A 288,358-nucleotide genomic window follows, 5' to 3' on the forward strand; every position below is an offset into this window, starting at 1 on the left:
TCACCTACTATTCACCTTGCTTTTGCCTTGTAGTGCTGTTTTCACAGCGATCTGCAAGGTCTGTGTGTGTGTGTGTGTGTGTGTGTGAGTGCAGCCCACTCTCTAGTCTGAGTGCAGCCACACAGGCCATCCATAGCTGGTTGTATTCAGTTCAGGGAGGGTGGTTCATTGCCTCATACTGTTCTTTTTTTTTTTTTTTTTTTTAAGTAGTGTAGTCTGCTGCTAATTTATTCAAAAAAATCCTATTAGTGTCTTTCCACCCGTCTCCAGCTAATTTGTGGAAAAACACTACATAGGATAACGTAGAGGAGGGTTTTTGGGCCTTGCAGCGCCGTTTACGGCTGTCTGCACGGTCTCCGTGTGACTGCAGCTCGCCCTGTAGTCTGTGAGCAGCCGTAGCCTGGTTGTCTCCAGCTCAGGGTTGTTCACTGCGTCATACCGCAAAATCAATTTTCATTTTGTTTTAAGTAGTGCAGGCTGCTGCACATTTTTTCAAAAAATTCCTATTAGTGTCTTTCCACCCGTCTCCAGCTAACTTGTGGAAAAACACTACATAGGATAACGTAGAGGAGGGTTTTTGGGCCTTGCAGCGCCGTTTACGTCTGTCTGCACGGTCTCCGTGTGACTGCAGCTCTATCCGTTGTCAGTTCAGCCCCCAAAAAATAAATAAATAATAAAGTTCACCAAACACACCAGTTACACCACTTTACATTTGTGTAGGCCACATTAGCTCATATTAAAGTCTAGTCCACACTTTAGAAAATTAGTGTTTCTTATACCTGTTAGGAGGAGTTGCTCAGGAATAAGCACACAAAGCCGTTAGTACTTTTCTGCTTATCTTTATCAGTCAACCAAGATGAAGAAGGCAGTGAGTAAGGCACGTGGGCGTGGGCGCGGAGCAGGGAGGGGACGTGGGGATTCTGTGCCTGCTGCGGGCACCGGTGACTCATCAGCACCCACTTTCACCAGGCAACAGTCATTCATGCGCAGCTTTGTGTCAGAGCGCCGTACACCACTGCTGCGTGAAGAACAAATTGAAGCCGTTGTCGGATGGATGGCAGCTAATGCATCAACTTCCATTAGTGCCACATCCTCTCAGACACAGAGCACTGGAGAGCAGCCATCTGTCTCTTCACCACCTGCCAAATTGCCCAGGCAGACAGAGAGCCCAGGACAGGAGCCGTCTCTACTTCTGTTCTCTGAATCTCTTGGCTTGGAAACAGGGGGCCAGCCAAGCAGCATTGGAGAAATGGAAGAAGAGGCAGGGTGCAGTGATGCCCAACAGCTTTTTCTCTCTTCCTCTGAAGAGGCGGGTGGGCCAGTGGCTCCGGTCACCACATCGCAGGCCGCATCAGCTGATGATGACACTCAGGTGCCACTTACTGGTGCGTGCTCTGCTGCTGAGACTACCCAGGAGGAGCAGTTGGGGGCAGAGGGTAGTGTAGATGATGAGGTCCTTGACCCATCTTGGCGTGAGGGACAGGAAGGTGGTGGGAGCAGCTCTGAGGAAGAGATTCCCCGTACGGCCCAAAGAGGGAGAGGGAGGGGGAAGACTGCGGATCCTGCAGCCTCCGCTTTGGCACCCGTTAGGAGCATGTCTCTTCCAAAAGCCAAAAAGGGCGCTCCCAAGACTTGCAGTGCCTGGTCCTTTTTTGACACAGTTGCAGATGACATTTGCTATGTCAGATGCAAGGTGTGTCATCAAAAAGTCAAAAGAGGTCGAAATGTCAGCAACCTCAATACCTCCAACATGTGGAAACATGTGCGCAACAGGCACCCGGCAGAGTTAGAAAAACACACTGAAGAGCTAGGCCAACCAACAGCGGCAGCTACCACCTCTTCAGCTCGTGTTGCTTCTTCCTCTAGCTCACACGCAGCTGGTTCGGCTTCCTCCCAGGATCGCCGTGGAAGAACCTCTGGCCCTGTTGTCCAGAGACCCGCTGTAATTCCACCTGCAGCACCACTTTCCCAGTCATCCACACACTCCCAGCCCAGTCTACAGCCATCGGTAGTACAGGCATGGGAGAAAAGGCGGCCTTTCTCGTCAAACCACCCACGAGCACAGGCTCTGACTGCAGGCATTGCCAAACTTCTGTCACTGGAAATGCTGTCATTCAGGCTGGTGGAGACTGACAGCTTCCGTGACTTGATGTCATTGGCAGTCCCACAGTACAATGTGCCCAGCCGCTTTTACTTCAGCAGGCAAGCCGTCCCTGCCCTGCACAAGCATGTGGAGGGACACATAAAACACGCGCTACTGAACGCCGTCAGTAGCAAGGTCCACCTCACCACCGATGCGTGGACCAGTCAACATGGACAGGGGCGATACCTTTCCCTCACTGCCCATTGGGTTAATGTCGTTGAGCCGGGTACAGACCGTGCGAGTGGCGCAGGACGTGTCCTGCCCACTCCAAGTATTGCAGGAATCCATTCTGTACGCATTGACTCCTCCTCTTACACCAGTTCCTCAGAATCATCGCTGCAGGAGCCGTCACAGTCCACCTCCACATGGACCCGTGATGAACGTGTACCTGTTACGACTGACATGAGCACAGCCGTGGCCAAACGTCAACAGGCCGTCTTGAAATTAATTTTTTTGGGGAATCGTAGCCACACAGCGCAGGAGCTCTGGAATGCCATCAAGCAGGAGAGCGATGTGTGGTTTGTGCCAGCGAATCTCCAGCCAGGCATGGTAGTGTGTGATAATGGCCGAAATCTGGTGGCAGCTCTGGGCCTCGGCAACCTCACTCACATCCCATGTCTGGCACATGTGCTCAATTTGGTCGTGCAGAGCTTTTTGAGGGACTATCCGGATCTTGATGCACTGCTGCACAAGGTCCGCCTAGAGTGTGCTCACTTGCAGCGTTCCAGCACGGCAAAAGCGCGCATTGCGGCTCTGCAGCGCCGACACCGCCTGCCGGAACATCGCATCATATGTGACCTACCTACCAGGTGGAATTCCACGTTACATATGTTGGAGCGGTTGTGTGAGCAGCAGCAAGCTGTAATGGAGTACCAGCTGCTTCAGGCGCAAAGAAGTCGCAGTCAGCGCCGTACAGACTTCACAACCACAGAGTGGGCCACTATGAATGACGTCTGCCAGGTTTTGCGTCCCTTTGATTATTCCACGCGGATGGCGAGTGCAGATGATGCACTAGTCAGCATGACTGTCCCCCTTATCTGCCTGCTTGAAAAATCACTGCAAGCGCTAAGGGATGATGTTGTGGAAGAGGTGGAGGATGAGGATTCACCATTTCCATCATCTTCTGGACAGTGAGCGCCACGTGGTTCCTCACAAACGCGTAGGCAGGGGACAGTTTGTGAGGAGGATGAGGAGGAGTCAATGGAGGAGGAAGACATCCGTCCAGAGGAGGGAGTTACCGAATTGTCCAGTAGTCAGTGTGTACAGCGAGGGTGGGGTGATGACGAGCGGGCAGAGATCACGCCTCCAGCAGGGGACAGCGTTTCTTGGGCAGTTGGCAGTCTGCAGCACATGGTGTATTACATGCTGCAGTGCCTGAGAAACGACCGCCGCATCGCCCACATTCTCAACATGTCTGATTATTGGGTGTTCACCCTCCTCGATCCTCGCTACCGGGACAACGTAGAAAGCCTCATCACACCGTTGAACCGGGAGCGAAAAATGCGGGAGTACCAAGACACACTGGTCAATTCCATCATCTTCTCCATTCCAACTGAGAGAAGTGCTGCTAGTGCATTCCAAAGCAGCTCAGTGCGTCCAGGCAGTGGTGGAGGCTCTGCACAAAGAGGGAGCAGAAGCAGTGCCTCTGCCCAAGGCAAGACCAGTATGGCCCAACTGTGGCACAGTTTTCTGTGCCCCCCACAAAAGTCTACACCATCACAGACGGCTCCAGTCAGCAGGAGGCAACGGTTCCGTCAGATGGTGACAGACTACATGTCTTGCCCTCTTGCTGTACTCCCAGACGGCTCTTCCCCTTTCAAGTTTTGGGTCTCAAAGCTGGATACATGGCCAGAGCTAAGCCAGTATGCATTGGAGGTGCTGTCTTGCCCTGCGGCCAGTGTATTATCGGAACGTGTCTTTAGTGCTGCAGGTGGTGTACTAACTGACCGTCGCATGCGACTATCCTCCGATAACGTTGACCGGCTTACTTTCCTGAAAATGAACAAGGCCTGGATCTCGCAGGAATTTGCCACTCCTCCTCCTGATTAAATAATTAGGTCACTGTATACGTTATCCAGGTCTCCTGTTGTGTTCATCTTTCTACCACCTGAACTTAAATTCCTGGGCTCCAACACCGCCAGTTGAGGCTCAGAAGTGCCGTCTGCACAGTCAAAACATACGACCCAGTGTTATTGGGTTTCAGTAACGTCAGCTGATCCCCAGCTGTGTAGCCGGCAATGTGTCATGCGACCGCCACGCTGACACAACAACTGAAATGTAAGGGAATCTGTCCCCCCCCCCAAGGCGTTTGTTACTGAAAGAGCCACCTTGTGCAGCAGTAATGCTGCACAAGGAAAAGGTAGCTGTTTTGGTTTAGCTCCTTGCACACGCAGAACTTAACACTTATAAAATGTGTCCACTGATACCGTAAAACCGTCCCGGAGGTGGGACTTTCCTTCGTAATATGACGCAGCACAGCCGTCATTCCTCCCCCCCCGGCGTCGCGCCCCGGCTCCTCAGCGTTGTTTGATTCCGTCCCGGAGCCTGCGCTGTTATGTTATCCCGTGGCCAGGCACACTTAGCGCTGCCCATCTTCTGGCATCATTTGGTGTCAGGATGGCTGCGCCTGTGCGGCCGCGCTGGCCGAGAGCCCGCCTCGCAGTGTCTTCTGATTTAATCCCACTGGGGGCCTGGGATCCATGGACATGCGCAGTGCATATCTGAACCTCCACCTCTCACTCATCTCCCTATGGCTTCTTCAGACTGTTCGGTGTCAGCTGGTCCCTAATAGCATGCCATGGCCGTGACACCGCACAGTCTTAAGAAGCCGTAGGGAGGGGAGTGAGAGGCGAGGATATGCACTGCGCATGGCCATGGATCCCAGGCCCCCAGTGGGATAAAATCAGAAGACACTGCGAGGCGGGCTCTCGGCCAGCGCGGCCGCACAGGCGCAGCCAGCCTGACACCAAATGATGTGAGAAGATGGGCAGCGCTAAGTGTGCCTGGCCAAGGGATAACATAACAGCGCAGGCTCCGGGACGGAATCAAACTACGCTGAGGAGCCGGGGTGCGGCGCCGGGGGGGTAGGAATGACGGCTGTGCTGCGTCATATTACGAAGGAAAGTCCCACCTCCGGGACGGTTTCACGGTTTCAGGGGACACATTTTATAAGTGTTTAGTTCTGTGTTTGCAAGGAGCATGATGAAAAGAGCCACCTTTTCCTTTTGCATCTTTTGTGCTCCACAAGCTGGCTCTTTCAGCTACAAACGCCTTGGGGGGGGGTTAAAGGTTCCCTTTCGACTTTCTCAGGCTTCGGCCTACATTGTGTTCCTCTGCTTTTCCACCTGTCCCTGGGCTCCAACACCGCTAGTTGCCGTCCAGAAGTGCTGTCCGCACAGTCCCAACAGTCGCTCCTCTGTTATTTGGGTTCAGTAACGTCAGCTGTTCCCCAGCTGTGTGTGTGGCAATCCCTCCTACCTCCTCCTACCTCCTCCTCCTCCACCTGTCCCTGGGCTCCAACACCGCTAGTTGTTGCCTGGTAGTGCTGTACGCACAGTCCCAACAGTCCCTCCTCTGTTATTGGGGTTCAGTAACGTCAGCTGTTCCCCAGCTGTGTGTGTGGCAATCCCTCCTACCTCCTCCACCTCCTCCTCCTCCACCTGTCCCTGGGCTCCAACACCGCTAGTTGTTGCCTGGTAGTGCTGTGCGCACAGTCAACAGTCCCTCCTCTGTTATTGGGGTTCAGTAACGTCAGCTGTTCCCCAGCTGTGTGTGTGGCAATCCCTCCTACCTCCTCCACCTCCTCCTCCTCCACCTGTCCCTGGGCTCCAACACCGCTAGTTGTTGCCTGGTAGTGCTGTATGCACAGTCCCAACAGTCCCTCCTCTGTTATTGGGGTTCAGTAACGTCAGCTGTTCCCCTGCTGTGTGTGTGGCAATCCCTCCTACCTCCTCCACCTCCTCCTCCTCCACCTGTCCCTGGGCTCCAACACCGCTAGTTGTTGCCTGGTAGTGCTGTGCGCACAGTCAACAGTCCCTCCTCTGTTATTGGGGTTCAGTAACGTCAGCTGTTCCCCAGCTGTGTGTGTGGCAATCCCTCCTACCTCCTCCAACTCCCCCTCCTCCACCTGTCCCTGGGCTCCAACACCGCTAGTTGTTGCCTGGTAGTGCTGTGCGCACAGTCAACAGTCCCTCCTCTGTTATTGGGGTTCAGTAACGTCAGCTGTTCCCCAGCTGTGTGTGTGGCAATCCCTCCTACCTCCTCCACCTCCTCCTCCTCCACCTGTCCCTGGGCTCCAACACCGCTAGTTGTTGCCTGGTAGTGCTGTACGCACAGTCAACAGTCCCTCCTCTGTTATTGGGGTTCAGTAACGTCAGCTGTTCCCCAGCTGTGTGTGTGGCAATCCCTCCTACCTCCTCCTACCTCCTCCTCCTCCACCTGTCCCTGGGCTCCAACACCGCTACTTGTTGCCTGGTAGTGCTGTACGCACAGTCCCAACAGTCCCTCCTCTGTTATTGGGGTTCAGTAACATCAGCTGTTCCCCAGCTGTGTGTGTGGCAATCCCTCCTACTTCCTCCACCTCCTCCTCCTCCACCTGTCCCTGGGCTCCAACACCGCTAGTTGTTGCCTGGTAGTGCTGTACGCACAGTCCCGACAGTCCCTCCTCTGTTACTGGGGTTCAGTAACGTCAGCTGTTCCCCTGCTGTGTGTGTGGCAATCCCTCCTACCTCCTCCACCTCCTCCTCCTCCACCTGTCCCTGGGCTCCAACACCGCTAGTTGTTGCCTGGTAGTGCTGTGCGCACAGTCAACAGTCCCTCCTCTGTTATTGGAGTTCAGTAACGTCAGCTGTTCCCCAGCTGTGTGTGTGGCAATCCCTCCTACCTCCTCCACCTCCTCCTCCTCCACCTGTCCCTGGGCTCCAACACCGCTAGTTGTTGCCTGGTAGTGCTGTGCGCACAGTCAACAGTCCCTCCTCTGTTATTGGGGTTCAGTAACGTCAGCTGTTCCCCTGCTGTGTGTGTGGCAATCCCTCCTACCTCCTCCTACCTCCTCCTCCTCCACCTGTCCCTGGGCTCCAACACCGCTAGTTGTTGCCTGGTAGTGCTGTGCGCACAGTCAACAGTCCCTCCTCTGTTATTGGGGTTCAGTAACGTCAGCTGTTCCCCAGCTGTGTGTGTGACAATCCCTCCTACCTCCTCCTACCTCCTCCTCCTCCACCTGTCCCTGGGCTCCAACACCGCTAGTTGCCGTCCAGAAGTGCTGTCCGCACAGTCCCAACAGTCGCTCCTCTGTTATTGGGGTTCAGTAACGTCAGCTGTTCCCCTGCTGTGTGTGTGGCAATCCCTCCTATCTCCTCCACCTCCACCTCCCCCTCCTGTCCCTGGGCTCCAACACCGCTAGTTGTTGCCTGGTAGTGCTGTACGCACAGTCCCAACAGTCCCTCCTCTGTTATTGGGGTTCAGTAACGTCAGCTGTTCCCCTGCTGTGTGTGTGGCAATCCCTCCTACCTCCTCCACCTCCTCCTCCTCCACCTGTCCCTGGGCTCCAACACCGCTAGTTGTTGCCTGGTAGTGCTGTACGCACAGTCCCAACAGTCCCTCCTCTGTTATTGGGGTTCAGTAACGTCAGCTGTTCCCCTGCTGTGTGTGTGGCAATCCCTCCTACCTCCTCCTACCTCCTCCTCCTCCACCTGTCCCTGGGCTCCAACACCGCTAGTTGCCATCCAGAAGTGCTGTCCGCACAGTCCCAACAGTCGCTCCTCTGTTATTGGGGTTCAGTAACGTCAGCTGTTCCCCTGCTGTGTGTGTGGCAATCCCTCCTATCTCCTCCACCTCCACCTCCCCCTCCTGTCCCTGGGCTCCAACACCGCTAGTTGTTGCCTGGTAGTGCTGTACGCACAGTCCCAACAGTCCCTCCTCTGTTATTGGGGTTCAGTAACGTCAGCTGTTCCCCAGCTGTGTGTGTGGCAATCCCTCCTACCTCCTCCTACCTCCTCCTCCTCCACCTGTCCCTGGGCTCCAACACCACTAGTTGCCGTCCAGAAGTGCTGTCCGCACAGAGCCAAACACCTCGCCAATGTGTTAGTGGGGTTCAGCACCGCCAGCTGTTCCCCTGCTGTGCAGCTGGCAACGTGTACTGCGACCGCCACGCAGGCACAACAAGTTAAATTTAAGGGAACCTGTCCCCCCCCCCAGGCGTTTGTTACTGAAGGAGCCACCTTGTGCAGCAGTAATGATGCAAAGGGAAAAAGTGCCTCTTTTCGTGGTGCTCCTTGCACATGCTGATCCTAACACTTATGAAAAGTGTCCCCTCCTACCGTGATACCGTCCGGTTGGTGGAACTTTCCTTTGTGATGTGACGCAGCACAGCCGTCATTCTTACCCCCTTGGCGCCGTGCGCCGCCTCCTCAGCGTTGTTTGAATCAGTCCCGGAGCCTGCGCTGTTAGGTTAGCCCTTGGCCATGCACACATTTTGCGCTGCCCGTCTTCTGACATCATTTGGTGTCAGGCTGGCTGCGCCTGTGCGGCCGCGCTGGCCGAGAGCCCGCCTCGTACTGTCTTCTGATTTAATCCCACTGGGGGCCTGAGATCCATGGACATGCGCAGTGCATATCTGAACCTCCACCTCTCACTCATCTCCCTACGGCTTCTTCAATCTGTGCGGTGTCAGCTGGTCCCTAATAGCATGCCACGGCCGTGACACCGCACAGTCAGAAGAAGCCGTAGGGAGATGAGTGAGAGGTGGAGGTTCAGATATGTACTGCGCATGTCCATGGATCTCAGGCCCCCAGTGGGATTAAATCAGAAGACAGTACGAGGCGGGCTCTCGGCCAGCGCGGCCGCACAGGCGCAGCCAGCCTGACACCAAATGATGTCAGAAGACGGCAGCGCAAAATGTGTGCATGGCCAAGGGCTAACCTAAGAGCGCAGGCTCCGGGACTGATTCAAACAACGCTGAGGAGGCGGCGCACAGCGCCAAGGGGGTAAGAATGACGGCTGTGCTGCGTCACATCACAAAGGAAAGTTCCACCTACCGGACGGTATCACGGTAGGAGGGGACACTTTTTATAAGTGTTAGGTTCAGCATGTGCAAGGACCATAATTAAAAGAGCTAAGTTTACCTTTTCCAGCATTAGTGCTGTACACGATGGCTCTTTCAGCTACAAACGCCTGGGGGGGGGGTTAAAGTTTCCCTTTCAACTTGCTCCAGTGCAGGCTTCGGCCTACACTCTGCTCCCTCTCCTCCTCCTGCTGACCCTGGGCTCTAACACCGCCAGTTGGGGCCCAGATGTGCTAGCTGCACAGAGCCAAACACCAGCCAATGTGTCAGTGGGGTTCAGCACCGCCAGCTGTTCCCCTGCTGTGTAGCCGGCAACGTGTCCTGCAACAGCCACGCAGACACAAGAACTAAAATTGAAGGAAACCTGTCCCCCCTCCCCCAGGCGTTTTTACGTTTTACAGCCACCTTGTACGACAGTAATGCTGCATGTGTGCAAGGTGGCTCAGAAACTTAATCTCCTTGCCCATGTCGAAGTGAACACGTCTAAAAATGAGTCCTCTGCGACCATTAAAACGTCCCTCAGGTGTGATTTTCCTTTGTATTGACACGCAACAAGCTCCTTGGTAGCGCTGCCCGTCTTCTGATATCATTGTTTGGCTGCCTGCGCCTCTGCGGCCGCCTTGCCCCACACAACGCCCCTCGGTGTCTTATTTATTTGGACTGCGAGGGTGTGATTGATGGGCATGAACGGTGCATTTCTTCGCCTGTCCCTCATCTCCTTCCGCCTTCCTCAGACTGTGCGGCTTCATGGCCGCGGCATGCGATAAGGGATCAGCTGACGCCGCACAGTCTGAAGCGGGTGTAAGGACCCGAGTGTGAGAGTCGAACATATGTACTGCGCCAGGCCATGAATCCCAGCCCCGCAGTGTTTTAACAATGTTAACACACTGGGGGGCTGGGATGCATGGTCATCGCAAACCGCAACAGCCGACATAACATGATGTCAGAGGATGGTCAGCGCTAACAGCCCAAGGCCAAGGGATAACACAAAAGCGCAGACTCCTGTGCAACAAATAACGATGCTCAGGAGGCCGCGCAAAGCACCAAGGTGGCATTTTTGCCAGCTGTACTGCGTCTCTTTATGAAGGGAACTCACGCCTCAAAATCAGTTTGACTGTGTAAGGGCCTAAATGTTATACGTGTTCCTTTCAGCGTGTGCAAGGAGCAAAATTAAAAGAGCAACCTTTGACTTGTGCAGCACTACTGCTGCATAAGCTGTGGCTCTTCTACTTTGTAACCCCTGAGGGGGGGTTAAAGGTTACCTTTGAAATTGGTTCAATTCGGCTTCGGCCTACACTCTGCTCCCCCTGCAGAGCCCGGGCTCCAACACCGCCAGTTGGGGCCCGGTACTGCTAGCTGCACAGAGAAAAACACCAGCCAATGTGTCAGTGGGGTTCAGCACCGCCAGCTGTTCCCCTGCTGTGCAGCCGGCAACGTGTCCTGCAACAGCCACGCAGGCACAACAGACCCAAAGCTGCCGCCAGTGCAGGCTTCGGCCTACACTCTGCTCCATCTCCTCCTCCTGCTGACCCCGGGCTCTAACACCGCCAGTTGGGGCCCGGTACTGCTAGCTGCACAGAGAAAAACACCAGCCAATGTGTCAGTGGGGTTCAGCACCGCCAGCTGTTCCCCTGCTGTGCAGCCGGCATCGTGTCCTGCAAAAGCCACGCAGACACAAGAACTGAAATTGAAGGGAACCTGTCCCCCCTCCCCCAGGCCTTTGTACGTTTTTAAGGCCACCTTGTACAGCGGTAATGCTGCATGTGTGCAAGGTGGCTCAGAAACGTATTCTCCTTGCATTCGTGGAACTGAACACGTCTAAAATGTGTCCTCTGTGACCATTAAAACGTCCCTCAGGTGTGATTTTCCTTTGTATTGACACGCAACAAGCTCCTTGGTAACGCTGCCCGTCTTCTGGCATCATTGTTTGGCTGGGTGCGCCTCTGCGGCCGCCTTGCCCCACACAACGCCCCTCGGTGTCTTATTTATTTTGACTGCGAGGGTGTGATTGACGGGCATGAACGGTGCATTTCTTCGCCTGTCCCTCATCTCCTTCCGCCTTCTTCGGACTGTGCGGCTTCATGGCCGTGGCATGCGATAAGGGATCAGCTGACGCCACATAGTCTGAAGCAGGTGTAAGAACCCAAGCGAGAGGCGAACATATGTACTGCGCCAGGCCATGAATCCCAGCCCCGCAGTGTTTTAACTATGTCAAGACACTGCGGGGCTGGGATTCATGGGCATCGCGAACCGCACCGGCCGACATCAAATGATGTCAGAGGACGGGCAGCACTAACAGCGCAAGGCCAAGGGATAACACGACAGCGCAGACTCCTGTGCAACAAATAACGATGCTCAGGAGGCCACGCAAAGCACCAAGGTGGCATTTTTGCCAGCTGTACTGCGTCTCTTTACGAAGGGAACTCACGCCTCAAAATCAGTTTGACTGTGTAAGGGCCTAAATGTTATACGTGTTCCTTTCAGCGTGTGCAAGGAGCAAAATTAAAAGAGCAACCTTTGACTTGTGCAGCACTACTGCTGCATAAGCTGTGGCTCTTCTACTTTGTAACCCCTGAGGGGGGGTTAAAGGTTACCTTTGAAATTGGTTCAAGTAGGCTTCGGCCTACACTCTGCTCCCCCTGCAGAGCCCGGGCTCCAACACCGCCAGTTTGGGCCCGGTACTGCTAGCTGCACAGAGAAAAACACCAGCCAATGTGTCAGTGGGGTTCAGCACCGCCAGCTGTTCCCCTGCTGTGCAGCCGGCATCGTGTCCTGCAAAAGCCACGCAGACACAAGAACTGAAATTGAAGGGAACCTGTCCCCTCTCCCCCAGGCGTTTGTACGTTTTTAAGGCCACCTTGTACAGCGGTAATGCTGCATGTGTGCAAGGTGGCTCATAAACGTATTCTCCTCGCACATGTGGAACTGAAAACACGTCTGAAATGTGTCCTCTGTGTGACCATTTAACCATCCCGGGGGTGTGACTTTCCTTTGTAATGACACGCTGCAACCCCCTTGGTAGCGCTGCCCGTCTTCTGGCATCATTGTTTGGCTGCCTGCGCCTCTGCGGCCGCCCTGACCCACACAACGCCCCTCGGTGTCTTATTTCTTGGGACTGCGAGGGTGTGATTGATGGGCATGAGCAGTGCATCAGTTCGCCTGTCCCTCATCTCCTTCCGCCTTCTTCAGACTGTGCGGCTTCATGGCCGTGGCATGCGATAAGGGATCAGCTGACGCCGCACAGTCTGAAGCGGGTGTAAGGACCCGAGTGCGAGAGGCGAACATATGTGCTGCGCCAGGCCATGAATCACAGCCCCGCAGTGTTTTAACAATGTTAAGACACCGCGGGGCTGGGATTTATGGTCATCGCGAACCGCAGCGGCCGACATTAAATGAGGTCAGAAGATGGGCAGCGCTAACAGCGCTAGGCCAGGGGATAACACGACAGCGCAGACTCCTGTACAGCAAATAACAACGCTCAGGAGGCTGCACCCAGCACCAAGGTGGGATTCTTGACATCTGTGCTGCGTCTCATTACAAAGGGAACTCGCGCCTCCAACACAGTTTGACTGTATAAAGGGCTAAATGTTATACGTGTTTCATTCAGCGTGTGCAAGGAGCAAAATTAAAAGAGCAACCTTTGACTTGTGCAGCACTACTGCTGCATAAGCTGTGGCTCTTCTACTTTGTAACCCCTGAGGGGGGTTAAAGGTTACCTTTGAAATTGGTTCAAGTAGGCTTCGGCCTACACTCTGCTCCCCCTGCAGAGCCCGGGCTCCAACACCGCCAGTTGGGGCCCGGTACTGCTAGCTGCACAGAGAAAAACACCAGCCAATGTGTCAGTGGGGTTCAGCACCGCCAGCTGTTCCCCTGCTGTGCAGCCGGCAACGTGTCCTGCAACAGCCACGCAGGCACAACAGACCCAAAGCTGCCGCCAGTGCAGGCTTCGGCCTACACTCTGCTCCATCTCCTCCTCCTGCTGACCCCGGGCTCTAACACCGCCAGTTGGGGCCCGGTACTGCTAGCTGCACAGAGAAAAACACCAGCCAATGTGTCAGTGGGGTTCAGCACCGCCAGCTGTTCCCCTGCTGTGCAGCCGGCATCGTGTCCTGCAAAAGCCACGCAGACACAAGAACTGAAATTGAAGGGAACCTGTCCCCCCTCCCCCAGGCCTTTGTACGTTTTTAAGGCCACCTTGTACAGCGGTAATGCTGCATGTGTGCAAGGTGGCTCAGAAACGTATTCTCCTTGCACTCGTGGAACTGAACACGTCTAAAATGTGTCCTCTGTGACCATTAAAACGTCCCTCAGGTGTGATTTTCCTTTGTATTGACACGTAACAAGCTCCTTGGTAACGCTGCCCGTCTTCTGGCATCATTGTTTGGCTGGGTGCGCCTCTGCGGCCGCCTTGCCCCACACAACGCCCCTCGGTGTCTTATTTATTTTGACTGCGAGGGTGTGATTGACGGGCATGAACGGTGCATTTCTTCGCCTGTCCCTCATCTCCTTCCGCCTTCTTCGGACTGTGCGGCTTCATGGCCGTGGCATGCGATAAGGGATCAGCTGACGCCACATAGTCTGAAGCAGGTGTAAGAACCCAAGCGAGAGGCGAACATATGTACTGCGCCAGGCCATGAATCCCAGCCCCGCAGTGTTTTAACTATGTCAAGACACTGCGGGGCTGGGATTCATGGGCATCGCGAACCGCACCGGCCGACATCAAATGATGTCAGAGGACGGGCAGCACTAACAGCGCAAGGCCAAGGGATAACACGACAGCGCAGACTCCTGTGCAACAAATAACGATGCTCAGGAGGCCGCGCAAAGCACCAAGGTGGCATTTTTGCCAGCTGTACTGCGTCTCTTTACGAAGGGAACTCACGCCTCAAAATCAGTTTGACTGTGTAAGGGCCTAAATGTTATACGTGTTCCTTTCAGCGTGTGCAAGGAGCAAAATTAAAAGAGCAACCTTTGACTTGTGCAGCACTACTGCTGCATAAGCTGTGGCTCTTCTACTTTGTAACCCCTGAGGGGGGGTTAAAGGTTACCTTTGAAATTGGTTCAAGTAGGCTTCGGCCTACACTCTGCTCCCCCTGCAGAGCCCGGGCTCCAACACCGCCAGTTTGGGCCCGGTACTGCTAGCTGCACAGAGAAAAACACCAGCCAATGTGTCAGTGGGGTTCAGCACCGCCAGCTGTTCCCCTGCTGTGCAGCCGGCATCGTGTCCTGCAAAAGCCACGCAGACACAAGAGCTGAAATTGAAGGGAACCTGTCCCCTCTCCCCCAGGCGTTTGTACGTTTTTAAGGCCACCTTGTACAGCGGTAATGCTGCATGTGTGCAAGGTGGCTCATAAACGTATTCTCCTCGCACATGTGGAACTGAAAACACGTCTGAAATGTGTCCTCTGTGTGACCATTTAACCGTCCCGGGGGTGTGACTTTCCTTTGTAATGACACGCTGCAACCCCCTTGGTAGCGCTGCCCGTCTTCTGGCATCATTGTTTGGCTGCCTGCGCCTCTGCGGCCGCCCTGACCCACACAACGCCCCTCGGTGTCTTATTTCTTGGGACTGCGAGGGTGTGATTGATGGGCATGAGCAGTGCATCAGTTCGCCTGTCCCTTATCTCCTTCCGCCTTCTTCAGACTGTGCGGCTTCATGGCTGTGGCATGCGATAAGGGATCAGCTGACGCCGCACAGTCTGAAGCGGGTGTAAGGACCCGAGTGCGAGAGGCGAACATATGTGCTGCGCCAGGCCATGAATCACAGCCCCGCAGTGTTTTAACAATGTTAAGACACCGCGGGGCTGGGATTTATGGTCATCGCGAACCGCAGCGGCCGACATTAAATGAGGTCAGAAGATGGGCAGCGCTAACAGCGCTAGGCCAGGGGATAACACGACAGCGCAGACTCCTGTACAGCAAATAACAACGCTCAGGAGGCTGCACCCAGCACCAAGGTGGGATTCTTGACATCTGTGCTGCGTCTCATTACAAAGGGAACTCGCGCCTCCAACACAGTTTGACTGTATAAAGGGCTAAATGTTATACGTGTTTCATTCAGCGTGTGCAAGGAGCAAAATTAAAAGAGCAACCTTTGACTTGTGCAGCACTACTGCTGCATAAGCTGTGGCTCTTCTACTTTGTAACCCCTGAGGGGGGGTTAAAGGTTACCTTTGAAATTGGTTCAAGTAGGCTTCGGCCTACACTCTGCTCCCCCTGCAGAGCCCGGGCTCCAACACTGCCAGTTGGGGCCCGGTACTGCTAGCTGCACAGAGAAAAACACCAGCCAATGTGTCAGTGGGGTTCAGCACCGCCAGCTGTTCCCCTGCTGTGCAGCCGGCAACGTGTCCTGCAACTGCCACGCAGGCACAACAGACCCAAAGCTGCCGCCAGTGCAGGCTTCGGCCTACACTCTGCTCCATCTCCTCCTCCTGCTGACCCCGGGCTCTAACACCGCCAGTTGGGGCCCGGTACTGCTAGCTGCACAGAGAAAAACACCAGCCAATGTGTCAGTGGGGTTCAGCACCGCCAGCTGTTCCCCTGCTGTGCAGCCGGCATCGTGTCCTGCAAAAGCCACGCAGACACAAGAACTGAAATTGAAGGGAACCTGTCCCCCCTCCCCCAGGCGTTTATACGTTTTTAAGGCCACCTTGTACAGCGGTAATGCTGCATGTGTGCAAGGTGGCTCATAAACGTATTCTCCTCGCACATGTGGAACTGAAAACACGTCTGAAATGTGTCCTCTGTGTGACCATTTAACCGTCCCGGGGGTGTGACTTTCCTTTGTAATGACACGCTGCAACCCCCTTGGTAGCGCTGCCCGTCTTCTGGCATCATTGTTTGGCTGCCTGCGCCTCTGCGGCCGCCCTGACCCACACAACGCCCCTCGGTGTCTTATTTCTTGGGACTGCGAGGGTGTGATTGATGGGCATGAGCAGTGCATCAGTTTGCCTGTCCCTCATCTCCTTCCGCCTTCTTCAGACTGTGCGGCTTCATGGCCGTGGCATGCGATAAGGGATCAGCTGACGCCGCACAGTCTGAAGCGGGTGTAAGGACCCGAGTGCGAGAGGCGAACATATGTGCTGCACCAGGCCATGAATCACAGCCCCGCAGTGTTTTAACAATGTTAAGACACCGCGGGGCTGGGATTCATGGTCATCGCGAACCGCAGCGGCCGACATTAAATGAGGTCAGAAGATGGGCAGCGCTAACAGCGCTAGGCCAGGGGATAACACGACAGCGCAGACTCCTGTACAGCAAATAACAACGCTCAGGAGGCTGCACCCAGCACCAAGGTGGGATTCTTGACATCTGTGCTGCGTCTCATTACAAAGGGAACTCGCGCCTCCAACACAGTTTGACTGTATAAAGGGCTAAATGTTATACGTGTTTCATTCAGCGTGTGCAAGGAGCAAAATTAAAAGAGCAACCTTTGACTTGTGCAGCACTACTGCTGCATAAGCTGTGGCTCTTCTACTTTGTAACCCCTGAGGGGGGTTAAAGGTTACCTTTGAAATTGGTTCAAGTAGGCTTCGGCCTACACTCTGCTCCCCCTGCAGAGCCCGGGCTCCAACACCGCCAGTTGGGGCCCGGTACTGCTAGCTGCACAGAGCCAAACACCAGCCAATGTGTCAGTGGGGTTCAGCACCGCCAGCTGTTCCCCTGCTGTGCAGCCGGCAATGTGTCCTGCAACTGCCACGCAGGCACAACAGACCCAAAGCTGCCGCCAGTGCAGGCTTCGGCCTACACTCTGCTCCATCTCCTCCTCCTGCTGACCCCGGGCTCTAACACCGCCAGTTGGGGCCCGGTACTGCTAGCTGCACAGAGAAAAACACCAGCCAATGTGTCAGTGGGGTTCAGCACCGCCAGCTGTTCCCCTGCTGTGCAGCCGGCATCGTGTCCTGCAAAAGCCACGCAGACACTTGCTCTTGTACCTTCTGCTCCCCATCCTGGTTCCAGTACCGTCAGCTGGTTCCGGGCAGAGCCTTTGGCTTAGGTGCCTCCCTCTGGGTATCCGAGTTCCACCAACGTCAGGTGGTCCTTGGTAGTGCTTTCAGGCACGGGTACCTCCTGCTTAGTAACCGGGTTCCAGTAACGTCAGCTGGTCTTCGGTAGTTCCATTGGCTCTTGGACCTTCGGCTACCCATCCGGGTTCCAGCACCGTCAGCTGGTTCTCGGCAGTGTCTTTTGCTCTTGTACCTTCTGCTCCCCATCCTGGTTCCAGTACCATCAGCTGGTTCCGGGCAGAGCCTTTGGCTTAGGTGCCTCCCTCTGGGTATCCGAGTTCCACCAACGTCAGGTGGTCCTTGGTAGTGCTTTCAGGCACGGGTACCTCCTGCTTAGTAACCGGGTTCCAGTAACGTCAGCTGGTCCTCGGTAGTTCCATTGGCTCTTGGACCTTCGGGTAGCCATCCGAGTTCCAGTTCCATCAGCTGGTTCTCGGCATTTTCTCAGCCTTCTTGTACCTTCTGCTACATTTCCAAGTTCAAGAGACTAAACACGATGACCCGGAAGACCACCCCTAAGATGACGACGACACCAGAGACGACAACCACCGTGATGACGACGACCCTGGAGACGATGACCCTGAAGACCACCCCGATGACGACGACCCCGGAGATGACGACCCTGAAGACCACCCCGATGACAACGACCCCGGAGACGACGACCCTGGAGACGACGAGGACCTGGAAGACCGAGAAGCAGAAGAACAAGAGGCTGCAGAACAAAGAGCAGAAGAACATTAAGCATAACACTAAATATCAGAGCAAAAAATATTATCTAAATTATAAGCAGAAGAAGACTAAGCAGTGTATGGGGGTGAGTCCGTTCCTCCTCGTGGTGCCCCTGGATAAAGCCTGATGCTGCAGGCCAAACTGAACGCGGACAAATGTAACTCTTTTGTGACAGGCAGAACGGAAGGTGTAATCTTCAAACTTTTATAGATAACAACTACGGGAATGCCTGTCACAAATAAGAATATGATGAAGAAGTAGAATATGATGAAGATAATAGTAAAATAAAAAGAATATGAACAATGTAACCAAAAAAATAATAGGTAGAAGATGAAGAAGAAGATGAATAAGGTGAAGAAGTTGATGTCAAAGAAGCTGATGATGAGGATAATGAAGAAGAAAGTGTGGGAGAAGTAAAAAAGAAGGTGAAGAGCGTGGAAGTAGTGAAACATCAATATCTGACAAAATAAAAAAAAATTAACATAGTCAAAATCTTTCTAACGCCGAACGTCATAAAAAACAAAACAAAATCCTGCTATTCTATTAGATTGGGCTAAACCTCTGTGCCTTTAATGTCTCCGCCACGTCCCCCAATACATCCTACATTATTCTTAGTTGTTTTCCTTCATGTAGAATGAACCTACAAGTTTATAAAGGGTTTATTTTAATTCCGATATTTTTGTCCCATTGACTTGCATTGGGATCGGGTATCGGTATCGGATTAGATCCGATATTTTGACGGTATCGGCCGATACTTTCTGATACCGATACTTTCCGATATCGGAAAGTATCGCTCAACACTAGTGGTGTCTTGTGGCATTTGGGGGTTTGGGCTTGTGGGTTGTTGTATGTGTGTTGTCAGTGAGATGTTTGAATGGTGTTTGTGAAATGTTTGGGCATTGTGTGTGGTGGTGTGGCCCCTTTAGCAGCGACTCTTTGGGGCCATCCGTATAATCCGTCCCTGTCAGTCACAACTGTTGTTTTCCTCTCAGCACTTTTACTTTCACCTTCACTTTTCTCCATTATATGTATAGGGCCTAACTTCGGGGGTCCCAATCTCATGACGAGACGATGCTAGCGAGATTTAACGTGTGCAGTATTCTGCTCCTGTGGGTGGAGAAGGGGCTTGCCAAATTTCACCCAAATTGGGCATGAACTGTGGATTTGTATAGAGCGGGCTACTACAGATTTTGAGTTTTATATAAAGTATATGGATATCTACTATATAATTGTCTAAGGGGTACTTACGTCTTTCTGTCTGTCCTTCTGTCTGTCTGTCTTTCTGTCGGATATTCATTGGTCGCGGCCTCTGTCTGTCATGTGTTGTGAATTAGACTTTTTGGCTCCCTCTTGTGGTTACTAGTGATATGACTCTGGGATTGTCTTTCCTCAGTTTGGCACCCACCTGGGTCATTAGTCCAGGGGTGTTGCTATATAAACTTCCTGGATCCTTAGTCCAGTGCCTGGCATCGTTGTAATCAGATCCTTTCTGTTTGCTCCTGTCTGCTGGTCTTGGTTCGTGCAAAATTAAGCTAAGTCCTGCTTCTTGTTTTTTGTTTATTTGCTTTGCTCTTATTTTTGTCCAGCTTGTACTAAATGTGATTCCTGACTTTGCTGGAAGCTCTAGGGGGCTGGTGTTCTCCCCCCGGGCCGTTAGACGGTTCGGGGGTTCTTGAATATCCAGCGTGGATATTTTGATAGGGTTTTTGCTGACCATATAAGTCATCTTACTATATTCTGCTATTAGCTAGTGGGCCTCTCTTTGCTAAATACCTAGCTCATTCTTACGTTTGTCTTTTCCTCTTACCTCACCGTTATTATTTGTTGGGGGCTTGTATCCAACTTTTGGGGTCTTTTCTCTGGAGGCAAGAAAGGTCTTTCTTTTCCCTTCTAGGGTTAGTTAGTTCTCCGGCTGGCGCGAGACGTCTAGAACCAATGTAGGCACGTTCCCCGGCTGCTGCTATTTGTGGTGCTAGGATTAGATATATGGTCAGCTCAGTTACCACTGCCCTATGAGCTGGTTTTTTGTGTTTGCAGACTTAGTAATTATTTCTGAGACCCTCTGCCATTGGGGTCATAACAGTATGCCAGGCCCAACATTGAATGTTTAATGCATTGCAGAAGTGGGATAATAAGAAAGGAAATTCTGAGTTTTTTGTTTTTTTTCCTCTCTTCCTCCCCTTTACCTCTGAGTGGCTTAAGCTTGCTGCAGACATGAATGTCCAGACTCTGATTACAAGTGTGGATCAGCTTGCTGCTCGTGTGCAGGGCATACAAGATTTTGTTACCAGTAGTCCTATGTCTGAACCTAAAATACCTATTCCTGAACTGTTCTCTGGAGATCGATTTAAGTTTAGGAATTTCAGGAATAATTGTAAATTGTTTCTATCTCTGAGACCCCGTTCATCTGGAGATTCAGCTCAGCAAGTTAAAATTGTTATCTCTTTTTTACGGGGCGACTCTCAGGATTGGGCTTTCTCGCTAGCGCCAGGAGATCCGGCATTGGCAAATATTGATGCGTTTTTTCTGGCGCTCGGATTGCTTTACGAGGAACCCAATCTTGAAGTTCAGGCAGAAAAAGCCTTGCTGGCTATTTCTCAGGGCCAGGATGAAGCATCGTGTGGTGGTCTTGACTGATCACAAAAATTTGATGTATCTCGAGTCTGCTAAACGCCTGAATCCTAGACAGGCCCGCTGGTCATTGTTTTTCTCCCGTTTTGACTTTGTGGTCTCGTATTTACCAGGTTCAAAGAATGTGAAGGCTGATGCTCTTTCAAGGAGCTTTGTGCCTGACTCTCCTGGAGTCGCAGAACCAGTTGGTATTCTTAAAGAGGGAGTTATCTTGTCGGCCATTTCTCCTGATTTGCGACGTGTGTTGCAGAGATTTCAGGCTGGTAGACCTGACTCTTGTCCACCTGACAGACTGTTTGTTCCTGATAAGTGGACCAGCAGAGTCATTTCCGAGGTTCATTCCTCGGTGTTGGCAGGGCATCCGGGAATTTTTGGCACCAGAGATCTGGTGGCTAGGTCCTTTTGGTGGCCTTCCTTGTCACGGGATGTGCGGTCATTTGTGCAGTCCTGTGGGACTTGTGCTCGAGCTAAGCCTTGCTGTTCTCGTGCCAGCGGGTTGCTCTTGCCCTTGCCTGTCCCGAAGAGGCCTTGGACACACATTTCCATGGATTTCATTTCAGATCTCCCGGTGTCTCAGGGCATGTCTGTCATCTGGGTGGTATGTGATCGCTTTTCTAAAATGGTCCATTTGGTGCCTTTGCCTAAGCTGCCTTCCTCTTCCGATCTGGTTCCTGTGTTCTTTCAGAATGTGGTTCGTTTACACGGCATTCCTGAGAATATTGTGTCTGACAGAGGATCCCAGTTTGTTTCCAGGTTCTGGCGATCCTTTTGTGCTAGGATGGGCATTGATTTGTCGTTTTCGTCTGCCTTTCATCCTCAGACTAATGGACAAACGGAGCGAACTAATCAGACTCTGGAGGCTTATTTGAGGTGTTTTGTTTCGGCAGATCAGGATGATTGGGTGACCTTCTTGCCGTTGGCTGAGTTTACCCTTAATAATCGGGCTAGTTCCGCTACTTTGGTTTCGCCATTTTTCTGCAACTCTGGTTTCCATCCTCGTTTTTCCTCGGGACATGTGGAGCCTTCTGACTGTCCTGGGGTAGATTCTGTGGTGGATAGGTTGCAGCAGATCTGGAATCATGTGGTGGACAACTTAAAGTTGTCACAGGAGAAGGCTCAGCGTTTTGCCAACCGCCGCCGCGGTGTGGGTCCCCGACTTCGTGTTGGGGATTTGGTATGGCTGTCTTCTCGATTTGTTCCTATGAAGGTCTCCTCTCCTAAATTTAAGCCTCGCTTCATCGGTCCTTACAAGATATTGGAAATCCTTAATCCTGTGTCCTTTCGCTTGGATCTTCCGGTGTCGTTTGCCATTCACAATGTGTTCCATAGGTCTTTGTTGCGGCGGTACGTTGTACCTATGGTTCCTTCTGTTGAGCCTCCTGCTCCGGTGTTGGTTGAGGGCGAGTTGGAGTACATGGTGGAGAAGATCTTGGATTCTCGTCTCTCCAGACGGAGGCTTCAGTATCTGGTCAAGTGGAAGGGCTATGGTCAGGAGGATAATTCCTGGGTGGTTGCTTCTGATGTGCATGCGGCCGATTTAGTTCGTGCCTTTCACGCTGCTCATCCTGATCGCCCTGGTGGTCTTGGTGAGGGTTCGGTGACCCCTCCTTAAGGGGGGGGTACTGTTGTGAATTAGACTTTTTGGCTCCCTCTTGTGGTTACTAGTGATATGACTCTGGGATTGTCTTTCCTCAGTTTGGCACCCACCTGGGTCGTTAGTCCAGGGGTGTTGCTATATAAACTTCCTGGATCCTTAGTCCAGTGCCTGGCATCGTTGTAATCAGATCCTTTCTGTTTGCTCCTGTCTGCTGGTCTTGGTTCGTGCAAAATTAAGCTAAGTCCTGCTTCTTGTTTTTTGTTTATTTGCTTTGCTCTTATTTTTGTCCAGCTTGTACTAAATGTGATTCCTGACTTTGCTGGAAGCTCTAGGGGGCTGGTGTTCTCCCCCCGGGCCGTTAGACGGTTCGGGGGTTCTTGAATATCCAGCGTGGATATTTTGATAGGGTTTTTGCTGACCATATAAGTCATCTTACTATATTCTGCTATTAGCTAGTGGGCCTCTCTTTGCTAAATACCTAGCTCATTCTTACGTTTGTCTTTTCCTCTTACCTCACCGTTATTATTTGTTGGGGGCTTGTATCCAACTTTTGGGGTCTTTTCTCTGGAGGCAAGAAAGGTCTTTCTTTTCCCTTCTAGGGTTAGTTAGTTCTCCGGCTGGCGCGAGACGTCTAGAACCAACGTAGGCACGTTCCCCGGCTGCTGCTATTTGTGGTGCTAGGATTAGATATATGGTCAGCTCAGTTACCACTGCCCTATGAGCTGGTTTTTTGTGTTTGCAGACTTAGTAATTATTTCTGAGACCCTCTGCCATTGGGGTCATAACAGTCATGGAATCCAAGTCGCTGATTAGTCTCGCCAGCTGCCTGTTATGGCTGCCACGACTAGGGTTGAGCGACTTTCATTTTTTTAAGATCGAGTAGGGTTTTGGGAAACCCGATTTTGTCCAGAGTCGAGTCGAGTGCAGTCGGCCGATTATCGCTAAAAGTCGGGGATCGACCGAAACACGAAACCCAATGCAAGTCAATGGGGAAGCATAGTCGGCAGTGAGTGGAGGCCAGGAAAACACCTACAGTGCCCATTTTAATGCCAAAAACATCCATTCTTGTTTCTGAAGCTTGCCAATCTTAATTAACTGTATAATAATAGTTGGGCATAGGGAATTGGGGGAAAGTTGTGGGGGGAGTAGGGCTGGCTCAAGTTTTTCGTGGGCCCAGGAAATGCGGACTACGTCACGGCGGTGTTGCAGGGAAAGGTAAGTATTTAAAAGTTGCAAGTGCTGTGATCCTGAGCAAGCAGGGGGGGGCCCACTCGTTCGCATTGCCACTGGCACAGGGCCCCTCAAAGTACGGCGGTGTGTTTGCATGGCGGGGGCGCCTCCCACCAGCAGCGACACTTTTGCGTACTCTGAGGGGCCCTGTGCCAGTGACGTCGCCAACGAGTATGCCCCCCCACCTGATGAAGGAACCTGCACTTTCATCTGCACCTTCCTCTTTGTCCCTGTGTAAGGTGGTATAACATGCGGGAAGGGGAACCTTACTTTCAGCAGGGACAGATTCTGGCTGTGTAGAGTACAAGGGGAATGTAGTGGTCTAGGTCAATGTACCAGCAGACTCATTTAGCAGTGGCTGGGCAATGGGCAGGATGAGGAGGAAACAGATATAGGGCCAAAGAATAAAGTAGGCTACATGCAGTTCAAAATTGGTAACAGGACTAAACAGGCGGCATTGCTTTGTTCAGTGGAGTAGCAAACCCAAGAGCAGCAGACACTGTTTCAAGGGCCTAACCACACTAGTAGGCCAAATGCAGTTTAATATCTGATAGTATAGGGCGAAAGCCAGAATGTGGAAGCTCAGCTTTGTTCAGTTGAGGACAACACCAGGGAGGGGCAGACACCTTTAGTAGGCCGGAAAAGCCTATTGCATTTTTTAAAATGGTAATTTGGAGCAGAAGGTTGAAGCTCAGCTTTATTTAGTTGAGGGCAACACCAGGCAGGGGCACACAGACAGACACCTTTAGTAGGCCGGAAAAGCCTATTGCATTTTTCAAAATGGTAATTTGGAGCAGAAGGTTGAAGCTCAGCTTTATTTAGTTGAGGGCAACACCAGGGAGGGGCAGAAGCCGTTAGTAGGCCCTAACCACCATTTTTTTTTTTTAAAACCACTTAATGAGAGCCGGAAGGTTGAAGCTCAGCTTTATTTAGTTGAGGACAACACCAGGGAGGGGCAGAAGCCGTTAGTAGGCCCTAACCACCATTTTTTTTTTTAAAACCACTTAATGAGAGCCGGAAGGTTGAAGCTCAGCTTTATTTAGTTGAGGACAACACCAGGGAGGGGCAGAAGCCGTTAGTAGGCCCTAACCACCATTTTTTTTTTTAAAACCACTTAATGAGAGCCGGAAGGTTGAAGCTCAGCTTTATTTAGTTGAGGACAACACCAGGGAGGGGCAGAAGCCGTTAGTAGGCCCTAACCACCATTTTTTTTTTTAAAACCACTTAATGAGAGCCGGAAGGTTGAAGCTCAGCTTTATTTAGTTGAGGACAACACCAGGGAGGGGCAGAAGCCGTTAGTAGGCCCTAACCACCATTTTTTTTTTTTAAAACCACTTAATGAGAGCCGGAAGGTTGAAGCTCAGCTTTATTTAGTTGAGGACAACACCAGGCAGGGGCACACAGACAGACACCTTTAGTAGGCCGGAAAAGCCTATTGCATTTTTCAAAATGGTAATTTGGAGCAGAAGGTTGAAGCTCAGCTTTATTTAGTTGAGGGCAACACCAGGCAGTGGCACACAGACAGACACCTTTAGTAGGCCGGAAAAGCCTATTGCATTTTTTAAAATGGTAATTTGGAGCAGAAGGTTGAAGCTCAGCTTTATTTAGTTGAGGACAACACCAGGCAGGGGCACACAGACAGACACCTTTAGTAGGCCGGAAAAGCCTATTGCATTTTTTAAAATGGTAATTTGGAGCAGAAGGTTGAAGCTCAGCTTTATTTAGTTGAGGACAACACCAGGCAGGGGCACACAGACAGACACCTTTAGTAGGCCGGAAAAGCCTATTGCATTTTTCAAAATGGTAATTTGGAGCAGAAGGTTGAAGCTCAGCTTTATTTAGTTGAGGGCAACACCAGGGAGGGGCAGAAGCCGTTAGTAGGCCCTAACCACCATTTTTTTTTTTTAAAACCACTTAATGAGAGCCGGAAGGTTGAAGCTCAGCTTTATTTAGTTGAGGACAACACCAGGGAGGGGCAGAAGCCGTTAGTAGGCCCTAACCACCATTTTTTTTTTTAAAACCACTTAATGAGAGCCGGAAGGTTGAAGCTCAGCTTTATTTAGTTGAGGACAACACCAGGGAGGGGCAGAAGCCGTTAGTAGGCCCTAACCACCATTTTTTTTTTTAAAACCACTTAATGAGAGCCGGAAGGTTGAAGCTCAGCTTTATTTAGTTGAGGACAACACCAGGGAGGGGCAGAAGCCGTTAGTAGGCCCTAACCACCATTTTTTTTTTAAAACCACTTAATGAGAGCCGGAAGGTTGAAGCTCAGCTTTATTTAGTTGAGGACAACACCAGGGAGGGGCAGAAGCCGTTAGTAGGCCCTAACCACCATTTTTTTTTTTAAAACCACTTAATGAGAGCCGGAAGGTTGAAGCTCAGCTTTATTTAGTTGAGGACAACACCAGGGAGGGGCAGAAGCCGTTAGTAGGCCCTAACCACCATTTTTTTTTTTTAAAACCACTTAATGAGAGCCGGAAGGTTGAAGCTCAGCTTTATTTAGTTGAGGACAACACCAGGGAGGGGCAGAAGCCGTTAGTAGGCCCTAACCACCATTTTTTTTTTTTAAAACCACTTAATGAGAGCCGGAAGGTTGAAGCTCAGCTTTATTTAGTTGAGGACAACACCAGGCAGGGGCACACAGACAGACACCTTTAGTAGGCCGGAAAAGCCTATTGCATTTTTCAAAATGGTAATTTGGAGCAGAAGGTTGAAGCTCAGCTTTATTTAGTTGAGGGCAACACCAGGCAGTGGCACACAGACAGACACCTTTAGTAGGCCGGAAAAGCCTATTGCATTTTTTAAAATGGTAATTTGGAGCAGAAGGTTGAAGCTCAGCTTTATTTAGTTGAGGACAACACCAGGCAGGGGCACACAGACAGACACCTTTAGTAGGCCGGAAAAGCCTATTGCATTTTTTAAAATGGTAATTTGGAGCAGAAGGTTGAAGCTCAGCTTTATTTAGTTGAGGACAACACCAGGCAGGGGCACACAGACAGACACCTTTAGTAGGCCGGAAAAGCCTATTGCATTTTTCAAAATGGTAATTTGGAGCAGAAGGTTGAAGCTCAGCTTTATTTAGTTGAGGGCAACACCAGGGAGGGGCAGAAGCCGTTAGTAGGCCCTAACCACCATTTTTTTTTTTAAAACCACTTAATGAGAGCCGGAAGGTTGAAGCTCAGCTTTATTTAGTTGAGGACAACACCAGGGAGGGGCAGAAGCCGTTAGTAGGCCCTAACCACCATTTTTTTTTTTAAAACCACTTAATGAGAGCCGGAAGGTTGAAGCTCAGCTTTATTTAGTTGAGGACAACACCAGGGAGGGGCAGAAGCCGTTAGTAGGCCCTAACCACCATTTTTTTTTTTAAAACCACTTAATGAGAGCCGGAAGGTTGAAGCTCAGCTTTATTTAGTTGAGGACAACACCAGGGAGGGGCAGAAGCCGTTAGTAGGCCCTAACCACCATTTTTTTTTTTAAAACCACTTAATGAGAGCCGGAAGGTTGAAGCTCAGCTTTATTTAGTTGAGGACAACACCAGGGAGGGGCAGAAGCCGTTAGTAGGCCCTAACCACCATTTTTTTTTTTAAAACCACTTAATGAGAGCCGGAAGGTTGAAGCTCAGCTTTATTTAGTTGAGGACAACACCAGGGAGGGGCAGAAGCCGTTAGTAGGCCCTAACCACCATTTTTTTTTTTAAAACCACTTAATGAGAGCCGGAAGGTTGAAGCTCAGCTTTATTTAGTTGAGGACAACACCAGGGAGGGGCAGAAGCCGTTAGTAGGCCCTAACCACCATTTTTTTTTTTTAAAACCACTTAATGAGAGCCGGAAGGTTGAAGCTCAGCTTTATTTAGTTGAGGACAACACCAGGCAGGGGCACACAGACAGACACCTTTAGTAGGCCGGAAAAGCCTATTGCATTTTTCAAAATGGTAATTTGGAGCAGAAGGTTGAAGCTCAGCTTTATTTAGTTGAGGGCAACACCAGGCAGTGGCACACAGACAGACACCTTTAGTAGGCCGGAAAAGCCTATTGCATTTTTTAAAATGGTAATTTGGAGCAGAAGGTTGAAGCTCAGCTTTATTTAGTTGAGGACAACACCAGGCAGGGGCACACAGACAGACACCTTTAGTAGGCCGGAAAAGCCTATTGCATTTTTTAAAATGGTAATTTGGAGCAGAAGGTTGAAGCTCAGCTTTATTTAGTTGAGGACAACACCAGGCAGGGGCACACAGACAGACACCTTTAGTAGGCCGGAAAAGCCTATTGCATTTTTCAAAATGGTAATTTGGAGCAGAAGGTTGAAGCTCAGCTTTATTTAGTTGAGGGCAACACCAGGGAGGGGCAGAAGCCGTTAGTAGGCCCTAACCACCATTTTTTTTTTTTAAAACCACTTAATGAGAGCCGGAAGGTTGAAGCTCAGCTTTATTTAGTTGAGGACAACACCAGGGAGGGGCAGAAGCCGTTAGTAGGCCCTAACCACCATTTTTTTTTTTAAAACCACTTAATGAGAGCCGGAAGGTTGAAGCTCAGCTTTATTTAGTTGAGGACAACACCAGGGAGGGGCAGAAGCCGTTAGTAGGCCCTAACCACCATTTTTTTTTTTAAAACCACTTAATGAGAGCCGGAAGGTTGAAGCTCAGCTTTATTTAGTTGAGGACAACACCAGGGAGGGGCAGAAGCCGTTAGTAGGCCCTAACCACCATTTTTTTTTTTAAAACCACTTAATGAGAGCCGGAAGGTTGAAGCTCAGCTTTATTTAGTTGAGGACAACACCAGGGAGGGGCAGAAGCCGTTAGTAGGCCCTAACCACCATTTTTTTTTTTAAAACCACTTAATGAGAGCCGGAAGGTTGAAGCTCAGCTTTGTTTAGTTGAGGACAACACCAGGGAGGGGCAGAAGCCGTTAGTAGGCCCTAACCACCATTTTTTTTTTTAAAACCACTTAATGAGAGCCGGAAGGTTGAAGCTCAGCTTTATTTAGTTGAGGACAACACCAGGGAGGGGCAGAAGCCGTTAGTAGGCCCTAACCACCATTTTTTTTTTTTAAAACCACTTAATGAGAGCCGGAAGGTTGAAGCTCAGCTTTATTTAGTTGAGGACAACACCAGGCAGGGGCACACAGACAGACACCTTTAGTAGGCCGGAAAAGCCTATTGCATTTTTCAAAATGGTAATTTGGAGCAGAAGGTTGAAGCTCAGCTTTATTTAGTTGAGGGCAACACCAGGCAGTGGCACACAGACAGACACCTTTAGTAGGCCGGAAAAGCCTATTGCATTTTTTAAAATGGTAATTTGGAGCAGAAGGTTGAAGCTCAGCTTTATTTAGTTGAGGACAACACCAGGCAGGGGCACACAGACAGACACCTTTAGTAGGCCGGAAAAGCCTATTGCATTTTTTAAAATGGTAATTTGGAGCAGAAGGTTGAAGCTCAGCTTTATTTAGTTGAGGACAACACCAGGCAGGGGCACACAGACAGACACCTTTAGTAGGCCGGAAAAGCCTATTGCATTTTTTAAAATGGTAATTTGGAGCAGAAGGTTGAAGCTCAGCTTTATTTAGTTGAGGACAACACCAGGCAGGGGCACACAGACAGACACCTTTAGTAGGCCGGAAAAGCCTATTGCATTTTTCAAAATGGTAATTTGGAGCAGAAGGTTGAAGCTCAGCTTTATTTAGTTGAGGGCAACACCAGGGAGGGGCAGAAGCCGTTAGTAGGCCCTAACCAAAGTTGAAGGCCAAATGCAGTTTAATTTCTGATACTATAGGCCGAAAGCCAGAAGGTGGAAGCTCCGATTTAGACAGTGGAGGACAATTTGAATTAGGGACTGCAGACAGACTTAGTAGGCTGTCCCCTGTGGACCATGCATCCACCACATTAACCCATTGCGCCGTAATGGACACGTAATCTTCCGTGGCCATGCCTACAGGTCCATGCGTCTGTTGTCAGGTGCACCTTTGTACTCACAGATTGCCAGAGTGCATGGACAATGCGGTCTTCTACATGCTGGTGGAGGGTTGGGATGGCTTTTCTCGCAAAAGAAGTGTCGACTGGTTAGCTTGTAGCGTGGTACAGCGTAGTCCATCATGGCCTTATTAATAGTAAATAAAATATATAACTAGGCTCTATGAACTTTTAAATAGGTTCCAGGGGTACATGGGCAGCATTGGTGTGGTCAGTGGAGGAGTATTGCAAGTAGGGGCTGCAGACAGGCTATCAAAGGCCTAAAATAACAAACAGTAGGCAGTCATGGCAGTTTTACATCGGTTACATGGATACACAGGCAGGCACTCCAGGCAGCATTGTGGTCAGTGGAGGAGTATTGCAAGTAGGGGCCGCAGACAGGCTATCAAAGGCCTAAAATAACAAACAATAGGCTCATTGCAGTTTTACAGCGGTTACATGGATACACAGGCAGCTTGGTGGTGAGTGGAGGAGTATTTAAAGTAGGGACCGCAGACAGGCTATCAAAGGCCTAACATAACAAACAATAGGCTCATGGCAGTTTTACAGCGGTTACATGGATAGACGGGCAGGCAGCTTGGTGGTGAGTGGAGGAGTATTTAAAGTAGGGACCGCAGACAGGCTTCAAAGGCCTAACATAAGAAAATTGGCTGGCTGTAGGCACTTTATAATTGGTTCCAGGGGTACACGGGCAGCAGTGGTCTGGTCAGTGGAGGAGTATTTAAAGTAGGGACCGCAGACAGGCTATCAAAGGCCTAAAATAACAAACAATAGGCTCATGGCAGCTTTACAGCGGTTACATGGATACACAGGCAGCTTGGTGGTGAGTGGAGGAGTATTTAAAGTAGGGACCGCAGACAGGCTATCAAAGGCCTAACATAACAAACAATAGGCTCATGGCAGTTTTACAGCGGTTACATGGATACACGGGCAGGCAGCTTGGTGGTCAGTGGAGGAGTATTTAAAGTAGGGACCGCAGACAGGCTTCAAAGGCCTAACATAAGAAAATGGGCTGGCTGTAGGCACTTTATAATTGGTTCCAGGGGTACACGGGCAGCAGTGGTCTGGTCAGTGGAGGACTAGTGGAAGGAGGGACCGCAGACAGGCTTCAAAGGCCTAAAATAACAAACAATAGGCTCATGGCAGCTTTACAGCGGTTACATGGATACACAGGCAGCTTGGTGGTGAGTGGAGGAGTATTTAAAGTAGGGACCGCAGACAGGCTATCAAAGGCCTAACATAACAAACAATAGGCTCATGGCAGTTTTACAGCGGTTACATGGATAGACGGGCAGGCAGCTTGGTGGTGAGTGGAGGAGTATTTAAAGTAGGGACCGCAGACAGGCTTCAAAGGCCTAACATAAGAAAATGGGCTGGCTGTAGGCACTTTATAATTGGTTCCAGGGGTACACGGGCAGCAGTGGTCTGGTCAGTGGAGGAGTATTTAAAGTAGGGACCGCAGACAGGCTATCAAAGGCCTAAAATAACAAACAATAGGCTCATGGCAGCTTTACAGCGGTTACATGGATACACAGGCAGCTTGGTGGTGAGTGGAGGAGTATTTAAAGTAGGGACCGCAGACAGGCTATCAAAGGCCTAACATAACAAACAATAGGCTCATGGCAGTTTTACAGCGGTTACATGGATACACGGGCAGGCAGCTTGGTGGTCAGTGGAGGAGTATTTAAAGTAGGGACCGCAAACAGGCTTCAAAGGCCTAACATAAGAAAATGGGCTGGCTGTAGGCACTTTATAATTGGTTCCAGGGGTACACGGGCAGCAGTGGTCTGGTCAGTGGAGGACTAGTGGAAGGAGGGACCGCAGACAGGCTTCAAAGGCCTAAAATAACAAACAATAGGCTCATGGCAGCTTTACAGCGGTTACATGGATACACAGGCAGCTTGGTGGTGAGTGGAGGAGTAGTGCAAGGAGTGTCTGTCCCAGTACTCCCAAAATATAAATAGATGTTAATGTCTCGCAAAACAACCACAACAAAAAAAAAGGTGGCATACTTAGGTACAGGGGTGGGCTCATCTACTGAGTTTCTGACATAGTAATTTGGCAGTAACTATTTAATGGTGCCAATATAGGACACAGACACAGACTACTTTAAGTTGCATCATAGATGTCTACAAATTTGTATTGTCAGTGCCAGACATTGAATGATGTCAGCGAATAGACTAAAGATTGGTGGAGCTGTGCGACATAATTTTGGACGTGGTAGAGCACATTTTGAGCTGGGGTAGGGGGGAACTCTCTTGAGGCCGGCGGGACCGCCCCAGGGCCCCTCATGTTACAACGGTGTGTCTGACGTTGGGTGCGCACCACCACCGCCAGAGACACTACATTGTACTATGAGGGACCCAGTAGCAATGCCGTCAACCAAAAGCGAGCACACCCACCTCTTCAGACAAACAGCAGTCTCACGGGTGCTTGCGCCAAGTCGCGATACCACGGCCCCGTGTGGGGAGTTTTGCCATTTAGGGAGGTGTAAACATGTCGTATGCTGTACAATCAGCTGCAGCAAATTAGACATTAGAAAAGTAATTCACAGGCAAGAGCTTTTCATAGGAAAGCTAGGTGTCGGCCGGGCAAGGTGGGGCAAAAGATTTCGAAATCCAGTTGTGGTTCATTTTAATGAATGTTAGATCGTCAACATTTTGGGTAGCCAGACGAGTCCTTTTTTCGGTTAATATTGAACCTGCAGCACTGAATACTCTTTCTGATAGGACACTTGCTGCCGGGCAAGCAAGCTCCTGCAATGCATATTCTGCCAATTCTGGCCAGGTGTCTAATTTGGAGGCCCAGTAATCAAATGGGAATGACGGTTGAGGGAGAACATTGATAAGGGATGAAAAATAGTTAGTAACCATACTGGACAAATGTTGTCTCCTGTCACTTTCAATTGATGCAGCAGTACCTGTCCTGTCTGCGGTCATAGCAAAATCACTCCACAACCTGGTCAGAAAACCCCTCTGTCCAACGCCACTTCTGATGTGTGCACCCCTAACACTCCTAGTCTGCTGCCCCCTGGAGCTCGTGTGAGAACGATCACGTGCGCTGTGTGCTGGGAATGCCTGAAGCAAACGGTCAACAAGAGTTGATTGTTTGGTTGCTAATATTAGTTCCAAGTTCTCATGTGGCATAATATTTTGCAATTTGCCTTTATAGCGTGGATCAAGGAGGCAGGCCAACCAGTAATCGTCATCGTTCATCATTTTCGTAATGCGTGTGTCCCTTTTTAGGATACGTAAGGCATAATCCGCCATGTGGGCCAAAGTTCCAGTTGTCAAATCTCCGGTTGTGATTGGTTGAGGGGCAGTTGCAGGCAAATCTACGTCACTTGTGTCCCTCAAAAAACCAGAACCCGGCCGTGACACGCAACCAATTTCCTGTGCCCCCGGGAAAGGTTCGGCATTAAAAATATACTCATCCCCATCATCCTCCTCGTCCTCCACCTCCTCTTCGCCCGCTACCTCGTCCTGTACACTGCCCTGACCAGACAATGGCTGACTGTCATCAAGGCTTTCCTCTTCCTCTGGTGCAGACGCCTGCTCCTTTATGTGCGTCAAACTTTGCATCAGCAGACGCATTAGGGGGATGCTCATGCTTATTACGGCGTTGTCTGCACTAACCAGCCGTGTGCATTCCTCAAAACACTGAAGGACTTGACACATGTCTTGTATCTTAGACCACTGCACACCTGACAACTCCATGTCTGCCATCCTACTGCCTGCCCGTGTATCCTCCCACAAATAAATAACAGCACGCCTCTGTTCGCACAGTCTCTGAAGCATGTGCAGTGTTGAGTTCCACCTTGTTGCAACGTCTATGATGAGGCGATGCTGGGGAAGGTTCAAAGACCGCTGATAGGTCTGCATACGGCTGGCGTGTACAGGCGAACGTCGGATATGTGAGCAAAGTGCACGCACTTTGAGGAGCAGGTCGGAGAACCCAGGATAAGTTTTCAATAAGCACTGCACCACCAGGTTTAAGGTGTGAGCCAGGCAAGGAATGTGTTTCAGTTGGGAAAGGGAGATGGCAGCCATGAAATTCCTTCCGTTATCACTCACTACCTTGCCTGCCTCAAGATCTACTGTGCCCAGCCACGACTGCGTTTCTTGTTGCAAGAACTCGGACAGAACTTCCGCGGTGTGTCTGTTGTCGCCCAAACACTTCATAGCCAATACAGCCTGCTGACGCTTGGCAGTAGCTGGCCCATAATGGGACAACTGGTGTGCAACAGTGTCATCTGCCGATGGAGTGGTTGGCAGACTGCGTTCTGTGGAAGAGCTGTAGCTTCTGCAGGAGGACGAGGAGGAGGAGGAGGAGGGGGTGCGAACGCCTACAGCCAACTGTTTCCTAGACCGTGGGCTAGGCACAACTGTCCCTAAATTGATGTCGCCTGTGGACCCTGCATCCACCACATTCACCCAGTGTGCCGTGATGGACACATAACGTCCCTGGCCATGCCTACTGGTCCATGCATCTGTAGTCAGGTGCACCTTTGTACTCACAGATTGCCTGAGTGCATGGACGATGCGCTGTTTAACATGCTGGTGCAGGGCTGGGATGGCTTTTCTGGAAAAAAAGTGTCGACTGGGTAGCTCGTATCGTGGTTCAGCGTACTCCATCAGGGCTTTGAAAGCTTCGCTTTCAACTAACCGGTAGGGCATCATCTCTAACGAGATTAGTCTAGCTATGTGGGCGTTAAAACCCTGTGTACGCGGATGGGAGGATAAGTACTTCCTTTTTCTAACCAGAGTCTCATGTAGGGTGAGCTGGACTGGAGAGCTGGAGATCGTGGAACTTTCGGGTGTGCCGGTGTACATGGCAGACTGAGAGACGGTTGGAGACGGTATTGTTTCCGCCGGTGCCCTAGATGCAATATTTCCTCCTACAAAACTGGTGATTCCCTGACCCTGACTGCTTTTGGCTGGCAAAGAAACCTGCACAGATACTGCCGGTGGTGCGGAAAATGGTGGCCTTACAGTGACGGAAGGGATGTTGCGTTGCTGACTAGCTTCATTGGCCGAGGGTGCTACAACCTTGAGGGACGTTTGGTAGTTAGTCCAGGCTTGAAAATGCATGGTGGTTAAGTGTCTATGCATGCAACTAGTATTTAGACTTTTCAGATTCTGACCTCTGCTTAAGCTAGTTGAACATTTTTGACAGATGACTTTGCGCTGATCAGTTGGATGTTGTTTAAAAAAATGCCAGACTGCACTCTTCCTAGACTCGGATCCCTTTTCAGGGATTGCAGACTGAGCTTTAACCGGATGGCAACGCTGTGCTCCAACAGGTTTTGGCTTTGACACGCGTTTTGGGCCAGATACGGGCCCGGCAGATGGAACCTGTTGCGATGTTGATGCCTGCTGCGGCCCCTCCTCCACCTCCGCTTCTGAACTACTGCCGCCTGCACCCTGTTCCCCCAATGGCTGCCAATCGGGGTCAATAACTGGGTCATCTATTACCTCCTCTTCGAGCTCGTGTGCAACTTCGTCTGTGTCACTGTGTCGGTCGGTGGTATAGCGTTCGTGGCGGGGCAACATAGTCTCATCAGGGTCTGATTGTGGATCTGTACCCTGAGAGGGCAATGTGGTGGTCTGAGTCAAAGGAGCAGCATAGTACTCTGGCTGTGGCTGTGCATCAGTGCACTCCATGTCAGAATATACTTGTAATGGGCATGGCCTGTTAAATGTTTCACTTTCTAAGCCAGGGACGGTATGTGTAAAGAGATCCATGGAGTGACCCGTTGTGTCGCCTGCTGCATCCTTCTCTCTTGTTGTAGTTTTTGCTGAGGAGGACAAGGAAGCGACTTGTCCCTGACCGTGAACATCCACAAGCGACGCGCTGCTTTTACATTTACCAGTTTCGGAAGAGGAGGCAAAAGAGCTAGAGGCTGAGTCTGCAATGTAAGCCAAAACTTGCTGTTGCTGCTCCGCCTTTAAAAGCGGTTTTCCTACTCCCAGAAAAGAGAGCGTTCGAGGCCTTGTGTAGCCTGACGACGAAACTGGCTCCACAGCTCCAGACTTAGGTGGAATATTTTTATCCCCACGACCACCTGATGCTCCACTACCACTACCATCATTACCAGCTGACAATGAACGCCCACGACGACCTCTTGCACCAGACTTCCTCATTGTTTTAAAATCTTAACCAAAGTAACTTTATTTGTTGCTGTCAAACAACTTACACGGTGAGCTATAACTTCAGTATGATTTCAATATCCCTTAACAGGTTGGTGAGACCACAAGGAAAATCAGGCACAATGTTACACACTCTGTTTTCTGTGGCACAAAATCACAGAGATGACACACACGCAGGACTGTCACTCAAGCACTAATGTCAATATTAATCTCCCACCTAATTTATGTTTTTTTTTTTTTCAGGGAGACTTTAGAAACCAAATAATATTAAAAAAAAAAAAAAAAAAAAAAGGCTTTCTATGGCCCACAATTAGAGAGAGAGAGGTGGCACACCCAGGAGTCAAGACTGGCACACAAGCTGAAAGGGCAATATTACTCTCCCACTGTTTTTTTATGTTTTTTTTTTTTTCAGGGAGACTTTAGAAACCAAATAATATTTAAAAAAATAAATAAATAGGCTTTCTATGGCCCACTGAATGAAAGGGAGAGAGGTGGCACACCCAGGAGTCAAGACTGGCACACAAGCTGAAAGGGCAATATTACTCTCCCACTGTTTTTTGTATGTTTTTTTTTTTTTTTCAGGGAGACTTTAGAAACCCAATAATATTTTAAAAAAAAAATAAATAGCCTTTCTATGGCCCACTGAATGAAAGGGAGAGAGGTGGCACACCCAGGAGTCAAGACTGGCACACAAGCTGAAAGGGCAATATTACTCTCCCACTGTTTTTTGTATGTTTTTTTTTTTTTTTTCAGGGAGACTTTAGAAACCAAATAATATTAAAAAAACCAAAAAAAAAATAGCCTTTCTATGGCCCACTGAATGAGAGAGAGAGGTGGCACACCCAGGAGTCAAGACTGGCACACAAGCTGAAAGGGCAATATTACTCTCCCACTGTTTTTTGTATGTTTTTTTTTTTTTTTTCAGGGAGACTTTAGAAACCAAATAATATTAAAAAAACCAAAAAAAAATAGCCTTTCTATGGCCCACTGAATGAGAGAGAGAGGTGGCACACCCAGGAGTCAAGACTGGCACACAAGCTGAAAGGGCAATATTACTCTCCCACTGTTTTTTTATGTATTTTTTGTTTTTTAAGGGAGACTTTAGAAACCCAATAATATTTAAAAAAAAAAATAAATAGGCTTTCTATGGCCCACTGAATGAGAGGGAGAGAGGTGGCACACCCAGGAGTCAAGACTGGCACACAAGCTGAAAGGGCAATATTACTCTCCCACTGTTTTTTTAGGTTTTTTTTTTTTTTTCAGGGAGACTTTAGAAACCAAATAATATAAAAAAAAAATAAAAAAAAAATAAAAATAGGCTTGCTATAGCCCACTGAATGAGAGATAGCACACACAGCAGTGGCACACAAGCCCTGACTGAGGCCAATATTTTTCTCCCACTGATTGATGTCGTGTTTTTGTGTTGAGGTAGAATTTAGAACACAAATCACGGAAAAAATAAATAGGCTTTCTATGGCCCACTGAATGAAAGGGAGAGAGGTGGCACACCCAGGAGTCAAGACTGGCACACAAGCTGAAAGGGCAATATTACTCTCCCACTGTTTTTTGTATGTTTTTTTTTTTTTTTTCAGGGAGACTTTAGAAACCCAATAATATTTAAAAAAAAAAAAATAGGCTTTCTATGGCCCACTGAATGAGAGGGAGAGAGGTGGCACACCCATATTACTCTCCCACTGTTTTTTTAGGTTTTTTTTTTTTTTCAGGGAGACTTTAGAAACCAAATAATATTAAAAAAAAAAAAAAAAAAATAGGCTTGCTATAGCCCACTGAATGAGAGATAGCACACACAGCAGTGGCACACAAGCCCTGACTGAGGCCAATATTTTTCTCCCACTGATTGATGTCGTGTTTTTGTGTTGAGGTAGAATTTAGAACACAAATCACGGAAAAAATAAATAGGCTTTCTATGGCCCACTGAATGAAAGGGAGAGAGGTGGCACACCCAGGAGTCAAGACTGGCACACAAGCTGAAAGGGCAATATTACTCTCCCACTGTTTTTTGTATGTTTTTTTTTTTTTTTTTCAGGGAGACTTTAGAAACCCAATAATATTTTTTTAAAAAAATAAATAGGCTTTCTATGGCCCACTGAATGAGAGGGAGAGAGGTGGCACACCCAGGAGTCAAGACTGGCACACAAGCTGAAAGGGCAATATTACTCTCCCACTGTTTTTTTAGGTTTTTTTTTTTTTTTCAGGGAGACTTTAGAAACCAAATAATATTAAAAAAATAAAAATAAAAATAGGCTTGCTATAGCCCACTGAATGAGAGATAGCACACACAGCAGTGGCACACAAGCCCTGACTGAGGCCAATATTTTTCTCCCACTGATTGATGTAGTGTTTTTGTGTTGAGGTAGAATTTAGAACACAAATCACGGAAAAAATAAATAGGCTTTCTATGGCCCACTGAATGAAAGGGAGAGAGGTGGCACACCCAGGAGTCAAGACTGGCACACAAGCTGAAAGGGCAATATTACTCTCCCACTGTTTTTTTAGGTTTTGTTTTTTTTTTCAGGGAGACTTTAGAAACCAAATAATATAAAAAAAAATAAATAAAAATAGGCTTGCTATAGCCCACTGAATGAGAGATAGCACACACAGCAGTGGCACAAAAGCCCTGACTGAGGCCAATATTTTTCTCCCACTGATTGATGTCGTGTTTTTGTGTTGAGGTAGAATTTAGAACACAAATCACGGAAAAAATAAATAGGCTTTCTATGGCCCACTGAATGAAAGGGAGAGAGGTGGCACACCCAGGAGTCAAGACTGGCACACAAGCTGAAAGGGCAATATTACTCTCCCACTGTTTTTTGTATGTTTTTTTTTTTTTTTTTCAGGGAGACTTTAGAAACCCAATAATATTTTTTTAAAAAAATAAATAGGCTTTCTATGGCCCACTGAATGAGAGGGAGAGAGGTGGCACACCCAGGAGTCAAGACTGGCACACAAGCTGAAAGGGCAATATTACTCTCCCACTGTTTTTTCAGGTTTTTTTTTTTTTTTCAGGGAGACTTTAGAAACCAAATAATATTAAAAAAAAAAAAAAAAAAAATAGGCTTGCTATAGCCCACTGAATGAGAGATAGCACACACAGCAGTGGCACACAAGCCCTGACTGAGGCCAATATTTTTCTCCCACTGATTGATGTAGTGTTTTTGTGTTGAGGTAGAATTTAGAACACAAATCACGGAAAAAATAAATAGGCTTTCTATGGCCCACTGAATGAAAGGGAGAGAGGTGGCACACCCAGGAGTCAAGACTGGCACACAAGCTGAAAGGGCAATATTACTCTCCCACTGTTTTTTTATGTATTTTTTGTTTTTTAAGGGAGACTTTAGAAACCCAATAATATTTAAAAAAAAAAAAAATAGGCTTGCTATAGCCCACTGAATGAGAGATAGCACACACAGCAGTGGCACACAAGCCCTGACTGAGGCCAATATTTTTCTCCCACTGATTGATGTAGTGTTTTTGTGTTGAGGTAGATTTTAGAACACAAATCACGGAAAAAATAAATAGGCTTTCTATGGCCCACTCAGTGAGAGATGGCACACACAGGGATGGCACTGTAGCAGAAATGCCAATCTTAATCTCCCACAAAAAAAAACAAAACAAAAAAAAAACTGTCCTACAATTACTATCTCCCTGCAGTAATGTAAGCCAGGTATGGCAGGCAGCAATAGGAGTGGACTGATGCACAAATTAAATAAAAAGTGTGGACAAACAAAAAAGATAGCTGTGCAGAAAGGAAGGAACAAGAGGATATGTGCTTTGAAAAAAGCAGTTGGTTTCCACAGTGGCGTACACACAGCAATACAGCTATCACGGAGCCTTCTAGGGCAGCCCAATGAGCTACAGCGCTGAGGGGAAAAAAAAAAAAAAATTGCTTCCACAGTCCCTGCACACCGAAGGTGGTGTTGGACAGTGGAAATCGCTGCAGCACAAGCGGTTTGGTGGTTAGTGGACCCTGCCTAACGCTCTCCCTGCTTCTGACGAAGCGGCAGCAACCTGTCCCTAAGCTCAGATCAGCAGCAGTAAGATGGCGGTCGGCGGGAACGCCCCTTTATAGCCCCTGTGACGCCGCAGACAGCAAGCCAATCACTGCAATGCCCTTCTCTAAGATGGTGGGGACCAGGATCTATGTCATCACGCTGCCCACACTCTGCGTTCACCTTCATTGGCTGAGAAATGGCGCTTTTCGCGTCATTGAAACGCGACTTTGGCGCGAAAGTCGCGTACCGCATGGCCGACAAGCACAGGGGTCGGATCGGGTTTCATGAGACGCCGACTTAGCCAAAAGTCGGCGACTTTTGAAAATGATCGACCCGTTTCGCTCAACCCTAGCCACGACCAATCAGCGACTGCCACAGTCTGATTAGTCCCTCCCTACTCCCCTGCAGTCTGTGCCCGGCGCCCGCTCCATACTCCCCGCAGTCACGGCTCACACAGGGTTAATGCCAGCGGTAACGGACCGCGTTATGCCGCGGGTAACTCACTCCGTTACTGCTGCTATTAACCCTGTGTAACCAAGTTTTTACTATTGATGCTGCCTATGCAGCCTCAATAGTAAAAACATCTAATGTTAAAAATAATTAAAAAAAATATATAAAAATAATCATTATATACTCACCTTCAGCCGCCTTTTCCGCACCTCGCGACGCTCCGGTGACCGCTCAATGCAAGCAGCAGGTTCCGGTGCTAAGGATGTTATGCGACAAGGACCTGCCATGACGTCACGGTCATGTGACCGCGACGTCATCACAGGCCCTGCACCTGCGCGAGAAGGACCTGCCATGACGTCACGGTCCTGTGACCGCAATGTCATTACACCCTGGGACCGGAAGCTGCTGCCTGCACCGCACACAGGCGACAGAACTACAAGGGTACCCTCGGAAGGTGAGTATATGTTTATTTTTTTATTTTTTAACCTGTGACTTACGTGGCTGGGTAATATACTACATAGCTGGGCAATATACTACGTGACTGGCCAATATACTACGTGGCTGGGCAATATACTATGTGGCTCTGTGCTGTATACTACGTCGCTGTGCAATATACTACATGGCTCTGTGCTGTATACTACGTAACTGGGCAATATACTATGTCACTGGGCAATATACTACGTAACTGGGCAATATACTATGTGGCTGGGCAACATACTACGTCACTGGGCAATATACTATGTAACCGGGCAATATACTACGTGGCTGGGCAATATACTACATAACTGGCCAATATACTATGTGGCTCTGTGCTGTATACTATGTCACTGGGCAATATACTACGTGGCTTTGTGCTGTATACGACGTAACTGGGCACTATACTACGTGGCTGGGCAATATACTATGTCACTGAGCAATATACTATGTAACTGGGCAATATACTACGTCACTGGGCAATATACTATGTAACTGGGCAATATACTACGTAACTGGGCAATATACTACATCACTGGGCAATATACTACGTAACTGGGCAATATACTATGTAACTGGGCAATATACTACGTAACTGGGCAATATACTATGTGGCTGGGCAATATACTACGTGGACATGCATATTCTAGAATACCCGATGCATTAGAATCGGGCCACCATCTAGTATATATATAAGTGTAAAAGAATGTTCAAGGTAGGCCTCTAAAATTTTTAATGTGGCATCATAAGCTCCCTTAAAAAATTGACAGTGAGGGTAGCGTGATCACCATGTTGATATGGTTGTGTAGGAGGATAAGACAAAAAAGACGCAATCCTGAAGAGTATATCCATATTTGGATGAGAAAGGGAGAATGTGAATAGACCAGAAAAAAAAAATCCACTGGATTGAAGTTTATGTTCCGCTGCTTTCATCCTGTGGTGTACAGAAGTGTGGCCCAATACAGCCCTTGTTTATTCTGATGAGTCAGCCTGTCAGTATTTTCAGTTGACAAGAGGATGTGCCCATTGGTTATAATACCCCTGTCAGCACTAAAAACCCACTCTATAAAAATGCCAGTGGCGGGGTAGAGCAGGACTTCCAAGGTGTATAGAGACAGTTCATGCCATGTTTCTAACTTGGATACCCAATAGTTGTAAGACACAGAGGAATCATGGAGTATGTTGGTATGGAAGGCAATGTATTCCTTCTTTAGAATATTCCAAAATGTTTCCCTCCTTGTCTGAGTATCCCGCACATCAGGGCCTGGATGCTGGGAGAGTGTGAGAAAACTGTCCCAGACCTTTGAGAGTGTTCCCCTGCCTGTGCACCTCCCTAGTCTGAACTCCTTGATTGTCCAATGAACTGTGACCTGTCATGATCCAGACCGGGTTTTGAGTCCTGTCTTCCCTTTTCCAAATCTAATCATGCAGCATGACATTATAACTGACCAGAAACAGTTTTTTTTCTCTGCTCTGCTTTCCATGGATTCGCTCTGTACCTTGGCAGATCAAATAACTAGTTTGACACAAATGATGCAGGATCTGTCTGTGGAACATAGGGCCTTGGCCACGTCTCACAACTACCTGCAAAGAGAGCTTTCTGACACAGTAAGATCTTTTCCGGGATCTTCTTCCCAATCTGGCTGTAAGCACTCTGACACTGTTGATGTCTCACTGCACTCTCCTGAACCTACAGTCAGGCTCCCAGATACCTTCTCAGGGGAAAAGGAGAAGTTCCGTATATTAAGAGAATTGCAAGTTGTTGTTTTCTCTTAGACACCGATCTTCAGGAGATGAGAGTCAGCGACTTGAGATAATAATTTCTTTACTTCGGGAGAGACCTCAATTGTGGGTTTTCTCTTTCTATAGTATAGCTCCGAGTTCCATCGATGGTCCACTGAGGTGTCCTGGGATGACTCTGCGCCAGGGCCGGACTGGCCATAGGGCACTTCTGGCAAATGCCAGAAGGGCCGGTGCCAGTGGTGGGCCGCTCAATCCGCCGCCCCCGCCATCGCATTCAACTATACCGGCGTATAGACGCCGGTACAGTTGAATGCAATGATGGAGGAGAGAGCGTCTACAGACGCTCCTCTCCCATCATTCCCCGCTCTGCCTCTGACACTGCGGGTGCGCGATGATGTCATATCATCGCGCACCTGCTGTGTCCCGGGCAGACTGCAGCTGCTGAGACAGGAGCAGGAACCAGGAAGCAACGCTGGGCACGAGGAGAGGTGAGGAGAGGTTTTTTTTTTTCTGGACTGTGGGGCCATTCTCGGAGGAGGTGAGGGGAGGAAGAGAAGAGATGTGGGCTGTATATAGTTCTCTGTGGGCTGTGCTCTGTGCTGTATACTGCTGTGGGCTGTATATAGTTCTCTGTGGGCTGTGCTCTGTGCTGTATACTGCTGTGGGCTGTATATAGTTCTCTGTGGGCTGTGCTCTGTGCTGTATACTGCTGTGGGCTGTATATAGTTCTCTGTGGGCTGTGCTCTGTGCTGTATACTGCTGTGGGCTGTATATAGTTCTCTGTGGGCTGTGCTCTGTGCTGTATACTACTGTGGGCTGTATATAGCTCTCTGTGGGCTGTGCTCTGTGCTGTATACTGCTGTGGGCTGTATATAGTTCTCTGTGGGCTGTGCTCTGTGCTGTATACTACTGTGGGCTGTATATAGTTCTCTGTGGGCTGTGCTCTGTGCTGTATACTGCTGTGGGCTGTATATAGTTCTCTGTGGGCTGTGCTCTGTGCTGTATACTGCTGTGGGCTGTATATAGTTCTCTGTGGGCTGTGCTCTGTGCTGTATACTACTGTGGGCTGTATATAGTTCTCTGTGGGCTGTGCTCTGTGCTGTATACTGCTGTGGGCTGTATATAGTTCTCTGTGGGCTGTGCTCTGTGCTGTATACTGCTGTGGGCTGCATATAGTTCTCTGTGGGCTGTGCTCTGTGCTGTATACTGCTGTGGGCTGTATATAGTTCTCTGTGGGCTGTGCTCTGTGCTGTATACTGCTGTGGGCTGTATATAGCTCTCTGTGGGCTGTGCTCTGTGCTGTATACTACTGTGTGCTCTGCTATATATAGTTCTCTGTGGGCTGTGCTGTATACTGATGTGGGCTGTATATAGTTCTCTGTGGGCTGTGCTCTGTGCTGTATACTGCTGTGGGCTGTATATAGTTCTCTGTGGGCTGTGCTCTGTGCTGTATACTACTGTGGGCTGTATATAGCTCTCTGTGGGCTGTGCTCTGTGCTGTATACTGCTGTGGGCTGTATATAGCTCTCTGTGGGCTGTGCTCTGTGCTGTATACTACTGTGTGCTATGTGCTATATATAGTTCTCTGTGGGCTGTGCTCTGTGCTGTATACTGCTGTGGGCTGTATATAGTTCTCTTTGGGCTGTGTTCTGTGCTGTATACTGCTGTGGGCTGTATATAGTTCTCTGTGGGCTGTGCTCTGTGCTGTATACTACTGTGGGCTGTATATAGCTCTCTGTGGGCTGTGCTCTGTGCTGTATACTACTGTGGGCTGTATATAGTTATCTGTGGGCTGTGCTCTGTGCTGTATGCTACTGTGGGCTGTATATAGTTCTCTGTGGGCTGTGCTCTGTGCTGTATATAGTTCTCTGTGGGCTGTATATAGTTCTCTGTGGGCTGTGCTCTGTGCTGTATACTACTGTGTGCTGTATATAGTTCTCTGTGGGCTGTGCTGTATATAGTACTCTGTGGGCTGTGCTGTATATAGTACTCTGTGGGCTGTGCTGTATATAGTACTCTGTGGGCTGTGCTGTATATAGTACTCTGTGGGCTGTGCTGTATATAGTACTCTGTGGGCTGTGCTGTGTATATTACTTTGTGGGCTGTGCTGTATATATTACTTTGTGGGCTGTGCTGTATATATTACTCTGTGGGCTGTGCTGTATACTACTGTGTGGACTGTGCTGTATACTTCTACGTGGGCTGTGCTGTATACTACTGTGTGGTCTGTGCTGTATACTACTGTGTGGTCTGTGCTGAATACTGCTGTGTGGGCTGTGTTATCTACTACGCGAGCTGTGCTATAGTATGCAGGCTGTGCTGTATACTATGCGGTTTGTGCTATATAATATGCGGGCTTTGCTATATACTATGGGGAGTATATTATATTCTATGGGGGAGGCCATGTTATGTACTATGTGGCTGTGTTATATACTATTGTGGGGGTATATTATATTCTATGGGGGAGGCTGCATTATATACTATGGGGGGCTGCATTATATTCTATGGGGGGCTACATTATATATTATGGGGAGGTGGGCTGTATTATATTCTATGGGGGTTACATACTCTGGGGTGGCTGCATTATACTCTGTGGGGTGGCTGCATTATACTCTGGGGTGGCTGCATTATACTCTGGGGTGGCTGCATTATACTCTGGGGTGGCTGCATTATACTATATGTGGGCTGCATTATACTGTATCGAGGACTATGGGGAATACGTTATACTATATGAAGAACTATGGGGTGCATTATACTATGGGAAGTGAATTGTACTACATGGATGACTGTGGCGGTGCATTATACTATATGGAGCACTATGAGGATTATATTATGCTATATGGAGGACTATGAGGATTGTATTATGCTATATGGAGGACTATGAGGAGTGTATTATACTATGTGGAGGACTGAGCAGTGTATTTTAATATATGGAGGACTATAGGGAGTGTATTATACTATATGGAGGACTATGGAGCACATTATAATATATGGAGGACTATGGGGTGTATTTTACTAAACAAGTAAAATGCTGCATATTCGGATTGTTTTTGCTGGAACAAAAAGCCTTGTTGTCAGCAGCACATCACCGGTGTAAACTGTAGATGTGCTGCTGAAAACATGATACTGTATGGTGATCTATTAGTGATCGTTCTGTCTCATCATTATTCCTCAGCTGGTGGAAAGAGGCCGGGAAACAAGCGTTGAACAACTTCAGTATTGTCGATCAAACTTGTTTAGCGGCCTGAACTCAGCGCACGTAAATACAACAGAAAGGCTTCTGTGTGATGTGCAATATGTTAGCATTTGGGGACCCATTTTAAACTTTGCCTAGGGCCCCACTTTGCCTAAAACCGGCCCTGCCTACAAGTGTACAAAGATATTATACAGTCACCATGTGACAAGTGGGCCTGTGTAACTTCAAATGCCAGGGCTGAATTTTAGTCCCAGTCCGGCCCTGCTCTGCGCTAAGATGTCAGTTCAGGAGAGGACTGTCAGGTCACCTGAAGGACGCTCTGGTTCTCCATCCACCACCAGCTCATTGGAGGAGGCTATAACTCAGGCTATTCGTATTGATCAGAAGCTGTGGGAAAGAGGTATTACACAGTGAGAGGTTCCCTTGCTCTCTACTAATCCTGTTGTTTTGCCACCATCAGTACCTATGGAGGTGGGGGCCACTAATTCCAATGAGAAGTAGAGGAAGAGACGGCATGATGGGAAATTATGTTTTTATTGTGGAGATTTGGGACATTGGAAGAAGGACTGCCCCTCTTGTCCATCGACTAACAAGCTTCCGAGTCTGGGTGATTGTCATGTAGGTCACCCAGACTCTCAGGTACCATTTTCATCATTTCAAAAAGTTTTGTTAGAGGTGGAGCTGTGTTATGGAGGTGGTTACGTATCCACTTCAGCTTTTGTGGACTGTGGATCTTCCATGAATTTCATTGACTCTAGTGTGGTGTCCTAGTTAAAGTTAGGGAGAGTTAGGCTAGAGACTCCCATCCATATCATTGCCATTGATAAGACATCATTGGCTCAAAATGTTATTAAGTTTGTCTCTAAGGAGCTCCCCCTCAAGGTGGGTTCCTTGCAACAGGAACAAATCTCATGTTATGTTATGAATAATCTTCCTGCGGGACTGGTATTGGAGTTCCCCTTGTTACAAAGCATAATCCTATAATAGTCTGGGGATCTCGTGATACTGTTAAATGGACTCCTAATTGTTCCAATAGTTGTCTTTCTGCTGTTTTTGTGTCTGCCATTAATCTGGAGGGTATTCCAGAGTACCTGAAGGATTTTGGGGACATGTTCGTGGAAAAAGAGGCTGAGGTCTTCCCACCGCACCGTCCGTATGATTGTACAATTACTCTGATTCCGGGTTCTAAATTGCCCAAAGCCAGTTTGTACAATCTTTCTGGCACGGAATAAACTGCTATGAAAAACTGTATCTCTGATAGTCTACACAAAGGTTACATCCGTCCCTCTGTCTCACCTGTGGCTGCTAGATTCGAGTGCCTCGATTTCCAGGAAACAAATAAAATTATGGTGAGAAACACCTACCCTCTCCCACTCATTCCAGACCTTTATAACCAATTGTCTGGGGTTAAGTGGTTTTCCAAACTCGATCTCATGGGAGCATATAACCTTATCCACATTCGGGAAGGGGATGAGTGGAAAATGACATTTCTCACCTCCAAGGTTCTGTTTGAAAATTTGGCCATGCCTATTGGTCTCACGAACGCACCCGCAGTATTTCAGAACTTCATGAATGATGTTTTTTCTGATTTTATTGGGCACTTTATGGTTTTATGCCTGGATGATATCCTTGTTTTCTCACCTTACAAGGAATCTCACATTGGTCATTTACGTGCTGTTCTTCATAGGTTACGGGTACATTCTCTGTTTGCTAAACCCAAGAAATGTTTGTTTTGTGTCCAGGAGCTTTCCTTTCTGAGGATCATCGTTTCTGCCAATGGGTTTCGGATGGATCCCGGGAAGGTAAAGGCCATTGTTGATTGGGTGCAACCCAGAGACCTCAAGGGTCCACAGCGTTTTCTGGGTTTCACCAACAACAGGTGTCTTCCCCTCATCCTTCAAACATGCCAAGATCACACCCATCCTCAAAAAGCCCTCCCTCGACCCATCCTCTGTGTCTAGCTATCGCCCGATATCTCTTCTTCCTTATGCCTCCAAATTGCTGGAGCAACACATCCATCTTGAACTGTCCTCTCACCTCTCCTCCTGCTCCCTCTTTGATCGATTACAATCTGGCTTCCGTTCCCATCACTCAACTGAAACTGCCCTAACTAAAGTCACCAATGACCTACTAACTGCCAGGAACAAGCGACACTACTCTGTCCTCCTTCTCCTAAACCTGTCTTCTGCCTTTGACACTGTGGACCACTCCCTTCTGCTACAAATCCTCTCATCTCTTGGCATCACAGACTTGGCCCTTTCCTGGATCTCATCATATCTGACAGATCGGACATTCAGTGTCTCCCTCCGCCACACCACCTCCTCACCTCGCCCCTTGTCAGTCGGTGTTCCTCAAGGCTCTGTTCTAGGACCCCTACTCTTCTCCATCTACACCTTCGGTCTGGGACAGCTCATATGATCCCACGGTATGCAGTACCATCTCTATGCTGATGACACGCAGATCTACCTATCCGGACCTGACCTCACCTCCTTACTTACCAAAATCCCGCACTGTCTGTCTGCTATTTCAGCCTTCTTTTTTGCTCGCTTTCTACAACTGAACATGGACAAAACAGAATTCATCATCTTTCCCCCATCTCACTCTACCCCTCCACCAGACCTATCCATCAATGTCAATGGCTGCTCACTTTCCCCAGTCCCACACGCCCGGTGCCTCGGGGTGATCCTCGACTCTGCCCTCTCTTTCAAGCCACATATCCAAGCCCTTGCCTCCTCCTGCCGCCTCAAACTCAAAAACATTTCCCGGATCCGCGCATTCCTTGACCGTGACACCACAAAAACACTAGTGCATGCCCTTATCATCTCCCGCCTCGACTACTGCAACCTCCTACTCTCTGGACTCCCCTCTAGCACTCTGGCACCACTCCAATCCATCCTACACTCTGCTGCTCGACTAATATACCTGTCTCCCCGCTATTCCCCAGCCTCTCCCCTATGCCAAGCCCTTCACTGGCTTCCTATTGCCCAGAGACTCCAGTTCAAAACCCTCACAATGACCTACAAAGCCATCCACAACCTATCTCCTCCATACATCTGTGACATGATCAACCGGTACCTACCAACACGCAACCTCCGATCCTCTCAAGACCTCCTTCTCTACTCCCCTCTCATCTCTTCTTCCCACAACCGCATCCAAGACTTCTCCCGTGCTTCCCCCATACTCTGGAACTCTCTACCCCAGCACATCAGACTCTCGCCTACCATAGAAACTTTCAAAAAGAACCTGAAGACTCACCTCTTCCGACAAGCCTACAGCCTGCAGTGATCCTGAACCTACTGAACCGCCGCACAACCAGCTCTGCCCTCTCCTAGTGTATCATCACCCATCCCCTGCAGATTGTGAGCCCTCGCGGGCAGGGTCCTCCCTCCTTATGTACCCGTGTGCCTTGTTTTTTTTTGCTCATGTCTAATGTATTTGTCTATATTTGCCCCGTATTTCACATGTAAAGCGCAATGGAATAAATGGCGCTATAAAAATGAATAATAATAATAATAATTATTATTATTATTTTCAAAAATTCATCAAGGGGTTTTCTCAGGTGGTGAAGTCACTCACTGATCTCACTTGCAAGGGGACTGATGTCAAAGTCTGGTCACCCTTGGGGGTTGAAGCATTTTCTACATTAAAGAAGTGTTTTATGTCTGCTCCTGTATTGGTTCAGCCCGATCCATCAGAACCATTCATTGTAGAGGTGGATGCATCGTAGGTGGGAGTGGGGGTGGTGTTATCTCAGGGACCCATTACTTTGACCAATTTTAGACCATGTGCCTTTTTCTCCAGAAAGTTTTCTTCTGCGGAGAGGAATTATGATGTTGGTAACCAGAAGTTATTAGCCATAACATTGGCTTTTGAAGAATGGAGGCACTTTTTGGAGGGGGCGGTTCATCAGATCACGGTAATTATGGACTACAAGAACCTGTCCTACATTGAGTCTGCCAAGCGGTTAACTCATAGACAGGCAAAGTGGTCACTTTTTTCTCATTTTCATTTTTCTATCACCTTTCTGACTGGTTACAAGAATGTCAATGCGGATGCCTTATCTCACAATTTTGATCCGATATCACCCCCCGAACCTCCTTCCTCCATTCTTCAGCATGAGGTGGTTGTTGCTGGGGTATTCTCTGAATTGGAGTGTGAAATTCGGGAGGCTCAGTTTCTTGCTCCTCCCTCTTTGCCTGATAATAAGCTCTTTGTCAAGGTTCAATACCAGTTGAGGGTTCTAAGGGCGTTCCACAATTCTGCTCTCAGTGGACATCCGGGGATCACAGCCACCCGGAAACCCCTTGCTAGGCTGTTTTGGTGGTCCTCCATGACCTCTGACGTTGCTGTGTTTGTGTCTGCTTGTGATACCTGTGCCCGTACATAGAGCTCCCATAACCGGCCAGCCAGTGAATTGGTGCCATTGCCAATTCCGGATAGACCTTTGACTCATTTGTCCATGGATTTTATCATTGATCTCCCTCCTTCCAATGGCAAAACTGTAATCTCGGTAGTGGTTGACAGATTCAGAAAGCAGGCGCATTTTGTACCACTGGCAAGATTGCCTAATGCAGAAACTCTATCTGAGTTGTTTGTTGAGCACGTTGTGCGGTTGCATGGTGTGCCTTTGAGTGTGGTTTCTGATAGAGGGGTACAATTTGTGTCCAAATTTTGGAGGGCATTTTGTAAAAAATTGGGTATTTGCTTGACCTTTTCCTCTGCCTATCATTCCAAGACCAACGGTCAGACGGAGAGGACCAATCAGTCACTTGAACAGATTTTGCGGTGTCTTGCTGCCTCTCAGCAGGGTGATTGGTGTTCTTCATTGCCAGTGGCTGAGTTTGCATTTAATAATCAGATTAACCAGTCTACTGGCATGTCTCTTTTCTTTTGTAATTTCGACTTTCACCCCCATTTTGGCGAATTTTCCAGGCTAGATTCAGGATGTCCAGGGGCTGATGCGGCAGTTCAACGGTTGGAGGAGGTGTGGAGAAAATAATTGGGGAGGCTCAGGGCAAACAAACATTTTGCTGACAAACGACGGTTGGTAGGACCTACATTCCTGGTGGGAGATAAAGTGTGGTTGTCTACCAAGAACATTTGGTCCCAGCACAATCTGTCCATGCTGATCGATTGGTTCGGGCATTTCATATACCTTATCCTGGGAAACCTGGGGGTCCGGTGGCCCGCTTGAGAGGAGGGTACTGTTATGATCCAGACCAGATTTTGAGTACTGTCTTCCCTTTCCCGGTTTGATCATGTCAAGGGTTAACTTTTCTCAGCCTCAGTCTGGTCTCAGGTTTGCTATTTAGCCCTGCGGTGTCCTGCAGATCAAGTAAGTTATAATTTCTGCCTAGTGCTGCTGTAGCTGACTCTGATTGCTCTGATTTGTCCTGTTGCATTTGCTGTCTGAACCCGTGTCTCTGTTTTCTCTTGTTCCTGTCTTGACTCAGTATTTCCCTTTAGTGTGCAGACTCCCTGGTTTGACTTAGCATGCTTCCTGACCTGTTTCTGTCCTTTGTCTTTTAACTTATTCACACATAACCGTTACTGACCCCCTGGCTTGTCTCTGACCGTGAGTTTGCTTATTCCTTCGGTACTGCATTACAGTCTAGGATTTGACCCATTTTGTTTGAACTTTTCCACTGCCACCTGTGGTAGCCTCACTGTTGCACTACAGGTTAGCTTTGTTTAGGTGTAGACCTGCTTCCTCTCTACTGCCATCTAGTGAAGCCTGCACCTACCTGCATTGCAGCAGCATGACATGACCTCTGCAACCAGCATTGTTACATTGGAATTTTTTTCAATACTTCTTTAACTAGGGCCTTCTGGTAGTGCAACATTTTATTAGACCTCTCTGCCACAGGAAAGACTATATAAAGTTCTCCTTGTAGTGTGGGTCTAGAATTGTGACCAACCAGTAAATAGATTTGGCAAAAATGCATACAACACGAGGGTCACGGGAAAGTCAGCCACATATAAACTCAGCCATGTGTGCCAGACTGCCAACAGCCAAGACTTCACTGTTCCCACCAACAGGGCAACTCAAAATGTTGTCCTCCTCATCCTTTTTCTCCTCCTCCCTCTCCTCCTCATCTTCACGCTATCCATAGTGAACAGATGGGATAAAGGTGGTATGATTATTACCATCTGTAGCTCAGGAAACCGTCTCCTGTTTAGATATGTGTTCGAACATGTAGACTTGTTCGACGAACGTACTTAAACCCCACTAGATTCCATGGGAGGCAAATGTATACACCTTAAAGGGTGACAAAATGATTCCCAAACAGCTAAAATTAGGTATAGACACCAATAAAACTGGCATCAATTGACCAACAGTAGAAATTTGCAAATGGCACAGCAGCAGACAACTGTGGCCCATGCATGACATATCAGGGTCTGGCCCAGCATTTACAGCAAGGACCTGGTGGTAAAGGGAAAAGTGTAAGCTTTCTTAGCTGGGTGAATTGATACCTCATGCAACACCTCCAATTTTTTTTGTATTCCAGCCACACTCAAATTGCACAAACATCAATTTCATACAGTACTCTTGGTAGCAAAATGTAAGGAAAGTAACACAGATTGTTGACTGATCAATTGACCCAAAATATAATCTTTTATAATGGCACAGAAGCAGTCAGCCATGGGCCATGCATAAAGTATCAGGGTCTGACCCAGCATTTACAGTTTGGCATTAAAGTTTCAATGGCGACTTGATGGTTAAGGGAGTGATGTAAGCCTTCTTAACTGGGAGACCTTATACCTCATCCAACACCTTTTTTTTAATTTCCCAGCCACACTCAGGTTGCACAAACATCAGTGTCATAGACTACTATTGAAAGAAAAATGTATGGATAGTAACACAGGTGTCACGGAGAGACTAGGTGGGTGAGAGCTAATAACCCGGGCCCCTGCAATTTCCCTAAGACTAGGGAAATACTGACTGGTCCTCTACCTGAAGTTTACACTGATGGTGTGCATGTTCAGGCCTCGAACCTCACCCTGCCTCCTGATACAACCCTGAGCTGGAAACCTCCGCCCTCCACCCAGTGAATGCTATACACCAGTACCCACAGTTAGCACAGACAAGGATAAAGGAAAATTTACATCACGCTGCAGTCACTCAGGAATACACTATAAATGTGCAGGGCAAAATAAACACAAATATAGGAAGGAGTAAATAAGACAAGGGAAAATACACCACCAGCAACGATACTCCAACGACCAGCTCTCCACTCCAGACCGAGATAACAAATGCGCAACACAGAAGCTATAATCGGCGACACCCAATGATCAGGAGAACTATAAAAAGGCAATGGGCATGGCCCAGCCTCCAATCCGAGGATCAGGTAAATTAACCCCGGAACAGCTAGACGAAATCTAGCCAATGAGCAAATAGTGGTCAAAAGCAGAACTACTGCTGTCTGTCGGATGACCTGGTCTGAACAGCGTCCGACATGACAGTACCCCGCCTTCTACGAGGGACCCCAGAGCCCTCACGGCTTATAGGACCCGGCTTGTCCGGATGACGACGATGAAAAAACCTGATCAGCCGATCCGCATGAATGTCTGAGACCTCTTCTCAGGCCCATAACCACACCAGTGTACCAAGTACTGTAAAGTGCGGCGCACTACACGAGAGTCAACCACCTTGGAGACTACAAATTCCAGGTTACCATCCACCAAGACTGGAGATGGCATAGGCGCCGCGTCCACAGAACCCACCACCCTCTTCAGAAGAGACCTGTGGAACACGTTGTGTATCTTATACACCGTAGGGAGCTCCAGTCGGTACGCTACTGGGTTAATGACGACGGAGACCCTAAATGGACCAATAAACCGTGGACCCAATTTAAGGGACGGAATTTTGAGTCTTATGTTTTTTGTGGATAACCACACCCAGTCATCCACACTCAGGTCCGGACCTGGCACACGCCTACTGTCAGCCACACATTTGTACCTAGCACCCACACTCAACAGGCGCTGTTTAACTCTCCTCCAGACTGATGACAATTGTGCTCCTAAGCGGTCCTCCTCCGGAACGCCGGAAGAACCCCTTTGACTCAAAGTACAAAATTGAGGATGTAGCCCGTAAACACAAAAAAACGGAGACTCCCCAGATGACTCCTGGCAATGATTGTTGATGGCAAACTCAGCCAAAGGAAGAAAGGTAGACCACTCCTCCTGATTATCAGAGACAAAGCAGCATAAGTACTGTTCCAAATTTTGGTTCATATGCTCAGTCTGACCATTTGACTGAGGATGAAACGCCGAAGAATGAGACAACTTGATCCCCAGCCGTGAGAAAAATGCTTTCCAAAATTTTGCCACAAACTGAGACCCCCTATCAGACATGATGTCAGACGGAACCCCATGAAGTCTGACCACCTCCTGCACAAATACCTGCGCCAGAGTCTTAGCGTTAGGCAACGAAGGCAAAGACACAAAGTGCGACATTTTTGAGAACCGATCAACAATCACCAAGATGACCGTGTTCCCAGCTGATGAGGGCAATTCAGTGATGAAATCCATGGAGATTTCCATCCATGGCTTACTAGGTACCTCAAGAGGAAGTAGTGTGCCAACAGGACGGGAGCGAGGCGTCTTAGCCCTAGCGCACGTGGTACAAGCTGACACGTATGAGACCACGTCCTGTCGGATCTTGGGCCACCAAAACCAACATGACACCAACTCCAAGGTACCTCTAACCCCTGGGTGGCCAGCCAGGACAGCATCATGATGCTCCGCCAAATCCTTTAAGCGGAGATGAAGCGGTACAAAAGATTTGTTGATAGGTAGCTCAGATGGTACCTCCTCCTGAGCCTCTGCAATCTCAGCCTCCACCTCGGTAGTGAGAGCCGAAACCACAACACCCTTTTGGAGGATGGGTACTGGATCCTCCCGAGGTTCTCCCCCCGGAAAACACCTGGACAGAGCATCTGCCTTAGTGTTTTTAGACCCCGGTCTGTAGGTGACAACAAAATTGAACCGCGTGAAAAACAATGCCCAGCGAGCCTGCCTGGGAGACAGTCGCTTGGCAGACTCCAAATAAAGCAAATTCTTATGGTCGGTAACAACAGTGACCTGATGAATCAACCCCTCCAAGAAGTGTCGCCATTCCTCAAAGGCCAATTTGATTGCCAACAACTCCCGGAAATCCAGACACGGCCGTAGTCCACCATCTTTCTTCTTAACGAAGAAGAACTCTGCTGCCACCGGAGAGGATGAAGGCCTGATGTGCCCTTTGCTCAAACTTTCAGCAATGTAATGTAATCCTTTAGCGCTTGTCTCTCCGGACCGGAGATGTTAAACATCCTTGTTTTTGGCAATTTAGCCCCTGGTTTAAACCTGATAGTACAGTCATAGGCACGATGTGGTGGCAACTCTGAACAACCCTTCTCAGAGAACACATCCACAAAATCCAGAAGTGACTCAGGGACACTTGAAGTCACAGCAGCAACACATGTGGCCAAGCAATTCTCCTGGCAGAAATCACTCCACTGAATTATGTCCTGAGTTTTCCAGTCTATCCCCGGGTTGTGTGTCGACAACCTTGGAAAACCCAGAACCAATGGTGCCGGAAGACTCTTCTGCTCAGAATGAAGAACCCCAATGTGGAGTTTAATCTCAGACCCAAACTCAGTAATCTCCCCCTGTGGGAGAGGAGCAGAATTGATAGTGACCACGTGGATAGGATGAGGCAGTTTTTCGATCCTAAAACCAGCAGTGCGCGCAAACTCCTCATCAATGAGATTTGTGGCAGAACCACTATCCACAAAAACAGTGATTGGCAGCTCTCTGCCAGCAACAACAACCTTGGCAGGGAGCATGCACTGAGATACCATCATGGAGGACATACACAAGCTCAGATTGGACTCCTCCACACCCTCTGAGTTTAGAAGTCTTTCCGCTGTAGCATTTTTCTTTGACAGCAGAGGACAGATATTAATAAAATGACCACAGTTTTACTGCAGAAAAAGCAGGCTCCCTGCCTCCCATGTACTGAAGCCTGATGCTTAACATGTGATACCCCTACGATTTGCATAGGTTTCATGGGCTCACCTGCAGCAACCTCACGTAAACCCAAACCTCCTCCCACAGATGACGTCACATGCTCTCCCAGACGCAAACGACGATCAATACTGATAACAAGACTCATAGCAGAATCTAATGAGTAGGAGTCTCGTACATCAGGAGGGCTTTTTAACCCTGTCAGAAACTCCATGAATAAAATGACTCCGCAGCGGGGAATCATTCCACTGAGTGTCGACCGCCCAGCGGCGGAATTCAGAACAGTAATCCTCTGCTACTCGCTCCCCCTGGCAAATAGTGCGTACCTTAGATTCTGCTAGAGCCATTCTGTCAGGCTCGTCGTAGATGTTTCCAAGTGCAGAAAAAAAACTCTCCACAGAGTCAAATGCAGTAGAATCAGATGGCAAAGAAAACACCCATGCTTGGGGATCCCCGCTTAATAATGACAACACCAGGCCCACACGCTGAGCCTCATTACCGGAGGAAGTCGGACGCATCCAAAAATATAGTTTGCAAGCCTCACGAAAAGTAACAAATTTACTGCATTCCCCAGCAAATTTTTCAGGCAACGGATACTTAGGTTCAACAACTTTATCTGTAACAACGGCTTGCACATTAGATACTGCTATTCCCTGTTGCTGCACTGCCCCCCTCAACTCAGTGACCTGTAGGAACAGCGCCCTCAACTGGCGGTTTATGGAAATCATGGGATCCATGGAAATAATGTTGGCCGATTATAATGTCACGGAGAGACTAGGTGGGCGAGAGCTAATAACCCGGGCCCCTGCAATTTCCCTAAGACTAGGGAAATACTGACTGGCCCTCTACCTGAAGTTTACACTGATGGTGTGCATGTTCAGGCCTCGAACCTCACCCTGCCTCCTGATAAAACCCTGAGCTGGAAACCTCCGCCCTCCACCCTGTGAATGCTATACACCAGTACCCACAGTTAGCACAGAGAAGGATAAAGGAAAATATACATCACGCTGCAGTCACTCAGGAATACACTATAAATGTGCAGGGCAAAATAAACACAAATATAGAAAGGAGTAAATAAGACAAGGGAAAATACACCACCAGCAACGATACTCCAATTACCAGCTCTCCACTCCAGACCGAGATAACAAATGCGCAAGACAGAAGCTATAATCGGCGACACCCAATGATCAGGAGAACTATAAAAAGGCAATGGGCATGGCCCAGCCTCCAATCCGAGGATCAGGTAAATTAACCCCGGAACAGCTAGACAAAATCTAGCCGACGCCAATGAGCAAATAGTGGTCAAAAGCGGAACTACCGCTGTCTGTCAGATGACCTGGTCTGAACAGCGTCCGACATGACAACAGGTAGGTGACTGATCAATTGACCCACAGTAGAAAATTTTATAATGGCATAGCAGCAGTCAGCAATAGGCCATGCATGTGATATCAGGTTCTGGGCGAGCCTTTAGAGATTTGAATTTAAGTTTAAATTAAGACAAGGTGGGTGAGGGACCAGTGTAGGCTGGTTGTGCTGGGAACCCTAATACCTCATGCAAGAGCTCAATTTGTTTTTTTCCACAGCCAGACTCAGGTGGCACAAATATCAGCTTGGTAGAGCACTAATGTTAGAAAAAAATATATTAACACTGATAGTTTATTAAACAAGTAAGTGCAGGCTGCCGGTCTGGGAGCAATAATGCACAACACATGAAAGAGACCTATCTTGAAGAACAAATGGGGAGAGGGACTGAAGTGGGGAGCGCGACTCCTAAAGCGACTTCAGTCGCTCTCCCCATGTGCTGACTCATACAGGACTCCCAGCTGCATCTAGGCTACCCCAAAACATCATTTGGAACTGATAGAGACAGGATAAATGTATCTCTCAATACCAGTATATTTGTTCTGATGAAGGTCCGGATGTGGACCGAAAATGTTCAACTTGCCTTTATGGATGCACATCAATAAACATTTTCATTATGCACCAAAATTTCCTTCAGAGTGCCAATTTTTTTCTGGATTTGCACCACAATATTAGGCATAACTATTTTTAAGTGGCAATCTGGCCTTCTGATTTGTCTCTGAAACAGAGTTTTAGCACAAACGATTTGGAGTAGCTAATTGGGCCCTGTGGGGGCACCTCAATTTTAGCCCTAACAATTTTTAGTGGAATGCTAAGCATCTCATGTGTTTTTTCATAGATTTCACAAGCCATTATGCTATTCACATTTCATGTATCGCACATTTCCTTGCTTTAGCAGAATAAAACTGAGTGGAGCCATTATCTATTTGCTATGTAAGACTTTATTGATTATGCACCAGTTCAGACTAGATTGCTGTTCAGTCAGTTTTCCTATATTTACTATGTACTGTTTTTTCTGACTTGAACGCCCTGCCCTTCACCATGCTGTGATTTTAATTACATCCAAACACAGTTGGTTCTGACCTCCCTATAAATGCAGGCTTTACCATGTTATTAGCAATAGGTAAGTGTTCACACTAGGCAGACAGGTCAGTTATCCATCCGATCTGAGATTACCTTGACGTTTGGTAGATGGGCTCACAATTTTTGGCCAAATCTTGTGCTAAGCATCTCATGTGTTTTTTCATAGATTTCACAAGCCATTATGCTATTCACATTTCATGTATCACACATTTCCTTGCTTTAGCACAGTAAAATTGAGTGCAACCGTTATCTATTTGCTATGTAAGACTTTTTTGGTTATGCACCAGTTCAGACTAGATTGCTGTTCAGTCAGTTTTCCTATATTTGCTATGTACTGTTTTTTCTGACTTGAACACCCCGCCCTTCACCATGCTGTGATTTTAATTACATCCAAACACAGTTGGTTTTGACCTTCCTATAAATGCAGGCTTTACCATGTTATTAGCCATAGGTAAGTGTTCACACTAGGCAGACAGGTCAGTTACCCATCCGATCTGAGATTACCTTGACGTTTGGTGGATGGGCTCACAATTTTTGGCCAAATCTTGTGCTAAGCATCTCATGTGTTTTTTCATAGATTTCACAAGACATTATGCTATTCACATTTCATGTATCGCACATTTTCTTGCTTTAGCACAGTAAAATTGAGTGCAGCCATTATCTATTTGCTATGTAAGACTTTTTTGGTTATGCACCAGTTCAGACTAGATTGCTGTTCAGTCAGTTTTCCTATATTTACTATGTACAGTTTTTTCTGACTTGAACGCCCCGCCCTTCACCATGCTGTGATTTTAATTACATCCAAACACAGTTGGTTCTGACTGGTGTTGAGCATTCCGATACCGCAAGTATCGGGTATCGGCCGATACCTGCGGTATCGGAATTCCGATACCGAGTTCCGATACTTTTGTGATATCGGAAATCGGAAATCGGATCCATATTCATGTAAAAAATAAAGAATTAAAATAAAAAATATGGATATACTCACCTCTCCGGTGGCCCCTGGAACTTACCGGTGTAACCGGCAGCCTCCGTTCCTAAGAATGAGCGCGTGAAAGGCCTTCGATGACGTCGCGGCTTCTGATTGGTCGCGTGCCGCTCATGTGACCGCTCATGCGACCAATCACAGGCCGTGACGTCATCGCAGGCCCTAAACTCCTCAATGAGGAGTTTAGGACCTGCGATGACGTTGCGGCCTGTGATTGGTCGCGTGAGCGGTCACATGAGCGGCATGTGACCAATCACAAGCCGCGACATCATCGAAGGTCTTAAACTGCTCATTCTTAGGAACGGAGGCTGCCGGTTACAATCGGTAAGGTCCAGGGGCCACCGGAGAGGTGAGTATATCCATATTTTTTATTTTAATACTTTATTTTTTACATGAATATGGATACCAGGGCCTGAAGGAGAGTTTCCTCTCCTTCAGACCCTGGGAACCATCCAGGATACCTTCCGATACTTGTGTCCCGTTGACTTGTATTGGTATCGGGTATCGGTATCGGCGATATCCGATATTTTTCGGGTATCGGCCGATACTATCCGATACCGATACTTTCAAGTATCGGAAGGTATCGCTCAACACTAGTTCTGACCTTCCTATAAATGCAGGCTTTACCATGTTATTAGCCATAGGTAAGTGTTCACTCTAGGCAGACAGGTCAGTTACCCATCCGATCTGAGATTACCTTGACGTTTGGTGGATGGGCTCACAATTTTTGGCCAAATCTTGTGCTAAGCATCTCATGTGTTTTTTCATAGATTTCACAAGCCATTATGCTATTCACATTTCATGTATCGCACATTTCCTTGCTTTAGCACAGTAAAATTGAGTGCAGCCATTATCTATTTGCTATGTAAGACTTTTTTGGTTATGCACCAGTTCAGACTAGATTGCTGTTCAGTCAGTTTTCCTATATTTACTATGCACCACAATATTAGGCATAACTATTTTTAAGTGGAAATCTGGCCTTCTGATTTGTCTCTGAAACAGAGTTTAAGCATAAACGATTTGGAGTAGCTAATTGGGCCCCGCGGGGGCACCTCAATATTAGCCCTAACAATTTTTAGTGGAAATCTGGCCTTTTTGATTTGCCACTGAAACATTTTTTTCAGTAACGATTTGCAGTAGCTAATTGGGCCTCATAGCTGCCCCCCAATATTAGGTTAATGATTTTTAAGTGGAAATCTGGCCTTCTGATTTGCCACTGAAGCACAGTTTTATCACAAACTATTTGGTTTAGCTACAGTAATTGGGCCTCGTGGCTGCACCCCAAAATTAGACCTTACAATTTTAAAGTTGAAATCTGGCCTTCCAATTAGCCACTGTAACACAGTTTTTGCACAATCTTCTTCTATACTAAAAGATCAATTTCACATACGGCAGGATCCTAACTTTTTAACTGACAAGATCCCTTCCAGCACTAGCACAGGATCGACCACTCTCTGCTGAGACAATGGTGCTATCAAAACAAGATGTCTGCTTTTTATGTGGCCAGGGACATGTGACTTCGACAATCAATCACAGAAGTCCTTGTGTCATGACATTATGGATAGTTTCTGTGCCCTTATTGACTGCCGGAATCAACACACATAAAGTTATGGGGAAAAAAAGAGTGTGACACTCCTCTAACCTTTCAACATGCTCCTCTAACTGCTCCGCACCCCCTCCCCTCATCAAACACATTCCCCCATCCTCCCACTTGTCATACAGCACCACTTTCCTAGCCAAAGTAATAACAAAAGCATAAGTGAAACACAATGATTTACTGAACTGTCACCGAATTTTGTCAAATTTGAATAAAAATACTCGTGAAAGCGAACACGAATACGAATGTGCTACAATTGTGCTGAATTTGAAATTGGTGAACGTTTTCCAAACATGTTTGCTTATCTCTACTTCTGTCCCTCCTTCTCATTATCACCCACTCCTTTTTGAAAAGATGAGATGAGGCTGGGCTGGGTAGCATCATCCAGTATAGTTTCTTGCTCCATCTCAACTTGCTCAGCCTGTAAAGCCGCCTCTTTGATTGTAAGTAGCAAGCATTTCAGTAGACAGATAAGCGGGATGGTGAGTATGGCATCATCGCCGCTTACCATCTTGGTTGAGTTCTCAACGTTTAGGAGAACTGCACAGGTGTCAGACAACCATGGCCACTCATCAGCTCTGATGTGCATGTTGTAGCTGGTATTTAACAACTGCCCTCTGCTGCTTCCAAATCTTTGCCAACATACGTAACATTGAGATTCAATGTGTAGTGACATCACACACAAGTCGGTTAGCTGGAAGTTGCAAATGCTGCTGCAGCACTAACAGGGCGGCGGCAGCTGTAGGCAACTTGTGGAAATGGGCACACACGTGGTGTACTTTCACAAGTAGCTCAGGCAGATCTGGGTAGATTTTGAAATACCCCTGAACCACTAAGTTGACCTCGTGTACCAGGCATGGTATGTGTGCAAGGTTTCCAAGCTTCAGAGCTGCCACCATGTTACAGCCATTGTCACAAACAACCATGCCTGGTTTTAGGTTTAGGCATGATAGCCACAGATTAATCTGGTCTGTTAGACCTTTCAACAACTCCACGGCTGTGTGCGGTTTGTCACTTAAACAGATGAGCTGCCACTTGGCCGAGGCAGTCCTGTAGTGCTTCAAGTTTGTGACTGATGTTGATGTTTGTGAGATGGAGGGTGGGGAGGTGCAGGAACTGGTGTAGAAGTTGGGGGCATCCCTTATTGAACCAGGGCCTGCAATTTGGATGTCGACATCACGTGTTCCATCCCAGGGTCCGACTATGTCCTGGCTTCTACAATGTTCACCCAGTGTGATATTAGGGAAAGATATCATCCCTGACAACAAAAACTTATCCAGGTGTCCATGGTTAAGTGGACCTTCCCAGTATGGCGTTGGTTAGGGCACGTCTGATGTCATGGGTCATGCTTGTGTGAGGTGGGACGGCACACCGGGAGAAATATTAGTGGCTGGGGATTGAGTGATGGCCACCGCCATAATGTTGTGGAAAAGTTCCATCTCCACAAGCCTAAATGGCAACATGTCCAGGGCAAGCAGTCTGGAAATATGACTATTTAGCATTGTAGCCTGTGGGTGGATGTCTGCATATTTACACTTGCGTTTCAATGACTGGGGTAAGGAAAAATTAAACGCTGCGCTGGGACAAGGATGTGGATGTGGTTGCTGGTGATGATTGAAAGTATGCAAAGACAGGTGCAGGGTGGGAGGCATCTTTGCCTACATCATGGGCAGGAGATTGGCATGCCCTTAGAACAGGGGAGGAATCAGTGTTGTCACCCGCAGACACTTTTTCTGGACCCTAGCATTCGGCCCAAGTATTTGGGTGCTTTGCTTGCATATGCCTGAGGATGCTGGTGGTGGTCAGGCTGGTAGTTCTGCTGTCACTGCTGATGCTGGCATGACAGATGTTTCAAATGGCCTTTTTTGGGGTTAACTGGACTGTCTTTAAAAATTTGCTAGAACACCTAAACCTTGGCTTGGCAACTTCACCAGGGTTGGTGCTCTGTGGATCAGTTGCCCATCTTTGGCCACCCCACTGCCTCTTCATGCCAGTTGTGGGGTTGCGGATCCCTCCCCTTGTGTGCTGTTGTCCTCACTCTGCATGTCACCTTCCCAGTTTGGGTCAGTGACTTTACCATCCATAGCCTCGTCTTCCACTTCCACACCCTGGTCCTCCTGATTTGCTGATGTAACAACACCACTTACTGGCAGTTATGTTTCATAATCATCCAGCTCTTGCAACAGCAATTGCATTCCCCCACTGTTGCCTTCTTGTGAGCGTGGCTGCTCAAATATTTGAGCATTGCTACATGCAATCTCCTCATGTCCCGGTTGGAACGGGCAGGGCGAGAGGCCACAATTTAAAAATGGAAATGTGAACAGCTCTTTTGAGTGTACAAGTGTGGTATCACTTCTCTCCGGGCACTTGGCATGGTGGGAATAAGGAGGATTAGGGTGGAGATTATGTGGTCCAGAATCACGGCTACTGCGACTGACCAGTGTGATAGACAGGGTCGTGCTAGCAAAGTGATTGGAAGCATTATCTTCTATCCATCCAGCAATCTTTTCACACTCGTCTGGCTTTAAGAGTGTTGTTTTGCACCCCCCTACAAAGTGGGACAGGAAGATTGATCAACATGATGTTTGTGTTTGTTGCTCTCCCACAGCAGGCACATTTTCACCTTGCTCGCGTCCTCAGCCTCTCCTCTCACTATCAGCATCACATCAACTTCCCAGTCTTTTACTATGTGTATTATGTGCATATGTATCTGTTGAGAAAACGATGCAGACAATATTACAATGCCAGCAAAATTTTCCCACTACAGACTGTAGCATCAATATAACAATGCTAATTGAAACAAACATTTTTGTGTATGTATGTTTGAGGCTCAACTTTTACTATAAATGCCATATAAAATGTCACTGCTGAAAAAAATTGCAGTACTAAAATGCCTGAAAAATGTGTCAACTTCAGATGGACGTATAAGACTGCAGTATAAATGCAATTTTTTTAACAAAAGTTTTTTTTTTTTTACGGGGGGGTTTTAAGGCCCACTCTAGCACAACAAATGCCATATAAAATGTTACCGCTAAATAAAAGGCTATATTACAATGCCAGGCAAATGTGCACACCTCAGATGGATGTATCAGAGTGCAGAATAAATATAGCAATGCGATTTTTTTTTACTTTTTTGGTGTTTTGAGGCCCAACTGTAGAATGCAAAATGGCATATAAAATTTCACAGCTCCAAAAAAGGCTGTGTTACAATGGCAGGCAAATTTGCACACCTCAGATTGATGTATCAGAACACAGAACACAAAAAAATAGTTTCAAATTTTGCAATGCTATTATTATTGTTGTTATAAATAAGTAACAATAATAAAAATAATAATAGCAATGCAAAATTTTAAACAATTTTTTTGTGTTTTTGAGGCCCTACTGTAGCATGCTAAGTGCTGAAGAAAAATGTTACAGCTCCAAAAACAGGCTGTATTACATTGACAGCTAAATTTGCACACTTCAGATGGATGTATCAGAATGCAGTATACATATAGAAATGCAATTTTTTTAAAACAATTTCTTTTGTTGGGGAGTTTTGAGGCCCAACTCTAACCCTCTAAATGCAGCATAAAATTTCACAGCTCAAAATAAAGGCAATTTTACAATGTCAGGTAACTTTGAGCACCTCAGTTAGACGTATCAGTAGTAATGCTACTGAGATCCAACCAAGTCTGGATGTATGTTTTTGACTCACAACTGCTGCTGTATAAATGGTGTATACTTTTTCCCTGCTCTGAACAATTTGCAGGATTCAGAACAAAAAGAATATTATTAGAGGTTTTGGTATCATTTGCAAGGTGCAACACAAAGGACTTGCAATTCACCCTATCCTGTCCTACACAATACTTTCAGCACAATTTCTCCCTAAGTGCTGCTAACAGCAGTATTATAATAAGTATTATCATTAGTACTAAGAAGGATTGTTGTTGTAGTTTGTTGTAGGTTACAGAAATATAAATGTGGATAAATCTCTGGCTAATATGCAGCTACAATTCTGTTCTTCTCTCATCAGTACCTCTCCCTACTCTGCCTGTATCCCGAGCACAGTATGCTGAGCATGGCATCACGGGGCTTAAAAACAACTGATGACGCTATCCATCCAGCCATTCACAGTAATGCCACAGCCAAGAAGGCTATGGCAATACAGTGACTGTCAGGCAATCTCCACATGTTCATTGGCTGTCTAAAAAGTGGCAAATATGTGAGACAGGGACTCGAGCTCCCGCTCAAGCATTAAAAATATACTAGCCAATTAGCGAGTATCCCAATCACACTTGTGCTTGAGCGCGTAATGAGTATGATGAGCATGCTTGTTCATCACTAGTGGTTATCTCATTTGAAAGTCACAATTCATAAGGAGTAACCTAGTTGTTTAGGCAGAGGAGCACCCCTTAAAATGTAGTAAAAACAAGATAAATGTTTTTTGTGGAAGAGTGGCTTCCAAATCAAGGATGGAGGCAGAAATTCTTGTGGACGCAGGAGAAAATTCAACAGCTTTAATCCCTTCAGCCCCCAAACCTGTTTTCACCTTCATGACAAAATAGCTCTTCAACATATCCCACTGATTCTGAGGTTGTTTTTTCATGACATATTGTATTTCATGTTAGTGGTAAAGTTTCTTCTATAAAGTTTGATACAGGAAATATATATATATTGGTACCATGTTAGCCAGTAGATAGAAAAATATTTAGAATTGAGAGTCCTCAGTGGTTGATTCCTTTTAATGGCTAACTGAAAAGATGGTAACAAATTGCAAGCTTTCGATACTACACAGGTCTCTTCATCAGGCAAAGACTAAAAGAAATTCAAAAGAATCACATATTTATGCTCAACATAGCACAGAAAAAAAAGGAAAAACCATGGATAAGACAGGTGACATGAAGCAGAATTACCATGAGTGATAAACAGTTATGTCCATAAATATTGGGCCAGTTCTTAGATAAGGATTGTTTATACATTTATATGTCCAAGGTTGGTAAGTACCTAGCAACCTGGATGTATGGATGCATCCAAGGTCAGGAAGGGGTTAAGGCTAATTAACAGAAACAAATATGCATAATTTCTTAGGTTGAAAAAAGACACGGCCATCAAGTTTAACATTTCTCCAAAATTATACATTTTCTATTGCTAAATTATTTAAAACCCACAATGTTATTTGTTGTGAAAAAATTATCTAGCCCTTTAGGGTGATACTGTATCTGCCATTACTATCACTTACTTACTTTCACTTCCTATACATGTAATGATCATCTCCTGGTCTTTTGTAAGGTCCTTGGAAGGAATAAATAATGTGTCAGTCCTTTGTATTGACCACACATTTCCAATATTGAGATATTTACATGAGATTGCCTCTGATACATCTTTTTTCTAAGCTAAACAAGCCCAACATTTTTAACTTTTCAATATTTGAGAGACATTCAATCCTATGTAATAACCCAGTTACCCACCTAGAACTGACTCTAACTTCTAACTAACTCAAAATGTGCAGCTCAAAACTGAATGCTATATTCAAGATTCAGACATAAGAGTTTAGCTTATGATTTTTATCCTTGTTTTTCACAGATAAAACTCATATCCATGATAGTCTATGGAACTTTTAGAATGTTCATGTTTTTTTGTTGACAAAATGATCTTCACAAATTCATAGAAACATGTCCAATTTTGATCCAAGTCACGGATTGCATACGGATGATAAAAAATCATTCCACTTTACTGGATGAAACTCTGAACTATTCTTTTATATGCTCAAGTGAACCTACCCATGCACGTCCAGTGTCAGATTTTTTCATTTTACTATGGCATGCTCATTCAATAGCATGTCAGGACTCAGGAGTGAAATCCGATGATTTTTTCAACCTAGCAATAACAAGCTTCTTATGATGATGGCCCAATGAGAGAGGTCCTGTATCTATCCGTATGACGACTTTTTGATTTAACGACCAGTGTGAAAACTGTGTGCATACCTCAGTTATCTATCTACCTATCTATCTATCTATCTATCTATCTATCTATCTATCTATCTATCTATCTATCTATCTATCTATCTATCTATCTCTGCTACTTTGCACTCTTCCTTTCAAAAGCTAATATGATGTGGCACCTTCCTGGTATAAGTTTTAAAACTAATATTTTCCAGACCTCCCAAGTTTGAGTTCAATATAAGACTTAAGTTCTTTCCAGACTTTAAATCTCCTTATTGTGTCATGTCCTGATTACTTGTCTGTCTGCTTTTTTGTTTGCTTTCCCAGTGTTGACAGTTCTATCTTTTTAATCTATTTCATGAACTACAGCAGTGGGTTTTGCAAAAGTTTCAGAGTTTTCAATTTACTAAATTCAGTGTGTGGAGAAACACTGCCATCCACCTTTGATGGCAAATAGATTTTATACCATTTACAACAAAGTAAAAAGAAAAAAAAAAACAAAGAAAAGAAAAGAAAAGAAAAGATCTATCTATCAACTACTATAACTAACAGTGATGAGAGAATAGTGAAATATTCGTATTCGGGAAAATTGGCATGACTAATTTCTAATATCCGTGTATTCAAACTGAATAATGAATCCAATGCAAGTCATTGGGAAAGCCGAATATAAGAAAAAAGCTGAAATTGATGAGAAAGAGCTAAAACTAAATTGGGAACAGCATGGGGAAGATGCCTGCTTGACGTTCTGACTCACATATGGTATCTGGCAATAATGTTGTCAGACTATTGCGCTATTTACGTTTTTTTCTAAACCTACCAAACCAAACAAAAAAAAAATGTTTAAGGAAAAAATGCTAAGAAGCATTATTTCCTTCATAATAACATGTATATAACGCAAAATAATTAAAAAAAAAATTATACCTCCCATTTAGCATATGTTCACATGGAGCGTTTTGGCTTTATTTTTTACTATAACATTTGTGAGTGCTCTCACTCCCTCATTGCATATAGTTAGCAAGATAGTGGAATACATATTCTCCATCCCTTTACAATGCCATTTCCAACATGCCCATTTGAATTTTGGGCATCGCCAGCCACCACCAACATGTCCACCGCCATGTCATTATGAGGCCCTCGTTGATAATTAGCAGAGTGCCAGCAGGTTCCATGAAACCTGAGTTTGGTAAGGGCCCTCAGGTGGCCCTGTATCATACATTTGGAAGAGCTCTCACTCCAACATTCAAGAGGTCCCTCTCTCATGCCAAATAGCAGATAGTGGAATACATATTCCCCATCCCTTTACAATTCCATTTCAAACATGACCATTTGAATTTGGGCTTTTCCTGCCACCACCACCATGTCCACCACCATGTCACTATGTGGCCCTCGCTTACAGTTTGCAGAGGGCCAGCAGGTGCTGAGAAATCTGCATTTGTAAGCTCCACAGTTCATTTTTGCCACCGAATCTCAATGGAATAACTGTCATAGTGGGTGAAGCCACTGGAAGGTAAATATAAAACAGGAGTCAGGGAAGCTGCATGATCAAAGTCAGTAAATTTGATTCTACCAGATACCAAAAGCATTAGAATTAATTTCTGAATACAGTGTATGCAAGCAAGGGCCTGCATTGTGGTCAGTGTGTCAGGCCTGAAACTCATGTCAGGGACATGTACAAGTCTCATTTTATTTGGACGCAGCCTCTTCAAGGGAAAGAGACAGTAGTGCCATTGACCAATCTGCCCAAGCCCATTTTCTATTGGTTTAAAAATAGTGTGTCCTTATCTAGAAGTTCAGTGACTGGTGCAAAGCCTTCAGAGATAAGTGAAGGTGACTTTTTATCTCAAATTTTTGTGAATCTGCTGATGCCGTCTGTACAAAAGCTGATATCTTAAAAAAATGGCCACACATTGCTAGATATTTTGAATTTATACATTACACCTCTGTAAGGGTACTTGTCAAAAATAAAGTCATGATATTTCTTTTTCAGTAGCATAGAACATTCAATAAAAAGGGTAACATTAAGAGACATGGATGTGGTTGTGCCCGCCAAGACCATGTTACAGATCAGAAGGTGACTGCATCTCATTCTGGCTTCGTGTCTAAATGTGATCAGTGCGGTACACCATGGACAAACCCAGACAATTGCCATGATGTTGTGGGTTGTATGGCAGACAAAAGCTCCAGTGTGTTCACAAGCAGCACTATTAAGTTTTGCACACTATCCAGTCTCAGTAGACAAAAGGCTGGGCCTCTGAATCGTTAATCTGGTCCTTCCTCCCACCAGATGCATGTAGGATAGCTGCGGAGACACCATCACGTGTTTCTGAACGCAAGCAGTGAATAGCCAGACCTTTCCCCGGGAAGGAACAACCACAGGAAGGGCAGCATCCAATAAAGGAAAACATCCAATACAGGAAAACCACCTATGCCAAGCATGGTATCCATCCACAGACAGCTGTTTCAGGGTGTTTGCCCCTCATCAGTGTGGAGTAGGAATCTGGCTATTAGGAGCAGTGCCTAGTAAAAGGCTGTAAAGGCACAGATGATTGGCCTCGGAGAGACCAAAACATCCAACACCGCGGAGACACCATCACGTGTTTCTCAACGCAGTGATCCAGAACACTAGGCACTGCTCCTAATAGCCAGATTCCTACTCCACACTGATGAGGGGCAAACACCCCGAAACAGCTGTCTGTGGATGGATACCATGCTTGGCATAGGTGGTTTTCCTGTATTGGATGTTTTCCTTTATTGGATGCTGCCCTTCCCGTGGTTGTTCCTTCCCGGGGAAAGGTCTGGCTATTCACTGCTTGCGTTGAGAAACACGTGATGGTGTCTCCGCAGCTATCCTACATCCGTTTGCATATTTCCCATAAGGGATGGGGGCAGTGTTCTGGATCACTGCGTTGAGAAACACGTGATGGTGTCTCCGCGGTGTTGGATGTTTTGGTCTCCCCGAGGCCAATCATCTGTGCCTTTACTTCCTCCCACCAGAGTCCTCAGGAGACATATGACCCCAATGCTGGCCATTGTGAAGAACTGTTTAAGTTCCCTTGTTATTTGTCAGGCCTCTCAACATGCACCATTAAAGAGAGTCATGAGGAGGCGGAGCTCAGTGATGCCCAAACATTTGAGCACCCACGACCATGAAAAAGCCTCATTGGGGAAGGACAATTCATGTCTGTAGAGCTGGAGGATAATCGTGATGCAGAGTTGCTATGAGGTCAGCCTAAAATCATAACTCAGAAAGAGGATCAGATTGAGGAATTGGAAAATGACGTGGTCGATGATGAGGCCACTGATCCAACCTGGAAAGGTGTCACGCCTAATGAGCACAGCAGTGTAGACAGGGATGGATCTGTAGCACAAAACAGGCAAGAAGGGGTAGTGGTTTCACCAGAGGGAGAACTCAGTCAACTGTTCCAAAGAGCCCCCTGCACTCAGCTAGATAACAGGCCAAAGGTGTGTTGTTCCTCTGTATGGCAGTTCTAATGGCAGCCAAGCCACACAGTAGGTGGGTGGAACGCCTGGGTACAAAATCTTTGTCTGATGGTGAAGCCACTGCCCCTTTCCCTGTGTTACGGCCTTCCAAATCTACTGTCCATGAAGCAGGTGTTAAGGCCTCCTGCCCTCAGACTGCAGTTGCACAAGCACAATAGTCAGCAACTACGTCCAGTTTGTTGTCCCAGCGCAGCGTTTACTTGTCCATGCCCCAGACGTTTAATAGAAAGCAGAAATATTCACCCTCTCACAGGCAAAAACTATAAAAACCCACTTTGGCAGATTGGTAGCCTTGGAAATGCTGCCATTTAAACTTGTGGGAACTGAGTCTTTCCACAACCTCTTGGTGGTGGCAGCACCACGGTACTCAATTCCCATCCGACACTATTTTTCATGGTGTGCCATCAATGTGTTACATAAGCAAGCAAGAGTTGCACAACAACAGCACAATAACAATGCAGTTACAGGGAAGGTCTACTTTACCACAGACACATGGACAAATTCTTGTGCTCAGGGACACTACACTGACTTTTTGGCACACTGGATGAACTGGGTAGAATTTGGGACAGAGTCAGAGGCTGTAACATCACACATCTTACCCACACCAAGAATAGCGGTACCAACTTCCATCAGACCAACTTCCATCAAGGTTTCAGTCTCCATGTATTACAGTTAATGTCTTTCCTCTTCACAGAATTTAGCCTCCCCATCACTCCCCAGCAGGGATGTCTGCAGCATTGCCTTTTCGAAGATGCAGCACGCTCTGCTGAAGCTCATCTGTTTAGGTAATAAAGCTCATAACTAGTGATGAGCGAATTTGTTCGGAAAATGATCACCAAACATAAATTCGGCACGAATATGGCACATTCAGATTTGTGATCGGAAACACGAGCAAAATTTTATAAAATTGGAAAAAAATTGGTAACATTCGGTAAAAGTGCAAATATTTGCGTTGCCACAAAAGTATTTTCAGCACGTTAGCAACGATAAGTGTGGGGTAACATGAGCGTTTGGCAAGTGTTTGATGAGGGGAGTGGGTTTGCAGAGCTTAGAGGTGTGGCATTCTTGTAAACAGTCTTTTTTTCCTAACTTTATGTGTGCACATTGTGGCTAGCCAATCAGGGTGCAGAAAACACCCACAATGTCCTGACACAATGGCTTGTGTCATTGGCTGCTGAAATCGCATGTCCCTCTCCATATAAATAACGGACATCTAGTTTTAGCCACATTGTGGCTGATAAATTTACCTTCCAGCATTTTGTTTTCTTTTTTGGAGATTACTGATGTCCACAAAGCAAGCCAGCAGGGCACGTGTTGTGCACTGCTTCTATTGTACTCCATGCACGAGTATAGCATTCTAATTAATATTTTTTCACTGGCTAAATGTGAAAAAGCCTGCTGTATCCCACATTTTAGCTAGTTATCTAGGTGGGTGTATATCAGTCAGATAGTGTAGCTAGCTATTGTCAAGTGTGGCTGTTAAAGTTACCTTCCAGCATTTTTGTCATTACTGAGGTCCACAGACAGAATGGCTCTAGCAGAATCTAAGATACGCACTATTCGCCAGGGGGAGCGAGTAGCAGAGGATTACTGTTCTGAATTTCGTCGCTGGGCAATCGATACACAGTGGAATGATCCAGCGCTGCAGAGTCAGCTTATTCATGGGGTTTCTGGAAGGGTTAAAAAAGCCCTTCTGATGTACGAGACTCCTACTTCTCTAGATTCCGCTATGAGTCTGGTTGTCCGCATTGATCGCCGTTTGCGTCAGGAGGAGCATGAGACACCGCCTATGGGAGAGGGTTTAGGTTCACGTGTGGTTGCTGCAGGTGAGCCCACGGAGCCTATGCAAATCGCAGGGGTGTGAAGCGTCGAGCCCCTGAGCTCAGGAAGCAGGGAGCCTGTTTTTACTGCAGTAAGACTGGTCATTTTATTAACATCTGTCCTCTACTGTCTAAGAAAAACGCAATGGCGGAAAACTTCTACGCTCAGAGGGTGTGGAGGAGACCAATCTGAGCTTATGTATATCCTCCATGGTGGTTTCTCAATGCATGCTTCCTGCTAAGGTTATCATCGCTGGCAGTGAGCTGCCAATTACTGTGTTTGTGGATAGTGGTTCAGCCACAAATCTCATTGATGAGGAGTTTGCGCGCACAGCAGGTTTTAGGATTGAAAAACTGCCTCATCCTATCCGTGTGGTCACCATCAATGCTGCTCCTCTCTCACAGGGGGAGATTACTGAATTTGTGGCTGAGGTGAAACTCCACATTGGGGTTCTACATTACGAGCAGGTTACATGTAAGGTGCTCAGGAATCTTCCTGCTAAGGTGGTTTTGGGTTTTCCATGTTTGTCTATGCACAACCCGGTAATTGACTGGAAAACTCAGGACATAATTCAGTGGAGCGAATTCTGCCAGGAGAATTGCCTGGCCACATGTGTGTCTGCTGTGACTTCAAGCGTTCCGGAGTCACTTCTGGATTTTGTGGATGTGTTCTCTGAGAAGGGTTGTTCAGAGTTGCCGCCACATCGCCCCTATGACTGTACTATCAGATTTAAACCAGGGGCCAAATTGCCTAAAGCAAGGATGTTTAACATCTCCGGTCCGGAGAGACAAGCTTTAAATTTGGTGATGCCATTTGGGTTGACTAACGCACCTGCAGTGTTCCAACATTTCATTAATGATGTGTTTTCGCATGTTTTGGGGAAATTCGTTATCGTGTACCTAGATGACATTCTCTTATATTCTTGCGACCGTGATACTCATTTAGATCATGTCAGGCAGGTGTTACAGCTTCTCAGAGAGAATAAGCTGTATGCTAAACTTGAGAAATGTGTATTTTCTGTTCAAGAGTTGCCTTTCTTGGGTTATATTGTGTCTGCTTCTGGTTTTAAAATGGACGCCGCTAAGGTGCAAGCGGTGCTGCATTGGGAACGGCCTGATAACCTGAAAGCACTTCAGCGGTTCCTTGGGTTTTCTAACTACTATAGGAAATTTATCAAGGATTTTTCCATCATTGCTAAACCGCTAACTGACATGACTAAAAAGGGTACCAATTTCTCTGTTTGGCCTGAGGCTGCTGTGCGCGCATTTGAATTTCTTAAGAACAGTTTTGTTTCAGCCCCCATTCTTGTGCAACCAGACGTATCAAAACCTTTTGTTGTGGAAGTCGATGCGTCTGAGGTTGGTGTGGGGGCGGTACTATCACAAGGCTCATCTTTGAGCGAGTTGCGTCCATGCTCCTATTTCGTCCGCCGAACGTAACTATGATATCGGCAACAGGGAGTTGTTGGCAATCAAGTTGGCCTTTGAGGAATGGCGACACTTCTTGGAGGGGTCGGTACATCAGGTTACTGTTATTACTGATCATAAGAATCTGCTGTATTTGGAGCCAGCCAAGCGTCTCTCCCCCAGGCAGGCTCGCTGGGCATTGTTTTTCACGCGGTTCCATTTTACATAGTAACATAGTAACATAGTAACATAGTTAGTAAGGCCGAAAAAAGACATTTGTCCATCCAGTTCAGCCTATATTCCTATATTCCATCATAATAAATCCCCAGATCTACATCCTTCTACAGAACCTAATAATTGTATGATACAATATTGTTCTGCTCCAGGAAGACATCCAGGCCTCTCTTTAACCCCTCGACTGAGTTCGCCATCAGCACCTCCTCAGGCAAGCAATTCCAGATTCTCACTGCCCTAACAGTAAAGAATCCTCTTCTATGTTGGTGGAAAAACCTTCTCTCCTCCAGACGCAAAGAATGCCCCCTTGTGCCCGTCACCTTCCTTGGTATAAACAGATCCTCAGCGAGATATTTGTATTGTCCCCTTATATACTTATACATGGTTATTAGATCGCCCCTCAGTCGTCTTTTTTCTAGACTAAATAATCCTAATTTCGCTAATCTATCTGGGTATTGTAGTTCTCCCATCCCCTTTATTAACTTTGTTGCCCTCCTTTGTACTCTCTCTAGTTCCATTATATCCTTCCTGAGCACCGGTGCCCAAAACTGGACACAGTACTCCATGTGCGGTCTAACTAGGGATTTGTACAGAGGCAGTATAATGCTCTCATCATGTGTATCCAGACCTCTTTTAATGCACCCCATGATCCTGTTTGCCTTGGCAGCTGCTGCCTGGCACTGGCTGCTACAGGTAAGTTTATCATTAACTAGGATCCCCAAGTCCTTCTCCCTGTCAGATTTACCCAGTGGTTTCCCATTCAGTGTGTAATGGTGATATTGATTCCTTCTTCCCATGTGTATAACCTTACATTTATCATTGTTAAACCTCATCTGCCACCTTTCAGCCCAAGTTTCCAACTTATCCAGATCCATCTGTAGCAGAATACTATCTTCTCTTGTATTAACTGCTTTACATAGTTTTGTATCATCTGCAAATATCAATATTTTACTGTGTAAACCTTCTACCAGATCATTAATGAATATGTTGAAGAGAACAGGTCCCAATACCGACCCCTGCGGTACCCCACTGGTCACAGCGACCCAGTTAGAGACTATACCATTTATAACCACCCTCTGCTTTCTATCACTAAGCCAGTTACTAACCCATTTACACACATTTTCCCCCAGACCAAGCATTCTCATTTTGTGTACCAACCTCTTGTGCGGCACGGTATCAAACGCTTTGGAAAAATCGAGATATACCACGTCCAATGACTCACCGTGGTCTAGCCAATAGCTTACCTCTTCATAAAAACTGATTAGATTGGTTTGACATGAGCGATTTCTCATAAACCCATGCTGATATAGAGTTAAACAGTTATTCTCATTGAGATAATCCAGAATGACATCCTTCAGATACCCTTCAAATATTTTACCAACAGTAAAGGTTAGACTTACTGGCCTATAATTTCCAGGTTCACTTTTAGAGCCCTTTTTGAATATTGGCACCACATTTGCTATGCGCCAGTCCTGCGGAACAGACCCCGTCGCTATAGAGTCCCTAAAAATAAGAAATAATGGTTTATCTATTACATTTTGTTGTCACTTACAGACCGGGGTCTAAAAACACTAAGGCGGATGCTCTGTCCAGGTGTTTTCCAGGGGGAGAACCTCGGGAGGATCCAGTACCCATCCTCCAAAAGGGTGTTGTGGTTTCGGCTCTCACTACCGAGGTTGAGGCTGAGATTGCCGAGGCTCAGGAGGAGGTACCATCTGAGCTTCCCATCAACAAATCTTTTGTACCGCTTCATCTCCGCTTAAAGGTTTTGGTGGAACATTATGATGCTGTCCTGGCTGGCCACCCAGGGGTTAGAGGTACCTTGGAGTTGGTGTCACGTCGGTTTTGGTGGCCCAAGATCCGACAGGACGTGGTCTCATACGTGTCAGCTTGTACCACGTGCGCTAGGGCTAAGACGCCCCGCTCCCGTCCTGTTGGCACACTACTTCCTCTTGAGGTACCTAGTAAGCCATGGACAGAAATCTCCATGGATTTCATCACTGATTTGCCCTCATCAGCTGGGAACACGGTCATCTTGGTGATTGTTGATCGGTTTCCAAAAATGTCGCACTTTGTGTCTTTGCCTTCGTTGCCTAACGCTAAGACTCTGGCTCAGGTTTTTGTGCAGGAGGTGGTCAGACTTCATGGGGTTCCATCTGACATCGTGTCTGATAGGGGTACTCAGTTTGTGGCAAAATTTTGGAAAGCATTTTGCTCATGGCAGGGGATCAAGTTGTCTCATTCTTCGGCGTTTCATCCTCAGTCAAATGGTCAGACTGAGCGTATGAACCAAAATTTGGAACAGTACTTATGCTGCTTTGTCTCTGATAACCAGGAGGAGTGTACTACGTTCCTTCCTTTGGCTGAGTTTGCCATCAATAATCTCCGCCAGGAGTCATCTGGGGAGTCTCTGTTTTTTTTGTGTTTATGGGCTACATCCTCAATTTTGTACTTTGAGTCAGAGGGGCTCTTCCGGTGTTCCGGAGGAGGACCAGTTAGGAGCACAATTGTCATCAGTCTGGAGGAGAGTTAAACAGCACCTGTTGAGTGTGGGTGCTAGGTACAAACGTGTGGCTGACAGTAGGCGTGTGCCAGGTCCGGACCTGAGTGTGGATGACTGGGTGTGGTTATCCACAAAAAACATAAGACTCAAAATACCATCCCTTAAATTGGGTCCACGGCTTATTGGTCCATTTAGGGTCACCGCCGTCATTAACCCAGTAGCGTACCCATTGGAGCTTCCTACGTTGTATAAGATACACAACGTGTTCCACAGGTCTCTTTTAAAGAAGGTGGTGGGTTCTGTGGACGCGGCGCCTATGCCACCTTTAGTCTTGGTGGATGGTAATTTTGAATTTGAAGTCTCCAAGGTGGTTGACTCTCGTGTAGTGCACTGCACTTTACAGTACTTGGTACACTGGCGTGGTTATGGGCCTGAGGAGAGGTCCTGGGTACCAGCCTCGGACATTCATGTGGATCGGCTGGTCAGGTTTTTTCACCATCACCATCCGGACAAGCCGGGTCCTATAAGCCGTGAGGGCCCTGGGGTCCCTCGTAGAAGGCGAGGTACTGTCATGTCGGACGCTGTTCAGACCAGGTCGTTCGACAGACAGCGGTAATTCCGCTTTTGACCACTATGTGCTCATTGGCATCGGCTAGATTTTATCTAGATGGTCCGGGGTTAATTTACCTGATGCTCGGATTGGAAGCTGGGCCATGCCCATTGCCTTTAAATAGTTCTCGGAACATTGGGCGTCACCGATTATAGCTTCTGTCTTGTGCGTTGTTATCTCGGTCTGGAGTGGTGAGCTAGTAGTTGGAGTATCGTTGCTGGTGGTGTATTTCCCTTTGACTTATTTACTCCTTCCTATATTTGTATTTATTTTGCCCTGCGCATTTATAGTGTATTCCTGAGTGACTGCGGCGTGGTGTATATTTTCCGTTATCCTTGTCTGTGCTAACTGTGGGTATTGGTGTATGATCTTTTCACTGGGTGGTGGGCGGTGGTTTCAGCCTAGGGTTGAAACAGGAGACAAGGTGAGGGTCGAGGCCTAGACATGCACACCATCAGTGTAAACTCTAGGTAGAGGGTCAGTCAGGATTTCCCTAGTCTGAGGGAAATTGCAGGGGCCCGGGTTATTAGCTCTTACCCACCTAGTCTCCCCGTGACAGGCGTGTGTCTCTTGCGCCAAGAACAAGTCCCATCGGCAACTGCCAGCTGGGTTGCTTTACCCTCTTCCGCTGGCGGACAGGCCCTGGGAGGTGGTCGGGATGGACTTTGTGGTGGGCTTACTCAAGTCTCGTAACTGCACCATTATCTGGGTGATCACCGACCATTTTTCCAAAATGGTTCATTTGGTGCCTCTTCCACGGCTACCTTCAGCACGGGCTTTGGCAGCCTTGTTCTTCAAGCATATCTTTCGCTTACACGGTATGCCGGACAAGATTGTCAGTGACCAGGGTCCCCAGTTTGCATCTTGATTCTGGAGGGAGCTTTGTTGTCTACTCAGTATTGAGTTAAATCTCTCCTCGGCTTATCATCCCGAGACGAATGGGTTGGTTGAGAGGGCCAATCAGACTCTGGTCACTTATTTATGACATTTTGTTTCTGCCAGGCAGAATGACTGGGCATCCTTGTTACCGTGGGCTGAGTTTGCCCTTAACCCCTTTAACCCCAAGGGTTTTTTGTACGTTAATGACCGGGCCAATTTTTACAATTCTGACCACTGTCCCTTTATGAGGTTATAACTTTGGAATGCTTCCACGGATCTCGGTGATTCTGACACTGTTTTCTCATGACAAATTGTACTTCATGTTAGTGATAAAATTAATTTGATTTTACCTGCGTTTATTTGTGATAAAAATGGAAATTTGGTGAAAATTTTGAAAATTTCGCAATTTTCCAACTTTGAATTTTTATGCAATTAAATCACAGAGATATGCCACACAAAATACTTAATAAGTAACATTTCCCACATGTCTACTTTACATCAGCACAATTTTGGAACCAAATTTTTTTTGTTAGGGAGCTATAAGGGTTAAAAGTTGACCAGCAATTTCTCATTTTTACAACACCATTTTTTTAGGGACCACATCTCATTTGAAGTCATTTTGAGGGGTCTATATGATAGAAATTAACCAAGTGTGACACCATTCTAAAAACTGCACCCCTCAAGGTGCTCAAGACCACATTCAAAAAGTTTATTAACCCTTCAGGTGTTTCACAGGAATTTTTGGAATGTTTAAATAAAAATGAACATTTAACTTTTTTTCACAAAAATTTACTTCGGCTCCAATTTGTTTTATTTTACCAAGGGTAACAGGAGAAATGGAATTTGTCCTTAGTACGCCGATACCCCATATGTGGGGGTAAACCACTGTTTGGGCGCATAGTAGAGCTCGGAAGCGAAGGAGCACCATTTGACTTTTCAATGCAAAATTGACTGGAATTGAGATGGGACACCATGTTGCGTTTGGAGAGCCCCTGATGTGCCTAAACATTGAAACCCCCCACAAGTGACACCATTATGGAAAGTAGATCCCCTAAGGAACTTATCTAGATGTGTGGTGAGCACTTTGACCCATTAAGTGATTCACAGAAGTTTATAATGCAGAGCCATAAAAATAAAAAATCATATTTTTTCACAAAAATGATCTTTTGCCCCCAATTTTTTATTTTCCCAAAGGTAAGAGAAGAAATTTGACACCAAGAGTTGTTGCACAATTTGTCCTGAGTATGCTGATACCCCATATGTGGGGGTAAACCACTGTTTGGGCGCATGGGAGAGCTCGGAAGGGAAGGAGCGCCGTTTGACTTTTCAATGCAAAATTTACAGGAATTGAGATGGGATGCCATGTTGCGTTTGGAGAGCCCCTGATGTGCCTAAACATTGAAACCCCCCACAAGTGACACCATTTTGGAAAGTAGACCCCCTAAGGATCTCATCTAGATGTGTTGTGAGAGCTTTGAACCCCCCAGTGTTTCACTACAGTTCATAACGCAGAGCCATGAAAATAAAAATTATTTTTTTTCCACAAAAATTATTATTTAGCCCCCAGTTTTGTATTTTTCCAAGAGTAACAGTTGAAATTAGATGCCAAAAGTTGTTGTCCAATTTGTCCTGAGTATGCTGATACCCCACATGTGGGGAGAACCACCGTTTGAGTGCATGGCAGAGCTCGGAAGGGAAGGAGCGTCATTTGGAATGCAGACTTAGATGGATTGGTCTGCAGGCGTCACATTGCGTTTGCAGAGCCGCTAATGTACCTAAACAGTAGAAACCCCCCACAAGTGACCCCATATTGGAAACTAGATCCCCCAAGGAACTTATCTAGATGTGTGGTGAGAACTTTGAACCCCCAAGTGTTTCACTACAGTTTATAACGCAGAGCCGTGAAAATAAAAAATATTTTTTTTCCACAAAAATTATTTTTTAGCCCCAGTTTTCTATTTTTCCAAGAGTAACAGTTGAAATTAGACCCCAAAAGTTGTTGTGCAATTTGTCTTGAGTATGCTGATACCCCATATGTGGGGGGGAACCACCGTTTGAGCGCATGGCAGGGCTCGGAAGGGAAGGAGCATCATTTGGAATGCAGACTTAGATGGATTGGTCTGCAGGCATCACATTGCGTTTGCAGAGCCCCTAATGTACCTAAACAGTAGAAACCTTCCACAAGTGACCCCATATTGGAAACTAGATCCCCCAAGGAACTTATCTAGATGTGTTGTGAGAACTTTGAACCCCCAAGTGTTTCACTACAGTTTATAACGCAGAGCCGTGAAAATAAAAAATCTTTGTTTTCCACAAGAATTATTTTAGCCCCCAGTTTTGTATTTTCCCAAGGGTAACAGGAGAAATTTGACCCCAAAAGTTGTTGTCCAATGTGTCCTGAGTACGCTGATACCCCATATGTTGGGGTAAACCCCTGTTTGGGCACACGGGAGAGCTCGGAAGGGAAGGAGCAATGTTTTACTTTTTCAACGCAGAATTGGCTGCAATTGAGATCGGAAGCCATGTTGCATTTGGAGAGCCCCTGATGTGCCTAAACAGTGAAAACCCCCCAATTATAATGGAAACCCTAATCCAAACACATCCCTAACCCTAATCCCAATGGTAACCCTAACCACACCCCTAACCCTGACACACCCCTAACCCTAATCCCAACCCTATTCCCAACCGTAAATGTAATCCAAATTCTAACCCTAACTTTAGCCCCAACCCTAACCCTAACTTTAGCCCCAACCCTAACTGTAGCCTTAACCCTAGCCCCAACCCTAACCCTAGCCCTAACCCTAACCCCAGCCCTAACCCTAGCCCTAACTCTAGTCCTAACCCTAACCCTAGCCCTAGCCCTAACCCTAGCCCTAACCCTAACCCTAGCCCTAACCCTAAACCTAGCCCTATCTCTAGCCCTAACCCTAGCCCTAGCCCTAACCCTAGCCCTAACCCTAGCCCTATTTCTAGCCCTAACCCTAGCCCTAACCCTAGCCCTAATGGGAAAATGGAAATAAATACATTTTTTAAACTTTTTAATTATTCACTAACTAAGGGGGTGATGAATGGGGATTTGATTTACTTTTATAGCGGGTTTTTTAGCAGATTTGTATGATTGGCAGCCGTCACACACTGAAAGACGCTTTTTATTGCAAAAAATATTTTTTGTGTTACCACATTTTGAGAGCTATAATTTTTCCACATTTTGGTCCACAGAGTCATGTGAGGTCTTGTTTTTTGCGGGACGAGTTGACGTTTTTATTGGTAACATGTTCGGGCACGTGACTTTTTTTATCACTTTTTATTCCGATTTTTGTGAGGCAGAATGACCAAAAACCAGCTATTCATGAATTTCTTTTGGGGGAGGCGTTTATACCTTTCCGCGTTTGGTAAAATGGATAAAGCAGTTTTATTCTTTGGGTCAGTACGATCACAACGATTCCTCATTTATATCATTTTTTTATGTTTTTGCGCTTTTATACGATAAAAACTATTTTATAGAAAAAATAATAATTTTTGCATCACTTTATTCTAAAGACTATAACTTTTTTATTTTTTCTTTGATGATGCTGCATGGCATCTCGTTTTTTGCAGGACAAGATGACGTTTTTAGCGGTGCCATGGATATTTATATCCGTCTTTTTGATCATGTGTTATTCCACTTTTTATTTGGTGGAATGATAATAAAGCGTTGTTTTTTGCCTCTTTTTTTTACGGTGTTAACTGAAGGGGTTAACTAGTGGGACAGTTTTATAGGTCGGGTCGCTACGGATGTGGCGATACTAAATATGTGTACTTTTATAGTTTTTTTTTATTTAGATAAAGAAATGTATTTATAGGAACAATATATATATATTTTTTGGGATTTTTTTTTGGATTTTTTTTTTTTTTACACTATAACATTGCCCCAGGGAGGGCATGATGTTATAATGTAAGATCGCCAATCTGACACTTTGCTGTGCACTGTGTCAGATCTGCGATCTGAAGTGCACAGATCCTGGAGGCTTCCCGGCCTCCCGGCCATGTTTGATCGCAGTGTGCCGGGGGTTAATATGCCGGGGGCGGTCCGTGACTGCTCCTGGCACATAGTGCTGGATGTCAGCTGCGATAGTCAGCTGACACCCGGCCGCGATCGGCCGCTCTCCCCCGTGAGCACGGCCGATTGCGCTGGGCGCACTATCCCGTCGGTGGTCATATGGGCCCACCTGTTATGATCTGGTGGCCTAGGAGCAGCATGGGACGTACTCTGGAGAAGGTGGTACCTGTACTGACCGCAGACCCTGAACCTAACACCGCAACTAGAAGTAGCCGTGGAATGTACCTAGCGCTCCCTAGACATCTCGACACAGCCGGAGGACTAATTACCCCTAGAGATAGAAAAGGGAAAACTATCTTGCCTCAGAGAAAATCCCCAAAGAACAGGCAGCCCCACACAAATATTGACTGTGAAAGGAGAGGGAAAAAACATACACAGACTGAAATGAGAATTTAGCAAAGGAGGCCACTTCTAGCTAAATAGAAAGGACAGGACAGAGTACTATGCGGTCAGTATTAAAACACTAGAAAATATCCACCACAGAAAATACAAAAACTCCACAGCTAACTAAAGACATGGAGGGTATATCTGCATCTCCAGAGACACCAGCTTGGCTAAACAAATCCTTATACAGACCAAGCTGGACAAGACAAAACATGAAAAATAACTGAACAATAAGACCACAGCATGTGGACAGCAAAATCAAGGCCAGAACTTATCTTTGTTGAAAAGAACTGCAAAGCAGAAGAGACCAGGCAGGGATGTGAATCCTCCAGGAACAATGGACAACTGGCACTGACTAAAGGGTGAAGCAAGACTAAATAGCCCTGTCCAAATTGCAAAAAGTGAAAACACCTGATAAATGCTGTGATTCAGAGACAGCAGCGCTGTCACTTACAACCACCGGAGGGAGCCCAAGAGCAGAATTCACAACAGTACCCCCCCTTGAGGAGGGGTCACCGAACCCTCACCAGAGCCTCCAGGCCGATCCGGATGAGCCAAATGAAAGGCACAAACCAAATCATCAGCATAAACATCGGAGGCAACAACCCAAGAATTATCCTCCTGGCCATAACCCTTCCATTTGACAAGATACTGAAGCCTCCGCCTCGAAAACCAAGAATCCAAAATCTTCTCAACCACATACTCCAACTCCCCATCAATCAACACCGGGGCAGGAGGATCAACAGATGGAACAACGGGCACCACATATTTCCGCAACAAAGATCTATGAAAAACATTATGGATGGAAAAAGAGGCTGGAAGGGCCAAACGAAAAGACACTGGATTGATAATCTCAGAAATCCTATAAGGGCCAATAAACCGAGGCTTAAACTTAGGGGAAGAAACCTTCATAGGGACATGATGGGAAGACAACCAGACCAAATCCCCAACCCGAAGCCGGGAACCAACACAGCGATGACGGTTAGTAAAACGCTGAGCCCCTTCCTGAGACAACACCAAATTGTCAACAAGATGACCCCAAATTTGCTGCAACCTGTCAACCACAGAGTCCACCCCAGGACAATCCGAAGGCTCAACCTGCCCTGAAGAAAAACGAGGATGAAAACCAGAGTTACAAAAGAAGGGTGAAATCAAGGTAGCAGAACTAGCCCGATTATTAAGGGCAAACTCGGCCAATGGCAAGAAAGCCACCCAATCATCCTGATCAGCAGACACAAAGCATCTCAAATAAGTTTCCAAAGTCTGATTAGTTCGCTCGGTTTGGCCATTTGTCTGAGGATGAAATGCGGAAGAAAAAGACAAATCAATGCCCAGCCTAGCACAAAAGGCCTGCCAAAACCTAGAAACAAACTGGGAACCTCTATCGGACACAATGTTCTCTGGAATGCCATGCAAATGAACCACATGCTGAAAAAACAACGGAACCAAATCAGAAGAGGAAGGCAACTTAGGCAAAGGTACCAAATGAACCATCTTAGAAAACCGGTCACAAACCACCCAGATAACTGACATCCTCTGGGAAACCAGAAGATCCGAAATAAAATCCATAGAAATATGCGTCCAAGGCCTCTCAGGGACCGGCAAAGGCAAAAGCAACCCACTAGCGTGGGAACAGCAAGGCTTGGTCCGCGCACAAGTCCCACAGGACTGCACAAAAGAACGCACATCCCGTGACAAAGAAGGCCACCAAAAGGACCTACCCACCAAATCTCTGGTACCAAAAATCCCAGGATGACCGGCCAACACAGAACAATGAACCTCCGAAATCACTTTACTAGTCCATCTGTCAGAAACAAACAATTTCCCCACTGGACAGCGGTCAGGTTTATCAGCCTGAAATTTCTGAAGAACCCGTCGTAAATCAGGGGAGATGGCAGAAAGAATCACCCCTTCCTTCAGAATACCGACCGGCTCAAGGACCCCAGGAGAATCAGGCAAAAAGATCCTAGAGAGGGCATCAGCCTTAACATTCTTAGAACCCGGAAGATACGAGACCACAAAATCAAAAAGAAAAACAGGGACCATCGGGCCTGTCTAGGATTCAGCCGTTTGGCAGACTCGAGATAAATCAGATTCTTATGATGGGTCAAGACCACAATACGGTGCTTGGCCCCCTCCAGCCAATGTCGCCACTCCTCAAATGCCCACTTCATAGCCAACACTCACGATTGCCGACATCATAAATGCGTTCCGCAGGCGAAAACTTTCGAGAAAAGAAAGCACACGGTTTCATCAAGGAACCATCAGAATTCCTCTGAGACAAAACGGCCCCTGCCCCAATCTCAGAAGCGTCAACCTCAACCTGAAAAGGAAGAGAAACATCTGGCTGACGCAACACAGGGGCAGAAGTAAATCGGCGTTTAAGCTCCTGAAAGGCAGAAACAGCCGCAGAGGACCAATTCGTCACATCAGCGCCTTTCTTCGTCAAATCGGTCAGAGGTTTAACCACACTAGAGAAGTTGGCAATGAAACGGCGATAAAAATTAGCAAAGCCCAACAATTTCTGAAGGCTCTTCACGGATGTGGGCTGGATCCAATCATGAATTGCCTGAACCTTAACCGGATCCATTTCTATAGATGAGGGAGAAAAAATGAAGCCCAAAAAAGAAATCTTCTGTACTCCAAAGAGGCACTTAGACCCCTTCACAAACAAGGCATTATCATGAAGGATCTGAAATACCATCCTGACTTGTTTCACATGAGACTCCCAATCATCTGAAAAAATCAAACTATCACCCAAATATACAATCATGAATTTATCAAGATAATTCCAAAATATATCATGCATGAAGGACTGAAACACAGATGGAGCATTAGAGAGTCCGAATGGCATCACAAGGTATTCAAAATGGCCTTCGGGCGTATTAAACGCAGTTTTCCATTCGTCCCCCTGCTTAATACGAACCAGATTTTATGCCCCTTGAAGGTCAATCTTAGTAAACCAACTAGCCCCCTTAATCCTAGCAAACAGATCAGAAAGCAAAGGCAAAGGGTATTGGAATTTGACCGTGATTTTATTCAAGAGGCGATAATCAATACAGGGTCTCAAGGAGCCATCTTTTTTGGCAACAAAGAAAAAACCTGCTCCCAATGATGAAGAAGATGGCCGAATATGCCCCTTCTCCAAGGACTCCTTCACATAGCTCCGCATGGCGGTATGTTCTGGCACAGACAGGTTGAAAAGTCGGCCTTTAGGGAACTTACAGCCTGGAATCAAGTCAATAGCACAATCACAGTCCCTATGCGGTGGAAGGGAACTGGACTTGGGCTCATTGAATACATCCTGGAAATCTGACAAAAACTCAGGAATTTCAGAAGAGGGGGAGGAGGCAATTGACATCACAGGAACGTCACCATGAACCCCCTGACAACCCCAACTAGTCACAGACATAGATTTCCAATCTAATACTGGATTATGCACCTGTAACCATGGGAAACCCAGCACAATAGCATCATGCAAATTATGCAACACCAGAAAATGACAATCTTCCTGATGGGCTGGCGCCATGCACATGGTCAGCTGTGTCCAAAACTGAGGGTTTTTTTTAGCCAACGGTGTAGCATCAATGCCCCTCAAAGGAATAGGACTCTGCAAAGGCTGCAAGGGGAAACCACAACGTCTGGCAAATTCTAAGTCCACTAAATTTAAAGCGGCGCCTGAATCCACAAATGCCATGACAGAAAATGACGATAATGAGCAGATCAGGGTCACAGATAACAAATTTAGGTTGTACAGTACTGATGGTAACAGAACCAGCGATTCTCTTGGTACACTTAGGGCAATCAGAAATAACATGAGCAGAATCGCCGCAGTAAAAACACAACCTATTCTGACGTCTGAATCCTTGTCGTTCAGCTCTAGACACAATCCTATCACACTGCCTAGGCTCAGGACTCCGCTCGGAAGACAATGCCATAGTGTGCACAACTCTGCGCTCGCGCAAGCACCAATCAATCTGAATGGCCAGAGACATAGAATCACTCAGACCAGCAGGCGTGGGGAACCCCACGATAACATCTTTAACGGATTCAGAAAGACCCTTTCTGAAGATTGCCGCCAAGGCATCCTCATTCCATTTAGTCAGTACAGACCATTTTCTAAACTTCTGGCAATATGATTCTGCTGCTTCTTGGCCCTGAGACAGGGCCAACAAGGTCTTCTCAGCATGATCCACTGAATTAGGTTTGTCATACAATAACCCAAGCGCCTGAAAAAAGGTGTCTACATTAAGCAACGCCGGATTCCCAGGTTCCAGGGCAAATGCCCAATCCTGGGGGTCACCATGCAGCAGAGATATAATAATTTTAACCTGCTGGATGGGATCACCAGAGGAACGGGGTTTCAGAGAAAAAAACAGTTTACAGTTATTTTTAAAGCTCAGAAATTTGGACCTATCCCAAAAAAACAAATCAGGAGTTGGAATTCTAGGCTCTAAAACTGGAGTCTTGAACGATATAATCGGAAATACCCTGTACTCTAGCAGCAATTTGATCCACACGAGAAGCCAATCCCTGAACATCCATACCAGCGCCGAACTCCTGAGCCACCCAGAGGCAAAGAGGGAAGAGAAAAAAAAACACAACAGACTACAGAAAAAAAAATGGCTCTGCACTTTCCTTCCCTTCTTCTGAGATGCGGTTAACTCATTGTTGGCCAGTTGTACTGTTATGATCTGGTGGCCTAAGAGCAGCATGGGACGTACTCTGGAGAAGGTGGTACCTGTACTGACCGCAGACCCTGAACCTAACACCGCAACTCCTTAACTACGGCCAACATCCGCAGGTTCCTGTGCCTATGTCTGTGTCCTCTGCTGACTCCAGGGTGGCAGACTGGGCAGTGGAGGCACGAGTAGTGTTGAGCATTCCGATACCGCAAGTATCGGGTATACTTTTGTGGTATCGGGAATCGGTATCGGGATTAATATCAATGTGTAAAAGAAAGAATTAAAATAAAAAATAGGGATATACTCACCTCTCCGGCGGCCCCTGGACTTTACCGCCGTAACCGGGAGCCGTTGTACCTAAGAATGCGCGCTTGAAGGGCCTTAGATGACATCACGGCGCTCTGATTGGTCCGTAGCGGTCGCGTGACCGCTACGCGACCAATCAGAAGCTGCGGACGTCTTCTAAGGTATTTCAAGCGCTTGAAAGACCTTAGGTGACGTCACGGCTTTGTGATTGGTCGCGTAGCGGTCACGCGACCGCTACGGACCAATCAGAGAGCCGTGACGTCATCTAAGGCCCTTCAAGCGCGCATTCTTAGGTACAACGGCTCCCGGTTACGGCGGTAAAGTCCAGGGCGCGTCAGAGGGTGAGTATATCCCTATTTTTTATTTTAATTCTTTCTTTTACACATTGATATGGATCCCAGGGCCTGAAGGAGAGTTTCCTCTCCTTCAGACACTGGGAATCATACAGGATACCGTCCGATACTTGGTGTCCCATTGACTTGTATTGGTATCGGGTATCGGTATCGGATTAGATCCGATACTTTGCCGGTATCGGTACTTTCAAGTATCGGACGGTATCGCTCAACACTAGGCACGAGACATTTGGGACTGCACTCAGGATGCCATCCAGGCCTCCAAGGACAGAATGAGGTCCTCCGCCGATGCACATCGGCGCTCTGCCCCGACCTTTGCTCCTGGCGACTTAGTGTGGCTCTCCGCTCTTAACATCAGGCTGCGTCTTGAGTCCACTAAGTTTGCACCTCGCTACTTTGGTCCCTTCAAGGTCCTCAGACAGATTAATCCTGAGGTCTACCGTCTAGCCCTTCCTCCACGCCTTGGTATCACCGACACCTTTCATGTGTCCCTCCTTAAGCCCGTATACATGTCCCGGTTTTCTGAGTCGTCTGCCGGGACATCGGGTTCGTCTACGGACGATTACGAGGTGAACGCTATTTTGGGGTGCAAGGTGGTTCGTGGCAAAAATTTTTATTTGGTGGACTGGAAGGATTACGGTCCTGAGGATAGGTCCTGGGAGCCTGCTGAGCACTTTTGGGCTCCGCAGCTCATTGCTGCCTTCGAACGTAGCAAGGCCCAATGAGGGGGGCCCTAGGAGGGGGAGTAATGTTAGGGGTCGAGTTCCCGCCTCTGCACAGGGGGAATCTCGGGCCATCTCCAATGCGGTCTCCCATTCTTCTTCTGCTGCAGTGGAGCCTGCTCAGCGGAGACATCCGTCCCAACGTCTCGCTCAGTCTGATTCTGTTTAAAGAGTTACTGCTGCTTTTCCTGCTTCTGCCATGGAAGTCAGTGCTGGACAGCGGCGAGCAGACGCTTCTGGGACTAAGTCCTGCTTTTCTCGTTCTGAGCATTCCCAGAGTAAGATCTCTCAGTGGAGATCGAGGGTCACATGATCAGATACTGCAGCTAAGGCCATTGGTCCTTCAGGAAAGTCCTGTAGGTGCTCACGCTCTGTGGCAGCCTCTCATTGGTCCTTCTAGGAAGGTCCTGTATGTGCTGCAACTATTTAAGGCTCGCATGGCCGCACGGCCATGCGCTAGTATTGTTCTTTGTTATGTGCTTTGCACCAGTGTGATCATGTGAGTTTGTGTTCAGGGACCTGGCTGAAATAAGCCCCTAGAATGCTGGCACCTCCGGCGAGGAGTTTGTGTGCATGCATAACTACTGACTGCTCTCAGTTGAGTAGTTAGCCTGTGCCACTGTAAAGTCAAACAGGGCACAGTGCTTTGAGTTTCGGCTACTCTGTGAAGTAACAGGGTTAGCTCATACCACCATATAGTTCCGCCGCTTGCTAGCAGCAGGTTCTCCTGCACGGTGGACCCCGGGCTGCGAACGCATCAATTATAATAAAACCTCTATATTTACTCAGTGCGTTCCGCTAGCCCTAACAGTGTCTGCAGACCTAAGGCACATTGGAAAAAAATTATAGTTTTTCAGTTGCAAAAACTTAGACAACCTACGGTATCACACTTTATCATTTTGTTGCATGGAAATTAACCTGTAGATGCCTGATCCAGAGGCCACAAAAAATTCTTCTGTTATTAACATCATACAGTAAGGGACCTGACTTTAAAATAGTTTTTATCATCATGCTTGTTATAGAGGCCTGATCCATAGGGCACAACAAAGTTATTCTGTTATTAACATCATACAGTAGGGGACCTGACTTTAAAATGGTTTGTAGCATCTATAGTGTTATAGAGGCCTGATCCAGAGGCCACAAAAAAATTCTTCTGTTATTAATGTCATACAGTAGGGGACCTGACATTCAAATTGTTTGTAGCATAACTTCTTCATCATACAGGCCTCATCCACACTCAAACAATTATTTTTTCTGTGACTAACCGATAGAGCACACCATATTTTAACTTAGAATTTACTGTCACTGAAATTCAGCTGTTTGCAATGGTGGTGCAGAGTTTAAAATCATTTTTTGTTGCTAATACTGTGCTCCTACTACACTATCTGAGCCACATGACTGGGAAAAAGAGAGGTCGTGGTGGAAGGGGAGTTATGCTTGGTGTTCAAGGTGTACGTGGGGTAGGTGGTAATGTTTGTGAAAGCACTAGTCAAGCACCATCAACTCTATGCAAAGACAACTGAAAACTTCTGTTACTGGACAGGCTACAACACTACCTTTCTTTGGTTGATGCACAGCGGTACGCCTTGTCGATGATGCCCAGAAAGAGCATGTACTCGAGTGGATGGCAAGCGCAGCTTTAAGTGGCCTCTCCTCCACCTCAACATCACACACAGTACAGTCCGCAGAGGTTGCACGCAAATTCCCCTTGCTTTCCCCCGCGTCCCAACTATGTAACTGTTCAACTGACTTTATGGAACCACAGATGGATGAGTCTGAAGAGTTTTTCACACATTCTATGCCATGTTCATCAGAAGTGTACTCAAAAGCTGCGCAGAGTCAAGAGGAGGATATCTGCAACGATGCTCAAAATTTTTTAGCTTGGATCCGTGGCAGGATGAAGTTGGGTCCGAGCAGCATCCTGACCCTCTTCATCAGATGTTAAAGGGAACCTGTCAGCTGAATTTGGCGGGACCAGTTTTGGGTCATATGGGCGGGGTTTTCGGGTGTTTGATTCACCCTTTCCTTACCCGCTGGCTGCATGCTGGCCGCAATATTGGATTGAAGTTAATTCTCTGTCCTCCGGAGTACAAGCCTGTGCAAGGCAATATTGCTGGTCCCACCAAATTCAGGTGACAGGTTCCCTTTAAGCCCTGGCGGGTGATCCTGATGAGACTTAGATATCTGAGGCTCATATGGACTGTAATGTGCTGTCAGGGCAAGAAGAGGAGGAGGGTGACTCCAAGAGCAAGCAATGTGATAATACAGAGGATGATGATGATGATGAAGTGTTAGATCCCAGTTGATGTGAACATAGAGGCACACAGCTAAGTAGGTCATCTGAGGAGGAGAAGGAGGAAGTTATGTTACACGGCAGACACCAAGTGATGAAGCCATGATGAGCAATGTATCCTCAGTCACAACTGTGCCTGTGACAAGCAGCATCCACTTTTGGAAATGTGAACACTCCTGGTTGGGTGTCCATCTGTTAGATTGGGTGTAGTGGAAGACCTGTCAGTCCCTATTATACTATTTCTACTGTGGTGAGATTGATGCCACTTTTGTGGTGTCTGCAAATCATTTTTGGAAATGTGAACACTCCTGCTTGGGTGTCCATTTGCTGTATTGGGTGTAGTAGAAGACCTGTTGGTCCCTATTCTACTATTTCTACTGTTGTGAAATTGATGCCACTTTGGTGGTGCCTGCCAATAATTTTTGGAAATGTCAACACTCCTGTTTGGGTGTCCTTCTGTTGTATTGGGTGTCCATCTGCTGTACTGAGTGCAGTGAAAGACCTGTCGGTCCCTATTATACTATCTATGCTGAGGTGAAATGTATGCCACTTTTCTGGTGTCTGCCAATAATTTTTGGAAATGTGAACACTTCTGGTTGGGTGTCCTTCTGCTGTATTGGGTATAGTGAAAGACCTGTTGGTCCCTATTATACTATTTCTACTGTGGTGAAATTGATTCCACTTTGTTGGTGTGTGCCAATAATTTTTGGAAATGTGAACACTCCTGGTTGGGTGTACATCTGATGGATTTGGTGTAGTGGAAGACATGTTTGTCCCTATTATACTATCTATAATGTGGTGAAATTGATGCCACTGTTGTGTCTGCCAAACATCTTGAAAATGTGAACACTCCTAGTTGGGTCTCCTTAATGTGTGTTGCCTGTAGCAGTAGGCCTCCGACGCTGTCAGGCCTTACTCCCTTGGACTTAACTACTCGTGTTACTATTCTTAAATCTTTCTGACAATGGTAGTCTACAAAACTGAATTTTGTGCCACCTGAGAGTTGCTCAGCATGAAAGCAGGTAGAAGTGTTGCATGTGGTATTAGGACTCCCAGCAAACCTCACCCACCTCATCTTACTGTGACGTTCCATTGAAAGCTGTAAATGCTGGCCCAGATCCCTATACGTCATGCCTGGCTGATTGCTGCAGTTCCATGCTAAAATTTGAACTGTGGGTAAATTGAGGCCACTTTCTTGGTGTCGGTCCCTTATTTGATGTGCTTGGCAGCATTCGGGGCCATTTTAACCCCTTAGTAACAGAGCCAAATTGGTACTTAATGACCGAGCCAATTTTTACAATTCTGACCACTGTCAATTTATGAGGTTATAACTCTGGAACGCTTTAATGGATCCCGCTGATTCTGAGACTGTTTTTTCATGACATATTGTACTTCACGTTAGTGGTAACATTTCTTTGATATTACTTGCGATTATTTATGAAAAAAATGGAAATATGGCAAAAATGTTTAAAATTTAGCAATTTTAAAATTTTAAAATTTTATGCCCTTAAATCAGAGAGATATGTCACACAAAATAGTTAATTAATAACATTTCCCACATGTCTACTTTACATCAGCACAATTTTGGAAACAATTTTTTTTTTTTTTAGGAAGCGATAAGGTTTAAATTTGACGAGCAATTTCTCATTTTTACAACAAAATTTACAAAACCATTTTTTTAGGAACCATCTCACATTTAAAGTCACTTTGAGGGATGTACATGACAGAAAATACCCAAACTTGACACCATTCTAAAACCTATACCCCTCAAGGTGCTCAAAACCACATTCAAGAAGTTTATTAACCCTTTACGTGCTTCACATGTACTGAAACAATGTGGAAGGAAAAAATGAACATTTAACTTTTTTTTGCAAACATTTTACTTCAGAACCAATTTTTTTATTTTCACAAGTGTGAAAAGAGAAAATGAACCACAATATATGTTGTTCAATTTCTCCTGAATACGCCGATTCCCCATATGTGGGGGTAAACCACTGTTTGAGTGCACGGCAGGGCTTGACTTATCAATGCAGAATTGGCTGGAATTGAGATCAGATGCCATGTCGCGTTTGGAGAGCCTCTGATGTGCCTAAACAATGGAAAATCCCACCAATGACACCATTTTGGAAACTAGAACCCTTAAGGAACTTATCTAGATGTGTGATGAGCACTTCACTTTGAACCCCCAAGTGCTTCACAGAAGTTTATAACGTAGAGCCGTGAAAATAAAAAATCATTTTTTTTTCTCAAAAATGATCTTTTCACCTCCAAATTTTTACTTTCATAAGGGTAACAGCAAAAATTGGACCCTAAAATGTATTGTTCATTTTATGCTGAGTACGCTGATACCCCATTTGTGGGGGGGACCACTGTTAGAATGGTCTGCGGGTGTCATGTTTCATTTGCAGAGCCCCTGATGTACCTAAACAGTAGAAACCCCCCACAGGTGATCCCATTTTGGAAACTAGACCCCCCAAGGAACTTATCTAGATGTGTGGTGAGCACTTTGAATGCCCAAGTGCTTCACAGACATTTATGACGCAGAGACGTGAAAATAAGAAATAATTTTTTTTCCACAAAAATGATTTTTTAACCCACAATTTTTTTTATTTTCCCAAGGGCAGCAGGAGAAACTGGACCCCAAAAATTGTTATCCAATTTGTCCTGATTACGCTGGTGCCCCATATGTGGGGGTAAACCACTGTTTGGGCGCATGACAGAGCTCAGAAGGGATGGAGCATCATTTGACGTTTTGAAAGCAAAATTTGCAGCAATCAGGTGGAGCCATGTTGTGTTTGGAGACCCCCTGATGTACTTAAACAGTAGAAAACCCCCAATTCTAACTCCAACCCTAACCCCAAGCCACCCCTATCCGTAATCCCAACCCTATCCATAATCCTAATCACAACCCTAAACCCAACACAGCCCTAACCCTAAACCCAACCCTAACCATAACTCTAAACACAACCCTAACCCCAACATACCCCTAACCCTAATTCCAACCCTAACCATAACCCTAATCAAAACCCTAACCCCAACACACTCCTAACCCTATTTCAACCCTAGCCATAACCCGAGCCACAAACCTAACCCTAATCTAAACACACCCCTAACCCTAATCCCAACCCTAACCATAACCCTAATCCCAAACCTAACCCTAATCCCAACTCTAACGCTAACTTTGGTCCCTACCTTAACCATAACTATAGCCCCAAACCTAACCCTAACTTTAGCCCAACTCACTTTAGCCCAACTGTAGCCCTAATGGGAAAATGGAAATAAATACATGTTGTTTATTTTATTATCTTTCCTAACTAAGGGGGTGATAAAGGGGGGGGTTATTTACTATTTTTTTTTATTTTGATAACTGTGATAGGGTCTATCATGGAAACCAAAATGAACCAATAGCAAAAATATTCCTATTGTTGCCTGGTGCAGGACTACAGATCTCGGCGGCGCACTGCACATGCACCCGCCATTTTCTTCTGGAAGAAGCCGGAGGCATGGGGGACTTCAGGGGGCCATGGAGGGACAATGGAGGTACTGGGGGGATCGGGGACTCTATTTCTCTCTCCTCTGATGTGCTAACACGGTTAGTAATGACGATCGCAAAGCAGGGATTGCTAACAACTGACCAGAATCATGTTCTTTGGGGTCTCGCTACCCCCGGCAGCCAAGACCTCGAGATCTGCTGGGTGCCAGCCTGCAGATTTGGCAGGTGCACTGCGCATGCACACGCCATTTTCTTTCTGTGAGAAGATGGTAGCGCCCATGGGGAGAAGCACGAGGGCCGAGGAGCACCAGGAGACACTTGTAAGTATCAGGGGGTGATCAGGGACCCTATTTCTCTGTCCTCTGATGATCAAATAGGAGGACAAATAAATTAAATGGCAAATCACGTTGTTGTTTTTTTTGCGGTTGCCAGTATACGGTTAATTACCGGCGATCGCAACCCAGGGGTCGGCAAAAAACAACCCAAATCATGTTCTCTGGGGTCTCGGCTACCCCCAGCAGCCAAGACCCCAGAGAAAATATGACTCTGGGGGGCGCTATACACTTTTTCCACAGCACCGTTAATTAGCAGCGCTGTGGTTTAAGTACCCTTAAAGGGAACTTGTCACCTCCCCAGGGCGTTTTTTAGTAAAAGAGCCACCCTCTGCAGCACTAAGGCTGCATTCTGTGAAGATGGCTCTTCTTTTTTGCTCCCTACTAACGCTGCAATATTAAGTTATATAATTTTCGCGCCATACCTGTATTCTGATACAAGTCCCATCAGCTGATCTAGTGATCCTTCCCCGCAGTGTCATCTGATGTATTCACACTGCGGGGCTGGGAATCTGGTGCATGCACAGTTAGTATCTGCGGTTGTCCCCATCTCCCTCTGCCTCTTTCCTCCAGCGTCATATGACTCATCTGCACTGCAGCGTCAGAGTGATCACAATCTGACGCTGCAGTGCAGATGACTTGCAGGGCAGCATGCACGCGCATGACAGAAAAATAAGCAAGCACAGCGCTAGCACCGGGTACGTGCATACAAACAGAGGCGGTGCCCTGTGCACTGAGGGGCTGACTGATAGCTGAGAGGCGGTTGAGTCCGGGGGAAAAGCTGTGCCCCCCAGACAGAATACAGGTATGGAGCGAAAATTATAAAACTTAATATTGCAGCGTTAGTAGGGAGCAAAAAAAGAAGAGCCACCTTCACAGAATGCAGCCGTAGTGCTGCAGAAGGTGGCTTTTTTACTTAAAAATGCCCAGGGGGTTACAGGTTCCCTTTAACTACCGCCGTTAAAAGGCGTATCAAGGGGTTAAACCTTTTCACCCATAACAAAACATACTGGTCAATGCGCCGATGATTTGCAATACAGACAAAAAGTGAAATTACCATCCATATCAAAAGGTTAAGAGAGTCCTCAGTGTTTCATACCTTTTAATGCCTAACTGAAAAGATGGCAACAGATTGCAAGCTATCAACCACTGAGGACTCTCTAATTTTAATCTTTTGATATGGATGGTAATTTAACCTTTTGTCTGTATTGTAAATCATCGGAGCATTGACCAGTACATTTTTTAAAGGTGTAAAAGACACATGTTCCACAAATTAATTTGATATTTTTTGCTATCTACTGGCTAGCACAGTACAAAGATTTTTTTTCCTGCATCCGTATCAAAGATAGTGTTTCCAGTGTTGCTGAAATTTTCTTTACTTCTCCAAGCACATTACATGGAGAGCTGCCATAGTTAAAGTGATCCTGTCATGTATACTTTCAAGATGAGCTTTAATGTCTATGTACATAAGTAATAAAACTGTTATGGGGCATTAAAGTCATGTTCGAAATTGTTGTCTTCCTTGAAATTGTTCAATAAAATGAAATTTTTCCCAGAAAAGTACTTCTCCCAGAAAATTATTGCAATTACAATTACACATGTTATGTTATAAACATTTTTATTTCCTTTCTGCATTGGAACAACACAAACAACAACAGAAATAAGGAAAATTGGACATAATTTCACACAAAACCCAAAAATGAGCTGGGTAAAATTGTTTGCAACTTAATATTTTGTTCCACACTGTTTGGATTAAATAACAACTGTCAATCGATGCCTATCACAATCAACAAGCTGCACCCTGAGCATGCAGGGCAGTCTGACTTTATTGGAACTTGATTGGGGCTGCTTATCCACCATCCGGACTATCCTGCATTGCAACCTTTTATCAATTTTTCTCTGCCATCCACGTCCAGGGAGATTAGATACAATGCCATGGGTTGGAAACTTCTTGATTATGTTACACAGCGTGGACAAAGAAACATCAAGATCTCTGGAGATGGACTTGTAACCTTAACCCCTTTACCCCCAATAGTGGTTTGCACGTTAATTAACGGGCCAATTTTTACAATTCTGACCACTGTCCATTTATGAGGTTATAACTCTGGAACGCTTCAATGGATCCCAGTGATTCTGACATTGTTTTCTCATGACATATTGTACTTCATGATAGTGACAACATTTCTTTGATATTACCTGTGTTTATTTGTGAAAAAAGTGGAAATTTGGTGAAAATTTTGAAAATGTCACAATTTTCCAACTTTGAATTTTTATGCAATTAAATAACAGAGATATGTCGCACAAAATACTTAATAAGTAACATTTCCCACATGTCTACTTTACATCAGCACAATTTTGGAACCAAAATTTTTTTTTGTTAGGGAGTTATAAGGGTTAAAATTTGACCAGCAATTTCTTATTTTTACAACACCATTTTTTTTAGGGACCACATCTCATTTGAAGTCATTTTCAGGGGTCTATATGATAGAAAATAACAAAGTGTGACACCATTCTAAAAACTGCACCCCTCAAGGTGCTCAAAACCACATTCAAGAAGTTTATTAACCCCTTTTGGTGTTTCACAGGAATTTTTGGAATGTTTAAATAAAAATGAACATTTAACTTTTTTTCACAAAAAATTTACTTCAGCTCCAATTTGTTTTATTTTACTAAGGGTAACAGGAGAAAATGGACCCCAAAAGTTGTTTTACAATTGGTCCTGAGTACGCTGATACCCCATATGTGGGGGTAAACCACTGTTTGGGCGCATGGCAGAGCTCGGAAGCGAAGGAGCGCCATTTGACTTTTCAATGCAAAATTGACTGGAATTGAGATGGGACGCCATGTTTGGTTTGGAGAGCCCCTGATGTGCCTAAACATTGAAACCCCCCACAAGTGATACCATTTTGGAAAGTAGACCCCTTAAGGAACTTATCTAGATATGTGGTGAGCACTTTGACCCATTAAGTGATTCACAGAAGTTTATAATGCAGAGCTGTAAAAATAAAAAATCACATTTTTTCACAAAAATGATCTTTTTGCCCCCAATTTTTTATTTTCCCTAGGGTAAGAGAAGAAATTGGACCACAAACGTTATTGTACAATTTGTCCTGAGTATGCTGATACCCAATATGTGGGGGTAAACCACTGTTTGGGCGCATGGGAGAGCTCAGAAGGGATGGAGTGCCGTTTGACTTTTCAATGCAAAATTGACAGGAATTGAGATGGGATGCCATGTTGCGTTTGGAGAGCCACTGATGTGCCTGTTATGGTTCTCAATGGCAAGAGAACATAGCCCAGCAAACATAAGTACTAGCTCTTGGAAGGATGGAAACTAAACTGACCATGAACTAAACCTGCCGCACAACTAACAGTAGCCGGGTAGCGTTGCCTACGTTTTTTATCCCTAGACGCCCAGCGCCGGCCGGAGGACTAACTAATCCTGGCAGAGGAAAATATAGTCCTGGCTCACCTCTAGAGAAATTTCCCCGATAGGCAGACAGAGGCCCCCACATATATTGGCGGTGATTTTAGATGAAATGACAAACGTAGTATGAAAATAGGTTTAGCAAAATTGAGGTCCGCTTACTAGATAGCAGGAAGACAGAAAGGGCACTTTCATGGTCAGCTGAAAACCCTATCAAAATACCATCCTGAAATTACTTTAAGACTCTAGTATTAACTCATAACATCAGAGTGGCAATTTCAGATCACAAGAGCTTTCCAGACACAGAAACGAAACTACAGCTGTGAACTGGAACAAAATGCAAAAACAAACGAGGACTAAAGTCCAACTTAGCTGGGAGTTGTCTAGCAGCAGGAACATGCACAGAAAGGCTTCTGATTACAATGTTGACCGGCATGGAAGTGACAGAGGAGCAAGGTTAAATAGCGACTCCCACATCCTGATGGAAACAGGTGAACAGAGGGGATGATGCACACCAGTTCAATTCCACCAGAGGCCACCGGGGGAGCCCAAAATCCAATTTCACAACATGTGCCTAAACATTGAAACCCCCCACAAGTGACACCATTTTGGAAAGTAGACCCCCTAAGTAACTCATCTAGATGTGTTGTGAGAGCTTTGAACCCCCAAGTGTTTCACTACAGTTCATAACAACGCAGAGCCGTGAAAATAAAAATTCTTTTTTTTTGCACAAAAATTGTTTTTTAGCCCCAGTTTTGTATTTTTCCAAGGGTAACAGTTAGGGTTGAGCGAAACGGGTCAGCCATTTTCAGAAGTCGCCGACTTTTGGCAAAGTCAGGTTTCATGAAACCCGACCCCTGTGTGGGGTCGGCCATGAGGTCGGCGATCTTCTGAATCTGGTATCGGAATTCCGATACCGAGTTCCGATATGTTTGCGATATCGGGAATCGGTATCAGAGTCCATATTTAAGTGTAAAATAAAGAATCAAAATAAAAAATATTGATATACTCACCCTCGGACGCGCCCTGGTACTAATCGGCAGGCTTCCTTCCTAAGAATGAGCGCGTGAATGACCTGCGGTGACGTCGCGGCTTGTGATTGGTCGCGAGCGGTCACATGGACAAGCCGCGACGTCATCTAAGGTCCTTCACGCGCTCATTCTTAGGAAGGAAGGCTGCCGGAAAGAAGCAGGGCGCGTCCGAGGCTGAGTATATACCTAATAGGAATATACTCACCTCGGACGCGCCCTGCTTCTTTCCGGCAGCCTTCCTTCCTAAGAATGAGCGCGTGAAGGACCTTAGATGACGTTGCGGCTTGTCCATGTGACCGCTCGCGACCAATCACAAGCCGCGACGTCACCACAGGTCATTCACACGCTCATTCTTAGGAAGGAAGCCTGCTGATTAGTACCAGGGCGCGTCCGAGGGTGAGTATATCAATATTTTTTATTTTGATTCTTTATTTTACACATTAATATGGATCCCAGGGCCTGAAGGAGAGTTTCCTCTCCTTCAGACCCTGGGAAACATAGTATCCCATTGAACTGCATTGGGTTTCGTGTTTCGGCCGACCCCGACCCCGACTTTTTTATAGGATCGGCCGATTTCACTCGACCCGACTTTTGAGAAAGTCGGGTTTCGTGAAACCCGACCCGATCCTATAAAAATAAAAGTCGCTCAACCCTAGTAACAGTTAAAATTAGACCCCAAAAGCTGTTTTCCAATTTTTCCTGAGTATGCTGATACCTCATATATGGGGGGAACCACCGTTTTAGCGCATGGCAGAGCTTGGAAGGGAAGGAGCATTATTTGGAATGCAGACTGTTAGGGGTCGAGATCCCGCCTCTGCACAGGGGGAATCTCGAGCCATCTCCGCTGCGGTCTCCCATCCTTCTCCAGCCGCAGTGGAGCCTGCTCAGTGGAGATGTCGGTCCCAGCGTCTTGCTCAGTCTGACTCTGTCCAAAGGGTTACTGCTGCTTTTCCAGCTTCTGCCAATAAAGCCAGCACTGGGCAGCGGCAAGCAGAAGCTTCTGGGACTAAGTCCTGCTTTTCTCTTTCTGAGCATGCCCAGAGTAAGATCTCTCAGTGGAGATCGAGGGTCACTTGTTCAGATACTGCAGCTAAATCCATTGGTCCTCCAGGAAGATCCTGAAGGTGCTCAGGCTCTGTAGCAGCCTCTCATTGGTCCTTCTAGGAAGTTCCTGTTGTTGCTGCAGCTATTTAAGGTTCTCATGACCACACGGCCATGCGCTAGTATTGAATCAGTTTTGTGCATGCGCCAGTGTGGTCACATTTATGTGTGTGTTCAGGGACTCAGCTGAAATAAGCCCCTAGAATGCCGGCACCTCCGGCGAGGAGATTGTGTGTGTGGATCTAGGGCCCCTGCTGAAATAAACCCCTAGAATACCGGCTTCTCCGGTGAGGAGATTGTATGTGTGTGTGACCACAGACTGCCTTCAGCTCGGCAGTTAGCTGTGAACTCCTGTGGGGTTAACAGGGCACAGCGTCTTGTTTCCGTGCGACTCTGTGAAGTAACAGAGGTCGCTTAAACTGCCATATAGTGCCGTCATTTGCTAGCAGCAGGTTCCTCCTGCACGGTGGACCCCGGGCTGCGAGCGCACCAATAATAACATCTATATTTACTCGGTGCGTTCCGCTAGCCCTAACATAATACTAGCGCCAGGGTCTGGCTAGCAATGGCAGACAAACAGCAATCTTTGCAGTACATCCAGCAGCTGGAGGGTAGGTTGGCAGCTCTCGAGCGCACAACCTCAGCTGTGGATGTTACCTCAGTAGCTGTTCAGGCTGCTAGCGTGGCTGCAGCAACTTTGTCCACTGCCACTCCTGTTCCGACTCTATCTCGCCTCCCGCTGCCAGAAAAATTGTCTGGTGATGGCAAATCTTGTAGGGGTTTCGTGAGTCAGTACTCAATACACCTCGAGCTTCTGGCTGCACGTTTCCCTACAGAGCGGGCAAAGGTGGGATTCATTATGTCCCTCCTGTCGGACAGGGCGTTGGAGTGGGCTATGCCGCTGTGGGAGCGTGGTGATCGTGTGGTGCAGAGTGCTCCGCTGTTTCTGAGCACTCTGAAACAGGTCTTTTTAGGACCTCGAGTCACCCATGATATGGTGCTCCAACTTTTGGCATTGACTCAGGGCTCGTCCTTGGTCAGCCATTATGCCGTCCACTTCCGCACCTTAGCATCTGAGCTGGAGTGGTCGGATAAAGCCATCATCCCTATATTTTGGAGGGGGCTGGCTGACCATGTCAAGGACGCTCTGGCCACTAGGGAGATTCCCGCCACACTGGAGGAGTTAATAGCTGTATCTACTCGTATTGACCTCCGTTTTCACGAGCGGAGGTTAGAGCGATCCCAGTGTAGGCAGAGGTTTCGGCTGGCTCCCACCTTCGCCAAACCTTTGGAATCTCCGGTTCAGGTAACCGAGTCACATGAGGCCATGGAGTTGCCACGAGCGGGACCTAAGTCCCGGACAGCTCGTGCACTTAGGGTCTGTCATGTTTGCCGGCAGTCAGGACATTTTGCCACCAGATGTCCTCAGCGGTCAGGGAAACGTCAGCGTCTAGTGGTAGTGGGTGGAGGTTCACTAGACACGGCGACATTTGCCTCCAAATTGTCCTTTAAGGGGACAATTACCATTGGCCCATCCACTCTTTCGGTAGAGTTTTGCGTGGACTGTGGGGTGGAGGGCAATTTTATGTCTTCTGCCTTCGCCAAATGACACGCAATACCTCTGGTGATGCTTGCCCAACCAGTGACCGTAGGAGTGGTGAATGGGTCAACATTGCCCTCACAGATTACACACCAGACCATCCCATTTACTCTATCCATGTCGCCATCTCATCAGGAGATAATATCTGTGCTCGTCATTCCTGAGGGAATTGATGAGGTCCTGTTAGGGATACCTTGGCTACGGTACCACTCTCCTCATATTGAGTGGTCAACAGGCAGGATTTTGGGATGGAGTAAATCTTGTGGGGGTAGATGTCAGAGGGAATGCATTCAGGTTGCTCCAACTGAGGCACCCGCAGATCTCCCCTCTCTCCCCAAGCAATAATGGCCCTATGCGGATGTGTTCTCCAAAAGGGCTGTGGATATTTTTTGCGTTACCACATTTTGAGAGCTACAATTTTTCCATATTTTGGTCCACAGAGTCATGTGAGGTCTTGTTTTTTGCAGGACGAGTTGATGTTTTTATTGGTAACTGTTATGATCTGGTGGCCTAAGAGCAGTATGGGACGTACTCTGGAGAAGGTGGTACCTGTACTGACCGCAGACCCTGAACCTAACACCGCTGCTAGAAGTAGCCGTGGAATGTACCTAGCGCTCCCTAGACATCTCGACACAGCCGGAGGACTAATTACCCCTTGAGATAGAAAAGGGAAAACTATCTTGCCTCAGAGAAAATCCCCAAAGAACAGGTAGCCCCCCACAAATATTGACTGTGCGACGAGAGGGAAAAAACATACACAGACTGAAATGAGAATTTAGCAAAGGAGGCCACTTCTAGCTAAATAGAAAGGACAGGACAGAGTACTATGCGGTCAGTATTAAAACACTAGAAAATATCCACCACAGAAAATACAAAAACTCCACAGCTAATTAAAGACATGGAGGGTATATCTGCATCTCCAGAGATACCAGCTTGGCTAAACAAATCCTTATACAGACTAAGCTGGACAAGACAAAACATGGAAAATAACTGAACAATAAGACCACAGCATGTGGACAGCAAAATCAAGGCCAGAACTTATCTTTGTTGAAAAGAACTGCAAAGCAGAAGAGACCAGGCAGGGATGTGAATCCTCCAGGAACAATGGACAACTGGCACTGACTAAAGGGTGAAGCAAGACTAAATAGCCCTGTCCAAATTGCAAAAAGTGAAAACACCTGATAAATGCTGTGATTCAGAGACAGCAGCGCTACCACTTACAACCACCGGAGGGAGCCCAAGAGCAGAATTCACAACAGTACCCCCCCCCCTTGAGGAGGGGTCACCGAACACTCACCAGAGCCCCCAGGCCGATCCGGATGAGCCAAATGAAAGGCACGAACCAAATCATCAGCATGAACATCGGAGGCAACAACCCAAGAATTATCCTCCTGGCCATAACCCTTCCATTTGACAAGATACTGAAGCCTCCGTCTCGAAAAACGAGAATCCAAAATCTTCTCAACCACATACTCCAACTCCCCATCAATCAACACCGGGGCAGGAGGATCAACAGAGGGAACAACGGGCACCACATATTTCCGCAACAAAGATCTATGAAAAACATTATGGATAGAAAAAGAGGCTAGAAGGGCCAAACAAAAAGACACTGGATTGATAATCTCAGAAATCCTATAAGGGCCAATAAACCGAGGCTTAAACTTAGGGGAAGAAACCTTCATAGGGACATGACGGGAAGACAACCAGACCAAATACCCAACCCGAGGCCGGGAACCAACACAGCGACGATGGTTAGCAAAACGCTGAGCCCCTTCCTGAGACAACACCAAATTGTCAACAAGATGACCCCAAATTTGCTGCAACCTGTCAACCACAGAGTCCACCCCAGGACAATCCGAAGGCTCAACCTGCCCTGAAGAAAAACGAGGATGAAAACCAGAGTTACAAAAGAAGGGTGAAACCAAGGTAGCAGAACTAGCCCGATTATTAAGGGCAAACTCGGCCAATGGCAAGAAAGCCACCCAATCATCCTGATCAGCAGACACAAAGCATCTCAAATAAGTTTCCAAAGTCTGATTAGTTCGCTCGGTCTGGCCATTTGTCTGAGGATGAAATGTGAAAGAAAAAGACAAATCAATGCCCAGCCTAGCACAAAAAGCCCGCCAAAACCTAGAAACAAACTGGGAACTTCTATCGGACACAATGTTCTCCGGAATGCCATGCAAACGAACCACATGCTGAAAAAACAATGGAACCAAATCAGAAGAGGAAGGCAACTTAGGCAAAGGTACCAAATGAACCATCTTAGAAAACCGGTCACAAACCACCCAGAAAACTGACATCCTCTGGGAAACCGGAAGATCCGAAATAAAATCCATAGAAATATGCGTCCAAGGCCTCTCAGGGACTGGCAAAGGCAAAAGCAACCCACTAGCGCGGGAACAGCAAGGCTTGGCCCGCGCACAAGTCCCACAGGACTGCCCAAAAGAACGCACATCCCGTGACAAAGAAGGCCACCAAAAGGACCTACCCACCAAATCTCTGGTACCAAAAATCCCAGGATGACCGGCCAACACAGAACAATGAACCTCCGAAATCACTTTACTAGTCCATCTGTCAGGAACAAACAATTTCCCTACTTGACAGCGGTCAAGTTTATCAGCCTGAAATTTCTGAAGAACCCGTCGTAAATCAGGGGAGATGGCAGAAAGAATCACCCCTTCCTTCAGAATACCGACCGGCTCAAGGACCCCAGGAGAATCAGGCAAAAAGATCCTAGAGTGGGCATCAGCCTTAACATTCTTAGAACCCGGAAGATACGAGACCACAAAATCAAAATGGGAGAAAAACAGGGACCATCGGGCCTGTCTAGGATTCAGCCGTTTGGCAGACTCGAGATAAATCAGATTCTTATGATGGGTCAAGACCACAATACGGTGCATGGCCCCCTCCAGCCAATGTCGCCACTCCTCAAATGCCCACTTCATAGCCAACAACTCACGATTGCCGACATCATAATTGCGTTCCGCAGGTGAAAACTTTCGAGAAAAGAAGGCACACGGTTTCATCAAGGAACCATCAGAATTCCTCTGAGACAAAACGGCCCCTGCCCCAATCTCAGAAGCGTCAACCTCAACCTGAAAAGGAAGAGAAACATCCGGCTGATGCAACACGGGGCAGAAGTAAATCGGCGTTTAAGCTCCTGAACGGCAGAAACAGCCGCAGAGGACCAATTCGTAACATCAGCGCCTTTCTTCGTCAAATCGGTCAGGGGTTTAACCACACTGGAGAAGTTGGCAATGAAACGGCGATAAAAATTAGCAAAGCCCAAAAATTTCTGAAGGCTCTTCACGGATGTGGGCTGGATCCAATCATGAATGGCCTGAACCTTACCCGGATCCATTTCTATAGATGAGGGAGAAAAAATGAAGCCCAAAAAAGAAATCTTCTGTACTCCAAAGAGGCACTTAGACCCCTTCACAAACAAGGCATTATCACGAAGGATCTGAAATACCATCCTGACTTGTTTCACATGAGACTCCCAATCATCTGAAAAAATCAAAATATCATCCAAATATACAATCATGAATTTATCAAGATAATTCCGAAATATATCATGCATGAAGGACTGAAACACAGATGGAGCATTAGAGAGTCCGAATGGCATCACAAGGTATTCAAAATGGCCTTCGGGCGTATTAAACGCAGTTTTCCATTCGTCCCCCTGCTTAATACGAACCAGATTTTATGCCCCTCGAAGGTCAATCTTAGTAAACCAACTAGCCCCCTTAATCCTAGCAAACAGATCAGAAAGCAAAGGCAAAGGGTATTGGAATTTGACCGTGATCTTATTCAAGAGGCGATAATCAATACAGGGTCTCAAGGAGCCATCTTTTTTGGCAACAAAGAAAAAACCTGCTCCCAATGGTGAAGAAGATGGCCGAATATGCCCCTTCTCCAAGGACTCCTTCACATAGCTCCGCATGGCGGTATGTTCTGGCACAGACAGGTTGAAAAGTCGGCCTTTAGGGAACTTACAGCCTGGAATCAAGTCAATAGCACAATCACAGTCCCTATGCGGTGAAAGGGAACTAGACTTGGGCTCATTGAATACATCCTGGAAATCTGACAAAAACTCAGGAATTTCAGAAGAGGGGGAGGAGGCAATTAACATCACAGGAACGTCACCATGAACCCCCTGACAACCCCAACTAGTCACAGACATAGATTTCCAATCTAATACCGGATTATGCACCTGTAACCATGGGAAACCCAGCACAATAGCATCATGCAAATTATGCAACACCAGAAAATGACAATCTTCCTGATGGGCTGGTGCCATGCACATGGTCAGCTGTGTCCAAAACTGAGGTTTATATTTAGCCAACGGTGTAGCATCAATGCCCCTCAAAGGAATAGGACTCTGCAAAGGCTGCAAGGAGAAACCACAACATCTGGCAAATTCTAAGTCCATTAAATTTAGAGCTGGATAAACAAAGTGATGGGTGCACCGCTATATAACAATAAGGCAGATACTGGGTGCAAAGTCAGTAGTAAAACTATGACAAACAACAAGAAAAAGCCTACTGAAAAAATATGCACACCAATGATACTATATAGAATAATAATAAAATACAAAACTGCTTTTATTAGACAATCCAACAACATCACAAACAGTTAAAACACCATTAAAAAATTACATCATCCATAATACACAGGAAATAGAGATCAAATAACAATACATGTAATATATATGGGTCCCCCCACACACAACATACACCCACCCCACACTAGTGGCTCATGGGAGAGTGAAAAACCATCATGTAATATACTGAATAGCCACACGCCAACAGGCTTGCCGACGCGTATCGCCTGGCAAGCAGGCTTCCTCAGGGAAGATGTTCCCTGAGGAAGCCTGCTTGCCAGGCGATACGCGTCGGCATCGCCATATTATACCAGGTTGTATTTCTATGGAGGGTTTACTCCTCATATTGTTCTGAGATCTAGTTGGTCCCTTCACATTTATGGGTTATTTTTAACCCTTTATTTTTCTCCCCTTCCCCTTCCCCATTCCTGGCTGGCCTTGTATTTTACAATTGGGGTCATGGTTTCACATTAGTTTCACATAGCCTGTTGGCGTGTGGCTATTCAGTATATTACATGATGGTTTTTCACTCTCCCATGAGCCAGTAGTGTGGGGTGGGTGTATGTTGTGTGTGGGGGGACCCATATATATTACATATATTGTTATTTGATCTCTATTTCCTGTGTATTATGGATGATGTAATTTTTTAATGGTGTTTTAACTGTTTGTGATGTTGTTGGATTGTCTAATAAAAGCAGTTTTGTATTTTATTATTATTCTATATAGTATCATTGGTGTGCATATTTTTTCAGTAGGCTTTTTCTTGTTGTTTGTCATTAAATTTAGAGCGGCGCCTGAATCCACAAATGCCATGACAGAAATTGACGATAATGAGCAGATCAGGGTCACAGATAACAGAAATTTAGGTTGTACAGTACTGATGGTAACAGAACCAGCGATTCTCTTGGTACGCTTAGGGCAATCAGAAATAACATGAGCAGAATCGCCGCAGTAACACAACCTATTCTGACGTCTGATTCCTTGTCGTTCAGCTCTAGACACAATCCTATCACACTGCAGAACTTATCTTTGTTGAAAAGAACTGCAAAGCAGAAGAGACCAGGCAGGGATGTGAATCCTCGAGGAACAATGGACAACTGGCACTGACTAAAGGGTGAAGCAAGACTAAATAGCCCTGTCCAAATTGCAAAAAGTGAAAACACCTGATAAATGCTGTGATTCAGAGACAGCAGCGCTACCACTTACAACCACCGGAGGGAGCCCAAGAGCAGAATTCACAACAGGTAACATGTTCTGGGACGTGACATTTTTTGATCGCTTTTTATTCCGATTTTTGTGAGGCAGAATGACCAAAAAACAGCTATGAATTTCTTTTGGGGGAGGCGTTTATACCGTTCCACGTTTGGTAAAATGGATAAAGCAGTTTTATTCGTCGGGTCAGTACGATTACAGCGATACCTCATTTATATCTTTTTTTATGATTTGGCGCTTTTATACGATAAAAACTCTTTAAATAGAAAAAATAATTATTTTTGCATCGCTTTATTCTTAGGACTATAACTTTTTTATTTTTTCTTTGATGATGCTGTATGGTGGCTCGTTTTTTGCGGGACAAGATGACGATTTTAGTGGTACCATGGCTATTTATATCCATCTTTTTGATCGCGTGTTATTTCACTTTTTGTTTGGCGGTATGATAATAAAGCATTGTTTTTTGCCTCTTTTTTTATGGTGTTCACTGAAGGGGTTAACTAGTGGGACAGTTTTATAGGTCGGGTCGCTACGGATGCGGCGATACTTAATATGTGTACCTTTATTGTTTTTTTTATTTAGATAAAGGAATGTATTTATAAGAACAATATATTTTTTTTTTCCTTTTTATTTTGTAATTTTTTAAATTTTTTTTACACATGTGAATATTTTTTTTACACTATAACATTGCCCCAGGGGGTGCATCATGTTATAGAGTAAGATCACTGAACTGACACTTTGCTGTGCACTGTGTCAGATCGGCGATCTGACGTGCACAGCTCCAGGCTTCCCGGCGCCTGCTCTGAGCAGGCACTGTGAAGCCGCCTCCCTGCAGGACCCGGATGCCACGACCATTTTGGATCCGGGCCTGCTGCAGGGAGGAGGAGGTAAGAGACCCTCGGAGCAACGCGATCACATCGTGTTGCTCCGGGGGTCTCAGGGAAGCACGCAGGGAGCCCCCTCCATGCGCAATGCTTCCCTATACCGCCGGAACACTGCGATCATGTTTGATCACAATGTGCCAGGGGCTAATGTGCCGGGGGCGGTCCGTGACCACTCCTGGCACATAGTGCCGGATGTCAGCTGCGATAGTCAGCTGACACCCGGCCACGATCGGCTGCGCTCCCCCCGTGAGCGTTGTCGATCGCTATGACGTACTATCCCGTCGAGGGTCAGATAGGCCCAGGTCACCTCGACGGGATAGTACATCTAAGGTCAGAGGGGGGTTAATATTGTAGATATTTTTCAAAAATTTAGGTTCTCAAGTCCTCAGACAGTTCTCTTATCTTCTTTCTGTTTTCCATGCTTAGTGTGGCACACACAGACACAGAATGCAAATATTGAGTTGACTTCTCTCCTTTTTATGTGGTTTAAGATGTGATTTTCATATTGCCCACACCTGTTACTTGACACTGGTGAGTTTGAACGAGCATCAGAAAGCTTAAAACAAAGTTGTTTACCACAATTTTGGAAAGATGGCAACGATTTTGTCAGGTCCATTTTTGGGGTTTTGTGTGAAATCATGCCAATTTGCCTTTGCTTCTCTGTTTTTTTTGTGTTGTAAAGCATGTAATTGTAATAATTTTCTTGGAGAAATACTTAATTTTCTGGAACAATTTCAAAGGGGCCAACACTTTCAGGTATTACTGTATATGAGTTGTGTCATGCATTTCACCAGTTTTCCCCTGTGTAGGTTAAATCCAACATTTTTTGGTTGTTTATGACATTATTGCTGCATAAAATACACACAGAGATATATTCCTACTCTTTTTTCTTTCCTGCACTTAGACATAAGTAGCAACAGCATGGAGGACATTATGCAGCAGTACTTAGCTGTGTGGATGTGAAACCAGAACTAAAGTAAAATACATTTGCTAGAATCAGCAACACTATTTGCTAGTATTTGCCATGTCTCTTACTGTAATGAATGAATTATAAGTTCTGGAAACTGAGAAAGGGGGAAAAATGGCTCATAAATGGAGGAATGAAACACATTTATTTAAAGAAAAATTACAAAGTTTCCTATATATGCTTGTACTTTTGACTTATGCAAAGTTTATTGAAGTGACAGTATCCAATTAAATGATTTGTTCAGCATTTATATTGGAAAACTGCAATATCTTAAATTATACACTACCTTGTTGCTTTTCTACTGTAATTATGCATCTTAAATTATAGACATTTAAGAATTAAATTCCAACATGTGTATTTTCATAGTTCTGCAGTTATGTTATAGTTTATACAAAACCATAGAGAACTCTTTGAAAGTGAAACATCGATCAACATTTCATCTTATTGTGTTCTTTACCTTAAGGCGCTTTTAGAATTTGCTTGCCACCAATTAATAGACTGAATAAGAAGCAAATGGTCCCAGAATGCAAATATTGATTAAAAGGCAAGAATCCCAGAAGTATTTTTATACTAAGATTAACTCAAAGTTTTGGTAGAAATTCAGCCCAAAATAAGACTTTAGCATATTCCAGCAAAGAATGATGAAATAAGTAATACAACAGCGATCTGTAGAAGGCCTTTTCTCTGTTCAGTAGAATGATTTACTTTGAAGGTTTTGATAATACTATTTTAGTGCCATGAGAGATAAGGCAAAAACATAAATAAATCATCAGGGATAGCAAGGACTAATACTTAGGACCATTGGGTCAGCAGTGAGAAACTTGGGGTCAGCAGCCTTCCAGTGGTCTGGCATTTCCATTATTGTGTTTGACAAGTACATTGTGTTTGACAAGTACATTACTGCTTCAAAGTTGCTCAAAAACAAGATGAAGGACATTTATCAAAACCAGTACTAAAGTGGTGCAATCACACGTAGGCCCCTAATCATTGATATTGCATCACCCAAGAAAGAAAAGATGTAGAGGAATGGAAATCATAGGATCGAAAAACATATTAATGATATGCAAATGATGTAAAAAAGGGAACACATTTTTCAAAGTATCTCAATTTATTCAGTATCAAGCTCCACATGGAAAAATATACATGTGCTATGGCATGCTATCATTGAGCTTATTAATAGTTATATTAGTAATATTCTGCCATTCTAAATACATTTGAACATGTAAATGATCAAGATCCACTGCTGTCAGCTCTCATTGCAATTTCTAACCAATGAGGTCCTCCATGTTTCCCAAAAGGTTTTATCTTGGATTCAAATTTCCTCTTTACACCTCTTGTACTGTATCTTTTGGTGTGACTAACAGAAGATAATGACTCAATACACATGGATGCATAAAATCATACTGAGCCACTTGTCACTCTTCTACAGTCAGCTTTATATTTCTATTTCTACACTTAATTTAGTTGTACATCCTGGATATCATGTTGGAAGCTTTTGTCTAACTGATATGTTTCACATTTCTCATCCAACTCTATATTTAGTTTCAGCATATAGTATAAGCATAAAATTGGGATATTTCTAGTCACGAGTTGCTATGCAGTTCTGGTCCTAACATATCACCAAAAACTGAAAGTTCTGCCAATGTGGGTTGCTAATCCTTGACCTGGAAGCTCAAGTAAAGAAAATTCCTATGTAATTTAGATTATACAGGCATTTTACCTTCTATTACATGATGTTCTGGTTACATGGACCTCCTTGCAATTCAGGTCCCCCATACATCAACCAATATAGTTATGAGGCATGAAATGAAAATGAATTGATCTGGCTGCCAGCTATTAAAATACATTCTGAACCCTTTAGCGTTATCCGCCCTTTGATGAAGCAACAACAAAATGCATGTCAGGAGTAGAGATGAATGAACTTGATCGGAAAATGGCCGTCAATCTCAAATTTGGCACAAATGTACTGTAACACATTCGAATTCATGTCTCACAAGCATTTTTACTCAAATCCGGCAAAATTGTGTCACAGCTCAGTAAATCATCGCATTAACACTAATGTTTTTGTTATTTCTTTAGCTAGCATATTGGTGCTGTATGATGAGCTGTGGGGACGCGGGGATGTGTTTGATGAGGGAGGATGTGTGGAGAGGTTAGAAGAGTGACACACTCCTTTTTTTCCCTTAATTTTGTGTGTTGATTCCAGCAGCCAATCAGGGTGCAGAAACCATCAACAACATCATGGCACAACGTCTTCTGTGATGGGCTGCCAAAATCACATGTATCTGGATATATAAAAAGTGAACATCTTGTTTTGCTGGTGCCATTTTCTCAGTGTCACAGTGCAGAGAAGCCGCTCCTAATAGTGCAGCCAGGAGGCCCAAGTAGCTAATCCTATTTGTTTGTGATAAAACTGAGTTTCAGTGACAAGTCAGAAGGCCAGATTTCTAGTTAAAAATCATTAGGCCTAATATTGGGATGCAGCCAGAAGGCCCAATTAGCTAATCAAAATCATTTGAGGTAAAACTATTTCAGTGACAAATCAGAAGGCCAGATTTCAAGTTAAAAATTGTTAGGTACAACAGTATTGTTCAGGCACACTATGTAAGAAAATAAATAGTGATTGCTCATTTAGTGACAAGTGACTAACAGCTGTCGGCCTAAGGTTGTGAAACAGCAGGTTACAAAAGAAAAGGCTACATACAACATGTGTGGGAAAAAGTTGTCATGGTGGAAGGGGGTGTTAATGGTAATGAACGTGCAACTGAACAAACACCATTTTGTCCTATCCAAAGACCACTGACAACAGATGTTACTAGATGGGCTAGTCGACTCCCTCTCTTTGGCATTCACATGGCTGTATGCCTCCTAGATGAGGCTCAGAAAGCGGAGGTGCTCCAGTGGATGGCAAGCACCGCATCAAGTTGCCTCTCCTCCTCTTCCTCCACCTTACCATAACACACAGTACAATCCTCGGAGGCAACACTGAATTCACCCTTGTTTCCACCCACATCAAAAATTTGCAAGTGTCCAACTGACTGTGGGGAACCACAGATGGTCAATTCTGCAGAAACATTCACACATTCTATTCCATGGGCATCAGTGGTATGCTTCGAAGAATCACAAAATCCAGAAGAGGAAGGCATGCCCAAAATATTTTCATGTTGGATCGAGGAACGAAGTAGGTCCAAGCAGATATTAACCACCAGGTGTGGAGGTGAACCTAACGAGGAGGTAACATTGCGTCTTCTCACAGAGACAAGAAGTGATGCAACCAGGAAAAGCAGTGCATCTTCAGCCCCATCTCCGGCTGTGACTAGCAATGGTCGCAAGTATGCAGTTTGCAGGGGCAGCAAGGGTTGCTTAACCTGGGTCTTTTTTGAGACTGCAAAGAATGACCCGGACAAATTCGGAAGAAAAAAGACTAGACCAATGATGGTATGCACACCCATGAATCGTACAAAAATCAACCAATTTTATTAACACCTCAAAAAAGACACACATAGAATAAAACCATTAAAAAATGCCTGAATACAGGACCAATAGCCCTCACCCCTAGGTACAAAATACATAATACAGCATAACCATAATATGAATTATTATTGCCAATCCAATGATCTCGGGTGGCCTGCTCTATATCTGGTTGGGACCTGGATACATAGCCTAAGCATATATTGTGATGGGCATACCGGTATGATTATTCTTTGGTATATGTGTGTTTGGGCACTGAGCATTCTAATATAACACTACAAACTGGTATGTTCAATATATGGGATTATTATAATATCCATGTGTGACTTTAGTGAATTGTATGTTCCCATTTAATTCTTTTTGCCTTGCATGTATTATACAATATGTTGGCATATCTTTGCGCCGTTTGAGACATCATACCCGGGAACATGAGACTATATATATATATTTCTGTATACATATAACCAAGTATATTATTTCATTTGGATTAGCAATAATAATTCACATTATGGTTATGCTGTATTATGCATTTTGTACATAGGGGTGAGGGCTATTGGTCCTGTATTCAGGCATTTTTAAATGGTTTTATTCTATGTGTGTCTTTTTTGAGGTGTTAATAAAATTGGTTGATTTTTTGTACGATTCATGGGTGTGCATACCATCATTGGTCTAGTCTTTTTTCTTCCGAATTTGTCCAAGTTTCTTACAGACCAGGTTTTGCACCCTGCTTCAGCATTTATACAGGGGTGCACCCCTTATACCTATATTTGCAAAGAATGAACCAACTCACACTATCTGCCAAATTTGCAAAAACAAAACTCAGTGGAGGCAAAAAGTGCAATAAATTGTCAACTACATGCTTCAATCAGTACATGCGTGATCAACATGCCTTAGTGTGGGAAGCTCACTGTGAAAGAATGCAAACTAGGGGGCCTCACCAACCATCTGCCATCCCATCAATGACATCTGCTGCTTCTTCCTCCTCCGTCACTGTGCCAATTGTTCTCACACAGGTCTCCGGCCGCAGAAACTCCACTTGCAGGGGTGAGTGAGAGCCCGTCAGCTGTTATGGAAGTGGACATGACTGCTTCTTTTGGGTCACCTAGCACAACACATCTTTCTCAGTCCACCATAACATCTCCGCCTGCACCTCACTTACAGTCCAGAAGTTTATCCTGTTCTCTGTACCCCACCATCTCTGAGCACAGCAGTCAGCTCTTGCTACCACTGTTGAGGTCAGGTAAAATAATGTTTCCTCCTACAGATGCCAAAGCAAAGACCTTGAACTTCCCCATCTCCAATCTATTGGCCACAGAAATGCTGCCTTTCCGCCTGGTGGATACAAATGACTTCAGAAAGTTGATGGCTGTCACAGTCCCCCAGTATCAGTTGCCCAGTCACCATTACTTCTCTAAGAAAACTGTACTACACCAGCATTTCACAAATAACAGCACCCATCCTCTGAAAATATCTATGTCTGCCAAGGTGCCTTTCACTACTGAAACCTGGATGAGCAAACATGGGCAGGGGCATTACATCTCTTTGGTGGCTGTGGGGGCAGGCAGTTAATGGGCAGCTCCACAAGTATTTGAATCCTCAAGGCTTGCAGGACAAACCTCTGTATCTAGCACTTCATCAGCTGCTTCTGCCTCCTCCACCTCCTCTTTGGCCTCCACCCAGGGGCGTAACTACCGCGGTCGCAGGGGTCGCAATTGCGACGGGGCCCGCAGTGCTTAGGGGCCCACCCAGTCCAGCAGACTGGGCGGGCTCCTAAGAACTCTAAGCTACAAAATGGGCCGCCGGCCCTTTAAATAATTCTTCCTTACAGGCCCTGCTGCGCGTGCACTCGCGATCACGGGTGGGACTGCACTTGACCCGCAGCAGAGCCCCTCCACCGCAGAGAGCCGCACACCACTAGTAGTGGTGGTCCACTACTATAGCTGCCACTGCTCTGTGCGCACAGGACCTGTGATGAGGTCACAGGAGGGGAGGAGTTGGAGTCACATGATCAAGGGCTTCCGTGTAGTGCAGGACAGTAGTGCAGTGCTGGTTGTCATCATGCTGGAGGAGGGTAAGCTTTTGTGTGAGGTCAGGAGGGGTTTGGGTGGATGTAGCAGAGCCGTGTGTGTATGAGGTGTACGGAGCGGAGCCGGGTGTGTATGAGGTGTACGGAGCAGAGCCGGGTGTGTATGAGGTGTACGGAGCAGAGCCGGGTGTGCATGAGGTGTACGGAGCAGAGCCGGGTGTGCATGAGGTGTACGGAGCAGAGCCGGGTGTGTATGAGGTGTACGGAGCGGAGCCGGGTGTGTATGAGGTGTACGGAGCAGAGCCGGGTGTGCATGAGGTGTACGGAGCAGAGCCGGGTGTGCATGAGGTGTACGGAGCAGAGCCGGGTGTGCATGAGGTGTACGGAGCAGAGCCGGGTGTGCATGAGGTGTACGGAGCAGAGCCGGGTGTGCATGAGGTGTACGGAGCAGAGCCGGGTGTGCACGAGGTGTACGGAGCGGAGCCGGGTGTGCACGAGGTGTACGGAGCGGAGCCGGGTGTGCACGAGGTGTACGGAGCGGAGCCGGGTGTGCACGAGGTGTACGGAGCGGAGCCGGGTGTGTACGAGGTGTACGGAGCGGAGCCGGGTGTGTACGAGGTGTACGGAGCGGAGCCGGGTGTGTACGAGGTGTACGGAGCGGAGCCGGGTGTGTACGAGGTGTACGGAGCGGAGCCGGGTGTGTACGAGGTGTACGGAGCGGAGCCGTGTGTGTACGAGGTGTACGGAGCGGAGCCGTGTGTGTACGAGGTGTACGGAGCGGAGCCGTGTGTGTACGAGGTGTACGGAGCGGAGCCGTGTGTGTACGAGGTGTACGGAGCGGAGCCGTGTGTGTACGAGGTGTACGGAGCGGAGCCGTGTGTGTACGAGGTGTACGGAGCGGAGTCGGGGGTGTACGGAGCGGAGTCGGGTGTGTACGAGGTGTCGCATCTCTGCTTCAGGAAAATGGCCGCCGCGATCTCCATCTGGGCACGCGCGGCATCCTGCGGCCATTTTCCTGAAGCCGCGGCCAGCAGAGCGCCGCTTCTGCGCACGCGCGGCCAAAGGAAGATGGCCGCCCCACCGATCACCAATGAAATGTCGCACATCACGCTATTTTCACTCCCCTGTGCAGTGGATTCGGGACCTTGGGCATGCGCACACCACTACGCCACCAACGGAAAACTAAGCAAGATCTGGGGGAAGACACCACGCCCATCTGACCAGACCAGCCTGATTGACAGGCGAAAACGACTACTTTGGTAACGTATTTCGGCAGCATAGGTGGGGAATCGGGGTCCACAAACTACACTATTGTAATGCACAGCTCAGGCCCTATTTAACAGTATTTTTATCTCATACGGAAAAAACGGGGTGACAGGTTCCCTTTAAGAGAAAGCCAAAATAACCCCGGGACAGAAGGCGAGAGCAGGGGGGAGGTGCGGGACAGAGCCGCTTTAGGCTAGTTTCACACTAGCGTTAACTGCAATACGTCGCAAATGCGTCGTTTTGCCGAAAATACGCATCCAGCAAAAGTTCTTGCTGGATACGTTTTTTCGTCATAGACTAACATTAGCGACGCATTTGCGACGCATTGCCAAACGTCGCGTCCGTTTTGCGACGCTTGGGCGTGTGGTAGCGGACCGTCGGGAGAAAAAAACCTTACATGTAACGTTTTTTGCTCCCGACGGTCCACTTTTTCCGACCGCGCATGCGCGGCCGGAACTCCGCCCCCACCTCCCCGCACTTCCCCGCACCTCACAATGGGGCAGCGGATGCGTGGGAAAAATGCATCCGCTGCCCCCGTTGTGCGGCGGAGACCACACTAGCGTCGGGAACGTCGGCCCGACGCACAGCGACGGGTTGTTCCCGACGCTAGTGTGAAACTAGCCTTAGTCGCTAGTGTGAAACTAGCCTTAGTCAGGAGAAGCTGAGGAGCTGCAGCCGGTTTACATCAGCCACCCCTGTACCAGAGAGGAGATTGTGAGTTGTGTATATGAGCTGGTATCTCTGGTGTGTGTGTGTGTGTGTGTGTGTGGTATCTGTAGTGTGTGTGTGATAACTGTAGTATGTGTGTGATATCTGTAGTATGATGTGTGTGTGTGTGATATCTGTAGTGTGTGTATGTGTGTGTGTGTGATATCTGTAGTGTGTGTATGTGTGTGTGTGTGTGTGTTATCTGTAGTGTGTGTGTGTGCGATATCTGTAGTATGATGTGTGTGTGTGTGATATCTGTAGTATGTCTGTGTGTGTGTGTGATATCTGTAGTGTGTGTGTGTGATAACTGTAGTATGTGTGTGATATCTGTAATATGATGTGTGTGTGATATCTGTAGTGTGTGTAATAACTGATGTGTGTGTGTGTGTGTGTGTGTGTGTGTGTGATATCTGTAGTATGATGTGTGTGTGTGATATCTGTAGTGTGTGTGTGATATCTGTAGTATGTGTGTGTGAGGCAGCGGCGTAACTACTACGGTCGCAGCTGCAAGCGGCTCTGGCAGGTCAGGGGGCCGTGAGTCCCCTTGAGCCTGTCTCCCTTATGCTTGTGTCCCCATGTGCCTGTCTCCCTTGCCCATTAGTCCCTGTGTGTCCCCATGTGCCTGTCTCCCTTATGCTTGTGTCCCCGTGTGCCAGTCTCCCTTGCCCATTAGTCCCTGTGTGTCCCCATGTGCCTGTCTCCTATGTCCCCTTGTGCTTGTGTCAGTCTCCTTTGTCCCCTTGTGCTTGTGTCAGTCTCCTTTGCCCACTAGTCCCTGTGTGTCAGTCTCCCTTTCCCACTTGTCCCTGTGTGTCCCCTTGTGCTTGTATCCCTTGTCCCCTTGTGTCAGTCTCTTGCTCACTAGTCCCTATGTGTCCCCTTGTGCCTGTCTCCCTTGTCCCCTTGTGCTTGTCCCTTGTCCCCGTGTGTCAGTCTCCATTGCCCACTAGTCCCCTTGTATCAGTCTCCCTTGCCCACTATTCCCCGTGTGTCAGTCTCCCTTGCCCACTAGTCCATGTCCCCGTGTGCCAGTCTCTCTTGTCCACTAGTCCCCGTGTGCCCTTTGTGTCAGTCTCCCTTGCCCACTTGTGTCAGTCTCCCTTGCCCACTAGACCCCTTGTATCCTTCTCCCCTGCCTCCTAGCCCCCATGTGTCCCCTAGTGCCTGTCTTCCTTGCCCCCTTGTTTCCTCTCCTCTGCCCCCTCGTCACCATTTGCTCGTGTCTTTGTCACTGCCCCTGTATGGAGGGGCTGCATTATACTATGAGGGGGGCTGCATTGTATTCTATGGGGCTTACATTGAATTTTATGGCGGGGGGGGCCCCATTTGGAAGTTCGCACCGGGGCCCATAACTTTGTAGTTACGCCACTGCCTCCACCTGTATCCTCAACATCTCTCTTAATCAGACATGTGTTCCAACAGTGCAGATAGAACCCTTACCCCTGTAATGCGCAGCACAACCATGGCTCACCTCAATGAAGCAATGTTCAAATTAATATGCCTTGGAAATTGCAGTCACACAGCTCAAGAGTTGTGGACTGCTATTCATACCAAAGTAGAGCAATGGATGTCTACACTGAACCTGAAAGTACGGAAAGCAGTGTGTGATAATGGTGCAAACCTCTTGGTGGCCCTACTCTGGGGCAACCTTACACAGGCGCCGTGCACGGCTCATGTCCTCAACCTGGTGGTACAGCAATTTTTCTGCCACTATCCTGGCCTGGAAGTGCTACTGCAGAAAGCACGGTCGCTGGGTGCTCACTTCTTACAGTACTATTGTACCCCGCAGGCCATTGACTTACATCGCTACAGAGATCTTTCAGTCTGCTGATTAACCATTTGATTTTCAATGTTCCACCATGGTGGAATTCCACTTTACACATTTTGCAGCAACTGTGGCAGCAGCAATGAGCCCTGGTGCAGTATGTTCTTTTGTATAGCCTGGGCCAATACAGAACGGATGTGGTTGTGAAGTGGACAGCTTGATGACATGTCCCGGCTTTGATGTAAGCTCACCGCCGAAGCCCGCATCAAAGCAGGGGTTCTGCCATCGGATGTACTATTACATCCGATGGTAGAAAGGGGTTAAAAAGGAATGCAGAGAACACAATTTTTCTGCTCCATTTTCTTGATGGCACTGCAGAATACAGTCAGATCCTTTCCATATTACAGAGCTAAATATCCATCTATTTAAAACAGTTCTTGTCCGTCACACACAGATCACATATAAGTGAGCACAAAATTCTGTCATTTCTTGCCTCCATTTACATTTTGTTGCAGTGTGTTAGTGAAGTTATTGACACCAGTTTGTTGTTAAAAATAGTTACCTACAGGCCAGCTATTTAAAACTGTGGTTTGTCCATCACATGGATCACATATAAGTGAACTCAAAATTCTGCCATTTCTGGCCTCCATTTAAATTTTGTTGCAGTGTGTTAGCGACGTTATTGACACCAGTTTGCTGCTAAAAATAGTTACCTACAGGCCAGCTATTTAAAACTGTGGTTTTCCATCACACGGATCACATATACAGTACAGACCAAAAGTTTGGACACACCTTCTCATTTAAAGATTTTTCTGTATTTTCATGACTGTGAAAATTGTAAATTCACACTGAAGGCATCAAAACTATGAATTAACACATGTGGAATTATATACTTAATAAAAAAGTGTGAAACAACTGAAAATATGTCTTATATTCTAGGTTCTTCAAAGTATCCACCTTTTGCTTTGACGACTGCTTTGCACACTCTTGGCATTCTCTTGATGAGCTTCAAGAGGTAGTCACCGGAAATGGTCTTCCAACAATCTTGAAGGAGTTCCCAGAGATGCTTAGCACTTATTGGCACTTTTGCCTTCACTCTTCGGTCCAGCTAACCCCAAACCATCAGGTCATCTGGCGTAGCACACCATCACTCTCCTTCTTGATCAAATAGCCCTTACACAGCCTGGAGGTGTGTTTGAGGTTATTGTCCTGTTGAAAAATAATTGATGGTCCAACTAAACGCAAACCGGATGGAATAGCATGCCGCTGCAAGATGCTGTGGTAGTCATGCTGGTTCAGTATGCCTTCAATTTTAAATAAATCCCCAACAGTGTCACCAGCAAAGCACCCCCACACCCTCACACCTCCTCCTCCATTCTTCACGGTGGAAACCAGGCATGTAGAGTCCATCCGTTCACCTTTTCTGCATCGCACAAAGACACGGTGGTTGGAACCAAAGATCTCAAATTTGGACTCATGAGACCAAAGCACAGATTTCCACTGGTCTATTGTCCATTCCTTGTGTTCTTTAGCCCAAACAAGTCTCTTCTGCTTGTTGCCTGTCCTTAGCAGTGGTTTCCTAGCAGCTATTTTACCATGAAGGCCAGCTGCACAAAGTCTCCTCTTAACAGTTGTTGTAGAGATGTGTCTGCTGCTAGAACTCTGTGTGCCATTGACCTGTTCTCTAATCTGAGCTGCTGTTAACCTGCGATTTCTGAGGATGGTGATTCAGATAAACTTATCCTCAGAAGCAGAGGTGACTCTTGGTCTTCCTTTCCTGGGGCGGTCCTCATGTGAGCAAGGTTCTTTGCAGCACTTGATGGTTTTTGCAACTGCACTTGGGGACACTTTCAAAGTCTTCCCAATTTTTTGGACTTACTGACTTTCATTTCTTAAAGTAATGATGGCCACTTGTTTTTCTTTACTTAGCTGCTTTTTTCTTGCCATAATACAAATTCTAAAAGTCTATTCAGAAGGACTATCAGCTGTGTATCCACCAGACTTCTGCTCAACACAACTGATGGTCCCAACCCCATTTATAAGGCAAGAAATCCCACTTATTAAACCTGACAGGGCACACCTGTGAAGTGAAAACCATTTCCGTTGACTACCTCTTGAAGCTCATCAAGAGAATGCCAAGAGTGTGCAAAGCAGTCATCAAAGCAAAAGGTGGCTACGTTGAAGAACCTAGAAAATAAGACATATTTTCAGTTGTTTCAGACTTTTTTGTTAAGTATATAATTCCACATGTGTTAATTCATAGTTTTGATGCCTTCAGTGTGAATTTACAATTTTCATAGTCATGAAAATATGGAAAAATCTTTAAATGAGAAGGTGTGTCCAAACTTTTGGTCTGTACTGTATGTTTGCTCCAAATTCTGCCATTTTGTAGTGAATGTGGAAAATATTGCCCTCCATTTAACCCCTTGACGCTGCAGCCCTTTTTCGTTTTTTGTTTTCGCTTTTCGCTCCCCTTCTTTCCAGAGCCATAACTTTTTTATTTTTCCATCAATATGGCCATGTGAGGGGTTGTTTTTTGCAGGACAAGTTGTAATTTTGAACAACACCATTGGTTTTACCATGTCATGTACTAGAAAACGTGAAAAAAAATCCAAGTGTGGTGAAATTGCAAAAAAAGAGCAATCAACACTTGTTTTTTGTTTGGCTTTTTTGCAAGGTTTAATAAATGCTAAAACTGACCTGCCATTATGATTCTCCAGGTCATTCGAGTTCATAGACACCAAACATGTCTAGGTGACCAAAAAACGTAATTCTGGAGTTTTTAATTTTTTTTTCTCACTTTCTGGAGTTTTGAATTTTTTTTTCTCGCTACACCGTTTAGCGATCAAGTTAATTCTTTTTTTCTTGATAGATCGGGCGATTCTGAAGGCGGTGATACCAAATATGTGTAGGTTTGATTTTTTTAATTGTTTTATTATGAATGGGTTGAAAGGTAGAGTTGAGCGACTTTTACTTTTTTAGGATCCAGTCGGGTTTCGCGAAACCAGACCTTCTCAAAAGTCGGGTCGGGTGAAATTGGCCGATTATTGCGTAAAGTCGGGGGCCGACCGAAACACGAAACCCTATGCAAGTCAATGGGGAATCAAAGTCGGCAGTGAGTGGAGGACAGGAAAACACCTACAGTGCCCATTTTAATGCCAAAAGCATCAATTCTTGTTGCTTAAGCTTGTCAATCTTAATTTACCTTATAATAATAGTTAGTCATTGAAAATTGGGGGTCATTTGGCTAAAGTTGTGGGGGGGTAGGGCTGGTTCAAGTTTTTTGTGGGCCCAGGAAGAGCGGACTACGTCATGGCGGTGGAGAAGGGAGAGGTAAGTATTTAAACTTTGCAAGTGCTGTGATCCTGAGCAAGCAGGGGGGCCCACTTGTTCACATTGGCACTGGCACAGGGCCCCTCAAAGTACGGCGGTGTGTTTGACGGCGGAGGCACCTCCCACCGGCAGAGACACTTTTGCGTACTATGAGGGGCCCTGTGCCAGTAACATCACCAAAGAGTATGCCCCCCACATGATGAAGGAACCTGCACTTTCATCTGCACCTTCCTCTTTGTCCCCATGTAAGGTGGTATAGTATGCGGGAAGGGGAACCTGACTTTCAGCATGGTCAGATTCTGGCTGTGTAGAGTGCAAGGGGAATGTAGTGGTCTGGGTCAATGTACCAGCAGACTCATCTAGCAGTGGCTGGGCAATGGGCAGGATGAGAAGGAAACTCAGTTAGTAGGCCCAAATAATAAAGTAGGCTAAATGCAGTTCAAAGGTGGTAACAGGACTAAACAGGCAGCATTGCTTTGTTCAGTGGAGGTCAACTGTAATGAGTGGCAGACACAGTTAGTAGGCCCAAGTAATAAAGTGGGCCAAATGCAGTTCAAAATTGGTAACAGGAGTAAACAGGCAGCACTGCTTTGTTCAGTGGAGAACAACAAGCAGCGGCAGACACCGTTAGTAGGCCCAAACAAACAAGTAGGCCAAATGCAGTTTAATATCCGAAACAGGATGAAAATTGAGGCTCAGCTTTGTTCAGTGGAGGAGAAAAGCAAGGAGCGGCAGACACCGTTAGTAGGCCCAACCAAACAAGTAGGCCAAATGCAGTTTAATATTTGAAACAGGATGAAAATTGAGGCTGAGCTTTGTTCAGTGGAGGAGAAAAGCAAGGAGCGGCAGACACCGTTAGTAGGCCCAACCAAACAAGTAGGCCAAATGCAGTTTAATATTCAAAACAGGATGAAAATTGAGGCTCAGCTTTGTTCAGAGGAGGAGAACAACAAGCAGCAGCAGACATTGTTAGTAGGCCTAACCAAACAAGTAGGCCAAATGCAGTTTAATATTCGAAATAGGATGAAAATTGAGGCTCAGCTTTGTTCAGTGGAGGACAACTGTAATGGGAGTGTCATGTCGGACACTGTTCAGACCAGGTCGTCCGACAGACAGCGGTAATTCCGCTTTTGACCACTATTTACTCATTGGCGTCTGCTAGATTTTGTCTAGCTGTTCCGCGGTTAATTTACCTGATCCTTGGATTGGATTGGAACTGATGTTTGCGTCAGGGGGAGCCTGAGACACCGCCTACGGGAGAGGGTTTAGGTTCATGTGAGGTTGCTGCAGGTGAGCCCATGGAGCCTATGCACATCGCAGGGGTGTCACATGTCAAGCATCGAGCCCCTGAGCTCAGGAAGCAGGGAGCCTGTTTTTACTGTGGTAAAACTGGTCATTTTATTAACATCTGTCCTCTGCTGCCTAAGAAAAACGCAACGGCGGAAAACTTCTGAGCTCAGATGTGGAGGAGACCAATCTGAGCTTATGTATATCCTCCATGGTGGTTTCTCAGTGCATGCTCCCTGCTAAGGTTTTTATCGCTGGCAGTGAGCTGCCAATTACTGTTTTTGTGGATAGTGGTTCAGCCACAAATCTCATTGATGAGGGGTTTGCGCGCACAGCAGGTTTTAGGATTGAAAAACTGTCTCATCCTATCCGCGTGGTCACCATCAATGCTGCTCCTCTCTCTCAGGGGGAGATTACTGAATTTGTGGCTGAGGTGAAACTCCACATTGGAGTTCTACATTCTGAGCGGGTTACATGTAAGGTGCTCAGGAATATTCCTGCTCAGGTGGTTTTGGGTTTTCCTTGGTTGTCTATGCACAACCCGGTAATTTACTGGAAAACTCAGGACATAATTCGGTGGAGCGAGTTCTGCCAGGAGAATTGCCTGGCCACATGTGTGGCTGCGGTGACTTCAAGCGTTCCGGAGTCACTTCAGGATTTTGTGGATGTGTTCTCTGAGAAGGGTTGTTCAGAGTTGCCGCCACATTGTCCTTATGACTGTTCTATCAGGTTTAAACCAGGGGCCAAATTACCTAAAGCAAGGATGTTTAAAATCTCCGGTCTGGAGAGACAAGCGTTTAAAGATTACATTACGGAAAGCTTGAGCAAAGGGCACATCAGGCCGTCATCCTCGCCGGTGGCAGCAGGGTTCTTCTTTGTGAAGAAGAAAGATGGCGGATTACGCCCGTGTTTGGATTTCAGGGAGTTGAACCAGATTACGGTTCGTGATCCATACCCTATGCCTCTGATACCAGATTTGTTCAACCAGGTGGCAGGTGCTAAGTGGTTCACCAAGCTTGACCTCAGGGGGGCGTACAACCTCATAAGACTCCGTCAAGGTGATGAGTGGAAGACGGCTTTTAATACCCCTGAGGGTCATTTTGAAAATTTGGTGATGCCGTTTGGGTTGACTAACGCACCTGCAGTGTTCAAACATTTCATCAATGATGTGTTCTCGCATGTTTTGGGGAAATTCGTTATCGTGTACCTAGATGACATTCTCATATATTCTTGCCACCGTGAGGCTCATTTAGATCATGTTTGGCAGGTGTTACAGCTTCTCAGAGAGAATAAGCTGTATGCTAAACTTGAGAAATGTGTATTTTCTGTTCAAGAGTTGCCTTTCTTGGGTTATATTGTGTCTGCTTCTGGTTTTAAAATGGACGCCGCTAAGGTGCAGGTGGTGCTGCATTGGGAACGTCCTGATAACCTGAAAGCACTTCAGTGGTTCCTTGGATTTTCTAACTAATATAGGAAATTTATCAAGGATTTTTCCATCATTGCTAAACCGCTAACTGACATGACTAAAAAGGGTACCAATTTCTCCGTTTGGCCTGAGGCTGCTGTGCGCGCATTTGAATTTCTTAAGAACAGTTCTGTTTCAGCCCCCATTCTTGTGCAGCCAGACGTATCTAAACCATTTTTTGTGGAAGTCGATGCGTCTGAGGTTGGTGTGGGGGCGGTACTATCTCAAGGCTCATCTTTGAGTGGTTTACGTCCGTGCACCTATTTCTCCAAGAAACTGTTGTCCGCTGAACGTAACTACGATATCGGCAACAGGGAGCTGTTGGCAATTAAGTTGGCCTTTGAGGAATGGCGACACTTCTTGGAGGGGTCGGTCCATCAGGTAACTGTTATTACCGATCATAAGAATCTGCTGTATTTGGAGTCAGCCAAGTATCTGTCCCCCAGGCAGGCTCGCTGGGCATTGTTTTTCACGCGGTTCAATTTTGTGGTCACTTACAGACCGGGGTCTAAAAGCACTAGGGCGGATGCTCTGTCCAGGTGTTTTCCGGGGGGAGAACCTCGGGAGGATCCAGTACCTATCCTCCAAAAGGGTGTTGAGGTTTCGGCTCTCACTACCGAGGTTGAGGCTGAGATTGCCGAGGCTCAGGAGGAGGTACCATCTGAGCTTCCCGTCAACAAATCTTTTGTTCCACTTCATCTCCGCCTAAAGGTTTTGGTGGAGCATCATGATGCGTCCTGGCTGGTCACCCAGGGGTTAGAGGTACCTTGGAGTTGGTGTCACGTCGGTTTTGGTGGCCCAAGATCCGACAGGACGTGGTCTCATACGTGTTAGCTTGTACCACGTGCGCTAGGGCTAAGACGCCCCGCTCCCGTCCTGTTGGCACACTACTTCCTCTTGAGGTACCTAGTAAGCCATGGACAATCTCCATGGATTTCATCACTGATTTGCCCTCATCAGCTGGAAACACAGTCATCTTGGTGACTGTTGATCGTTTTTCTAAAATGTCGCACTTTGTGTCTTTGCCTGCGTTGCCTAACGCTAAGACTCTGGCTCAGGTATTTGTGCAGGAGGTGGTCAGACTTCATGGGGTTCCGTCTGACATCGTGTCTGATAGGGGGTCTCAGTTTGTGGCAAAATTTTGGAGAGCGTTTTGCTCACGGCTGGGAATCAAGTTATCTCATTCTTCGGCGTTTCATCCTCAGTCAAATGGTCAGACTGAGCGTATGAGCCAAAATTTGGAACAGTACTTACGCTGCTTTGTCTCTGATAACCAGGAGGAGTGGTCTACCTTTCTTCCTTTGGCTGAGTTTGCCATCAATAATCACCGCCAGGAGTCATCTGGGGAGTCTCCGTTTTTTTGTGTTTACGGGCTACATCCTCAATTTTGTACCTTGAGTCAGAGGGGCTCTTCCGGTGTTCCGGAGGAGGACCAGTTAGGAACACAATTGTCATCAGTCTGGAGGAGAGTAAAACAGCGCCTGTTGAGTGTGGGTGCTAGGTACAAACGTGTGGCTGACAGTAGGCGTGTGCCAGGTCCGGACCTGAGTGTGGATGACTGGGTGTGGTTATCCACAAAAAACATAAGACTCAAGATACCGTCCCTTAAATTGGGTCCACGGTTTATTGGTCCATTTAGGGTCACCGCCGTCATTAACCCAGTTGCGTACCGATTGGAGCTCCCTACAGTGTATAAGATACACAATGTGTTCCACAGGTCTCTTCTAAAGAAGGTGGTGGGTTTTGTGGACGCGGCGCCTATGCCACCTCCAGTCTTGGTGGATGGTAATTTGGAGTTTGAAGTCTCCAAGGTGGTTGACTCTCGTGTAGTGCGTCGTACTTTACAGTACTTGGTACACTGGCGTGGTTATGGGCCTGAGGAGAGGTCCTGGGTACCAGCCTCGGACGTTCATGCTGACCGACTGGTCAGGTTGTTTCACCGCCGTCATCCGGACAAGCCGGGTCCTATAAGCAGTGAGGGCCCTGGGGTCCCTCGTAGAAGGCGGAGTACTGTCATGTCGGACGCTGTTTAGACCAGGTCATCCGACAGACAGTGGTAATTCCGCTTTTGACCACTATTTACTCATTGGCGTCTGCTAGATTTTGTCTAGCTGTTCCGGGGTTAATTTACCTGATCCTCGGATTGGAAGCTGGGCCATTTCCATGGCCTTTAAATAGTTCTCCTGATCATTGGGCGTCGCCGATTATAGCTTCTGTCTTGTTATCTCGGTCTGGAGTGGAGAGCTGGTGGTTGGAGATTCGTTGGGTGTATATTCCTTCGTCTTATTTACTCCTTCCTATATTTGTGTTTATTTTGCCCTGCACATTTATAGTGTATTCCTGAGTGTCTGCAGTGTGGTGTATATTTTCCTCTATCCTTGTCTGTGCTAACTGTGGGTATTTAAGTATTACCTCTTCACTGGGTGGTGGGTGGAGGTTTCAGCCTAGGGCTGAGCTCAGGAGTTAGGGTGAGGTTCGAGGCCTGAACATGCACACCATCAGTGTAAACTTCAGGTAGAGGGTCAGTCAGGATTTCCCTAGTCTTAGGGAAATTGCAGGAGCCCGGGTTATTAGCTCTCGCTCACCTAGTCTCTCCCTGACAGGGAGGCAGACACAGTTAGTAGGCCTAAATAAGTAAGTAGGCTAAATGCAGTTCAAAATTGGTAACTGGAGTACACAGGCGGCATAGCTTTGTTCAATGGAGGACAGCTGTAATGAGTGGTGCAGACAGACACAGGTAGTAGTCCTAAAATAAAAAAGTAGGCTAAATGCATTTCAAAATTGGTAACTGGAGTACACAGGCGGCATAGCTTTGTTCAATGGAGGACAGATGTAATGAGTGGCGCAGACAGACTTAGTAGGCCTAAAATAAAAAAGTAGGCTAAATGCATTTCAAAATTGGTAACTGGAGTACACAGGCGGCATAGCTTTGTTCAATGGAGGACAGATGTAATGAGTGGCGCAGACAGACTTAGTAGGCCTAAAATAAAAAAGTCGGCTAAATGCAGTTCAAAATTGGTAACTGGAGTACACAGGTGGCATAGCTTTGTTCAATGGAGGACAGCTGTAATGAGTGGTGCAGACAGACTTAGTATGCCTAAAATAAAAAAGTATGCTAAATGCAGTTCAAAATTGGTAACTGGAGTCCACAGGCGGCATAGCTTTGTTCAATGGAGGACAGCTGTAATGATTGGTGCAGACAGACTTAGGCCTAAAATAAAAAAGTAGGCTAAATGCAGTTTAAAATTGGTAACAGGACTCAACAGGCGGCAATTCTTTGTTCAGCGGAGGACAATTGTAAGGAGGGGCTGACACAGTTAGTAGGCCCAAAAAAGTAAGCAGGCTAAATCCAGTTCAAAACTGGTAACAGGAGTAAACTGGCAGCATCGCTTTGTTCAATGGAGGACAACGGTAATGAGTGGCGCAGACACAGTTTGTAGGCCCACATTAAAAATGTAGGCTAAATGCAGTTCTAAATTTGTAACAGGAGTACACAGGCGGCATAGCTTTGTGCAGTGGAGGACAACTGTAAGGAGTGGCTCAGACAGACACATGTAGTAGGCCCAAATGATAAAGTAGGCTAAGTGCAGTTCAAAATTGGTAACTGGAGTACACAGGCGGCATTGCTTGGTTCGGTGGAGGACAACTGGAGGGAGTGGCTGACACAGTTAGTAGGCCAAAATAGTAAAGTTGGCTAAAAGTCTGCCAAAACAATGTTCCTAAATAAACAGGTGGCATAGCTAGGTACAGGAGTGGGCTCCTCTGCTGAGTAGCAGACAGTGTTAGTTCGCTCACAGTATTAACTGGTCTAAATGGAGGGCAGGGCGCCTGTATATTTTTACTATCATCTATCATTTCAACAAATTTGTATTGGCAGTGCCATTTAAGGATTTAACAGCACAGACCAAACAGTGGTGGAGCAGTGAGAGGTAAGTTTTGCAAGTGGTAGAGCACTGTTTGACCTGGGGGGAACACTCTCTCGTGGGCGGCGGTACTGGCACAGGGCCCCTTATATTACGACGGTGTGTCTGACGTTGGGTGTGCACCACCACCGTCAGAGACACTTCATTGTACTATGAGGGACCCTGTGCCAGTGCCGTCGCACAAAAGTGGGCACTCCCACCTGTCCAGGCAAACGGCACTCGCACGGGTGCTTGCGCCAAGTGGTGACCACGGCCCTGTGGGGCGAATCAGACCATTTAGGGAGGTATAAAAATGGCCTATGGTGGACATTTAGCAGCTGCAAATGGAGGAATTGGAGAAGTCAGTAAGAGGAGGCCAAAAGCAAGACATTTTTCAGGCAAGCTATGTGTCAGCAGGGGAAGGTGGGGCAAAATAATTTGAATTCCATGATTGGTTCATTTTAATTAAGGTTAGATCATCAACATTTCGGGTAGCCAGACGAGTCCTTTTTTCGGTCAGTATTGAACCAGCAGAACTGAAGACTCTTTCTGATAGCACACTAGCAGCAGGGCAAGCGAGCTCCTGTAATGCATATTCTGCCAATTCAGGCCAGGTGTCTATTTTAGATGCCCAGTAATCAAAGGGGAATGACGTGTGAGGGAGAACATCGATAAGGGAGAAAAAATAGTTCGTAACCATACTGGACAAATGCTGTCTCCTCTCACTTTGAATCAATGCAGCAGTACCTGTCGTGTCTGCGGTCATTGCGAAATCACTCTGCAGCGCCCCAGAGTCCTGGTCATTGCAGTACTGTGGCTCCGCCACTAAGGGGAGCTATGGTACGTCTGATGGCACTGAAGGAGTTCATCTGATCAGGTATCACAGACACCAATACATTTCACAGTCGGGCCTCCGGGGGGAGCTAAGGGTTCTATTCACTAGGCTACTCCCCACCATAGTGGGTAAACTGGGGGTCAGGCAGGAAGTTAGATCAGAAGGCTGACTGGGTTGGAACCAGGCAACACCTTGTGGCAGAAGGTGTTGTGGGGGAAGATACAGTAGGGTCTCTGCCAGGGGTGGGATCCTGGCAGAGGCTTGGCAACTTGAAAGAACGTAACGGGACCGTGCCTGCTCAGGATAGCGGTGGTGCCCAAGAAAGGATCAGAAGCGAGATAGATTGTGCTGAGTGAGAAACGAGATCAATCAATAGGAGGATACCAGTAGGGGTCGTGCTGTAAGACCGAAGCAACACCCTACTGAGGCGCACTACCGGTGGCCGGAACGCCGAGGGAGTATCATAATATCTAGCTTCAAGCAATACTCTAAACAGCGGCAGGACAGTCAGTCTAAGGCAGGCTGTCTAACTTAAATCACCTATGCAGTCTTGGGGGGCAACTTGTGGAGAGGGGCGACTCTAGGGTCCCGGAAGAGCTCCGAGCCTACCCGTCAAACGGGTGCCGTTCCAACCAGAACATCAGGGAGGGACGGAGGATTAGCAGAACATCATCTAATCGAGTTGTGAGGGAACTTAAGAAACAGACACAACAGTTGTGGGGACTTTCCGTAAGCACAGCAGGGAAGGACCGCAACACAGCGCTAGAAGGAAGGCACAGATTTCCACCTGTGAAGAGAACTCTGGAGGTGCCATTGGACCGGCCGGACTTGCGCAGCCTGGTGAACCGTGTTCTGGACTGAGGACCCAGAGATCTTCAGTAAAGAGGTAAAGAGACTGCAACCTGGTGTCCTCGTTATTTAACCGCGACCTGCACCCCACAACTCCATCCACATCCTGCATCACCCATTGCACCGGACGTCCCCCACTGACCGGCAAGGCCACGGACCGGGTCTAGCCACCGTGACAACCCCAGAGCAGAGACTCAGAGGCCCGGTACCGGGTACCCCTCGGCCCTGTGGCAGTGGGGGCGCTCCATTTTGGCATCACGAACAGGATCTACTTAAGCCTGAAGAATCAGGTCATGTGTGCCTTGGGACTGTGATCTGTTGTGCTTGGACTGTACTTTATTGCAAAGACTGTGGATTGTTACTTGCCGCCAAAAGTTCGCGCCAAAAACCGCCGCCATTGCAGCGTCACAGGGAGCGCAGAGGAAGAAGAAGGGCGTGCCATGGGAGGAGACTACCAAAGCGGCGCGAGAAGTAGCGACCGCCCCCTCGAACTCCTGCTGCTAGATGACGACCTGCCCAGAAGCAGAAGAGAGCCACCTCCTGATTTGCAACGGCGGGAACGAGGTGAAGGAGGAGCCTGACCTCGGAGAAATGGCGGAGCCAGGTGCATGCATTGCCGCCGAATGCCAGACAGCGACGATGAGCAGCAAGTGCCCGAGCAACGGCGAGGTGATCCCGGCTTGCCCTCACCCATCAGAGGCGGACCCGCGTCCACCGCCGGTGAGAGACCTGAACCCCTTGGAGCCGCCAGTGGAGGAGCCGAGCCTACCTATCCCAGCCACGGAACCCTGGAGGGCGGAGCTACCTCAAGAGGTGACTCTGGAAGAGCCGCGGTCCGGGCTGCAGCCGATTCCAGTGCCCTTGTCAATGGACCGGAGCGACATCGGTGGAATCACATCAGGCGCAGGTATGAACGGCATCCCTACTCCCCTGGCCGATTCTGCTCTCCTGACCGATCCGGCACCCCTGACCGATCCCGCTCCTGTGACCGCTCCTCACCCCAGCAATGATCGTTCCTTCTTGGTGGAGCGGGTCATCCTCACCTCTAACGCGATGGGAAAGCTAGTGCCTCCGCTACCAACCAAGATGGGAGAACCCATAGATGTGGGCCTAGATGGGGTGATCCTCCGGTGGGACACTCCCTGGACCGGGCCGGATGGGACCCGGGAGGATGGCCTCACCCTTGCGGTACTTACCTGGGAACAGTATAAGCAATGTCTAATATAACACTGGAAAGATCGAGACGAGACCGAACAACATGATACATGGCGTAAGAAGTCTGCGCCCGGCAGGAAAGACGTGGTAAAGCGGGGAACTGTGCTGGCCTACCACCCGAAGAGGGGATGGGGCTCCATACAGGAACCGGGGCTACCAACTGATGTCTTTGTTACTAGCTATAACGTGAAAACCCCCTGCTGCAGTTGAGATGGTGACCCATTGCAAAGGGGGGATCAGGTGACCTACACCCGTCATCGGAATGCACAAGGATGGTGTGCCCGGAACGTTCGACGGTGTTAACCTGAGAGGGCGCCCCCTGTTGCCCCGATCATGAATGATCCCGATTTGCCAGACCTTGTTCCTATCACCACTGTACGCCTTGTAGCAGCTACCGAACTTGCAAGCAGGATTAGCCTTCAGATCCAGACACCGGCTGATCTGATGGCATCTGAGAGACCAACTACCAGTACGGGTGCTGCGTCGGCCGGGGAACAAAGATCACCCCCCGACTTAGAAGGATAAGCCTCGATACCATGAATATGTAAATAGTTCCTTAACTGTTTGTTGATTCCTGTTTTGCTGCTAGACCCGTCCAGGGTTAACTCTTAAAGGGATCCTGTTGTTGACCTGGGATCCCTATTGTTTTGTTTGATTTTTCTAAAGTTTGCACAAAGTTTCCAGAACTGCCGCAATCATGAACAGTGCATGATACAAACTCTTTGTACATAGTTTGCACCTTATTAAAGGTGCTCCCTACTGGTTTTACTTAAAGAAGGACTCTTTGTGAAGATACCACACTGGAACCTTTGCTGAGTATGGACTGGTAGCTTGAGAAGACGCGCTACCTCATAGAGACGAGGTCCCCTCTTAAAGGGGATGTTCATTTGTCGCACTTAAACAGTGATATTGCTTTAAGACAGGTAGCAATAATGCTTTGACGAAAGAAAGTGATGATAATGTTGACATGAGAAAGTTATCCGTATCCGACTAGTTAATTGTGAAGAAATGCTGATGATGTTCCCTGAAAGAAAGTGAAAGGTGGAAGAAAGTTTAATGTTCCATAGAAAATGTTTGATAATGTTGATAGACAATGGGGATAGAAGGTAAACCCTGAGTCCTCATAGGAGTCATGTAGAGATGGCTCAGTGCTCTTAAAAAGAAAGTAATGTTATGCTCTATACTGTGTATAGTAGTTGAAAAGGCAGTAGGCCCGGGCTGAACGGGGCGGTCCTGTAACAGAAAGGAGAGGCAGTAGGTCTGGTGCCGTTAGGACAGGCGGTCCTGCAGATTTTAAGAAGGAGAATGTAAAAGTTAAATTGCCTTATAATGTGATTATAAGAAGGTCTTTAGCGGATTCAGAGTGTACATCCTTAAAGACGATGTTAAATTATTGTTCAACAATGTTGCACTTAGTAGAATACCCGGTTGGGTAAAAGTAAGTTATTTATAGCATGTTGCTATGACATTTAACTATGTTTGTAACGTTCAAGTGTCCTCACCTCCCATAAAGGGAAGCTCTGTTCAAGTATACTTACTGTTATTACACTCAACAAAACTGTATGTCTTTTTGCTAACTTGTATTGTTGTTTTCTTCCCAGTCCCGGAGTACTGTGTTTAACCAGGGGGGAGTGCAGCGCCCCAGAGTCCTGGTCGTTGCAGTACTGTGGCTCCGCCACTAAGGGGAGCTATGGTACGTCTGATGGCACTGAAGGAGTTCATCTGATCAGGTATCACAGACACCAATACATTTCACAGTCAGGCCTCCGGGGGGAGCTAAGGGTTCTATTCACTAGGCCACTCCCCACCATAGTGGGTAAACTGGGGGTCAGGCAGGAAGTTAGATCAGAAAGCTGACTGGGTTGGAACCAGGCAACACCTTGTGGCAGAAGGTGTTGTGGGGGAAGATACAGTAGGGTCTCTGCCAGGGGTGGGATCCTGGCAGAGGCTTGGCAACTTGAAAGAACGTAACGGGACCGTGCCTGCTCAGGATAGCGGCGGTGCCCAAGAAAGGATCAGAAGCGAGATAGATTGTGCTGAGTGAGAAACGAGATCAAGCAATAGGAGAATATCAGTAGGGGTCGTGCTGTAAGGCCGAAGCAACACCCTACTGAGGCGCACTACCGGTGGCCGGAATGCCGAGGGAGTATCATAATATCTAGCTTCAAGCAATACTCTAAACAGCGGCAGGACAGTCAGTCTAAGGCGGGCTGTCTAACTTAAATCACCTATGCAGTCTTGGGGGGCAACTTGTGGAGAGGGGTGACTCTAGGGTCCCGGAAGAGCTTCGAGCCTACCCGTCAAACAGGTGCCGTTCCAACCAGAACATCAGGGAGGGACGGAGGATTAGCAGAACATCATCTAATCGAGTTGTGAGGGAACTTAAGAAACAGACACAACCGTTGTGGGGACTTTCCGTAAGCACAGCAGGGAAGGACCGCAACACATAGCGCTAGAAGGAAGGCACAGATTTCCACCTGTGAAGAGAACTCTGGAGGTGCCATTGGACCGGCCGGACTTGCGCAGCCTGGTGAACCGTGTTCTGGACTGAGGACCCAGAGATCTTCAGTAAAGAGGTAAAGAGACTGCAACCTGGTGTCCTCGTTATTTAACCGCGACCTGCACCCCACAACTCCATCCACATCCTGCATCACCCATTGCACCGGACGTCCCCCACTGACCGGCAAGGCCACGGACCGGGTCTAGCCACCGTGACAACCCCAGAGCAGAGACTCAGAGGCCCGGTACCGGGTACCCCTCGGCCCTGTGGCAGTGGGGGCGCTCCAACTCCACAACCTAGTCATAAAACCCCTCTGTCCAACGCCACTTCTGATTTGTGCACCTCTAACACCTCTGCCATGTTGCCCCCTACAGCTCGTGTGAGAACCATCACCACCGCTGTGTGCTGGGAATGCCTGAACCAAACGGTCTACAAGAGTTGCTTGTTTGGTAGCCAATATTTTCTCAAGGTTCTCATGTGGCATGATATTTTGTAATTTCCCTTTATATCGTGGATCCAGGAGGCAGGCCAACCAGTAATCATCATCGGTCATCATTTTTATAATGCGGGGTCCCGTTTTAGGATACACAAGGCATAATCAGCCATGTGGGCCAATGTTCCAGGTGTGAATTCTCTGCTTGTGCTGGGTTAAGGCGCGCTTTCTTGCAAATCAACATCACTTGTCTCGCGCAAAAACCCTGTACCTGACCTTGCAACACCACCAGTTTCTATTCCCCCCTGAGAAGCATCCTCCTCCCATAAATATTCATCCACATCATCATCCTCCTCCTCCTCGTCCGCCACCTCATCCAGGAGAGTTCCCTGAGCAGACAATGGCTGACTGTCATCAAGGCTTCCCTCCTCCTCGGCTGCAGACGCCTGCTCCTTAATGTGCATCCAAGTTTGCATCAGCAGACGCATTAGTGGGATGCTCATGCTTATGATGGCGTCGTCTGCACTTACCAGCCATGTGCATTCCTCAAAACACTGAAGGACTTGACAGAGGTCTTGTAGCTTCGATCATTGCACACCAGACAACTCCATGTCTGCCATCCAACTGCCTGCCCTTTTATGTGTATCCTCCCAAAAATACATTACAGCACGCCTCTGTTCGCACAGCCTCTGAAGCATGTGCAGTGTGGAGTTCCACCTTGTTTCAGCGTCGTTTATTAGGCAGTGCTGGGGAAGTTTCAGCGATCGCTGATGGTTCAGCATACAGCTGGAGTGCACGGGCGACTGGCGGATGTACAAGCAAAGTCTTTGCACCTTCAGGAGCAGGGCTGGTAACCCCAGATCATTTTTCAGGAAGTACTGCACCACCAGGTTCAAGGTGTGAGCCAGGCAAGGTATGTGTTTCAGTTCTGAAAGGGCTATGGCAGCCATAAAATTCCTTCCGTTATCACTGACTACCTTGCCTGCCTCAAGATGTACACTGCCCAGCCATGACTGAGTTTCTTGCTGCAAGTACTCGGCCAGTACTTCCGCGGTGTGTCTGTTGTCGCCCAAACACTTCATTTCCAACACAGCCTGCTGACACTTACCACTAGCTGTTCCATAATGGGACACCTCGTGTGCAACACTGGCAGCTGCGGATGGAGTGGTCATGCGACTGCGCTCTGTGGATGAGCTTTCGCTTCTGGAGGAGGAGGAGGAAGGGTGGCGAACGCCTACAGCCAACTGTTTCCTAGACCGTGGGCTAGGCAGAACTGTCCCACTATGTCTGTCCCTTGTGGACCCTGCATCCACCACATTAACCCAGTGCACTGTGATGGACACGTAACGTCCCTGGCCATGCCTACTGGTCCATGCATCTGTTGTGAGATGCACCTTTCTACTGACTGACTGCCTCGGTGCATGGACAATGTGGTCTTTGACATGCTGGTGGAGAGCTGGGATGGCTTTTCTCGCAAAGAAGTGTCGACTGGGTAGGTCATAGCATGGTACTGCGTAGGCCATCAGGGCTTTGAAAGCTTCGCTTTCAACCAACCGGTAGGGCATCATCTCTAACGAAATTAGTCTAGCAATGTGGGCGTTCAAACCATGTGTACGCGGATGAGAGGATGAGTGCTTCCTTTTCCTACAGAGAGTCTCATGTAGGGTGAGCTGGACTGGAGAGCTGCATATGGTGGAACTTGCGGGGGTGGTGGTGGACATGGCAGATTGAGAGAGGGTTGGTGATGGTATTCTTGATGTTGGCCTACATACAGTGTTTCTTACCAAGAACCTTGTGATTCCCTGACTGCTTTGGCCTTGCGACGATACCTCCACGTTTGCTGCTGGTGGTGTCCTAAGCGGTGGGCTCATAGTGAGGGAAGCAATGTAGCGTTGCTGACTACCTTCATTCTGAGCGGGTGCACCAATGGTACGGGACGTTTGGTAGTTAGTCCAGGCTTGCAAGTGCATGCTGGTTAAATGTCTACGCATGCACGTTGTATTTAAATTTTGGACATTCTTCCCTCTGCTAAAGGTCTTTGAGCATTTCTTACAGATAACTTTGCACTGATCATTCGGATCTTGGTTAAAAAATTCCCACACTGCACTCTTCCTACTATCGAATACCTTTTCAGGCATTGCACACTGTGCTACTTTCACTGGATGGCAACGCTGTCCTAAAAGTGTTTTTGGTTTTGTCAAACGTTTTTGGCCTGATGCGGGCCTGCCAGATGAAAGCTATTGCGATGTAGATGCCTGCTGCGGATCATCCTCCTCCACTTCAGAGCTACTGCCAGCAGCACCCTGTTCCCCCAATGGCTGCCAATCTGGGTCAACAACTGGGTCATCTATCAACTCCTCTTCAATGTCATGTGCACCTTCCTCTGTGTCACCGTGTAAGGTGCTATAGCATTCGGGACGGGGCACCATAGTCTCATCTGGGTCAGATTCTGGCTCAGTACACTGCGAAGGCAATATAGTGATCTGAGTCAATAGAACAGCATAATAATCTAGCTGTGGCTGCGCTTCTGTGCACTCCATGTCCGATTCATCTTGTAATGGGCTGTTAACCATTTCCCTTTCTAACCCTGGCACGGTATGTGTAAAGAGCTCCATGGAGTAAACTGTAGTGTCGCCTGCCACATCCTTCACTTTTGCTTTGGGTGAAGGACACAAGGAAGCAACTTGTTCCTGACCGGGAGCATCCACTGACGACTCGCTGCTTTTATATTTCGAACTTTCTGAAGAGGAGGCAAAAGAGCTAGAGGCTGAGTCAGCAAGGAAAGCCAAAACTTTTTCCTGCTGCTCCGGCTTTAAAGTGGTTTTCCTACTCCCAGATAAGGGAGCCTTCGAGGCCTTGTGTAGCCAGATGATGATGCTGGCTCAACAACTCGAGCCTTAGGTGCTATTTTGCTTTTCCCACTACCACCAGATGCTCCACCACCACCACCACCATCATTACCAGCTGGCAATGACCACCCACAGCCTCTTTCACCAGACTTCCTCATTTTTGGGAAAATGTAACCAAACTAACAACCGTTATATGGTACTGTAAAACAAGGTAGAAGGTGTATATAAACTTGTTGAGAATTTAAATTTTGAGGGGAGAGACTGCAGCAAAACTCAGGCCCAGTGTATTACACTACACAATGTAAGTGGCAGAACGTGGCTGGCAGATATTCGACAAACAGAACTGACGTAGATCCACTTAGTGGCAATTTAAATCTCCCTTTTTGGGGGGGAGACTGCAGCAAAAAACAGGCCCTGTGTATTAGACTATACAATGTAAGTGGCAGAACGTGGCTGGCAGATATACGACAAACAGAACTGACGTAGATCCACTTAGTGGCAATTTAAATCTCCCTTTTTGGGGGGGGAGACTGCAGCAAAAAACAGGCCCTGTATATTAGACTATACAATGTAAGTGGCAGAACGTGGCTGGCAGATATACGACAAACAGAACTGACATATATAAACTTGTTGGCAATTTAAATCTCCCTTTTTTGGGGGGAGACTGCAGCAAAAAACAGGCCCTATGTATTACACTACACAATGCTTCTTCTGCTGTTGTGCGTGCAAGCCAATCCCCTGTCCATGGTGCATGTGAAGATGCCTCCTGCCTTGCACCTGTTGTTGCACGCACTCAACTAGCACCATCAGCAAGCACATACACGTCCTTGTCCCAGCGCATCGTTCAGTTGTCCATACCCCAGTCTTGGAACGCAAGTGCAAATACGCTGGCAACGCCCCACAGGCCACACTACTAAATTCCAACATTTTGTGACTGCTTGCACATGAAATGTTGCCATTTTGGCTCGTGGAGATGGAAGCTTTCTGCAACTTGATGGCGGCGGATATCCCTCGATACTCAGTCCCCAGCTGCCACTATTTCTCCCATGTGCTGTCCCTGCATTACAGAAGTATGTGTCCCACAACATTAGCCGTGCACTCAACAATGCAGTTACTGGGAAAGTCCACCTAACCACAGACACGTGGACAAGTTCTTCAGGGCAAGGATGACACATCTCGTTGATTGCACACTGGGTTAACATAGTGGAGCCGGGATCCAGACGGACCTTTGGATGGAACACATCCCTCTGAAGCCGGGGATTCCGGGCCCTAGGTCAATGAGGGTTGCCCCCACAGTCTACAGCTCCTGCACCTCATTTTCCTCCTCCTACTCTTCACTCTCCATCTTCAAAATGACCACATCAGTCACAAGCTGGAAGCACTGCAGCACTGCCTCAGCTAAGCAGCAACAGGCTATGCTGAAGCTAATATGCTTAAGTTACAAACCGCATATTGCTGAAGAGTTATGGACAGCTCTGAAAGAGCAGGCAGATCTGTGGCTGACACCGCTGTACCTACAGCCAGGCATGGTTATGCGTGACAATGGTGAGAACCTGGTGGCGGCTATGAAGCAAGGCGAGCTCACACACGTACCATGCTTGGCCCATGTGCTTTACCTCTTGGTTCATTGGTTTCTCAAAACCTACCCAGAGCTGCCAGATCTGCTTGTCAAAGTACGCCACCTGTGTGCCCATTTTAGAAAGTCAGCCACAGCTTCTCCCATTCTTGCCATATTCAGCAGCGTTTGCAGCTTCCAGCTCACTGACTGGTGTGTGATGTCCCCACACATTCGAATTCTTCACTGCAGATGTTGGGAAGGATTTGTGAGCAGAAGAGGGCAGCTGTATTCAGTTCAGACTCCACACATAAGACCTCAGGAGTGGACGTGGATGACAGACATATGTAACTTCCTCCAAAAGGACTCCACCAAGATGGTGAGCGGCGATGACATCATAATTAGAGTCACCATCCCACTTCTCTATGTTCTGAAACACTCTATTCTCACAATCAAAGATGATGCATTGCAGGCGGATCACAATGAGATGGAGCAAGGAACCATACAGGGTGATTACATACAGCCCAGCCTCATCTCATCACAATGTGAATTGGGTGACAATGAGGAAGAGGAGGAGAAAGAACACAAGTTAGTTTCATGTGCTATAAACAATACTACCTGCACAACTGTCATACCATCTGTTCAGTGTGGATGGCCTCAGGACGAGGACGAAAGCATGGTCAGTAGTCCTCTTGGTGAGGACACAGAAGTTTTGCCTGTTAGCAGTCTCGCATGCATGGCTGAGTTTATGTTATGCTGCCTTTCCCTTGACCCTCGCCTTCTCAAAATTTTACAGTCATTACTGGTTGGAGACACTTCTAGATGCACGCTACAAGGAGAACTTTCTATCTCTTGTCTCTGTGGACAGGTCTACTAAAATGGGGCAGTACCAGTAGGTCCTTGTTGAATAATTAAAAAAATTCTCATCTGAAAATGCTTGTGGCAGAGGTCACAGTTCGTTGGACAACCAAGGAGTACAGAGAGACACATCTCCAATCCAGCAGAGGCAGGGGAGCACAGTCAAAGTTCTGGGAGAGTTTTCTTGACCCTCCCATCACCCTGGCACAAAGGCAAGGGGTACTGTCACAAGGAGTGCAATGTTTTGGAAGATGCTGAGGGAGTACCTTGCTGACTGTACCAACGGCCTCCGAGATTCCACTGTGCCTTATAATTATTGAATATCCAAGCTGGACACATGGCATGAACAGGCTCTCTATGCCTTGGAGGTCCTGGCCTGCCCTGCCACTACCGTTTTATCAGAGTGGGTGTTTAGTGCCACTGGTGGAATTATAACTGATAAGCGCATCCACCTGTCAACTGAAAATGCTCAAAGGCTGACTCTTATAAAAATGAACAAGGGCTGGATTGGGCCAGACTTCTCAGCACCAGCAAATGATAGCAGCGTAACATAAACTCAAATCCAGTGTCGTTTTTTCGGGGGTCTTTTTCCATGCACCTCTTCACACTCAAATCATCAGGGTGACCATGATCCGTGATGAAACAGCCACATAATTTTTTTAAAGGGTGTTTATGATGCCTGTAAAAAAAAATTGTAATACAGTATGTTTATGTATACCCCCCAGGGGTAAATGTTTGTCAGCCCATATACTTAGTGCACAGGCATTACAAGTATAGGAGACCCGCTCCTTTCAATTGGGAACATTTTTTCATGAGGCCTTCCTCTTCGTCTCTTCAAAGGGGAATTAGAGTGCCTCCAAATTTTTGGCAGCCTTGCATTCACTGCATAGGCAAACAGTATGGGAGACACACTTCCTTTTAATAGGAACATTGTTTTCAGGAGGCCCTCCTATACATATCTTCAAAAGTGTATTGGGTTGCTTACAAATGTTGGGCAGCCCTGCCACTCACTGCATACGCAATAACAGTATAGGAAACCCACTGTTCAATAATGGGAACAACAAAGCATAGCCGGCTGATGGCTCTCTAAGAGTAGTGAGGGCCAACTGCTGGCCCTTTAAGAATAGTAAAGGCCACCTGATGGCCCAATAAAAATAGGCTTTTTGACTTTCAGAGTCGCTCCTTCACAAATGAAACAGGATGTGTCATATGATGTGTCACAAAACACATGGCCAGATAAGGTTGTAAAATGTTAAAACGACATTTCCCATTGAATGCATTTGTCTTGGTTGAAAGTAATGCTAAAGTTAAAAACCGCATCAAAAACGCTACGTATGAACATAGCCCAAGGTGGGGAGGAGAATTTTTGCTTTTGGTTATATATTTTGCCTTATATACAAGTCATTACCCTAGAAAGGATGTTCCTTAACATATTTCCCAGGAAAATCCATTTTGGTTTCGTTTTTGTATGTTTTATTGTGAGTCTGTAAAGTGGCGTAAGACTCTGACAAGATTGTTCACAGAAGTGACCTGGGAGTCAGAAATGCTTCCAGGGGTCTTCCCCATGCTGTTCCCATGTCGATTGAGCACTGATACCATTGATTTCCTCAATTTCTAGTCCCTCTGCAGACCGCCGGGGGGCCGCCGGGAAAATGCTTGAGTTTCCCATAGACGTACATTAGGCTCGTTGCTCAGGTCGAGCACCCGAGCATTCCAATTTGCTCGACCTGAGCAACGAGCACCCGAGCATTTTAGTGCTCACCCATCACTAGTAAGGAACTGTTCAGCTCAGGGGGAAGAGCTGCTGCCTGGTGCACAAGAGCTGCTGGGTTCGAGTCCTGACGGTAGTCCCCTACTTCCAGGATGGCTTCTGGACATCTAAGGTTCTGGCTTCTCTGGATTTATCTGGTGAAAGGTTATTGTAAGCCTTTGGTGCATGGACAATGCCCTCCGGCTCCCATTAATTATTTTCTGGTCTTTAACCCCTCCATTGCACCAAACGATGCAATCTTCCTCTAATTCTTCTAGAGTCTAGAATGGTTTGTTCAAGAATACATACAATACAGGGTGTATTTTCAAGTTGTTAGAAGGATTTAAACAGAAAGCAACTGGGTTAATTTGTGCACAGATTTGAAAAGGTCCTATGAATTTTTAACCCAATCTTGAAGACGTACGATCGTTTTCAGATTTTTTGTTAATAGCCAAACCTTGTCACCAACCTGAATGGCAGGAGGAGCTTTGTGATATTTAATTGATGTTTCTTCATAATCTTCTTGGTCTTTTGTAACATCTCAATCAGTTCTTCCTGAGCTTTCTGCAACTTTGTTAGTCTGTCAGTCACAGAAGGAACCAAAGTAATCAGTAGAAGATTAGAAATAAATACTGGATGCAAGCCATAGTTAAAAAAAATGAGCTTTGGGATGTAGAACTGTGCATGGAGTTATTATTGGCAAATTCTGCTGTTATTAAATAGTCCACCCAGTCATCCTGTAGGTAAAAAATAAAACAGTGCAGGTATTGTTCAAGAGTTTAGATATTTCTTTCAGTCTGGCAATTGAATTGTAGGTGCAAGGCAGTAGACAAATTATCAGTAACTCCTAAAGATGTACAGAAGTTTTTTTAAAATATTAGAAGAAAACTGAACACTAGTGATTAGTGATGAGCGAATACATTCTGCACTTTTGTTACTTGCACAGATATTACTGCATTCCGGCTTTTCATTACTTGGCGAGTAATTTGCTATTTGCCTCGGTATATTCGAGTTCATCATGTTTTGTGCTTTATTTGAAGCCAATGAACCTGCTGGGCTTGCATGACGGTGCCATCTTTGGTGTGGCATTATTGTGATTGGCTTGCCTTGCAGCATCATAGGGAAAATTTAATCCCTGCAGGTGCCCTCTTGTGCACTTTACAGCCTGAAACAGCATAGTGTGAGCACAGTGAGAGCATAGGGAAAGTGAAAGCAGCATATAAGGGAGAGTTTGTAATTATGAAAAGCTCTTTTAAGAGCTACTGAATGAAGATCAGTTTACTGTTAGGTGGAGATAGTGTAGGAAGAGATTTAATAAGAGGGAAGGGCAGGCACCTGGGTGTTATCAGTGCAAGTACATGCTGTAGATCTCTGCTAGTTTGCGTTGTTTTGTATAGTGTTGGAACAGACTGTGGGATTAGGGAGAGATAGGCAGGGTTTCATCCACTTCCATAATATACAAAGCAGCTCTTTTTTGAGCCAAATAACATTACTTAGTACCAGCATATACTAAACAATTTTATTTGGAGCTACATAATATTCCTGTGTACCAGCATATAAAACATTTTTTTGCAGCTAAATAATATTATTCAGTGCCAGCATATAGTAAAAATCTTTTTTAAAAGCTAACTGCTAAATAAAATTCCTTGCCTATTGCTGAAAAGCTATTTTTTATCTAGCAGTTGTGCGACTGGCGCAAAACCTGCTGAGCTATGCAAACATCACTATTTACCACTAATTTCCCTGAGCCTGCTGCTGGCATGTGTCATAAAGGCAAAATAAAATAACAAAAAAATGTATATTGGTTAAATGAATAGCCTATCTTTATCTAGCCATTGTGCGACTTCTGCAAAGCCTGCAGAGATATGCAAATGTGACAATTTACCAGTGCTAATAATTTTCCTTAGTCCGCAATTGCCTGTGTCAGCAAGGCGATATAAAAAAATGCAAATTTTCTATTGGTTTAATAAATAGCGTATCTTTATGTAGCAATTGTGCGACTTCTGCAAAGCTTGCTGAGATAAACAAACATCACAGTTTATCAGTGCCAATAATTTTTTAGTTTAATTTCTTCCTCCTCACCAGATTGTCATGAAATCACCCACACCCCAATTCCTTTCTCACTCTTGATGCTTTGTGAAACCTGATATCATAGTTGTACTGCAGTGACTCAGGACAGCAGATATACAGTAACTGTGCTGCCTTCTCAGATGCATTGTTTATGAACATGTCACACTATATAAGGCTGATATTTTATTTTTTGTCATAAGAATTGTTAATTTAGCTTGTTTTATTAATGGATAGTGCAAAGTTTGTGGATATTTCATAGAAATAAGTAATAAGTAAGGTTTTCTTACAAATGAAAGTGTGCTTCTCACACACATTGTTCCCTAGCACATATTCTTTCTCTTGCTTCAGATTATCTACTGAAATGGAGAGGAAAATGTATGATTTGTCTAAACCCCTTCAAGTTGATGAAGTGAAGATGCTGTTAGATGATGATGATGCAGATCCCACACTGTATGAGGATTTAGGAGAAGAAAGTGAGATTGATTCTCATGATGAGGTGGAAGTATGTGAAATTGATTCTGAAACAGAGCAAGATGATGAGAGTGAGGAGGATGAAGAAGGTATAGAAACATTATATGGGAAAAGATACAAAAAAAAAATGGAGCAATAAACCACCCATGCAAACAAAATGTAGGGACCCTCAAAACATTCCCACTCACCTTCCTGCAGTTAAAGAAACAGCAAGGAATGCTAAAACTGCAGCTGAAAGCTGGAATAGTTTATTCACAGATGACATTCTGGACTCTATTGTCACATACACAAATCAAGACATAGACATTATAAAGGACAAGTTCATCTGCAACAGAATCATCAAGCCCACAGATTAAATAGAACTGATGGCTTTTTTGGATTGTTATAACAAAATTTGGAGGAACTTTGGGGTATAGATGGTGATGGAATAGAAAAATATGGCCTTGTTATATGTTTAAAAACATACAAGATTCTAATTTGTTGCCTTCGGTTTGACGAAAGAACTACTCAAACCCAATGTAAAACATATGGCTGGCTTGCTCCTATTCACAATTTATTCCAAAAATCTGTAGTTGCCATGTGTCAGAAAGGTGATATAAAATACAAATTTTCTATTGGTTAAACAAATAGCATATCTTTATCTAGCAGTTGTGCGACTGGCACAAAGCCTGCTGAGATACGCAAACATGACTTTTTACCTGTAATTTTCATGAGTCTGCTGTTGCCGTGTGCAATAATGCTGATATTTGAAAAAAATACTCAAACATTGCTAGATAAAGGGAGATAAAGGGAATTTGTACATAACACCTCTGTGAGGGTGCTTGCAAAAAATAAAGCCAGAAAAATGTTTTTTCATAATGCATTCAATATACATTGATGTGGTGGTGCCCGTCAAGGCCATGTGAAAGATCAGAAGGTAACTGTATCTCATTCTAGCTTCCTGTCAAAATTCAGTCAGTGTGCTATACCACTGTCGAGCCCGGTGCAAGGATATTGTGGGTTGTATGGCAAACAAAGGCTCCAGTGTGTTGACAAGCAGCACAATCAAGTCTTCCATATGGTCCAGTCTAAGTAACCAAGAAGCTGGGCCTCACAATCCTCAACCTGGTCCTCCTTCCATCCACCATAATGAGTCACAGGAGACATGACCCCAATGCTGGCCACTCCATTGAACTGTTTACATTCCCTTGTAAATATTCTGGTCTGTCAACATGCACCATGCTATTCCCATTTATTTGTAGCACTTTTCCATCTATTTCAGCTTTTTCTCAGGCCCCCAGACCTTAATGTTGGGTCCAGCAGAAAAATATTCAGCTTTCCCATTGACTTGCATTGGATTCGTTATCCAGTACGAATTCACGGATGTTACAAATTATTTGTGCCAATTTTCCCGAATCTGAATATTTCACTGTTTGCTCATCACTACTGAACACCTCTATCAGAAATTACATTGTCAGGAATTCCATGTAGCCTAAATATCTTTTTGACGACTAATTCTGCGATTTGTTCAGTGGTAGTAATCCCTTTAGTTGGAGTAAATTATGCCATCTTTGTGAGCTGATCCACCACAACAAGGATAACAGTAACTTCTTTGGAGAGAGGTTGGTCTATGATAAAATCCATAGAGATTGATCACCAAGGCCTGGTTTGAACTGGAAGAAGTTGAAGGCGTCCTAGAGGTGATCATGGCATCTTGTTCCATGCACATATTAAACAGGAGGAAACAAATTTTTTCACATCCTTCCTACAAATAGGCCACCAAGAAGAAAGAGGCAGTAGTTTTTGCATTTTCTTGACACCAGGGTATCCTACTAGTTTAGAATCACAGTCAAGTTTGAAGATTTCAAGTTGAGCAGATTCAGGGACATATAATTTGTGGTTCTGCATCCAAATTCCCTCCTTAAAAGAAAGATCCATGTCTTTAGAAGGATGGCTAAGAAAAAAGTCAGTTTGGTATCCATCTTTAATCATTGTTAAAAACTAGTGTTGAGCGATACCGTCCGATACTTGAAAGTATCGGTATCGGATAGTATCGGCCGATACCCGAAAAGTATCGGATATCGCCGATACCGATACCCGATACCAATACAAGTCAATGGGACACCAAGTATTGGAAGGTATCCTGATGGTTCCCAGGGTCTGAAGGAGAGGAAACTCTCCTTCATGCCCTGGGATCCATATTACTGTGTAAAATAAAGAATTAAAATAAAAAATATTGATATACTCACCTCTCCGGAGGCCCCTGGACATCACCGCTGGTAACCGGCAGCCTTCTTTGCTTAAAATGAGCGCGTTTAGGGCCTTCCATGATGTCACGGCTTCTGATTGGTTGCGTGCCGCTCATGTGACCGCCACGCGACCAATCACAAGCCGTGACGTCATTCTCAGGTCCTAAATTCCGAATTCCAGGAATTTAGGACCTGAGAATTACGTCACGGCTTGTGATTGGTCGCGTGGCGGTCACATGAGCGGCACGCAACCAATCAGAAGCCGTGATGTCATGGAAGGTGCTGAACGCGCTCATTTTAAGCAAAGCAGGCTGCCGGTTACCAGCGGTGATGTCCAGGGGCCTCCGGAGAGGTGAGTATATCAATATTTTTTATTTTAATTCTTTATTTTTTACATGGATATGGATCCCAGGGCCTGAAGGAGAGTTTCCTCTCCTTCAGACCCTGGGAACCATACACTGGGAACTTCCGATTCCGATTCCCGATACCACAAAAGTATCGGATCTCGGTATCGGAATTCCAATACCGCAGGTATCGGCCGATACCCGATACTTGCGGTATCGGAATGCTCAACACCATTAAAAACTCTTTATTGTCCAGTATTCCCAAAAACATTTTGGGCGTAGAATGGTACAGTCACTGTTAAATCTCTCCTGAGGTTCAGTAATAATTCTGTACAGAGCATCTGCCTTACCGCTTTTTGAACCATGCTGATAAGACATTAAAAATGGAGAAAAATAAGTCCCAACATGCTTGTGTTGCAGACAACCTCTTAGCTGTATGGATGAATTCTAAATTTTTGTGGTCAACAATGACAGTTACCGGATGATTGGCCCCTTTCAAAAGATGTCTCCATTCAGAGAAGGTGACTTTAATAGCTAAAAGTTATTTATTTCCAATGTCATAATTCTTTTCTGCAGATGACATGGTACGAGAAAGGAATGCACATGGATAAAGTTGCATCTTGCCTCCAACTCGATGTGATAAAACAGTTCCGACCGCTGAGTCTAAGGCGTCTACTTCGACAAAAAATGGCAGAGCAGGATTTGGATGGACTAGTAATGGTGCATAAGTAAAAATTGTCTTTAGTTTGTCTAAAGCCACTTGTGCCTCTGGAGACCAGAAAAACACTTTGGCCTTCTTTGTAATTGAAGTGATTGGTAAAATTATTTTTGAAAATTTTTTAATGAAACTTCTGTAGAACATTCCAAATCCTATAAAGCGCGCGACATCTTTTAGATTAATTTGGGAAGGTTAGTCAACTACTGGGATCCATGCTCAGACCTTCTGGTGAGATGATATATCCCAGAAATTGAGTCCTGATTTGTTCAAATTCACATTTTTCAAGTTTAACATAGAGAGCTGCTGGGTCCGAATCCTGACATCTAAGATGATTAACACTGATGATGCCATCATCAGCATCATTATACCGGCCATCAACTGATGGAAACCCAACTTGGAGTCTCCACACTTCAAAAAATAATTGTCATACACCACTAAAGTGGCCTCAATTTCCCCTGAGAAGAAACATTATAATAGGCCTCTGACACACCTTCCATCACAGGCAACTGCACCAGAGGAAGACGCAACTTGGAGTCTCCACATTTCCCCAAATTTTTTTTTTTTAACTTTAGCAGCAGTAGCACCAGCAGGCACAGAAGACACTACAAAATGTCACAGACTGCAATAATGCAAGATCAATAAATTACACTAAAAATGACAAATCAACCCAATCTGCAACTGAGGTGAAAACGTCATCAGAGATCCATGAGTTGTTCATTTTAATGAAAGATAGGCAGTTTACACTTTGAGGGGACATCACCCCGTCTGCTTCCATTTTTTCCTTGGCTCGTCCACCTTCACTAACAGTTTGTCTGGTATCATGAGCCCCCATTGATCGTTGAAAGCCACCCTCCTATGGCACCCCCCTGCCCAACGACAGAAATTTGAGATATTGTTATCCCTTCTGCATCCTCTTCTGCTTCCACCTCCTCCTCTGGGACCACCAACTTCTCACACAGACAATTCAAAGTGTGCTCCAGCATGTAGATGACTGGAATAGGGATGCTGATCAGAGCATCATCAGCGCTAACTATCTTAGTAGTCATTTCAAAACTGTGCAGAAGGGTGCAGATGTCTTCACCTGTGCCCACTCCACAAGAATGATTTGCACCACATCCGGACTACATTGGCCCAGGCTATGAAAAAGGACATACTTAATCAAGCCTCGTAGCTGCTGCCACAGCTGCTGCAACATGTGCAAAGTGGAATTCCACCAAGTCAGAACATTGCTTAACAAACTGTTAACTGGTAGGCTGAAAGACCTCTTTAGTGAAGCAAGTCGATGACCTGAAGGGTGTGATAGTCATAAGTGATCACACAGCGACTGTGCTTTCTGCAGCAGAACATCCAGGCCAAGATAGTGGCAGAGATATTGCTGTACCACCAGGTTGAGGACGTGTGTTACTTCATGTGTTTATGGGAAGCTGCAACTTAACCTCCTCATCTTCCTCCTCGTCTACCTCCTCTGTGTAACGAATGGAAGCGGAGGCACAGATGGTGAAGTACACATTCGTTTTTTATTAATATTTTTGTGGAACCTCGGGACCCAGTTTCCAGGGGGCTCCGAAGGGGGCATGACTACATCAGCCCCAGGCACCCATGGTAAGTCCCCTCAAACTGGGTCAGAATGGAATGCCTGGGGGACACGGGTGCTAACTCCAGTTAGACCCTGGACAAGTGGCAGCTGTCCCAGCGGGACAGATGGACAAGCGGGGATAACAGATGTCGTGGAGCTGACACAGGTGTTACTGGCATTGTCCAGAGGTACGGATGGCTGAATGGCCAACGTGACGGAACTGGCATTGACAGAATGGTCGTCGTCTAGGATAGCCGGCTAACAGGTAGCTGATAGTCTGCAGACAAACAGTGCATGCAGAGGACTGGCAGAAAATTTCAGAAGCTAAAGCACACACTAGCCAAACCCGGAAGCTAGCAACAGAGGATGCTTGTTGCTCCGTCATCTGTGATTTTTTGGAGTATACCTCTGATGCCTATGGAATACAATGTGTGAACAGAATGGCCTATCTGACGTTCCCCAAACTCAGCTGGGCATTTGAAAATATTTGATGTGTGTGGAAACAAGTATTATTGGGGTGCCACCTCTGAGGATTGCACTGTGTGTGATGTTAAGGTGGAGGAAGAGGAGGAGAGGTCACTTGATGCAGTGCTTGCCATCAACTGGAGAACATGCTCTTTCTGAGCCTCATCTACAAGGCGTACTGCTGTGCAGCTGCCAAAGAAATGGAGTAGAGTAGGCTGGCCAGTAATAAATGTTGTCAGTAGCCTTTGGACAGGAAGAGATGGTGTTTGTTCAGTTGAGCTTTCATTATCATTAACACCTAACCCACGTACACATGGACCACAAAGCCTAGTCCCTGTCCACCGCAACCTGGCTTTTTCCCACTCATGTAAGTAGCCTTCACCTCTTATACCCTGCTGTTTCAAAACTTTAAGCTCACAGCTGCCAGTCATCTGTCACTAAATGAACAATCATTATTTTCTTACATAGTCTGCCTTAATAAAACTGTTACACTTAGCGATTTTTAAGTGGAAATGTAGCCCTCTGATTTGCCACTGAAACACAGTTTTAGCACAAACGATTTGGAGTAGATAATCGCGCCTTGTAACTGCACCACTTTATTAGGCACAGTCACCAAAAAACCATTGCTAACATATTACGCCATAAAGGTTTAAAATCCTGCAATGCCCCCCTGCTCAAGAAGGCACATATGCAGGCCCGCCTGAAGTTTGCTAATGAACACCTCTATGATTCTGTGAGTGATAGGGATAAGGTGTTGTCAGGTAAGATAAAAATTGAGCTCTTTCGCATTAACTCAACTCTCCGTGTTTGGAGGAAGAGAGATGCTTCTTATGACCCAAAGAACACTGTCTCCACTGTCAAGCATGGAGGCAGAAACATTATGTTTTGGAGGTGTTTCTCTGCTAAGGGCACAGGACTACTTCACCACATCAATGGGAGAATGGATGGAGCTATGTACTGTACAATCCTGAGTGACAACCTCCTTCCCTCCACCAGGACATTAAAAATGGGTCATAGCTGTGTCTTCCATCAAGACAATGAACCAAAGCATACAGCAAAGGCACCAAAAGAGTGTCTCAAAAAGAAACACATTAAGGTCATTGAGTGGCCTAGCCAGTCTCCATTCTTTTATCCCATAGAAAAATTACGGAGGGAGTTGAAGCTCCGAGTTGCCAAGCGACAGCCTCAAAATCTTAATGATTTTGAGATAATCTGCAAAGAGGCGTGGACCAAAATTCCTCCTGAAATGTGCGCAAACCTCATTACCAACGAAGAAAAATGTCTGACTGCTGTGCTTGCCAGCAAGGGTTTTGCCATCAAGTATTAAGTCCTATTTGCCAGAGTGATCAAATACTTATTACTCACTGCAAAATGCAAATAAACTTATTTAATTTATACAATGTGATTTTCTGGATTTCATTTTTAATATTTAATCTCTCAATGTTAAAATTAACCTACCTTTAAAATTATAGACTGTTCATGTCTTTGCCAGTGGGAAAACTTACAAAATCAGCAAGAGATAAAATACTATTTTCCCCACTGTATCTATTTCTCTGACAAGTTCACTTTCAGCAGAGGCATTAGCTCAGGAGCGACCTCTCTGCATTGTGACACTGAGCAAATGGCACAAGCAAAACAAGATGTCCTCTTTTTATATGGCCAAGGACATGTGACTTTGGGAACCAATCACAGAAGACCTTGTGTCATGACATTGTGGATGGTTTCTGTGCCCTGACTGGTTGCCAAAATCAACACACAAAGTTAGGGTAAGGAAAAAAAATCATGCGCCACTCCTGTAATATCTTTAGATGATCCTTTAACCCCTCCACACACCCTAGCTTCTTCAAACACGCCCCCCATCATACAGCATCACATTCGTAGCAAAAGTAATACAAAAGCTTTAGTGGAAGTGCGATGATTTACCGAACTGTGATCGACTTTTGCAGACTTTGAGTAAAATTGCTCGAATCAGAATACACTCCCTGACAGAAGTTATGTCGCTTATCCATGTTATGTAAATAAAAGCTTATAACCTGATGTTAAATTCGTCCATTGGTTGTATTAATTATTCTTGTGAAAGCTGAAACCCTCTGAAATGTAGTTTAGGTTAAGAAAATAAATTGGCATCAATGCAGAAATATTGACCAGTTAATGGACACAGAATGGTCAGATTTTGGCAAGACAAAAGTTTTGTCACCTGTCATATAATGCACCCAATCCTAGGGTACATCCTTACCTGTGCTCAGTAAATGATCGGTTAATTAGTGTGTGTATATAAAAAGAAACCCAGCACCCCAGACCTTCACTTGAACTGCAACTTGTGCTCTGACAACATGCCAAAAATCCACCCTGCGACCAAAGCCTGGATTATCAAGAGGCTGAAGACCAGATTGACTGCAGAGGTGGCTTGCACCTTTAATGTGTCTCAGCGTCAAGTACAAAAAATTAAAAAAATATTTGAAAAGACTGGAGATGTTTTTGACAAGCCCAGGCAGACCCGCAAGACAACTGCTCAGGAGGAACGTTTGTTGGTTAGAAAATCCAAAGCAAGCCTCTCTTTCACTGCAGCAGAACTCCAACAGGCCTGGTCACCTCAAGTCCCTGTGTCAACTAGAACAGTTTGTATGATTCCGTCTCAAAATGGCCTCTATGGTCGAATCAGTGCCCAGAAGCCAGCACTAAACAAAAGGCAAATAAAAAACCATGTGGCATTTGCAAAGTCCCACAGCCTGCTAAACAGATGGGCACTGGAAAAGTGGCAGAAGGTGGATTTCTCTGATGAATCTTCAGTAGAATTACACCACAGCCGCCGCAAATACTGCAGGAAACTTACTGGAGCCCGTATGGATCCAAAATACACCCAGGAAACAGTTACATTTGGTGGTGGAAAGATCATGGTCTGGGGTTACATTCAGTATGGGAGTGTGCAAAACATTTGCAAGGTGGAAGGCAATATCAATAGCCTAAAATATCAAGAAGTATTAGCTACCTCTTATATTCCAAATCATAAAAGGGGTCAAATTCTGCAGCAGGATGGTGCTCCATCTCATACATCCATCTCTACAACAAAGTTCCTCCAGGCAAAAAAGATCAAGGTGCTCAAGGACTGGTCAGCCCAGTCACCAGACATGAACATCATTGAGCATGTTTGGGGTAGGATGAAAGAGGAAGCTTGGAAGACAAAACCAAAGAATCTAGATGAACTCTGGGAGGCATGTAAGACTGCATTCTTTGCTATTTCTGATGACGTCATTAATAAATTGTATGAATCATTATTGAACCTCATGGATGCAGTCCTTCAAGCTCATGGAAGTCACACAAAATATTAAATATGACTCTTATAGCACCACAACTTCATTCACCAATGTTATGCAACATATATTTGTATTTTAAGTTATTTGTTTGAATATCACATTAATTTCTGTGGGCGACAAAACTTTTGTCTTGCCAAAATCTGACCATTCTGTGTCCATTAACTGGTCAATATTTTTGCATTGATGCCAATTTATTTTCTTAACCTAAACCTTCATTTCGGAAGGTTTCAGCTTTCAAAAGAATAATTTATACAACCAATGGATGAATTTAACGTCAGGTTATAAGCTTTTATTTAGATAACATGGATAAGCGACATAACTTCTGTTAGGGAGTGTATGCTACATTTTTGCTGGATTTGAGATTGGCAAACATCTTCCAAATACGTTTTCTCATCTCTTCTAAGGACTATTATTCTGCTAAAACAGGCCCTTAGGAATCTTGTAGCCATGGGGATGCATACTTTGCAACAATGCTTAGGTAGGTATTAGGTCTCAAAGTAACATTTAGACTATCTAGATGGCAATATTCAAGATTTTCCAGCAGAACATTGACAAGTGAATCACACAGCCTCTGCCATCTTGCTTTCTTTTCCCTAGAGAGGCACCATCCAATTGCTAATCACGATGTAAAAATTAGTGATGAGCGAAAGTCCTTGGATAATGCGTTATGTGAGCATACTCGACTGTTATCTGAGTATCTTGGGCGTGCTTGAATAAAATGTTCAAGTCCCCATGTCTGCATGATTCGCAGCTATTAGACAGCCTCAACACACAAATGGAGTTCCTGTTTGTTATGCAATCCCCACATGTGTTGCGGCTGCCTAATAGATGCGAATCATGCAGCCGCAGGGACTCAAACATATTATTTGAACACACCCAAGATACTCAGAAAACACCCGAGTATGCTTGGATAACACAGTATTTGAGCACGATAGCTCATTACTAGTAAAAATGTGATTTATCAGCCTAGGCCACTTTTGAATTGCTCTGTTGCTTTACAACCATTATTCAACCTTAAATATTTTAAGTGCCTTTAAATAGATGTCCTTGATCTAAGGAGACTGTTCTGCATACTTTGAAAATCCTTGTCAGAATGGCTGTTAAATCTTGATAACAAAATTATTGTTTTATGAGTCCAGTTAGAAGTGGACTTATAAAATGTTTAGTTCAATAACAGACTTGACAGCTTTTATAATGAATCATGCAGCCACTTTAAGGCTACGTTCACATTAGCGTTGTGCGACGCAGCGTCGGGTGCCGCTGCGGCGACGCATGCGTCATGCGCCCCTATATTTAACATGGGGGCGCATGGACATGCGTTGCACTTGTGTTTTGTGACGCATGCGTCACTGCGGCGCATGCGTCAGGGCGCAGAGGACGCAGCAAGTTGCATTTTTTGTGCGTCCAAAATCAAGCAAAAAAAGGACGCATGCATCACAAAACAATGCATTTTGCATGCGTTTTGCATGCGTTGTGCGTTGCGTCGCCGATGTGTCGCCGACACAACACACAACAGCGCAAATGTGAACGTAGCCTAACAAGGATTTAAATAGTAATCACACTAGCCTCATCGGGTCCAACATATTCATTTACTATATTATATAGTTTGTATTTAAAAAGCATTTCTTATTTTTAATCTTTATTTTAAGAATTTCTCAATTTTCCTCCACAAGCTTAACCATTAAGCTTTATTACAAGATTTGTCATATGAGACAACTTGGAAAACATTTTAGGCAGTCCAGTCGCAAAGAAAAGAATGTTTTATTCAGGAATATCAGTTCTTACTTTCTGCTGAAAAATCAATATCTGGAAGTGTAATGCTACAGCAACTTATCTTTAAATGTTTCTTATTGTATTTCTTTGAGTAAAAAGTTACAAAAGCAAGCCAGTAATCATAATATCCAAAGTATCCTTTGTCAAGATGAATGTTTCATTGTGCTTAAGTAAAATGATTTAACAACTGGGGCATAATCGCTGATCATCTCAAGCAAAAAGTTAAACTTCCTAGGGCACTTTTCTTTATGAATGTCATGTTCCTTGGATATTTCTGTTATTTAACACCTGGGGCTGTCTCTTTACTCCCTCTAGGATCTTTTCAATGAGTATGACAATTTATAAGAACATTTTGACTTGGAATCTGCACTGTCACTTTCTATTATTTTGTGGATAATTTGCTTGACTGAATACAGACTTGCAAACACTTTTGCCAGTGTTTAGTTGAAGAGGAATTGCTAACTTTTATTTTTAGGAAAAGGATTTCTTAGGTGCTTTATTATTAGCTTAAGAAACTATATTTGAAAAATATTTTTAGTACATGTGTGTTTATATATGCTAAAATTGTTTTCTTTTTCTGATTTTTAATTTTTGCATTTTTGTACATGTTACATAATCCTTTATTTTCATACAATTTCAATATTGCCATTTTTGGAGGCTGAATGACATAGATGGATTATGTTAAAGAAAAATATAAATGTCTGCACAATATTCACATTATTCACACACACACACACACACATATATATATATATATATATATATATATATATATATATATATATATATATATATATATATATATAGTGAGACAGTGAGGAGGATCATATATGAGGGCCGGTACGTGTCCCCCAGGATGCGTATAGAGACATATTAAACCGACTAGAGCGCATTGTGATTACATCAAAACGTCTGTGAATTACAAGGCAAAGAAAATGTGAGTTGGATTTGGTCAACGTAGCTGACCAAGTCAGATTTTAGGAAAACCCAACATGGGCTTTTATTTTTGGATGGATTTGCTGTTTGGTAGCAGGGGGAATCCTTACCTCCATTCTGAGTTTTGTGAGTGGTTAATGTCCACGATTCCCATTTAAACTCTCAGATTTGTCTTGGGTGTGTCAGATTTGTTTTTACAAGCTGCAGAGCAGGAGGCTCTGTGCAATCCAGGCCTGTGTGAAGCTAACACAGAGCCAGAGACTTCAAAGCTGCTGACCCCCCAAAATATATGGTGGTGCAATTGCCCAAAGCAACAGGGTTGGTCATGGACTCTTTGGAGAACCCGGCTGCAAACTGGAGGATATCATTTCCTTGTTTATGTGAGTTTTCTGGAAAAAAAAGACATTTTATGTTGAACTTTCTGTGGTCCCTGCCTATTTGTCGCACTGTGTGAACACCGCTGCACTACAATATATACAGTATACATATGAAAGAAATGTGAAAAATATACAAATATTTATTTTTATTTATTTATGATATATAAATATTCTCTATCTATCTATCTATCTATCTCTACAATCATGGCTGAAAAGTGTTGGCACCATTGAAATTATTCAAGAAAATGAAGTATTTCTCCCAGAAAATTGTTGCAATTATGTGTTTTAGTTATGCATGTGTTTATTTATTTTCGGTGTATTGGAACAATACAAAAAAACAGTGACAAAAATGCAAATTAGACATAATTTTGCACAATCCCAAATAACCGTTCAAAAATTGTGGGTTGCCCACTTTGATTCAAGCATGTGATTATCCATTGCTCATTCAATCTCACCTGTGGCATGTAACAGGTGTGGGCAAGTCACACCTGAAACCATGAAAAAAGGAGAAAAGTAGACTCAATCTTTACATTGTTTGCCTGTGTATTTAACACAAAGCATGGATAACATAAAGAGTAGTAAAGAACAGTATGAGGACATGAGAACCAAATATGTTAAACAATATCAACAATCTCAAGGTTACAAGTCTATCTCCAGAGATCTTGAAGTTTCTTTGTCCATGGAGTGCAAAATAATCAAAACGTTTACTGTAATGCCAGCAACACTGCGTGCCTGCTGGTAGGGTCACCGGTGTACTCACCATTCATCGCCATGCTGTAAGCTCGGTGTACTCTACTTGCTGTGCATGCTTAGCGGGAACTTGCATGCACTCCTAAAATGTCTCCAGCCAATACCTAGGAGGCATCTGGTACTTAAGGCACATTCACCCATTGGGAGGTGACTGTTCATGCGTACATATAATCCCTTAAAACTATGAATTTTATTAATCTTAAATATAGAACCCCAACCCACTAACAAATAGATACCACAATTAGAAGAATAGGTCACCAAAACTACCCTATTGAGATCCTAGATAAACCTACTACTGGCGCCTACCTTGCTGCGGGGGTTGGCACCCTAAGAAACGATTATTTGGCGCCCCCACTCCACGTAGGCTATCCCTTACTCCCCTACACTTTCCCTTAGATAATACGTGGGAAAACAATATAGGTGAAGAGTAGTGGTGAAACAACAGATAAACAAAAATCTAGATCTCCATAGATACCTCCATATAAATCAATATTCACAGCACGCCGCTTCAAATGCGTATACACTATCCTGTTATCTCAAAAAAATTTAACCTCAAAAGACAATGCTGTCATGGTCCCATGTCAGCAACACATCCCCCGACAGCAAAAGAAGGGGGTCATATATGCCAATAGACAATTTTTTATCAATGGGATAACTTAACGTGTGCCGGTTTCTCCTCTCCTCGACGCGTTTCCCCGCTTAGCAGTTCATCAGGAGGATGATGAGGTTCATGATGCCGGATGCTTCATAGATGTAAGGCATAGGTTAGTTTTGGTGACCTATTCTTCTAATTGTGGTATCTATTTGTTAGTGGGTTGGGGTTTTATATTTAAGATTAATAAAATTCATAGTTTTAAGGGATTATATGTATGCATACTAAGTTTTGATTCCTCTATATATCTTTTGTTTTGAGCAATTTCTGAGGTGACTGTTCAGCATGAAAACCTTTACTTTCTGGCTTGTCTGTAAGCTGCCTTTTCCATTTTCAGGTTCACTCCTTGCCCGAATCTGCCACCCTGGGGGCTGAATACCCAAGCTTGAATCCTGTACCTGTGTTTTTTCATGTCTGAACCTATGTCCCTAGGTCTGTATGCCCAGTACCTGAGTCTGAATTAGGACCTGACTCTTATCCTGTTGCTTTCAGTCTGTATATTTCCCTGCATCTGCTGTGTCAGTTTCTGAATGTATCTCTCTATCTTTCTGTCTGAATAAGCACCTGTTTCCACACCAGCTTTGTCTGATCCAGTTCCTTCCTCCAAGCCTGTTGTCTGTATTAGTCCCTACTCTATACTTGCTGTTGCAGCTTCTTTTCCTGTTATGCTGTGTCTGCACCTTTCCTTAAGCCTACTGTGTCTGAACCAGTTCCAATTGCTAAACCTGTGGTGTCTAAACCTATACCTATCTCTAAAATCTGTGGTGTCTGAACCACTATCTCCCAACCTGCAATGTCTGAACCAGTACCTATCTCTATTCCTTTGCCACTGTGCAACGTTAGTGATATGCGTGTACACATGCAACTTGGTAGTAAGTACCCTGTATGAATCTGACTCTGTCTGACCGGTGTATACTTATCTTTATTTTCATCCTGTATGAGTTTGGTCCAGTCTGTCGTGTCTGTACTCATCCTTATCCTCTCTTTTATATGTTATCTTGCTCCTGTCTGTCCTGTGGGAATCTCCGCTTCCCTGCTTGACCGCATCTACGGTTCCCTGATTAACCACATCTGTGGTTCCCTGCTTGTCTACATCTGCGGTTCCCTGCTTATCTGCATCTGCGGTTCCTTACTTGTCCACATCTGCTGTTCCTTGCTTGTCCACATCTGTGGTTCCCTGCCTGTAAACCTCTGTTTTTCCCTGGTCGTCCACTCGTGCGGTTTTCTTACTTGTTCCCACCTGCGATACCCTGCTTGTCCACATCTGCGGTACCCTGCTTGTCCGCCTCTGCTGTTTCCTACTAGTATACAACAGCACTTCCCAGCTTGTTCATATCTGCGGTTCCCTGCTTGTCCACATCTGCGGTTCTCTGCTTGTCCGCATCTGTGGTTCCTTGCTTGTCCGAATCTGCGGTTCCTTGCTTGTCTGCCTCTGCGGTTCCCTGCTTGTCTGCATCTGCGGTTCCCTGCTTGTCCGCATCTGCGGTTCCCTGCTTGTCCGCATCTGCAGTTCCCTGCTTGTTTGCATCTGCAGTTCTTCGTTTCTCCATATCTGCAGTTCCCAACGTGTCAGCATCTGCAGTTCCCTGCTTCTCCGCATCTGTGGTTCCCTGCTTCTCCGCATCTATGGTTCCCTGCTTGTCCGCACCTGTGGTTCCTTGCTTGTCCGCATTTGCGGTTCCTTGCTTGTCCGCATTTGCGGTTCCTTGCTTGTCCGCCTCTGCAGTCCCCTGCTTGTCTGCATCTGCAGTTTCCTGCTTCTCTGCATCTGCGGGTCCCTGCTTGTCCGCATCTGCGGGTCATTGCCTGTCCGATTCTGAGGTTCCTTGCTTTTTCACATATGTGGTTTCCTGCTTGTCCACATCTGCAGATCCCTGCTTGTTCGCATCTGCAGTCCCCTGCTTCTCTGTATCTGCAGTTCCTGGCTGGTCCGCATCTGCTGTTCCCTGCTTTGCTGCATCTGCGGTACCCTGCTTGTCTGCCTATGCGGTTTTCTGCTAGTCTGCATCTGTGGTTCCCTGATGGCCTGCATCTTCAGTGCCCTGCTTGTCCGCATCTGTGGTTTCCTGCTTGTCTGCACCTGCGGTTTCATGCTTGTTCTCACCTGCAGTTTCCTGGGTATCCTGTTAACCTGCTCCTGTCTGTCCTGTTGGAACCTCCACTTCCCCGCTTGACAGCATCTGCGATTTTCTTCCTGACCGTTGCTGTGGTTTCCTACTTCACTGCATTTGCCATTTCCTGCTTGTCCACAACTGCAGTTTCCTGTTGGTCCCAATCTGCGGTTGCCTTCTTGTCTGCATCTGTAGGTCCCTGCTTTCCTCATCTGAGGAACCTGCTTGACCGCATTTGCAATTCCCTGCATGTTTGCATCTTTGGTTTCCTTCTTGTCTACATCTGCGGTACCCTGCTTGTCCACATTTGTACTTCCCTGCTTTATCGCATCTGCGGTTTTCTGCATGCCTGTGTCTGCGGTTCCCTGCTTGTTCGCATCTGCAGTTCCTTTCTTGTCCACATCTGCTTTTCTCTTCTTGTCCGCATTTGCAGTTTCCTGCTTGTCTGCACATGCGGTTCCATACTTGCTCACACCTCCGGTACCCTGCTTATCTGCATCTGCAGTACCTTGCTTGTTCGATTCTGTGGTTTCCAGGTGGTCTGCATCTTTGGTTGCCTGTTTGACCGCACCTCCAGTTCCCTGCTTGTCTGCACCTGTGGTTTAATGCTTGTTCTCACCTGTGGTTTCCGGCTTATCTTATGTTAACCTGCTCCTGTCTGTTCTGGATACCTCTGCTTCCCTTCTTGTCCCCATCTGCAGTTCTCTGCTTGTGTGCATCTGTGGTCCCCTGCTTGACCACATCTGCAGTTCCTAGCTTCTCCGCATCTGCGGCTCCCTACTTTTCCGAATCTACAGTTTCCTGCTTGCTCACATCTGTGGTAGAGATGAGCAAATATTTCAAAGTTTGGTTCGGATTACGTTTGCTGAATTTGCAATAATCGCCTATTAACTCATCGAATATTTGCCAAAAATAGCCGAATACCATTCACGCCAAAGGGAGGCACACATGAACACATGAACAACTCCTTATAACTACCCCAAATGCTGCCAAAACACATAAAATTAGACACCAGGAAAGTGGCCTCAATTCGACCACAGTACTAATTGTAGCATGGTACTGCAGCAATCAGCCAGGGATGAGGTATTGTGGTCTGGGACAGCATTTACAGCTTTCAATTGAACATCACAGTAAGACAAGCTGGGTGAGGAATCAGTGTAGGCCCCCTTTTCTGGGAGCCCTGATACCGCATGCTACAACTCTACCTGCTTTCATGCTGAGCCACACTCAGGTGGCACAAATATTAGTTTTGTAGATTACCATTGTCAGAAAAATGTAAGGATAGTACCATGGGTAGTTGAGTCCAAGGAAGTGCAATCCTGACAGTCTCGGAGGCCTACTGCTACAGGCAACACGCATGAAGGAGATCCAACCAGGAGTGTTCACATTTTCAAAAATTTTTGGCAGACACTGCAAAAGTGGCATCAATTTCACCCCAGTAGAAATAGTATATTAGGGACCAAAAGGTCTTTCACTATACCCAATCCAGCAGATGGACACCCAACAAGGAGTGTTCACTAGTGTTGGGCATTCCAATACTGCAAGTATCGGGTATCGGCCGATAGTTACGGTATCGAAATTCCGATACCGAGTTCCGATATTTTCCGTATATCGGATACCGGAATCGGAAGTTCCCAGAATTCAAACTGCCCGAATTTAGCCAATGAGGACTAATTAGAAGTGTGGGCACATCCTGTTCTGCATGGTGGGCATGGAAGTACTGGCATGGCTGTGATTGGCTGCTGAAATTATGTCATGATGCACTATAAAAGTCACTGCCGCCATTTAGGGCTCACTCTGCTGTGAATTCAGTTAGGGACAGGACGCTGTGTTCTGACTGAGGGCCAGTTTAGAGAAGGCGATTTGCTTCATTGTGCTTTACCCAGGCTAATTTAGCAACCGCTGTGTGAGAACCTTGCTTTTGCCTTGTAGCGCTGTTCACAGCTGTCTGCAAGGTCTCTGTGTGTGTGAGTGCACATTGCTCTGTAGTCTGTGTGCAGCCACAGCCGGTTGTATTCAGCTCAGGGTGCATCACTGCCTCATACCATTCTATCCATTGTCCTTTTTTGCTATTAGTGCAGCCTGCTGCACTTTTTTTCAAATATTTCCTATTAGTGGCTTTCCACCCATATCCAGCTACATTGTGGAAAAACACTACATAGGATAACATAGAGGAGGTTTTTTTGGCTTTGCAGCGCCGTTTACGGCTGTCTGCACGGTCTCTGTGTGAGTGCACATTGCTCTATAGTCTGTGTGCAGCCACAGCCGGTTGTATTCAGCTCAGGGTGCATCATCACTGCCTCATACCATTCTATCCATTGTCCTTTTTTGCTATTAGTGCAGCCTGCTGCACTTTTTTTCAAATATTTCCTATTAGTGGCTTTCCACCCGTATCCAGCTAAATTGTGGAAAAACACTACATAGGATTACATAGAGGAGCTTTTTTGGCCTTACAGCCCCATTTACGGCTGTCTGCACGGTCTCCATGTGAGTTCACATCGCTCTGTAGTCTGTCCGCAGCCACAGCCGGTTGCAGTAAGCTCTGGGTGCGTCACTGCCTCATACCGTTAAATCCATTGTCCTTTTTTGCAATTAGTGCAGCCTGCTTCACATTTTTTCAAATATTTCCTATTAGTGGCTTTCCACCCCTATCCAGCTAAATTGTGGAAAAACACTACATAGGATTACATTGAGGAGCCTTGGTTGGCCTTGTAGAGCCGTTTACGGCTGTCTGTACGGTCTCTGTGTGAGTGCACATCGCTCTGTAGTCATTTCTGCAAAAAAATAAAATAATAATAATAAAGTTCACCAAACACACCACTTTACAGTTGTGTAGGCCACATTAGCTCATATTAAAGTCTAGTCCACACTTTAGAAAATTAGTGTTTCTTATACCTGTTAGGAGCTGTTCAGGAATAAGCACACTAAGCCCTTAGTACTTTTCTGCTTATCTTTATCAGTCAACCAAGATGAAGAGGGCAGGGAGTAATGCAAGTGGGCGTGGGCGCGGACTCATCATCCCCCAGTTTCAGCAGGGAACAGTCCTTCATGCGCAGCTTTGTAGGAGATCGCCGCACACCGCTGCTGCGTGAAGAACAAATTGAAGCCATTGTTGGATGGATGGCAGCTAACGCATTGACTTCAATTAGTGCCACATCCTCTCAGGCACAGAGCACTGGAGAGCACCCATCTGTCTCTTCACCACCTGCCAAATTGCCCAGGCAGTCAGAGAGCCCAGAAAAGGAGCCATCTCTACTTCTGTTCTCTGAATCTCTTAGCTTGGAAACAGGGGGCCAGCCAAGCAGCATTGGAGTAATGGAAGAAGAGGCAGTGTGCAGTGATGCCCAACAGCTTTGTCTCTCTGACTCTGAAAACGCGGGTGGGCCAGTGCCTCCAGTCACCACACTGCAGTACGCATCTGATAATGAGACTCAGGTGCCACTTTCTGGTGTGTACTGTGCTGCCAAGACTACCCAGGAGGAGCAGTTGGTGGCAGAGGGTAGTATAGATGATGAGGTCCTTGACCCATCATGGCGTGAGGTACAGGAAGGTGGTGGGAGCAGCTCTGAGGAAGAGATTCCCCAAACGGGCCAAAGAGGGAGAGGGAGGGGGAAGACTGCGGTTCCTGTAGCCTCCACTTCGGCACCCGTTAGGAGCATGCCTCTTCCAAAAGCTAAAACGGGCGCTCCCAAGGCTTGCAGTGCCTGGTCCTTTTTTGACACAGTTGCAGATGACATTTGCTTTGTCAAATGCAAGGTATGTCATCAAAAAGTCAAAAGAGGGAAAAATGTCAGCAACCTCAATACCACAAATATGTGGAAACATGTGCGGACCAAGCACGCGGTGGAGTTACAAAAACTCACTGAAGACCTAGGCCAACCAACAGCGGCACCTACCACCTCTTCAGCTCATGTTGTTGCTTCTTCCTCCAGCTCACACACAGCTGGTTCGGCTTCCTCACAGGATCACCATGGAAGAACCTCTGGCACTGTTGTCCTGAGACCCACAGTAATTCCACCAGCAGCACCATGTTCCCAGTCATCCTCACACTCCCAGCACAGTCTACAGCCATCGGTGGCACAGGCATGGGAGAAAAGGCAGCCATTCTCGGCAAACCACCCCCGAGCACAGGCTCTGAATGCTGGCATTGCAAAACTACTGTCCCTTGAAATGCTGTCATTCAGGCTGGTGGAGACTGACAGCTTCCATAACTTGATGGCATTGGCAGTACCACAATACAATGTGCCCAGCCGCTTTTATTTCAGCAGGCAAGCCGTCCCTGCCCTGCACAAGTATGTGGAGGGACACATAAAACACGCGCTACTGAACGCCGCCAGTAGCAAGGTCCACCTCACCACCAATGCGTGGACCAGTCACCATGGACAGGGGCGATACCTTTCCCTCACTGCCCATTGGGTTAATGTTGTTGAGCCGGGTACAGATCGTGCGAGTGGCCAGGCTGTGTTCTGCCAACTCCAAGGATTGCAGGAATCCAGTCTGTCCGCATTGACTTCTCCTCATACACAAGTTCCTCAGAATCATCGCTGCAGGAGCCGTCACAGTCCACCTCCACATGGACCCGTGAACGTTTACCTGTTATGACCAACATGAGCACAGCTGTGGCCAAACGTCAACAAGCCATCTTGAAATTAATTTCTTTGGGGAATTGAATCCACACAGCGCAGGAGCTCTGGAATGCCATCAAGCAGGAGAGTGACATGTGGTTTGTGCCAGCGAATCTCCAGCCAGGCATGGTAGTGTGTGACAATGGCCAAAATCTGGTTGCAGCTCTGGCCCTAGGCAACCTCACTCACATCCCATGTCTGGCACATGTGCTCTACTTGGTCGTGCAGTTTTTTGAGGGACTATCCGGATCTTGATGCACTGCTGCACAAGGTCCGCCTAGAGTGTGCTCACTTGCGGCATTCCAGCATGGCAAGATCGCGCATTGCAGCTCTGCAGCGCCGATTCCGCCTTCCCGAACATTGCATCATAGGTGGAATTCCACGTTACATATGTTGGAGCGGTTGTGTGAGCAGCAGCCAGCAGTATTGGAGTACCAGCTGCATCAGGCGCAAAGAAGTCGCACTCCGCGCCGTTCAGACTTCACAACCACTGAGTGGGCCACTATGAAGGATGTCTGCCATGTTTTGCATTCCTTCAATGATTCCACGCGGATGGCGAGTGCAGATGATGCATTAGTCAGCATGACTGTCCCCTTTATCTGCCTGCTTCAACAAACACTGCAAGCGCTAAGGAATGATGTTGTGGAAGAGGTGGAGGATGAGGAGTCACCAATTCCATCAGCTTCTGGACAGTCAGCGCTACGTGGTTCCTCACAAAGGCCTAGGCAGGGGACACTTTGTGAGGTGGATGAGGAGGAGTCAATGGAGGAGGAAGACATCGGTCCAGAGGAGGGAGTTACACAATTCTCAAGTAGTCAGTGTGTAGAGCGAGGGTGGGGTGATGCAGAGCAGGCAGAGATCACGCCTCAAGCAGGGGACAACGTTTCTAGGCCAGTTGGCAGTCTGCAGCACATGGCTGATTACATGCTGCAGTGCCTGAGAAATGACCGCCGCATAGCCCACATTCTGAATATGGCTGATTATTGGGTGTACACCCTCCTAGATCCTCGCTACCGGGACAACTTACAAAGCCTCATAACACCGTTGAATCGGGAGCGTAAAATGCGGGAGACACACTGGTGAATTCCATCATCTTCTCCAGTTCAAGTGAGAGCAGTGCTCAAGTGTGTGGCAGTGTGTCAAGGCAGTGGAGGAAGCTCTGCACAAAGAGGGAGCAGAATCAGTGCCTCAGCACAAGGCAAGACCAGTATGGCCCAACACAGTGCATGCACAGTGCATATCTTCACCTCAGGCTCTCACTCATCTCCCTCCGCCTTCTTCAGACTGTGCGCCGTCAGCTGATCCCTAATAGCATGCCACGGCTGTGACGCCGCACAGTCAGAAGAAGCTGGAAGGAGGGGAGTGAGAGGTGAAGATATGCACTGTGCATGCCCATGGATCCCAGGCCCGCAGTGTGATTAAATCAGAAGAGACTGCGAGGCAGAATCTCGGGCAGCATGTCCGCACAGCCACAGCCAGCCTGACACCAAATGATGTCAGAATATGGGCAGTGCTAAGTGCGCATGGCCAAGGGATAACATAACAGCGCAGGCTCCAGGACAGATTCTAATAACGCTGAGGAGGCGGCACACTGCACCAGGGGGGTAGGAGTGACGGCTGTGCTGTGTCCCATTACGAAGGAAAGTCCCACCTCCGGGATGGTCTCACGGTATCAGGGGACACATTTTATACAGTAAGTGTTTAGTTCTGTGTTTGCAAGGAGCATAATTAAAAGAGCCACCTTTTCCTTTTGTATACTTAGTGCTGCACAAGATGGCTCTTTCAGCTACAAATGCTTTGGGCGGGTTAAAGGTTTCCTTTCAACTTCCTCCAATCAGGCTTCGGCCTACCCTCTGTTCCTCCACTCCTCCTTGATTCCCTGGGCTCCAACACCGCCAGTTGCTGCCCAGAAGTGCTGTCTGCACAGTCAACAGTTGCTCCTTTGCTATTGGGGATCAGTAATGCCAGCGGCTCTCCTGCTGTGTTGCGGCAATACCTCCAGCCTGATCCTCCTGCTGTCCCTGGGCTCCAACACCGCCAGTTGCTCCCCGGAAGTGCTGTCTGCACAGTCAACAGTTGCTCCTCTGTTATTGGGGTTCAGTAATGCCAGCTGCTCTCCTGCTGTGTTGCGGCAATGCCTCCAGCCTGCTCCTCCTGCTGTCCCTGGGCTCCAACACCGCCAGTTGCTGCCCGGAAGTGCTGTCTGCACAGTCAACAGTTGCTCCTCTGTTATTGGGGTTCAGTAACGCCAGCTGCTCCCCTGCTGTGTTGCGGCAATACCTCCAGCCTGCTCCTCCTGCTGTCCCTGGGCTCCAACACTGCCAGTTGCTGCCCGGAAGTGCTGTCTGCACAGTTAACAGTTGCTCCTCTGTTTTTGGGGTTCAGTAATGCCAGCTGCTCCCCTGCTGTGTTGCGGCAATACCTCCAGCCTGCTCCTCCTGCTGTTCCTTGGGCTCCAACACCGCCAGTTGCTGCCCGAAAGTGCTGTGTGCACAGTCAACAGTTGCTCCTCTGTTATTGGGGTTCAGTAACGCCAGCTGCTCCCCTGCTGTGTTGCGGCAATACCTCCAGCCTGCTCCTCCTGCTGTCCCTGGGCTCCAACACTGCCAGTTGCTGCCCGGAAGTGCTGTCTGCACAGTTAACAGTTGCTCCTCTGTTTTTGGGGTTCAGTAATGCCAGCTGCTCCCCTGCTGTGTTGCGGCAATACCTCCAGCCTGCTCCTCCTGCTGTTCCTTGGGCTCCAACACCGCCAGTTGCTGCCCGAAAGTGCTGTGTGCACAGTCAACAGTTGCTCCTCTGTTATTGGGGTTCAGTAACGCCAGCTGCTCCCCTGCTGTGTTGCGGCAATACCTCCAGCCTGCTCCTCCTGCTGTCCCTGGGCTCCAACACCACCAGTTGCTGCCCGGAAGTGCTGTGTGCACAGTCAACAGTTGCTCCTCTGTTATTGGGGTTCAGTAACGCCAGCTGCTCCCCTGCTGTGTTGCGGCAATACCTCCAGCCTGCTCCTCCTGCTGTCCCTGGGCTCCAACACTGCCAGTTGCTGCCCGGAAGTGCTGTCTGCACAGTTAACAGTTGCTCCTCTGTTTTTGGGGTTCAGTAATGCCAGCTGCTCCCCTGCTGTGTTGCGGCAATACCTCCAGCCTGCTCCTCCTGCTGTTCCTTGGGCTCCAACAACGCCAGTTGCTGCCCAAAAGTGCTGTGCGCACAGTCAACAGTTGCTCCTCTGTTATTGGGGTTCAGTAACGCCAGCTGCTCCCCTGCTGTGTCGCGGCAATACCTCCAGCCTGCTCCTCCTGCTGTCCCTGGGCTCCAACACTACCAGTTGCTGCCCGGAAGTGCTGTCTGCACAGTCAACAGTTGCTCCTCTGTTACTGGGGTTCAGTGACGCCAGCTGATCTCCTGCTGTGTTGCGGCAATGTGTCCTGCGACCGCCACACTGACACAACTACTGAAATTTAAGGGAACCTGTCCCCCCCAGGCATTTGTTACTGAAAGAACCACCTTGTGCCTCTTTTCTTTGTGCTCCTTGCACACGCTGAACCTAACACTTATAAAATGTGTCCCCTCACACCATGTAACCGTCCTGGAGGTGGGACATTCCTTCGTAATGAGATGCAGCACAGCCGTCATTCCTACCCCCTTGGCACCGTGGGCCGCCTCCTCAGCGTTGTTTGAATCTGTCCTGGAGCCTGCGCTGTTATGTTATCCCTTGGCCATGCGCACTTACCGCTGCCCGTTTTCTGATGTCATTTGTTGTCAGGCTGCCTGCTCCTGAATGGAGGTGCTGCCCTTGATTCTGCCTCGCAGTGTCTTCTGCTTTAATCACACTGTGGGCCTGGGATCCATGGGCATGCGCAGTGCATATCTTCACCTCAGGCTCTCACTCATCTCCCTCCACCTTCTTCAGACTGTGCGCCGTCAGCTGATTTCTAATAGCATGCCAAGGCCGTGACGCCGCACAGTCTGAAGAAGCCGGAAGGAGGGGAGTGAGAGGCGAAGATATGCACTGTGCATTCCCATGGATCCCAGGTCCGCAGTGTGATTACATTAGATGACACTGCGAGGTGGGATCTCAGGCAGCACGGCCGCACAGGCGCAGCCAGCATGACACCAAATGATGTCAGAAGACGGGTATTAGGACTAGGATGTGGACCCTCTGGGTCATGACTTCAGAGCCCCCGAGGACGAGTGAACCAGATGGTACCACCCCCTGTACAGGGAGGGTTAGGGACAGGCCCAAGGAGGATGAAGCCGCGACAGCCGGAGCCAAATGGATGACTGAGGATAGCGCAGAGAGTGAACAGAAGAAGCTGGAATGGTGGAGGTACCGGAGAGATGGAGGAAGCAAGGACTGGGCACTAACCGGTAGAATGCTTGCACTTGACTGAAGGAGGCACTGGAGACTCAGGACTGGCAGGATACGGCAGGACCACAGGACCGGCTAGATATGACAGGAACGCAGAGCCGACTGGATACGGCAGGAACTGTGGAGGCAGGAATGCAGGACTGGCAGTACATGGCAGGAACACAGGACAGGTAGGACACGGCAGGAACACAGGACTGGCTGGACACGGCAGGAACACAGGACTGGCAGGACACAGCAGGAACACAGGACTGGCAGGACACGGCAAACAGAGAAGGTAAGAGACACAGCGACGATAGCAGGAATCAGAGCCAGTAAACCTAAGGGAATGCTGGCGGAAAACCAGCAAACGCAATAAACGCAAAGGCATCTTACCCGGTGCGATGCAGGTGAGAAATACCCGATGGGCGCCGCCATATTGGGGGTGGAGCCAACGGGTCATGACCTCCCAGAAGTCCCGGCGGTGAGAGGAGCACGTCTGCGCATGCGCGGACCGCCAAAGGGACGAACGCCAGGAAATCCAGACGGAGAGGAGCGAGAAGGAGCGTCGGGAGCGAGCCGGCCGGACAGGTAAGTATCGCGTGGTGTAACAGTACCCCCTCTCTTACCCCCCCTCCCTTTAGAACTAGAAAGGAACCTCTTTAAAACTAGCGGAGCATTGATATTTTCAAGAGGCTCCCAAGACCTCTCCTCGGGTCCAAACCCCTTCCAGACAATCAAATAAAAGGTCTTGCCCTTAACAGATTTCTTAGCAAGAATATTCTTAACTTCAAAAGAGGCATCGGAAGAAATAGGTTGGCGAGAACGTGACGAGACAGAATGAAAATGATTGAAAATTGCAGGTTTGAGGAGTGATACATGAAAAGCATTAGGAATGCGAAGGGAAGCGGGCAATTTCAATTTGTATGCTACGTTATTAATTCGACTAGAAATCTCAAAGGGTCCGATGTAACGTGGACTTAACTTCTGAGAGGGGACTTTGAGTCGGATGTAGCGAGAGGAAAGCCAGACCTTATTGCCTGGTTGATAAGGTGGGACATCCAAACGCTTTTTATCAGCATACCTTTTCATTCTGCTACTGGCCTTTTCAAAGGGCCTCTTTAGTCTCCTGCCAAATTTGGGAAAACTCCTGGGACAAGGAATCCGCCGCCGATACACCTGAGGTGGGGAGAACAGGGAGAGGAATGCCGGGATGTTGCCCAAAAACAATAAAAAAGGGAGACTTAGATGAAGATTCGCTAGTGTGGTTATTGTAGACGAATTCTGCCCAAGGAAGAAGAGACACCCAGTTGTCATGGTGAGCGTTGGTAAAGTGACGAAGATAAGAGATGAGGATTTGATTAACACGCTCCACCTGACCGTTGGACTGGGGATGATAAGCAGAAGAAAAGTCTAGCGATACCTTCATAAGACCACAAAGCGTTCTCCAAAAACGGGAGGTAAACTGGACTCCTCGGTCAGAGACAATATGCTGAGGGAATCCGTGGAGCCGAAAAACTTGAAGTAAAAAAATCTTCGCAAGGTCAGGAGCAGATGGGAGTCCAGGTAGAGAGATGAAGTGGGCCATCTTGGAAAATCTGTCTACCACCACCAGAATTGCAGTGCAATTAGAGGACCTCGGTAAATCGGTGACAAAGTCCATAGCGATATGACTCCAGGGAACAGATGGCACAGGAAGTGGAAGCAGAGACCCAGAAGGCAGCTGTCGAGGAACCTTATTACGAGCACACGTGGAACAGGAAGCAACAAAATCTAACACATCCTGGCGAAGAGAAGGCCACCAATAATGGCGAGAAATTAGGTCGTTACCTCTGACATGTCCGGCGAACTGGGAGGAATGACCCCAACGTAAGACCTTCAACTTGTCACAATTAGAAACGAGGGTCTTTCCTGGAGGTGGCGTGATTACATTGAGAGGAGCCAAAGAAACAATCTTAGCTGGGTCAAGAATGTGCGCAGGTCTCTCCTCTACATCTGACGGTTGAAAAGACCATGACAGGGCGTCAGCTCTGATGTTCTTATCTCCAGGTCGGAAATGTAGCTCGAAATCGAAATGTCCGAAGAACAAGGACCATCTGGCTTGTCGAGGATTCAGCCTTTGGGCTGATTGAACATAGGCTAGATTCTTGTGGTCAGTAAAAATAACAAAAGGATGAACAGCCCCCTCAAGAAGATATCGCCACTCCTGCAAGGCCAATTTGATGGCAAGCAATTCTCTGTCACTGATGGAATAATTACGTTCAGGAGGAGAAAATGCCTTGGAGAAAAAAACACAAGAAACTAATCGACCTGAGTTAGACTTCTGGAGAAGTACAGCTCCGGCTCCGATAGAGGATGCATCCACTTCCAGAATGAATGGCCTATTCGAATCAGGTCGATGAAGCACTGATGCAGAGGCAAACTATTGCTTCAGAGTTTGAAAGGCTGTTTCAGCCTCCAATGGCCAAAGATTGGGATCGACCCCATTACGGACCAGAGCAGAGATTGGCTTGGACAGAGAAGAGAAGTGAGGAATAAATTGCCTGTAATAATTGGCAAAGCCCAGAAATCGTTGAATAGCCTTTACTCCCGATGGACGGGGTCAATTCAGTACAGCAGACACCTTCTCAGGATCCATAGTCAGACCATCCTCGGACACGATATAACCTAGGAAAGGCACAGAAGACTGTTCGAAGATGCATTTTTCAATCTTAGCGAAAAGATGATTTTCTCTTAGTCGAAGTAAGACTCGGCGGACGTCTTGTCGATGGGTGGATAGATCAGGGGAGAAGACAAGGATGTCATCCAAATAGACCTCAACACTGGTATAGAGACAGTGTCGAAAAATGTCATTAATGAACCCTTGGAACACTGCAGGCGCATTACAAAGGCCAAAAGGCATTACCAAATACACGTAGTGTCCATCCCGAGTGTTGAATGCGGTCTTCCACTCGTCTCCCGCACGGATGCGAACCAAGTTGTAGGCTCCCCGGAGATCAAGCTTGGTGAAGATTCGTGCTCTTCTCAGACAGTCGAAAAGTTCAGAGATTAGAGGTAAGGGATACTTGTTCTTCACCGTGATGCTGTTTAATCCCCTGTAATCAATACAGGAGCGAAGAGTACCATCCTTCTTCTTCACAAAAAAGAAACCTGCTCCAGCTGGAGAAGAAGATTTCCGAATGAAACCTCTAGCGAGATTCTCTTGAACATAGTCTGACATAGCTTGAGTCTCCGCAGGAGAAAGAGGGTAGATTCTACCCCTGGGAGGTGTGGCACCAGGAATGAGATCTATAGGGCAGTCGTAAGGACGATGCTGAGGAAGGGACTCCGCCTCCTTTTTATCAAAAACATCCGAAAAAGAAGAATACGCAGAAGGCAACCCGGAGGGAATGGGGAGAGGGAGTGGGAACACCCACAGGACGCACCGGCAGCAGACAACGAGACCGACAGGAATCTCCCCAACGAAGAATATTGCCCTTATGCCAGTCTAGAAGAGGTTCGTGGAGTCGCAGCTACGGAAGGCCGAGGAGAATAGGATGAGAAATGTTAGCTAAAACAAAGAATGAGATCTGCTCCCTACGAAGAGCCCCTACTTGGAGCTCAACTGAGTGCGTAACCTGCATTATGGTTTCTTGCAAGGGTCTTCCATCTACAGAAGCGAGAAGAAGAGGATTCTCTAAGGGCCTTACGGGAACTGAAAATTTAATTTCCTCCTCCAACCTAATAAAATTCCCGGCAGCACCCGAGTCCAAATAAGCCTCAAGAGAAAAACGTTTACCAAAAACATGCAACAAAATGGGCAGAGTGAGGGGTTGAGAGGTTTTGCATGCACCTAGGGAGGCCTCTCTTACCTGACTTAGGCTGAGGAATTTTCCGGACGGTCTAGGCAGGCTCGGAGGAGATGTGAAGGACTTCCACAGTAAAAATAGAGGCCCTGTGAGCGCCTCTCCTTGCGACGTTGTTCGGAGAGTTTTATGCGATCAACTTGCATAGGCTCAGGAGCGGAACCAGAAGTAGAGCCCCTGGGACGTGGACTGGGAGGCCTACGGGAAGTCATAGAAGATCGAGGAAATTTTCTCTCCCGAGCTCGTTCCTGAAAGCGAAGGTCTATTCGTGCTGCCAAAGCAACTAAATTAGTTGGGGTGTCACAACCAGCTAATTCATCCTTCACACGACTAGAAAGCCCCCGCCAGAAAGCCCCCACTAACGCATCATTATTCCAGCCCAAGTCTGAGGATAAGGTCCGAAACTGGATTGCATATTGCCCAACAGTTAGAGACCCCTGTAGTAAATTTAACAAAGCATCAGTAGTAGAGGCCAAGCGACCCGGTTCATCAAAAACCCGACGAAAAGTCTCAAGAAAAAGAGTGAGCTGAAGGACCACTGGATCATCCCACTCCCAAAGAGGATTAACCCACGCCAAGGCATCTCCCTCCAAATGAGAAACAATAAAGGCTACCTTGGCCCAATCTGTAGGATACTGCAGGGGAAGGAGCTCAAAGTGAAGACGGCACTGATTGAGAAATCCCAGACATAGTTTGGGATCTCCATTAACCCCTTCATGACCCAGCCTATTTTGACCTTAATGACCTGGCCGTTTTTTGCAATTCTGACCAGTGTCCCTTTATGAGGTAATAACTCAGGAAACGGATCCTAGCGGTTCTGAGATTGTTTTTTCGTGACATATTGGGCTTCATGTTAGTGGTAAATTTAGGTCGATAATTTCTGAGTTTATTTGTGAAAAAAACGGAAATTTGGCAAAAATTTTGAAAATTTCGCAATTTTCACATTTTGAATTTTTATTCTGTTAAACCAGAGAGTTATGTGACACAAAATAGTTAATAAATAACATTTCCCACATGTCTACTTTACATCAGCACAATTTTGGAAACAACATTTTTTTTTGCTAGGAAGTTATAAGGGTTAAAATTTGACCAGTGATTTCTCATTTTTACAACAAAATTTACAAAACCATTTTTTTAGGGACCACCTCACATTTGAAGTCAGTTTGAGGGTTCTATATGGCTGAAAATACCAAAAAGTGACACCATTCTAAAAACTGCACCCCTCAAGGTGCTCAAAACCACATTCAAGAAGTTTATTAACCCTTCAGGTGTTTCACAGCAGCAGATGCAACATGGAAGGAAAAAATGAACATTTAACTTTTTAGTCACAAAAATGATCTTTTAGCAACAATTTTTTTATTTTCCGAAGGGTAAAAGGAGAAACTGGACCACGAACCTTGTTGTCCAATTTGTCCTGAGTACGTTAATACCTCATATGTGAGGGTAAACCACTGATTGGGCGCACGGCAGGGCTCGAAAGGGAAGGAGCTCCATTTGACTTTTTGAATGAAATATTGGCTCCAATCTTTAGCGGACACCATGTCGCGTTTGGAGAGCCTCCGTGTGCCTAAACATTGGAGCTCCCCCACAAGTGACCCCATTTTGGAAACTAGACCCCCAAAGGAACTTATCTAGAAGCATAGTGAGCACTTTAAACCCCCAGGTGCTTCACAAATTGATCCGTAAAAATGAAAAAGTACTTTTTTTTCACAAAAAAATTATTTTAGCCTCAATTTTTTCATTTTGACATATGCAACAGGATAAAATGGATCCTAAAATTTGTTGGGCAATTTCTCCTGAGTACACTGATACCTCACATGTGGGGGTAAATCACTGTTTGGGCACATGGTAAGGCTCGGAAGGGAAGGAGCACCATTTGACTTTTTGAATGAAAAATTATCTCCATCGTTAGCGGACACCATGTCGCGTTTGGAGAGCCCCTGTGTGCCTAAACATTGGAGCTCCCCCACAAGTCACCCCATTTTGGAAACTAGACCTCCCAAGGAAATAATCTAGATGTGTGGTGAGCACTTTGAACCCCCAAGTGCTTCACAGAAGTTTATAACGCAGAGCCATGAAATTTTTTCTCAAAAATGATATTTAACCCACAATTTTTTATTTTCCGAAGGGTAACTGGAGAAATTGGACCCCAAATGTTGTTGTCCAGTTTCTCCTGAGTACGCTGATACCCCACATGTGGGGGTAAACCACTGTTTGGGCACACGTCGGGGTTCAGAAGTGAAGTAGTGACTTTTTGAAATGCAGACTTTGATGAAATGCTCTGCGGGCATCACGTTGCGTTTCCAGAGCCCTTGATGTGCCTAAACAGTAGAAACTCCCCACAAGTGACCCCATTTTGGAAACTAGACCCCCCAAGGAACTTACCTAGATGCATAGTAGCGCTTTAAACCCCCAGGTGCTTCACAGAAGTTTATAATGCAGAGCCGTGAAAATAATAAATGTGTTTTCTTTCCTCAAAAATATTTTTTTAGCCCAGAATTTTTTAATTTTCCCAAGGGTAACAAAAGAAATTTGACCCCAAGAGTTGTTGTCCAGTTTCTCCTGAGTATGCTGATACCCCATATGTGGGGGAAAACCACTGTTTGGGCACATGCCGGGGCTCGGAAGGGAAGAAGTAATGTTTTGGAATGCAGACTTTGATGGAATGGTCTTCAGGCATCATGTTACGTTTGCAGAGCCCCTGATGTGCCTAAACAGTAGAAACCCCCCCACAAGTGACCCCATTTTGGAAGCTAGACTCCCCAAGGAACTTATCTAGATGTGTGGTGAGCACTTTGAACCCCCCAGTGCTTCACAGGAGTTTACAACGCAGAGCCGTGAAAATAAATAATCATTTTTCTTTCCTCAAAAATGATTTTTTAGCAAGCAATTTTTTATTTTCACAAGGGTAACAGGAAAAATTGGACCCCAATAGTTGTTGCCCAGTTTGTTCTGAGTACACTGATACCCCATATGTGGGGGTAAACCACTGTTTGGGCACAAGTCGGGGCTCGGAAGGGAAGTAGTGACGTTTTGAAATGCAGACTTTGATGGAGTGATCTGCGGGCGTCACATTCCATTTGCAGAGCCCCTAATGTGCCTAAACAGTAGAAACCCCCAACAAGTGACTTTCCCTGACGAAGCTGCTTTTCAGCAGCGATACGCGTGGGATCTTTCCACACCCCACATTTTGGCCCTGACACATCTGGGTGTTTTGTGGACTATTTTCCCTGCTGCCTTCACTTTTCAGCATTGCACAGCGTTTCCTGCTCTCTCTGTGGTCCACTTTTTTTTTTTTTTTCCAGATACATGACTGGGCTCCAGGTTGCATTTATTGCCTGTTTTACCTGAGCTTCTCTCCACTCTCTGTGGTTCCCAGGTTTTATTGCAGGCTGGTACTTTGCGAAATTTAACTCATTTGCAGCATTCCTTTCACCCATTCAGGGCCACTAGCATATTGTATATGTGTACACGCTATATGCCCTTTACATGTGCTTTCATTTAGGACACATATAGGGACGCCTATAATGTGTGTGTACTTTTTAGAGGGCTTGGTCCGTGCATTTCTGTTATAAACATTTATGTTGGCATACCTCATATTGTATCTCTTGTGAACTAGGTGTTTATCAGCACAGTGTATTTAGCGTGTTTTTTGCAGATTTCGCATTTCCTGCATAGGCTGTTATATTGGGGTGTTGTGTACTTTGTTACACGTTTTTTAATTGATTTTATATTTGTATGGTGTTTTTGCTTGTAATAAAATTTATTCTATATTTTGCTAGATATTTTGTAGTAGGTGTGCACGTTCTTTTTGGCTCTTTCTCTTCTTTGATCACAGAAGTTTATAACGCAGAGCTGTGAAAATAAAAAATAATTTTTCATTCCTCTAAAATTATGTTTTAGCAAGCAATTTTTTTTCGCAAGGGTATCAGGAGAAATTGGACCCCAATAATTGTTGCCCAGTTTGTCCTGAGTATGCTGGTACCCCATATGTGGGGGTAAACCACTGTTTGGGTGCACGTCAGGGCTCGGAAGGGAGGGAGCACCATTTGACTTTTTGAACGCAAGATTGGCTGGAATCAATGGTGGCGCAATGTTGCGTTTGGAGACGCCTGATGTGCCTAAACAGTGGAAACCCCTCAATTCTAACTCCAACACTAACCCCAACACACCCCTAACCCTAATCCCAACTCTAGCCATAACCCTAATCACAACCCTAATCCCAACACACCCCTAACCACAACCCTAACCCTAATCCCAACCCTAACCCTAACCCCAACCCTAACCACAACTTTAACCCCAACACACCCCTAACCCTAACCATAACCCTAACCACAAACCCTATTTCCAACCCTAGCCCTAATTCCAACCCTAACTCTAATTCCAACCCTAAGGCTATGTGCCCACGTTGCGGATTCGTGTGAGATTTTTCCGCACCATTTTTGAAAAATCCGCAGGTAAAAGGCATTGCGTTTTACCTGCGGATTTACCGTGGATTTCCAGTGTTTTTCACCGCGGATTCCTATTGAGGAACAGGTGTAAAACGATGCGAAATCCGCACAAAGAATTGACATGCTGCGGAAAATACAACGCAGCATTTCCGTGCTGTATTTTCCGCACCATGGGCACAGCGGATTTGGTTTTCCATAGGTTTACATGGTACTGTAAACCTGATGGAACACTGCTACAAATCCGCAGCGGCCAATCCGCTGCGGATCCGCAGCGGCCAATCCGCTGTGGATCCGCAGCCAAATCCGCACCGTGTGCACATAACCTAATTCTAATGCTAACCCTAGTTCTAACCCTACCCCTACCCCTAACCCTACCCCTAACCCTAACCCTAACCCTACCCCTAACCCTAACCCTGGGTCTAACCCTAGTGGAAAAAATATATATTTTCTTTATTTTATTATTGTCCCTACCTATGGGGGTGATAAAGCGGGGAGGTTCATTTACTATTTTTTTATTTTGATCACTGTGATAGGTTTTATCACAGTGATCGAAATGTAGCTGGAACGAATCTGCCGGACGGCAGATTCGGCGGGCGTACTGCGCATGCGCCCGCCATTTTGGAAGATGGCGGCGCCCGTGGAGAAGACGGACGGACACCGGGAGGCTCGGTAAGTATGAGAGGGGGGGATCGGAGTACGGGGGGTGATCGGAGCATGGGGGGTGGGATCGGAGCATGGGGGGAGCGGACAGGAGGATGGGGTAGCGGACAGGCGGATGGAGGGAAGTACGGGACTGAACGGAGGACTGGGGAGGAGATCGGTGGCGGTGGGGGGGACAGATCAGGGTTTCCAGCCATGGCCGATGTATCATATTACAGCATCGGCCATGGCTGGATTGTAATATTTCACCAGTTTTCATAGTGAAATATTACAAATCGCTCTGATTGGCTGTTTCACTTTAAACAGCCAATCAGAGCGATCGTAGCCACGGGGGGGTGAAGCCACCCCCCTGGGCTGAAGCACCACTCCCCCTGTCCCTGCAGATCGGATGAAATTGGAGTTAACCCTTTCACCCGATCTGCAGGGACTCGATCATTCCATGACGCCACATAGGCATCATGGGTCGGATTGGCACCGACTTTCATGACACCTACGTGGCGTCATGGGTCGGAAAGGGGTTAAAGCGAGGAGGTTTGGCCAAACGAGGAGTGGGATGGGGAACTTGAGCTGGTGAAGAACCGGATGCAGCTGCCTGGAGAGAAAGTAGACGATTATCGACAGAAGCCATATACCCCAAGATATGGGATGGAGCGTCACGCTGCTGTGCCAGTTCTTGTTGCAGACTGGCCAGCTGAGAGGCATTCCCCGAATCAGAGGACTGAAGAGCAGAGAGACGAGAGTCCATAGACTTCATAAAAGACATCATCCGAGTCTGGTTTTCCTGCAGGAAAACAAGCTCTTTCTGAGCAGCCGCAGCTCCAGCGGTATCCATGGCCTTTGCGTGCTATTAGGACTAGGAAGTGGACCCTCTGGGTCACGACTTCAGATCCCCTGAGGACAAGTGAACCAGATGGTACCACCCCCAGTACAGGGAGTGTTAGGGACAGGCCCAAGGAGGATGAAGCCGCGACAGCCGGAGCCAAAGGGACGACTGAGGATAGCGCAGAGAGGGAACAGAAGAAGCTGGAATGGCGGAGGTACCGGACAGATGGAGGAAGCAAGGACTGGGCACTAACCGGTAGAATGCTTGCACTTGACTGAAGGAGGCAACGGAGACTCAGGACTGGCAGGATATGGCAGGACCACAGGACCGGCTAGGTATGACAGGAACGCAGAGCCGACTGGATACGGCAGGAACGGTGGAGGCAGGAACGCAGGACTGACAGGACACGGCTGGAATGCAGGACTGGCAGGACACGGCAGGAACACAGGACTGGCAGGACACGGCAGGAACACAGGACTGGCAGGACACGGCAGGAACACAGGACTGGCTGGACACGGCAGGAACACAGGACTGGCAGGACACTGCAGGAGCACAGGACAGGCAGGACACGGCAGGGACACAGGACTGGCAGGACACGGCAAACAGAGAAGGTAAGAGACACAGCGACGATAGCAGGGATCAGAGCCAGTGAACCTAAGGGAATGCTGGTGGAAAACCAGCAAATGCAATAGACGCAAAGGCGTCTTACCCGGTGCGATGCAGGGGAGAAATACCCGATGGGCGCCGCCATATTGGGGGCGCAGCCAGCGGGTCACGACCTCCCAGAAGTCCCGGCGGTGAGAGGAGCACATCTGCGCATGCGCGGATCGCCGAAGGGACGAACGCCAGGGAATCCAGATGGAGAGGAGCGAGAAGGAGAGTCGGGAGCGCGCCGGCCGGACAGGTATCACGTGGTGTAACAACAGGCAGCACTAACTGCACATGGCCAAGGGATAACATAACAGCGCAGGCTCCGGGACAAAATCAAACAATGCTGAGGAGGCGGCGCACGTCGCCAAGGGGGTAGGAATGACGGCTGTGCTGAGTCCCATTAAGAAGGAAAGTCCCACCTTCGGGACGGTTTCACGGTATCAGGGGACACATTTTATAAGTGTTAAGTTCTGCATTTGCAAGGAGAATAATTAAAAGAGCCACCTTTTTCTTTTGCATGCTTAGTGCTGCACAAGATGGCTCTTTCAGCTACAAATGCCTTGGGGGGGTTAAAGGTTCCCTTTCAACTTCCTCAAATCAGGCTTCGGCCTACACTCTGTTCCTTCTTGATTCCTTGGGCTCTAACACCGCCAGTTGGTGCTCGGAAGTGCTGGCTGCACAGAGAAAAACACTTGCCACTGTGTCAGTGGGGTTCAGTGACGCCAGCTGTTCCCCTGCTGTGTAGCCGGCAATGTGTCCTGCAAATGCCACGCAGACACAACAGACAATAAGCTGCCTCCAGTGCAAGCTTCGGCCTACACTCTGCTCCTCCTTGATTCCCTGGGCTCTAACACCGCCAATTGGTGCTCGGAAGTGCTGGCTGCACAGAGAAAAACACTCGCCACTGTGTCAGTGGGGTTCAGTAACGCCAGCTGTTCCCCTGCTGTGTAGCCGGCAACATGTCCTGCAAACGCCACGCAGACACAACAGACAATAAGCTGCCTCCAGTGCAGGCTTCGGCCTACACTCTGCTCCTCTGCTCCTCCTTGATTCCCTGGGCTCTAACACCGCCAGTTGGTGCTCGGAAGTGCTGGCTGCACAGAGAAAAACACTCGCCACTGTGTCAGTGGGGTTCAGTAACGTCAGCTGTTCCCCTGCTGAGTAGCCAGCAACGTGTCCTGCGAACACCGCGCAGACACAACAGACACTAAGCTGCCTCCAGTGCAGGCTTTGGCCTACACTCTGCTACTCTGCTCCTTCTTGATTCCCTGGGCTCTAACACCGCCAGTTGGTGCTTGGAAGTGCTGGCTGCACAGAGAAAAACACTCTCCACTGTGTCAGTGGGGTTCAGTAACATCAGCTGTTCCCCTGCTGTGTAGCCGGCAACGTGTCCTGCGAACGCCACACAAACACTACAACAAAAATTAAAGTGAACCTGCCCCCCCCAGGCATTTGTAACTAAAATAGCCACCTTGTGAAGCACAAATGCTGCATTTGGACAAGGTGGCTCTTTTTGTTATACTCATTGCACACGCAGAACTTAACACTTATAAAATGTGTCCCCTGATACCGATTACCCGTCCCGGAGGTGTGACTTTCCATTGTAACGACACACAGCAACCCCCTTGGTGGCGTGTGCCGCCTCCTCTGCGTTGTTTAAATCTGTCCCGGAGCCTGCACTGTTATGTTATCCCTTGGCCATGCACGTTTAGCGCTGCCTGTCTTCTGACATCATTTGTTGTCAGGATGGCTGCGCCTGTGTGACCGCCCTGCCCAAGATCACGCCCCGCAGTGTCTTATTTATTCTCACTGCGGGGCTGGGATTCATGGGCATGCGCAGTGCATATCTTCGCCTCTCATTCATCTCCTTCCGCCTTCTTCAGACTGTGCTGCTTCACGGCCATGGCATGCGGTAAGGGATCAGCTGATGCCGCATAGTCTAAAGCAGGTGTAAGGACATGAGTGAGAGGCGAAGATATTTACTGCACAAGGCCATGAATCCCAGCCCCGCAGTGTGAATAAATCAGAAGATACTGCGGGGCTGGGATTCATGGGCATGTGCAGTGCATATCTTCACCAGGCTCTCACTCATCTCCTTCCGCCTTCTTCAGACTGTGTGGCTTCATGGCCGTGGCATGCGATAAGGGATCAGCTGATGCTGCACAGTCTGAAGCAGGCGTAAGGACATGAGTGAGAGGCGACGATATTTACTGCGCAAGGCCATGAATCCCAGCCCCGCAGTGTGAATAAATCAGAAGACACTGCGGTGCTGGGATTCATGGTCTTGTGCAGTAACAGCGCATGGCCAAGGGATAACACAACAGCGCAGACTCCGGAACACAAAAAAGCCATGCTTAGGAGGCTGCGCCCAGCACCAAGGGGGTATTTTTGACAGCTGTGCTTCGTCTCATTAAGAAGGAATGTCCCGCCTCCGAGACGGTTTCACGGTATGAGAGGCAAAATTTTAGAAGTGTTTCATTCAGCGTGTGCAAGGAACATAATTAAAAGAGCCACCTTTTCCTTGTGCAGCATTACTGCTGCACAAGGTGGCTATTCTAGTTACTAACACCTGGGGGGGTTAAAGGTTCCCTTTCAATTTGCTCCAATTAGGCTTCGGCCTACTCTCTGCTCCCCCTGCTGACCCTGGGCTCCAACACCGCCAGTTGGTGCTTGGAAGTGCTGGCTGCACAGAGATAAACAGTCGCCACTGTGTCAGTGGGGTTCAGCAATGCCAGCTGTTCCCCTGCTGTGTAGCCGGCAATGTGTCCTGCAAATGCCACGCAGACACAACAGATATTAAACTGCCTCCAGTGCAGGCTTTGGCCTACACTCTGCTCCTCTGCTCCTCCTGCTGACCGTGGGCTTTAACACCGCCAGTTGGTGCTCGGAAGTGCTGGCTGCACAGAGAAAAACATCTGCCACTGTGTCAGTGGGGTTCAGTAATGCCAGCTGTTCCCCTGCTGTGTAGCCAGCAATGTGTCCTGCAAACGCCATGCAGACACACCAGATATTAAACTGCCTCCAGTGCAGGCTTCGGCCTACACTCTGCTCCTCCTGCTGACCCTGGGCTCTAACACCGCCAGTAGGTGCTCAGAAATGCTGTCTGCACAGAGAAAAACACCCGCCACTGTGTCAGTGGGGTTCAGTAACACCAGCTGTTCCCCTGTTGTGTAGCCAGCAATGTGTCCTGCAAACGCCACGCAGACACAACAGACACTAAGATGCCTCCAGTGCAAACTTCGGCCTACACTCTGCTCCTGCTGCTGTCCCTGGGCTCTAACACTGCCAGTTGGTGCTCGGAAGTGCTGGTTGCACAGAGAAAAACACTGGCCACTGTGTCAGTTGGGTTCAGTAACGCCAGCTGTTTCCCTGCTGTGTAGCCGGCAACTTGTCCGGCAAACGCCACGCAGACACAACAGACACTAAGCTGCCTCCAGTGCAGGCTTCGACCTACACTTTGCTCTCCCTGCTGACCATTGGCTCCAACACCGCTTGTTGGGGCTCTAGGAATACAATCTTGAATAGGTCCCCCTGGTTCCAGTACAGTCAGCTGGTTCTGGGCAGAGCCTTTGGCTTAGGTGCCTCCTTCTGGGTATCCGAGTTCCACCAACGTCAGGTGGTCCTTGGTAGTGCTTTCTGGCACGGGTACCTCCTGCTTAGTAACCGGGTTCCAGTAATGTCAGCTGGTCCTCGGTAGTTCCATTGGCTCTTGTACCTTCGGCTACCCATCCGGGTTCCAGTACTGTCAGCTGGTTCTCGGCAGTGTATTTTGCTCTTGTACCTTCTGCTCCCCATCCTGGTTCCAGTACCGTCAGCTGGTTCTGGGCAGAGCCTTTGGCTTAGGTGCCTCCTTCTGGGTATCCGAGTTCCACCAACGTCAGGTGGTCCTTGGTAGTGCTTTCTGGCACGGGTACCTCCTGCTTAGTAACCTGGTTCCAGTAATGTCAGCTGGTCGTCGGTAGTTCCATTGGCTCTTGTACCTTCGGCTACCCATCCGGGATCCAGTACCGTCAGCTGGTTCTTGGCAGTGTCTTTTGCTCTTGTACCTTCTGCTCCCCATCCTGGTTCCAGTACCATCAGCTGGTTCCGGGCAGAGCCTTTGGCTTAGGTGCCTCCTTCTTGGTATCCGAGTTCCACCAACGTCAGGTGGTCCTTGGTAGTGCTTTCTGGCACGGGTAACTCCTGCTTAGTAACCGGGTTCCTGTAATGTCAGCTGGTCCTCGGTAGTTCCATTAGCTCTTGGACCTTCGGCTACCCATCCAGGTTCCAGTACCGTCAGCTGGTTGTCGGCAGTGTCTTTTGTTCCTGTACCTTCTGCTCCCCATCCTGGTTCCAGTACCGTCAGCTGGTTCCGGGCAGAGCCTTTGGCTTAGGTGCCTCCTTCTGGGTATCCGAGTTCCACCAACGTCAGGTGGTCCTTTGTAGTGCTTTCTGGCATGGGTACCTGCTGCTTAGTAACCGGGTTCCAGTAACGTCAGCTGGTCCTCGGTAGTTCCATTGGCTCTTGGACCTTTGGGTAGCCATATGAGTTCCAGTTCCATCAGCTGGTTATCGGCATTTTCTCAGACTTCTTGTACCTTGTGCTACATTTCCAAGTTCAAGACCCTAAAGACGGCGACCCGGAAGACCGAGAAGCAGAAGAACAAGACACTGCAGAACAAAGAGCAGAAGAACATTAAGCACAAGACTAAACATCAGAGCAAAAGATATTATCTAAATTATAAGCAGAAGAAGACTAAGCAGTGTATGGGGGTGAGTCCGTTCCTCCTCGTGGTGCCCCTGGATAAAGCCTGCTGCTGCAGGCCTAACTGAACGCGGACAAATCCTGTTGTAACTCTTTTGTGACAAGCAGAATGGAAGGTGTAATCTTCAAACTGTTATAGATAACAACTACAGGAATGCCTGTCACAAATAAGAATATGATGAAGAAGTAGAATTTGAAGAAGAATAATAATTTAATAAAAAGAATATGAAGAATGTAACCAAAAAAAATAATAGGTAGAAGATGAAGAAGAAGATGAATAAGGTGAAGAAGAAGTGGATGTCAAAGATGCTGCTGCTGAGGATGATGAAGAAGAAAGTGTTGGAGAAGTAAAAAAGAAGGTGAAGGGCATGGAAGTAGTGAAACATCAATATCTGACAAAATAAAAAAAAATCTTAACATAGTCAATATCTTTGTAACTCCGAACGTCTTAAAAAAAAAAAAAAAAAAAATTCCTGCTGTTCTATTTGATTGGGCTAAACCTCTATGCCTTTAATGTCTCCGCCACCTCCCCCAATACATCCAACATTATTCTTAGTTGTTTTCCTTCATGTAGAATGAACCTACAAGGAAAGAAAGGGTTTATTTTAATTCCGATATTTTGGTCCCATTGACTTGCATTGGTATCGGGTATCGGCGATAGCCGATATTTTTTTAATATCGGCCGATCCAATCCGATACCGATACTTTCCGATATCGGAAGGTATCGCTCAACACTAGTGTTCACATTTCAATAAACTATTGGAAGTAACCACCAAAGTGGCATCAATTTCACCACAGTAGAAATAGTACAATAGGGGCTGACAGTTCTTCCACTACACCAAATACAGCAGATGGACACCCAACAAGGAGTGTTCACATTTTAAAAAATGAGTACCTGACACCACCGAAGTGAAATAACTGTCACGAGAATAGAAATAGTATAATTGGCACCGAGACATCTTCCAGTACAGCTAACCCGGCAGATGTAGACCAACCAAAACTGCTCACATTTCCACAAATTTGTGTTAACATCAGCAGCAGTAGCAGCAGCCACAGTAGGCACAGAAGCCACACTAAAGATATCACAGAGTGCAATTAAATGACATTAATGCATCACACTAAAAAATGCAATGTCACCTAGTCTGTACAGTCTGCGATTGGGGAGCAAAAGTCCTTGGAGATCCATGACTTGTTCATGCTAATGAAAGTTAGGTGGTATACACTTTCAGGAGAAGCCGGCTGTGCTTATCCATCAGGACACCACCAGCAGTGCTAAAGACACGTTCTGAGAGAATGCTGGCTGCTGAGCCCAATGAAACCTTCAAGGAGTGTGAGGCAAGCTCAGGCTACTCATCAATTTTGGAAGACCAAAATGTGAAAGGGTCCAAACCCTCCCTGGTGGCATTAAAATTTAGTTCTAGATTCTCCTGCACCATCTTCTCCTTTTGTTCACCACGTGTAAAACGTGGACTCTGTTGTGCTGGTGCACCAGTTGGTCTAAAAAAAAGTGTCAAACGACTCACAGAAATTGCTTCTTCCACTTCCACCACTGCTGCTGCTGCTAATGTTTTGACATTGACGAATTGTCGTGCCGGAGGTTGGAAGTCTACAGCTGCGATGCGAACTGTGAGCTTCACTGCTGTCTTGGGGAAAAGCTCTCTTAAGCTTGTGTGAAAGCATATTTCTATACTCCAGCATTTGCGGGTCGCTTTCTAGGGCAGGAATCATGTGGCAAAATTTGGTTTTATACAAAGAGGTAACCTTTGGTACTCCAATAAAGTCACAAGTATAATGAAATTTCAAATAATTTGCAATTTAATGAACAGCTGACATGATAGGAAAACAGACATCAATCCATCTGACGTTTCGGCACCATTATCTTTATCAAGGAAGTCTACAGATATTTAAATGCAAATCAACATAATATGATTAACAACATCATATACTGATAACCAAGGAACACTCCTAGCGCTGAATATAAATGTAAGAAAAAAATCCATGATAGAACAATATTACATATCAGTAATCAGCAGCTGTATATGTCCAAATGGACTATTTAAATACTAACAAAAAAAGTGTGGTGAATGACCTAAACCAGGTCCATATCTGCAAGCTCAAGTAGTAAGACAAGCAAACACATGTGCTAAAAAATGATTCACATAAATGGAACATTAAAATTAAATGACATTAAGCAAATTAATGCTGTTGGAAGGATCAACAAGGGAAAACCAGTAGACACCGCATTGTGAGAATACGAAAAATAGAACACTATATGCTTAGCTAAAGGGTCCTAGTATACATAAAACAAGAGATTAGTCAGAAATAGAAAGTCCAATAGTAGAAATAAAATTGAGCATACATAAGGGAGAAGAAATGTAAAAATAAAATAATAATAAAAAAAGTGAGTGATAGAAAATTCAAGAAAGAGGAGAAATAATGAAACGAGTAAATACGTGTACGTGAATTATGTCGGAGAAGTCCCAGTATTCAGGGTGACGTGGTGAGTATCATGCCACTATCGATAGGTAGGAACTGCCACTATGCTGAAGACTCGTAAAATAAAATGAAGAAAACTAAGTGGAAATTGTATCAGATACTGTGTCAAAAAGGACACAGTCCATATATCCGATCAAAATTAATCCTAATATATACATAAGTAGACACCGGGTGAATGTAAGCTCACCTGTGAAATTAGGATGCCGGAGTGCTTCCGGTGGTTACATGCAGTGAGGTGGAGGAAGGGACAGGAAGCTGCGTGTAAACACTGCTCTACCATGACATCACATTCGGTGAGTTTCTGTCTGAAGTAGCTGCACGGAGAGACCCGAACGAGAAAACTAGCTCTGCATGTGTGCAATGAGAAAAATGGCACCTGGTGTAAAGGAAAATCAAGTGCTATGAACGATATAGAGCAAAGACATTAAAGGAATGCTATGAACAATAGAGAACAAGGACATAAAAAGAAAACAAGGACAGTTAAGATAAATGACAACTAGGAAAAACAGATAAAACAGGGATAAAAAAAGGGAAAAATACAATTAAAAGACAATAACAGGGGAAAAAAAGAAAAGAAAAGAGGAAAAGAGGGAAAAAAAGGGGAGGAAAAAAGGGGGAGGAAAAAAAGGGGGACGAAAAGAGAAAATTGGGCAATAAAGCAAAGAAAAAAAATAAGAAAAATAAAATAAGAAAAAAGAAAGCAAAAATAGGGACCTATAAGATACTCAAAGTTAAGGTAAATAAGAGGAAGAGGAAGTGTCACCTAGTAGTAGAACGGTTTATATGGAGATTATTGCAGTCAGAGATCAAAAATAAATAGATAAAGAGAATATGATTAGTGCACCATACTACAACAACCCGAAAGGGACATATAAATAAAACATACTCATCACATTATATATATAGTATATCTCACACAAACACGGGTTGTTAAGTTATCGTTTGAGGACTTCATGCTCTCTATTCATACCCCAAGGATGAAGCGTCTGAAGTGTAAAGATCAAAAAACGCCTCCTTCTCTTTTAATTTGTGTACTCTATCACCGCCAAGTCTCATCAGAGCAAGGCTTTCCAGAACTTGAAATTTCAATTGGAAAACTGTATGTCCTGCTGTAATAAAATGCGCAGGAACAGGTAACATCATACGCTTACAACGAATCGATAACTTGTGTTGGGAAATGTGGTCACGGATATGTTGGGTAGTTTTGCCAACATATCCGAGACTGCAGGGACATTTTATCAAGTGGACAACATAACTGGAATCACATGTAAAGAAACCCTTGACAGGGAAATGTTAACCCGATCTCTGGTGCGAAAAGGTGTCCCCTTTTGTGACATTAGAACATTGGGGACAGTGCAAACAGGGAAATGTTCCCTGCTTTTGGGTCATTAAAGTTAACTGTCATTGTATATGTTTCACAGAGCCAATGTCAGCCTTAAAGCAAATTCCTAATGTTCTGAGATTTCTTATGACAAATAAGAGAAGGAATACTAAACTCTGAAATAGAAGGATAAGCTGTTAGGGGTCGAGTTCCCGCTTCTGCACAAGGGGAATCTCGGGCCATCTCCGCTGTGGTCTCCCATTCCTCTCCTGCCGCAGGGGAGTCTGCTCAGTGGAGATGTCGGTCCCAGCATCTCGCTCAGTCTGGCTCTGTGCAAAGGGTTACTGCTGCCTTTCCAGCTTCGGCCATTGTAGCCAGTACTGGGCAGCGGCCAGCAGACGTTTTTGGGACTAAGTCCTACTTTTCCCCTTCTGAGCATGCCCAGGGTAAGATCTCTCATTGGAGATCAAGGGTCTCATGCTCAGATCCTCTAGGAAGGTCCTGAAGGTGCTCAACTTCTGTGGCAGCCTCCCATTGGTCCTTCTGGGAAGGTCCTGTACTTGCTGCAGCTATAAAAGGTTTGCATGACCGCACGGCCATGCGCTAGTTGTTCTGTCCTTCTAACAGGACAGGGCTTCGTTTCAAGCATTAAAAGGTTAACTATTGTCATAGTTTAGTTTTGCTGTGTTATAGCACCACCCAGTGGTGGATAAATTTATAACCTGTGTTTTTCATGTAATAATAGAGTGTTGCATTGTGGGTTTCAGCAAGGCATTCTGGGATGGGGAAATTCCCATTCTCTCTCTGTGCATCTCCCTGGACACACGCGTTATCTGCTGTTGGAACTACCTCACTTACTTCTCATCCTTGTTAAGTTTATCCGGTAAGATCATTATCCCTGTTCCTACAATGTAGTGTAGTACAGTGTGTGATTAACTGTATAGCAGCCAGTACACAGGAAATGTGGTTACCAGGAATCTGCTGTATGTAGTTATGTAGAAGTTGCACCATACTGTATGTTTCCCTGTTAGTTGTAGTTGTGTTATCGTTTAGCCCAATACTTATACATATCATTTGTATTATTCTAGTTTTACCGCGCTCATGTTTACCAATAAACAAGTTAGACTACAGAGAACAGTCTGCTTATTTGGGAGACAGAAGTGGTTTATGCCGTATGTCGGATCACACACCGTATCAACGTGTATGAAGACAGAATAGTAAAACGGAAGCTGGGCGCCGGGATTACAGTAAAGGGAGGCTAGACGCCAGCGAAAGCAAATACCACCTACGCAGCCGCTTGTACCACACCGCACTACCTGCAGATACCGCAGCGGCCGCCATACAGTCACAAGTACCGAGAGTGCATCCCACCAAGCACCACACGTCTCAGTCCACGCCGAAGTCACCCCTACCCGCTCTGAGACGTCCTACAGCCTGCAAACGGACATAAAATGTCTGCAAGTCAAACATCTTCACTCAAGACGAGATCCCAAACAAGCCGCTCTAGCAAGTCTTCCTCGAAAAGGTCTGCCACCCTCGCCCGAGCAGAAGCTGAGGCGGCGAAAATAAGATCCTCCTTCGCTGCACAAGAGATGCAGTTAAAGTTAAGACAAGCAGACCAAGAAGCAGAAAGAGCCCGCCTGCAAGCAGAGCAAGAAGCAGAAAGAGCCCGCCAAGAAGCAGAAAGAGCCCGCCAAGAAGCAGAAAGAGCCCGCCTGCGAGCAGAGCAAGAAGCAGAAAGAGCCCGCCTGCAAGCGACCTTGGAAAGGCTTTCCGCTGAAAAAGAAGCAGCAGCCGCAATAGCCAAAGCTGAGTTTTTAGAAGCCGTGGAGTTTCCTGAATCCGAGCGAGGCAGCGACATACGCGGACCAGACCTTGATCATCAGGACCCTGCTCAACGCGTCTCAGAATATGTCCGCCAACATCCCAAAGTGGAAGACAGCTCTGATCCGATACACCAACCAGCCTATACAGATTACCAGAGATCCTTCCTCCAAACACCGTACTGGAAGCAGGAAAGTATACTGCGAAACGACATTGATCACCACTACCGTCCTACGGAACAGAAGGTACGACCTCCGACCAGACTGACAGGGACACCCTTCGCCACTGAACGGGTTTATACAGACTTTCCTATGCCAGAAGCTCCTACCAGGTATGAGGATGCACCACAAACACCGCATAACAACAGCACACCAGCTCACGTCGGCACAGACTCAGCCACTATGAACTTTGCAAGGTTCTTTACCCGCCGGGAGCTGGTGACCAAGGGACTTGTAAAGTTCACTGATCGAGCTGAAAGCTACAGAGCATGGCGAGCCACTTTTCAGAATGCCATCAGAGACTTGCATCTTTCCAGTAGTGAAGAGTTAGATCTACTGGTTAAGTGGCTTGGGAGCGAGTCAGCTGAACATGCCAAAAGAATCAGGAACATTAACATAAAGTACCCACACACAGGACTTCGTATGGTGTGGGAGAGACTCGAAGAATGTTATGGGTCAATAGAAGCTATAGAAAATGCTTTGTATAAAAGAATTGATGATTTCCCCAAGATAGCAAATAAGGGTTATCAAAAGCTCAGGGAACTGAGCGACTTGTTAATGGAGGTACATGCTGCTCAGGCAGAAGGTGATCTACCAGGGTTGGCATTTCTGGACACTGCCAGAGGTGTCAACCCGATTGTCCAAAAGCTCCCTTACAACTTACAAGAAAAGTGGGTCAGTCACGGGTCCCGTTACAAACAGGCTCATAAGGTACCATTTCCTCCTTTCAGGGTGTTTGTAGACTTTGTTGCTCAGCAGGCTAAAGTTAGAAATGACCCTAGTTTCGATTTCACTATGTCATGTACCGCTGCCTCTGGTGTAAAACCCAGTAAAACACCAGTGGCAGTCCACAAAACTAATGTTACCTCCACAGGTTTTCCTTACAGGGCAAGTAAGTCTTCTCCAGAAGAGGACAAACCGCAGGATCTCAGCAAACACTGCCCCCTACACAAGAAACCTCATCCTCTCCTAAAATGTAGAGCCTTCAGGGAGAAGTCTCTAGAAGACCGTAAGAGTTTCCTAAAGGAAAACAAGATATGCTTCAGATGCTGCGCGACAACCTCACACTTCGCCAAGAACTGTGAAACCAGTGTGAAATGCACAGAATGTAGTAGTGTGGAGCACAACACGGCCTTACATCCTGGACCACCCTCAGGGGTATCGTCGCAAGTAGAAGAGTCTGCCGAAAAACAGATGGACACTGACATGGACACCCCAGTGGTCACTTCTCGGTGCACAGAGATCTGCAAGGAACTCGTAGCAGGAAGATCCTGCTCAAAGATCTGTCTTGTCAGAGTATTCCCAGCGAGCCAACGGGATAAGGCGATCAAGGTATATGCAATCTTGGATGATCAGAGCAACAGGTCTCTAGCTAAGTCCTTTCTCTTCGACACCTTCAACATTGCTGGTCCCGGCTCTCCGTACTCCTTGAAGACATGTGCAGGTACTGTCGAGACGGCGGGGAGGAGAGCAACTGGATTCAAAGTAGAGTCTATAGATGGTCAAACCTGCTTATCCTTGCCATCAATACTGGAGTGCAACCAGATTCCAGACAACAGGTCTGAGATACCTACACCAGAGGTAGCAGCTCATCACACCCACTTGAGATGTATAGCTCACCTGATACCAGAGCTCGACCAAGGAGCTCCTATCGTCTTACTTCTCGGAAGAGACATACTACGGGTCCACAAGGCTAGAAGACAGATCAACGGCCCACAAAACGCCCCATATGCTCAGAGACTTGACCTAGGATGGGTCATTGTGGGAGATGTCTGTTTGGGTGGAGCACACAGGCCGACATCAGTCAACAGCATGCTCACCAATACCCTCGAGAATGGACGCCCGTCTCTCTTCCAGCCATGCGAGAGCAGTTTCCTGATTAAAGAATTGCCACACCACACCCCTCCACCTTGTCCGTTAGCTGATCCTTCCTGTGAAGACCATGCATGCGACGGTGAGCAAGATCATATAGGGTGCACAGTTTTCCACAGGACAAGGGAAGACAACCAGGTAGCAATGTCCATAGAGGACAGACTGTTCTTGGACATCATGGAGCGAGAGATAGTAAGAGATGAATCAAAGAGTTGGGTCGCACCTTTACCATTCAAACCACAGAGGCAACGCTTACCCAACAACAGAGAACTTGTCTACAGTCGATTTGTCTCCCTTACGCGCAAACTGCAGAAGGCACCAGAAACAAAACAACACTTCTTTACCTTCATGGAGAGAATATTCCAGAGTGGCCACGCGGAAATTGCACCTGTACTTCAAGATTCCGAGGAATGTTGGTACTTACCTATTTTCGGCGTGTATCATCCGAAGAAACCAGGTCAGATAAGAGTGGTATTTGACTCAAGTGCCAGATACGAAGGTGTTTCTTTAAACGACGTCTTCCTGTCTTGTCCAGACCTCAACAACAGACTTCTGGGAGTACTTCTTCGTTTCCGCAAAGACGCAGTAGCATTTATGGCCGACATACAACAGATGTTTCACTGCTTCCTTGTTAAAGAAGAACACAGAAACTACTTGAGGTTCTTCTGGTACCACAATAATGACCCATACAAGGACATCGTGGAATATCGTATGAAGGTTCACATCTTCGGGAACAGCCCTTCCCCTGCTGTCGCTATCTATGGCCTTAGACATTCAGCCAGAGAGGGTGAAGCGAAGTATGGATCGGATGTAAGATCTTTTGTGGAAAAGGATTTCTACGTAGATGACTGCCTGAAATCCACACCCACAGAGGAGTCGGCAGTCAGTCTCCTGAAAAGGGCACAAGAAATGCTCGCTTCATCCAATTTGAGGTTGCACAAAATTGCTTCCAACAGCCAGAAACTAATGGCAGCCTTTCCCTCTCAAGATTACTCAACCGATTTAAAAGACTTGGATTTAAGCACGGATTCCCTTCCCATGCAGCGGAGCCTGGGTCTACTCTGGGATTTGAAAAAGGATGCATTCACCTTCCAGATCAGCGAAGAAGAGAAACCCTTCACGCGTAGAGGCGTCCTGTCCGTTGTGAACAGCTTGTACGATCCTCTGGGATTTGTAACCCCTGTAACTATCCAAGGTAAAATGATGTTGAGAGACTTCACCCAAGAGACATCCGATTGGGATGATCCGCTTCCCAGCGATAAAAGAGAACTGTGGGAAAGATGGAAAAATTCTTTAGAAGCCCTGTCGAGTCTCTACGTGGCACGGCCATATGCTTCTGTGCCTTCATCAGAAATCGAGGTGCAAAGGCTTTGTATCTTCTGCGATGCTTCAACCAAGGCAATTGCAGCAGTGGCGTATTTGAAAACAACTGACATCAACGAACAACGCCACGTAAGGCTTGTTATGAGCCGGACAAAATTGGCCCCACTCCGTGAACACACAGTACCCAGACTGGAACTCTGTGCAGCTGTGCTGGCAGTAGAGTTAGCTGAGCTTATCTCAACAGAAATGGACCTGTGTCATGTTCTCAATGGCAAGAGAACATAGCATAAACATATATAGGAACTAGCTCTTGGAAGATGGGAACTGAGCTGACCATGAACTAAACCTAACACACAACTAGCAGTGGCCGGGTAGCATGCCTACGTTGATTCTAGATGCCCAGCACCAGCCGGAGGACTAAATAATGCTAGCAGAGGGAAATATTAGTCCTAGCTCACCTCTAGAGAAATACCCCGAAAGGAGACAGAGGCCCCCCACATATATTGGCGGTGAATCAAGATGAAATAACAAACGTAGTATGAAAATAGGTTTAGCAAATTTGAGGTCCACTTACTACATAGCAGAAGACAGAAAGGGCACTTTCATGGTCAGCTGAAAACCCTATCAAAACACCATCCAGAAATTACTTTAAAACTCTGGCATTAACTCATAACACCAGAGTGGCAATTCCTGTTCACAAGAGCTTTCCAGACACAGTAACGAAACTACAGCTGTGAACTGGAACAAAAATGCAAAAACAAACATGGACAAGAGTCCAACTTATCTAGTAGTTGTCTAGGAGCAGGAACAAGCACAGAGAGGCTTCTGATAACATTGTTGACCGGCAAGCAACTAACAGAGCAGCAAGGTTATATAGCGACTCCCACATCTTGATGGGAACAGGTGAACAGAGAAGATGACAACACCAGTTCAATTCCACCAGTAGCCACCGGGGGAGCCCAGAATCCAAATTCACAACAGTACCCCCCCCTCAAGGAGGGGGCACCGAACCCTCACCAGAACCACCAGGGCGATCAGGATGGGCCCTATGAAAGGCACGAACCAGATTAGAGGCATGAACATCAGATGCATTCACCCAAGAATTATCCTCCTGGCCGTATCCCTTCCACTTGACCAGATACTGGAGTCTCCGTCTGGAAACACGAGAGTCTAAGATTTTCTCCACAACGTACTCCAACTCACCCTCAACCAACACCGGAGCAGGAGGCTCAACGGAAGGCACAACCGGTACCTCATACCTGCGCAATAACGACCGATGAAAAACGTTATGAATAGAAAAGGATGCAGGGAGGTCCAAACGGAAGGAAACAGGGTTAAGAATCTCCAATATCTTATACGGGCCGATGAACCGAGGCTTAAACTTAGGAGAAGAGACCCTCATAGGGACAAAACGAGAAGACAACCACACCAAATCCCCAACACAAAGCCGAGGACCAACACGACGGTGGCGGTTGGCAAAAAGCTGAGTCTTCTCCTGGGACAACCTCAAATTGTCCACCACCTGCCCCCAGATCTGATGCAATCTCTCCACCACAGCATCCACTCCAGGACAATCCGAAGTTTCCACCTGACCAGAGGAAAATCAAGGATGAAACCCCGAATTACAGAAAAACGGGGACACCAAAGTGGCAGAGCTGGCCCGATTATTGAGAGCGAACTCCGCCAATGGCAAAAAAGCAACCCAATCATCCTGGTCAGCAGACACAAAACACCTCAGATATGTCTCCAGGGTCTGATTAGTCCGCTCGGTCTGGCCATTCGTCTGAGGATGGAAAGCGGACGAAAAAGATAAATCTATGCCCATCCTAGCACAGAATGCCCGCCAAAATCTAGACACGAATTGGGTCCCTCTGTCAGAAATGATATTCTCAGGAATACCATGCAAACGAACAACATTTTGAAAAAACAGAGGAACCAACTCGGAAGAAGAAGGCAACTTGGGCAGAGGAACCAAATGGACCATCTTAGAGAAACGGTCACACACCACCCAGATGACAGACATCTTCTGAGAAACAGGCAGATCTGAAATAAAATCCATCGAGATGTGCGTCCAAGGCCTCTTAGGAATAGGCAAGGGCAACAATAATCCACTAGCCCGAGAGCAACAAGGCTTGGCCCGAGCACAAACGTCACAAGACTGCACAAAGCCTCGCACATCTCGTGACAGGGAAGGCCACCAGAAGGACCTTGCCACCAAATCCCTGGTACCAAAAATGCCAGGATGACCTGCCAACGCAGAAGAATGAACCTCAGAGATGACTCTACTGGTCCAATCATCAGGAACAAACAGTTTATCAGGTGGGCAACGATCCGGTCTATCCGCCTGAAACTCCTGCAAGGCCCGCCGCAGGTCTGGAGAAACGGCTGACAATACCACTCCATCCTTAAGGATACCTGTGGGCTCAGAGTTACCAGGCGAGTCAGGCTCAAAACTCCTAGAAAGGGCATCCGCCTTAACATTCTTAGAACCCGGTAGGTATGACACCACAAAATTAAACCGAGAGAAAAATAATGACCAGCGCGCCTGTCTAGGACTCAGGCGCCTGGCGGTCTCAAGACAAATCAAGTTTTTGTGGTCAGTCAATACCACCACCTGATGTCTGGCCCCCTCAAGCCAATGGCGCCACTCCTCAAAAGCCCACTTCATGGCCAAAAGCTCCCGATTCCCAACATCATAATTCCGCTCAGCGGGCGAAAATTTACGGGAAAAGAAGGCACAAGGCCTCATCACGGAGCAGTCAGAACTTTTCTGCGACAACACTGCCCCAGCTCCAATCTCAGAAGCGTCGACCTCAACCTGAAAAGGTAGAGCAACATCAGGCTGACGCAACACAGGGGCAGAGGAAAAACGGCGCTTAAGCTCCCGAAAGGCCTCCACAGCGTCAGGGGACCAATCAGCAACATCAGCACCCTTCTTAGTCAAATCGGTCAACGGCTTAGCAATATCCGAAAAACCAGCAATAAATCGACGATAAAAGTTAGCAAAGCCCAAAAATTTCTGAAGACTCTTAAGAGAAGAGGGCTGCGTCCAATCACAAATAGCTTGAACCTTGACAGGATCCATTTCAATGGAAGAGGGAGAAAAAATATATCCCAAAAAGGAAATCCTCTGTACCCCAAAAACACACTTAGAACCCTTCACACACAAAGAATTAGACCGCAAAACCTGGAAAACCCTCCTGACTTGCTGGACATGAGAGTCCCAGTCCTCCGAAAAAATCAGAATATCATCCAGATACACAATCATAAATTTATCCAAATAATCGCGAAAAATATCGTGCATTAAGGACTGGAAAACTGACGGAGCATTTGAAAGACCAAAAGGCATCACTAAATACTCAAAGTGGCCCTCGGGCGTATTGAATGCGGTTTTCCACTCATCCCCCTGCCTGATTCGCACCAAATTATACGCCCCACGAAGGTCAATCTTAGAGAACCACTTGGCCCCCTTTATGCGAGCAAACAAATCAGTCAGCAACGGCAATGGGTATTGATATTTTACAGTGATTTTATTCAAAAGCCGATAATCGATACATGGTCTCAAAGAGCCGTCTTTTTTTGACACAAAGAAAAAACCGGCTCCTAAGGGAGATGACGATGGACGAATATGTCCCTTTTCCAAGGACTCCTTTATATATTCTCGCATAGCAGCATGTTCAGGCACAGACAGATTAAATAAACGACCCTTTGGGTATTTACTACCCGGGATTAAATCTATGGCACAATCGCACTCTCGGTGCGGAGGTAATGAACCAAGCTTGGATTCTTCAAAGACGTCACGATAGTCAGACAGGAACTCAGGAATTTCAGAGGGAATAGATGATGAAATGGAAACCACAGGTACATCCCCATGAGCCCCCTTACATCCCCAGCTCAACACAGACATAGCTTTCCAGTCGAGGACTGGGTTGTGAGATTGCAGCCAAGGCAATCCTAGCACCAAATCATCATGTAGATTATGCAGCACCAGAAAGCGAATAATCTCCTGGTGATCCGGATTAATACGCATAGTTACTTGTGTCCAGTATTGTGGTTTATTATTAGCCAATGGGGTGGAGTCAATCCCCTTCAGAGGAATAAGAGTCTCCAAAGGCTCTAAATCATACCCACAGCGTTTGGCAAAGGACCAATCCATAAGACTCAAAGCGGCGCCAGAGTCGACATAGGCGTCCGTGGTAATAGATGACAATGAGCAAATCAGGGTCACAGATAGAATAAACTTAGACGGCAAGGTGCAAATGGAAACAGATTTATCAAGCTTTTTAGTGCGCTTAGAGCATGCTGATATAACATGAGTAGAATCACCACAATAGAAACACAACCCATTTTTCCGTCTAAAATTCTGCCGCTCGCTTCGGGACAGAATTCTATCACACTGCATACTCTCTGGCGACTTCTCAGTGGACACCGCCAGATGGTGCACTGGTTTGCGCTCCCGCAAACGCCTATCGATCTGAATAGCCATTGTCATGGACTCATTCAGACCCGCAGGCACAGGGAACCCCACCATAACATCCTTAATGGCATCAGAGAGACCCTCTCTGAAAGTCGCCGCCAGGGCGCACTCATTCCACTGAGTAAGCACAGACCATTTACGGAATCTTTGACAGTAAATTTCCGCTTCATCTTGCCCCTGAGATAGGGACATCAAAGTTTTTTCTGCCTGAAGCTCCAAATGAGGTTCGTCATAAAGCAACCCCAAGGCCAGAAAAAACGCATCCACATTGAGCAACGCAGGATCCCCTGGTGTCAATGAAAAAGCCCAGTCTTGAGGGTCGCCCCGGAGCAAGGAAATCACAATCCTGACCTGCTGTGCAGGGTCTCCGGCAGAGCGAAATTTCAGGGACAAAAATAATTTGCAATTATTTCGAAAATTCTGAAACCCAGATCTATTCCCCGAGAAAAATTCCGGCAAAGGAATTCTCGGCTCAGATACAGGTGCATGACAAACAAAGTCTTGCAAATTTTGTACCTTCGTGGCGAGATTATTCAAACCTGCAGTTACACTCTGAAGATCCATTACAAACAGGTGGACACAGAGCCATTCAAAGATTAGAAGAAAAAAAAAAAAAAAAAAAAAATTCTCAGCAGACTTCTTATTTCTCTCCTTTCTCAGCCAAGGATTTTAACCCTTTAGTGGGCCGGTCAAACTGTCATGTTCTCAATGGCAAGAGAACATAGCATAAACATATATAGGAACTAGCTCTTGGAAGATGGGAACTGAGCTGACCATGAACTAAACCTAACACACAACTAGCAGTGGCCGGGTAGCATGCCTACGTTGATTCTAGATGCCCAGCACCAGCCGGAGGACTAAATAATGCTAGCAGAGGGAAATATTAGTCCTAGCTCACCTCTAGAGAAATACCCCGAAAGGAGACAGAGGCCCCCCACATATATTGGCGGTGAATCAAGATGAAATAACAAACGTAGTATGAAAATAGGTTTAGCAAATTTGAGGTCCACTTACTACATAGCAGAAGACAGAAAGGGCACTTTCATGGTCAGCTGAAAACCCTATCAAAACACCATCCAGAAATTACTTTAAAACTCTGGCATTAACTCATAACACCAGAGTGGCAATTCCTGTTCACAAGAGCTTTCCAGACACAGTAACGAAACTACAGCTGTGAACTGGAACAAAAATGCAAAAACAAACATGGACAAGAGTCCAACTTATCTAGTAGTTGTCTAGGAGCAGGAACAAGCACAGAGAGGCTTCTGATAACATTGTTGACCGGCAAGCAACTAACAGAGCAGCAAGGTTATATAGCGACTCCCACATCTTGATGGGAACAGGTGAACAGAGAAGATGACAACACCAGTTCAATTCCACCAGTAGCCACCGGGGGAGCCCAGAATCCAAATTCACAACAGACCTGGAAATCAAAGAAGTTGAGTTCTACACTGACAGCAAGGTAGTGCTGGGGTACATTTGTAATGAAACTCGTCGCTTCTATGTCTATGTCAGCAATCGGGTGCTAAGGATCAGGAGATCCACCGAACCTAAACAGTGGCACTATGTGTCCACGCACCACAATCCGGCGGACCACGCAACCAGATCCGTTGAAGCAAGACAACTTAAGGACACAACCTGGTTCACCGGTCCTACATTCTTATACCGTTCAACGCCATATGTGGACGAGTCAAACATCTTTGAATTGGTGGATCCAGAGGCAGATGAGGAAATCCGTCCTCAGGTATCCGTTCTACGTACGGCGACTAAAGACAATCACCTCAAATCCCACCGCTTCAACAGGTTCTCAACTTGGGACTCACTTGTTCGTGCCCTCGTTTGTTTAATTCATGTGGCTCGATCCTACAAGTCAACGTCACCCGCCATCCAGAAACCTTGCAAAGGTTGGCACCACTGCAAGTGTGCCTTTACCGTTCCAAGCATGGAAAATGCCAAGAACGTCATAATTCGTACCATACAACGTGAATGTTACGCCAAAGAAATAGATAACCTCAATAAAAGCCAACCCGTTTCCAGAGATAGTGTCTTGAAGAAGCTTGATCCAATCATTGACCAGGATGGGCTGTTAAGAATTGGAGGTCGTCTTCAAGAAGCTGAAGTGGAATTTGGGGAGAAGCACCCTATAATAATTCCTGGACATCATCATATCACGACCCTACTTGTGCAACACCACCACGTCTTGGTGAAACATCAGGGACGACTGTTTACTGAAGGAAATCTACGAACTGCTGGACTATGGATAGTCGGAGCAAAGCGATGCGTGAGTAAACTCATTTACAATTGCGTGATTTGTCGCAAACTCCGTGGCGGGACTCAAAAGCCGAAGATGGCCAATCTCCCACCAGACAGACTTAGTACAGAACCTCCCTTTACCAACGTCGGACTGGACGTATTCGGGCCATGGTCTGTGGTTGCACGGAACACTAGAAGAGTCCAGGCCAATGCCAAACGTTGGGCTGTTATGTTCACCTGTATGTCCATTAGAGCAGTCCACATTGAAGTAATTGAGTCCATGGACACTTCAGGGTTTATAAATGCACTCCGACGTTTCATCGCCATCAGAGGTCCCGTGAAGCACATACGCTCCGATAGAGGTACCAACTTTGTAGGAGCAGTGAAAGAACTTCAAATTCCTTCCAACCTAGACACCACCGGTGTGGAAAGATACCTGAGTGAGCAGGGGTGTACCTGGACTTTCAATCTACCACACTCTTCTCACATGGGAGGTGCTTGGGAGAGGATGATAGGAATAGCACGCAGAATCCTTGACTCCATTTTCTTGCAGGCAGGTAGTGCAAGACTCACACATGAAAGTTTGACCACATTCCTAGCAGAAGTTTCGGCCATCATTAATGCCAGACCATTGACTTCACTTTCTAGTGACTCTGAGGATCCGACCATTCTCACTCCTGCCATGTTACTTACTCAGAAAGCCAGCGTTCTCAGCGCTCCACCTGGAGAATTTAGCAACAAGGACCTCTACAGACGACAGTGGAGACAAGTCCAAAGTCTCTCCAATACCTTCTGGGACAGATGGAGGAAGCAGTACCTCTCCACCTTACAACCAAGGAAGAAGTGGCAGACCGACAAACCAAACATCAAAACCGGGGATGTCGTTCTCATGAAAGACAGCCAGTCACACCGTAATGAGTGGCCACTAGGCCTCATCACTAAAGTATTCCCAAGCAAAGATGGGAAAATCCGTAAGGTCGAGGTCAAAGTAGGCAAGTCCGGGGAAAGCAAACTATTCCTCAGACCAGTGGCGGAACTTGTCTTACTGTTTTCGCCAAAAGAACCTGTAGGTGGCATCGGTTGATGCCAAGCGGGGAGTGTTCTGTCCTTCTAACAGGACAGGGCTTCGTTTCAAGCATTAAAAGGTTAACTATTGTCATAGTTTAGTTTTGCTGTGTTATAGCACCACCCAGTGGTGGATAAATTTATAACCTGTGTTTTTCATGTAATAATAGAGTGTTGCATTGTGGGTTTCAGCAAGGCATTCTGGGATGGGGAAATTCCCATTCTCTCTCTGTGCATCTCCCTGGACACACGCGTTATCTGCTGTTGGAACTACCTCACTTACTTCTCATCCTTGTTAAGTTTATCCGGTAAGATCATTATCCCTGTTCCTACAATGTAGTGTAGTACAGTGTGTGATTAACTGTATAGCAGCCAGTACACAGGAAATGTGGTTACCAGGAATCTGCTGTATGTAGTTATGTAGAAGTTGCACCATACTGTATGTTTCCCTGTTAGTTGTAGTTGTGTTATCGTTTAGCCCAATACTTATACATATCATTTGTATTATTCTAGTTTTACCGCGCTCATGTTTACCAATAAACAAGTTAGACTACAGAGAACAGTCTGCTTATTTGGGAGACAGAAGTGGTTTATGCCGTATGTCGGATCACACACCGTATCAACGTGTATGAAGACAGAACACTAGTGTACATTTGAAAACGTGTGTGTTGATGAGTGCAAGTGATTCTTTAAACATCCCCTCCCTTGTGTATGACTGCTTGCATAGGGTGAATGTCTGCTGTCAAGCGCCCGACTAAGCCATCAGCATTAAACATACGATACAGCGTCTATTGCTGTGATCGCCAGTGCGGCGCCGTGCGCTATTAGAGCGCTTCTCTAACCCAAGTCTGGGTGGTTGGTGGCGTCCACCAGTGCGGCGCCGTGTGCTATTAGAGCACTTCTCTAACCCAAGTTTGGGTGGTTGGTGGCGTCCATCAGTGCAGCACTGCTCGCACTCTTGTGCTTTAATTTACTATTTACTATTATTACCTTTTTTTGGAAGTGCATCTGAACAGCAAGGTGGATTGCTGTTGAGGGGAGATAGAGAGAAAAAAAAAAAAATCTATAAATCTTCAGCACAGCGAGTGTGAGCGAGCTGAGTGTGACCTGAGCGTAAGTGTGAACGGCGGTAAGTGTGTGACTTGTGATTCAGTGACTTTGGAATCAGGGAGTTTCCAAGGGAGGAATTGCTTCTGTTTTATTTTATTTTTATTTATTTTTTTTTTAAATTAATACTTTGTATTTATTTTTAATTAACGTTTCTGTGTGGTGTAATCCCCATTAGGAAATGTGCTCCACAATTGTTAATGCCATCCAGTGCACATCTTGCCACATGTATGCAGTCCTTGACCAGCTGGTCGAGGGTGCATACTGCTGTGCGAGATGTGAGCACATTGTGCATTTGGAAGCCCAGATTTTGGATCTAAATGTGCAGCTGGCAACACTGAGATCCATAGACAATATGGAGAGGAGTCTTCTGCTCACAGAGCAGACGCTCAATGGGATAGATGAGGAGGGGGATGGTAGGATGGAGCTGCAGGACAGTGTGGCAGTTAGCTGGGTGACAGATAGAAGGCGGGGTAGAGGGAAGAGTGCCAGGGAGGCTAGTCCTGATCTGGCACACCCCAATAAGTTTGCTAAGTTGGCAGATGAGGGGGGTGCCAGTACAGGGGTAGCACTGCTGCAGCCAGGCATGTCCTCTGAAAGCCGGAGGAGTGACTGCTCCAGTAAGGAGGGAAATAGGAGAGCAGGGCAGGCCAGACAGGTGCTGGTAGTGGGGGACTCAATTATTAGGGGAACAGATAGGGCAATCTGTCACAAAGACAGGGATCGTCGGACGGTGTGCTGCCTACCTGGCGCTCGAGTCCGACACATCACTGATCGGGTGGACAGATTACTGGGAGGGGCTGGTGAGGACCCAGCAGTCATGGTGCACATTGGCACAAATGACAAAGTTAGAGGTAGGTGGAAGGTCCTTAAAGATGATTTCAGGGAATTAGGCTGCAAGCTGAAAGCAAGGACCTCCAACATGGTATTTTCCGAAATACTGCCTGTACCACGTGCCACGCCAGAGAGGCAACGGGAGATTAGGGAGGTTAATAAGTGGCTCAAGAATTGGTGTAGGAAGGAGGGGTTTGGGTTCCTGCAGAACTGGGCCGACTTCTCAGTGGGCTACAGGCTCTATGCTAGGGACGGGCTGCACCTCAATGGGGAAGGGGCAGCTGTGCAGGGGGAGAAAATGGTTAGAAGGTTGGAGGAGTGTTTAAACTAGGGATTGGGGGGGAGGGTATTCATTTTATAGGAGGGGAAGATAGTGCAGATAGAGAGCTGGGCACAAATAAGGAAGTTGGGGGTGGCGGTGGCATGGGGGGTGGGGTTAGAACAGTTAATAATTTAAGAAAGAATAGAGGTACAGAGAGTAACATCAAGTGCATGTATACTAATGCCAGAAGCCTCGCCAACAAAATGGACGAATTAGAACTAATGTTGTTGGATCATAATTATGACATGGTGGGGATATCTGAGACGTGGCTGGATGAGAGCCATGACTGGGCTGTTAACTTGCAGGGCTATAGCCTGTTCAGAAATGACCGTACAGATAAGCGAGGGGGAGGGGTGTGTCTATATGTAAAATCTTCCTTAAAACCCATCCTGCATGATAATATAGGTGAATTTAATGAAAATGTGGAGTCCCTGTGGGTGGAGATAAGGGGAGGGGGAAAAAATAATAAATTACTGATAGGGGTTTGTTATAAATCTCCAAAAATAATGGAAGCAATGGAGAATATCCTCGTAAAGCAAATAGATGAAGCTGCGACTCAAGGAGAAGTCATTATTATGGGGGACTTCAACTACCCTGAAATAGATTGGGGAACAGAAACCTGCAGTTCCAGCAAAGGTAATCGGTTTTTGACAACTATGAGAGACAATTACCTTTCACAGCTGGTTCAGGACCCAACAAGGAGGGGGGCACTGCTAGACCTAATATTAACCAACAGGCCAGACCGCATATCAAATATAAGGGTTGGGGGTCACTTGGGGAATAGTGATCATAAAATAATAAGTTTTCATGTAACCTTTAATAAGATGGGTAGTAGGGGGGTGACAAGGACACTAAACTTCAGGAGGGCAAATTTCCAACGGATGAGAGAGGATCTTGGTGCAATTAACTGGGACGATATCCTGAGACACAAAAATACACAAAGAAAATGGGAGACGTTCATTAGCATCCTGGATAGGACCTGTGCACAGTATATACCGTATGGGAATAAACATACTAGAAATAGGAGGAAACCAATATGGCTAAATAGAGCTGTTAGGGGCGCAATAAGGAACAAAAAGAAAGCATTTAGAGAATTAAAGGAAGTAGGTAGTGATGAGGCATTAAATAAATACAGAAAATTAAATAAATTCTGTAAAAAGCAAATCAAGGCAGCAAAGATTGAGACAGAGAGACTCATTGACAGAGAGAGTAAAAATAATCCCAAAATATTCTTTAACTATATAAATGGTAAGAAACTAAAAAATGACAGTGTTGGCCCCCTTAAAAATAGTCTGGGTGAAATGGTGGATGAGGATGAGGAAAAAGCCAATCTGCTAAATGACTTTTTTTCATCAGTATTTACAAAAGAAAATCCCATGGCAGCCAATATGACTAGTGATAAAAATTCCCCATTAAATGTCACCTGCTTAACCCAGCAGGAAGTACAGCGGCGTCTAAAAATCACTAAAATTGACAAATCTCCGGGCCCGGATGGGATACACCCCCGAGTACTGCAGGAACTAAGTACAGTCATTGATAGACCATTATTTTTAATCTTTAAAGAGTCCATAATAACAGGGTCTGTACCACAGGACTGGCGTATAGCAAATGTGGTGCCAATATTCAAAAAAGGGGCAAAAACTGAACTCGGTAATTATAGGCCAGTAAGTTTAACCTCTACTGTGGGTAAAATCCTGGAGGGCATTCTAAGGGATGCTATACTGGAGTATCTGAAGAGGAATAACCTCATGACCCAGTATCAGCACGGATTTACTAGGGACCGCTCATGTCAGACTAATTTGATCAGCTTCTATGAAGAGGTAAGTTCCGGACTGGACCAAGGGAACCCAGTGGACGTAGTGTATATGGACTTTTCCAAAGCTTTTGATACGGTGCCACACAAAAGGTTGATACATAAAATGAGAGTAATGGGGATAGGGGAAAATATGTGTAAGTGGGTTGAGAGCTGGCTCAGGGATAGGAAACAAAGGGTGGTTATTAATGGAGCACACTCGGACTGGGTCGCGGTTAGCAGTGGGGTACCACAGGGGTCAGTATTGGGCCCTCTTCTTTTTAACATATTTATTAATGACCTTGTAGAGGGCATTCAGAGTAGAATTTCAATATTTGCAGATGACACTAAACTCTGTAGGGTAATCAATACAGGGGAGGACAATTTTATATTACAGGATGATTTATGTAAACTAGAAGCTTGGGCTGATAAATGGCAAATGAGCTTTAATGGGGATAAATGTAAGGTCATGCACTTGGGTAGAAGTAATAAGATGTATAACTATGTGCTTAATTCTAAAACTCTGGGCAAAACCATCAATGAAAAAGACCTGGGTGTATGGGTGGATGACAGACTCATATTCAGTGGCCAGTGTCAGGCAGCTGCTACAAAGGCAAATAAAATAATGGGATGCATTAAAAGAGGCATAGATGCTCATGAGGAGAACATAATTTTACCTCTATACAAGTCACTAGTTCGACCACACTTAGAATACTGTGCACAGTTCTGGTCTCCGGTGTATAAGAAAGACATAGCTGAACTAGAGCGGGTGCAGAGAAGAGCGACCAAGGTTATTAGAGGACTGGGGGGTCTGCAATACCAAGATAGGTTATTACACTTGGGGCTATTTAGTTTGGAAAAACGAAGACTAAGGGGTGATCTTATTTTAATGTATAAATATATGAGGGGACAGTACAAAGACCTTTCTGATGATCTTTTTAATCATAGACCTGAGACAGGGACAAGGGGGCATCCTCTACGTCTGGAGGAAAGAAGGTTTAAGCATAATAACAGACGCGGATTCTTTACTGTAAGAGCAGTGAGACTATGGAACTCTCTGCCGTATGATGTTGTAATGAGTGATTCATTAATTAAATTTAAGAGGGGACTGGATACCTTTCTGGAAAAGTATAATATTACAGGGTATATACACTAGATTCCTTGATAAGGCGTTGATCCAGGGAACTAGTCTGATTGCTGTATGTGGAGTCGGGAAGGAATTTTTTTCCCCATGGTGGAGTTACTCTTTGCCACATGGGGTTTTTTTGCCTTCCTCTGGATCAACATGTTAGGGCATGTTAGGTTAGGCTATGGGTTGAACTAGATGGACTTAAAGTCTTCCTTCAACCTCAATAACTATGTAACTAACTATGTAACTATTATTAGTTATAGTCTGAAACCCAGTAGCGGTGTCGAGCGCAAGTGGTCTAGACGAACTCTATTCCCGAGTCTTGGGATTGGGTTCTGTGACTCCTTGCTTGCGCTCTTTGTGTGGTACCGTGGCCCTGTGATGTAACAGAGTTCGCTTCCACCGCCATATAGTGCCGCCATTTGCCAGCAGCAGGTTTTCTCCTGCACGGTGGACCCCGGGCTGCGAACGCACCAAATATCATCTCACTATTTACTCGGTGCACTCAACCAGTCCTAATATAAGCCTTCCCCAAAAGTGGCCAGTGTTCCAGGGTACAATTTTTTAGAAAATTCATGTATGGGTGATATGTAGTGATAAAGCTATCCTTTTGGGTTGTTCAGTTCTTGGTGAAGTAGGTTGTGTTGCCAATTCTAGTATTTTGTGGGGGTATCCATGGTCAGTTATCTTGTTATGCATTTCTGAGATGCTTTGTTCCCTCAAAGTCGGATCAGTAACTATACGGTTGACACGGAGTATTTGTGATCTTTCTTAATTTAGGTTGGATGACAACTGGAGATGTAGCAAACTATTTTTATCGGTTGGTTTAGTGTATAAATCAATGTCAAGATGACCGCCATCCCTTTCAATAACCGAAGTATCCAAAAAATTAATACTGCGCTGATCCTTATTTATTGTAAAGGTCAAATTAGGGACCTGAGTATTGATGTATTTAAAAAATTGTGTCAAAGAGGATTCATCCCCATTCCATATCAGAAAAACATCATCTATAAATCTCTTCCAGTACATGGAATGTTTCTGAAAGAGAACATGGGTGTAAACATATTTGTCCTCGATGAGCGCCATATAAATGTTAGCGTATGGAGGTGCCATATTGGATGCCATAGCTGTACCGACTTTCTGGACAAAAAATTGATCTTAAAAAATAAAGAAATTCCAAGTAATAATCAGAGTTAGTTGTGTCACACAGAAATCTTTCTGAGCAAATTTGAAATTAGTGTAACTGTCAAGGAAAAGGCGGACTGCCTCCATGCCCCTTGTGTGGTCTATATTGGTGTACAGGCTATTAATGTCCATTGTAACCAAAAAGCAATCTCTTGGTAGTGTGCCCAATGTGTGTAAGCCTGTCATAAAATCTGAGGTATTCTTAATGAAGAAAGTCACATATATCAGCAGAGGAGTAAGAATTTTCTCCAAAGTCTTGGCTAATAGTGACAATAGGGAATTAGTAGATGCTACAATTGGTCACCCTGGTGGTCTTGTCAGATGTTTGTGGATTTTGGGCAATACATAAAAAACTGGAATGGTGGAGTTTGGATTAATGAAGAATTCACTCAATTTAGAATCAATCACATTCTGGTTCCTGAGCGAATCAACAATAAGACAGATCTCATTGGAAACCTAAAGGGAAGGGTCCCAATCCAGAGGTAGATATGTATTCCTATCAATAAGGTGTTCACGAACCATTGAAATGTAATGAGCAGTGTCCATAACCATGATTACTCCCCCTTTATCCGCCGGTTTTATAGTTATATTTTTGTTAGATTTGAGACTCTCGAGGGCCCTTCTCTCTAATGCAGTGCAGTTCCACTTGATCTGTAGGAGACCCTGATTGATTTGTGTACATTTGGTCTGTACATCCTGTGGGACAAGTGAGATGTTAGTCTCCACTGGGTGATAAACCTTGGATTGTAAGTATTTTTTTTTCGACCACCACTCTTCTACATATAGAGTGCACCACTTTTGACCGATTTGATTTGAAAATTTGGTTTTATAACGTGGATCTAAAAAAGTGAAAACCCAGTAGTCAGCATTATTGCTAATAATAGAATGCTGAGAGAGGGCGGAGTTCAGTGAACCGGACAAAGTGCTGGACCGTGAGAGAGATGCAGGCGGAGATGTTACTGTGGATTGAGAAACTTGTGGTGTGCTCGTTCTCTGAGACTGGTCAAAAACAGCAGGCATGTTCCTTTCTGTTACAGCTGAAGGCAGCCTCTCAGTCACCATGAATGGAGCGAATAAAGAACCCTGAGTATCAATAGTTGGAACGGCAACAAAAGAGGAGGAAGAAGCAGCAGATGTGATTGATGGGGCGGCTGATGGCCATTGAAGTCCGCTGGTCTGCATTTTTGAGCAGTGGGATTCCCACAGTAAAGCATGTTGATTGCACATGAGAAGGTTCATACATGTAGTAGTCGAATTAATGCACTTTTTACCTCGACTCATTTCTTTGCAAAGTTGGCAGATTCCATGAGTTGTCTTATCCTTTGCAGTGTCAAAAAAGTCCCAGGCTAGGCAACCCTTGCAACCCCTGTGAGCTGCAGACCTGCGGACGATGCTGGTTGGAGGCACAGTTGTGGCTGAGGATGCATCGCTCGTCGTGGCTGCATCACTACATGTCCGCGACGTACAGTGCAACGTAACCTCCTCATCTTCCTCAACAGATGACATACTCAGCTGTGTGCCTCTATGTTCACTCCAACTGGGATCTAACACATCATCCTCTGTGTTTTCACATTCCTCACCTTTGGAGTAACCCTCCTCCTCTTCTTGCCCTGACAGCACAGTACAGTCTGTGTGAGCCTCAGAAATTTGAGTCTCATCAGGATCACCTCCCCCTGGGGTTAACGTCTGATGAGAAGGGTCAGGATGCTGTTCGGATCGTACTTCGCCCTGCTCCGTATCAAAGCTAAAAAAAATTTTGACATCGGTGCAGATTTCCTCCTTTTGACTCTGTGAAGCTTTTGCTTCTGATGAACATGGCATAGATTGTGTGAACAGCTCTTCAGAGTCATCCATCTGTAGTTCCGTATAGTCAGTTGAACAGTTGGATAGTTGGGACGCAGGGTGAAGCAAGGAGAATTTTGGTGCCACATCTGTGTATGTACTGTATTGGGTGTGATGTTGAGTTGAAGATAGAGGAGGAGAGGCCACTTGAAGCTGCACTTGCCATCCACTCGAGTACATGCTCTTTCTAGGCATCATTGATAAGGCGAACCGCTGTGTGTCTTCCAAAGAAAGGTAGTGGTGTAGCCTGGCAGTAAGATAAGTTGTCAGTTGTCTTTGCATAAGACGTGATATTGTTTCACTAGTGCTTTCACAAACATTACCACTGACCCCACATACACCTTGAACACCAAGCCTAATTCCCTTTCCATCATGGTCTCACTTTTTCCCAGTCATGTTGCTCAGATAGCGTGTTAGTAGCACAGTATTAACAACAAAAAATTACATTTTACATTCTGCACTACCTCTGCCAACAGCTGAATTTCAGCGTCAGTAAATTCAAAGTTGAAATATGGCTTGCTGTATTGTGTTAATAACAGAAAAAAAGAGTTGTTTGAGTGCGGATGAGGCCTATATGACGAAGTTATGCTACAAACAATTTTTAAGACCGGTCCCTTACTGTATGATGTTAATAACACAAGACTTTTTTGTGGTCTATGGATCAGGCCTCTATAACACACTAGATGCTACAAACTATTTTAAAGTCAGGTCCCTTACTGTATGACGTTAATAACAGAACATTTTTTTGTGGCCTATGGATCAGACTTCTATAACACACTAGATGCTACAAACTATTTTAAAGGCTGGTCCCCTACTGTATGACACTAGGAACAGAAGAATTTTTATGGCCTCTAGATCAGGCCTCTGTGCCACAATAGGTGCTACAAACTATTTAACAGTCAGGTCCCTTACTGTATAACTTTAATAACAGAATAATTTTTTGTAGCCTCTGGATCAGGTCTCTACAGCTTAATTTCAATCCAACGAAATGACAATGTGTGATATGGCAGGTTGTCTAACTTTTTCAACTGATAAATTCTTTTTTTTTTTTTATGTGCCTTAGGTCTTCAGACAGTTTTATATAACCACAGCACTAAATGACAAGGTGAGATACAGCAGGCTGTTTAATATTTTTTCACTAGGGACACATGAATTAGAATGCTATACTCATGCTTTGATCACAGTAGAAGCAATGCACAACACGTGCCATGCTGTTTTTCTTTGTGGAGCTCAGTAATGTGGACAGTATCTCGCTACACTATCTAATTGTCAATGCAACCATCTATCTAACTAGCTAAAATGTGGGATAGAGCAGGCTTTTTCACATTTAGGTACTGAAAAAATATTATTTAGAATGTTATACTCGTGCATGGAGCACTATAGAAGCAGTGCACAACACACTTGTAGGACATGTGCTCTGCTGACTTTCTCTGTGGTCCTTCATCTGCAATGGCCCCCCCAAAAAACTTCCAGAAGGTATATTTTACAGCCACACTGGAAACTATCTATCTACTCTGTGTGACTTGAGAAAGGCTCAGTGTGAGCCGAAACGTCGCACAGAAGATGTGGGTCTATTAAACTACATATTTTTCACCTTGAAAAGGACTTGGAGTGCTGCCTTCTTTTTTCTATTTTGTACTCTGTGTGACTGATATACAACTGCCTAACTAGCTAAAATCTTGCTGCTAACAGTGATAGCGTCAGGAGCAGCCTCTCTGTGCTGTTACAGTGTCAAAATGGTGCTAAAACAAGATGTCCGCTATTTATATGGAAAGGGACATATGATTTCAGCAGCCAGTGTCACAAGCTGTAGTGTCAGGACATTGTGGGTGTTTCCTGCACCCTGATTGGCTAGCCGCAATGTGCACACATAAAGTTAGGGGGGAAAAAATGACTGCTGTACCCTGCTTCCAGGAACAAGCTCTGAGCTCTGCAAACCCCCTCCCCTCATCAAACACGTGCCAAATACTGAAGATACACCACCATTATCATTGCTAATGTGCTGAAAATATTTTTGTGGCAACACAAATATTTTCCCGCACTTTTACCAAATGTTACCGATTTTTACCGATTTTATAAACTTTTGCTCAGATTTCCGATCACGAATCTGAATGTACAATATTCATGTTGAATTTATGTTTGGAGCTAGTTTTCCGAACAAATTCGCTCATCACTAATCTGCGGTTCCCTACTTTTCCACATCTGCGGTAACCTGCTTCACCGCATCTGAGGTTCCCTGCTTGTCTGCATATGCGGTTTTCTGCTTGTCCGCACTTGCAGTTCCATACTTGCTCACATCTGCAGTTCTCTGCTTTTCCGCATGAGTGGTACCCTGCTTGACCGCATCTGCGGTTCCTTGCTTTTTCGCACCTGCGGTTCCCTGCTTGTCTGCATCTGCGGTTTCTTGCTCTTTTTCACCTATGGTTTCCTTTTTACCTGCATTTGCGGTTCCTGGCTTGTCCGCACCTGCGGTTCCCTGCTTGTCCACTCCTGCAGTTCCTTATCTGTCCAGTCTAAACTGAGTTCTAACCGTTTTTGTTTTCCCTTCATACCTGTCTCTGACCCAGCTCTTACTGAAGCATTTCCTGTTCATCCAGTCTAAACTGTCTCCTAGCTCTACCTTTATATTAACTGTGTCAGCCTGACTGCCAGTATATCAGCAGTGTCTGTCAGTATCAACAGCCTGTATTCCAGCCGTGTCTGTCTGTACCTGCCTGCCTGTACATACCCTGAATCCACCAGCACCTTTCCGCATACCAGCCATGGCTGCCAGAACATACCTGTTTGTGAATCAGCTAAACCAGTCAGTATAACTGCTGCACCTGCATGAATCTGCCTTGCCCATCTGTATCCCTGATGTTCCTGCCAGCATATATGGTTACAGCTTCTTGTCCTTTTGATGGTCAGCTGCTACTGCTGGAAGCCTTCTTGGAGTGGTATCTGGCAGCTACTTGCCACACAAGCCTGACCTCACCACTAGAGGCTCCAGTGAAAGACCAATGTAGCTGCTTAGTCACACCAATCTTGGGTAAGTCTGGTTCTTGGCACAGTGGGTCCACGATCCAAGATTGCTATAAAAAGTCCAAGCGCAAGCAAAGCATTTACTACCCATGGCACTGTAGCTAATCTCCCTGGATGTGGATGGCAGAGAAAAATTTATGAAATGTTGCAGCGCAGGATAGTCCAGATGATGGATAAGCAGCCCCAATCAAGTTTCAAAGAAATTCAAGCTGCCCTTCAGGCTCAGAGTGCATCAGTGTCAGTGCGATCTAGCCTTCTATATTTGAATGAAATGGAAAGCTATGGCAGGATACCCAGGAGGATTCCACTGCTATCAAAGAGACATAAAAGACAGCAGTTAGTTAAAATGTATGTGAGATAGCCAAAATCCTTCTGGCAAAGCATCTTGTGGAAAGATGAGATCAATATAGAGCTTTTTGGGGAAAGCCTATCATTCTACTGTTTACCAAAAATGGAATGAGGCCTACAAAGAAAAGTACACAGTACCTACAGTCATATGGTGGAGGTTCAAACATGTTTTAAGCTTGTTTTGCTGCCTTTGGCACTGCTTGTCTTGCCTGTATGCAAAATGTGACAAGACACTGGGAAAAAGAAAAGCGCAATAGGGTCTTATCCAATGACAAAGGGGTGTCAGGAAAAGGGGAGACTACACTCACCTTAATTAGTTGCTGAATGACAACACATAACTGATTTATAACAGCTGCTGTTACCGGTCAAGCAGACGACCACAGACACAGAGGAATAAAACAGAGGTATTACTTATGCACTGCTGAAATAAAATCTTCTGTGAAACTAAAACATTTATTCAAACAGGTTTAAAATTCAATGCATTTCGAGGACATGCAGGGCCTCTTCATCAGGAAAATTTAGTCTACGTTTATCCTGATGAAAGGTCCTTCGTGACCTCGAAACATGTTGACTTTTATACCTCTTTGAATAAATGTGCTAATTTCACCGAAGATTTTATTTCAGCAGCGCATAAGTGATACCTCTGTTTTTTACCTCTTTGACTGTGTGCAAGGCGTTAAGGAATCTGAAGATTACCAAAGCATTTTGGATCACAATGTAGTGCTAAGTGTCAGAAAGCTGAGTTTGGGTCATTGATCTTTAAGCAGGATAATGACCCCAAACATGCTTCACAAAGCAACCAGAAATTAATGTAAAAAAAGCGCTGCAGAGTCCTGAAGTGGCCAGCAAAGAGTCTGGATTTAAGCACCATTGAACATGTGTGGATAGGTCTTAAAATTGCTGTTGGGAGAAGGCGCCCTTCAAATATGAGAGACCTGGAGAAGTTTTCAAAAGAAAAGTGATCAAAAATGCTAGTTGAGAGGTGTAAGAAACTTGGTAATGGTTATATGAAGAGATTGATTGCAGTTATTTATTCCAAATGACATGCAACCAAAGATTAAGTTGAGGGTGAAAACAATTTTGCCCAGCCCATTTTCGTGGTTTTAGGTGAAATCATGTTCAATCTGCCATTTTTCTCAGTTTATATCTGTTGTTCCAATTTGCACAAAGCAAATAAACATTTGTATAACAAAACGGGTGTAACTTCAATAATTTTCTGGGAGAAATACCTTATTTTCTGGAACAATTTTAACCCCTTATGGATCAAGCCAATTTGTAGGTAAATGACTAGTGATGAGCGAACGTGCTCGCCACTACTCATTACTTGCCCGAATATCGGGGTACTCGAGGTACTCGCCGAGCAGCAAGCATTTCCGGGATTATTCGGCGGTTACTGTAGTCTCCACCCCGCATTTTTGGCGTATTTTAGAGACCCAATTACGGTGCAGGGATTGTCTGCCAGGCCATGAAATGCTGCAGCCATCTTTGTTGTGGTCGTGCAGTGATTGCCTGGGCCGTACAGCATCATCCCGAGTATAAGAGACCAGGCGCCACCCTGCTTGCCGCATTCTGTTACTGTTTCAGCGAGAGTAGGGAGAGCTGCTGCCAAGCTAGGGTCAGAATCGTGGTTTTAGAGTTAGTGTAGGTCTGCAACTCTTACATCCACAACTCCTGAGAAACCAACAGTCCTTTTTAGGGCTAATTTGTAGGTCCTGATATTGCAGCGCTAGGTAGGCAGGGCACATCATATCCACATCAGTGCAAGGCCTGCAGTCACTTTATGTGCGTCCATTGGTCCCACTGCATCCTTCCCAAAGCTCCATAACTGACTGCTGCTGCTGCTTATTTACTGTCTATATACCTTTTTTTCCACAAATTCCCCCCCCCACAAAAAAAATATACAGTCTATTCTGTCAGACTGAGGCCTGTTGAAAAGTGATAGTTTGTCAGGCATACACAGCATAGCTGTGTGTGCTACCCTTGTGCCCCTTTTTTTGTGTTTTAAATTCACCGGAAAATAAAGAAAAATTAATGGCCACAGATTTGCCAGTGTGGTATTTCCGTTACAGCTGTCATATATCTCTATGCTCCAAGTTTGGGCATTGGAGGCCGGTGTACTTATTTTTAACTGTGTGATACTCAAATTCTATACAGCGCTATTTAGCATAAAAAAAATTGAAAGGCCACAGATTTGCCACTGTGGTATTTTCGCTACAGCCATCATATATCTATCTTTGTGCTCCAAGTTGGGGCATTGGAGGCCGGTGTACTTATTTTTTGGCTGCGTGACACTCAAATTCTATATAGCGCTATTTCGCATAAATTAACTTTAAAAAAAAATTGATTACAGTCTGTTAGGCCAGGCTGAGGCCTGCCTGGTGTTTGGGTTTGAAATATCGTAGTTTTGCAGGCATACTGATCAGATATTATTTCGCTAGTAATAAAGACATTTGTGTTGAGCATTTGAAATAGTGCAGTAGTCCATTTAAAATGGTTAAGGCAAGGAGCAAGGGATGGGGAAGTGGACGTGATGCTGATGGTGCATCCAGATGACAAGGCCGTGGGCAAGGTGAAAGTGGGCAACAACAAAGACCCACATCTTCTCGCTCGACCTTCCTGTCCCAGTTTCTAGGGGACCGCAGCACACCACTATTGAAGTCAGAGCAGTGTGAAACGGTTGTTGGTTGGATAATGCTTCCAGTCACTTAGCCACCCCCACCACCTTGTCTTCCACACGGTCAAGTCTGAGTAGCCATGAGCGTGGCCAGGATATTCCTCACCCTGATCCTCCTTCCTCCCATCATGTCGAGTGCCCTGAGACAACTGATCCCACATTTGGCCACTCTGAAGAGCTGTTCAGTTTTCCATTTCAAGATTCAGAAATCTCTGCCACTCAACTTGAAGTGGGGAAAGATGATATCGCATGTAGAGCTGCCCAAAGCTTTGACCAGCCCCGGTCACACGAAGGCGATGGTGGAAAAGTGTCACAAGAGGTGGACGATGATGAGATACAATTGCCAGAAAGTCAGGAGGAGGAGCAGGGTGCGGATGTAGTAGATGATATGGTGGATGACATAGTGACTAACCCAATCTGCCAGGAGGACATGCATAGCAAGGACAGCAGCACAAATGGGGAAGGAGGCATATCCCCCCAACAGCCAGGAAGAAGCAGTGTGGTGGCCACAGACAGAAGGCGTGCATCCGTTCCCCGTAACACCAACCTGAGTGAAGTTGCCATTCCACCTGTGAGATCTTCCCGAGTCTGGCTATTTTTTAAAGACTCTGCTGATAACCACAAACAGGCCATTTGAGGCACCTGCCATGCCTGCATCAGCAGGGATAGCAAAACAATCAGCCTAACCACCAGCAGCATGACCAAGCACATGCAAGCAAAGCAACCAACTTTGTGGGCCGAACCCCAGGCTCCAGGACCACTGCCTGCTGGTCACACCACTGCTTCTTCCACTGTTTTGCGTAGAAGCCAATCCCCAGTACACCGTGCATGTGAAGATGCCTCTAACCCTGCACCTGTTGTGGCCCACAGTCAAGCAGCACCATCAGCAAGCGCGTCCACGTCCTTGTCTCAGCACAGCGTTCAGTTGTCTATAACCCAGTCTTTGGAACGCAACCAGAAATACCCAGCCAATGCCCCACAGGCCACAGTCCTCAATTCTAATATTTCTCTTCTGCTTGCGCTAGAAATGCTGCCTTTTAGGCTTGTTGAGATGGAAGCTTTCCGCAACCTGATGGTGGCTGCCGTCCCAAGGTACTTGGTCCCCAGTCACCACTATTTCTCCCGGTGTGTCTACCAGCATTACACCAGCATGTGTTCCACAACATTCCCCTTGCCCTCAATAATGCTGTTACCGGGAAAGTCTACCTAACCAACGACACATGGACAAGCACTTGTGATCAGGGGCGGTACATCTCAATGATGGCACACTGGGTTAACATATTGGAAGCTAGGACCCAGTCTGACCTTGGGATGGAACACATCCTCCCCACGCTGAGGATTGCTGGCCCTACGTCAATCAGGGTTGCCCCCACAGTCTACGGTCCTGCACCTCCTCCTCCCCTCCTCCTCTTCATCCTCCATCTCTGAAATCAACACATCAGTAAGTAGCTGGAAGCAGTACAGCACTGCCTCAGCCAAGCGGCAACAGGCTGTGCTGAAGCTAATCTGCATAGGTGACATACTGCACAATGCAGAAGAGTTGTGGACAGCGCTGAAAGAGCAGTCAGATGTTTGGATGACACCGCTGAACCTACAGCCAGGCATGGTCATGTGTGGACATGGATGTCAGATATATGTAACATCCTCCAAAACTTTGAGGACTGCACCAAGATGGTGAGCGGAGATGATGCCATAATTAGCATCACCATCCCACTTCTCAGCATTCTGAAAAACTCTCCGCTCACAATCAAAGAGGATGCATTGCAAGTGGAGCACGAGGACATGGAGCAAGGAAACATACAGGGGGATTACACTCAGCCCAGCCTCATGTCTTCTCAAGGTGGATTGGTAGGCAATGAGGAGGAGGAGGAGGATGAACAGGAGCTACTTTCATGCACTATAAACGGTACTACAAACACATCTGTATTAGCTTCTGTTCAGCGGGGATGGCCTGAGGACAGGGAGGAAGAGGATGAAGAGGAGGAGGAGGAGGACAGCATGGTCAGTCGTCCTGTTGGTGAGGACACGGAAGTCTTGCCTGTTAGTAGTCTGGCACGCATGGCTGACTTTATGTTGCGCTGCATTTCACATGACCCTTTGATTATCAAAATTTTGGGTGACACTCATTACTGGTTGGTGACACTTCTAGACCCACACTACAAAGAGAACTTTCAATCTCTTCTGCTTGAGGCAGAGAGGTGTACTAATATGTTGCAGTACCACAGGGCCCTTGTAGCAGAATTACTTAGAAAATTCCCATGTGAGAATGCTGGCAGCAGACGTCAGAGTTTGTTGTACAACCAAGGACTCCAAGCGAGAGAGACAGAAGTACAATCCAGCTCAAGCAGGGGAACAATGGCCACGTTCTGGGACAGTTTTCTCAGACCCTCCCATTGTGGCGGCACGACATTACATTGGGCCTACTTCTTAACTCTGTATCCTGCAATCTGTCCTGTACCTGCCACTAGATCATCAGGGTGAACGTGCTCTGTACGGTGAATTTTGGCCAATGGGGCTGTCATGTCACTCTTTCATTTTTTCAAAAACGGATTTTACATTGGGGAATTGGGCATGACATTACCTTGGGCCTACTTCTTCACTCTGTCTCCTGCAATCTGTCCAGTTCCTGCCATTAGATCACCAGGGTGAATGTGCTTTGTACTGTTATAGGCCGGTGAAGTTTGGTCAAGGGGGGCTGAGATGGCACTAGTCTATATTTACAAAAGTTACCCCCCATTGATGAAACCACATCCTTGTTGGCAAACACTTCATAACATTTGTGTACCTTAAAGAGCTCACTTGAAAAGCTCCTTTTTGTGTTGCCTGGTTCCTAACATTGGACACAATATACTTCATATAAATTTGATAAAGCAATGCTGTTACTTTGCCTCAGTAGTTCATTAAAGATATAGCTTTGTCCACTATATTAGTTTCTCTCCTAGCATGCCTTAACTTTGTCTTCCTCAAATGTACAAATGGAGAATATACAAATGGCGATTTGTAAACAATATTGAAATACTGTATAACGAATGCATTCAGACACTTACATAGCTGCATTTCTTGTAAAACATTTAGAGATGTGACAGACAATGCTCATAGTGACACAATCTTGATAATTTTTTTTTAATTCACTTCATAAACACTTCTAAGCCTCTATATGTTTGCTGTTTGTCATTGTAAAAAGTTAAGGTTTACTGAAACTATGCCGGTGGTGGTTTGATCTAAATCCTTGTGGCTTTTATTTTCTAGGGGCTTATGGCCCCTCGTCTGATGACTCCATGATATGTCAGTTTCATCCAACCTTGAAAAGTGGCCACTTGAAGGTGTGGGTGAAACTAGAGTTACTACATAGTGTTATTCACTATATAAGACCAGAGAAACATGACTAAGACAGATGCCAAAACTGGGGTACCTGTACATGTACAGTGTGCTGATACCTGCATAATTGGGGATGCCCATGCAGTGTAGGTAATCTCCCAGGGGTTCTCTGTCTTGGTGTTGCTTCTCTGATATTCCAGATGGATGATGTTTAAAAGCCTCTTGGTGATGATCTAAGCATATTGTATGTAGTTAATCTTCATATATATGTAATCACTATATTTATTTAATCCTTAAATGAACTTATTAACCTGTGTATGTTAACACATACAAAAGTGTACGCACTCACACTATTCAATCATACTATTCCTTGAATTTTGTAGTTTGCAATAAAATTGCCTTGTATTGCTAGTATTAGCCTTTTATAAAGCTGTTTCTGAACCTTAGTGTTAAAAACATGTCAAACAAAATTGCCAAATTCTCCTGTAAATAATTGTGCAAAGAGGGAACCATCAAACTATTAAAAAATAACAGTGAATTTTCCTGGGCCCATCCAGTATGTGAGTTCCAAGGCCTAATGGGTTACTTGTTACTGACTATGCAGCAGGGCTTGCCTTCCTGCCAATGTTTAAAACAATGCAGTATGGAGCACAAAATGCATATTGTGAAGTGGATTTTCATGGGCCCATCCAGTATGTGGGTTCCAAGGCCTATTGGGGTGCATGTGACTATGCAGCAGGGCTCACCTTCCTGCCTATGTATAAAACAAAGAAGTATGGAGCACACAATGGATATTGTGAAGTGGATTTTCCTGGGCCCATCCAGTATGTGGGTTCCAAGGCCTAATGGGGTGCATATGACTATGCAGCAGGGCTCACCTTCCTGCCTATGTATAAAACACAGGAGTATGGAGCACACAATGGATATTGTGAAGTTGATTTTCCAGGGCCCATCCAGTATGTGGGTTCCAAGGCCTAATGGGGTGCATATGACTATGCAGCAGGGCTCACCTTCCTGCCAATGTATAAAACAGGGGCGTATGGAGCACAAAATTCATATGGTGAAGTGGATTTTCATGGGCCTCTAGAGTATGTCCATTCCAAAGCCTAGTGGGGTGCATATGATTGACTATGCAGCAGGGCTTGCCTTCCTAACAATGTATAAAACAAAGGAGTATGGTGCACACAATGCATATTGTGAAGTGGATTTTCCTGGGCCCATCCAGTATGTGGGTTCCAAGGCCTAATGCGGTGCATATGACTGACTATGCTGCTGTGATTGCCTTCCTGCCAATGTAAAAAATTAAGGAGTATGGAGCACACAATGTATATTGTGAAGTGGCTTTCCATGGGCCCATCCACTATGTGGGTTCCAAGACCTAATAGGGTGCATATGACTGACTATGCAGTAGGACTCGCCTTCCTGCCAATGTATAAAACAAAGGATGATGGAGCACACAATGCGTACTGTGAAGTGGATTTTCATGGACCATCCAGTATATGAGTTCCAAGGCCTAATGGGGTACATATGACTCTGCAGCAGGGCTCGCCTTCCTGTCAATGTATAAAACAAAGGAGTATGGAGCACAAAATGCATATTGTGAAGTGGATTTTCCTGGGCCCATTCACTATGTGTGTTCCAATGCCTAATAGGGTGCATATGACTATGCAGCAGGGCTCACCTTTCTGCCAATGTAAAAAATTAAGGAGTATGGAGCACACAATGCATATTGTGAAGTGGCTTTCCATGGGCCCATCCACTATGTGGGTCCCAAGGTCTAATGGGGTGCATATGACTGACTATGCAGCAGGGCTCGCCTTCCTGCCAATGTATAAAACAAAGGAGTATGGAGCACACAATGCATATCGTGAAGTGGATTTTCATGGGCCCATCCAGTATGAGGGTTCCAAGGCCTAATGGGGTGCATATGACTATGCAGCATGGCTCGCCTTCCTGCCAATGTATAAATCAAAGTAGTATGAAGCGCAAAATGCATATTGTGGAGTGGATTTTCATGGGCCCATCCAGTATGTGGGTTCCAAGGCCTAATGGGGTGCATATGAATGACTATGCAGCACGGCTCGCCTTCCTGCCGATGTATAAAACAAAGGAGTATGGAGAACACAATCCAAATTGTGAAGTAGATTTTCATGGGCCCATCCACTATGTGGAATCCAAGGTCTAATGGGGTGCATATGACTGACTATGATGCAGGGCTCGCCTTCCTGCCAATGTATAAAACAAAGGAGTATGGAGCACACAATGCATATTGTGAAGTGGATTTTCATGGGCCCATCCAGTATGTGGGTTCCAAGGCCTAATGGGGTGCATATGACTATGCAGCAGGGCTCGCCTTCCTGCCAATGTATAAAACAAAGAAGTGTGGAGCACAAAATGCGTATTGTGAAGTGGATTTTCATGGATCCATGCAGTATGTTGGTTCCAAGGCCTATTGGGGTGCATATGACTCTGCACGAGGGCTGGCCTTCCTGTCATCGTATAAAACAAAGGAGTATGGAGCACAAAATGCATATTGTGAAGTGGATTTTTATGGGCACATCCACTATGTGGGTTCCAAGGCCTAATGGGGTGCATATGACTATGCAGTATGGCTCGCCTTCCTGCCAATGTACAAAACAAAGGAGTATGGAGAACAAAATGCATATTGCAAAGTGGATTTTCCTGGGCCCATCCACTATGTGGGATCCAAGGCCTAATGAGGGGCATATGGCTATGCAACAGGGCTGGCCTTGCCGCCAATGTGTAAAACCAAGGAGAACGGGAGAACAAAATGCATATTGTGAGGTGGATTTTCATGAACACATTCAGTATGTGGGTTCCAAGGCGTAATGGGGTGCATATGACTATGCAGCAGGGCTGGCCTTCCCGCCAATGTTTAAAACCAAGGAGTACGGGAGTACAAAATGCATATTGTGAAGTGGATTTTCATGGGCACATCCAGTATGTGGTTCCAAGGCGTAATGGGGTGCATATGACTATGCAGCAGGGCTGGCCTTGCCGCCAATGTAAAAAATCAAAGCGTACGGGAGTAGAAAAAGCATATTGTGAAGTGGATGTTTATGGGCACATCCAGTATGTGGGTTTCAAGGCCTAATGGGGTGCATATGACTGACTATGCAGCACAGCTCCCCTTCCTGCCAATGTCTAAAACAAAGGAGTATGGAGCACACAATCCAAATTGTGAAGTAGATTTTCATGGGCCCATCCACTATGTGGAATCCAAGGTCTAATGAGGTGCATATGACTGACTATGATGCAGGGCTGGCCTTCCTGCCAATGTATAAAACAAAGGAGTATGGAGCACACAATGCATATTGTGAAGTGGATTTTCATGGGCCCATCCAGTTCGTGGGTTCCAAGGCCTAATGGGGTGCATATGACTATGCAGCCGGGCTCGCCTTCCTGCCAATGTATAAAACAAATAAGTATGGAGCACAAAATGTGTATTGTGAAGCGGATTTTCATGGATCCATGCAGTATGTGGGTTCCAAGGCCTAATGGGGTGCATATGACTGACTATGCAGCAGGGCTCGTCTTCCTGCCAATGTATAATACAAAAGAGTATGGCGCACACAATGCATATTGTGAAGTGGATTTTCCTGGGCCCATCCAGTATGTGGGTTCCAAGGCCTAATGGGGTGCCTTTGACTATTCAGCATGGCTCGCCTTCCTGCCAATGTATAAAACAAAGGAGTAAGAGCACAAAATGCATATTGTGAAGTGGATTTTCCTGGGCCCTTCCAGTATGTGGGTTCCAAGGCCTAATGGGGTGCATATGACTATGCAGCCGGGCTCGCCTTCCTGCCAATGTATAAAACAAATAAGTATGGAGCACAAAATGCGTATTGTGAAGCGGATTTTCATGGATCCATGCAGTATGTGGGTTCCAAGGCCTAATGGGGTGCATATGACTATGCGCAAGGGCTGGCCTTCCTGTCAACGTATAAAACAAAGGAGTAAGAACACCAAATGCATATTGTGAAGTGGATTTTCATGGGCCTACACAGTTTGTGGGATCCGAGGCCTAATGAGGTGCATATGACTGACTATGCAGCAGGGCTCGTCTTCCTGCCAATGTATAATACAAAAGAGTATGGCGCACACAATGCATATTGTGAAGTGGATTTTCCTGGGCCCATCCAGTATGTGGGTTCCAAGGCATAATGGGGTGCCTTTGACTATTCAGCATGGCTCGCCTTCCTGCCAATGTATAAAACAATGGAGTAAGAGCACAAAATGCATATTGTGAAGTGGATTTTCCTGGGCCCTTCCAGTATGTGGGTTCCAAGGCCTAATGGGGTGCCTATAACTATTCAGCACGGCTCGCCTTCCTGCCAATGTATAAAACAAAGGAGTGTGGAGCACAAAATGCATATTGTGAAGTGGATTTTCATGAATCCATGCAGTATGTGGGTTCCAAGGCCTAATGGGGTGCATATGACTATGCAGCATGGCTCGCCTTCCTGCCAATGTATAAACAAAGGAGTATGGAGCACAAAATGCATATTGTGAAGTGGATTTTCCTGGGCCCATCCAGTATGTTGGTTCCAAGGCCTAATGGGGTTCATACGACGACTGACTTTGCAGCAGGGCTGGCCTTGCCGCCAATGTGTAAAACAAAGGAGTACAGAGTACAAAATGCATTTTGTGAAGTGGATTTTCATGGGCCCATCCACTATGTGGGATCCAAGGCCTAATGAGGGGCATATGGCTTTGCAACAAGGCTGGCCTTGCCGCCAATGTGTAAAACCAAGGAGTACGGGAGAACAAAATGCATATTGTGAAGTGGATTCTCATGGGCACATCCAGTATGTGGGTTCCAAGGCCTAATGGGGTGCATATGACTATGCAGCAGGGCTGGCCTTGCCGCCAATGTGTAAAACCAAGGAGTACGGGAGAACAAAATGCATATTGTGAAGTGGATTTTCATGGGCACATCCACTATGTGGGTTCCAAGGCCCAATGGGGGTGCATATGACTATGCAGCAGGGCTGGCCTTGCCGCCAATGTGTAAAACCAAAGAGTACGGGAGAACAAAATGCATATTGTGAAGTGGATTTTCATGGGCACATCCAGTATGTGGGTTCCAAGGCCTAATGGGGTGCATATTACTAACTATGCAGCAGGGCTGGCCTGGCTGCCAATGTGTAAAACAAAGGAGTATGGAGTACAAAATGCATATTGTGAAGTGGATTTTCATAGGCCCATCCACTATGTGGGTTCAAAGTCTTATTGGGGTGCATATGAATTGGTAGGAGAGCAGGCCTTGAATTCAATGCAACACTTTTTCAGGAGTTTCCCCTGGACAACTTATGACAGGGGTTTTGTGGTGCATCGTAATTCTTGGCAGCCCATCCACTCACAGCATAGGCATAAACAGCTTAGGAGACCTACTGTTTCATAATGGCCCTTTAAGAAGATTAATGCTGCCTGATGCACCAGTAAAAATAGTCTCTGTGACTTTAAGAGTCCCTCCTTCGTAAATGAAACAAGATGGGTCTGCTTATGTGTCACGCACCACATGGCCAGCTAGTGAATGCAGTGAATGCATTTGTAGTGGTTAAAAGCAATGTTAAAGTTGAAAAACGCTTCATAAACGCTGCATCTGAACTAAGCCTAAGTGGGAGAGGAAATTTTCAGTCTGGGGTTAAATATTGGGCCTTACAGGCAAGTCATTAACCTGCAAAGGATGTACCTTCACATATTTCCAAGCAAAACCCTTTTTTGTTTCGTTTTCATGTGTTTTTGTGGCACCGGGAAAATTGGCATGAATCTCCAAAAAAAATCATTAAAGCTGTGAACTAGGAGTCAGAAATGCTTTGAGGGGCGATCCCCATGATGTCCCTGTGTCATTTGAGCAGTGTTTCCATCATTTTCAGACGTTTTTAGACCTTAAAAGGACCCCCGGGGGGGATCGCTGTAAAAATACTCTGATCTCCCATAGGCTTACATTGGGCTCGTTGTTCTGGCCGAGTACCCAAGTATTCCAATTTGCTTGACCCGAGCAACGAGCACCCGAGCATTTTAGTGCTCGCCCACCACTATTAATTACCTCCTTAATTTTGAAATCTGATCACTGTCATTTATGTGGTTATTACTCTGGAACGCTTCATTAGACTCCCTGATTCTGAGATTATTTTTTCATGGCACACTGTACTTTATGACAGTGATAAAACCTTTTTCAAAATTACTTGTGTTTATTTCTGAAAAAAAAATGTAATTTTGGCAAAAATTTTAAAAATGTCACAATTTTTAAATTTTAATTTTTATGCCCCTAAATCAGAGCATTATGTCACACAAAGTAATTAATAAATAGCATTGCCCACATGTTTACTTTACATCAGCACCATTTTTGAAACATAATTTTGTTTTGTTAGGAAGGATTAAAAGTTGACCAGCGATTTCTAAATTTTCCAACAAAATTTACAAAACCATTTTTTTAGGGACTACCTCACATTTGAAGTGACTTTCCTGGCCTATATGACAGAAAATACCAAAAAAAGTGACAACATTATAAAAACTGAACCCCTCAAGGTGTTCAAAACCACATTCAAGAAGTTTATTAACCCTTCAGATTCCTCACAAGAACCGAAGCAATGTGGATGGAAAAAATGAACATTTAGCTTTTTTGCACAAAAATTATACTTCAGATACAATTTTTTTCTCAATGCTATCAGGAGAAAATGAACCACAATATTTGTTGTGCAATGTCTCCTGAGTACGCAGATGTGGAGGAAGACCAATCTTTAGGCGCACAACAGGGCTCGAAAGGGAAGGAGCAGCATTTGAGGTTTTGAACATAAAATTGCCTGGCATTGAGAGCGGACACCATGTCGCGTTTGGAGTGCCCCTGATGTGCCTAAACAGTGGAAGCCCCAACAAGTGACCTTATTTTGGAAACTAGACCCCTCAAGGGACTTATCTAGATCATTGGTGAGCGTCTTGAACCCCCAGGTGCTTCACATAAGTTTATAACGTAGAGCCATGAAAATTAAAAATCACCTTTTTACCAGAAAATTCATCTTTTAGCACCATATTTTTTTTTGTTTTCAAGGGTAACAGGAGAATATGGACCACACAACTTGTGCAATTTCTCCTGAGTGTGCCAATATCCATGTGTGGGTGAAAACTACTTTTGAGGCACAGTAAAAAGCTCAAAAGGGAATGCACACCATATTATAGCGTAGATTTTACTATTATGGTTTGAAGGTGCCATGACCCACTGTGAAGAGCCCCTGAGGTGCCAGAACATCAGGACTCCTCATAAGTGACCCGATTTTACAAAATACACCTCTTGATGAATTAATCTAGGGAGGCAGTGATCATTTTGACACCATCGTTGGGTTGCAGAATTTTATACCATTGGGCAGTGGGTAGTCCCAAATTTTACATTTTCACAAGAAGTGGGTAAAATTGGCACCAGAATTTGTCCAACAATTTCTGCTGAATATAGAAATACTCCAGTACTGCTTAGCCATACGGAGAATCTTGGTAGGGATGGAGCGCTATTTGCCTCCTGGAGCGCAGATTTTCCTAGAGTAGTTTGCAGACTCCATATACAGAACCCCTAAGTGCTAGAGAGCAGAATTCCCCCTCAAGTGATCCCATTTTGGAAATTATACCCTTGTCAAATGCTCAGAAGGGATTGGGCATTTGGATTTTGGAGCACAGAATTCGCTGAATTTCTTTTGGAGGGCAAGGAGCCATTTTGCTCTTCCAGAGCCTTTGTGCTGCCAGTAACATGGAAGCCTCCCATACTTCTGTTAATAGATGACAAACCAGAGTGGAGAGTTGCTTTCTTTGTTGATTGAGTTGAAGTTTCTATTGGGCACATTTTTCATAACATTTTGGATAACATTTATCCTCCGCACTATGCTGACCATTTACTTTGGGGTTTCCATGTAATTCTCTGAGTGACGTGACAGGTGAAACGCCCGAGGGATCCAATCTCTATAGTGAGGCAGTAGAGTTACTCTGGACTCTGTCTGACCTCTGTTCAGTGTTGTTTTTCCTTTCAGAGGTGCACAAAACTATGGTGGACCACATATTTATGCAATCATAAAAAGATGGACACTGCCGGATCACAGGTCCTTTGGTGCTCATAGTGCCTCCATCTGCCTGCTTATAGGGAAGCTTCCACAGGCAGTTCTGTCTGAATCATATATTTCAGAGATTTACATGGAAACCCCAGTGTAAGTGCTCAGTGTAGAGCGCAGGATAAATGTGCGCCGAGCCTTACTGTGATCTTTGGGAAGCAGAATGAACAAATCCACAGCAGGTGAAGAATTGGTTTTATTTAATTTTACACAGTTCCTATTGTGATATAAGTGATTAGGCAACTTTATTCTTCATTTCAGTGCGATTACAGAGATACCAGATTCATATCCTATTTTATGTTTTTGCAGCACCATATAGCTATAATTTTTCCATATTTCGGCCCACAGAGTCATGTGATGGCTTGTTTTTTGCTGGACAAGTTGACTTTTATATTGGTACCATTTTCGGGCACATGACATTTTTTGATCACTTTGTATTCCAATTTTTGTGGAGGCAGAATGAACAGAAAACAGCAAATCAGAATTTTTTTTTTCTCTGTGTGGTACAATTGATAAGTCCACTTTATTCTACAGGTCAGTACAATTACAGTGATAACCCATTTATATTGTTTTTTTATGTTTTGGTGCTTTGACACAATAAAACTTTTATAGAAAAAAAAATATTTTTGCATCCCTTTATGTTGAGAGCTATAACTTTTTCGCTGATAGAGCTGTATGGGGCTTGTTTTTGTGGTTCAAGATGGCATTTTCAGTTATACTAATTTTATTTATATTTGTCTTTTTGATCATGTTTTATTCCACTTTTTCCAAACAGTATGATAACAAAGCATAGTTTGCTACTTTTTTGTGTGTTTTTTTGCAGCGTTCACTGAAGGGCTTAGCTGGAATGACACTTTTATAGATCGGAGAGTTCCGGATGCAACAATACCAAACGTGCACTTTTTTTTTACATAAAAATATATATCTATTAGTGGATTTTTTTATTATTAGTATTATTATTTTGCAATATTTTTTACATTTTTTTTCCTTTTTTACCTAGTCCCTTTATGGGACTTTCACTTTTTTTACTTTGATTGCAGATAAAATGTATTGCAATACACTAGCATTGCAGTGCATTATACCTATACTTAAAGCTTTTGACATCTTGCTGTGTATAGTCTTAGAAGCTTTCTGTAGCTTGGTGACCCGGGGATCATCATGATGACACCGGATCACCATGGCAACAATTGGGCCCCCACGATGATGTCGCAGGGATGCCTATCTGCAGTCAGAGGGAGCTTGCGTCTCTCTGCCTCCCTCCTGAATGCTGTGATCATGCTCGATCGCAGCATTTAGAGGGTTAACAGCCAGGAGCTGTGCTGACACTGCTCAAGGTTGTTAGTGCAGAAGCTCAGACACTGAGGTGCTGATATTTTAGCATCTCCTGTGCAGTCATGCTGTAATCAGTCAGTCAGATTGACTGATATATCATAGCGATCTGGGTGTGGGGACCATCGGCACGGGTCCCTTCACCTCTTCCCGTGCCTCTCAGCTGTCATAGACAGTTGTCGGAACTGAACTCTCTCTGTGTGTTTTTAAATGCATGATGGGCACAGCACTTCCTGGTGCTGGAACTGACACTCGACCATGACGGGCTATGTCCATCATTGGACATTAAGGGATTAAAGATACATATATACACTGATAAAAAAAAAGAAAATAATAAATACCACATCCTAGTTATCACTGAATGAAATATTCTGTTTCCAAATCTTTGTTCATTGTACAGTGGAATGCTTTGAGAACAATAAAACATAAAAATGTTCAATGTAAATTAAAATTAATATCCCATGGATTTCTAGGTTTAGAATGATGTCCAAAATCAAAGTGGAAAATCAAATTACAGGCTTATCCAACTTCAGTGGAAATGCCTCGAGAGGAAATTATGCTCAGTAGTGTGTGTGGCCTCCACATGCCTGTATGACTTCCCTACAATGCCTGGGCATTCTCCTGATGAGGTGGCAAATGTTCTCTTGAGGGATCTCATCCCAGACCTGGATTAAAGCATCAGTCCACTCCTGGACAGCCTGTGATGCAAGGTTGCATTAGTGGATGGAACAAGACACGATGTCCCAGATTTGCCTGATTCAATTCAGATCTGGGCAATGGGCAAGGCATTCCATAGTATCAATGCCTTCATCATGCAGGAACTTCTGACACTCTTTAGCCACATGAGGCCTAGCATTGTCATACATCAGAAATAACCCTGGGCCCTCTGCATCTGCATAAGGTCTCACAGCGGGTCTGAGGATCTCATTGTGGTACGTAATGGACCTTATGGTACCTCTGGCTAACACATGGAGGGTTGTGTGATCCTCCAAAGAAATGTCTCCCCACATTATTACTGCCCTAATGCCAAACCTGTCATGCTGGGGACAGGCTGCAGAAAGTTCTCCATGGCATCTCCAGACTCTTTCACGTCTGTCACATGTGCTCAGTGTGAACCTGCCCTCAATCATGAAGAGCACAGAGAGTCAATGTCAAATCTGCAGATCTAATGTGTTCTCTGGCAAATGCCAATCACTATGAACGGTCATGGACTGTAACAGACTCATGGAGTCTATTTCTGACAGTTTGAGCAGACACATGGATGTTAGTGGCCTGCTGGAGGTAATTTTCAGGGCTGTGGAACAGCTCATACTGTTCCTCCTTGAACAAAGGAGAAGGTAGCGGTCCTGCTGCTGGGTTGTTGCCCCCCTATGGCCCCCTCCACATCTCCTGGTGTACTGGCCTGTCTCCTGGTACCTGTTTCATGATCTGGTCACTGTTCTGGCAGAAACAGATACTCTTCTTGCCACAGCTCACATGGATGTGCCACGTATGAGCTGCACTACCTTAGCAACCGTCTCATGCTACTGAGAGAGCAATGACAAAATTTAAAAGTGACCAAAACAACAACCTAAAAGGATGAGAATAGAGAAATGGTCTGTGGTCACCCTCTGCAGAACCACTCCTATATAGGCATTGTCTAGCTAATTTCCTATCATTTCTACCTGCTGTCTGTTTCAGTGGTACAACAGCAAGAGACATTGATTTAAAATCGGTGTTGCTTCATAACTGGATAGGTTTATTTCAAATAACTGTGATTGACTTGTAGCTACATTGTGTTGTTTAAGTGTCCCCTTTAATTTTTTGAGCAGTGTATATTTTTTTTCAATCTTTTCTAGAGATACAGTGCCTTGCGAAAGTATTCGGCCCCCTGGAACTTTTCAACATTTTCCCACATATCATGCTTCAAACATAAAGATACCAAAACAACAAGTGGAACATAATTGTGAAGTTGAACGAAATTTATTGGTTATTTTAAATTTTTGTGAAAATTCAAAAACTGAAAAGTGGGGTGTGCAATATTATTCGGCCCCTTTACTTTCAGTGCAGCAAACTCACTCCAGAAGTTCATTGTGGATCTCTGAATGATCCAATGTTGTCCTAAGTCTCTAATGATGATAAATATAATCCACCTGAGTGTAATCAAGTCTCCTGCTCTGTGATAGTTTCAGGGTTCTGTTTGAAGCACAGAGAGCATCATGAAAACCAAGGAACACAACAGGCAGGTCCGTGATACTGTTGTGGAAAAGTTTAAAGCTGAACTTGGATACAAAATGATTTCCAAAACTTTAAACATCCCAAGGAGCACTGTGCAAGCAATCATATTGAAATGGAAGGAGTATCATACCACTGCAAATCTACCAAGAACCGTCCCTCTAAACTTTCATCTCAAACAAGGAGAAGATTGATCAGAGATGCAGCCAAGAGGCCCATGATCACTCTGGATGAACTGCAGAGATCTACAGCTGAGGTGGGACAGACTGTCCATAGGAAAACAATCAGTCATACACTGCACAAATCTGGCCTTTATGAAAAAGTGGCAAGAAAAAAGCCATTTCTCAAAGATATCCAAAAAAAGTGTAATTTAAAGTTTGCAACAAGCCACCTGGGAGACACACCAAACATGTAGAAGAAGGTGCTCTGGTCAAATGAAACCAAAATCAAACTTTTTGGCAACAATGATAAACGATATGCTTGGCATAAAGGCAACACAGCTCATCACCCTGAACACACCATCCCCACTGATAAACATGATGGTGCAGCATCATGGTTTGGGCATGCTTTTCTTCAGCAGGGACAGGAAAGAAAGTTAAAATTGATGGGAAGATGGTTGGAGCCAAATACAGGACCATTCTTGAAGAAAACCTGTTGGAGTCTGCAAAAGACCTGAGACTGGGAAGGAGATTTGTCTTCCAACAAGACAATGATCCCAAACATAAAGCAAAATCTACAATGGAATGGTTCACAAATAAAGGTATCCAGGTGTTAGAGTGGCCAAGTCAAAGTCCAGACCTCAATCCAATCGATAAACTGTGGAAAGAGCTGAAAACTGCCGTTCACTAACGATCTTCATCAAACCTCACTGAGCTCGAGCTGTTTGCCAAGGAAGAATGGGCAAGAATTTCAGTCTCTCGATGTACAAAACTGATAGAGACATACCCCAAGCGACTTGTAGCTATAATCAGCCAAAGGTGGCGCAACAAAGTATTAAGTTAAAGGGGTCGAATATTATTGCACGCTCCACTTTTCAGTTTTTGAATTTCTACAAAAATATAAAATAAGCAATACATTTTGTTCAACTTCACAATTGTGTTCAACTTGTTGTTGATTCTTCACCAAAAGTTTACATTTGGTATATTTATGTTTGAAGCATGATATGTGGGAAAAGGTTGAAAAGTTCCAGGGAGCCGAATACTTTTGCACGGCACTGTATATAACTTTATATAATGTATATGTAAAAGAAAATATGTGTACAGTACATTATATATACCGCATGCACTGTACATTTTTTTTATTTTAAATAAATGTGGAGCAGGAGCCATTGATCTCCCTGCAGTGGGTTTCAAGAAAATGTCGACCGTGCAGGCAGGAGCGGTGTCCCTGCTCTGCACATTGATCTCTCATTGGCAGGTTTCAGGAAAATGGCATCCAGAGGCATCACAAGCACAGATTGAGATCTCTGCTCGGCATTGAGCCAAGATCTAAATCTGAGCACAAAAATGTACTTACTCCTGAGGAAGCCACACGCCGGTGGCGACACGTGTTGGGTGTTGTTTGCCCCTACAGGAGCATGGATATTTTGCCTACTTAGGTTACCTTACTCCCATTATAACATACACCATTGGCATCATTATATGCTTGTTGTAGGTATGCTATATTGTTGGTCTGCTTTCTTTCCCTATTGATTTGTTGCTTTGCGGGTCTTGCCATTTCCATGGGTTGCATTATCTTACTGCAAGCATATTTATATTGTTAGCAATCCTTGTTTGATTACAAGTTGTATTAGGTTTTTCTATCGACATAATTCTATTATTACCCATGTTGGCGGGATTTATATCTTGTATTATGGGGAATTGTATAGGACAATTTATAGGGAGTATTTACTGCATTATTATGTATTTCATTTAGAGCAATGTGTAGATGTCCATGCACTTCCTGATGGGGTTGCTCACCTCACATGGTTGATCTCGTTTGTGGTCTTTTTTGACTTTTTAATTGTTTTTATGTATTTTTGTGTGCAGCTGTTCATTAATAAAAATGTTTTTGTTATCTTGTGATTCCATCTGGTGATCCCTTTTTTAGCCTGTCTTTTTCTTGTTCTTTGTAAGATCTAAATCTGCTCATGCTCCGCCTGTGATGGCCATTTTCCTGAAGCCCACCACCCTGAGATCAATGTGCAGAAAAGAGACTCCACTCATGCCTAGAATCATATTTTTAATTCACTGCTTAATCAGCTTATGTAATACAAATTTTATGATTATGTAATTCCTTTAGATTCTTCCAAGATTATTGTGCTTTAAATATATCCAGCTTCATCCAGCTAACATTATCTTGGCGAAAAAAAAGCACTTCTGTGCTTTGTATTATATCTACATTTCTATATATTGTCACAGATGATATCTCATTCGTACAGAAGTATGTCCAGAAGTCATAAAATTAGCTCATTAAAGCTCTGCCATCTGCTTGCTTAGCATTTATGCTGGCTATTTGACGATTCTCCTAACCATTTCAATTCATGATATTATCCACAATGAATACGCGTGTAGCATTCATCATCCGCTATTCTGCTCATTTGTGGTGCCAGTCAATGAGTGCAAATGAGGCATGACATCACCAAGGACCTACTCTGCATAAACAATTTTTAAAAATTAAAAAAAATGATGCTTTTCCTAAAATGCTAAGATGTAATTGGACTTTACTGCTTGTAATTAACTTTTTCATTTACAGAGGTTAGCCTAATTAAATGAGCAGCAACAATGTATTCTGCATGGGTGAAATGATAAATGAAATGGCATCCTAGTCTCAACAAATCAAACTATCATAAGTGGTCTATTGAACCCGCCACTATGTATAATATTCAGGCTTGACCCACCATATGTTATCAATTTCAGAATTTCTTGGCTTTATCTAGCATGCTTCAGAACAATGCCACAACCAGCTGTTGATTAAACATCACACTGACCTTGCCAAAAAATATTCATTTAAACATTGTGCTACCTCTATGTATCTTCCTTACTTCTGATGTGTTGCATGTAGTAATGACAGCTCTGCTCTAGTATTCAATGAGCAAAGATTACTGCAAAATAATAAAATCAGAGTCCAAGCATTCTGTACACATTGAAGGCAAATTAAATTAATGGTCTATGAAATAAGTCATTAGAAGCTGTGAATCATATCTCATTGCCCATACAAAACCATATGCTTTTGTAATGGGTACTAAGGATACAGTTTAACATGACTTTTGCTATAGACAGTAAAACTGTTATTCACTATTTTTTTAATTTATTTCAACATATTTATATAAAAGTATAATTGGTACAAATTGCTTGCAGACCAAATGATATTACTGTTGAATTTTATCAATAAATGTGTATTATTAATTTTACTGCTCAGTTATTACAAAAATGATGACATTTTCATCAATGTTCCAAGTATATGTGTGTACACACATGTGCAAATTTTTTAGAATGTTGGGAAAAAAACTGCATAGTAAGAATGTTTTCAAAAACAGGAGTGGAAATAGTTTACTTTTATCAATTAACAAAATGCAAAGCAAATGAACCAAACAAAAATCAAAATCAATATTTGGTGTGACCGCCTTTTCTTTCAAAACAGCATCAATTTCTCTAGGTAGGTGCTTAGCAGTGATGTCCCTGCTCTGGCAACTTGGCAAACATCTTGGAGAACTAACCACAGATCTTATGTAGATTTACGCATGCATGGATTATTCTATCTCTTCATGTAAACTCACACAGACTTTATGATGTTGAAATCAATGCTCTCTGGGATCCATATAATCACTTCCAGGACTATATGTTCTTTGTTCTTCATGCTGAGGATAGTCTTCAATAACTAACATATATATATAATCGTTTGCAATCAAGCAGAAGAAAATATAAGCTGCATTTTTCGCTTTGTAAGGCTGGTTTCACACTTGCGTTTTGATCTGCAGCGTTTTTGGAAAAATAAACGCATGCGTTTTTTTTCCTATGTTTAACATTAAAAACGCATGTGTTTTTTTTGGTACGCGTTTGTCCGCGTTTAACGACGCATGCGTTTTTTGGCTGCATGCGGCATGTTGCAGAAATGCAACATGTAGTAATTTTCAGGGGCATTTTTTTGCCGCAAAAAAACGCATGCGTTCATTTGCGTTTGATTTGCGTCAAAAAATACATTGATGTCTATGGAAACGCATGCGTTTTTGTGTACATGCGTTTGCATGCGTTTTTGAACGCATGCGTTTCCATTAAGATAACCATGTCTAGACACTGATAAGACACCCCCTACCAACAAGGTGATAAAAGGGAGGTTGGGGAAAGTTTCAGGACACTTCTCATCAGACTCTGAAGAAGACAAGACACTGGCAGGATGCATTTTGGAGGACAAGACCCAGATCAATGTGAGTATATCCTACCAATGCCTTTATTTTCTAATTTTTGGCTCTACATGTCCTAATTTCTTCCATTTCTTTCTTACTACATGCCTCAGAATGTCTTCTTCGGAGTCTTCATCTGGTGAGGAGTTTGAGCCACGTCAGTCGGAAGTGGAGCATGTCAGTGAGGTGAGTGTTTGCCTCGTCAGATTGGTAAGTATTCACTGTCACATCGACACATGTGACAATTTGATTTTTCCTTTTTTTTAGAGCACTTCTACTGAGGCACAGACCGGGCAGGAGCAGCGGAGGCAAGGTCCGGTTGGAAGACGGCAGCGGGTATGTATACAAGGCTGACTGTCCTCATTGTAAAATTCTTGAATCTTCCATTCTTTACACTCGTATATCTTTAAATTTTTCTTATGGAATCCTTTTGTATGTTTACTTTCGTATTTATGCCATTTCTCATCATCTGTTCTCTTTCTTTTCCTAATGTGATTGAGCAAACTGTAATGATTGTCTTTAATTTTTAGGTTTCACGACGGGACGATGACCTTATTGACAACGACCTCCAAATAAGCCTGGTCCAGGAGCGAGTTCCATTGTGGGACAGCCGGGATCCACTGCATTCAATCAACACCACTGTCCGACGTCTGTGGAATGAGGTGGCCCTAGCGTTGTGGGATGGATGGGACAATGCCCCGCCACGGGTCCGTAGTGCATTTGGTAAGTGTTGCACTGCAGTGTGAAGCAGCAGAGACCTTTGCCGTGCTCTCTTGACTGTGTGTGATGAAAGAAACTCTCCGGAGTTTCTCTCATCATACACAGTTTTATTTGAACGGCAAAAATTCAATGTCCTGACCATAATTTTTTTTTTTTTTTAACAGTGGACAAAGTCAGAACACGTTGGCGTTCCATGAAGGACCGCTTCAACAAGGACCTTCGCCAAGAGAGTCGTGCTGCCAGTGGTTCAGGAGCAAGGATCAGACTGTACAAGTATCATCACGTGATGTCATTTTTAAGACCGGTCCTTGCCCAGAGAGCGTAAGTTTTTCTCACATGCTTTTGGTTGTATTGTATTGACATAATGTGTATTTTAAAATTCCACAGGATTTAGCATCTGGTTATTTTTTGGTATTAATTTTCTGTTTCCTTTTTTCACAGCACACACAGCACGACTGTCGAGCCAGGTTCTGGAGCAGTCCTTCAGCCGGCAGCCACGGACCCGTCCCAGCCATCCAGCAGCGCAGCAGCAGGTGGGCCTTCCACACTAACTGGAGACCAGGGAACTGGCCCATCAGGTATTCCCCTTTCCCTGTCCTCTTCCACTGCCCCCTTTTTTTGGGGCTCATCCAGGCAGCGACAGAGGGCTTCGGACAGGTCAATCATGCCCGAGTTTTTGCACTTGAGCTCAGTTTTACATGAAGCAATCAAGGCTTTAGGTGATCGAATGGATGTTTCTCATAACCTCTTGAATTGCCGTATCCAGGAGGTCACCAAAAGCCTTGATCAAGTTAAAGCCGACCTCCAGAGGCCAGCTCATCATTTTTTCAACCAAATTCAGCAGGGCATGTCAGAACACCTTAGCCCTGATCTCCAGCTCAGTGTGATGCAGGCCTGCAATGCTGCTTTTGTGCAGGCTATGCAGCAGAGTCGTTATTTACAGCAGACAGTGGCGGCATATCTAACTGTGCCGTCACTGTCACGATTAACCTCCTTGCCGACCTCTGCTGCATACCAGTGCACGGCCATCTCAATTCCTTCCACAGGCAGACTCCACTACAGCGCCAACACCATGACGAGTGCAGTTGGACATCCCACCGCCACCACCGTGACCACCGCTGCTCTGGCTTGGACCTCCTCCACTGACACCATGATGCAGCAGGACCCTGGCGTGGCTTTCAGGCCCAGACCCACCACGATGCAGCAGGACCCTGGCGTGTCTTTCCGGCCCGGACCCACTACGATGCAGCAGGACCCTGGCGTGTCTTTCCGGCCCGGACCCACTACGATGCAGCAGGACCCTGGCGTGTCTTTCCGGCCCGGACCCACTACGATGCAGCAGGACCCTGGCGTGTCTTTCCGGCCCGGACCCACTACGATGCAGCAGGACCCTGGCGTGTCTTTCCGGCCCGGACCCACTACGATGCAGCAGGACCCTGGAGTGTCTTTCCGGCCCGGACCCACCAATATGCAGCAGGACCCTGGCGGGTCTTTCCGGCCCGGACCCACTACGATGCAGCAGGACCCTGGCGTGTCTTTCCAGCCCGGGCCCACTACGATGCAGCAGGACCCTGGCGTGTCTTTCCGGCCCGGACCCACCACGATGCAGCAGAACCCTGGCGTGTCTTTCTGGCCCGGACCCACTACGATGCAGCAGGACCCTGGCGTGTCTTTCATGACCGGACCCACCACGATGCAGCAGGACCCTGGCGTGGCTTTATGTTTCCCCCCCAACACGACGCACCAGGACTCTGGCATGGGTGAGCGCTCGACAAGCGCAATGGACTGTGAGACAGTGCAGCCGGACCCTGTCGGGTCTCCCGCCACCACGCTATAGCATATGAGCCCACCAAGACGTCCCCCTACCAGGCAAAGCCAAAAAAAAATCAGAAAAAAACCAAAAAAACTCTTAGTATTCCTCCCCCTTCACCTACCGATGTGTCTGTATTGTCAGTTTTGTCTCACCCTTCCAGTGTGTCTCAAGCCTCTCATGTTTCAAGCCTCATCCCCGAACTTCCAGACCCTTCTAGTTTTATTGCCCCTTCTCCTGCCTCCTCTGCGTCGTCCACGGTTAGCCAGGCCTCAGTTCTTCACACCCCCCGTTTACATCACTCAACCCCAAGCCGGCGCGGTTCAAAAAAATATTTTTTTTTACATTGTTAACTAAATAAAAAAAGTTTGCTTTGCCACAATCTTGTTTGGTTTATTGTGTCTATCGCCGCAGGCAACACACACCGTGCGCCAAGAAACTTCGCCACACACTTACTTTTTGGGCCACAACATATCTCCAGTAGTTAAACATACAAGACTGCAGCTATATGTGTGTCTTTAGTATACAGATATGAGGTGGCCCCAAAAATATAACATGTATATCCATAATCTCTTTTTGTATATGCCTAGTGTGGCAGTATTAATAGAAAATGGTGGAAATACAGTGCAGTCCTCTACTGAACAGGTCAGGTGTCCATAAACTCAAAAGTTATGACACCTGACCTGTTGAGTTGATAACTGCCTTGTATAACCACTAGGGTTGAGAGAAACAGATCTGCCAATTTCAAAAGTCGTCGACTTTTGGCAAAGTCGGGTTTGGTGAAACCCCACCCGATCTCACTGTGGGATCGGGTCGGCCGACGGCGATCTTTGCTCCAAAGTCTGGTTTCTTGTTTTATTTATATATATATATATATATATATATATATATATATATATATATATATATATGTATATTACTGTATATATATATATATATATATATATATAGTGTCATTGAGACATATATATACATTTATATTTACTTCAGCGCGATATACAGTATGTTAAAAGCCTGAAATTGAATTCCCGGATTTACAAACCGAACACGATATGAGACATGGTTTACATACAGTAAACCATGTCATATCCCCCTTTTTTTGCATATTCCACACTACAAATGTTAGTAGTGTGTATGTGCAAAATTTTGGCGCTGTAGCTTTTAAAATAAAGGGTTAAATCGCGGAAAAATTTGGCGTGGGCTCCCGTGCAATTTTCTCCGCCAGAGTCATTGACCTACATTTCCTTCTGTCGCGGTGATGCGCCCCTGCTGGATGTCCTCATGAACTGCAGCCTGGGATCTTTTTCCCATGCTCGTGGTCATATGAGGACATCCAGCAGGGGGCGCATCACCGCGACTGAAGGTAACTATAGGTCATTGACCTACATTTCCTTCATTCCCCGGGGTTTACAGGCACGAGCACCGCTGCATTAGCAGAGCTGCTGCCTGTAAAATATTTTAACCCATTCAGATGGATTTACCTCGTGGGACGTGACAGATCAACAGAAGGTATGTATATTGTTGGTTTATTATTTTTCCAAGCGAGGGTCTTCAGGTGGATTGAGAGAGCAATAAAATATTAAAACAACCTGTGTGTTTATTTCATTAAAAGACTTTTTAATAATGTGTGTGTGTTTTTTTTAACCCTTTCATACAATTGGATTAATAATGGATAGGTGTCATATTTGATGCCTCTCCATTATTAACCAGGCTTAATGTCACCTTACAATAGCAAGGTGACATTAACCCTTTATTACCCCATATCCCACCGCTAGACGGGAGTGGGAAGAGAGAGGCCAAGTGCCAGAATTGGCGCATCTTCCAGATGTGCCTTTTCTGGGGTGGCTGGGGGCAGATGTTTGTAGCCAGGGGGGGGCCAATAACCGTGGACCCTCTCTAGGCTATTAATATCTGCCCTCAGTCACTGGCTTTACCACTCTGGTGGAGAAAATTGCGCGGGAGCCCACGCCAATTTTTTCTGCGATTTAACCCTTTATTTTAAAAGCTACAGCGCCGAAATTTTGCACATACACACTACTAACATTTGTAGTGTGGAATATGCAAAAAAAAGGTGGATATAACATGGTTTAATGCACGTTTTTGCGTAACCTTGGTTTGGAGAGGAAAAAGATAGGAGACACGGTAAGCACAACCAACACTAAAGTTTATTAATGTGAAACATTATTTTCATTGTAGAAAATTGCTGGTACAGATAAAGATACAACAGGACATTTACACAACATTGTCCTGCCATGACACCCGTCCAATATCTGAATCAAAATAAGCAGCAAATTGGTCCCGCGTGAGACCAACGGCTGCAGTTGACCGCAGCGGGTGATGCTGGAAATCAGGCAGAGGGTGTGCAACTGGTTCATCCAGTTCAATGTGGGGTCGTTCCTTAGTAATTATGTAATTGTGCAGAACCACACAGGCTTTGACCACCTCGTCAACTGTTTCCACTTTTAGATTTATGGCTGATGCAAGAATGCGCCATTTAGCGACCAGAATGCCAAAGGTACACTCTACTGTTCTTCGGGCCCTGGTCAGTCTGTAGTTGAAGATCCTTCTAGTGTGGTCCAAGTCACGACTGGAATAGGGCTTCAGGAGATTTTCACACATCTGGAAGGCCTCATCCCCAACCATAACAAATGGCAGCGGTGGGCCTTGAGTGTTGGGGAGAGGCTGTGGAGGGGGAAAATTAACATTTTTACCATACACACGCCGGCCCATATCCAAGCTCTTGAAAGTCTGGGAATCGTTGCCACGGCCAAAAGCTCCAATGTCCAATGTCCACGGCGATGAAGCGACAGTCCACATCAGTTATTGCCATGAGCGCTACAGAAAAATATTTTTTGTAGTTGAAAAACTCCGATCCGGTTCTGGCAGGTTTGATAATGCGGATGTGCTTTCCATCCACCGGTCCTAAACAGTTGGGGAAATCACACACATTCCAGAACTTGTCAGCAATTTCACGCCACATGTCCGTGGTGGGTAGTGGTATAAAGTCCTCACGGAGTACATTCCATAATGCCCGACAGGTGTCCACAACTATTCCGGACAGGGTGGATATTCCAAGCCGGTATTGGAAGTGGAGGGAAGATAAACTCTCCCCTGTGGCAAGAAATCTAGAAGAAAAACACAAACAAAAAACAACATTACAATCTACTCTTTTTATGGTGTGGTTAAAAATTGAAAAAAAAAGAAAAAAAAGAGGAAAATACCCCCCCAAAAAAGGCAGAATAAAAAATTCGGACTGTCATTGGTTTAGATTTTGAACGTACCTTAATGTCACCAGCAGACGTTCCTCGGGTGGAATCGCTCTACGGAGCTGGGTGTCCTGTCGCCTTATGGCTCCTTGGACACGAGACAGCAAATCCTGGAACGATTCTTGCGACATTCTCGTGTACTCCTGGAATTTCTCCGGGTTGGCATTCAGCTCGGCATAGAGCGTGTGGTAGGCTCCACGGCTCTCACGCAATTCAATAATGGGGTGCCTCCAAAAACGCCTACGTTGTCTCCTTCTCCATCTTTCGCAGTTTCAGTCTTGCTCCCAAGCAAAAGCACAGGCCAGAAACATCTTGAAGCTGAAATCCAGGTTGAAATAAAAGCTCTCCATGCGAAGATCCATCATGACACAGGATACAGTAGCAAGCTGTTAAAATTTAAGTAGCCGTAGGGTCTAAATATAGAGAGCCCATCATATACGCCCACTGTAGTCCCATTGGTGGTGTCTGGTTATCTTGTTTTCAGTTATTGTGAAATTTCTCTTCTTGCGCAAAAAAAACGCATGTAAACGTGGTCAAACGCTGCATTTTTTAATGCAGCGTTTGAATGCGTTTACATGCGTTTTTTCACCACCTGCGGTTTTTTTTAAAACGCTGCAGATCAAAACGCAAGCGTGAAACCAGCCTAAGACACTTTTTTTCCCCCAAAGTTGGGGGGAAAATGGGGGGTGAGTCTTGCAAAATGGACATGCCTTACTGATACCGTGGGTGTAGGCCGCAGGCTGGGATGAGGGGGTGTCCAGGTGCCTCAGGGTGCCCGGCAGTTGTGCAGCGCCCCAGAGTCCTGGTCGTTGCAGTACTGTTGCTCCGCCACTAGGGGAGTGATGGTACATCTGATTGCACTAAAGGAGTTCACCTGACCAGGTATCGCAGACACACACTACACCTCACACTCCGGCCACCAGGGGGGTGGTTCTATCTATTAGACCACTCCTCACACTTGGGTAAAACTGGGGGTTGGACAGGAAGTCAGGGAGAAAGGCGCTGGGAAGAGCTTGAGAGAGGACCTGTCAGAGGTGGGATCCTGGCAGAGCCCTAGTGAACAGGAAAGAACGTTACGGAGCCGTGCCTGTGCTTACAGCGGCAGTCTCCTAGGAAAGGACAAGAAGTGAGGGGTATTGTGAAGGAGTGAGAAATGGGAATACAGCGCAGAGGTGATAGGACCAGAAGGAGTCGTGCTGTAAGATCGAGGCAACATCCTTCTGAGGCGCAAAGTCGGTGGCCGGAACGCCGAGAAAGTAAGAGACTCTAAGCATTACTTCAAACCACGGCAGGACAGCCAATTATAGGTTGGCTGTCTCACTTAAACACCTAAGCAGACAACGGAGGCAGCTGTGGGAGAGGGGCGACTCTAGGGTCCCGGAAGAACTCCAGGCCTACCCCGTCATACGGTGCATCCTAACCATATCATCTGGGGGACGGAGAGAATGAACATCAGAGACAGACACAACAGTTGTGAGGACTATCCCGGGGTGCTCAGCAGGGAAGGACTACAACACACAGGTGCTAGAAGGTAGACACTGATTCCCACCTGCTAAGGGAACTCCGGATGTGCCTTTGGACCGGCCGGTCTCAACCAGCCCTGTTAACAGTACTCTGGATTGAGTATCTCGAAACCTTCAGTAAAGAGGTAAAGAGACTGCAACCCTGTGTCCTCGTTATTCATTGCACCCTGCACCACACATCATCACTCTCAACTTTTACTGGACGCCCCTTAGCAGGGTCACGGACTGGGTCTAGCCACCGTGACAATCCCAGAACCGAGACAGAGAGGCCCGGTACCGGGTCCCCCCCTCGGCCCTGCGACAGTGGGGGCGCTCCAACTTGGCATCACGAACAGGATCTACTTAAGCCTGAAGAATCAGGTCATGTGTGCCTTGGAACTGTGATTTATTGTGCTTGGACTGTGACTTATTGCAAGGACTGTGCATTGCTCTTGCCGCCAAGAGTTCCCGCCACAATTCGCCATCGCCGCACACGGAGGGAGGAGCCTCAGCTTCGTGGGCGGAACCGGTCAAAAAGAGCGTGGAACGAGAAAGCGCGGTAAAGTGCCAATCCCAGAAGAGGAACCCCGACCTCCAGCAGGTTAGTAGGAGGAAGGGACGGCCATGTCTGAGTCGGGAGGAGCGGAGGCGGCGGTCGCAGCCGTGGACACAGAGGCAGCTCCGGTCCCCGCAGCGGACATAGCCACGGCCCTAATACCACCACCGGTTGCCGCAGAGCCCGCTGCCCCCATCAGCCAGTCGGAGACTGCCACCACCACAATGGCCATAATGCCCTTCTCTATGCCGTACCTGCCTGGAGCGGCCTGGCTCCCGCAATACTCCGGGGAGTCGCATACATTAACTGACTTTAAAGAAGGGATCTGCAGCCTGCTCGAGTTCTACCCCTTGACAGAGCCTCAGAAGGTTCATATGATAACAAACCAACTCTTTGGAGTGGCTTTGAGAGAAGTGAAGTCCTGGCCCGCCGCGGATAAGGGAACTGCACAGCAGGTTTTTGCAAAGCTTAAAGCCACCTTCGATACCCGTACTGCTACAGAAATTAAATTGACTTTCTATGGATGCAAACAGAGACCGCAGGATAGCTTACGGGACTATGCCCTTAATCTCCAGGAGGCACTGTGGGCCATTAAGCAGAGTGACCCCAGCAGCATGCAAGATGAGGATAAACTCCTGAAGAGCGGTTCATTGAGGGGCTCCTGTGCAGTCACGAAAGGGGCCAATTGCACTTCCTGGCCATGCAAAATCCAGATCTGACTTTTGCGCAATTCAAGGATAAAGCCATCCAGGCGCTGCAGGAGCGACAGTCCAGCCGTGCGGTACCCCCCAGGCGTCAAGCCCTCACGTACCACCAGGAGGTGGTGCCAGATGCTCCAGTCGCCGCCGAGGCCGATGCCCAGAGCTTAGAGGACGACTCCCCCGCAGGACTCCGCCTCCAGATGCAGGAGCTGACCAAGAGCGTTGCTGCCCTAGCCCGGACTGTGCAGTCCCTACAGGAGGCCCCCAAGGAGAAGATCCAGCTGGCCTCCAGACCAGAGGATGTCCCCTGGATGTGACAGAGGAGGACTCTGCCGACCAGAGGCCGAGACGACGATCGCTTCCATCGGGATGGACGACCTATCTGCCGCCGCTGTCACCAGGTGGGCCACCTTGCAAGGTACTGTCCTTTAAACGAGCAACCCCTGGGGCAAAGGGCCAACCCCCAGGAGTAGGATGATCAGGCCCGCAGCATTGGAGAGCCAAATATGTTGGAGGGCGACCAGTTCTTCCTGTTGTGATCGACGGTATCCCCATGAACGCTCTGCTGGACACCGGTTCTCAGGTGATGACTATGCATTACGTGCTTTATAAACGGTATTGGGAGGACACCGATATTACTCGCGGCCCCAATGACGATTTCACCATAATAGCCAGTAATTGTCAGCCATTGCCACAAGTGGGGTTTAAAGAGGTCACCATCAAGGTGGGGCGGGTGGAATTGAAGGCCCAAGGGATTGTAATTGTTGATATTGACCGCCGTGAATTTAATTCCATGATGACTATCGGTACCATTGTTATAGAAAATTGTCTTGCAGAAGTTATTGTCTTGTTACAACAGGTAGCAGAAACCGCTGGCTACAGTGAACAACGCGCCCTGCAAATAGAAATCAGAGCTATGATGCAGAGACAGCAGGTAGAGCTGACTGATGGTGAAATTGGTCGTGTCACTGTGAGTGATTCAAACCCTATCGCGATACCCCCCAGGAGTGAGATGTTAATATGGTGTCGGGCAGCCATAGGCCTCAGGGGTAAGGACTACCAGGCCCTGGTAGAACCAGTACATTCAGACAGTAGGCCTACTCTCCTAACAGCCAGGGGGGTGGTCGACGTCCACCAGGGGAGGGTGCCAGTACGTGTCCTTAATTGTGGGGAGGAAGAGGTCCATCTCACCAAGTATGCCACGCTCGCCAAACTGTTCGCTGTCAATAATAGTGTGATACAGACACCTGGACCCTCGGTCCCGTCTAACCTGGCGGAGGACAATGGTTCTGCAGGGCACTCGAAAGACTGGTGTCGGGAATTGCATGTGGGCACTGACTCTACCCCATCCCACCGGAAACAGGGAGCCTACAGGGTGGTTCACGAGTGCGAGCCGGTATTTCGCAAACACCCCTTAGATTTTGGACAGGTGAAAGGGATCCAACATCATATCCCCACAGGAGATCATCGGCCCATAAAAGAGAGATACCGCCCTGTACCCCCAGCTCATTACCAGTGTGCCAAGGACATGTTGTGAGAAATGAAGGAGGCTGGGGTGGTGAGAGACAGTTGTAGCCCCTGGGCAGCTCCATTAGTCCTTGTTAAAAAGAAAGATGGCACAATGAGGATGTGTGTTGATTGCAGGCAGTTGAATCGTAATACACATAAGGATGCATACCCACTACCCAGGATAGAGGAGTCTCTGGCTGCCTTAAAATCTGCTAACTACTTCTCTACCTTAGATCTCACCAGTGGGTACTGGCAGGTTCCCGTGGCGGAGGCGGACAAAGAGAAGATGGCCTTCACGACACCGATGGGTCTCTGGAATTCAACTACATGCCCTTCGGATTGTGTGTGCAATGCCCCGGGGACATTCCAGAGGATGATGGAGTGCTGTCTGGGGTACAAGAACTTTGAAACCATACTGCTGTATTTGGATGATGTCATTGTCTTCTCTAAGACCTACGAAGACCATCTGAAGCACCTGGCTGAGGTGTTTGAAGCCCTGTCCAACTTTGGCTTAAAGGTGAAACCGTCCAAATGCCATCTGCTGAAACCCAACGTGCAGTACCTGGGCCATGTGGTGAGTGCTGAAGGAGTGGCCCCAGACCCCGACAAGGTCACAGTGATCCAGGACTGGCCGAAGCCCAGCTACCTCCATTAAGTCCGGCAGTTCCTCGGGCTGGTAGGCTATTACCGGAGTTTCATTAAGGACTTCACCAAGAAGGCCACGCCCTTGCAAGACCTGTTGGTGGGCCAATCAAAGAAGACCAAGGGGAAGAACGCCCCATTTGATTGGAGCGAGGGGCTGGAAGGATCCTTCACTTGCTTGAAGTCGGCACTGACGGGAGAAGAGGTACTGGCCTACCCTGAATACGACCAACCGTTTGTGCTGTATATGGATGCCAGCAATGTAGGATTAGGGGCCGTGCTGTCCCCGGTCCAGAAAGGCAAGGAGAGGGTAATCGCTTACGCCAGCAGGAAGCTTCGTCCCATGGAAAGGAACCCTGACAACTACAGTTCCTTTAAGCTGGAATTCCTTGCCATCGTCTGGGCAATGACAGAGAGGTTCAAACACTACCTGGCCTCGGCAAAATTCACCGTCTTCACGGATAACAATCCGCTGACGCACTTGGATACAGCCAAACTCGGGGCCTTGAAACAGCGGTGGATGGCCCGGCTGTCCAACTACGACTTCAACATCAAGTACCGGGCAGGACGCAAGAATGCGAATGCTGATGCCTTGTCCCGGATGCCCAATTTGCCAGAAATGGGGGAGGACCCGGAGGCACTTGAAGAGGTAGAGCTGCCCGCATTTCATCACCCCAAAGCCGCTCAGTACTCCCATCATGTGAAGAACAGGCACAAGAACCAACAGGATGCCACGCTGAATCCCCTGCCCCATCACGGATGGGCGGAGACCCAGGATGGTGACCCCGCGGTCCGTCGGGTGAAAGAGCTCTTGATGCAGGCAGGGTTGCATCCCGGCCCAGATGACCCACAGGAGACACGACAGCTTTGGAAGGGGAGAAGCAAACTGTTTATTCACGATGGTAAGCTGTGCCGGAGGAGCATCGACCCACTTACTCATGAATTCGTATGGCAGATAGTGGTGCCAAGGCGAGATGCGCCCATGGTTCTGGGAGCCTACCACGATGGAGCCAGACACTTCGGATGGAGGAAGCTGGAGTGGCTACTCCGAGGGAGGTTCTATTGGATTGGCATGAAGAGAGCCATTGAGAAGTGGTGTCGGGAGTGCGGTCCATGTAGCCTATGCAGGAAGGACCGTGACAGCCAACGGGCTCCCTTGCAGCCCATCATCACCAAACGGCCGCTCAAACTGGTCGCGCTGGATCATGTGAAGCTGACACCTAGCCGGTCAGGCTATATCTACGCCCTTACCATCGTAGATCACTACTCCAGATTTTTGGTGGTTGTACCTGTCAAGGATCTAACGGCCAGGACGGCTGCCAAGGCCTTCCAGCAGTACTTTTGTAGGCCCCATGGGTACCCGGAGAAGGTACTGACCGATCAGGGACCAGCATTCGAAGCAGAGGTGTTCCAAGAGTTCTGCCATCTGTACGGGTGTAAGAAGATCAGAACCACACCGTACCATCCCCAAACCAACGGGATGTGTGAAAAGATGAACCAAGTGGTGATCGACTTACTGAAGACCTTGCCCGTAGAGGAACGGAACCTGTGGCCAACAAAGTTGCCTGACTTGGTGGACATATACAATCACATCCCAGTAAATTCCACCAACTGCACTCCAGCGTACCTGATGCGAGGAAGATCTAGCAAGTTACCCGTTGATCTGGACATGGGGGTCCTAATCCCCGAAGATACCTCGCCGGATGCAGATTGGGATGCAGAAAGGCAGCGAAGGTACCGCAAAGTACAGGAATGCGTGGAAAGAAGTCTCGCCCAGGCTAGACAAAAGCAAGAAAGAGACTACAACCAGCACGCTCCTGCGATTCCCTTGTCACTCGGTGAGCAAGTACTCAAACGAAAGAGGAGGCTACACAAACTCGATGACCAATGGGAAGCGGAACCGTATACCATCCTGCCATCCGATTTCGACAACACGAAGGTTTGTCTCATCAGCAAGGATGGAGGGGAGACCTCGACGGTGATATCCAGGGACCACCTTAAAGTCTGCCCTGATAAGTTGAGAGAGAGGGAAACGGATCCAGGAACCTCCCCACCTGTAGAAGAGGAGAAGATGATACACACTGTTCTTGGTGATTTTCCCCAGTCCTGGACTCAGATAAATCAGGCCATCGTGGTACCTGTTCTAACGTTCCATCAGCCGAACCCACCAGAACTAATTGTGGTGCCAGATCATCCAGTCCCGCAATCTCAGCAGACCCTACCTGAGGATGCCATGCCAACCGTTGAACTAGCAAGTCCTCCCTCTGCTATCGGCGAATCTGCCATACCCACTGTTGGTAGCAGCAGCCCTGAGAGCTCCAGCATGCCAGTGCTACCCAGACTCACTAGAAGCGTAGCTAGAAGACAGTGCACTACACCAGCAGTAGCAAGCATAGCGGGCCCTGTTAGGCCAATAGCGACCACTGCACTGCGGAGATCGACACGCAGCACCAAGAATCAAACTCCACTCCGCTACAAAACTTGGAGGTATTAATGAGGGCTGCTATTTAGTTGAAAATGTTTGTGTGCATATCTTTTGTTACAGGTTTAAAAATGGACAACGGAGTAATGGACAGTGAATTGCTCCAAAAACTTCCAAAAGGGGACCCCTTTGTTTACCCGGGGTCCCCGCTGTTTCAACCACTGGACTGGGAGTCATAAACTGTGTATGACCCAAAAGTTGCGTAATGTTCAAGTGTTCTCACCTACCATAAAGGGAAGCACTGTTATATAGTTACTGGTTCCTAGCATTTACTTGTTTATAGTGTTTCAAAGTTTTGTGTGTTTCCTACTAACGTCTAATATTGTTTTTCTTTTCCCAGTCCGGGAGTACTGGATTTAACTGGGGGGAGTGCAGCACCCCAGAGTCCTGGTCATTGCAGTACTGTTGCTCCGCCACTAGGGGAGTGATGGTACGTCTGATTGCACTAAAGGAGTTCACCTGACCAGGTATCGCAGACACACACTACACCTCACACTCCGGCCACCAGGGGGGTGGTTCTATCTATTAGACCACTCCTCACACTTAGGTAAAACTGGGGGTTGGACAGGAAGTCAGGGAGAAAGGAGCTGGGAAGAGCTCGAGAGAGGACCTGTCAGAGGTGGGATCCTGGCAGAGCCCTAGTGAACAGGAAAGAACGTTACGGAGCCGTGCCTGTGCTTACAGCGGCAGTCTCCTAGGAAAGGACAAGAAGCGAGGGGTATTGTGAAGGAGTGAGAAACAGGAAAACAGCGCAGAGGTGATAGGACCAGAAGGAGTCGTGCTGTAAGATCGAGGCAACATCCTTCTAAAGCGCAAAGTCGGTGGCCGGAATGCCGAGAAAGTAAGAGACTCTAAGCATTACTTCAAACCACGGCAGGACAGCCAATTATAGGTTGGCTGTCTCACTTAAACACCTAAGCAGACAACGGAGGCAGCTGTGGGAGAGGGGCGACTCTAGGGTCCCGGAAGAACTCCAGGCCTACCCAGTCATACGGGTGCGTCCTAACCATATAATCTGGGGGACGGAGAGAACGAACATCAGAGACAGACACAACAGTTGTGAGGACTATCCCGGGGTGCTCAGCAGGGAAGGACTACAACACACAGGCGCTAGAAGGTAGACACTGATTCCCACCTGCTAAGGGAACTCCGGATGTGCCTTTGGACCGGCCGGTCTCAGCCAGCCCTGTTAACAGTACTCTGGATTGAGCATCTTGAAACCTTCAGTAAAGAGGTAAAGAGACTGCAACCCTGTGTCCTCGTTATTCATCGCACCCTGCACCACACATCATTACTCTCAACTTATACTGGACGCCCCTTAGCAGGGTCACGGACCGGGTCTAGCCACCGTGACAATCCCAGAACCGAGACAGAGAGACCCGGTACCAGGTCCCCCCCCTCGGCCCTGCGACAGTGGGGGCGCTCCAGTTGCTGGCCAGTGCTGCAGGCATCTCCAGTGCCCAGCGGTGCTGCGTGGGTGTCCGGCGCTGCAATGCACAGATGGTGATCTCTGGACCAAGATCTCAAGAGATGAGATCTCAGTGCTGAAATCTCATCTCTCAAGATCTTGGTCCAGAGATAACCGTCTGCGCATTCGCCACCCCTGACTGCGGCCATATTCCTGGAGTCCACTGCACACGCACAGTGAACCATGGAATTACCGGGGCTCTGGCCTGTCACAAAGTGTTGGCAGAGCCCCGAGCAGTGCTGGACACCCACGCAGCACCGCGGGGCACTGGAGACACCCACAGCACCGGCCAGCAACTGCCAGGCACCCGGAGCACCGGACATGCACCAGCACAAGACCCCTGCACCATCACGCCGCACATCAGAGCCCCCTCATCCTAGCCAGAAACCTGCAGCATCACCCCACTACCGCCTCCTCCTACAGCGACCCCGCTTCACTGCAGCCACCACACCGGTAAGCTATAAATCGCATGGATTATAAGAAGCACCACCATTTTAGAAAAAAACAAAATTCTTATTTTTCTCCTTAAAATTTGGGGTGCGTCTTGTAATCCAGAGCATCTAATAATCCGAAAAATATGGTATATATTCTTCCCCTTGATTGGGGATGATTATGTTGTCTGGACTGCCAATGGACACCTGAATTATTGAAGTTCTATATTCCTATTTTTTCAGAAGTCTGATTATGAGGTCTGGACCAAACAGCCAGTCTACTGTACAGCAAATAACTGATTTTTTTTTTCAGATGTGTGCTATGAACCGCTTTTGAAATTGAATCACAAGTCTGTTGCAAATGCTAATCACTGCATTTTTAACAAATGGTAAATGGTGCAGAAATATATGTCAGTCTAGATAAAGTATGATTGCAAACAATGGTTTCTAAAAATTTGCCAAATATATTAACCAGCATAAGCCATCCTGATACATTTGGTGCACCCAGTCTAATTCTCAGTTGTCTAATCTTAAGCCAAGGGATTAATGAAATTATGTTACACTTGTAATTGATTTTAGCTTCAGTAATTATTCTAATTATTAATTACATTTCACTTCAAAAGCATCCTCTAAGGAGAAAATTAGAACTCAAGCATATATTGTACCTATTGAACAAAACATTTCTTAACTTTTTGTGTAATATTGGCTATTGTTTCTCTTGTTCTGAGGACTATGAAGCTTCGCATTTGGCCCTACCCAAAAAAGATAAATTTTTGTGTCAGGTAATATACACAACAATGTACATACACCACAAATCAATCAAAACCCTGACATCACAAATCACTTGAATATATAACTCTTGGGTGTAGATTTTGTTTTCTTGTTATTGCTGTATTACACAACTGTAATCCTTTATCTAATAATCCATACAAACACTTAAAAAAAACAGAGCTATACATTAGGGAACAATTGGTAAATTGCTGCTATTAACTAAATTGACTTACAGATAGTGTTGAGCATTCCGATAACGCAAGTATCGGGTATCGGCCGATATTTGCGGTATCGGAATTCCGATACCGAGTTCCGATATTTTCCGTATATCAGATACCGGAATCGGAAGTTCCCAGAATTCAAACTGCCCGAATTCAGCCAATAAGGACTGATTAGAAGTGTGGGCACATCCTGTTCTGCATGGTGGGCATGTAACTACTGGCATGGCTGTGATTGGCTGCTGAAATGATGTCATGCTGCAGTTTAAAAGTAGCTGCCGCCATTTTGGGCTCACTCTGCTGTGAATTCAGTTAGGGACAGGACGCTGTGTTCTGACTGAGGGCCAGTTTAGAGATAGCGATTTGCTTCATTGTGCTTTACCCAGGCTAATTTAGCAACCGCTGTGTGAGAACCTTGCTTTTGTCTTTCAGCGCTGTTCACAGCTGACTGCAAGGTCTCTGTGTGAGTGCACATCGCTCTGTAGTCTGTGTGTAGCCACAGCCAGTTGTATTCAGCTCAGGGTGCGTCACTGCCTCATACCATTCTATCCATTGTCCTTTTTTGGTATTAGTGCAGCCTGCTGCACTTTTTTTCAAATATTTCCTATTAGTGGCTTTCCACCCGTATCCAGCTACATTGTGGAAAAACACTACATAGGATAACATAGAAGAGTTTTTTGGGCCTTGCAGCACCGTTTACGGCTGTCTGCACGGTCTCCGTGTGAGTGCACATCGCTCTGTAGTCTGTCCGCAGCCACAGCCGGTTGCAGTAAGCTCAGGGTGCGTCACTGCCTCATACCGTTAAATCCATTGTCCTTTTTTGCAATTAGTGCAGCCTGCTGCACATTTTTTCAAATATTTCCTATTAGTGGCTTTCCACCCAAAAATTAGTGTTTCTTATACCTGTTAGGAGCTGTTCAGGAATAAGCACACTAAGCCCTTAGTACTTTTCTGCTTATCTTTATCAGTAAACCAAGATGAAGAGGGCAGGGAGTAAGGCACGTGGGCGTGGCCGTGGAGCAGGGAGAGGACGTGGGGATTATGTGCCTGCTGCGGGCACCGGTGACTCATCATCACCCAGTTTCAGCAGGGAACAGTCTTTCATGCGCAGCTTTGTTAGAGATCGCCGTACACCGCTGCTGCGTGAAGAACAAATTGAAGCCGTTGTCCGATGGCAGCTAACGCATCGACTTCAATTAGTGCCACATCCTCTCAGGCACAGAGCACTGGAGAGCACCCATCTGTCTCTTCACCACCTGCCAAATTGCCCAGGCAGTCAGAGAGCCCAGGACAGGAGCCATCTCTACTTCTGTTCTCTGAATCTCTTGGCTTGGAAACAGGGGGCCAGCCAAGCAGCATTGAAGAAATGGAAGAAGAGGCAGTGTGCAGTGATGCCCAACAGCTTTGTCTCTCTGACTCTGAAGAGGCGGGTGGGCCAGTGCCTCCGGTCACCACACCGCAGTACGCATCTGATGATGAGACTCAGGTGCCACTTTCTGGTGCGTACTGTGCTGCCGAGACTACCCAGGAGGAGCAGTTGGTGGCAGAGGGTAGTGTAGATGATGAGGTCCTTGACCCATCGTGGCGTGAGGTACAGGAAGGTGGTGGGAGCAGCTCTGAGGAAGAGATTCCATGAACGGGCCAAAGAGGGAGAGGGAGGGGGAAGACTGCGGTTCCTGTAGCTCCAATTCGGCACCTGTTAGGAACATGCCTCTTCCAAAAGCCAAAACGGGCGCTCCCAAGACTTGCAGTGCCTGGTCCTTTTTTGACACAGTTGCAGATGACATTTGCTTTGTCAAATGCAAGGTGTGAGATCAGAAAGTCAAAAGAGGGAGAAATGTCGGCAACCTCAATACCACAAATATGTGGAAACATGTGCGGACCAGGCATGCGGTGGAGTTACAAAAACACACTGAAGACCTAGGCCAACCTACAGCGGCACCTACCACCTCTTCGTGTTGTTGCCTCTTCCTCCAGCTCCCACACAGCTAGTTCGGCTTCCTCACAGGATCGCCATGGAAGAACCTCTGGCACTGTTGTCCAGAGACCCACAGTAATTCCACCCGCAGCACCACGTTCCCAGTCATCCTCACACTCCCAGCCCAGTCTACAGCCATCGGTAGCACAGGCATGGGAGAAAAGGCAGCCATTCTCGGCAAACCACCCCCGAGCACAGGCTCTGAATGCTGGCATTGCAAAACTACTGTCCCTTGAAATACTGTCATTCAGGCTGGTGGAGACTCACAGCTTCCGTAACTTGATGGCATTGGCAGTCCCACAATACAATGTGCCCGTCCGCTTTTATTTCAGCAGGCAAGCCATCCCTGCCCTGCACAAGCATGTGGAGGGACACATAAAACACGCACTACTGATCGCCGTCAGTAGCAAGGTCCACCTCACCACCGATGCGTGGACCAGTCACCATGGACAGGGGCGATACCTTTCCCTTACTGCCCATTGGGTTAATGTTTTTGAGCTGGGTACAGATCGTGCGAGTGGCGCAGGACGTATTCTGCCAACTCCAAGAATTGCAGGAATCCAGTCTGTATGCATTGACTCCTCCCCATACACAAGTTCCTCAGAATCATCGCTGCAGGAGCCGTCACAGTCCACCTCCACATGGACCCGTGAACATTTACCTGTTATTACCGACATGAGCACAGCTGTGGCCAAACGTCAACAGGCTGTCTTGAAATTAATTTCTTTGAGCCAGCGAATCTCCAGCCAGGCATGGTAGTGTGTGACAATGGCCGAAATCTGGTGGCATCTCTGGCCCTAGGCAACCTCACTCACATCCCATGTCTGGCACATGTGCTCAACTTGGTTGTGCAGAGTTTTTTGAGGGACTATCCGGATCTTGATGCACTGCTGCACAAGGTCCGCCTAGAGTGTGCTCCCTTGCGGCGTTCCAGCATGGCAAGATCGCGCATTGCAGCTCTGCAGCGCCGATTCCGCCTTCCGGAACATCGCATCATATGTGACCTACCCACCAGGTAGAATTCCACGTTACATATGTTGGAGTGGTTGTGTGAGCAGAAGCCAGCAGTAATGGAGTACCAGCTGCATCATGCGCAAAGAAGTCGCACTCCGCGCCGTTCAGACTTCACAACCACTGAGTGGGCCACTATGAAGGACGTCTGCCAGGTTTCGATGATTCCACGCGGATGGTGAGTGCAGATGATGCACTAGTCAGCATGACTGCCCCCCTTATCTGCCTGCTTCAACAAACACTGCAAGCGCTAAGGGATGATGTTGTGGAAGAGGTGGAGGATGAGGAGTCACCAATTCCATCAGCTTCTGGACAGTCAGCGCTACGTGGTTCCTCACAAAGGCCTAGGCAGGGGACACTTTGTGAGGTGGATGAGGAGGAGTCAATGGAGGAGGAAGACATCGGTCCAGAGGAGGGAGTTACACAACTCTCCATTAGTCAGTGTGTAGAGCAAGGGTGGGGTGATGCAGAGCAGGCAGAGATCATGCCTCAAGCAGGGGACAGTGTTTCTTGGCCAGTTGGCAGTCTGCAGCACATGGCTGATTACATGCTGCAGTGCCTGAGAAATGACCGTTGCATCGCCCACATTCTCAACACGGCGGATTATTGGGTGTACACCCTCCTAGATCCTCGCTACCGGGACAACTTACAAAGCCTCATAACACTGTTGAACCAGGAGCGTAAAATGCGGGAGTACCAAGACACACTGGTGAATTCCATCATCTTCTCCAGTCCAAGTGAGAGCAGTGCTGCTAGTGCTTTACAAAGCAGCTCAGTGCGTCGAGGCAGTGGAGGAAGCTCTGCACAAAGAGGGAGCAGAATCAGTGCCTCAGCACAAGGCAAGACCATTATGGCCCAACTGTGGCACAGTTTTGTGTGCCCGCCACACATGACATGTCTACACCATCACAGACGGCTCCAGTCAGCAGGAGGCAACCTTTCCGTCAGATGGTGACAGACTACATGTCTTGCCCTCTTACAGTACTCCCAGATGGCTCTTCCCCCTTCAAATTTTGGGTCTCTAAGCTGGATACATGGCCAGAGCTAAGCCAGTATGCATTGGAGGTGCTGGCTTGCCCTGCTGCTAGTGTATTATCGGAATGCGTCTTTAGTGCCGCAGGTGGTGTACTAACTGACAGTCGCATGCGACTATCCTCCGATAACTTTGACCGGCTTACTTTTCTGAAAATGAACAAGGCCTGGATCTTGCAGGAATTTGCCACTCCTCTTCCAGATTAAATAATTGGTTGTCTACAGTATCCAGGTCTCCTGTTGCGTTCATGTTTCTACCACCTGAACTGTAATCCCTGGGCTCCAACACCGCCAGTTGATGCTCAGAAGTGCCGGCTGCACAGTCAAAACACATGACCCAGTGTTATTGGGTTTCAGTAATGTCAGCTGATCCCCAGCTGTGTAGCCGGCAATGTGTCCTGTGACCGCCACACTGACACAACTACTGAAATTTAAGGGAACCTGTCCCCCCCAGGCATTTGTTACTGAAAGAGCCACCTTGTGCAGCAGTAATGCTGCACAAGGAAAAGGTGCCTCTTTTCTTTGTGCTACTTGCACTCGCTGAACCTAACACTTATGAAATGTGTCCCCTCACACCGGGAAACCGTCCCGGAGGTGGGACTTTCCTTCGTAATGGGACACAGCACAGCTGTCATTCCTACCCCCTTGGCGCCATGCGCTGCCTCCTCAGCGTTCTTTGAATCTGTCCCGTAGCCTGCGCTGTTATGTTATCCCTTGGCCATGCGATTTAGCGCCGCCCGTCTTCTGACATCATTTGTTATCAGGCTGCCTGCACCTGTTCGGATGCCACGCAGACACAACAGATATTAAGCTGCCTCCAGTGCAGGCTTCGGCCTACACTCTGCTCCTCCTTCTGTCCCTGGGCTCTAACACCGCGAGTTGGTGCTCGGAAGTGCTGGCTGCACAGAGGAAAACACTCGCCACTGTGTCACTGGGGTTCAGTAATGCCAGCTGTTCCCCTGCTGTGTAGCCGGCAACGTGTCCTGCAAATGCCATGCAGACACAACAGACACTAACCTGCCTCCAGTGCAGGCTTCAGCCTACACTCTGCTCCTCTGCTCCTCCTTAATTCCCTGGGCTCTAACACTGCCAGTTGGTGCCCGGAAGTGCTGGCTGCACAGAGAAAAACACTCACCACTGTGTCACTGGGGTTCAGTAATGCCAGCTGTTCCCCTGCTGTGTAGCCGGCAATGTGTCCTGCAAACGCCATGCAGACACAACAGACACTAACCTGCCTCCAGTGCAGGCTTCGTCCTACACTCTGCTCCTCTTCTCCTCCTTGATTCCCTGGGCTCTAACACTGCCAGTTGGTGCCCGGAAGTGCTGGCTGCACAGAGAAATACATTTGCCACTGTGTCAGTGGGGTTCAGAAACGCCAGCTGTTCTCCTGCTGTGTAGCCGGCAACGTGTCCTGCAAACGCCACGCAGAAACAACAGACACTAAGCTGCCTCGAGTGCAGGCCTTGGCCTACACTCTGCTCCCCCTGCTGGCCTTTGGCTCCAACACTGCTAGTTGGGGCTCTAGGAAGACAATCTTGAATAGGTCCCCCTGGTTCCATGACCGTCAGCTGGTTACGGGCAGAGCCTTTGGCTTAGATGCCTCCTTCTGGGTATCCGAGTTCCACCAATGTCAGGTGGTCCTTGGTAGTGCTTTCTGGCATGGGTACCTCCTGCTTAGTAACCGGGTTCCAGTAATGTCAGTTGGTCCTCGGTAGTTCCATTGACTCTTGTACCTTCGGCTACCCATCCGGGTTCCAGTACCGTCAGCTGGTTCTCGGCAGTGTCTTTTGCTCTTGTACCTTCTGCTCCCCATCCTGGTTCCAGTACTGTCAGCTGGTTCTGGGCAGAGCCTTTGGCTTAGGTGCCTCCTTCTGGGTATCTGAGTTCCACCAACGTCAGGTGGTCCTTGGTAGTGCTTTCTGGCACGGGTACCTCCTGCTTAGTAACCGGGTTCCAGTAAAGTCAGCTGGTCCTCGGTAGTTCCATTGGCTCTTGTACCTTCGGCTACCCATCCGGGTTCCAGTACTGTCAGCTGGTTCTCGGCAGTGTCTTTTGCTCTTGTACCTTCTGCTCCCCATCCTGGTTCCAGTACAGTCAGCTGGTTCCAGGCAGAGCCTTTGGCTTAGGTGCCTCCTTCTGGGTATCCGAGTTCCACCAACGTCAGGTGGTCCTTTTTAGTAGTTTCTGGCACGGGTACCTCCTGCTTTGTAACCGGGTTCCAGTAACGTCAGCTGGTCCTCGGTAGTTCCATTGGCTCTTGTACCTTCTGCTCCCCATCCTGGTTCCAGTACCGTCAGCTGGTTCCAGGCAGAGCCTTTGGCTTAGGTGCCTCCTTCTGGGTATCCGAGTTCCACCAACGTCAGGTGGTCCTTGGTAGTGCTTTCTGGCACGGGTACCTCCTGCTTAGTAACCGGGTTCCAGTAAAGTCAGCTGGTCCTCGGTAGTTCCATTGGCTCTTGTACCTTCGGCTACCCATCCGGGTTCCAGTACTGTCAGCTGGTTCTCGGCAGTGTCTTTTGCTCTTGTACCTTCTGCTCCCCATCCTGGTTCCAGTACAGTCAGCTGGTTCCAGGCAGAGCCTTTGGCTTAGGTGCCTCCTTCTGGGTATCTGAGTTCCACCAACGTCAGGTGGTCCTTTTTAGTAGTTTCTGGCACGGGTACCTCCTGCTTTGTAACCGGGTTCCAGTAACGTCAGCTGGTCCTCGGTAGTTCCATTGGCTCTTGTACCTTCTGCTCCCCATCCTGGTTCCAGTACCGTCAGCTGGTTCCAGGCAGAGCCTTTGGCTTAGGTGCCTCCTTCTGGGTATCCGAGTTCCACCAACGTCAGGTGGTCCTTGGTAGTGCTTTCTGGCACGGGTACCTCCTGCTTAGTAACCGGGTTCCAGTAACGTCAGCTGGTCCTCGGTAGTTCCATTGGCTCTTGGACCTTTGGGTAGCCATCCGAGTTCCAGTTCCATCAGCTGGTTATCGGCATTTTCTCAGTCTTCTTGTACCTTCTGCTACATTTCCAAGTTCAAGACCCTAAAGACGATGACCCGGAAGACCGAGAAGCAGAAGAACAAGAGGCTGCAGAACAAAGAGCATAAGAACATTAAGCATAAGACTAAACATCAGCGCAAAAGATATTATCTAAATTATACGCAGAAGAAGACTAAGCAGTGTATGGGGGTGAGTCCGTTCCTCCTCGTGGTGCCCCTGGAAAAAGCCTGCTCTTGCAGGCCTAACTGATTGCGGACAAATCCTGTTGTAACTCTTTTGTGACAGGCAGAACGGAAGGTGTAATCTTCAAACTGTTATGGATAACAACTACAGGAATGCCTGTCACAAATAAGAATATGGTGAAGAAGTAGAATATGAAGAAGAATAATAGTTTAATAAAAAGAAAATGAAGAATGTAACAAAAAAAATAATAGGTAGAAGATGAAGAAGGTGAAGAAGAAGTTCATGTCAAAGATGCTGCTGCTGAGGATGATGAAGAAGAAAATGTTGGAGAAGTAAAAAAGAAGGTGAAGGGCATGGGAGTAGTGAAACATCAATATCCGACAAAATAAAAAAATCTTAACATAGTCAATATCTTTGTAACTCCGAACGTCTAAAAAAAAAATTAAAATTCCTGCTATTCTATTTGATTGGGCTAAACCTCTATGCCTTTAATGTCTCCGCCACCTCCCCCAATACATCCTACATTATTCTTAGTTGTTTTCCTTCATGTAGAATGAACCTACAAGGAAAGAAAGGGTTTATTTTAATTCCGATATTTTGGTCCCATTGACTTGCATTGGTATCGGGTATCGGTATCGGCGATATCCGATATTTTTTGAATATCGCCCGATCCAATCCGATACCGATACTTTCCGATATCTGAAGGTATCGCTCAACACTACTTACAGATGATGACAACAGACAACCATCTGCTGCTTATATTATTTGGCATTTGGATAGTATATAAAATGACAAAAGATGGGACAGATAGCAATAGACCTTTGTATAATTACTGCTTCTGAACTTTTTACCTTTAAACTAGACCTGAGCACAAAATATATTAATATAAAAAATGAAGTTTGAACTGTAATAATGTGTAGCATGTAGTGATGAGCGAGCACTAAAATGTTCGGGTTCTCGTTGCTCGGGTCGAGCAAATTTGAATACTCGGGTACTCGGCCAGAACAACGAGTCCAATGTAAGTCTATGGGAATCTCGATACTCGAGTATTTTTACCACGATCCCCCCCGGGGGTCCTTTTAAGGTCTAAAAACGTCTGAAAATGATGTAAATACTGCTCAAATGACACAGGCACATCATGGGAATCGCCCCTGGAAGCTTTCTTGACTCAAAGATCACAGCTGTAAGCAGTGTTGTCAGAGTTTCACGCAATTTTTACAGGTGCACCAAAAAACACACAAAAACAAAACCAAAATGGATTTTGTGAGGAAATATGTTAAGGTACATCCTTTCCAGGGTAATGACTTGTATATAAGGCAAAATAATTAACCCAGACCAAAATGTTCCTCCACCACTTGGGCTATGTTCACACACAGCGTTTTTGATGCGTTTTTCAACTTTAACATTGCTTTCAACTAATGCAAATGCTTTCACTAGGAAATGTCATTTTAACATTTAGCAACCCTAGCTGGCCATGTGGTGTGTGACACAAAAGGAGACATATCTTGTTTCATTTATTAAGGAGGGACTCTAAAAGTCACAAAGCCTATTTTTAGAGGGGCATCAGGCGGCATTAACATTCTTAAAGGGTCATTATTAAACAGTGGGTCTCCTATGCTATTATTGCCTATGCAGTGAGTGGCTAGGCTGCCAAGAATTACAACGCACCCCAATACCCCTTTCACGAGAGGTACAGGAGGGCTTCCTGAAAAAATGTTGCCTTGAATGCAAGGTCTGCCCTGCTACCAAGTCGTATGCACCCCAATAAGCCTTTGAACCCAGGTACTGGATGGCCAAAGGAAAAGCCACTTCACATTCTTCAGTTATTCCTGCCATACTGTTTTCTTATGTACTGTATTACCTGCAAGGCCTGCCCTGTTATCAATTCATATTGTAAATTTGTTTACTGTAAACTTTATCTATAACCCTGTATGTAACCCCTTTTCTCATGTACAGCATAATGGAATTAATGGTGCTATATAAATAAATAATAATAATAATAATAACATGCACCCCAATAAGCCTTTGAACCCAGGTACTGGATGGCCACAGGAAAAGTCACTTCACATTCTTCAGCTGGTCCTGCCATACTGTTTTCTTATGTATTACCTGCAAGGCCTGCCCTGCTATCAAGTCATATGCACCCCAATAAGCCTTTGAACCCAGGTACTGGATGGTCACAGGAAAACCCACTTCACATTCGTCAGTTGGTCCTGCCATACTGTTTCCCTGTGCATTGAATGTAAGTTCCCCTTGACCCAAGTTTGCACGCACCCCAATCCCCTTTGGAAGAAACATGGAGGAGAGCCTCATAAAAAACTGTCCCATTACAAAGGAGTGTGTCTCCTAGACTTGTAATGCTAAGTGTATGGCCTGACAAACATTTCCCCATGGGGGTTACATTTTTAAAAAAATATTTATGGGGATCATAGACGCCCTTGGCCAAAAATTGCATGGCTGTAGCAGCACAGAACACATTAACCATGGTGTTCTATTGGGGGAGAATGATAATGTGTGGAGGAAGTCATTATTAAAAACTATGCCCAATGTTAAGGAGCGTTTCTCCTAGACTTGCAATGCCCATACACTAAGTCAGTGTTCCCCAACTCAGATCCTCAAGAGCTACCAACAGGTCATGTTTTCAGGATTTCCTTAGTATTGCACAGGTGATAATTGCATCACCTGGACAGGCAAGCATTTAATCACCTGTGCAATACTAAGGACATCCTAAAAACATGACCTGTTGGTGGCTCTTGATGACCAGAGTTGAGGAACACCGCACTAAGTGTATGGGCTTGCTAACATTTCCCCATGGGGGATACATTTGTAAAAAAATATTTAATTGGGATCACAGACACCATTGTCAAAAAATTGACTGTCTGTAGCAGCACGATACACGTGAACCCTGGTGATCTAGTGGTGGAAAATGATGAGAGGTGGAGAAAGGCTTCATTAACCCCTTTCTGACATTAGATATACTATCCCGTCGAGATGGTATGGGCCGGTATGACCACCGACAGGATAGTATGTCTAACGTGATCAGCCGCGCTCACGGGGGAGCACGGACGATAGCAGTCGGGTGTCAGCTGACTATCACAGCGGACATCCGTCACTATGTGCCAGGAGCGGTCACGGACAGCTCCTGGCACATTAACCCCAGACCACTGCGATCAAACATGATCGCAGCGTTCAAGGCGGCATAGGGAAGCATCGCGCAGGGAGGGGGCTCCCTGCGTGCTTCCCTGAGACCCTCGGAGCAACGCAATGTGATTGCATTGCTCCGTGCATCTCCTCCATCCTCCTCCCTACAGGCCCCAGATCCAAGATGGCCGTGGGGCTCCTTCCGGGTCCTGCAGGGAGGTGGCTTGCAAGCGCCTTCTCAGAGCAGGCAACTGCAAGCCTCCTGCCGTGCCTGTCAGATCAGCGATCTGACACTTTACCTTGATGTCCCACACTGGGACAAAGTAATAAAGTAAAAAAAAAAATGTTTACATGTGTTAAAAAAATAAAAAAAATCCTAAATAAATATATATATATATATATATATATATATATATATATATATATATATATATATATATTGTTCCAATAAATACATTTCTTTATGTATTATATTGATGGGTCCATAACGACCCGACCTATAAAACTGTCTCACTAGTTAACCCCTTTAATGAACACCGTAAAAAAAAAAAGGCAAAAAACAATGCTTTATCATCATACCGCCAAACAAAAAATGGAAGAACACGCGATTAATAAGACGGATATAAATAAACATTGTATCGACGAAAATGTCATCTTGTCCCTCAAAAAATGAGCCACCATACAGCATCATCAGCGAAAAAATTAAAAAGTTATAGCCCTCAGAAAAAAGCGATGCAAAAATAATTATTTTTTCTATAAAAGAGCTTTTAATGTATAAAAGCGCCAAAACATAAAAAAGATATAAATGAGGCATTGCTGTAATTGTACTGACCCGAAGAATAAAACTGCTTTTTCAATTTTACCAAATGTGGAACGGTATAAACGACCCCCAAAAGAAATTCACGAATTGCTGGCTTTTGTTCATTCTGCCTAACAAAAATCAGAATAAAAAGCAAACAAAAAATGTCATGTGCCTGAAAATGATACCAATAAAAACGTCAAAAAAACAAGACCTCACATGACTCTGTGGAACAAAATATGGAAAAATAATAGCTCTCAGAATGTGGTAACGCAAAAAATATTTTTTGCAATAAAAAGCATCTTTTAGTGTGTGACAGCTGCCAAACATAAAAACCTGCTATAAATAGTAAATCAAACACCCCATTATCACCGCCTTAGGGAAAAATAATAAAATAAAAAAATTTATTTATTTCCATTTTCCCATTGGGATTCAGGTTAGAGTTGGGGCTAAAGTTAGGGTTGGAGCTAAAGTTAGGGTTGGGGCTAGAGTTGGGGTAAGGGTTTGGATTACATTTACGGTTGTGTTAGGGGTGTGTCTCCGGACAACTTGGAAAACAAATGTTGGGGTCCAATTTCTCCTGTTACCAATGGGAAAATGCAAAACTGTGAGCTTAAAAAATTATTTTTGTGGAAAAAAAAGGATTTTTTATTTTCACGGCTCTGCATTATAATCTTTAGTGAAACACTTGGGGATTCAAAGGGATCACCGCAATGTAGATAAGTTCCATGGGGGGGTCTAGTTTCCAATATGGGGTCAATTGTTGGAGGTTTCCTTTGTTTAGGTACATCAGGGGCTCTGCAAATGCAACATAACGCCCACAGACCATTCCATCAAAGTCTGCATTCCAAAACGCCACTTCTTCCCTTCCAAGCTCTGCCATGCGCCCAAACAGTAGTTTTCTCCCACATATGGGGTGTAAGCGTACTCAGGACAAATTGCACAACAACTTTTGAGGTCCAATTTCTCCAGATACCTTGGGAAAATACAAAATTGGGGGCTAAAAGATCATTTTTGTGGAAAAAGAAAGATTTTTTTATATTCATTGCTCTACATCAGTGTTCCCAAGTCCGGTCCTCAAGAGCCACCAACAGGTCGTGTTTTTAGTATTTCCTTGGTATTGCACGGGTGTTAGTTGCATCACCTGCACAGGCTAAGGAAATCCTGAAAACATGACCTGTTGGTGGCTCTTGAGGAAACATTGGGGAACATTGCTCTACATTACTTCTGTGAAGCACTTCAAAGTGCTTACCACCCATGTAGATAAGTTCCTTAGGGGGTCTACTTTCCAAAATGGTGTAAATTTGGGGGGTTTCCACTGTTTAGGCACATCAGGGGCTCTCCAAACGCGACATGGCGTCCTTTCTCAATTTCAGCTAATTTTGCATTGAAAAGTCAAATGGCGCTTCTTCCCTTCCGAGCTCTGCCATGCGCCAAAACAGTGGTTTACCCCCCACATATGGGGTATCAGGACAAATTGTACAATGACTTTTGGGGTTCAATTTCTCCTGCTACCCTTGGTAAAATGAAACAAAAAGGATCAGAAGTAAATTTTTTGTGAAAAAAAGTTAAATGTTCATTTTTTTTAAACATTCCAAAAATTCCTGTGAAATACCTGAAGGGTTAATAAACTTCTTGAATGTGGTTTTGAGCACATTGAGGGGTGCAGTTTTTAGAAAGGTGTCACACTTTGGTATTTTCTATCATATAGATCCCTCAAAGTGACTTCAAATGTGATGTGGTCCCCAAAAAAAAATGGTGTTGTAAAAATGAGAAATTGCTGGTCAACGTTTAACCCTTATAACTCCCTAACAAAAAAAAATTTTGGTTCCAAAATTGTGCTGATGTAAAGTAGACATGTGGGAAATGTTACATATTAAGTATTGTGTGTGACATATCTCTGTGATTTAAGGGCATGAAAATTCAAAGTTGGAAAATTGCAACATTTTCGCCAAATGTCCATTTTTTTCACAAATAAACTCAAGTAATGTCAAGGAAATTTTACCACTATCATGAAGTACAATATGTCACGAGAAAACAGTGGCAGAATCACCGGGATCCATTGAAGCATTCCAGAGTTTTAACCTCATAAATGAACAGTGGTCAAAAATTGGCCCGGTCATTAACATGCAAACAAACCCTTGGGGATAAAGGGGTTAAAAACTAGGCCCAATGATAAGGAGCGGGTCTAATAGGCTGTTACTGACCATACATGAAGTGCATGGGCTGAGAAACATTTCACCATGGGGCGTATCTTTGTTAAAAATCTCTTATGGATATCATAGACAGGCTTGGCAAAAATTGTACTGCCTGCAGCATCACAGAACACGTTAAGCGTGGTGATCTAGTGGTGCAGAATGATGAGACATTGCTGAAGGCCTCATTTAAAACTAGGCCCAATGTAAAGGAGTGTGTCTCCTACACTTGTAATGCCCATCCATGCAGTGCATGGGCTGACAAACATTTCCCCATGGAGGATACATTTTTTAAAAATATACTATGGGCATTATAGACACTAAAGCCAAAAAATTGACTGTCTGTAGCAGCGCAGAGGACGTTAAGCCTGGTGATCTAGTGGTGAAAAATGAGGAGACATTGCTGAAGGCCTTATTAATAACTAGGCCCAATGTAAAGGAGTGTGTCTCCTAGACTTGTAATGCCCATCCACGCAGTGCATGGGCTGACAAACATTTCCCCATGGAGGGTAAATTTTTTAAAAATATAATATGGGCCTCATAGACACCCTTGCCAAAAAATTGACTGTCTGTAGCAGCATAGAAGACGTTAAGCCTGGTGATCTAGTGGTGGAGAATGAGGAGACATTGCTGAAAGCTTCATTAAAAACTAGGCCCAATGTGAAGGAGTGTGTCTCCTAAACTTGTAATGCCCATCCATGCAGTGCATGGGCTGACAAACATTTCACCAAGGGGGATACATTTTTAAAAAATATACTATAGGCATCATAGACACCCTTGCCAAATTATGGACTTCCTGTAGCAGCACAGAAGACGTTAAGCCTGGTGATCTAGTGGTGGAGAATGAGGAGACATAAAGATAAATCAAAATGAAATCAAACAAGTAAATAAAAATGTAAATCAACTGATGAATGTAAATAACAAAAGGGAGGGGAGGGTTCACAGACTTGAAGCCAGAATGTGTCCAACTAGATATGTTTGTCCCTAGCAACTGCTCAGAGTCAGGGCTATGAATAAAAATATAGCATAAAAGTCTTTGAATAATTTTCTGTTGTAGAGGTATACACTACCTCATTAGAGGACTGTCCAGAGATAGGGAAAATGGAAAATATAAGAATAAATGGGAATGATAGATGTACATTTTTTTAATGACATTTCCCCCTGTGAAAGTAACATTTGTTTTGGTTTCCAATTAGTAACGGGCATCATAAAAAATTGTGACTTCGGCATCACGGAACCCGTTAACCCCAGTGTTCTAATGGTTGTGGATGATGAGGATGAGTATAAGGAGGAGGATAACAACAAACATACCAAATCTGGTAGATTATACCCATGTGTGGTTGTGAAGAGGTGCATGAGAATACACTTCCCCAAAAAAGATAATGCATTAGAGGTTATGTTTCACTGTTTTCACTTGGTGGTATACAGAAGTATTTTCCAATCCAGCTCTTGTTCATTGTTCTAGGAGTCAGCCTGTCAGCATTTTCAGTTGACAGGCAGATGTGGTTATCTGTTATAATTCCACCAGCGGCACTAAAAACCAGCTCTGACAGAAAGCTAGCAGCAGGGCAGGCCTTGACCTCCAAGGCATAGAGAGCCGGTTCATGCCACGTGTCCAGCTTCGATACCCAATAATTAAAAGGCACAGAGGAATCCTGGAGGATGTTTGTATGATCTGCAAGGTCAGCATCTTCCCAAACATTGCACTTCTTGTGACAGCACCCCTTGTCTCTGTCCCGGCATGATGGGAGGGTCTGAGAAAACTGTCCCAGAACTTGGCCATGGCCATTGTTCCCCTGCCTGAGCTGGATTATACTTCTTTCTCTCTTGCTTGGACTCCTTGGTTGAGCAACAAACTCTGACGTCTGCTGCCAGCATTCCCACATGGGAATTTTCTAAGTAATACCGCTACAAGGGCCCTCTGGTACTGCAACATTTTAGTACACCTCTCTGCCTCTGGCAGAAGAGATAGAAAGTTTTCTTTGTAGTGTGGGTCTAGAAATTTCACCAACCAGTAATGAGTGTCACCAAAAATTTTTATAATGCGAGGGTCACGTGAAACGCAGCACAACATAAAGTCAGCCATGCATGCCAGACTGCTAACAGGCAAAATGTCCGTGTCCTCACCAACAGGACGACTGACCATGCTGTCCTCCTCCTTCTCATCCACATCCTCCTCCTCGTTGTCCTCAGGCCATCCCCACTGAACAGACAGTATGACAGCTGTGCTTGTAATACCGTCTAGAGTGCATAAAAATAGCTCCTGTTCTTCCTCCTCATGGCCTACCTATCCACATTGGGAAGACATAAGGCTGGGCTGAGTGTAATCCCCCTGTATGATTCCTTGGTTCATGTCCTCGTGCTCTGCCTGCAATGCATCCTCTTTAATTGTGAGCAGAGAGGTTATCAGAATGCTGAGAAGCGGGATGGTGATGCTAATTATGGCATCATCACCTCTCACCATCTTGGTGCGGTCCTCAAAGTTTTGTAGGAGGGTACATTTGTCTGACATTCATGTCCACTCCTGAGGTCTTATGTGTGGAGTCTGAACTGAATATCGACTGCCCTGTTGATGTTGGTAGTCAACAACTGCACGCTACTGCTCACAAATCCTTTCCAACATATGCCGCGTAGAGTTCCAGTGCGTGGGGACATCACACACCAGTCGGTGAGCCAGAAGCTGCAAACACTGCTGAAGTACAGGAAGGGTGGCTGAAGCTGTAGCAGAGCGGCATACTTTCTCTAGCAGATCCGACAGCTCCGGGTAGCTTTTCAGAAAACATTGAACCACGAGGTTAAGCACGTGTGCCAAGCAAGGTATGTATGTGAGCTCACCTTGTCTCAGAGCCGCCACCAGGTTCCAGCCATTGTCACGCACGACCATGACTGGCTGTAGACTCAGCGGTGTCATCCAAATATCTGACTGCTCTTTCAGCGCAGTCCACAACTCTTCTGCATTGTGTTGTTTGTCACCTATGCAGATTAGCTTCAGCACAATCTGTTGCCGCTTGGCTGAAGCAGTGCTGCAGTGCTTCCAGCTTCTGACTGATGTGTTGATTTCAGAGATGGAGGCTGAGGAGGAGAAGGAGGTACAGGAGCTGTAGACTGTGGGGGCAACCCTGATTGATGTAGGGCTCTCAATCCTCGGCATGGAGATGTGTTCCATCCCAAAGTCCAACTGGGTCCTGGCTTCCATTATGTTAACCAAGTGTGCCATCAGTGAGACATACCATCCCTGTCCACAAGCACTTGTCCATGTGTCTGTGGTTAGGTGGACTTTCCCAGTAACAGCATTGTTGAGGGCACGTTTAATGTTGTGTGACACATGCTGGTGTAATGCCGGTAGGCACACCGGGATAAATAGTGGCGACTGGGGACCGAGTACCCTGGGATGGCCACCGCAATCAGGTTGCGGAAAGCTTCCATCTCAATGAGTCTAAAAAGCAACATTTTGAGTGCAAACAAAAGAGAAAAGTGTGAATTTAGTAGTGTTGCCTGTGGGGTGTTGGCTGGGTATTTCCGCTTGTGTTCCAATGACTGCGGTATAGACAACTGAAGGCTGTGCTGGGACAAGGACGTGGACCGGCTTGATGATGGTGCTGCTTGACTGTGAGCAACAAAAGGTGCAGGGCTAGAGGCATCTTCACATGCACGGTGTACTGGGGATTGGCTTCTATGCAAAACAGTGAAAGAAGCAGTGGTGTCCCCTGCAGACAGTGTTCCTGGAGCTTGAGGGTTGGCCCACAAAGTTGGATGCTTTGCTGCCATGTGCCTGATCATGCTGATCGTGGTCAGCCTGGTAGTTTTGCTACCCCTGCTGATGCGGGCATGGCAGGTGCTGCAAATGGCATGTTTGGGGTTATCGGCACGCCTTCTGTCTGTGGCCACCACACTGCTTCTTCCTGCCTGTTGGGGTGATATGCCTCCTTCCTCATGTGTGCTGCTGTCCTCACTCTGCATGTCCTCCTGCCAGGTTGGGTCAGTCACTATGTCGTCCACCACCTCGTCTTCCACATCCGCACCCTGCTTCTCCTCCTGACTTTCTGGCAATTGTGTCTCATCATCGTCCACTTCTTGTGACACTTTTCCACCATCACGTTCATGTGACTGTGGCTCATCAAAGCTTTGGGCCTCGCTACATGTGATCTCATCTGGCCCCAATTCAAGTTGACCGGCTGAGAGTCTGGAATCTTGAAATGGAAAACTGAACAGCTCTTCGGAGTGTCCAAATGTGGGATCAGTTGTCTCAGGGCACTCGGCACGGTGGGAGGAAGGAGGATCAGGGTGAGGAATATCCGGGCCAGACTCACGGCTACTCAGACTTGACCGTGTGGAAGACATGATAATGGTGGTGTAGCTAAGTGACTGGAAGCATTATCCGCTATCCAACCAACAACCCTTTCACACTGCTCTGGCTTCAATAGTGCTGTGCTGCGGTCCTGTAGAAACTGGGACAGGAAGGTTGAGCGAGCAGATGTGGGTCTTTGTTGTGGCCCACTTTCATCTTGGCCATGGCCTCGTACTCTGAATGCACCATCAGCATCACATCCACTTCCCTGTCTCTTGACTTGCCCATTTTAAATGGACTACTGAACTATTTCAAAACCTCAGCACAAATGTATTTATTTGGAGCAAAATTATATCTGATCAGTATGCCTTCAAAGCTACGATTTTTCTACTACAGATACACCAGGCCTCAGCCTGACATAACAGACTGTATAAAATATTTTTTTGCGGGGTGAATTTAAAAAAAAAAGAAAAAAAGGAGACCAAGGCTAGCACACAGAATTATGATACGTATGCCTGCGAAACCAAGATTTTTCCACCACAGATAAAACAGGCCCCAGCCTGACATAACAGACCGTATAATTGTTTGGGGGGTTTGGAGAATTTTTAAAATAACAAAAAAAAGTGGAAAAAGGTAAGCAGACAGAACTATGAAACTTATGCCTACCAAGCGATAATTTTTCCACCACCGATACACCAGGCTGCAGCCACAGATAACAGACTATCTATTTTTTTTTCTCCTGTACGTGCAATTTGGCAAAAAATAAAAAATGAGTAAAACAATGCTAGCAGACAGAACTATGAAACTTATGCCGGCGAAGCTACGATTTTTCCACGACTGATACACCAGGCCTCAGCCTGACATAACAGACTGCATAATTTTTTTTTAGTTTTTTGGATATACTTTTTATTTAAAGTGGAACAAGTCTAGCAGATATAACTATGAAACTTGTGCCTGCAAAGCTACAATTTTTCCATCAGAGATACAACAGGCCTCAGCCTAATATAACAGACTATATAATTTTTTTTTGGGGGGGGTTGGAGAATTGTTAAAATAGCAAAAGAAGAGTGGAACAATGCCAGCAGACAGAACTATGAAACTTAAGGCCCCGTCACACTTAGCGACGCTGCAGCGATACAGACAACGATGCCGATCGCTGCAGCGTCACTGTTTAGTCATTGTGTGGTCGCTGGAGAGCTGTCACACAGACAGCTCTCCAGCGACCAACGATGCCGAGGTCCCCGGGTAACTAGGGTAAACATCGGGTTGCTAAGCGCAGGGCCGCGCTTAGTAACCCGATGTTTACCCTGGTTACCAGTGTAAAATGTAAAAAAACAAACAGTACATACTCACCTTCGCGTCCCCCGGCGTCCGCTTCCTGCACTGACTGAGCGCCGGCCCTAACAGCAGAGCAGTGACGTCACCGCTGTGCTGTGCTTTCACTTTACAGCCGGCAGTCAGTCAGTGTGGGAAGCAGACGGCAAGGGACCTGACGGACACCGGAATGTGAGTATGTAGTGTTTGGTTTTTTTTACATTTACGATGGTAACCAGTAGGGTTGAGCGAAACGGATCGTTCATTTTCATAAGTCGCCGACTTTTGGCAAAGTCGGCGTCTCATGAAACCCGACCCGATCCCTGTGTGGGGTCGGCCATGTGGTACGCGATCTTGGTGCCAAAGTCGCGTTTCGTATGACGCATTTAGTGCCATTTTTTCAGCCAATGAAGGAGCGTGGGCAGAGTGATGACATAGGGGTTAAGGGCGTGCACGCCTATCACCATTTTATCGCTTGTGCGCAGTAGCGATCTGTAATGTGGAAAACGAAAATTTCTGTTCTGGGACGGAGGGGGAGAGAGAGAGAGAGAGAGAGAGAGAGAGAGAGAAGAAAAAAAAAATAAAAATCCCCATTGACGTGCATAGGGTTTCGTGTCGCGATCCTCGACTTTGCGCAGTAATCGGCCGATTTCGCCCGACTCGACTTTTCCAAAAAGTCGGGTTTCGCGAAACATGACTCGACCCTAAAAAAGTCAAGGTCGCTTAACCCTAGTAACCAGGGTAAACATCAGGTTACTAAGCGCGGCCCTGCGCTTAGTAACCCGATGTTTACCCTGGTTACCAATGAAGACATCGCTGAATCCGTGCCACATACACCGATTCAGCGATGTCAGGGGGACCTCAACAATCAAAAAAAAGGTCCAGGCCATTCCGACACGACCAGCGATCTCACAGCAGGGGCCTGGTCGCTGCTACGTGTCAAACATAGCGAGATCGCTACTGAGGTCGCTGTTGCGTCACAAAACTTGTGACTCAGCAGCGATCTCGCTAGCGACCTCGCTTAGTGTGACGGGGGCTTTATTCCTGTGAAGTTACAATTGTTCCACCACCGATATACCAGGCCACAGCCTGACATAGCAGACTGTATAATATTTTTTGGGGAGAGGTTGGATAATTAAAAAAAAAAAGAAGTGGTAGAAGGCTAGCAGACAGAACTATGAAAACTTATGCCTGCGAAGCTACTATTTCTCCACCACCAATACACCAGGCCGCAGCAACAGATAACAGACTGTCTATTTTTTTTCTCTTGAATGTGAAATTTGGCAAAAAGTTAAAAATGAGTTCAACAATGCTTGCAGACAGAACTATGAAACTTATGCCTGTGAAGCTACGATTTTTCCACCACTGATACACCAGGTCTCAGCCTGACATAACAGACGGTATATTTTTTCTTTGTTTTTTGGATAATTTATTTATTTATTTATTTTTAAATTGGAACAAGGCTAGCAGACAGAACTATGAAACTTGTGCCTGCGAAGCTACAAATTTTCCACCACAGACACAACAGGCCTGAGCCTGACAAAACAGAATGTATAATTTTGGGGGGTTTTGGAGAATTTTTAAAATAACAAAAAAAGTGGAACGAGGCTAGCAGACAGAGCTATGAAACTTGTGCCTGTGAAGCTACGATTTTTCCACCACAGATACAACAGGCCTCAGCCTGACATAGCAGACTGTATAATTTTTTTGGGGGGGTTGGAGAATTTTTAAAGTAACAAAAAAAGAGTGGAACAATGCTATCAGACAGAACATTGAAACTTATGCCTGCGAAGCTACGATTTTTCCACCACAGACACACCAGCCTTCAGCCTAAGAAAACACTGATTTAAATGCAGCCTTGAGTTTTTTGGGCACAACTAAATTGTGTCAAAAAGTTGGCTATGACACACAAAAAAAAAAAATTGGGCGCACTCACATCTGATGCCTGAGACAAAAAATCTTTAGATTTGCACGCGCTTCGATTACAATAACCTGGCTATAGTCTGCAGTGTGACCAAGCTAATAAATGTTGAAATAAGGGGGCTATGGATTGCTTTAGAATAAAAAGAGCAGGTATAAAGTGAAAAAAAATGCCACAGAAAACTGCAGCTAGGTACTTTATATATTAAATAAGTAGCAGTAGACAGTAATGGAGCTTTTGGAGGTATGCTGTGAGAGCTATGTACTCACATATAGTGCCTGCAGGCCTTGCACTGATGTGGAAATGCACACATTGACTCCCCTACCTACCTAGCACTACAATCTCTGGATCCCCGAATTAGCCCTAGAAAGGACTGTTGGTTTCTCACGCAGCGCCGCCATCATGGCATTACGGTCGTGACTGGCGTATGGGGCCCAGTGGGCAGAAGGGGCCTGCATCGGGCCCCGTCTCATCTGCCCATCGGGGCTGGGCCCCAGCGGCAGGCTTCAGACAGTACACTGAACCTGCGTCTGAGATGCAGGTTCAGTGTCCTCTGTTGCTTGCGGGCCCGGACGGGCCCGCAAGGCAACAGTTAAAGCCACCAGCCAATCGGAGGCTGGCAGCGACGTCAGTGCGCACGGACGTCATTCGCCGGCGACTCCATGCTGAAATGCCTGCAATGGATGTCGGCGCTGCAGCCCAGCCAGGTAAGGAGAAAGTTTTTTTTTTTTTTACTGAATGCAGCAAGCCGGGGCATGATAAAGACAAGAGGACAGGATGGGAGACACAGGGGCTTGATGGAGACACGGGGGCAGGAATGAAAACACAGGGAGCAGGAATGTGAGACACGGGGCAGGAATATGAGACACGGGGCAGGAATGTGAGTCACGGAGCAGGAATGTGAGACACGGGGCAGGAATGAAAACACAGGGGGCTGGGATGTGAGACACAGGGCAGGAATGCAAACAAGGGGCAGAATGTGTGACACAGGGGGTAGAATGTGTGACACAGGGGGTAGAATGTGTGACACAGGGGGTAGAATGTGTGACACGGGGGCAGGATGGAGACAAATGGGGCAGGAATATATGGCAGGATGGAGACAAATGGGGCAGGAATATGGGGCAGGATGGAGACAGATGGGGCAGGAATATGGGGCAGGATGGAGACAGATGGGGCAGGAATATGGGGCAGGATGGAGACAGATGGGGCAGGATGGAGACATATAGGGCAGGAATATGGGGCAGGATGGAGACAGATGGGGCAGGATGGAGACAGATGGGGCAGGATAGAGACAGATGGGGCAGGGATATGGGGCAGGATGGAGATATGGGGAAGGATGGAGACACAGGGCAGGATGGAGACAAATGGGGCAGGAATATAGGGCAGGATGGAGACAGATGGGGCAGGATGGAGACATGGGGCAGGATGGAGACATGGGGCAGGATGGAAACACAGGGCAGGATGGAGACAAATGGGGCAGGAATATAGGGCAGGATGGAGACAGATGGGGCAGGAATATGGGGCAGGATGGAGACAGATGGGGCAGGATGGAGACAGATGGGGCAGGAATATGGGGCAGGATGGAGACAGATGGGGCAGGATGGAGACAGATGGGGCAGGATGGAGACATGGGGCAGGATGGAAACACAGGGCAGGATGGAGACAAATGGGGCAGGAATATAGGGCAGGATGGAGACAGATGGGGCAGGAATATGGGGCAGGATGGAGACAGATGGGGCAGGATAGAGACATGGGGCAGGAATATAGGGCAGGATGGAGACAGATGGGGCAGGAATATGGGGCAGGATGGCGACAGATGGGGCAGGGATATGGGGCATGATGGAGACACAGGGCAGGATGGAGACAAATGGGGCAGGAATATAGGGCAGGATGGAGACAGATGGGGCAGGAATATGGGGCAGGATGGAGACAGATGGGGCAGGATGGAGACAGATGGGGCAGGAATATGGGGCAGGATGGAGACAGATGGGGCAGGATGGAGACAGATGGGGCAGGATGGATACGATGGAGACAGATGGGGTGGCAGGATCATGGGACAGATGGGTCAGGATCATGGGACAGATAGGGCAGGATCATGGGACAGATGGGGAGATCATATGGGGCAGAATGTGAGAACATGTGGCTGGAGCCAGGAATGAGATACACGGGCCAGGATGGGGGATATTATTACCATAGGGCCTAATTAAGGGATATTATTACTGCAGTGATGTATTTATTTTATTTTTGAGGATACTGTTTTAAATGGGGGGCGGTCCTGTTACTGTGTAGAGTGGCACTGTCGCCTTTTTTCTTCATCTGGTGTAGTGTAGAAGTTGTGGAAAAAATTAAGCAATGTGTTCTGCAAGAGGAGCTCTAGATAACTGTGTTATTTCCTGCAGAGACAAGTCCTGTCTGGAAGACGTGATGGCGCTCTGTGCTGGATGAAGATGGAAAGCGAGGCTGAAGGACTTAATCTAGAGACGTCACTGGTGAGTCAGTGTGTTACCTGTACACATACACTGCATACTAAGTACAGATCTCCTGTGTATAATGGCACATATGGTGATATTAGTATTGTGTTTTTTTAATTAATGATCAGTATTGCAGTATTTAGTCACTATGTGGTGGTAATATGTGGTCTGGTCATGGTGCGGTGGTCTTTGTCCCTTGTATGTGCTTTTATTCGGTCACTGTGGTGGTAATATGTGGTCTGGTCATGGTGTGGTGGCATTTGTTCCCTGCATGTGGTATTATTGACCACCATGTGGTGGTAATAGGTGATTTGGACATGATGCGGTGATATTTGTTGCTTGTATGTGGTATTATTCAGTCACTTTGGTGGTAATATGGTGTCTGGTTATGGTGTGGTGGTATTTGTCCCTTGTATGTGATATTATTGGTCATTTTAAAAATTGAAAAATAAATAAAAATATACCTAAATTGTATTGCATATTTTAACAAATTTTTAATAGGTTACAGTAGCGTAGGGCCCGGCCAAAAGAGTCTGCCGTGTCATGGTGGCAGATTAGAAAAATCTTTTGGCCAAAACAAAAGCTGCTGTTTTATGTGTGATCTGGCGATGGGAACTGTTAATGTGTAATAGGTGAGAAGTGGAGTTTTTCCAAGAGAGAGCGATGGGGCTGTGGACAGTTCGAGGGGTGGAGGCGGGGCTGTGGACAGTTCGAGGGGTGGAGGCAGGGCTGGGGCGGAGTCTGGGCAGAGTCTCAAGGGGGCCCCAAAAATTTTGCCAGTATGGGGCCCTGAAATTCCTAGTGGCAGCCCTGTTCTCACGAGTTGTAAACTGAACAGTTGCAGACCTACACTAACTATTAAAAGGATGATTCTGACCCTATCTCAGCAGCAGCTCTCCCTACATTCGCTAAGTCCGGAGCAGAATGTAGCCAGCAGGGCAGCACCAGGTCTCTTATAGACCTGATGGCGCTGTGCGGCCAGCCAATCACAGTAATACCACAACAAAGATGGCTGTGGCATTAGTGCATGGCTGACAATCCCTGCATTGTCATTAGTGCTCTAAAGAATGCCAGAATTGCAGGGCGGAGACCCGAATTCCCGATGAATAATCCTAGAAATACTCGGTGCTCGCTGAGCACACCGAGCATAGTGATACTCGTGCGAGTACCGAGTAGTGGCGAGCATGTTTGCTCATCACTATACCCGGTGCCTTGGATTCTTGGAGCATGTTAAAGTTTTGCAACCTAGTGGAGGGGCTGCACCAAGCCTGCATGGGATACAGAGAGGTGCATGGGATATAGCTGGTATTAGTGGTTCTTCAGCTACAGCATGACAATTCTCCAGTACATACACTCCATTTAGCAGTGTCATTTGTTGACATCTAAGTTACATGAATGGAAATACTGATCAATATGGGAATTAAATCCTGATTCTCTGTTTTCTTTGGTCTGGACACCATGTTCCTATAGAAGGTACCATCAAAAGTTGATAGAACACACAGACACAGTGTCATTGCCATAAGAATGGATGGCCATCAACAAGTTCAGTACCCTGCGTGCACCGTTTTTAAAATCCATGAATAATTAGGTTTGGCATAGACCATAAGCCAGGACCAGTAGCGTAGCTACTGGGGGAGGGCAGAGGGGGCCATCGCCCTGGGCCCAGTCACATGGAGGGGCCCACTCAGAGCCGCGGTCGCTTTAGTCATTAAGCAATAAGGGGCCGCAGCTCTCTGATATTTCAGAGTACAGGAGGAGGCAGGAGCGCAGGCTGCAGCGACGCCCGTGCCTTGTAACATGATGCAGGAGGGGCCCACCCGGGCCCACTCACCCATCCAGAGCCGCGGCTGCTTCAGTGTTAAGCAATAAGCGGCCGCGGCTCTCTGCAGGCCAGACATGGCGACGCACTGCTGTCTGGTCTCCGCTCAGCTGGAGACTCTGCACGCTGCACAGCAGCCAATAGCAGAGTCCCACTGCGAGCGCACGGTGAGGGCTGGAGCTGGAGCTTGCTAACCTTATAGTATCTTGACAGGCTGGCAGCGCTGCAGATAGCTCCGCCTCCACCCCAGGTCTGCTGCTCCTATTGGTTCGCTATTCTCAGGTCCTAGTCAGCACTCAGCAGCATCTCTTATTGTGCCAAGAGCCCAAGAAGATAGTGCCTGGCCTGCCACCTGGACAAATGGACGGACGGGAGAGAGAGACAGGAGTCAGGAGGATGGACATTTTCATAAATGTAAGGGCTGCTGACTGTGGAAATTAGTGCAATGTTCGACTTCTTTTAAATAACTTGAAGCACAAATGACACTGCACATGATGTTAGTAATGCTACTGTACTGTGGGAGGGAGGTGAATGTTAGGGGGAGAGGGGGAGTATGTAGGGTAGTGGGGGTGGGTGGCGCTGTAGGGGCCTGCTGTATTTCTTTTCATGGAGTATTATTATCTAATAGTTGTCTGGGTGGAGGTAGGGGGCTTATTATATTTACAGCTGTTAGGCTATGTCTCCACGTTCAGGATTCCCTGTGCTTTGGATGCAGCAAATACCCCGCTCCGCCAAAAGCGCTGCCCCCTGCTGTACGCGCGCTGATTCTGCCTGTGTTCATTGAACACAGGCGGAATCACCGTATCGTATTCATAGACTGTGTTATTCATCTTATGGAGACGGAGCTTCTTCACAAGATAAATAGACATGCTGCGGTCTATAAAAACGTGCCGCATGTACGGTTACTCAGGTCTGCCACCTGCATGTTTGTACGCATAGTGGAGACGGGATTTCATAAAATCCCATCCACTATGCTGTAACATCTGGACGCTGTGGATTGGATGCTGCGGCTGTATGCAGCGTCCAATCCGCAGCAAATCCGGAAGGTTTCATGACCATGGAAACACAGCCTTGGTATAGCAAGCCCTCATACAATAACCATGGCTCTAGCTGCCCTTTATTTAAAGGGATTGTCTGATCTCATGCTGCAAGTTTGCAGGTACTCCTATGTGGCTGCAAAATTGTGACCCTTCACAACTCACATACTAAGGATTCGCCATTACCCATATCGACAAGTATGCGATTTGCTTACTCCTGGCCATGTTCTAACTGTGCAGCCTCAATAAGGCCTCTTTCACACGTCCGTTTATTTCCAATACCAGAAAAAACGGTACCAGACATATCCATGTCCGTGTGTGTAAGGGTACTTTCACACTAGCTTTTTTTGCAATACGTCGCAATGCGTCGTTTTGGCGAAAAGTGCTTGCAGGATGCGTTTTTTCCCCATTGACTAACATTAGCGATGCATTTGCGACGCGTTGCCACACGTGCGACGGTTGCGTCGTGTTGTGGGGGACCGTCGGCAGCAAAAAACGTTGCTTGCAACGTTTTTTGCTCCGTCGGGAACGTCTTTTCCGACTGCGCATGCGCGGCCGGAACTCCGCCCCCTCCTCCCCGCACCTCACAATGGGGCAGCGGATGCGCTGAAAATCTGCATCCACTGCACCCGTTGTGCAGCGCTAACAACGCTAGCGTCGGTACGTCGGCCCGACGCACTGCGATGGGCCGAGTACGACGCTAGTGTGAAAGTAGCCTAATACGTGCGGCACACATGTAACTGAGATGACCACAAGAGTGTTTAAAACCACCATAAGGCTGTGTGCCCACGTTGCAGATTTTTCCCAATTTTTTCACCTTTTTTACGCTATAAAACGTGAAAAAAATGCATACATTATGCATCCCATCATTTAGAATGCATTCCGCAATTTTTGTGCACATGATGTGTTTTTTTCCGCAAAAAAAGCATCGCAGTAAAAAACGCTGCATGTTCATTAATTTTGTGGATTTTTTGCGGATTTCCCACTATATTATTGCATTGGGAACCTCCAGAAAAATCTGCAAAAAAACACACCAAAAACGCGGTAAAAACGCGCAAAAAAAAACACATGCGGATTTCTTGCAGAAAATGTCCTGTTTTGCTGAGGAAATTTCTGCAAGAAATCCTGAACATGTTCACATAGCCTAATTATGTAAACAAACGTTACTCAGGTTAAGGCCAGGATCACACACAGCGAGATACGGCCAAGTCTCGCAGGTTAAAACCAAGCTCTGGCACCGGCAGAGCAATACATGGAGCTGCACGCTCCGCTCCGGAGTACCGGTGCCAGAGCTTGTTTTTAACCTGCGAGACTCGGCCGTATCTTGCGTATGTGTGACTTCGGCCTAAGGGGCCCACTCAGATGTGTTTTGCCCCCCCTAGCCTGAACCCTTAGCTACGCCTCTGGCCAGGACAGGTGAATTCTGAGCTTGCCCCTGTGCAGGAAATTTCAGTTGTTCTCATGGACTTACAGTCGATGGTGTGCCCTATGACAAATGACTAAGAGGGATCATTTTTGCACAGGTTTTTTTCATTTTGAAAAACATGACAATTCTGTTTGTACGGTGTGTTATTATTTGGCTGTTGGTTACCATCTGTTACCAACTATTTAATCCATAGCCAGATACAGTATGCTCAAGTCAATTAGACATTACAAAGACTATTATTGGATTACAAAGGAGTTCAATGCAGTCCTAGGATACCTCAGGGTGTTACATGTCTTTTGTGGGAAATGAGAAACCTTGCTATTTTGAGAAACTTTGCTGAATTGAGATTCACTACAAATCTTAGCTTTTGGAAAAATTCCTTGAAGCTCGAGAATTAGAACATTCAGTCATCTCCAATATGGATGTAAAGGAGGAATTCTATGTATTTTAAATATTATATGATACTCACTGCCATGAATTGAATTTGTTGACTTTCACTGAGTCATTCTCTATAAGCAAAAATTGTAGTTTGAACCATTTTCTTTCTTCAAATCTAACTTTTTCATTCCCTTAAATGTACTCTGTCCTTTTATTAACTATGTGAACTTTTCTACTTCTGAATTACTTTGATAATGCAATGACGTACTATAATTTGGTACATTTTATGTTTTGCTAAATTGGAATCATTATTAGAAAATCTAGTGTAAGTACATCTACATAAAGTGGAAGAAAGAACACAATGTTCATCTATTAAAATGACAAATCAGTTTTATGTGAACTTTACAGCATAGGTAACATTGCCTAAAACGGTAATCAAAGAAATAAAAAATTAGACACAAAAGATTATCTTCATGGAAAAGTCATAATAGTTTTATGGTTATAAACTCAAAAGTAACATCAACACATTAATGTGGGCACAAAAAACTAGAGTATATTTGAACCATATTCAATCTTTAATAATGTTAAAATACTATAAATTCACAAAAAAAGTTAAATTAAACTGTAGAGCGTCTATGAAGATGAGGAAATCTATAGTCGTTTGTATCAGTACACTGTGAGAAATAAGCAATTTATACGGAGTAATATACAGCTCTGGCAAAAATTAAGAGATCACATCAAAACCCTGTCATGGGCAGCCCAATCTCCAGACATGAACCCCATTGAAACCTCTGGAATGTAATCAAGAGGATGATGGATAGTCACAAGCCATCAAACAAAGAAGAATTGCTTACATTTTTGTGCCAGAAGCAGTGTGAAAGACTGGCGGTACAATAAAAAGCTGGAAGGAAAGTAAAAGTGCAATAGGGTCTTATCTGGGTATTAAGAGATAACTCTAATCAGATTTTACTCACTAGATAGAGCCCAAACACAGGTTCATAGAAATATTAGCTACTGCAGATCCACCGCTCTCCTCGTGACCAGCCAAAGTAAAGAAAAAAAATGGGATAAAAAGGTGGATTAACTCCGCGCTGCTTGAAAGATAGAAGTTCAAATGGATATTCAGATGAAAAGTGGCTTTACTCAACGCGTTTCAGAGTAGTATGACTCCTTCATCAGGAACCCACAAAAGTATATATCTTTGTGGTTTCCTGATGGAGTCATAGTACTCCAAAACGCGTTGAATAAAGCCACTTCTAATCTGAATATCCATTTGGACTTCTATCATTCAAGCAAGGCGGAGTTAATCCACCTTTTTATCCCATTTTTTTTGTTCTTTAAAAATTTGGTGGAAATCATGCCAAGACGCATGAAAGCTGTGATTAAAAATCATGGCAATTTCCCCAAAATATGGATTTCTGAACTCTTCTTGAGTCAAAACATTAGTGTTGTTGTTTCTAAATGATTATGAACTTGTTTTCTTTGCATTATTTGAGGCCTGAAAGCACTGTTTGTTTTTTTTAATTTTGAAAATTTTTCTTTGTCAGAAACAAAAAATATATACAGTATATTGCTTGGAAATTCGGAGATGTTGTCAGAAACTATAGACTAAAAGAACCATTTACATTTTACTCAAAAATATACCTATACCTATAAAGTGAAAAATCAGACAAACTGAACATTTTGCAGTGGTCTCTTAATTTTTGCCAAAGCTGTATTTATATATATAGATAGATAGATAAATATAGATATATAGATATATCTATTTCTAACTTTTTTGGTATTTGCTCATACCATCTGCATTCATCTTTCCTTCAACTTTAACCAAGTTTATTGTGCCTCTGGAGCTCACACATCCCCAAAACATTAGCGATCCACCTATGTGCTTTACAATAGGAATGATGTTCCTTTCATCATAGACCTTGTTGAGCTCTCTCCAAATGTAACGTTTATGGTTGTGGCCAAAAAGTTCAATTTCGGTTTAATCAATCCAAATGACCTTGTTCCAGATGTTTTGAGGCTTGTCTCTGTGATGTTTTGTGGATTGTAAGTGAGATACTTTGTGGTATTTGTGCAGTAATGGCTTTCTTCTGGCGACTTGACCATGAAGCCCATTTTTCTTCAAGTGCCTTCTTATTGTACATTTTGAAAAAGCCACATCGCAAGTCGTGTATTTCAGCTGATGTTATTTGTGGGTGTTTCTTTGCATCGAGAACAATTTTCCTGGCAGTTGTAGATCACATTTTTGTTGGTCTACCCTGACCATGGTTTTGTTTTTACAGAGCCCCTGATTTTCCATTTGATAATCACAGTTTGAACGCTGCTTACGGGCATTATCAATCCCTTGCATATCTTTTTGCATCCCTTTCCTGTTTTATACAGTTCAACTACCTTTTCCAGTAGATCCTTGACATTTTTTTTGCTTTCCTCATAACTCACAATCCAGAAATGTCAGTGGCTGGGTGAAAGATGCAAGAGTCTGTCTGGATCCCAGAAACAGACTTAGCATTTATGCCCACACACTGATTACAAGCAAACAGGTCACAGGATGTTACCTTTAGCAGCCATTCAAACCCATTTGTGTCAACTTCGGTGCATGCTATCAGGCCAATATTACCAAGGTATGTAAACTTTTGATCAGGGTCATTTGGATTTTTATGATTTAAAAAGAAAAAACACAGTAGTTTGACAATTAATGGCTTCACCCAACCACTAACCATAAAGCGGAGAAAAAGTTTTGGTGTTATCATTCATATTCTCTGAAAAAAGGCCAAGAAAGCAAAAATTCTGCTGGGGTATGTAAATTTGTAAGCACAACTGTATGTATTGCAGTGCAGCGGGGTTGGCGCAGTGTGACAGACAGGCAGTGACCCAGCAATGATCAAAACAAAATAAGTTTTAATGTCCAACCCACAGAAAATACACAGCACAAGATATCCTCCGGATCGCAGCCGGGAAACATGACAGTCCACAACCGAGACTTTCTTGCCGTGGGTGACTGTACTGCTGTGTACGCAGTGGATGCCAGGCCTTTTGGCTTTGCTTGGCCTTTTGGCTCCGCTTGCTTGTGTTACCTCACACAGGTGGAGCTCTGCAGAGGCTTCTGCTCTGCACACTTGCAAAAATCAAACTGACACATTCAATCCTCTGCTTAAATAATAATAATAATTTTATTTATATAGCGCCAACATATTAAGCAGCACTTTACATTATAGAGGGGACTTGTACAGCCAATAGACATTACAGCATAACAATTAACACAGATCAAAACAGATGCCAAGAGGAATGAGGGCCCTGTTCGCAAGCTTACAATCTATTAGGAAAAAGGGGAGACACGAAAGGTGTATGGTAACAATTGCTATAGTTTTTTGGACCAGCCACAGTGTAAGAATCAGGTGTTCATGTAATGCTGAATGAACCAGTTATCAGTCTAAGTATGTAACATTACAGCCCCAGAGGGCTATTAAATGCATAAAGCGTATGAGAACATGATAAGAGGAACCTGGTTATGGTTTAAGTTTTTTGAATGGGCCACACAGGGATAGTTAGGTTAATGCGTTGAGGCGGTTGGCCAGTCTGAACAAATGCATTTTTAGGGCATGCTTAAAACTGTGGGGATTGGTGATTAATCGTATTAACCTGGGTAGTACATTCCAAAGAATTGGCGCAGCAAGTGAAAAGTCTTGGAGACGGGAGAGGGTGGTTATGATTATTGAGGAAGTTAACCTCAGGTCATTAGCAGAACGGAGAGCACGGGTAGGGTGGTAGACTGAGACCAGGGAGGAGATGTAAGGTGATCCTGAGCCATGGAGTGTTTTGTGGATGAGGTGTTTTTTTACAAGGAATCTATGGCCATAGGCCACATGGAAAACTTGGCAAGGGAGGAAATTGACTGCCCCACTACCATCCTGTAGTCCATTTCAAAAATAAAAGCCCAGAGCAGGTTTTCCTAAATCTTCCTTGCACAAATAGCTTGGCTAAGACCAACACTCACTTTTATTCTGTATTGCAATGACAGATAAGCTTGTGACTGCAGTGCACTCCCACGGCCTCCATATGCTTCTTTGCACATCCTGGGGGACACATAGCAATCCTCGCATATAACACTGGTCACTGCCTCACATAGTCCCCTCTGTTCAAACTTGTGGGGTTGAATATTTGTCACTATACAGGGAGCCTGTGACAGGGCATCCAAATGTCCTTGTGACAAAAGTTTTTTGGGGACTGGAACCATCAGTTGATGCAAGCATTCCTCCCCTTTGCATTTCTCATGCACACTTTCTTACGTGACCAACCACCTCTCCATTCTCCATTGCAGAAGACACAGCCACTTTCCTGACTGACAGAAGATTTGGACCAGTTTTGGGTGCCTTCGACCTTGTTTATTTGGGATTTCATAACCCCACAGCTCATCCCATAACCTAAGTACCTGGCTTCTGGCACTTAGCACTGTTTCCTCTGTACCCTTACCCGTGCCTCGGTGACTATGTCACGCTGGATCATCAAGATCCAGCAAGGCAGCTCCGGGCATACATCTGTATTACATCGCACCCAAACCATTTTATCCTGACCCCCGGCTACATCCTTGGCCGGTGCCAGAGAGTTCCGCATGGGTTCAACTGTAGTCGACTCCGTGACCACACATTCCCGGTTTCTCCAGGCTTTTTTTTATATGTGCATCTTTGTGCGGGACCCTGGAACTGAATTGCCTCAAATTTACCAGGGTAGATTTCCACTTTGGGGTTCGGTGGGGTCTCCTCAACCTCTCCTGCCTAAAGCTCTAGGGGAAACCTATCGATGTTACACTCTGTCCCTAGGCTGATGACCCCTATGGCAGGTATCCCTGACTGGGGATCTTCAGGTTCTTCACCCAAAACAACATTTACCTTGGGAGGGTTAACCCTCATGTTTCTTTGCAACATAGTCCCATATGGAAGAGTCTTTATCACTCCCACCTCATGTTTGATGTCTCCACACGGTGTGGAAAAAATAACCTCCACGGTCAAGTACTCTCGGATTTCCCCACGGATACCCATCACCTCCACCTTCCGTCCTTTGGGGTTGTCCCTGTCAACAAGGGATCCATGGACCAAAGTTACTAAACTCCCCAAGTCCAGGAGAGCCTCTGTTTGGTAATCGTTCATGAGTACCTGGCACAGCTGGGGTTCACTGTTGGCAGTACCTGTAGTGGTGGTACAGACTAGCTGGGCATACATAGACACATGGCAAGTATACCCACAATCCATTGGTTCAAATATCAGGGGGCAGTTGGCAGCCACATGTTGGGCCCTTTGCACCGTCAACACTTAATTGCTGTGGCATGACTATACCTTAGGGCCGCTTTAGGGGAAAAGGAACTTTTGTCATCCTCACTTTGGGTTACCCCCTCATCACTGGCTAGGTCCTGGTTAGCCCCTAAGTGGCTGTATAAAGCTCAACTAGTCCTACCAGCTAATCCAGAGTGCCTGGGTCCCCTTGCCCCACCCAACGCTGCATGGCTACTGGCAGAGCCCCCACCAACTGGTCGACCACCACCATCTCTACTATCTGGAGTGGGGTTAAGGTCTCAGGTTGGAGCCATATTTTACCAACAGCAGTAAGTTATATGCCTGAGACCTGGCAAAGGACCACTGGTACACCCGTTGAGCACGCATATAGGTATTATTGTTACAGAGACACGGGGTCAATGGGTGCTCTCGTCCGCTGGCCCGGCTATCTTTAGCAAGACTGCATGGACCACGGCTCATACCACTGAACGCCCGCTCTATCTCCCAGTGGGCAATACACTACACAGACAACACAGGGTTAAGGTAAAACAGTGTGGCAATACTTTATTGAACCACAGCACACAATAAAAAACAGAACATTCCCAACATGCCTTGAATTGTATGGGTACATGGGCACATATAAAATATCACTGCGTCTCCACGTATTTCCAGTATGACACGATGTCAGAGCTCCCAGGGTCGCTACTCCATCTGTGGATGAACGCACAGAGAAGGGGTAATGACAAGCATAGGGAGATGACCAAGAACTGTCCATAGAGTCCATACAAGGTCCAAAGCCAGTTGACACGATGTCAGAGCTCCCAGGGTCGCTACTCCATCTGTGGATGAACGCACAGAGAAGGGGTAATGACAAGCATAGGGAGATGACCAAGAACTGTCCATAGAGTCCATACAAGGTCCAAAGCCAGTTGACACGAGAGTCACCACCTGGCTTATCTGACCATCTCCATGGAACCAGGGGACCAGCGGGTCCCAACCCTGGCTTTCTCCAAACATATCCATGCTTCAGAGATGGTCACTGGATCAGATCTGTGTCCTTCCAACCAGAGCCGAAAACCCCTAGGTTGTATCCTATAGAATCCTAGATCAGTGTCCATCGTGATGGTGCCATGATGAATTGGCTGCAGTCCTTTCTCTTGTCTGTTGGGTGGTTTGCAGAATGTCTGGCTGGTAGCTCTGTATAACTTCCGACTCCCAAGATGTGAACTCTGAGTCATTTTATACCCAAGGCATGTAAGCTATTTTTAGAATTACCCAGTGTCCTTTAGTTCAACATCAAGATATGGCAAACAATGGTGATGAGACTACCTAGTACTACTTAACCATTCAATCTATTTGCACAGTCTTTCCTTCTCTGCTTTAAGCCCCCGTCACACTAAGCGAGGTCGCTAGCGAGATCGCTGCTGAATCACAAGTTTTGTGATGCAACAGCGACCTCAGTAGCGATCTCGCTATGTTTGACACGTAGCAGCGACCAGGCCCCTGCTGTGAGATCGCTGGTCGTGTCGGAATGGCCTGGACCTTTTTTTGATTGTTGAGGTCCCGCTGGGTAGCACACATCGCTGTGTTTGACACCTTACCAACGACCTCGTTGACGACTCAGACACCGACACATAGGCGTGCATTTGCGTTGCCTTTTCCGCACCCCTCCGCTCCGATTGGTGGTCGCTACTGCGTTCTGATTGGCGGTCATGCCTTCAACAGAAGGTGACATGTGTCGCCTCATAAGGCAAGGCCGCCACCAATCAGAACGCAGTAGCGACCACCAATTGGAACTGAATGGGCGGGGAAAAGGCAATGCAAATGCATGCCTGTGTGACTACAACGTCACACAGGATGTCCCTCATCGAGGTCTGAATCGTCATAATAGCTGCCATGTGACAGGGTCACAATGACCAACGACATCGTTGTACAGGTCGCTACAGGTCGCCGCATCGCTGCTGCGTCGTTGGGAAGATCTCACTGTTTGACATCTCACCAGCGACCACATAGCGACGCAGCAACGATCCCTGACAGGTCGTATCGTTGTCGGGATCGCTTTAGCGTCGCTAAGTGTGACCGGGCCTTTAGAAGTCACCAAGCTAGTTCTGGAATTCAATGCACAATTAGCATATCAGCACACATCAATAAACAAATAGAAACACACACTATGTACAAGTCACTATTACAGACTTACATTTTATGTTAAATGGTATCAGTTTGCAAGTCTGTCTTCTTGAACCACCAGACATAAACACTTAAATGCACAAGCCAATATACAGATAAAAAGCCAGTTCTTTTGTTTTTGAAAAACATGGTTTTCTGGGAAATTAAGATACAATCTGGTTTCTTCACAATTATCCCACAGTCAGGCAAGGAAATCACCGCTCAACTTCTCATAGTCCAGTTCATCGCCCTGACTGAGGTCCAGGTAGGGCTTCTGGGCATCGCCCATCAGGAAGGGGGCCACCACTTCAGCCCACTGGTTAACAGCAAGCTCTCCTGCTCTGCAGTGCATTTGAAGATGATGAGGAAAGTCTCCATGTCATCCTCAGGACTGACCGGACATTATACCAGACGTCTGAACGGACCATTGTTGCTGTAGAGGACGTCTCCCACAGATCCACAATCTGTTGCAGAGTCAAATTGTTAGTTTGCTACTGCTGAAACTCCTGCAACTTCTGCTGTTGCGCTTGAGAGACAGCCAACTGTCTTAGTATTTCCTCCATCTTGTCAGCAGGCTTGGGCTGCAGCATTGCAGGCCTGAGCACCGATATGCAGCATGCTTTGTGGTATGCCTCTGTTCACATTGCCTGCATTCTCCAACCACATGTTGTGCAGCGGGGTTGGTGCAGTGTGACAGACATACAGTGACCGAGCAAAGTTCAAAACAAAGCGTGTTTTAACTCACAACATAGAAATATATATATATATATATATATATATATATATATATATATATATATATATATATATATATATATATATATATAAGTGCAGCGCCCCAGAGTCCTGGTCGTTGCAGTACTGTGGCTCCGCCGCTAAGGGGGGGGCTGTGGTACGTCTGATGGCACTGAAGGAGTTCATCTGACCAGGTATCACATACACCAATACATTTCACAGTCGGGCCTCCAGGGGGAGCTAAGGGTGCTATTTATTAGGCTACTCCTCACCACTGTGGGTAAACTGGGGGTCAGGCAGGAAGTTAGTTCAGAAAGCTGACTGGGTTGGACCAGACAACACCTGGTGGCAGAGGGTGTTGTGGGGGAAGATTCGGTAGGGTCCCTGTCAGGTTTGGGACCCGGACAGAGGCCTGGCTACAAGAAGGAACGTCACGGGACCGTGCCTGCTCAGCATAGCGGCGGTGCCCTAAGAAAGGAACAGAAGCGAGATATATTGTGCTGAGTGAGAAACGAGATCAAAGCAATAAGGAGAATACCAGTAGGAGTCGTGCTGTAAGACCGAGGCAACATCCTACTGAGGCGCACAACCGACGGCCGGAACGCCGAGGAAGTATTACTATATTCAGCTTCAGGCAATACTTCAAACCAACGGCAGGACAGTCAGTCAAAGGCGGGCTGTCTCATCTAAATCACCTATGCAGTCTGGGGGGGCAACTTGTGGAGAGGGGCGACTCTAGGGTCCCGGAAGAGCTCCGAGCCTACCCGTCATACGGGTGCCGTCCTAACCGTAACATCAGGGAGGGACGGAGGATTAGCAGAACATCATCTAATCGAGTTGTGAGGGAACTTAAGAAACGGACACAACAGTTGTGGGGACTTTCCGTAAGCACAGCAGGGAAGGACCACAACACATAGCGCTAGCAGGTAGGCACAGATTTCCACCTGCAAAGAGAACTCTGGAGGTGCCATTGGACCGGCCGGACTTGCGCAGCCTGGTGAACCGTATTCCGGACTGAGGACCCAGAGACCTTCAGTAAAGAGGTAAAGAGACTGCAACCTGGTGTGCTCGTTATTTACTGCACTGCACCACCACCACCATCCACATATATCATTTACTGTACGCCCCTCAGCAGGGTCACGGACCAGGCCTAGCCACCGTGACAACCCCAGAGCTGAGACTCAGAGGCCCGGTACCGGGTACCCCTCGGCCCTGCGGCAGTGGGGGCACTACATATATATATACATATATACTGCTTTGGCAAAAATTAAGAGACCACTGCAAAATTTTTAGATTGTCTGATTTTTCTCTTTATAGGTATATTTTTGAGTAAAATGTAAATTGTTATTTTAGTCTATAAACTTCTGACAACATGTCTGCCGTTTGACAGCGGCATTTAATTAGTTAATAGCGGCGGGTGGATCGCGATTCCACCTGTCGCTATTGCGGGCACATGTCAGCTGTTCAAAACAGCTGACATGTCCCGGATTTTATGTGGGCTCACTGCTCAAAGCAGGGGATCTGACCTCGGATGTACTATCTGGTCCGAGGTCAGAGAGGGGTCAACCACAGCTTTCATGCGTCTTGGTATGCTTTTCACCAGTCTTTCACACTGCTTGTGGCGCAGAAATTTAAGCAGTGTCTTCTTTATTTGATGGCTTGTGACTATCCATCATCCACTTGATTACATTCCAGAGGTTTTCAATGGGGTTCAGGTCTGGAGAATGGGCTGGCCTTTACAGGGTTTTGATGTGGTGGTCTATTAATTTTTGCCAGAGCTGTATATAGATAGATAGATAGACAGAGAGATAGATAGATATATAGATAGATAGATAGATAGATAAAAAGGGGTATCAAGAACCAAGAATTTTTTGATTATTAAAGGGAACCTGTCAGCAAGATTGTGCACAGTAACCTACACACATTGTCAGGTCGGCGCCGTTATACTGATTAAAATGATACCTTGGTTTATGAAATCCATCTTGTGGTTGTTGTTTAATCTTTATTTTCAGTTTTTAGTTAATGATACGCTCGTGCTCAGGGGTGGACTCTGGGCGGGGTCTTTATATGGTGCTCTGATTAGGCATTCACCATTATGACTTCTGACAGGTCACTGATCCTTCAATGACCAGCCACCTATTTTACATAATGAATATTATATACAGCTCTGGAAAAAATTAAGAGACCACTGCAAAATTTTTAGTTTGTCTGATTTTTCTCTGTATAGGTAAATTTTTGACTAAAACGTAAAGTGTTCGTTTATTCTATAAACTACTGACAACATGTATCTGAAGTTCCAAGCAATACATTTTGTATTTTTTGAAAATGAGAAATGGTCAAAATAACAAAAAAATGCATTGCTTGCAGACCTCAAATAATGCAAAAAAAAACAAGTTCATAATCATTTATAAACAACAATATTAATGTTTTAACTCAGAAAGAGTTCAGAAATCAATATTTTGTGGAATAACCATGATTTTTAATCACAGCTTTCATGCGTCTTGGTATGCTTTCCACCAGTCTTTCACACTGCTTCTGGCACAAAAATTTAAGCAGTTCTTCTTTGTTTGATGGCTTGTGACTATCCATCATCCACTTGATTACATTCCAGAGGTTTTCAATGGGGTTCAGGTCTGGAGAATGGGCTGCCCATGACAGGGTTTTGATGTGGTGGTCTCTTAATTTTTGCCAGAGCTGTTTATAGATAGATCTATATATACATATATATACACACACAGTATATAGACTTTTGTTGAAAAATATATGATAATAGTCCATATTGATTTCTCTTCTCCCTTACACCTCCAAATTACTGGAACAAAGCGTCCATCTTGAACTGTCCTCCCACCTCTCCTCCTGCTCCCTCTTTGACCAGTTGCAATCTGGCT

Source organism: Ranitomeya variabilis, chromosome 1 (assembly GCF_051348905.1).
Source record: "Ranitomeya variabilis isolate aRanVar5 chromosome 1, aRanVar5.hap1, whole genome shotgun sequence".
NCBI lineage: Eukaryota > Metazoa > Chordata > Amphibia > Anura > Dendrobatidae > Ranitomeya > Ranitomeya variabilis.